Source organism: Notolepis coatsorum (assembly GCF_963971535.1).
Source record: "Notolepis coatsorum genome assembly, chromosome: 7".
Taxonomy (NCBI): domain Eukaryota; kingdom Metazoa; phylum Chordata; class Actinopteri; order Aulopiformes; family Paralepididae; genus Notolepis; species Notolepis coatsorum.
In genome coordinates this window covers 127,439,730-127,689,729 of record NC_140171.1, presented here as the reverse complement: position 1 = coordinate 127,689,729, position 250,000 = coordinate 127,439,730, and the positions used below count along the sequence as shown (strand labels likewise).

At 43.7% G+C, this 250,000-nt stretch overlaps 4 protein-coding genes across 4 annotated transcripts; 3 read left to right on the top strand and 1 right to left on the bottom strand.

Annotated features, from left to right (window-relative positions):
- Positions 1 to 32,096: 32,096 nt before the first annotated feature.
- mchr1a (melanin-concentrating hormone receptor 1a) lies at positions 32,097 to 34,625 on the bottom strand (the record flags this gene model as incomplete). Its single annotated transcript, XM_084318380.1, has 2 exons — positions 32,097 to 33,346; positions 34,601 to 34,625. 2 exons carry the CDS (start codon positions 34,623 to 34,625, stop codon positions 32,097 to 32,099), a joined length of 1,275 nt encoding a protein of 424 aa, XP_084174506.1.
- A 2,623-nt stretch (positions 34,626 to 37,248) lies between these two features.
- Positions 37,249 to 128,482, top strand: LOC311231526 (growth factor receptor-bound protein 2-like). Its single transcript, XM_084318143.1, has 5 exons — positions 37,249 to 37,672; positions 109,268 to 109,365; positions 121,172 to 121,294; positions 123,164 to 123,338; positions 128,158 to 128,482. Exons 1-5 carry the CDS (start codon positions 37,595 to 37,597, stop codon positions 128,338 to 128,340), a joined length of 657 nt encoding a protein of 218 aa, XP_084174269.1. The 5' UTR covers positions 37,249 to 37,594; the 3' UTR covers positions 128,341 to 128,482.
- An 8,486-nt stretch (positions 128,483 to 136,968) lies between these two features.
- Positions 136,969 to 207,188, top strand: LOC311231935 (ADP-ribosylation factor-binding protein GGA3-like; the record flags this gene model as incomplete). Its single annotated transcript, XM_084318574.1, has 17 exons — positions 136,969 to 137,019; positions 138,194 to 138,278; positions 138,715 to 138,790; positions 153,049 to 153,147; positions 153,243 to 153,366; positions 156,231 to 156,334; positions 157,382 to 157,462; positions 163,551 to 163,688; positions 164,204 to 164,285; positions 181,538 to 181,663; positions 190,285 to 190,497; positions 191,525 to 191,607; positions 191,877 to 192,514; positions 193,224 to 193,672; positions 202,997 to 203,166; positions 205,863 to 205,973; positions 207,078 to 207,188. The coding sequence occupies exons 1-17, from the start codon at positions 136,983 to 136,985 to the stop codon at positions 207,186 to 207,188; spliced, it is 2,727 nt and encodes a 908-aa protein (XP_084174700.1). The 5' UTR covers positions 136,969 to 136,982.
- A 4,038-nt stretch (positions 207,189 to 211,226) lies between these two features.
- Positions 211,227 to 234,016, top strand: jpt1a (Jupiter microtubule associated homolog 1a). Its single transcript, XM_084319014.1, has 5 exons — positions 211,227 to 211,356; positions 219,653 to 219,795; positions 229,832 to 229,929; positions 231,156 to 231,183; positions 233,567 to 234,016. The coding sequence occupies exons 1-5, from the start codon at positions 211,301 to 211,303 to the stop codon at positions 233,734 to 233,736; spliced, it is 495 nt and encodes a 164-aa protein (XP_084175140.1). The 5' UTR covers positions 211,227 to 211,300; the 3' UTR covers positions 233,737 to 234,016.
- The last annotated feature ends 15,984 nt before the right edge of the window (positions 234,017 to 250,000 follow it).

Below are 250,000 nucleotides of genomic sequence, written 5' to 3'. Positions count from 1 at the left end.
AGCTCTACGCCCAGAAGGGGAGAGCATACAGGCAGGAAGCTTTAGCGCTAAATCAGAGAGAGACGGATATAGGGAAACCAACATCCCCACCTTATGTCACGCAATTGCCGGTGAACATGTGCTATGTGAACAAAATACTGAAGGAGTGGAGAGGTGAGCTAGGACACAACCCAGAAATTGACCCGTTGCAGAGAGCGATGTTTAGAGAAAGTGTGATGAGAGGGCTTCCAGAGGTGGTTAAGAATAGACTGGAAGACGTGGTGGGGTTAATGGACATGACTTATCCTTTGTTCTGTGCACATGTAACACATAGCGTGGAGAAGCAAAGGGCTCAGGAGCAGAAAGTCAGGGATCAGGATAGAAATGACTCAAGGAAGTTAACTCAGCAACAACTGCAGCCCCAAAGGAGGTTGCAGGCAGTAATGGTGTCATCTGCTACCTCTCCACCCATGCAGGACCAGGGACCCCCGCCTGCACCTCAGGTAGTGAGAAGCTATGGCTATAGTTCACAGAACCAGGCGTCCAGGCGGCAGGCAGGGAATGGGCAATCAGGCCCACGGTTTACACAGGGACCGGGGAACGAACAACAGTTTCCCCGTTTCCACTGTTGGAACTGCGGCATGCAGGGACACAGGGAAATGAGATGTAGGCAACCATACCGTCCCGGCTCGGAGTATGGAAGACCCGTGCGCCAGGGGGAGTCACAAGGGCCCCACAAACAGGGGGAGACAGGAGGGCCCCGAAACCAGGGGGGTAATCACTAGGGGTGCCCAGAGAATGCGACGGGGGGAAATCAAATGATTGTGGTTTCCAAGGGAGCTGAGCAAGAACCTATTCTGCAGGTCCTAGTGGAGGGCAAATTAACAGAGATGATGGCAGACACTGGAGCAGGTTTTTCCTGCATAAAGCAAAAATACGCCGCTCACTTACCCCAGTCTGGACAGTATGTTCGGACGGTCGGATTCTCGGGAAAAACACAATTAATACCCACATCAGATCCAATCTCTATGACGTATAACAACAAGACCATAACAATACCTGTATTAATTTCGGACAGCACCCCGCGCAATCTCTTGGGACGAGATGCAATGTGTAAACTAGGCTGTAAAATCCTATGTACGCCTGAGGGGATTCAAATTGAACAAGACGTGTACCAAATGATGCTACAAGGGACGGGGGAGAAAGAGGCCACTGTGTTCTGGCTGGGCAACATAGATGCAGAGCTGCAAAGGGTCTGTGCCCCCTGGGAGCCATTTCTGAAAACCCAACTGCCTCAGTCTAGACAAACAAACATGGAGGCACATTGCACACTACAATATTTGACGAATAGTGACCTAGTTAGGAACAAGGCATGGTTGCAGGGACAGCCCGAGCAGGTGCAGATTGACTCATCTGCGATAATTGTAGGGAGACAGGGCGCGGCGTTGAGGGTTAACACGGGTAAGTATCTACGGGAACAACATAGACTAAGAGACGCCGCCCCACACATCACTCTGAGAATAAATCCTGGTTACGAATCCGAACATCTAGGTTCAATGATACAGGAATCCGAGACTCAAAGGTGGGTCTCCACGGAATCTCCGCTAATTTGGAACAGCGCAGATGGGAGTTTCATAAAAATAATGATTTCCTTTTCAGTTTTGGCAAAACCGCAAGTAATCAGATTACCAGGAGACCCTTGCGTTATTCCAGAGGCGGATGCTTTGCTGGAACAGGACATGTTGGCGCGCACCCCGGAACGGTTGTGGTCAAAACACGACACAGATGTGGGTCTAATATTGTCGGCACAGCCAGTGAAGGTCAGGTTAAAGAAGGGTTGTAGACCACCCTTTATCAGACAGTATACAATGAAGCCAGAGTCGGATGAAGCTATATCACATCAGATTGAGGGACTGTTAAAGGGGGGAGTGCTCGTCCCTTTCAAATCCAGATGTAATACACCTATCCACCCAGTGCTAAAGGCGGACAGGGCTAGGTACAGACTGGTACACGATTTGAGGGCGGTGAACGACGTGGTGTCTGGACCAGAGGCGGAAGTCGCTAATCCACACACCCTCCTGACAAACATCCCGAGTAGCTCGCAGTACTATACGGTCATTGATCTCACGCAGGCATTCTTCAGTGTTCCATTGGAAAAAGAGTCTCAGTATCTGTTTGCTTTTACCCACAGGGGGAAACAATACTCTTACACCCGGTTGCCACAAGGGTTCGCGCACTCGCCGCATTACTTCTCGAAGGCGCTCAAGGAAGACTTGCAAGGAGTGTGCGACACACTACTCAGCACGGTTTTACTGTATGCAGATGACATTCTAATCTGCTCGGATACACGTCAGCAGTGCCATGAGGACTCCATCAAAGTTTTGAGTGGATTAGCCGTGGGAGGCCACAAGGCATCCCGTTCAAAACTGCAGTACTGCCAGCCAAAAGTTGAGTACTTGTCTCACGTCATTCAAAAGGGCATAAAAAGCATCTCACCCACGCAGCTCGAAGCTGTATCCAAGGCACCTAGGCCATTGACGGTCCGACAGATGATGACGTTTTTAGGGATGACTGGGTACAGCTCTGAGTGGGTGGAGGACTATACGATAGCGACAGCGCCGTTGAGGATGATGATAAAAGAGGCGGGTACAGACAAGCTTCGCGCTCCCTTGACATGGACCGAGGAGGGGGAGGACGCGTTCATAAACATTAAGCGTCTGTTGTTACAGGCCCCTGCCCTGGCGCTGCCGGATTATGAGAAGTGTTTCCACCTATTCGTCTCACATAGAGCGCAGCATGCGACAGCTGTCCTGACTCAAACACAGGGGGGGAGTGGGAAAAAACAACCGATAGCATATTACTCTAGAGCTCTTTCGCCGGTAGAGCAGGGTCTGCCACCTTGTTATCAGGCCCTGGCCGCAGCACATTTGATGTATGAGAAGGCAACGGCCGTGACAATGGGATATGACATTTGCATTTGGACACATCACAAATTGGCAAACTTGATTGAAAGAGGCAAATTTGTTCTGACCAGCCAACGGCAACAGGCTTACATGAGGCTCCTGCAGTACTCGGACGTTACGATAAAAACATGCCACGGCAGTAACCCGGCGGATCTGGTACCACTCCCGAGCGAGGGTCAACCGCATGAGTGTGAGGTGGAGGTACAGGCTTTCGTGAAACTCCGTCCTGATTTGGGAGTCGACCCGCTCGCGATAGCAGAACTCTCACTTTTTGTGGATGGGTCCTGCTATCGGGAGGGGGAAAATTTAAGGTCAGGATACGCCGTCGTACAGTGCAAACCTAACGGAGAAACACTAACAAGAAAGGCCGGACAATGCATGCAACCATGTTCGGCCCAGCTTGCAGAACTAATAGCACTAACAGAAGCATGCATAATAGCTAAAGATCGCACGGTTAACATCTTTACAGACTCTGCGTATGCGCATGGCGTATGCCACCTATTCGCGGCCATTTGGAAGGCAAGAGGCTTTAAGAAATCGGACGGCTCACCGATCCTTCACCACAAGCAGGTTGTGGCGCTTATTCAGGCTGTAAAGTTGCCCAAAAGCATTGCTATCGTAAAGTGCCAGGCACACAGAAAAGACCTGTCCTTTGTGACGACGGGAAACAACGCGGCGGACGAGGCCGCGAAGGCGGCGGCTGCGGTGCCGTCCACGGCTGTTCTGAGGTTTGCGGCCGAACTGACGACTGAGGTAACTGAGGATAATTTGAGTGATCTTCAGGACTCAGCCACGCAGGCCGAGAAACAGTCGTGGACGGAGAGGGGGGCTGTAAGGGGGGCAGATGGTCTGTGGAGGAGTCATAACGGTTTGATAGTCGCCTCCATCGATCTTCTGTCCTTAGTGATACCTGAGGCTCATGGTGTTGATCACTGTGGAAGAGCAGAGACCCTGAAACGAATCACGAAAATGGGATTTTGGTCCCCAAAGCTTCAGGCACAAATTGACGTTACACTAGCCAGGTGTTTAACATGCTTACAGGGCAATGTGCGCAAAGGAGTACCGACAGTGGCGGCTTACACACCCCTCCCTGAGGGACCATTCAGACATCTGATTATGGACTATACAGACATGATAACGCCAGTGCAGGGCAAACGATACCTCCTGGTAGTAGAGGACTGCTTTAGTCGCTGGATTGAGGCCATTCCATCTAAACACAAGAACGCGGACACAGTGATCAAGTTCCTGTGTCGCGAGGTCATTCCGAGATTTGGAATTCCCACGATATTACAAAGCGATAATGGCCGCGAGTTCATCGACAAGGTGGTTAAAGGGCTGATGCAGAAATTAGGTATAAGACAGCGCCTTTCCTGTGTCTATAGTCCCGGGTCGCAGGGGAAGGTGGAAAGGGCCAATCTGGTCATTAAAAACAAACTGTTGAAAATCTGTATGCAAACTAAGCTTAACTGGATTGATGCTTTGCCACTTGCTCTGATGGCTATTAGAAGCAGCGTAAACCGCCAAACACAGCTAACACCGCATGAAATGCTTACAGGCCGCAGCATGCCAGCACCGCCATTTAGACACCTGGCTAGGGGCCCGGCATTAGATATTTTTGAGCAAGATCTGAAAAATATCTTCAGCAAGTGACTAAAATACATGAAGCTGTGTTTCGACAGGAGCAGAGAAAGGAGAGAAAGGGGGAAAAGGAGGCGGAGAAGGAAGCCACCAAACCGAGACTGATCCCTGGGGACTTGGTCTTCGTAAAGGTCCACAAGAGAAAGTGGTCATCACCCCGGAGAGAGGGCCCGTACGAGGTGATCCGATCGACTGGAACGGAGGAGGATCAGCGACCTGGTTCCACTTCAATCACTGCATAAAGGCCAGCGGCGATCTCTTGGGGGATACAATCGATCGCAGTTATGCAGAACCCGACATGGAGGGTCCGAGACGGCAACTGGAAGGTGCAGTGCCTGCTGATGCTCCCGCAGATGTTGGCAGCAGTGTGCGGACGGTCGGCCGGGCACAACGACGTCATTAAGAACCGTCACGGTCGACCCGTCCTTGAGGATGACGGGTTTGAGTGGGTAGGAGTCCCACGGGGTCCCGCTCAGGCTCAAGTACCAGCAGACTTTCATGACCAGGCTCAGAATCAGGCGCCCCCTTTTCCCTCCATCGAGGAAGGGGGGGAGAAGATAAGACTACAACCAAACGGGGTGTTTCCCGTAGGACCGCAAGGGCATGTTTTTGATTTTGACCATTCCCCCGTTACAGGCGGGGATACTTACCATTATACTAACGAGCATCGGGTTGTGGGGGTAGATAGGAGAGTTGAGCCTGTCCCGAACCAATCACAGGGGACAGGGGTGAGGGGAAAAAGGGAGGTCAAGGACACTGAGTCGGAAGAGGTGGGGGGACAGGATATGTTCCAGAGGACAGCCGGAACGTTGAGGGACTCAGTGGGCTCACTCTGGGCCAGGTTGAGGGGTTTGCTTCCTTCCGGGGAACAAGATGGGGGCGACTATGACTATGACGAGGAAGACCCGGAGGCTGACCCGATGTATAGGGCGGCTTTAGGGAATGAGTGGTTTAAGTGGGTCCAGTACACGAGCGCGCAGAATCAGATAGAGGATTGTTATGTCTGCTCCAAGGCACGTCCGGATAGGCTGCTGGTGAAGGGCACGAAGTTCAGTTGGGCTCAGTGTGACAGGGACGCAGAGGCATGGGAGGGGCCCCATAATAGTCGCCCTTGGTGCGAGGCAGAGTGTTTGGGGTTTCTCGGCTCTAGTCGTTTTAAGGCGGCAGGAAACGTCACGGATTTCAAGGATGTCACTATGCGGGAACGGTGTAGGAAATTGGATGTACGTGTGCAGGGGGTAGCGACGGGGTTGCCAATACCCAGAGGTGTCAAACTATGGCTGACCAAGGATTTCGAGTGCTTGCAAAAGGAGGGGACCCGGGATGTAGGGGAGGTGGCAGAGGGGCGGTGCACTACTATTTGGAGCATCACGACTAACTGTACGAAAGAAGGAAAGTGTGGACACGGGGTCGTGTTAAAGGGAGTGGATACCAACCCACGGCCTGTAGCTTGCCCTTTTCATGTCCAGGATATGGCACTGGCGGACCAATACTGGCTCTGCGGCGGTAGGAGGTTGTGGGATATTTGTAGATATCCTGATGAAGAATGTCTCAGTCAACCGAGGCTTGGATAATAACAAGGTTTATTAACCAAACAGATAGAATACATAGAGAGAATGGCTGAGGCTCTCGCCCCAGGTGATCAGCTGAAATTACCCAGGTAAGACCTTGATTGTGGTCGGGAAGAGCCCTTTATAGTTCAACAAAGGGGGTGTGTGGTCCCATTTGATAGGTCAGATGGGGGGGAGGGGGTACAGGTTTGGGGACACAGGGGAGGGGGGTGATTATTCCACAGAGAGGGGGGGGGGGCACAGGTAAAGGGAACACAGGGAAGGGGGATATATTTACATGAGGACACATTATACCACAATACTCACTTTTCTTTCTTATAATGTGGGTGAGATTAATGTATAATATACCAGGATTGTTTGGAACAGGTAAAAGTGGGGATAATAGTTTAAAATAGAATTATTTACATACATGATTAATAGAATTATTTACATACATGATTCATGACATGATCGACTGGACTGCGGTCTGTGTTATTTTGATATCAGAGATGTGGGGATAGATATCACCCTTTTCTTTTATTAATCGCTCAAAATACCTATATCAATGAGTGGTCCTCATCTCTGATATCAAACAACAATTAACATAATCATTAGAAGCTATCGCTGTGCAAATATCTTGGCATACCTTCAGTCGTTCATGTCGTGACTCTGGGGAGCTAATGTGATCGTTTGTGCATACAGGCATAGTAATAAAACTATTAAATACATGCACTGTCTGTGTGGTCAGAGTGCACAGGGTGAAAAAACAAAATTGTGTTCATAATTATTAGGAATCGGATTTACACATAAGGCTAATGTGTACAAAAACATTTTAACAACCGTTAACCTGGTGGTTAATAAAACTAACATGATTGCTTATGGGAAACTGTTCACAAATATATATATATATTTTTGCACATTTTGTGATGATTCTTGATGAAATTACTTAGGATCCAGTTGTATTTACCCTGAGTTTGAGTGTCACGTTCATCTGTGATTGCCTCAGTTTTGTTGGTCTTTACTTAGAATCAGGCAATTTTCTCCATTTCTTCTCTATAAATGAGGAGATAAAACGTCTTATGCATCGCTTCTGTATGTAATTCTAGTGCATCACCATATAGGTGCAAAACAACGTTACATGTCCTCTTCTATGAGAGAATAAAACAACTGATTCTTTCTTGTCTGACAATACAATTTTGTAACCTAAGTAATTCAAATGTGATGTAATGTGATCATGTGGTCACTTCTTCCTTCAGCAATACATTTTAGCTCATTATTACTAACCATTGTTAATGCTTTCTCATTGATTTCTTTTCATCACATCTCTAGTTCATCGTTTTGCAGATACATACAATTGTGTGAAAAGTTTCCTTCTTGTGAAGGTATTAATCTGAATGATGTTGCGTCGTTGTTGACAAGGTGTTCTCTGTCGGTCGTGTGGCAGGGCCAAACAGTAACACATAAAAATTAAATAAATACATACAATAGACATTACCTTAGTGGCTAATGTGTCAAAATAAAATTGAAAACCGTTAACCTAGTGGTTAATATAAAAGGTGATTATGATAATCGTTATGCATTGTTCTGTGGTCAAAACAAACTTGGTGTCTTGGAACAATCCAACTGGTTCTGCCCTGTTTAACAATACCATTTTGCAATGTGACTCTCTGATCATTTCTCATTGCTATTATAAAATTGGTTAATGCAATCTTACTGATTGTATTTCATCATATTCTTAGTCCATAATTTTCCAGATACATATGAACTCTGTGAAACAGTTCTTGTTTGTGAATCTGACAGTTGCTGTGTCGTGTTGATCATCTGTTCTCGGTCTGTTGTGTGGCAGGGCCAAACAGTAACACAGTAAAAATTAAATACATACATAACAATGTGGACAATGTGTGTTCAGAAGTCTCTTGGTCTACAGGTCTCTGATGATGTCTCTTCTTGACGATGCAGTCGGGAACATTCACTGGTCGTCGTTCATTCAGAGGGGGCCTACAGGAGGTCACCGTCCGCTCCCTGTGTACCTTGTCAAGGGTCACCGGTAGCAGTCAACTATAGTGGTCTTTTCCTGCAGCCTATGTTGTTCTCCACCACCATCACATGTCTGCCACTGTGCTCACGCTTGGCCCCTATCAGGTCTAGAGACATGGTGGTCAGGGCGTTCTTGAACGTGGTGGTTGGTCCCCCCCGTTCCTCGTCATCGCGGTACTAGAGGGGCGAGGGGGCGGCCGTTTTTGAATGTGTTGTGCTGGTTTCGCTGTCCTCTTCTCGTCATTGCGGTACCACTTGATGGAGGGCGAGGGCCCGCCGGTGTAGTGGCTAGTCAGTAGGACGCTTTCTCTCACACGGATGACAATCTTGTCATGGGAATCCACCTTGATGGTCGGGGACTTGGTTCTCATCTGCAGGTGATGGGTTTGGTCTGCAGTGCCGGGGTGGAGGCCGTCAAAGGTTGATCTCCTCTTCGTCAGTGTCTCCTTGGTCAGTCTCCTTCGTGGTCCTCTGCTCCACTTTCTTGGGGATGTCTGTGGGCTGGGTTGGATGGTTCTCCCACGGTTGTTGTCGTCGCCTCTGGTTGTCAATTTTCTTTATGTGTCCCGCTGTGATTAGCTTGTTAATCTCAGCGCGGTACACAGTCTCTTGAGCGGGGTCTCTGGCTAGGTGCCGCTCTGTGTTCAATAGATACCGCTCCGTCGCTTCTTTTGGGGTGTGGAAGGTGGGCATACCCTCTCGCCTCAAGAGTGGAGTTGCGTATCTCATCACTCCATTGACTTTGACTCTCTTTGTCCCTTGCTCGAGGAGTGCTATGGCGTAAATGTCTTCCTTGGAACGAATGTCTTTCTTTTCGTTCTTAAAGGGCATTGTCTCTAGTGTCCATAGCCTCTCGACATGCTGTAGGAGGGTGGTGTCTTCTTCTGTCACTCTGGAGTGGAGGCAGCTAGTGGCTGCTGTTCGGTTAAGAGACTTAGCGAGGGGGCCTTGTAATGTCCATCCTAGGCGGGTCTCGACTGCTGCAGGACAGCCTCTGGGCCCTGTGTGGACCCGGTCTATCGGGACTATGAGGTCTGCATGGTCGGAGCCTATCAGCAGGGTCGGGGTGGCACCGTCTATGAGCGGGATAGGTAGTTGACGCAGGTGCACATATTTATCCATCAGCTTGGCGATGGGGTAGGTGTACTGCGACAGGCCTATTTCTTGGCTGGTGAAAGCATTAGTAATCCTATACCGTCTCTCTGGCTGCCCGCTTGCTGCGATAGTGAAGGAGACATTCTCGCCCTTTATCGTCTTTAGATCTCTTCTTATTGTCCGAATCGTCATTGGTTGTGTCCGCAGCTTCGTGGTTCAGGTCGCGCATCGTCTCACTCGTTCTGTCCTCTCACCAATTCGTGATCTGAGGGTGATAAACACTGCCTTAGAAAACTCCTCACATAAATGATTCAACGCCTTTCTGCTAAAGTGGAAAATCATTTTGGGATTAATTTATTTCATTTTAAATACAATCACTTAATTGACAATAGGAAATGCAAGCCAATTGCATTAGCAGTGATTCCTTACGTCAAGAAGGTCACATTCACTACAATTTTATCAGATCTTGTATCTAACTAGATCTTCCAGCATTACACTTTAAATAAAATTTGTAAATGAATGGCCAAAGTCTTGAATCAGATAAAATAGCTCCTTGTCTTCATATTCTGATGGTCTTAAATTGAAGTTGATCTTACCTCAGGCCGCGTACGATGGTGTGCTTCTTCAAGATACTTACCTCGCCATGACTTCTCGTTGTTCTTCACATCTCAGTATGGCTCATCATAGCATAGCATGGGGAAAAAACATAAAATCTAGGTAGCCAGTTAATTTTTTGCATGAAAAACAATCATTTGTTTTGTCATCTACGTTTTAACTAACCTTACTGTCATGCATTTGTCCTAATAAACTAATCTACACTGTAGCACTCAACACTTTGATGACCATTGTTACTCAGCTGATAGAGGTGTGCCTTTCCTGATGTCCTGTCGTACAGAACCTGTGAGTCGCTTTGGATAAAAGTGTCAGCTAAATGATCAATGTTGTTGATATCTTGTACATTTAGATAATTGTGCTGCAATTTTGGTGGTTGATAATTTTGCAATCATGGAGAGTATTAGTTGTTAAAAGAATAGTCTAAGGAAAGTCATGCATGTTATTGGTTATGAACAGAGAATAGAAGGAGGGGATTGTAAGTAGTTGTTTTCATCATTAATCTTTCATCTCGGGCACTTCTCTAATTCATGTGTCTTTTGAAAAGAGATGATGAAAACGACTGGTTAGTTATTGTTAGTATGGGAGTTAGGTAGATTTTCATAACTGCAAATTCATCACCGGTGTCTAATTCATGTTAATTAAGTGGTTCTCTGTTGCCATCCACCGCTAGGTGAGTTCATCAAGTCTGTGGTCACGAGTGCAGGCATTTGCATTGCTTTGTCTCCCAAGTGCCCACTCTGAAGAAATTTACATGTGGGTGTTTTGGATGTAGATTTGTTCCAAATGGTCAATCGATTGTCTCTCAGCTCTGCACTGTCTCTCGGTTGACATGCAAATTGTTGGATTTTCTGTCTTTTGTGATACAATTTGGGTGTAGTCATTCACTGTTTTGCATCTCGCCTCAGAGCCAGATCTGTAAATACAAACACATGTTAATTTTCCACTCTTTTCTAAGACCTGGGTGAATCCTCTTTGACTGTCTGTGTGCTCAACAAACATTAGCTAGATCTCATCCATCCCGTTCTTGGATGTAATGATAGTGTTATCATTTATCAATCATATCGCATATGTACACAAGCATATGAATGTGGACCCACACATTTTGAATCATGTTTAAAATGTCTTACAATGGAAAGGGCTAGTTATCTTTCATTGGTTCTTTAGATAAACACATTAACTCAAGTGAATATAACCTAAACATCTTACTTTTAAACATGATCTATGTTGTTTGTGTTCCAAGTTTTCAACATTGAAAGCTTATAAAGTCTAATCTAACGCTGTTTATGTGGACTACAATTCCTGTACTGCCATATATTGGGAACCGGAAGTGTTTGTTTAGCTCCCATGGTCAGTATGACCGGTACGCCCACAGATGTATTATAATTCTGAAACAGACATTGTAATTAGCTTTATGTGACTTATAATGTGTAAATTAAAGCACATAAACACTCAAGTGATCTGAGATAGTTGTAATTTGCTTTAACTGATAGTTGTGTATATGTACAGTTTCTACGTCAAATGACTCCCTTTTCTTGACTCCTTTTGTATCACAAAAAGTACTGAATTTGCAAATCTGGTATGTCATAAATGTACAGATGTAGCAGTACTGACTATCTGTCTGTCATGTATGTCATAATATGTTCTGATAAATTGAAAATGGGGGACCCTGATGTAAACAAATCTGGTATTGAAAATGGGGGACCCTGATGTAAACAAGACTAAAGTCTCTCTCTGGTCTGCATCCCCTTAACAATTGTGTATTGAGCTGTGCTGTATTGTACCCATTCTGCAATCTGTTAATAAAGTTTTCAATCAATCAATGCATCTATATTTATGATTTTTATACTCACCGGGGACAGCTGTTGTGTTGGGTTGGATCCGTTACGTGTCGTCAGCAACCCGCATCTCGCCACCTCAACTCAACATTTTCCAATAGCAGCGCGCACATACATATACAAATAAAACATATACTACACGTGGATTTCACGCACCCTTGGCCTTGGGTACATTACACTTTACGTTCGCTTATGGATAGTTTAATATAAAATAATCACTTCACGGCGCGCATAGCGTGACGTCATCGCTCCATGCGACGTTCGTGCGTTCTCATTCGCCTCGGAAATAACGCTTTGCAATTCATACAGTATTTTTCCAACGAGCTCTCAATAGCCTGGAATTCCTATACCAGCGTTTTGTTACCGAATGAACGCGCCTGTGCATATGTGAAACGTAAACAAACTGAAACGATAAAACTATACTTCTCCAAATGGTCGTTCCCGTGGGCCGGTTTTGTTGATTCCGGAAATTACTATCCTAGTTTGTCCCGTGAGTTGCACCTCAATGTTATCCTCTGTATAACGGTACTCGTCTCCCTATGCTCGTCGCGCTATCCGTCGGTTTCTTTACTCAATACAGCACCGCGGCGGGTTCTATACTATGCACATACAAACGAGACTTTAAACAGACAAACAAACATTAATACATATAAGTTAACGTGTGTGTATATCTGACTGTATTGGATCGCTGTACGTTTAGTCGTCCAACATCTGTATTGTTCCAACATCTGTTGCGACAAGGCATTTATACCCTTGATATATAACTACACATCGTTATTAAAATCATAACGACCGAACCTGACTTCGAAATTTACCAGCGATATATTAGATTATATATACCTTTTAATCATACTCTCGGCCCCTTTTACTCGCGACTAATGTCCTGTTTAATGTACTTTCCGCGACTGATGTCCCGTTTAATGTACATTCACGTACTCTCGGGACATCGCGTAATCATGTACTAACTAGGACATCGCGTGATAATCTTCCCGCTATCTGTATTGATCAATTGGTTAATTTAATCCAAAATACATCGTTTTCAGGAAAGGAAGAGATTGTGGGCTTAGTTTGAGGTTGAAACAATGTTATGACGCTACTCTGGTAATTTCTAATTATGATTCTATCCGCTTCTCGGTCCTAACTTCCCGCCTCTTTGCAAAGGAATCACAGAACGTTTTTAACAGAGTAGCGTTTTCCAAGGATATCACATCATAATAAGCTCACGTATCTATTTTGTTGCCTATATTTTTAGTCTGCATCAGCTAGACTAGGGGTAGCAATCCAACAACCTGTGTGTGCCTTAGCTTTCGGTCGGCTCCGACTCGACCAGGAATAGCACCTCAACCTTTGTGCCTAAACTTTTGGGAATAGCACTATAACCCATCCTCTCAGAACCGCCTGATAAAGGACCCAGGTGCACGCGCGCCCTGGTAACGATTCTCAATACAGATCAGATATATTATTGCACATTATTCTACTCAGCCATGATCTCAATATTGGACAACATTCTGTAATATTCACCTGGCACAGAGAAAAGCGGGAAGGTTTCAATTCCTTTCCATACATTTTGTCGACCATCCTATTATACTCACTTTTCTCTGTATAGTTGAATGATACAGCACGCCGGGAGGACGCAAAAAGTCCGTCACAAGTTCGTAGACGCCAATTGTGGGATATTTGTAGATATCCTGATGAAGAATGTCTCAGTCAACCGAGGCTTGGATAATAACAAGGTTTATTAACCAAACAGATAGAATACATAGAGAGAATGGCTGAGGCTCTCGCCCCAGGTGATCAGCTGAAATTACCCAGGTAAGACCTTGATTGTGGTCGGGAAGAGCCCTTTATAGTTCAACAAAGGGGGTGTGTGGTCCCATTTGATAGGTCAGATGGGGGGGAGGGGGTACAGGTTTGGGGACACAGGGGAGGGGGGTGATTATTCCACAGAGAGGGGGGGGGGGCACAGGTAAAGGGAACACAGGGAAGGGGGATATATTTACATGAGGACACATTATACCACAAGGTTGAGGAATACACTTCCTTTAGATTGGTCAGGTAGATGTGCCCGGGTTCAGGCGATCATGCCAATGGTGGTCCTACCATTATCAGTGACGGAAGGACCTTCTGAGTCTCCTATCTCTCGAACGAAGCGTAGCTACAAGGCAGACCCAAGGGTGTATCTGGACAGCATAGGACAGCCAAGGGGCATTCCAGCCGAGTTCATGGCTAAGAATGAGATTGCGGCAGGGTTTGAGTCTATTCTGCCATGGATATCGGTCAATAAGAACACCGGGTGGATCAACTATTTGTTTTACAATCAGCAGCGGTATCTCAATTACACCGAGGAGGCGTTGGATGCAATGGGGGACCAGATGCACGCGACCAGTACGGTGGCGTGGCAGAATAGACAGGCTCTGAACTGGTTAATGGCGGAGAAGGGTGGAGTCTGTTCCATGTTTGGACAGTACTGCTGCACATTCATTCCGACGAATGTGGGGCCAGGGGGAAAGTTCTCCGAGGCCATGGCTAAGCTGAAGGATTTGAGGGAGGAGTTGAGGGGGAATTCTGGCCGGAATGAAGAATGGTGGGGGAGTGGGGTGTTGGAAAGATTGGGACAGTGGGGAAGCATAGTGATGCAGACGGGGATATCCATCGGGGTGGCAGGGTTGATATTGGTTCTCCTTTTCTGTTGTGGTATGCCTCTCTTGGGTAGGCTGGTAACTTCACACGTAACGAGCCAAATGCTGATGGTGGGACAGAAAGAGATTGAGCCACAAATCGGGCCATATCCTCAGCTTTATGCTGCCTTAGAGGGAGACGAGGGGATAGAGGATTAGGGGTATGGTGAGGTAGGGACATTTTCTTTTTGTTGGTTCTTTCCTTTAAGAGTGACGGGGGATGGTCTGAGTGCAGTTTTGTTGGTTTATTCCTTTAACTAGGAATTTTAGTCTGATTTTCTAATGATCCTTCGGCATAGAGATTGCAACCATTGAAAATCATTGCATTGTTTTTTATTTTTTTATTATTTTTTGTTTATTTTACTTGTGGTCCTGGTCAAACCGGAATGGGAAGGGGCATCGGCAGAGTGTCGGTTCTGAGCCTGAGGAAGCATTGAGAAGAAGTGGTCGGGGGATCGGTTCTGGGGACTGGAGGGACAAAGGGGGGGGCTAACGCAGTGGGCAAGATGGGCACCTCCCGTCGAAGATGGGGGGACACGTGGTGAGGTCGGTACCAGCGCCTCCCGTCCAGGCATGGGGACATGCTTCTACGAGGACTGGAGGTGTGGCGTGGTGGTTGCTGTATTGGCAAAATGTGACTTTTGGCAATACGGTGAGGAGACTATGGCGTGGGCATGGAAGGGGGGCTGAGCGATGGACACTGGGACTCAATGTTATGGAAGAGACAATGTCATTTTTTTGGGAGGGATGTTCTATGTTTAGTTCTGACGGTCAACTTCTCCTTTCCCTGATGAGAGTCGCGGTTTCCGGCCGGAACTGTGGCTCATTTGGTAAGCGGTGGAGGTTGGGGGGATTTGTCTGTCAGGTTAGGATTATAAATTGGGGTATTTTTTTGATGTTTTATTATTACTCTTGTTTTGAGCGGTTTTGTGTTTATTGTGAGAACGGTAGTCAGCCTTTGTTGGTCCGTTAGGGGTCCAGTGAATGAAGTAAGGTTTCTTGTTTAGTTAGACGTTCACATTTTCTTGGTTATATGATTTGGGTGGGACTAGGGATAGCCCCAAATGGGGGAATGTTGGGGAAAATGTGTATGAGGTGGACTAGTTTAATATAGGTCAACTAGCAGTGCTGAAAGACGGTCTGGCTGACGTTCTTAAAACAACTTGGACAGAGGGACATTTCAGTACGGCACATTGTGTGCTGGTAATCTTATCTTGTTCTTTTCTCTCTTTCATACATACACAGCACACACACACAGACACAGGCACAGCACACACACACAGACACACGGACACGCACATACACAATACACACATACAATACACATACGTCTGTACGCAGACGCACGCACACACAGACACACACACACACATACACACACACACACACACACACACACACACATCTCACTCTCTACATCATATCGTGTGTGGATATCATATCTTGCTTATCTCTCTTCATGTTCTCTCTCTCCGATGTTAAATCTACGTATCATCTTAATGTACGTCATGTCAGATCTGACATGATGTGATACGTCATCATATCTGTCATGGGGGGGCAGGACTGAGAGGGGATTTAGGGACAGGCAAAGGGATCCAGGACAGAGTGTTTTTTGTTCAAGCTGTGGTGATCCTCTTTGACCCATAGCTCTTGCTGTTAAAGAACTTCTTTTCTTAAATAAATTACCTATTTGTTACAATTGGAAATATCGTCTCCTGCTGTGTTAAACAACCTTTCCACAACAGTATGCAGACGTATCCTATTGATACTCTGTGCAATGTGGTCTCTGCAAACAGTGTGACAAATACAGTACATTATCACTGTCAACCCTTTCACTACCAAAGGGTTAACCCTTTCACTGCGACAATACAGAAGGTTAACCCTTTCACTGCCACACGACAAAGGGTTAGCCCTTTCACTACCACACTAAAGAAGGTTAACCCTTTCACTACCACACTACAGACGGTTAACCGTAGTGAAAGGTTAACCTTCTGTAGTGTGGTAGTGAAAGGGTTAAACAAAAGAGAAGAGATCTGCTGTTCATGATTATATGCTATTTTATTTTTCAATACTACAATAAAAATAACACGTTTATCACTATCCTGATTTCTTGGTGGACTTTGATTACTAATAAATGTATCAGTATAAAAAATGTCATACGATTATTATAGTATGGTTTCATCGTTTTTAGAGCACCTTCATCAATGTTCAGTGCTGTAACAATACACAAGAGAGTCTAATGTAGTCTATATAGGATCAGCCTCGTGTTGTGGCTTCCTGCTGTAACAATATACAAGAGAGTCTAATGTAGTCTATAGGATCAGCCTCGTGTTGTGGCTTCCTGCTGTAACAATACACAAGAGAGTCTAATGTAGTCTATATAGGATCAGCCTCGTGTTGTGGCTTCCTGCTGTAACAATACACAAGAGAGTCTAATGTAGTCTATATAGGATCAGCCTTGTGTTGTGGCTTCCTGCTGTGTGTTTGGCAGCAGAAGCACATTGCCTAACAGCATGAAATACATGGTAATTCAGCAACCTTTCAGCTCCTGGTTGGTGGGCTTCTCGACCTCTGGGCCGTCCTTCCAGCTCACCAGTACCTTCACCACACCTTGGTCGGCAAACAACAGGTGATTAATATTATATTAATATATTAATAATATAACCATGGCCAACAGGACCATGGCAGGACACGTCACAAGAATACAATGAATACTGTATGTCCACAGCTTGTTTACATACTTTATATTGTATGTTCAACACGAGGGATGGAGCCATTTCAGCTGTCATGTATTTTGAAATGCAAAAAGAAAAATAAAGTACTGTATATTCCTCCTAAATTCCGCCTGTATACATGATTCAGTACGAGTCTCGACGTCACAATGTGTTTGAGCAGGAAAACCCTTCCTCAGGCCTGAGGTTGTGTTTTAAGGAGAGGACTGAGTGGAGTGCGGTTGTCCAGATGGAATCAGGAAAACGTTTTAGGGGAATTACAGTATATTGTTTGTGATGAACTACCTACATGATCCAAAGTAATTCATATAGTTCATGATGAAGATGAGTATACAGTATACATCACCCTTTCCGCCGCCCCAATTTTCAAAGTGTCCAGGTGGTAACAATCTAACATATTTGTATTTAATTTATTAACACATAAAGAGTTAAACAAAAGGGGAAAACATACATAATAACGATATTGTGTAGGAGAAGTTTAGAAGCCTAGAGGCTTATAGAGAACTTCCCCTGTACCAAAGAAATACCAATAATACATTCAAAAGATATGTGTAAATACAAACATACATACACATACATGCATATATATACTGTGTACATAATAATACATAATCACATACATACAAGGCCAGCACACAGGATAAGACGAGCAGAGGACAGCCAAAACACGACCAATCTTTCGCTGTCGACTAAAAACACTTTTTTTTTTTTTATCCACTTTTTCTCCTCATTTTCTATTTTTTCGGTTGTAGTACTATGCGTCCCCTCCGGTACACGAGGAGGCAGCCTGTCGCATCTTTTCACCAGACAGCGCGGACTCTCAGTGGCGAGGAGTAACGCGTGGGAGGCTCACGCTGCCCCCGATATTTCCTGTCTCTGCTGTGCAGGCGTCACCCAACCGACCTGTAGGGGTCGCTGTCTACAACGTCCAATCCCCACCCATCGACTTTCCACCCGCTGACTCTGCCAAATGAGCCAGTACGACGGCCGGTCCAAGTCGAAGGCAATGCTGAGACTGGGATTCGATACCGGAGTCTCTTGCATTGGTGACGAGCGCAATCTCCGCTATGCCACCCAGCCGCTGACTAAAAACACTTCTTCAATCAATATCTGAAATATCATGCACTCTTCCACTAATTAATCTTCCTTGTCTATATTAATACCTACTATACCAATGCCGCTACTACTATGCACTCAACACTGCAGCCCACATGTTTCAACACTGTTTGATGAACATTGTTACTCAGCTGATAGAGTTGTACCCTTCCTGCTGACTTGTAAGTCGCTTTGGATAAAAGCATCAGCTAAATGACTAAATGCAAATGTACATGAATGTGGTTTTCATGACCTACTGAACGAGGCTTCTCAGTAATGAATAATTGTGGTTACATTCTATTACTGTCTACTTGGAATAAGTGTCCATAGTACTGGTTAATGGTGGAGTCTTGCAGGCTCTCTAGGGGTTATTTTAGACCAAGGCAGCTCCAGATTCTGTGATTCTGAGAATTAAGACCGATTCTGAGATCTCTCTCTCACTCTCTCTTTCTATCCCTCTCACTCTCTCTTTCTATCCCTCTCTCTCTCTCTTTCTATCTCTCTCACTCTTTCTCTCTCTTCTCTCTCTCTCTCTCTCTCTCTCTCTCTCTCTCTCTCTCTCTCTCTCTCTCACTCTGCGTTGCATGCTGTGTGCCTCAGGCTCCACTAAAAGCTTGCTAAGATATGACAGATTTGCTGTATTCTTGATGCAGCCAAGGTCTGATATCTGAACTTCCTGCTTATAATGTCATGCTACCTGCATCTTATACTTGATGGTCTTTGAAAGGACCTACAAATAAAAGGGTGTCTGTCCATATCAGGACAACCATATGTATTGATGTAAGGTGTGAGGGACTCGCTGTGTGTTTGATTATGTTGGATATAGCCTCTGGTGTTGCCATAGGCCCAGGGTTTGCCCACAATGGACAATCAACTGGCAATTACCAAGATGTGATACAGCATAGGACACAATTTCTTTCCTGACATTGGATATGAGTTACGTTTTTATCACAAAACCACTACAAGCCTACCCGCTGCCTCAGGCCCGCAGATGCTAACCTCCTCCAACCCATCAGAACTAAGCTCCGGACCTGGGGCGACAGGGCCTTCGCTGCCCCCACCCTCTGGAACGCCCTTCCCAACCATATCCGTCATGCAGACACTCTTCCATCATTCAAACAAGCCCTCAAAACCCACTTTTTACCCTTGCTTTCAACCCATGAACTCCTTCCTCTCTCACCTTTTTTATTTCTCTGTACTAAAACTGTATTGTATTGTATTGTTTGTTATGTTAAAGTGTCTTTGAGCATTTGGAAAAGCGCTATATAAATCTGATGTATTATTATTATTATTAAACCAATGTCTAGTTAGTTCAATTAAGTTTAATTTAATTATATTGATTATGATGCAATTCAATTGTGTATTCTGTAATGTCAAGTGTGTAGGATAAATATTGTAACTGAGGGGTACAATTCCCTGACTGTATTACTAGATATGATACTTACTACCACTACCTTTGTACTTAATATTCGGCCACCCAGTACACGGCATAAATATATTATCATAAACACTCTCACGTAGATGAAACGGATCCAACACAAATGTACGAAGTCGAAACAGGTCTTTATTTCTACACAGCGATGGTGTGTAGAACAAGCACTTAATCACTTAATTACATTTATGAATTGAAATAGTATGCACTTTTATGGCAAAGAGTATTCGTCGGTATATCAATAGAGAATGTCCAATCTCTGAAGGCGCAGGTGGTAAATATACGACCTGGAATAGTTAAGGAATAACAGCAATGATACTTTAATGATTATATACTAGATACACTAGAGGGGGTTAATCCGGTCGCTTGTAAGCCGACAGGAGTAGGAGGGGGGGGGGGGGTAGAATCCGGCTGCCTCGTCCGGCCAAGGGTATCCCAGGTGAACCCACTGTAGTGCCGTTCAATGCGCCGGCGATCCTTGGACCACAGATGAAAGCAGGTGGACTCTTTGTGGGCCGGCTCTCTCCGGTCCACGGGGGAGAGACGTGAAGCGACCTCGTCTTGCAGAGCGTCTCCTCACCTTGCGTCCTCTCCAGGGGGGGGGGTTCCAACACACGGCAGTGTCGGGGGTCTTTATCCATGGAATAATCAAAGTATACAAAGCATAATCCGTGCCTGGGAAGGCGGGCTGTCGTCGGTAGAATAATCCGGTATACAGGTCCACTCGCTCGTCGGCTCTGGGGCTCCTCGGGTGCAGCTTCACATGGGGTCAACCACCCTGGGTAAGCAGCCAGTTCTCTGCCCGAAACGATGGGGTACTGACTACGGTAGTATTCTCACCGCACGAAGCACTATATATTAACAGACTATTATTAGCTTAATAGACTACGTCCAACTCGACGATATAGTGCCAAATATGACTATTCAAATATTAATATACACGATGTCTCAATACCGATGGTAGGCGAACTTGGCCTTACTCCCACACGTGGCGTCGCGGGGAGGCTTTACGTCTGTGACTCTATTGGAGGGTAAGAAACTGGACTGAAAAGGAAGTCCTACTTTAGTAGCGCAGTATATATACGCACTATGAACAAATAGTCCCATTAGTGGTGCGGTAGCCAGATTCCTACGCGGAACTAGGACTTGTTCGTACATGTGGAGCGGTACGTTTGAACTGGGTCTGAGGGGTATGGCAGCCTGGCACCAAGGTCTCGACCAATAGTAGAATGGAGACTATTATGGGATGTTCAGTAGGCTAGAATGGATATTCAATGCATATTGTACAAGGAATATACAAGGGATATCAGGGAATATTAGAGAATATACAAATACAATTAAATATATATATATAAATAAATATATATATTCGGTTTAATCTGGCCCTTCACAACAGCCACCCCCTGAATAGGTCCCAGACCTAATCAGTTAAACAGAGACAGATTAATCGCGTTGTCTATTTACACATAAGGGTTTGCTGTAGGGGTCAGTCAACTTCACAAAGTCATAGGGTTGTAGGGTCATGGTCATCATCGATTGTGTCTGGGAGTCGAGGCAGTTCTATGAGCCTTGCCACGGGACGGGTGTAAGTGCGACCCTGGATGAGCACTTCAGCTGCTCGGACCTTGCCGTCGGCACCGGTGATCACTTTGCTTACGCGGCCGGACGGCCACATAGCTCTGGGCAGTGATTGATCGATAATCATGACGACTGTTCCTTCTGTCAAATTGTCTCTCTCCTTTACCCACTTCTGGCGGGTCTGTAGAGACGGTAGGTAGTGCAGTAGGAAACTGTTCCAAAACTTGTCGGCTAATACTTGGCTGTACCTCCACATTCGTCGGCCGTTCGCTTCTTCAGGCCGGTACATTGTCTGGGGTAATGCAGGATCTAGCCGCCCCATCAGGAGTGTGTTGGGGGTAACTGGGTCGATATCCGCCACATCACTGGAGACATATCCGAGGGGCTTCGAGTTAAGTACTCCCTCAATCTCCGTGAGGACTGTCATTAGGACTTCTTCCGCCACAGTCTGGGCCCCAAGTACTGCGTACAGGGCTGTCTTTATGGAGCGCACTTCTCGTTCCCAAGTGCCACCGAAGTGGGGTGCGTTTGGGGGGTTGAATTGGAAATCAACCTGTGCTGGAGCGAGGTGGGTCTTAAGTTCTGGGCCCATAGCGTGGAAGCTCTCTCTCAGCTCTCTTTCGCCGCCTTTGAAGTTTGTCCCATGATCGGACAATAGGGTAGACGGTCTTCCTTTCCGTGATGTGAATCTTCGGAAGGCCATAAGGAATGAGTCTGTGCTCATGGTCGGGAGAAGCTCGATGTGTATCGCTCTGGTGGTCATGCATTTGAATACAATACCCCACCGCTTCTCGGTTCCTCTTCCTTTCTTTATGTGCAGCGGGCCAAAGCAGTCCATACCCGTTGAGTGGAATGGCTTGTCACCGATTCGGAGGCGACATGGAGGAAGGTCAGCCATCCTTGGTATGCTGGGCTGCGCGCGCCACTTGCGGCAGTCTAGACATGTTCGCTGGAAGCGTCGTACCGCCTCTCTTCCTTGTAGGATCCAGTAACGACGTCTGATTTCCGCGAAGACTCTTTCTGCTCCTGCGTGATGTACATCCTCATCGTATTTCTTTATAATCAGCTCTGTGACCTTGTGTCGGCTGTTCAATACGATCGGGTATTTAATGTCATCCGGTAGATTGGGGGCTCTGCGTAGGCGACCACCCACTCTGATGAGGGTATGAGCGTCGCTCTCGGGGGCCAGATGAATTAATCTGCTGTCGGATGGGACGGGCTTTCTTCCTTGTAGACAGGCCAATTCATCGGGGAACGAGTCTCTCTGGGCTCGCTGCAGTAGAAGCAATTCTGCTTCCTCGTAGTTAGCTGCTGACATATCAGCGGGGGACTTGCACTCCGGGTGGTACCGCAGGAATGTTCTTTGTTGTGCACTACTAAAGCTAACTAGCATGTCCTATATGCTCTGTAAATACTAATGTACAGATACCGAGATGGCACACCATGTACCTGCTTATTGCACTGTTTTATTGGATTCTAGTAATATGTTGTACCACTGTATTTTTATTGGACTCTATTATATGTTGTACCACTGTATTGCACATCGTCGCGGGCAAGACCAGCCGCATTTCATTGTATACCTGTATACCGTGACAATTAAAACTCTTGAATCTTGAATCTTGAATCTTGAATCTTGAATCACTCTCTATGGACGTGCAATCGTCTATGTTAGGGTCGGTGGAGGCTACGGTGCTCAATCCACAGAACACAGACTTCTTATTTTCCACCTCCTCTGGACTTGCTTCCCTCGGGATAGGCATGGGCCACTGTCCTTCCGGGAGTCTTAGGAATGCGGGGCCGTCACTGTAGACATTGCGACGGGTGAGGTCATCCAGGGGCATCCCCCGGGTGATGACGTCAGCTGGGTTCTGTTTTGTATCAACGTAGCGCCACTCTGTTTCTCCGGTTAACTCTTCGGTTAAGTCTTGAATCTCGGTGACTCTGACTCCCACGAAGACTTTGTACTTGCATGAGTCCGATTTGATCCAGGCGAGTACCGTCGTGGAATCTGACCACAGGATTGTTCTAGACACCGGTATGGTGAGCTCACGTTGGATGAGCGTGGCTAGGTGCGCTCCGGCTAGGGCTGCGCAGAGCTCTAGACGTGGGATAGATTGTTGCTTGCGTGGGGCTATTCTCGAGCGGGCGAGGACAAATGCTGTGTAGATCTCTCCCCCCTGGTCTTGGGCCCGCAAGTAGGCTACTGATCCGTATGCGACCTCTGAGGCGTCACTGAAGACGTGTAAGTCCATTTTACATGTCTCTGGCCTCACCGTGGGTGGGAAGTAGCTTCGGCGCATATTAACGCCTGGGAGTGAGTGGAGCTCCATCTCCCACTCTCTCCAGGTGGATGCAAGGTGTGCGGGAATGGGGTCGTCCCAGCCCTGGTCCTTGTCCCACAATGCTCGTACAATCATTTTTGCCCTGGTGGTGTACGGTAGAATACATCCTAGCGGGTCATATTGTCGGGCGAGTGTTGTGTACACACTCCGTCTGGTGGTCGGCGCCGCCGCCGGCCTTCCCTGCTCCGTAGTCAGGGGCTTGTGTCTGTAGTGAAGCGAATCTGTTTTGAATCGCCACACCAATCCCAGGGTCATCTCCTGGGCTTCTCCCGGGATTGTAGCCATCCAGGTCTCGCTGCTGGCTGCCTTGTCCTCGGAGGAGAGGCTGCGCAGTACTTGCGGATCGCTGCTGGCCCACTGCCTGAGATCAAAGCCGCCTTTGATCAATGAGGCGCGGAGTTTAATCAGGAGAGCCTCGGCTTCTTCCTGGGTTGAAAGGCTTTGTAGACAGTTGTCTACGTAGAAGCTGTTCTTTACGCTGTGTCGGACCTCTTCGTCCGCTGCTGGGTCCTCTGCTACATGTTTCTGTAGTGCAAATGTCGCACAGCAGGGGCTGCACGTCGTTCCGAAGGGGAGGACTTCCCATTGGTAGATGTCTGGGTGCTCATCTCCTGGCTTCTCTCTCCATAGGAACCGTAACAGGGGCTTGTCCGCCTCTACTAATCTCACCTGCAGGAACATTCCTTTAATGTCCCCGCTGATGGCCACCTTTTCCTGGCGGAAGCGGAGTAGAACGCTGAGTAGGGAGGGGCCGAGTGTGGGACCGGGCAGTAACTCTTTATTCAGATTTTGGGATCCGATCTGGTAGCTGCAGTTAAATACTATGCGGTCTTTACCGTTGTGATGGACCTTGTGGTGGGGCACGTACCACGATTCAGTGGTCTGGTCAGCCTCTTTAATGTCCATCTTTGTGACGTGTCCCGCTGTGATGAGCTTCTCAATCTCAGCGCGGTATACACTCTCTTGGGCGGGGTTCTTGGCTAAGCGCCGCTCCGTGTTCAGCAGGTACCGTTCTGTGGCGTCTGTCTTGGCGTGGAAAGTAGGCATTCCTTCTCGCCGCAGGAGTGGCGTGGCGTATCTCAACACGCCGTTGACCGGGACTCTCTTGGTCCCTGTCTCGAGGAGGTGAATTGCGTAAATGTCATCCTTAGAGCGAATGTCTTTCTTTCCGTTCTTAAAGGGCATTTGTTCCAAGGTCCATAGCCGCTCTACGTGTTGCAGGAGTGCGGTTTCTCCCTCTGTGACTCGGGAGTGGAGACATCTAGTGGCTGTACTTCGGTTGAGAGATTTGGCGAGCGGGCCTTGGAGAGTCCATCCCAAACGGGTCTCGACTGCTGCAGGACAGCCTCGGGGTCCGGTATGAACCCGGTCTATCGGGACAATGAGGTCTGCATGGTCGGAGCCTATCAACAGGGTCGGCATAGCATTGTCTATGAGCGGGATCGGTAACTTGCGCAGATGTGCATATTTCTCCATCAGCTTGGCGACGGGGTATGTGTACCGCGACAGTCCTATTTCTTGGCTGGTGAAAGCGTCTGCAATCTGGTACCGTCGCTCAGGCTGGCCGCTTGCTGCGATAGAGAATGAGACATTCTCGCCCTTTATCGTCTTCAAATCTCGTCTTATTGTCCGAATTGTCATTTGGGTTTCGCTTCCCCGCAGCCCTAGCTGGGCCGCAGCGGAGGCGAGCAGCAGGGTCTTCTCTGACCCGTCATCGAGGACGGCGTAAGTGTCCAGGACTTTATTCTGGTAGCTTAGTGTCACACGCACTACTTTTAGGAGTACTCGGGCTCCACTGCTGCTGGCGGGATCGATGTACATGACGCTCGCTTTGCGGCTGGATGGTGCAGGTGAAGGGCGCCGTCTGTTACTGTCGTGAAGTATGTCCAGATGGGCTCCATCGCACTTGGTGCACCTTTTCTTTAAGCGGCATTCGGCTGCCATGTGTGAGCGCGCACAGCGAAAACAGCGCTTGTTGGACTTTATCCATTGACCTGCTTCCTCCGCGTTCAGCTTGGGGAAGGAGTCACATTGCGCTAGCCAGTGTTCTTTCTCACAGTAGGGGCACACTATCTTCCACTTCTCCGTTCTGGAGGGGGTACTGTGGCTCCTGCTGCTCGGTACTGACTCCGATTGGTGCATCACAGTCACCGATCTTCTTCCATCATTTAGTCGTCTGGTTCCTTCTCTGGAGCCAGGGGTGCTCCGTCCGAATGTATCTAGCCGTAGGCTGCTGACTTCTCTCGCCAGGAAGTCTGCTAGATCGAGGAGGTTCGGTTCGGGGCCATTCGGGTCTCTGTGGTCCCTCTGCCGCCTAAAGCGCTCCTGACGAGCGGGCGGCAGCTTCTCCAGGATCCTTTCCACATTTGAGTTGGCGTAAAGTTCATGCCTCCCCTTCTCTCTTTGCGCTCCCAACATCCCTACCAGGGACTGCACTCTGATGGACAGGTCGTCCAGTGCTCGATTGTCTATTGCTGGGGGTAAGCGGTCGATGTGTCGGATCTCCTGGATCACGTAATCCCATATGCGCCCATACCTCTGGTCCAATGCTACCAGCGCTGCTGTGTATGGGGTGGTGGAAGTCGCGTAGGCGAGCGCTATATTATGTGCGCGGGGTACCTTTAAGTGCTTCAGTAGGATGGCGTATTTGTGGCGTTCATCCAATACATCCACCAACATGGTCTCCAGACACATGCGGAGTTCTGTATACTGGGCCCGGTTCTCTTGGGTGAAGTCGGGTACCATAGGCGTGCCAATGTATGACGCTGACTGTGGATACATCGGCGAGCGTTGGGGGAGAGGCCTCCTAGGCGAGTCTCCTCCCGCTCCTTGGTATGGGCTGGTACCGGCAGTGTACCATGGCCCGCTTGTCCAGGTGCTGTTCCTCGGTGCGGGTCGTGCGTCGTGCTCACCCGTGTATAGAGTCGGGGGTCTGTAGCGCAGCTCCGCGGGAGTATAGCCTGGGCTGTACCGGACCTCCTGGTCCGGTAGAGTACTGTGCTGTCTTCGGGCGTGGTTCTCCTCCTCTTCCTCTTCGTCTTCAGTTAGGTCATCCAGTGCTTGTAGTCTCTGGTTTAGCCTCTCCACAGGATATGCTGCTCCTTCCCGGTTGCTAGGTCTCGCTTGGACCGGTGGGGGGAGGTGGTCTGTGGGGGGTATAGACCTCGTCTGTTGGTCAAGTTCAGGGTTGTTTACTCGGCTAGGGGATGCCGCCCTGGAGGTGTGTCTAGACGAGTTCCTGGAGCCTCTGGCGGAGGGAGAGGGTGTTGTCCGTCTGATCAGCTGTTCTATTAGTTGCGACTGCTGTCTGTCGCGCGCTGCGTCCCGTTGAGCACCGGCTCGTTCTCGGGCCACATTCTCTTCCATCTGAATGCGTCTTATTTCTAGACGTATCTGCTCGTGTTCGCTTCGCTGCTGGATCTGCAGTCGGTCGCGTTCAGCAGCGGCGTTCAGGCTGATGAGGAAGGCCTGCTGTAGGGTCCTCTCTGCCTCGCTGGGAGAAGGCGGTTGTATAGGGGAGCCTTCCCTCGGGGTACTCCTTGCGGAGCCTTGGAGTTCTATCTCCACGGTGCTCTCCCCGTCTTCTTCCGTGCCGAGTTCTCTCTCGGTAGCGTTGTATTCCTCCCGGGACTCATCGGGGACTACTTCTTCAGTACTGGCGGGGTGTGAAGTCATGTCTGGTTCCCACTGGTCCCCACCGTGAACTTGGTCAGTTACATTAGAGCCCGTAGGGGCCTCTATGGTCGGGGTAGTCTGGGCGTTGGGGTTAGACATACTTTTACTTTCTAGTTTTACCGCGTTTACTGTTAGTAGAAGACTAGGTTGTTGACTGACAGCGTAAGCCTCTAAGTACTGAGGGAGCCGTCGTTCGCGCTGCGGGCGTTGGTTAGGAGGATCGTTTCGTGGAGTGTTCATCATAGGCCATTTCAATATTAATAACACTATATTAATATTACACTAATTACCCTCCGGCTCGAAGGACCAATTGTAACTGAGGGGTACAATTCCCTGACTGTATTACTAGATATGATACTTACTACCACTACCTTTGTACTTAATATTCGGCCACCCAGTACACGGCATAAATATATTATCATAAACACTCTCACGTAGATGAAACGGATCCAACACAAATGTACGAAGTCGAAACAGGTCTTTATTTCTACACAGCGATGGTGTGTAGAACAAGCACTTAATCACTTAATTACATTTATGAATTGAAATAGTATGCACTTTTATGGCAAAGAGTATTCGTCGGTATATCAATAGAGAATGTCCAATCTCTGAAGGCGCAGGTGGTAAATATACGACCTGGAATAGTTAAGGAATAACAGCAATGATACTTTAATGATTATATACTAGATACACTAGAGGGGGTTAATCCGGTCGCTTGTAAGCCGACAGGAGTAGGAGGGGGGGGGGGGGTAGAATCCGGCTGCCTCGTCCGGCCAAGGGTATCCCAGGTGAACCCACTGTAGTGCCGTTCAATGCGCCGGCGATCCTTGGACCACAGATGAAAGCAGGTGGACTCTTTGTGGGCCGGCTCTCTCCGGTCCACGGGGGAGAGACGTGAAGCGACCTCGTCTTGCAGAGCGTCTCCTCACCTTGCGTCCTCTCCAGGGGGGGGGGGTTCCAACACACGGCAGTGTCGGGGGTCTTTATCCATGGAATAATCAAAGTATACAAAGCATAATCCGTGCCTGGGAAGGCGGGCTGTCGTCGGTAGAATAATCCGGTATACAGGTCCACTCGCTCGTCGGCTCTGGGGCTCCTTGGGTGCAGCTTCACATGGGGTCAACCACCCTGGGTAAGCAGCCAGTTCTCTGCCCGAAACGATGGGGTACTGACTACGGTAGTATTCTCACCGCACGAAGCACTATATATTAACAGACTATTATTAGCTTAATAGACTACGTCCAACTCGACGATATAGTGCCAAATATGACTATTCAAATATTAATATACACGATGTCTCAATACCGATGGTAGGCGAACTTGGCCTTACTCCCACACGTGGCGTCGCGGGGAGGCTTTACGTCTGTGACTCTATTGGAGGGTAAGAAACTGGACTGAAAAGGAAGTCCTACTTTAGTAGCGCAGTATATATACGCACTATGAACAAATAGTCCCATTAGTGGTGCGGTAGCCAGATTCCTACGCGGAACTAGGACTTGTTCGTACATGTGGAGCGGTACGTTTGAACTGGGTCTGAGGGGTATGGCAGCCTGGCACCAAGGTCTCGACCAATAGTAGAATGGAGACTATTATGGGATGTTCAGTAGGCTAGAATGGATATTCAATGCATATTGTACAAGGAATATACAAGGGATATCAGGGAATATTAGAGAATATACAAATACAATTAAATATATATATATAAATAAATATATATATTCGGTTTAATCTGGCCCTTCACAACAAATATAATTGTTGTAGTATGTGACCATGGCAGGTTTAGTATCGATCAGCATCTAAAATAATCTAGAGTCAGTTTTACTGCAGTGCAATGCGACCACACCAGAGCCAAAATAGATGTGAAAATGGTCTCAAATATACTGGTGTTCTAATCTAAAGGGTCTGAATATCTGCTATTCACTTTACCACTAGTAAGTAGAAAGGAAAAGCACCCCTTGTAAATTTTCTTTTTAAAAGATAGAGAGATATCTTATATAATCCTACCAAGATTTTCCTTGAAAATAAACTTTGAAAGCCTAATGGGAGATACAATTATCCTTTATTAATCCCTTTGGGGAAATGCTGGCATCATAGCAGCACAGAGGAGGGGGAGGGGAGGTACAGGCAGCGTAATAAATATATATATATATAGTATAATAAATATAGTAGATAATAGAAACACAGATAAAATGAAGATAAAGGTCTGATTTGCTGAACAGGTGAAACATATCACAATGTGCCTATGTACAGCCAACCCTGGTATAATATACAGATTCTATCCTAAGCCAACCTCATGTACACATATACAGTACTGTAGCTAACCTAAGTCTACTCTGTACAATGTGCAATACTTGTCTACCGTGGTATGAATAAACAGATTAAGCGGATTATCAGTAAATACAAACTTGTGTATTATAAGATCTAATAAATTAATGTTATGATTGTATTTGTCCCCCCCCCCCCCCCCCCCCCCCCCCCATGGAGTGTGCATGGGTCTCAAAGTGGGGCACACACTGTGAGGGCAGAGGCAGCTGGCTCACATCTATCTGGGGCGACTGCCAGGAGTTGTCTGGCAGTCGGAAGGTTCCCGGTTCGATTCCTGCTCCTCCCGTCGATGTGTCCTTAACCCCTACATGCTCCACATGTGCAGTTGGCACCTTGCATGGTTGCCTCCGCCATCGGCGTGTGCATGAATGGGTGAATGAATGGCAGGAACAAAAATTGTAAAGCTATTTGGATAAAAGCACTATATAAATGCACCATTTACCATTTATAACACGTCTGACCATGTGAACATTCCAAATGGACAGAAGAAGAATCAAGCTCTTGTTTTGCATGATTATGCTGCTGGTGGTCACAGGCTACTGCTGGGCAGGTCCTCTGACCGCATACTGCACACCCTACATTCACCACCAGCACCACATGGTTTAATGGGTTTGAGGTTTAATAGCAAGGTCCAGTCCTTTTGCAGAATCATAGAACTTGTAAGCAATTCATATGACTGGATCCAGGCTATAAAACGTCATCATGTCTTCCTTATTCATTATCAGGCACCAGGTAGAGTATGTCATTTATCCCACTGCTATGACAACATTTCAGTCTTGTATTAACCTCCATTATCCAGACAAAGATCCAGCAGGATCAAAACATTGTCATAGTAATAGGGGGAAATGACAGTTAGGCCTATTTTAACCCTTTCACTACCACACCACAGCAGGTTAACCCTTTCACCACCGTCTGTAGTGTGGTAGTGAAAGGGTTAACCCTTTGTCGTGTGGCAGTGAAAGGGTTAACCTTCTGTAGTGTTACATTGAAAGGGTTAACCCTTTGGTAGAGTGGTAGTGAAAGGGTTAACCTGTAGTGTGGTAGTGAAAGGGTTAACCCGTTGTCGTGCGACAGTGAGACGGTTAACCTTCTGTAGTGTGGTAGTGAAAGGGTTAACCATTTGTCGTGTGGCAGTGAAAGGGTTAACCTTCTGTATTGTCGCAGTGAAAGGGTTAAGTGTGCAGGCTTTTCAACCCCTTTAATTGTTGGCTTATGTTTAAACCTATAAGCCTTGAGCAGCCTCAAAAGTGATTACCATGTGTGTTCACTTAACAGAGAAAATAAAATCAAGCATTTCTCAGCACTGATTTCAAAACGATCATCTTGAAACCTTTTGCGTTTAAAATCTCAAGTCATACGGGCAGAGGTTGGCTGTTGAAATTATTGTCAAGACGGTGGAGCATGGTGACACTTTTTTTTAGCTGTATTCTCTCTAAATATATAACAGATTTTTATTTTTTTAATCCTCTCTTTCTCCGATTTTTCTCTGTTTTCTCCCTGTCCAATTTAGTCGTTGTGCCAATTCCCCCCCTCCCCTACCTGTTTTTGTTGTGCGCATGTTCTCCTACTGGTCGGTACAAGGGAACCCTGAAGTATCCGCACGCTTCCTCCGACACGCGCGGCGACAGCCAGTGACTCTTTTTCCACCTGGCAGCGAGGGCTCTCATTGGTGAAGTGTAACGCGTGGGAGGTCACGCTGCCTTCATCAAGTCCTGCCTCCGCTGAGCAAGCGCCCAGACCTGACCTGTAGGCGTCGCTGTCCACAACGCCAGATCCCCACCTGTGACTTCCCTCCCCCTAACCCAGCCAAACGGGTTAGTATAGCGATCAGCCCAAGCCAGAGGCAATGCTGACTCCGGGAGTCGAGACCGCAGCCTCTTGCATTGGTGACAAGCGCAATCTCCGCTACGCCACCTGACCGTCTAATATATAACAGATTTACACCAGGAAAGACATTTGAAAATATTCCAGCATTCACGGCTATCTACTCTAGACCAGAAGAACCGATAAAATCTGAGTCACACTGTATTGTTGTGTTTGTCCACCACATGTTACAGTACAATGTACATTATTAACAATCTGCGCACCTCAGTTGCCATGAGACAGACTTTAGAACTTCAGGGTCACAGGAGAGGGAACGAAGACAGCTGCAATCTAGTCTATTCCTTTTAGAATCCCAACCTGAGCATGTCATAAGAGCAAAATGGTGTGAATATGGTCAATAGAGGCCTTATACGGAATGTCTGTGTAGTTCTCTTTCTCCCAGGATGGCTGCCTGTAACCATTGATAAGCACTTTCAAAAGAAAATGCTTCATTTCTGTGCAATGGTAGAGTAAAACACTGAAAAAGCATGACATTTACTGTTCCACTGTGATTTGTTTACAAGATACCAAATGATGTTTTTGTTGATATATTTCTCATAAATCAACACATAATTACCGTTGTTTTGCACATACAGTAGCAACCCTTGTGTTTTGCACAGAATAATGGTTGCTATGTTACAGCCATCCTGTAAGAAATAGAACTTCAGAAACCCCCGCTCCCTTCAGGAAGCCTCCTCAGGCTCACGCTCCCTTCAGGAAGCGTCCTCAGACCCCCGCTCCCTTCAGGAAGCCTCCTCAGACCCCCGCTCCCTTCAGGAAGCGTCCTCAGGCCCCCGCTCCCTTCAGGAAGCGTCCTCAGACCCCCGCTCCCTTCAGGAGGCGTCCTCAGACCCCCGCTCCCTTCAGGAGGCGTCCTCAGACCCCCGCTCCCTTCAGGAAGCCTCCTCAGACCCCCGCTCCCTTCAGGAAGCCTCCTCAGACCCCCGCTCCCTTCAGGAAGCGTCCTCAGGCTCACGCTCCCTCCCTCCGTTGAGCTGGGGTTCACGCGGATGTTTCTGTCCGTGGGGCGTACAGCCCTGAGAAATTGCCTCCTAAAGGTCTCACTGAGGACAATGTAGATGAACGGGTTCATGCAGCTGTTAGCGTAACCCATGCCAATGGCTATGTTGTAGGCGTAAGAGAAAGCCGTACTCGGGTTTTGAACCCCCAAGTGCACCAGCTGAAGGATGTAGTAAGGGGCCCAGCAGATGAAGAAAGCCAGGCAGATGGCCACCGCCACGCGGGTAACTTTCCTCGTGCGCGCCCTCAAGCTCCGGGGCGGAAGTGGGGCCGCGCTGGTGGACACGTGCCGGAGGATCTTGAAGAAGACCAGGCAGATGACGGCTAAAGGCAGAGCGAAGGCTAAGAAGAACTGGCAGAGGGTGAACCAGTACGTGTCGGCCACTGGGTTCGGCAGGAGGAGAGCGCAGCCCACCAGGCCGTCCGGCAGGGGCATCAGGCCCGAGTACATCCACACGGGAAGGATGGTGAGCAGCGACAGTGTCCACACCAGGCCGACGACCAGAGCGGCCACGCAGGGCGTCCGGACGTAGTTGAAACGGATGGGATGGACCGTAGCGAGGTAGCGGTCCAAGGTCATGGCGGTGAGGATGTAAGTGCTGACGATCTGGCTGTTGGAATCCAACGCGGTGATGACCGTGCACATGGCGGCTCCGAAATGCCAGGAGCTGTTGCCCAGCAACTGGTGGATGAGGAACGGCATTCCGAGGAGAAACAGGAGGTCCACGATGGACAGGTTGAATATGAAGACGTCGGGCACCGTGTGCTTGGCACGGCACTTGGTCTTCTTCAGGATGGTGTAGATGAGGACGCAGTTGCCCAGGATGCCCAGGAAGCAGATGATGCCAAAGATGACGGGCAGGACGGCACTGCAGTACAGGGCCGGGTCCAGAGCTGTGGACCAGGGCAGAGGGGCACAGGAATACAGTCGTCATTTTAGTACATTATTATTGTAAATGCACACGCTCTGTACACGCTCACACACTAGCAGCCACTTTAACATGAGCACACACACACTCATGCTGCACACACTCACACTTATGGTCACTTTACAGAAGGAAAGGTCACTTTAAGAATAGTATAGTATAGCTTGAGATTGTATAATATAGCATTGTATAGCAGTGTACATAAAGACCCAGTGCCTCATCCGTAGCTAACAGTGTATTGCACTATCATGATCTGTAAATAACTCATGTACAGATACCGATATGCCCTACTTTGTTACTTGTTATTGCACAATGTCGTTCTATTGGATTTTTATTATATATTACTATTGTAATTATGCACATCGTTGCGGGCAAGACCCCCCGCATTTCATTGTATACTTGTATGCCGTGACAAATAAAACTCTTGTATCTTGTATCTATTTGTATTGCAAATACAATCTCATATCATACTCTCTCTATCCTGTCAGATCAAGAAGCAGCAGAATAAGTATTTTCATATCAACTATTTAAAATTCCCAGAGGAATATATAGGTTCACAGTATCCTGTAGTCCACAACACTTGTTGTCTTCTTATTTACTTAACTGGTTATTTAGATTTACAATCTACAGTATTTATCCTAATTGTTCAGGAGTCTGTTTAAAATGTAAAACGGCATAAAGCAAACCGATGATGATGATGATGATGATGATGATGATGATGATGATGATGATGATGATGATGATGATGGTCAATAATAGAAAAATCATAGGTGGTGATGATCTTATCAGTGTATATAGCTATGTTATGAATATAAATGTGTATCAGAATGGCTACGTAATGAATATCAGCCTATAGCCTAATATAATACTGAGGCCACAATATAGATAGACAATCAATGGCCTATATGGCCTAAGAGTAGACTGATATTATTGACTTATAAAGCCATCCAAACCCATTCGTGAGTCTTTTTAGATGGTAAGGTAAGGCATGGCAATTGAATATATGGCTAACTTCTATGCGAATTTTGCATGAAATACTTTAAAATATATATATTATAATAATAAGGAAAACGTGTGTTTTAAATTAATGAACATTAATTTACAATACTTAATTATACATATTTTCAAGGACACGGACGGTGCTCACAGGTGGTCCATGCATATATTTGAAAGCATTGAAAGACAACAGGATTTAGAACAATGTCGATATAGTTCAACCTACCTGTTGTTGAAGAGTTGACAGCCATGAGGGAAACATTCTCGCAAGAATCGTTAAGGAAATCCATCGGTAAATACTAAAATCCCAAATAATGTCAAGTGAGTGATGGTAGAAAGTAGCCTATTAAAGTGATTTCTTGCCAAATTGCCAGAAATAAGAGTAGCCTGTAACACTCTTGAAACAATGTCAGAAATACATACAAAACAAATATAAACAATTCCATGTAGCCTGGCTATATACGACGTATTATATCAAGAGGAACATCTATCTGACTATCTTCAACAAGGCATTAATCACCTATCGATCCAGCACTGCTGCTGATGACGCGAACATCCTGCTGGATAAGTCCGAGATTTGACACTCTCACGACACCGGTGCTATAGGAGAGGGTTGAAGTTGCGATGCCTTCTGCAAGCAAATGGAAAACCCTGTAGCTCAATTAAATTGACGAGGGAATAGCCTACCTGCCAATATAATAATTTAATTGCTCCCGTTTTGGTCATTTCTCCCGCCAATCTCCCGTTTTCCCCGACAAAAACTGCCTTGATTGAGTGTACTACTGTACCATAGTGACACGAACGCTAAGTCGGAGATTTCTATTGGGATATGTGTTGCCAGGTTATTGAGATAACGGTATATGTCCATCATACACTACTACGCTTAAATATCCCCCCTCCCTGCCCAACCTGGCAACCGAGAGTGGACTTGAAACTCCACACAGTCAGCCTCCGCTCCGATTGATTGATTGATTGATTGATTGATTGATTGATTGATTGATTGATACTGTACACTGTACATTGGAATACTGACAAAGCCATAATACTTGGTAATTTACTGTACAACTGTAGGACATTTGTAGGGGCCATGCATTTCGAATTGCAGTCTCCCATAGGTGTTCTTTGAGAGTGCTTTTGAAAGTGATTCACATTCCTTTACAGCTTTGGGTAGGGCGTTCCACATTGATGTGGCATAATTGCGAAACGTGTTTAGTCCCTTGTTTGAGCCGAATCTGGGTTTAACATGATTTGTGGAGCTCCCTCTGGTGTTGTGATCGTGGTATTCACTGACCTTTGGGAAGTATTTTGACATGTACATATACCTGAGTGGTGTGGTGCATCTTGTAGACCAGGCCCATTGCAAGTTGTTGTACTCTGTCGTCTACTCTAAGCCATCCTAGGTTGTCAAAGTGGGCAGGGGTGAGGTGGGTTCTAGGAGTCAGGTCAAGCAGTAGTCTTGACCAGTTTGTTTTGAGATGTTTGTAATTTGGTTTTTAGTGCCTTTGAGGTGCTTTGGTACCATGAGGTGCAAGCATAGTCGTAGTACCCTTGAATGAGTGCTCCTGCCAGAGTCTTCAGGGTGACACGGTGAGAATGGCTGCGGACAAAAGCTCCCACAACGAAAGGAATTATTCCTGCAAATTTCTCTCCATCCAGTAGAACATTTCCCATTAAAAACCACGCTAGCATACATTTTGTTCTCTCTCTGAATATGTTATCATGGCACATTTACGTCTTTGTCGAAGTTTATTGTGTGAGGTGTGAGCTATATGAACTAAAACTAATTATTAAATATTTTGTCTGTGTTTGTGTGATCTCCATCTTTCTCAGTCTTATGTTGATAGTTATGTGAGGGTCGATGCTGGAAAACAATGCTTATGATAATAGGCTATATATCTAACTCTTGGTGTTATAGACTCATTGTTTAGGTATAGCTGCTGCTAACCCGATTCACGGGTTGAGGAGGTGTAGGCTATCCCAGTATAGGTGAATTGCAATCAATGGCGTACTTTATTACCAATTAGGCTAATATGCGTTTGTAAATGTTCTTGCAATTAAGTAGGCCTATATGATAGTTGAATTATTTCCTAACAGATCTAAATTAAACCACTAGATGGCCGCATGTCCCTGCTGTGGAATTCCCCACAACAATGCGAGAAGTTTGATCGCTGGTCACCAATAAGCTTGTTGGACATCAATCATCCCAATTAATGTTGCTGTTAATTGGTCTACTGGACAGACATCAATTATTTGATACATTAGGACTGAGAGAGAGAGCGAGAGGGAGAGGGAGAGAGGTGTTGGGAAAACATTTATATTCAAAGGCAAAGAAAATCATACAACACAGTATATATATATATATATATATATATATATATATATATATATATTATAAAACAGGCACTGAAATACCTGTTTTAAAAGTAAACTTGTAAACTTTAAACGTTTCTTTCCTAGTTTAGGCTACTGTGATTATTATTGATTGATTGATTGATTGATTTACTGACTAATGAAGATTATTTGATGCTGAGTTGTTTAACTATAGTTTTTAAGCTGTAGTATGACTGCATTGTACATTTGCAGTCTCAAAAAATAGAACCCACCATTTTTATATATAGACCACTCACCTCCCCTATACCCCCCCCCCCCCCCCCCGCCTTCTGTGTCGCGATTTGCAAATAAACATCTGGCTGTCAATCCTCCAGTACAGTACAGTCGTTGGTTAGTCTTCTCCCTCATTGGTCTATTGGGTGGAAGAGTGAACTGTAATTGGCCCGAGGTAATGTCAATCAGACGTTATGGTTCCTCCTTCCTCCGCTGGTCACGTGCGTCCCCCCTCCAACGTATGGTCTGGGCGCGGCAGCAGCAGCTTAGCGACACACTGGAGCAGCGGAACCAGGTAGGGCTCGTGCTGCGCTACTGTTGCCCCGGTGTCACGGTGCTGCTGGCGGGCGACATATTGTTCTTCTACCCGGTGTATCAACATTCAACAACAACCGCTTCTTCCTTGTTTTAAAGAGGAGCTGGTTGTGTGGAGGAGTCTTCTTGTCTCTGCTTGCGGTCAGTCAGGGGGGCCGGGGGGAGGAGGAACACGGGTTTTTTTTTAGTTTCTGACTTTGTGCAGAATTCGATGCCTTTCTTGAAGGAATAAACTCTCCAAACGGGGCTTTCTTCAGTTTTCAACGTCCTCCTAACGGCAGCGCAGCGGCTCTGACACAACATGGAGGCCGTCGCCAAGTTCGACTTCACGGCCACAGCGGAGGATGAAATGAGTTTTAAACGTGGAACTATTCTGAAGGTAAGTGTGGCCTTTCTTGTCGAACTATCTTTAGCATACAACAACACACAACAACCATTGTGAACGTCGTGCTGTTATAAATAGGCTACTACGTGTAGTTAGTAAGCCTACTTTGTTTTCCTTTATTTATTTTTTATTAATATTGGGCCTTGTTACACTAGAAACTACGACATTTCACATAATACACTCGAGAATACTCGTGGTTCCAGGAACAATGTCAAAGTTGACAGAAAAGTCACTAAAGTAGGCGCTATATGCCTATTATGTCAATTTCCATATGGTCTCAACATTGACAGCTAGGTCTACAACGTAGCCAGTGGCATCATTATGCTATGGACAAAAAAGAGTATAATGAAATCCGTAATTGGGCTATTTTTCACTTTTATTGGGATCCCAGACAGGAGTGTTTTGCTCAAACGTTCAGAGCACATGTGCAAAAGAAGGACATTCAATTCAAGACATGCCACTCAAGAAAAGTCCTCAAAGACCTTATGAACTAGTTGTAGTTTTTGTTGTTGTAGCAATATTGAGTGTTTTCTATACTGAGGTGCTAATTCTGTCACAGGAAGTCTCTCGTATCATCCTGCTTCTCAGCTTTTCCCACTCATTACTTGAACAGAGAGATGGAGAGACAGGAGAGAAAGAGAGAGAGATAGAAGAGATGAGGGGGAGAGAAAGAGAGAGAGATAGAAGAGATGAGGGGGGTGGGGGGCTAACAGTATGCTTACAACCACACCCCTTCCATGGGAATTTGACAGCCCTGTAATTTCAGGGTCTGTCAGAACCCACCCCCCACCTCAGCTGGCAGTATGATGAGTCAGAGAACAGATTTGTAATAGTCCCGAGTATCCAGTATCCCATCCGGGCCATAACCTGCAGGCAGCTAATACGTCAGTGCTATCTAATATTCCATCTGGGCCATAACCTGCAGGCAGCTACAGTAACATGAATGCACCTTGTGTGTAGCAACTTAGTTCTTTAAGAAAGCCATGTCTGTACCTTGTATCTAACGACTTAGTATGTTAAGGAAGCCATGTCTGTACTATCTATCTATCTATCTATCTATCTATCTATCTATCTATCTATCTATCTATCTATCTATCTATCTATCTATCTATCTATCTATCTATCTCTCTAGCTATCTCTCTAGCTATCTAGCCATGTCTGTACCTTGTATCTAACAACTTAGTCGGTTAAGGAAGCCACGTCTGTACCTTGTATCTAACAACTTAGTCAGTTAAGGAACTAAGCCATGTCTACCTTGTATCTAACAAGCCAGCAGTTGTCTGGTAAGGATGAGGTCTGCTGAAGGACATCTGATGGAGACATGTGAGTGCAGGCTGGAATAACCATACAAATCAACACACACGCATACATGCACACTCAAAACACATAGTATACATTACAAATGTACACACACACAGTCACACACACAGAGAGAGTCAACCATCAGTCATCTGGACAGACAGTCACCCTAGTTTGAAGTCAATACCACAAACTGGCAACATAAACACACTACAAAACAAACTAGTTCAAGTCTCTCTGGCTGACTCCACTGTGTGCATCCATAGAAACCTAACCTGTGTCTCTCTCTCTCTCTCTCTCTCTCTCTCTCTCTCTCTCTCTCTCTCTCTCTCTCTCTCTCTCTCTCTCTCTCTCTGTGTGTGAATTCTAACCTCTGGATAAACTTATCCATGGAAACCTCTTTTTATCCACACTGCTGGAAAGTGCCAGCCTGTCTATTTCCCAAGGGCCTGTGGCTGTGCTTGGCAGCTCTTTAAAATATTAATCATCCAAAAGTGTAATAAGTGTGTGTGTATGTGTATCAACAGTTGGCTAGTAATACCCTTCACCCTGTGGCCTAGATCTCGAACACTCCTCTCCTCCGTGGTGTAGCTACTACAGAGTTGTGCAAGTTGTGTTTTCTGGGACAATTCTATGGCAAGCTGCCTTGCCTGCGTGATCCCGAGGACAGAATGAGGGAGGGAGCGGGAGAAGGAGGAAGAGAGATAGACAAGAAAAAGAGAGAGAGAAGGGGTTTGATTAATGGATGAAGAGAGCAAAGAGAAGGTTCTGGAGCACATTCAAGAATGTTGGCTATCCCCATAGTTCCTAACTGAATAATGGCTCACAGAAGATAGGGGCTATTTGAACGTCTCTGTGTTGGTCTGGGCTTGACAACAGGCCATCCTTCCTGTTCTATTATTATTGTTCTTATTACCTTTTATTAGGGATGCCCCGATCGATCGGCCACCGATCGTTATCGGCCGATAATCAGTATAAATATGCGATCGGGGAATTCCGATAATTAGTCATATTCGCCGATCTCCGGAAACTGATCAAGTGGATATCTCACTCGCTTGTCTCAGACGCACAGGACCTGCAAACTGCTCCTCCTCCCTAGCCCCGCCCGTACCCGTGTAGAGTTTGTAAACACAGAGGAGGCGGACCTCCTCTGCTGAGTCTAGATAGTGCATTCGACCTGAGCTAACGTTAGCTACCTAGCTATCGTTACTGTTTAAACAAAATTACCCAGTCAACTATTCACTTTTAGTAGGCATTGTCTAACGGTATTTAGCCGGCTAGCTACTGATAGCTCCGGATATCAACAAATGCCCCAGGAAGTCTAGTAGCCCATGTTGATATCTCTGTTAGCTTGCGTTAGCTTGCGTTAGCTGACGTTAGTTCACGGTTCAAAACGAAATGTCCGATTGAACTAAATAGTTGTCTTAACGTCATCTAACCGGCTAGCAGTAGCTACAGATAGCTCCTGATATCAATGTCTTATAACATTGATTGAATGCGTATTCGAGCTGAGGGCTTGCTGAATGTGAAATGACCAAAGCATAACGTTACCAATAGGGTCCCGCTGCAGCGCCGGAGAATCCTTTTTGGAGCTAGGCTACTAGAGTACACACAGACAGTGGAGCTGTTTGCAGATAGCGAGCATTTTGACTTGTTGCGTGGTGGCGATGTCTCGCAGATAATACAAGTACAAGTCTAATTATATAATATATATATTTTATTAAAAAAAAAAAAAAAAAAAAAAAATTATATAAAATTTTTAATTTCTTTTTAATCAAAAACGATCGGTATCGGATCGGTATCGGCCGATATGGCTCACGACGATCGGTGATCGGTATCGGTGGCAAAAAACGTGATCGGGGCATCCCTACCTTTTATTTAGCCAGATAATAACCGGTTTCTTATTTACAATGTCGATCTGGTCCAAGAGGCCCCAACAGGAATACAAAAAAGAAAAAGATATATATATATTAATAATAAAAAAAAACACTTAACACTTTGGCTGCCATGGGTTAAATTCATTATCAACCGTAGGTTGCCGGCTCTATTTGTCTATAGAGAAAGTCCCCTTCTTTGCAGGGCTATAACTTTTTAAATTCTATTGCTACATTGTAGGGCTGGGCGATATGGCCTAAATATGATATCACGATATTTTCTGACCAGGGGAGGAAATTAGGCCACTTTACTGGCCAAATGCTAGTATTTTTTACGTTTGGCTGGTAAAAAAAATAAGATACTCGCCAGTTGGCTGGTAAGCCAAAAAGTTAGTTTCCTCCCCTGCTGGCGAGTATACAAAAAAATAAAACATTCTGCAATCACTGCACTGGCAAACGGTGCGCGTCTTCTGAGTGTTCGCTTTAGTTGACAGTGCCACGAGAGCACTGCACAAGACCACCCGCGGACATATAATAATAAAAGTCCCGCGGTACTAGGCTAGCCATCAGGAGCACTCGCAAACAGATAACGTTAAACACAGCAGAAGATGGAAAACAGACAGACTGACCAACGGGGAACTGCATCCAACCCTAGTACAACCCTCGAGTATAAGTTACTAAGGACACATTTAAATCACAGAGGTGTAATGTTAGTCTACTGGAACTGTATACAGTGGTTAGCTTCTAGTTAGCGTTTTAGCTATAGCTGCTTGCTAGCTAACGTTAGCCCCGTGTGCTCAAAGCAGCCAGCTAGGTGTATCTGTTATGACTATAATGTTTCCAAAAAAGCACCGGACTACGACGTAAGGTTAGACATTTTATTTCATGCTCAAAAGCCCCTGGCTTGCACATCGCAGTCACGAAAGGGGCTAGCTCAACCAGTGCACTGTGCACAACAGCACACCAACCCAACTGACGTTACCACAACACTTGACGGTACTTCACAGCACTGTCGTAAGACCACCGTGCTGTCTTAAAGGCACAGTGTGCCTACCCAGATGCATACACAACATTGACGCAGCTTGACATACAAAGAAGTAATTATCACAATTAGCGATTTTTTTTTGTCTGGTAAAAAATCTGTTTGGCTGGTAAAAAAAATCAGATACTCGCCAGTTGGCTGGTAAGCCAAAAAGTTAGTTTCCTCCCCTGTTTCTGACCTTTCGGCGATACACGATACACATCACGATGTTTTTCTTTTTTACCCCAAACAATTCATTATGAGGCTTACCAAGACAGTATTTGAGTTTGCAAGCTAACATTAAAGACAAAATAAAATACCCATGCATTTAGCATTTTTATATTAGATTTAGATTATTAGATTATATATTGCATATGAGATATTATATGATTTAGATATGAAATATGATGAATTGAAAATGGGGGACCCTGATGTAAACAAGACTAAAGTCTTTCTCTGGTCTGCATCCCCTTAACAATTGTATGTATTGAGCTGTACTGTACCCATTCTGCAATATGTTAAAGTTTTAAATCAATCAATCAATAAATAAATAAATAAATAGCATTTTAGCATTTTTATGAAACTACTGTATATATGTATGTCTCTAAATGTTTTGATGAATTGAAAATGGAGGACCCTTATGTAAAAAAGCCGAAAGTCTTTTTCTGGTCTTCATCCTCCTGTACTGTATTGTACCCATTCTGCAACCTTTTAATACAGTTTTCATTCATTCATTCTGACGGAAACATAATCATTTTGATTGACAGTCGAGTCTGCCAATGACGTCACACCGCTTGCACCCGCCCTGCTGTTCTTAGCACCAATCGTCAAGCGTTATTATTTTTTGACTTCCTGAATGTCCCGTGTGCTGAACATCAACAAAGCTACTAACGTTAGCTCCCCGCGGCCGTCGAGTAGGAGACCAGTGCTTCACAGGATGACTAAATGAGGCATAATGATTTTACTACAACGAATGTTATAATAAAAGCCTTTCCATACATCTGTCTGATTGAAAACTTTATTAACAGACCGCGGAATGGGCATATCTCAGCACAGGCTGAGATATGAACGAGTAACGTGTGGACAGATTGACGCGACACAATCCTCTTGGGCAAAACATCACGATATCCACGATACGTTGAAAAAGTGTATCGTTAATGAACTGTACCCGATATTTATATAATATCGTCATATCGCCCAGCCCTACTACATTGCCATTATTAGGGCCCATTCAAAGTCCTATATGTATTGTTCATTGTGTAGCAACGTTAAACTTTTTCATTCACATATTCATAGTAAAGTATGGTCTAATGTATAAGTATGTTTTCATCTCTTTCTGCAGCTTTCTCCAGAACGTGATCTATAGCCCCAAATACATTATATTGATGATGCAATACAGTTTTATGGCAATCAGCGCGATATAAAAAATTCCAACTAGACGTACTTCTAGAAGTTACTACACGTCATCTGATGTTGACCGGATGGGCTAGGGGGCGTTTATAATTCCGTGGGCAGCGTTATACCAATCATCTAATGTGGGTCAAATGTTGATAATAGCAGTTAGTATCGAAGACGGTAACTTTACACGCTAAAACTCACCCCAGTCTCCGCGCGCCGTTGGGCGATCATCGCAGAGTAGAAATTTTACCATTATGGGATGTCGATTTACCCGGTCCATCTCCAGCTTGTATAATGGTATATACGTCCAAATCATGTTGTTTATCGAGTTATTGGCAATCGATCGCTATGTAGTGTGTCGAGATCGAGTCCCGGAACCTATAGCTAGTGCCCGGAAGTAATACGGCCGACCAGCACAATCTCCATAGCACTTCCTGTTAAGCGATTGCGCCGATCGGCCACCAGATGGCGCTCCTGAACCGCCAGAGAGCTCAGTGGGTCCTCCTGGTGGATCTCAGGCCAGCGGAGGGGAAATATGAATCCGATCCCAGATTTTTGAAATATTGATATTAAAGACGCTGTAAAGCGTCTTCGGCAACTTGAGCATGGCCGGGAATGACGTGTTTAGGCGTTTTCCGGCAGCCAAAGTGTTAAGAATCATACACATAAACAAATAAACACATGCAAAGTATGTGTATGTGTGTGCAAACAGATGCATGTGTCTAGTTGCGAGTATGAAGATGAATGAGTGCTAAGTATGTTGTGTGTGAGAGGGTGTATGCAAGTGTGAAACTGGGGTATCAGCAAGAGCAGGAGGGATCTACTAAGAGGGTGTTACTGTTGAGTATATTCTTGTTCTACTTCCAGAGTTCTGCCGGCACTGTTCATGTTGATGCATTCAACCCAGTTACTCCTTATTCAACCTATTTCTTTCCCCTCCTTCTGTCAGTTATGGTTTCTAGGCCTAACAAAAATAATAGTTGGTTTCAGGTTGGTTGTCAGTTTGGCCATGGGTAGGTAGGGAATTTATTTTATTTTATTTTTTTATTTTATTCTTTCCCACGGCGACTATGGATAGGGAATTTCTTTATTTAATTAAAATGTTCACAACAACATGGATGCATGTACTCTGCCAGCATGTTTAATATCCATAATACTAAATGTTTGACTAAGATTTCTATGAAACTTTATTCTTAAAAAAAAAAAAAAAAAAAAAAAAAAAAAAAATCGATTTTTTTTTTTTTTTTTTTTTAATATATAATTTTTTTTAAAAACTCATAAAATATATTGGGTCGCACCTAAATCGGCAGGGTCGGTCGGCAACCTGAAACCAACCATTATTTTTGTTAGGCCCTATAAGAATCAAGGTACATTTCCTGGATTGCTTCTTCCCCCAGGCCATCAGAACACTGAACACTGATCTCTCCACACACAAACACACTTGAACACACACACACACGCACTCTCTCACACACAAACGCACTACAAAAAAGGTCACTTTAAAAAACATAACTATATTGTATATTATTGTATGTATACAGTGTGTTACAATGCTTCTTAGCTTAGCATTTTATTGTATTTTATCATGTCTATTTTATTATCTATTCTATTTTATTATTCTATTTTGCACAATCAAGGCGGGCATGGCCACCTTCATGTCTGTATGTGTATGTGACAAATGAATCTCTTGAATCTTCTGAGGGTTTTTAAAATCCAGTATCTGTAAGGCTGGTTACAGGTTTGTCGCACCGTGTTGTTTGGGAGGTTTGTCATTTGGGGGGCAGAGGATACAACATGCTGTCAAAGCTACAGTACGTGGTGGGTGGGAGGCTAGGTGGCTCTGGATGAGGACTGGGCACACGGGCATGGGGTAGAAATAAGTAAGGTATGTCGTTGTTTAACCCTTTCACTACCCACACTACAGAAGTTTAACCTTTCACTACCACACTACAGAAGGTTAACCTTTCACTACCACACTACAGACGGTTAACCTTTCACTACCACACTACAGACGGTTAACCTTTCACTACCTTTCACTACTGTCGTGTGGCAGTGAAAGGGTTAACCTTCTGTAGTGTCACATTGAAAGGGTTAACCGTCTGTAGTGTGGCAGTGACAGGGTTAACCTTTTGTAGTGTGGTTGTGAAAGGGTTAACCTGGATTGTCGCAGGGAAAGGTAACCATTTGGTAGTGTGGTAGTGAAAGGGTTAAATGTTGTCAGGAGGCATAGCATAGTAGTTTATTATAATGCAATGCCAGGTAGTTTTGGGATTATCGACACTTGGAACCCACATCGCCAGAGGGCCAGGGTTTGTTGAGTTGCCATTACGGGCTACATACTGTAGTGTAGTACTCGTTATATAATGTGGCATCAGCTTTGTCATTACCTGAAACTCGCATCAGCAGTCAGAGCCTGGGTCTAGTTAGGCCTTTAGAATCTGGTGACAACATGTACAAGCCACAGTCTCATTAAAAGTCAAACTAAGTGAATGTGTGCAAAGGGGGTTTCGAATTTTGCAATATGTGTTAGATGATTATGCTAAATAAATCAGAATATTTGTGAATTAAAACAGTTGACTCTTCAACAAATACATTCCCTATGATCCCATTTCCCACTCCAAAAAATACCCTTTCAACATAAATCTGCAAAGTTGTTGTAGGCCTAACTTTATTGTGCGCTCAATAGCACTGGATTAGTGTGCAAGATCCCCAGAATCCTCTGTGCATGTGATGGAAGAGTGGTCTGTGTGATGGAAGAGTGGTCTGTGTGATGGAAGAGTGCTCTATGTGATGGAAGAGTGCTCTGTGTGATGGAAGAGTGCTCTGTGATGGAAGAGTGCTCTGTGTGATGGAAGAGTGCTCTGTGTGATGGAAGAGTGCTCTGTGTGATGGAGAGTGCTCTATGTGATGGAAGAGTGCTCTGTGCATGTGATGGAAGAGTGCTCTGTGTGATGGAAGATGGAAGAGTGCTCTGTGTGATGGAAGAGTGCTCTGTGTGATGGAAGAGTGCTCTATGTGATGGAAGAGTGCTCTATGTGATGGAAGAGTGCTCTATGTGATGGAAGAGTGCTCTGTGCATGTGATGGAAGAGTGCTCTGTACAACACAACACAGATTTGTATGGATTTTCAGTTTTTTTGTAATTGATAAGAAATACAATTTTATTCAACTGCAGCCCTGATCATAATACCACATATTCATTTTATAATTCTAACCCTTTAAATGCCAGTGTGTGTGATGGCATATATTTGCAATATATCAAATGCAAAGTAGATTTTTCTGGGGGGGATTATTACAGGCTAGCATGTGTCAATGATTAGCAGTTTTTTGTAAGGGTCCCGCCTCCACCAATCACATGCGGCTCCCTTTGTGTGTGTGTGAGAGCAAGAGATAGAGAGAGAGAGATAGTTCTCCAACTTGTGTGAGTTGCAGTGATCTCCTGGTTGTTCCCCACCATTTTTTTTTATCCTCTGGCGACCCCCCCACGGCGGCTCACGACCCACCTGGGGGTCGCGACCCCGACTTTGGGAACCCCTGCTCTATGTGATGGAAGAGTGCTCTCTGTGTGATGGAAGAGTGCTCTGTTTGATGGAAGAGTGCTCTGTGCATGTGATGGAAGAGTGCTCTCTGTGTGATGGAAGAGTGCTCTATGCATGTGATGGAAGAGTGCCCTGTGCATGCAGACGGTTGTAATTCTACTGAATTCCCATTAAATGAGATGCTGGAAAAGAGTGGTTGTATTATAAGATGCTGTCAGGATGCTGCCTGACATTCACCTGATCTACTGGATCTAAGAGTGATTATAGTTGGGGTTGGGCAATAATTCAATATTATTATTTATTGTAGCTTATCAGGATAATATTGTGGTGAAGTCATTGCACATCTAATCATTGCACATTCGTTCATCTAAATCAGGGGTCAGCAACCTTTTTGACATGGAGTGCCTGTTTGAAATATAGTTGTAACTAGTGTGCCTCAACAATATTCCATGCATCGTAATTTTTTTTTTCATAATTTTTACATTATTACATCATTATTGTTATTATTAACAATATTATTATGATGGTTGTATCTACCCTAAATCTGAGTTGGGGGGGGGGGGGGGGATGCAATGCAGACAAACGGCTGCATACAGTGCAACCATTTCACTCACATTTGCCCATTCATTTTTGGACACATCACACACCATCGGTGTGTGTACTGAACGTGTGCTGTCATAGATCCACCTACAGGCCTAATGGAGAACACCAGGATGTGAATGGAGGGTGAATGTGAGGTATATCGTGTAAATACGTTTTGATTGATCGCAAGACTACACTGTAAAAAAATTATAATAATAAGTTACCAGAACTTAAAAATATTGAGTTTAGTTACTGTGCATTAAGGTTTTCAGTTTTCAATCCATAATAAGTTAACAGAAAAATAAGTACACAACCACATTATTTCAACCTAATAAAAAAATATGTTTATTGTCATTGTTTTGAGAACACAAGTTGACTTGGTAATACTCACATTTTGAGTAAAAAAAATGGCTTTTAACATGTGCAATGTTCAATGAAATAGAAAAATAAATAATAAAATGTGTTGATTAATCCCACTGGTCACAATGGTGACCGTAATAATGTTTTTGTTATAAGGCTCTGCAAATGTTACTGAATGATGTAGCAATGTATTTCCAGCTCAATTGAAATAATAAACAAATAAAGGGTCTCAATTAAATATGTGGTAGTAAAAAGAACCTGTGGGAGGATTTCAACAAGATAAATGTGACAACAGTGCAAAATATTTCACTATAATATTTCAAAGCAAAAAAAAAAAAAAAAAAATATAAATCTTTTTTGCTGCTGCCCCCTGTGCCTATGCAAATGCCCCCGCGTGCCTATGCAGGCACGTGTGCCTAGGGTTGCCTACCCCTGATCTAAATTAATGCTAATAATGACCATATCCCGTATAGCATAACTCAAATGTCTCACTAAATGAGATCTTCACTATGTGAAGGGATGTTATTTGAAAATAGCAGTTTTGGTTTTGATATCACAATTACATTGTCACACAGCGATGAACAAACCCACCGATGGCATGCCGTGAAGAACGTAACCGACATCGCGCTTTGTAGGAAGTGAGAGCAATCCCTCTTGAAACATCTCCTTTTTGTCATTAGGCAACACTGGTTAACACTGTCGTCTCACAGTTAGAAGGTCCAGGGTTCGATTCCCGCTTGTGGACCAGGTTGCCGTGTTGCCAGTTACCCAGGTGGGGTATCTCCTGGGCCTGTTCTGTGTGGAGTTTGCATGTTCTCCCCGTGCTCGCAAGGGTTTCCCCTCCCGATAAGATAAACCCAATGGAAAAACATGCACAACAGATAGCTAACGCTGTCGCGTCCCTGACGAAGACGGACAGGAGCACTTGGATTGGTCCCACGCCGCAGCCCCCATCTGCTCCCGGCTGCCCTTGGGGGGAAGGACGATGAGATGGGTCAAACGCAGAGAGGAACATTTCATCTGCGACCCAAACATTTAAATGTGTGTATCCGTGTGTGCCGCCCATCGCATGTGTGTGTCACTGCATGACGACATTGTCAATGCGTGCAATGAATAAAGACAATTAATTAAATGTAAAAGCAGCCTGAGCTCCCCTGACAGCTCCCCTATAGTGGCGCTCATAGGCGCCCACTTAATGGAGCAGAAGATGCGGGTGCTCTAGGACTATTTAACTTGGGGGAGCAAGCTTGTCTTTTTGCTCCCTCACTTTTTGATCATATCATATGATATAAATATCCCCCCCAATTTATAAATCTTATCGAACCATAACTACGTAATTTCAATCAAATTAATAATACGCAATGACACTTAATAGCAAGTTTTTAAGTTTCCAAAGATTGTGTGACCCCCCACTTTAATGGTTTGATCCAGTGCCCACGGGCGTTTGTCGGCATGACGTGTACGACATGTTGGGGGAGGCGGCTTTTTCGAACCTTTTTCGAAATTCAGGCTGGATATTGGATAACATTGTGACTCGTGAGGATTATTCTTCGGCGTTTACATTAAAATGGAGCAAATCATCACGTAAGTCGAACACTGTGACTGTATACTAAATGCGCAAACAGATTGAAACTGAATATTTCTCGTATGGTGAGCCTCGGCGCTGAACCGAGTGAATCCAGAGATACGCGATGGTGATGGCGCTGTGATCACCCAACGACGGAAATAATGCCCCTTTGAGCAGTTTATAAAAAAAATATAAAAAATATTTATTAGCAACGCCGAGCTTTCAAACCATCCCGTATCTCTGTGCGAACCCCTCGTGCAACTGTGAGCACCTTTGTAATGTCTCTGTGATACTTGTATAACGAACGGTTCGGCCAGAACCAGTCCTTCATGGTAAATCTAGGTTGGTTTCCCATTGAGGAGCAAGTGACTGTGGATTCACTCGGTGCAGCACAGACCCTGATGTAAACAAGACAAACGTCTTTCTCTGGTCTGCATCCCCTTAACAATTGTGTGTATTGAGCCGTACTGTATTGTACCCATTCTGCAATCTGTTAAATAAAGTTTTCATTCATTCAGCCGCCGCGCTCACTGGGGCTATTGATAGCGTCAATTAGTTGTTGTTGTTGTTGGTGCTGCGGATGTGAACGGGGCTGGGGGGGCTTTGGGAGGATGGGAAAGTTATTATTATTATTATTATTATTATTATTATTATTATTATAATAGTAATTGGCTATCATACGTGCCTAGCTAGCGTTAGCTAAAAGAGCCCTCGCAGTGAAGTTATTATTATTATAGCTATCATACTGCAATATAAACTGAGTTTTATAGTGAAAAGAGCAGCTTTATTTTGGTCAAGATTGAAGGCTCTATATTGCAGGAAATTGCACATACAGGTGTTCATTAAATGTAAAAAAATCTGCCGTGGAGGGGGTCGTGCCGGACCCCCTCCAAACCACCCCTTGCAAAAAAAAAAAAAGTAAAAAAAAAGAATAAAAAAAATACTTGCACCCCCACTTTCAACTATAACTAGGCGGCCATGGTGGCGCTCACATGCCGGGGCGTCTCTCAGTGAAACCTATGATATTTTTTACATGCTCTCATTGTGCTGACTTTCTAGTGAATACAATATTAGTGAAATGTAACTATTCCTCATTTTGCTGGGGACCCCCTTCAAGGACCCCCTGGAGGTCCTCGGACCACGCTTTGACAACCGAATGCTATATAGACAGCTAAAGGAGTGAGTAGCCTATGCTGGCACTGGCAGAGTTATCCGATAGGGCATGTCCTTCACAGCACATTAGCACAGCAAATCCAATTTTAGACCCAGCCTTGGGCCTTTTCGAGAAAAACACTCTTTTCTCCTCCTTTCTCCCCCCTCTGTCAGCAATACGAAGAAGCTCCGTGGCACATGGTGTTGAGTTTCCACCAGGCTGCTAACACTCCACCACAAGCAGGCGTCGAGCCCAGACCACAGACACACTTCAACCAGTTGATAGTGATACACCTCTTCCTTTTCGCCAAACGGCGGAAGGGATTGTTGCGCGACGGTCCGATGTCCACACCCAAGTCTGCAACGTTTACCAAATATACACAGGATATGGTGCAATTATCCCCCTCCGTGCCATGAGGTGAGTACTCTTTAGAGGAACCTCGGGTCGGATTCAAAATGCCTCGTGACTGAACAGTGCAGAGAGTGGATGTATCGTTGTTAAAGGAACACGCCAACATTTGGGGAAATTAGCTTACCGTCTTCTCCAGAGAGAGACAATAAGATAGATACCAGTTTCCTCTCTGTGCGTTCAGTAGAAAGCTATCTGGCTGCACGTTAGCCTAGCTTAGCACAATGAATGGAAGCGGACATGACCGGTTAGCCTAGTCATTGTCCAACTAACACCTCTCCCGAAGGTGTATTCATCTTTCTCTCTCTCTGTATCTCTCTCTCTCAGTATCTTTCTCTCTGTATCTCAGTATCTTTCTCTCTCTCTGTATCTCTCTCAGTATCTTTCTCTCTCTCTGTATCTCTCAGTATCTTTCTCTCTCTCTCTGTATCTCTCTCTCTGTATCTCTCTGTATCTCTCTCAGTATCTTTCTCTCTATCTGTATCTCTCTGTATCTTTCTTTCTATCTCTCAGTATCTTTCTCTCTCTCTCTCTCTCTCTGTATCTCTCTCTCAGTATCATTCTCTCAGTATCTCTCTCTCAGTATCTTTCTCTTGATTGATTGATTGATTGAAAATGTTATTAACAGATTGCAGAATGGGTACAATACAGTACTGCTCAATACACACAATTGTTAAGGGGATGCAGATCAGAGAAATACTTGCATCTTGTTTACATCAGGGTCCCCCATTTTCAATTCATCATAACATATATGACATACATGACATACAGGTCAGGTAGACAGTACTGTTGCATCTAGACATTTATGACATACCAGATCTACAAGTATACAGTACTGTTTGTACAAAAGGAGTCTAAAAAGAGAGTATATACATTTGAGGGGGAAGAAATTGTACATTACAGGAGGTTGGCTAGGTGGGGGGGGGGGTTTGGTAGGTGGGGTGGGAAACTGTACATTGGAGGTGGTTGGGTGGGTGGAGTGGGGGGGGGGGACTACATTGGAGGGGGTTGGGTTTGGACATTTACAGGGGCCAGTTTTGAATTGCAGTCTCCCGTAGGTGCTCTTTGAGTGTTTTTGAACGTGGGTAGTGATTCACATTCCTTTACAGCTGTGGGTAGGGCGTTCCACATTGATGTGGCATAATTGCGAAACGTGTTTATCTTTCTCTCTCAGTATCTTTCCCTCAGTATCTTTCTCTCTCTCATTATCTATCTTTCTCTCTCTCTGTATCTCTTACAGGGGAGGAAACTAACTTTTTGGCTTACCAGCCAACTGGCGAGTATCTGATTTTTTTTACCAGCCAAACAGATTTTTTACCAGACAAAAAAAAATCGCTAATTGTGATAATTACTTCTTTGTATGTCAAGCTGCGTCAATGTTGTGTATGCATCTGGGTAGGCACACTGTGCCTTTAAGACAGCACGGTGGTCTTACGACAGTGCTGTGAAGTACCGTCAAGTGTTGTGGTAACGTCAGTTGGGTTGGTGTGCTGTTGTGCACAGTGCACTGGTTGAGCTAGCCCCTTTCGTGACTGCGATGTGCAAGCCAGGGGCTTTTGAGCATGAAATAAAATGTCTAACCTTACGTCGTAGTCCGGTGCTTTTTTGGAAACATTATAGTCATAACAGATACACCTAGCTGGCTGCTTTGAGCACACGGGGCTAACGTTAGCTAGCAAGCAGCTATAGCTAAAACGCTAACTAGAAGCTAACCACTGTATACAGTTCCAGTAGACTAACATTACACCTCTGTGATTTAAATGTGTCCTTAGTAACTTATACTCGAGGGTTGTACTAGGGTTGGATGCAGTTCCCCGTTGGTCAGTCTGTCTGTTTTCCATCTTCTGCTGTGTTTAACGTTATCTGTTTGCGAGTGCTCCTGATGGCTAGCCTAGTACCGCGGGACTTTTATTATTATATGTCCGCGGGTGGTCTTGTGCAGTGCTCTCGTGGCACTGTCAACTAAAGCGAACACTCAGAAGACGCGCACCGTTTGCCAGTGCAGTGATTGCAGAATGTTTTATTTTTTTGTATACTCGCCAGCAGGGGAGGAAACTAACTTTTTGGCTTACCAGCCAACTGGCGAGTATCTTATTTTTTTTACCAGCCAAACGTAAAAAATACTAGCATTTGGCCAGTAAAGTGGCCTAATTTCCTCCCCTGATCTCTTAGTATCTTTCTCTCTCTTAGTGTCTTTCTCTCTCTCTGTATCTCTCTCAGTATCTTTCTCTCTCTGTATCTCTCTCAGTATCTTTCTCTCTCTGTATCGCTCTCAGTATCTTTCTCTCTCTATCTCTCTCAGTATCTTTTAGGGGTGGGAATCGCCAGAGACCTCGCGATACGATTAGGGATGGGTACCGAATTCGGTACTTTTAAAGGTACTTACCGAAACACGTCGGTACTACCGAGTATCGATTCACGTGAGATACTGTTAAAAAATAAATAAATAAAAAATTATTTTCATGTCAACATTCACACGCACAATATACGCTTACCTAGGATTTGACTTGATTCACCAACAAAGCAGTCGGGGCAATGGCAAGCCGAAAATGGTCGAAAATGTGGTTATTTGAAGTTTTGATTTGATTTGATTTTTTACAACTGAGGTAGGTAGATTACATTTTTAGAGACTAAAGTACCGAAAAAAGGTACCGTTGGGTACCGGTATCGATTCACAGGTACCGGTACCGTATCAGTTCAAATGTGAATGGTACCCACCCCTAGATACGATACTATCGCGATACTTGCGTCACGATACGATAGTATCGCGATACTAAATATATCGCGATACGCTGAGTATTGCGAATTTATTTATTTATTTATAACTTTTTTTCAACTGCAAAGTAAAACATTGTCAACATGTTTTATCTAATAAAATAAAGTTCAGCCTGTTCATCTCACTTCAATCATTTTTATTGCAGAACATGGTATTTTCTCAAGCAGACGGATGTAAACTAGGGCTGCACGATTTTGGGAAATAATCGAATTGTGATTTTTCTGACAGATATTGCGATTGCGATTAAATTTGCGATTATAATAAAAAAAAATTTAAGCAGCCCCACAGAGGTTTATTGTAAAATGCGGCTTGCATCTGGCCTACGCGGTGGGTCTTTTCGGGACACCGAGCCTGAAAATGTTTCTTTTTACCTGGGAATTGATACCGGTCCGGTACCCAACAGTCAGGGTGGACGGTATGGTCTAAAATGTATATCACGGTATAATTTGAAGCATAGACGGTAACGGTATATATCACGGTATCAGTGTTTCCGTTAGAATAATTTTTTTTGCCTGATAGCAGGGCTGTACGTTAACTTTTTTTGCACATAGCACTGGTGCTACAGAGGTTGATAGTTTTGTAGCACAGGCCAAAATCTTTTAGCACGAGTATAAAACGTCTCTAAAATCTCTAAAAACAACCACAAGTAGTGCAGTTCATTACTTAAATAGGTATGTGACTGGCAAGGGACATGAATCTTGCATACAGGGCACACAAAATCCAAACTTTAACAAGAAATGCTTTTAGACAAATTCTTTCTTTATTTGCCCATAATGTAAAACAAAAAGAACAAGGACATAACCATATAACCGATATGAAGCAGTCCGAGACCAGGCAGCGCTGGTGTGGACTCAGATTACAGGGAAAGCTAGAAACCAACCTAGAAACACCTAGAAACCAACATAACAAATAGATATAATGCATACAAACACCTGTACATATTTGTGGAACCAAATAAATAAATGTATTATTATTATTATTATTATTATTATTATTATTATTATTATTATTATTATTATTATTATTATTATTATTATTATTATTATTATTATAATTATTCGTGTGTGTGTGTGTGCGTGCGTGTGTGTGTGTGTGTGTGTGTGCACTGCACACGTGTCACAGTTCCAGCATCATGTCTGCTGGCCACTTTTTCAGATCCACACACACACACACACACACACACACACACACACACACACACACACACACACACACACACACACACACACACACACACTATTGCATTAATCAGAACTAAGTACAAGGAACTCTGCATGAATGAAAAGGGCTTTATAAATAAAATGAATTATTATTATTATTACCTTATTTGCATATTGTCTCGTTATTAGATAGATAGATAGATTGATTGATAGATAATTAATACTTTATTGATCCCGGAGGGGAATTTAAGTAGCCATACGATGGAGTTCTTTTTACAGAGTAAAATTAGCGGCTTAAATTTAGTGAACAGCATTTCTTCCTTGGCGATGCAATATGCCACATTCATCTTAAACTTTACCTCACGGAGATCAGCATCATCCGCTCTGGTCGTCTGTTTACTCAGCGAGTGCAAGAGGGTGCCGGCCCGCGCTCAGGAGTTTGTTTAGCGTTGAAGGCATCCCGGGCAAGAATGTGTCGATGGGACGTTGTGTTTATTAATGTTATCCCTTTTTAGGATATTGTTACCCGCGAGTCAAGGGATTCTCTGATCGGATCTTTTCCGGAGTCTCCCGGCACCAGTGACAGAATAATAATAGCTGTGCTTCCTCATTAAAAAATATCCACGGAAAATCATTTTCCCACTCTGCGTTATATCTGTACATCTTGTTAATCTTCTCCTTTTGTCTCGTTTCTATTAACGGTGGTCCCTCTCGGGCTCGTTTGGGGTTTTGATCTTGTACTTCTTTTGTTGGATTTAATACCTTAAAAAAGCGCTTCATCTTGTCGAAGTCACCCAGTCAGTGTACATTGAGCTCGCAACTTAGTCGCGGGGATATTGTTCGCTAGGGATTATGGGATTTGGTGTTTGATTATGGACTCTACGCGAGACGGGACATTGTTTTTAATCGCACGAGACTACAAGTACCAAGTGGATAGCGTGGCGCTGTGGTCCATTCAATTTACCGTCACACTTTATTTTTTTTTGCTTGCTCCACGGGCCATCGCACCAGTGCTACTGAAGTCAATTCATTCATCGCACAGACTGACGTCAGTGTCGCACGTGCGACATATATGTCGCAATGTACAGGCCTGCTGATAGGCAGGCTATATAAAGAATGACATCCTCAAGGCATGTAGATTTATAATATTTTAACTTAAAACTAGGCTACTTTTGCGTATAAAGTCATTATATTCCAAATAAAATAAGTCCCGAGTCGAGACTCCGTGCTGCTCCCATTGCAAACAGCGAGGCTGGATGCTGGATTTGGCTAGACGCATAATGTAGCTGCAGAGCCGCAGAACCATGGGCGCTTTCGGGAGCCATTGGCAATTCAGCCGTTGGGTGGGGGGGCGCTGTTGAGCGGGCCTGTGACCAGACCTAAAAGCGCCCATGGTTCTGCGGCTCTGCAGCTACATGCTATTCGCAACTCCACTGCTGCAGCCGTCCTCCCGGCTCCCGCTGCAGCCGTCGTTATCATAACACTACACACATATCATAATGTTTACAGCAAACATTGTTGATCACCAGGTATGTTTTTATTAACGTAGAATAATTCATATAAGAAAAACGATAGGGAAATCCCTTACCTTTCTCCACTGGTTAAAAATGCCAGGAACTGAAATTGAAACTTGCTGTGCGCCGCGGTGATATGTGTTTATTATGAAATTACAATTGCGTGTTGACACGCCCACTGCGCGAAGCCTCCTAAATAACTTTTTCCAGTTTGCACATATCTATTATCTATGACTAATTCTATCTATTTTTAGGGGCAAATGCGATTGAAATAGTCGCGCTGTGGTTACATGACTCTTTTAGAGCTGCTCTACCGGTTACACGGTATAGTCAAAATCCATACCGTAGAGCAAATTCATACCGTTTATACCGTATACCGTTTATACCGTCCACCCCTACCCAACAGTACCTTTTTTTTCTGTACTTTACTCTCCCTCTCTGAAGTCTAAACTTCACAACACACAATCTAAAACCCCTTACCTCCCTCTCCCAAACCGATCTTGTATCTCAATGGGACTTCCTGGTTAAACATTTCAAAAAAAAAAAAGTGTAAAAAAAAAAGCGTTTTATTTTGTTTGCGATTGGTAATTGCATCATTCCAAATCGCGATTTCGATTTAAAATCTATTAATCGTGCAGCCCTAATGTAAACACTGTAATCTGTGTTGCATGTACCTGACAAACTGAACTGTTTGTATTACAGTCATATTCCAACTTAACTGAATGCATGTGTGTGTGTGTGGACTACTGTACTATTACAGGTATTGAAATGAACAATGCAAGTTCCTTATAATTTTTTTTTTAATTATGAATTATTAACATATTGTGCGCCAAAATCGCTTTCCAGCTTTATTGGCCGCCATGCGTTGAGCGCCAGACCACGCTGTCCAGCGTTATTGAGATCAATATTAAATTTTTTCAATACCGCCACCTGGTGGATGGTCGGGCGAGTTACTCGCCTACAGGATGTGGCCGATGTGCGTTGATGAAATTCATCCGGCCGTCACATATCATTGCGGGACTCCCGACAGACGTTATGTACATAATGGATCGCTTTCTAAACTTAATAATCGATATGATTTTGGCGTTTATTGCAACATACAAACCGGAAATGGACCTAGGCGATCAGCGTTGTGTACTTGGGATATTTCACCGCCAGTCTCATTGACCCACGGTAAGAGGAATATAACGTTATTTTCAACCCGATTGTGAGTTTCCTTGTGAGCAAACCGATCTGATCAATATATCACCCAACCTACATAAAGCATTTACTGATGATCAGGGAATTATAAACGACGTTGCGTGTATAGGGAAGAAACACCAATCGATAATCTATATATGCGTTTAGGCCTATAACTCATGTTCTAGGAATTACTGCAGAAAACGATAAAAACATACTTATATTCTAGAAGGTATTAACACAACAATGTATGAATGAAAAAGTATAACGTTCCCACATCCTGAACGATAGATAATCGATGTTGAATGGGCCATAGTAATGTCAATATAGCAATACAATACAATACAACAATACCCTGCAAAGAAGGTAAACATCTCCATAGACTTATAGCGCTGGCAGAGAGGGGCATTAGATGGGCATAACCCCCGGCGGGCAATGTGTTAAATATCGATACTTGGCGTCCCTGTATCGATTAGGGCTGTCTTAAATACTTCGAAGCTTCGAAGCTTCGTTCGATGGCACGAGCTTCGAACATACAAAAATAATCGAAGTTTAAAAAAAATAAGATTTTATTTTATTTTATTCTTTTGCCTCCAAAATCTTGCGCCTCCATTCCAATGAAACGAAAGTAAGCGGCGCCTTCCCGCCTCCATTCCAATGAAACGAAAGTAAGCGGCGCCTTCCCGCCTCCATTCCAATGAAACGAAAGTAAGCGGCGCCTTCCCGCCTCCATTCCAATGAAACAAAAGTAAGCGGCGCCTCGACTCCACCTCTCTACAACAAGCACGTGGAGATTATCTGTGTTGAAAACAACAAGGACACGTGCAGCAGACATGTCGACGAAGAAGTCATCAGACATGTGGTTACACTTTAAAATATGCAAAGACAATGCCCAAAAAGCCGAGTGCCAGATATGCCAGAAGAAAATGGCATATCACAACTCTACAACAACTTTGTCAAATCACCTAAAAAACGTAAGTATCGTTGTACACGACGGCAACGCCACACAAAACATTAATAAGGCTATGCCTATGCTGCTATGACTAATGTGTTACCAAGTTGGCTAATTTAATTATAATCATCTGCTTTTGTAGGTGCATTGTCTGATATAATTATAAATTATATATAAAGTACAGAAAAAAGGTACCGTTGGGTACCGGTATCGATTCACAGGTACCGGTACCGTATCGGTTCAAATGAACGGTACCCATCCCTACTGAACACACAACTGCAGGGCAAGGGCATTTTTGCTCATGAAATGCATAGCCATGTGAAAGCCTTCATGACAAAGTTGCAATTAATTTCAAGGCAACTAGGCAGCAACAATCTCAAACACATGAAAACCCTGAAAGAAGTCAAACCATCAGCTGATCACCGGCACAGGTACTCATCCATGTTGGGAGCACTGCATGATGAATTTTCAAGGCGTTTTCAAGATTTCAAAAAGGTTGAGGATGAAATGCAGCTGGTTTCCTCTCTCTTTACCTGCAGTGTTGATAGTGCACCCACTGATGTTCAGCTTGAACTCATTGACCTGCAGTCTGATTCACTACTGAAAGAGCACTTTAAGTCAGCATCACTGCTAGAGTTCTACTCTGCTCTCAAGGAGGAGAACTTTCCAAACATGAGGAGACATGCTCAGAAGATGTTGGTTCTCTTTGGATCCACCTATATGTGAACAGACATTCTCAGTCATGACGTTTACCAAGTCCAGGTACAGATCCTCTCTCACTGATGAACATCTGGCAGCTGTGCTTCGCATCTCCACCTCAGACATGCAACCTGACTTTGATGGACTTGTTAAAGCTCAACAGAGACTGGATTTATCACATTGAATGAAAAAGAAAATAGCTGAAAAACACTAAAATGTGGAAATATAACAAGTGAAATGGGACACTTGATCTTTTTTTTTTTCTTTTTTTTGCACAGTTCTGAAAACATTAAATGTTTAATCTAGGCATGTAGAGTAAAAAAAGGCTACTGGGACACTTTTCTTTACACAGTTCAGTGACATGTCTTGTTTATTTTGGCTATAAGATGATGTGATGTCTTTAGAAAGCTAAGAAAATCCTTGTTTCAATAGTATATGAAACTCAAAATAATAACTTTATTTGTATAGCACTTTTTCATGTATGCCCTTTGTTATTAATGTTTCACATTTTGTTTATCATTTTGGAAATAAATTCTATTTGAATAAATGATATTTTTTAAAGCTAACCTCACCTTTTAATTGCCAAATAATAACATACACTCTTACCAGGGGTCAAAACAATGCCATTTACTGCTTTTTATATAGAAATAAAATGTATATTATGCATAATTGAGTTTGGAATTTTGGCCCGGCCCGCCAACATATTTTCAGTTGCTCATTCGGCCCCCCGGGAAAAATAATTGCCCACCCCTGGTCTAGAGTATAAATATGTTTTTATCGTTTTCTGCAGTAATTCCTAGAACGTGAGATATAGGCATAAATGCATATATAGATTATCAAATGCCGTTTGGTTCCGATCCACGCTATATAAAAAATGTCAACTGTACATGGTCCTAAACGTTATGACTGATCATGCGCGGGTGAACGGGGGGGGGGGGGGGGGGTCATTTATAATTCCGTGATCGTCGTTAAATGCTTCATGTAGTATGGGTGATCAGAGCAGTTTGTATGGATAATAATAAACACTCATGCTGAAAATAACGTCAGCCTCCTCTTACCGTTGGGCGATGACACTGGAGCAAAAAGATCCCAGTTATTTGATGGGGATCGAGTAGATCCATTTCCGGTTTGTATAATACTAATACACGCCCAAATCATGTCGATTATTGAGTTATGGCAGTGATCCATATCCACGGTGTGTGTCTTGAGTCCCGTGACGATATGCCAGTGGCCGGACGGATTTAGGAGACGCACCGATATCCAACCGGCCACTTCCGGTTTGGCAACTCGCCGATCATCCACCAGGTGGCAGTATTGAAGCGTTGCAGAGTTGTGCCGAGTCCCACAGCATCAGACAAGGCTCCGTGAGGGAAATATGAATACCATGGCGAAAATATGAAATATGATCAAAATAACGTTGTACGCCGTGATCTGTTAATCAGTTAATACTTTGACAAATGTAGCCAGGGGAGGAAATTAGGCCACTTTACTCGCCAATTGCGAGTATTTTTTACGTTTGGCGAGTAATTCATGAAGAGCACTCGCCAGTCTGGCGAGTACTAGTAATTACAAAACAAAAAAATCATTCTGCAATCTGCTGATTCGCTCACTGGCACAAACCGAACTCTGACTCCCCCCTTGATTCCTCCCATTTGCGCCACATAATAATCAGACCATAACCAATGAACATCATCGTTGTACAGATGCGCGCTAAGCTCCTCCAATGAACACTCATTTTCTAGAAGATGCCGCCCATCTAGGGGAAGTGGACAGACCACTGCGCGCAGACCTACAAACTCCTGCCACCGGCAGCCGGCTTGACAACGTAGACAAACTTACAAAAACACATCAGTGGATGAAAATAATTGCATGTAGAGTCGTCGCTTTCGGATATCAGTGCGGTCTGACATGGGGGCGAACAACAGCACGCGACGCGTCTCCTTCGAGTCGGATGAGAATGACAAGTCAACCAGCATTAGCCGGCTAGCTACCTAGCATGTAACAAGCTACCATAACGCGCATTCAACATAGTGGACGACTATACTGAGCGGCGTTGCTTAAATGCAGCCGAGTGACATTTTATTATTACCGGGTTTCCCCCCATATGCCATATCACCACTCGCCCATATGCCCTTCACAACGGTGATGTTGTCATACTTGGCATTCAGAATACACCTGCTGAACCCCTAGCGTTGTCGATTCGGTTCCAATGTATTGTCATCTTACAGCACAAGTACAGTACAACCAGAATACATTTGGCATACAACCAGAGTGCAAATGTAACAAGTCAAGTTCAAGTTGTTTTATTTAGCTATTACATTACAGTGAAATGCTTGGTTCTTTCACTGCCCAACTCAGTTCAACCTAAACCAGCCCAACCCAGTATTGATTGATTGATTGAAAACTTTATTAACAGATTGCAGATTGGGTACAAATACAGTACAGCTCAATACACACAATTGTTAAGGGGATGCAGACCAGAGAAGGACTTTCGTCTTGTTTACATCAGGGTCCCCCATTTCAGTCCTGTTTGCTTAATAATGCCTTGTCCACTTCCTCCACACTCCAATATGCCCTTCAACCCTGCTCCTGTCAAACCTGCTCTTTCCATTCCCTCCATCATGTCCCCCCTTTCTGATGAATATTTCCTGCACTTAAGAGTCAGACACACATTCCTAGTAGTTGAGCTGTGATGAATGAATGAATGAAAACTTTATTTAACAGATTGCAGAATGGGTACAGTACAGTACGGCTCAATACATGCAATTGTTAAGGGGATGCAGACCAGAGAAAGACTTTCGTCTTGTTTACATCAGGGTCCCCCATTTTCAATTCATTTTCAATTCATCATTCAGTATAACCTAGACCAGCCCAACCCAGCATCTTTCACTGCCCAGTTCAGCCCAACCCAGTCCAGAATAGTTCCCTCTTTCATGTTAATATGTGATTTAATGATGTAATATTTTGAAGAGTAGAGACAGTGTGATTAATTTGCTATGATTGAAAATCAATTTAGACGAAGACGTACAAAGAAGTAATTATCACAATTAGCGATTTTTTTTGTCTGGTAAAAAATCTGTTTGGCTGGTAAAAAAAATCAGATACTCGCCAGTTGGCTGGTAAGCCAAAAAGTTAGTTTCCTCCCCTGAATGTAGCCTATATTTTTCAGTCAGTTCGGTCTTTGTGTGCCAAACATTATTTAAGGCTGTAAACACTGTAACTTTTTTTTTAACTTTAATAAATGAGAAGCATGGGCGGCTACGTGGCGTAGTGGGCAAGGCGCTCGCCACGAAATGCTGGAGACGCTGGGCTCGTCAGTTCGAGCCCAGCGCTCCACATTTGCTTTCAGTTTAGCTGGTCGTCCGTACTAATACACATTGGCCGTATTAGGGGGTGGGAAACTGATGGGTGGGGATCGGGCGTTGTGGACAGCGACTCCTACAGGTCGGTTGGTGCGCCTGCGCAGTAGAATCAGGAAGTGTCGGGGGCAGCGTGAGCCTCCCACGCGTTACTCCTCGCCACTGAGCGATCGAGCTGCGCAGGTGAAAAGATGCGACTGCTGTTACCTCAAGTACCGGAGGGGACTTGTGCTATGTATGACTTAGTCCACATTGCAGCCGGCTTGTGGGAGGCAAGAAACAGCGTCCGTGACAGGGGAGGGTTGAATTGGATGATACGAAAATTGGGATGGGAGAAAATATAGAAAAATGGGAGAAAAAGTGGATAAAAATAAAAAATAAATGAGAAGCATGTTTAGATTTGAGTGTTACATTTTTTTTATATAAAAAAACTACGTATATCGAACCGATCCGAAAACCGTGACCCCAAAACCGTGATACGAACCGAACCGTCCATTTTGTGAACCGTTCCACCCCTAACTACTACGTATCGATCCCCCCCCCACCCCTAGTATCTTTCTCTCTCTCTGTATCTCTCAGTATCTTTCTCTGTATCTTTCTCTCTCTCTGTATATCTCTCAGTATCTCTCTCACTCTCAGTATCTTTCTCTCTCTCAGTATCTTTCTCGTCTGTATCTCTATGTATATTTCTCCCTCGCTCTCAGTATATTTCTCTCTGCATCTCTCTCTCTGTATATTTGTCTTTCTTTATCTCTGTATCTTTCTCTCCTATCGTTCTCTTTCTTTATCTCGATCTTTCTCTCTCCTCTATCGTTCTCTTTCTTTATCTCTGTATCTTTCTCTATCCTCTATCGTTCTCTTTATTTATCTCTATCTTTCTCTCTGTATTGTTCTCTTTCTCCTTCTCTTTATCATTTTTAAATCACTTTAAACCTGCATTCCTGTACCAGCTACTCCCCCTGTCTGCTCCATCTTGTTGTGGACTTGATGCGAGGCCTCAGGTCCAAAGGGCATTGCCACGGTGACAAGGGGGTCAGCAGGGTTTCATTATGTTATTGAGTTTTCAATTACAGGGCTGAACAGCCCTGATAGACTGTGTCAGTCAACAAGAGAGGGCAAAGTGGCCTACAAATAATATATACAGGGTCATATTCAAATGATATTTGGAAAGAAACAATATGCTCTACTAAGGCTAGTTATGAACCAGAAACTAGCATGTTTCAGGTTGGACACTAGTACATTTACACTGTGCATTTTGTCTGGGTGTTCTCTCTGACAAGCCGTGTTTCCCACCTCCCCCATACGATCCTGAGAGCATTGATGAGCCGCTTATTAGCCTTGAAAACAAGTCTGACCCAATTTATAGGAGTGTTTGACTGAAGGGCTTGTGCACTGCTGTCACTGCACAACACACACACACACACACATGCGCGCAGGCACACATGCGAACACACATTTACGCACTACCCATGCTGTCACTTTGAACAGTGCTTGTTGAGCTATTCACTGGAGACCTACAGTGAAAGCTACCGTTAGTTACATGTTCAGGGACTTCTCTCTTTGAAGCTTTCAGCCTGTTTCCCTGCTTCTCCTCCTGTGTGCTTTGACAGAACAGTGGAGGCATTTCGTTGTCTTTCAACAATTGTTGAAAAATGCACGTTATTAAAGTGAAGATGTCCAGTCCCTGAGGATCGGGGGCCTTTCAAGGATATATTCTTTGCTGTGTGTTGACCACAAACAGCGTGATGAGTCTAGTTTGTTTACTGCCAAGTGCTTTCCTTACACTATTTATCATTTTCTTTTGAGGTTAAGAGGTTTCCTGCTGTACGTGCTCACTGTTGCAATAATTTTGCAATATTTGCAGGGAAATGTTGCCGCAGAGGCGAGCTAAAGTGGCTGTGGCTCCTGTCCTCCTCACTACAGCTCTGTGCTCCTGATTCTGTCCTCCTCACTACAGCTCTGTGCTCCTCATTCTGTCCTCCTCACTACATCTCTGTGCTCCTGATTCTGTCCTCCTCACTACAGATCTGTGCTCCTCATTCTGTCCTCCTCACTACAGCTCTGTGCTCCTCATACTGTCCTCCTCACTACAGCTCTGTGCTCCTCATTCTGTCCTCCTCACTACAGCTCTATATTCTCCTCATTCTGTCCTCCTCACTACAGCTCTGTGCTCCTCATTCTGTCCTCCTCACTACAGCTCTATATTCTCCTCATTCTGTCCTCCTCACTACAGCTCTGTGCTCCTCATTCTGTCCTCCTCACTAGTCACTACAGCTCTGTGCTCCTCATTCTGTCCTCCTCACTACAGCTCTGTGCTCCTCATTCTGTCCTCCTCACTACAGCTCTGTGCTCCCGATTCTGTCCTCCTCACTACAGCTCTGTGCTCCTCATTCTGTCCTCCTCACTACAGCTCTATATTCTCCTCATTCTGTCCTCCTCACTACAGCTCTATATTCTCCTCATTCTGTCCTCCTCACTACAGCTCTGTGCTCCTCATTCTGTCCTCCTCACTACAGCTCTATATTCTCCTCATTCTGTCCTCCTCACTACAGCTCTGTGCTCCTCATTCTGTCCTCCTCACTACAGCTCTGTGCTCCTCATACTGTCCTCCTCACTACAGCTCTGTGCTCCTCATTCTGTCCTCCTCACTACAGCTCTGTGCTCCTCATTCTGTCCTCCTCACTACAGCTCTGTGCTCCTCATTCTGTCCTCCTCACTACAGCTCTGTGCTCCTCATTCTGTCCTCCTCACTACAGCTCTATATTCTCCTCATTCTGTCCTCCTCACTACAGCTCTATATTCTCCTCATTCTGTCCTCCTCACTACAGCTCTGTGCTCCTCATTCTGTCCTCCTCACTACAGCTCTGTGCTCCTCATTCTGTCCTCCTCACTACAGCTCTGTGCTCCTCATTCTGTCCTCCTCACTACAGCTCTATATTCTCCTAATTCTGTCCTCCTCACTACAGCTCTGTGCTCCTCATTCTGTCCTCCTCACTACAGCTCTGTGCTCCTCATTCTGTCCTCCTCACTACAGCTCTGTGCTCCTCATTCTGTCCTCCTCACTACAGCTCTGTGCTCCTCATTCTGTCCTCCTCACTACAGTTCTGTATTCTCCTCATTCTGTCCTCCTCACTACAGCTCTATATTCTCCTCATTCTGTCCTCCTCACTACAGCTCTGTGCTCCTCATTCTGTCCTCCTCACTACAGCTCTATATTCTCCTCATTCTGTCCTCCTCACTACAGCTCTGTGCTCCTCATTCTGTCCTCCTCACTACAGCTCTGTATTCTCCTCATTCTGTCCTCCTCACTACAGCTCTATATTCTCCTCATTCTGTCCTCCTCACTACAGCTCTGTGCTCCTCATTCTGTCCTCCTCACTACAGCTCTGTATTCTCCTCATTCTGTCCTCCTCACTACAGCTCTGTATTCTCCTCATTCTGTCCTCCTCACTACAGCTCTGTATTCTCCTCATTCTGTCCTCCTCACTACAGCTCTATATTCTCCTCATTCTGTCCTCACTACAGCTCTGTATTCTCCTCATTCTGTCCTCCTCACTACAGCTCTGTATTCTCCTCATTCTGTCCTCCTCACTACAGCTCTGTGCTCCTCATTCTGTCCTCCTCACTACAGCTCTGTGCTCCTCATTCTGTCCTCCTCACTACAGCTCTGTATTCTCCTCATTCTGTCCTCCTCACTACAGCTCTGTATTCTCCTCATTCTGTCCTCCTCACTACAGCTCTGTATTCTCCTCATTCTGTCCTCCTCACTACAGCTCTGTATTCTCCTCATTCTGTCCTCCTCACTACAGCTCTGTGCTCCTCATTCTGTCCTCCTCACTACAGCTCTGTGCTCCTCATTCTGTCCTCCTCACTACAGCTCTGTGCTCCTCATTCTGTCCTCCTCACTACAGCTCTGTGCTCCTCATTCTGTCCTCCTCACTACAGCTCTGTGCTCCTCATACTGTCCTCCTCACTACAGCTCTGTATTCTCCTCATTCTGTCCTCCTCACTACAGCTCTGTATTCTCCTCATTCTGTCCTCCTCACTACAGCTCTGTGCTCCTCATTCTGTCCTCCTCACTACAGCTCTGTGCTCCTCATTCTGTCCTCCTCACTACAGCTCTGTGCTCCTCATTCTGTCCTCACCCAGATTTAAAGCCAGCAGACCAGACTCATGTGTTTGACAGTGTGGAAACAGAGACATGGGTTCCTGTCCAATACACAGTGGGTGGGTGCACAGTGACTACACACGCACGCACACACACACACACACACACACACACACACACACACAATGTTTGGTGTGTGTGTGTATATACTGTATATCAAATGGCTTTCAAACACCCTCTTAGCAGAGCGCTGGTTTCAAAGGTCTTTTTACACCATGGACCGACCAGGCCGCTCCCAGCTATAAGTGCACTGACCGATGAGTCTGAACGACCAAGCTGCTTGTTCTCCTAACAGAGACAGCCTTTCAGAGAGACGGTGCTTTCCCCCTCGCAGTTCTCTTTAATTGTGCTCTTCAGAGCTTCTTCTCACACGTTGTTGTTATCTTGATGTGATGCAGAGCAGAGGAGACAAAGAAGGAGTCGTAACAAACGGTTCCCTCACCGGCTCCGCCACCGCCTCTTGACACCGGGGGGAATTCACTCTGTCGAAAGACCAGTGGCTCTCTGTCGAAAGACACGTTGAGCAATCTCCCTCCGGCCATCCCTTCCTCCCGCCGAGCGCCCAGGCCTTGGCAGACGCACTGGCATTTAACCCTTTCACTACCACACTACAGAAGGTTAACCCTTTCACTACCATACTACGTGTGGTAGTGAAAGGGTTAACCTTATGTAGTGAAAGGGTTAACCCTTTGTCGTGTGGCAGTGAAAGGGTTAACCATTTGTCGTGTGGCAGTGAAAGGCTTAACCATTTGGTAGTGAAAGGGTTAACCTGATGTAGTGTCATAGTGAAAGGGTTAACCTTCTGTAGTGTGCTTTGTTGTTGAATCAAGTCAAATCCTAGGTAAGCATATATTGTGCGTGTGAACGTTGACGTGAATGTGCGGCACACTTCATAGGTTTAGTTTTGCGGTAAACTAAACATTGACGTCGTTGGACAAAGATTTTTAAATGTTTTTACAGTACCGAAATGTGGCATTGGCGGATCACTCGGTAGTACCGATGTGATTCGGTCGGTACCCTTAAAAGTACCTAATTCGGTACCCATCCCTATTGGTTACTGATGCTCGTCCCCTTCTTGACCACCTGGTCTGTCCAGAGAGAACATAGGTCTCTCTGTTTGACTCCAATTATTTTGGAGCACACTCTTAACAATATTCTGTAGGCTGTTCTTATCTTTAATAGATGGACCACTGAGCCAGCAGATAAAAGAAAATGTTAAGAGGCTTTCAATAAAAGAACCATAAAAAGTACACAGGATCTTCTCACTAATATTAAAAGAGTTCAGCTTTCTCAACAAGTATATCCTCTGCTGACCTTTTTTAACAATGGACTCTGTATTTAGTTTACAATCAAACACAGTTCCCAGATACTTGTAGGATTCAACAATCTGGACATCCTCGTTGTGAATAACATCAATTATCATATCTTTAGTCTTAGAGACATTGAGGTCCAAGTAATTATCATCACACCATTTCACAAAGTCGTGAAGTACAGGTCCATGATCCGTCTCGGAGCGCTGCAGTAGGGATACAAGGCCAGTGTCATCTGAAAACGTAACCAGATGCCTGTGGCTGTGAAGCGATCTGCAGCTGTCCGTATACATAATAAATAAGAGGAGAGACAACACGCAACCTTGGGGGGAGCCGGTGTTAGAAATAGACATGTTGGACATCTGTCCATTGACAAAGACCTGCTGGACCCTCTCAGTGAGGACATTTAGAATCCGCATGAGAAGCTGCTGTGGGAGATTGAAATAAGAGTCAAGCCTCTCAATTAGGGCTGTCTTAAATACTTCGAAGCTTCGTTCGATGGCACAAGCTTCGAACATTAAAAAAAAATCGAAGTAAAAAAAAGAGAAATTGTAATTTTTTTTAATACTTTTTTTAATTACATTTTTTTTGCCTCCAAAATCTTGCGCCTCCATTCCAATGAAACGAATGTAAGCGGCGCCTTCCCGCCTCCATTCCAATGAAACGAAAGTAAGCGGCGCCTCGACTCCACCTCTCTACAACAAGCACGTGGAGATTATCTGTGTTGAAAACAACAAGGACATGTGCAGCAGACATGTCGACGAAGAAACGAAGCAATGCCGTTTGTTATTTAAGACTGTCGGACAGATTTGTGTTCATTGTGCTGCTTTTTTAAAGTGTCCCGACCCATATAAAAATATGTCTTAATAAAACGTGCTTAATTAAGTCGAATTCTGCCTTTGTCTCTATCAACTACATATAAATATTTATATAATTGTTTGCTTGATAGACGAAGGTTGCAACATAATTATGTAATGTCATGTCGTTGGCTGTGAGAGCAGCCCCACTGCACCCAGGCAGCGCAGCCGAGTAGTGGGGCTACTTAATTAATTAATCCAATCCACTTTATTTATAGAGCACATTTAAAAACAACAAAGTTTACCAAAGTGCTGTACAAATCCCACAAGATAAGATAAAAAAATAAAATAAAATATTCAAAGCGTCGAATTAAAATCGAAGCTCGGCCCCGAAGCTTCGATTGCCAAAAAAATCTTCGAAGGTCAGCCCTACTCTCAATTCAAATGTGGGGCTGCATTTTGTTAAAAGCAGAAGAGAAATCTGCAAATAAAAGTCTTGCATGAATGTATTACAGCATAAACACACCATACTGTGATATATATTACAGCATAAACACACCCATACTGTGATATGTATTACAGCATAAACACACCCATACTGTGATATATATTACAGCATAAACACACCATACTGTGTGATATGTATTACAGCATAAACACACCCATACTGTGATATGTATTACAGCATAAACACACCCATACTGTGATATATATTACAGCATAATAAACACCCATACTGTATGTATTACAGCATAATAGACACCCATACTGTATGTATTACAGCATAAACACACCCATACTGTATGTATTACAGCATAAACACACCCATACTGTGATATGTATTACAGCATAAACACACCCATACTGTATGTATTACAGCATAAACACACCCATAATGTGATATGTATTATAGCATAATAAACACCCATAATGTGATATGTATTACAGCATAAACACACCCATAATCTGATATGTATTACAGCATAAACACACCCATACTGTGATATGTATTACAGCATAAACACACCCATAATCTGATATGTATTACAGCATAAACACACCCATACTGTGATATGTATTACAGCATAAACACACCCATACTGTGATATGTATTACAGCATAACCACACCCATAATGTGATATGTATTACTTTAATATTTGCACACATGTTAACTCCTACACCACACAATGTCAATGCTATGACTTCAATGGGTAATCAAAGTGAAGTTAAAGGTCTCACATTTTCAATTTCTTAATTTTCAGAATGACAGATTCTGGAGTGAAATGGAACATTTACAGTAACAATATTTCCCAGTGGTGATGATGATGATGATGATCCAACTTTGACTCACACTGATTAATCCACAACACACAAATACACACACGCACACACACACACACACACACACACACACACACACACACCTGAAGCACACATACAGTACCAACACTGCACACAAATATACACACAGACACACATGCCGGTGTGTACACACTCTCTCTCTCTCTTTCTCCCCCCCTCTCTCTCTGTCTCATGCACACGCACACACACAGAGGACAGTGGGTGAGTCAGCATGACAGCAGCACCAGCATGTCCCTGGTACCCAGCTGTATGGAGGGAGGAACAGAGAGTGGAGTGACGTGATGCTGCTGCTGTTGATGATGATGCAGAAGATGGTTGGTGTTTATCTCTTAATCAGACCATAGTGACTCATCCCTCCTCCTTGGCTACGCTACAGTTAGCCACAACAACCATACTATCCTCTATGGTTGTGCATCCTCATCAAAAAGCCAAATATGTAATCGCTATGTGAGCCCAAAAGAGAACAGAAATTAACCATAAAAAAATTTAAAAGATCCACTGAATGACATTCTGAGTTGATTATGTCAACACATTTCTAAGACCCTGCACATTACAAAGCTCTTGCTCGAACAAACAAGCCTTGTGTACTGGTACCATTATAAGCAATTATTTTACACCCATTTCAGAGCTCTTGAGATCTGCATCTTTTTTGTGCACTGCTGACTAAAGTAGTCTGCTAGAACAACGCCTCGTGTCTTCCTCTCTTTGGTATGAGGGCGTATTGTAATAATTTGCACTGTGTGTGTGTGTGTCTGTAATGACGATAATGATATACTTGCCCACTGTATTGTTACTTCATTCTAATTTGTATATGACCACATCTGCCCAGTTGTACAGCCCTGGCCTATTCCTATTTAATTTGTACTTATAATTGTATTATATTCTGCTATATTTAATTTAGTTTATATCCCATATAATAATAATAATAATAATAATACTATCCCTGTTGTGAAGGGCCAGATTAAACCGAATATATATATTTATTATATATATATATTTAATTGCATTTGTATATTCTCTAATATTCCCTGATATCCCTTGTATATTCCTTGTACAATATGCATTGAATATCCATTCTAGCCTACTGAACATCCCATAATAGTCTCCATTCTACTATTGGTCGAGACCTTGGTGCCAGGCTGCCATACCCCCCAGACCCAGTTCAAACGTACCGCTCAACATGTACGAACAAGTCCTAGTTCCGCGTAGGAATCTGGCTACCGCACCACTAACGGTACTATTTGTTCATAGTGCGTATATATACTGCGCTACTAAAGTAGGACTTCCTTTTCAGTCCAGTTTCTTACCCTCCAATAGAGTGACAGACGTAAAGCCTCCCCGCGACGCCACGTGTGGGAGTAAGGCCAAGTTCGGCCTACCATCGGTATTGAGACATCGTGTATATTAATATTTGAATAGTCATATTTGGCACTATATCGTCGAGTTGGACGTAGTCTATTAAGCTAATAATAGTCTGTTAATATATAGTGCTTCGTGCGGTGAGAATACTACCGTAGTCAGTACCCCATCGTTTCGGGCAGAGAACTGGCTGCTTATCCAGGATGGTCGACCCCATGTGAGACTGCATCCGAGGAGCCCCAGAGCCGACGAGCGAGTGGACCTGTATACCGGATTATTCTACCGACGACAGCCCGCCTTCCCAGGCACGGATTATGCTTTGTGTACAGTGATTATTCCATGGATAAAGACCCCCGACACTGCCGTGTGTTGGAACCCCCCCCCCTGGTGAGGAGACGCTCTGCAAGACGAGGTCGCTTCACGTCTCTCCCCCGTGGACCGGAGAGAGCCGGCTCACAGAGAGTCTACCTGCTTTCATCTGTGGTCCAAGGATCGCTGGCGCACCGAGCTGCACAACTGTGGGTTCACCCAGGATACCCTTGGCCGGACGAGGCAGCCAGACTCTACCCCCCCCCCCCTCCTACTCCTGTTGTCTTACAAGCGACCGGATTAACCCCCCTAGTGTATCCAGTCTTATAATCATTAAAGTATCATTGCTGTTATTCCTTAACTATTCCAGGTCGTATATTTACCACCTGCGCCATCAGAGATTGGACATTCTCTATTGATATACCAACGAATACTCTTTGCCATAAAAGTGCATACTATTTCAATTCATAAATGTAATTAAGTGATTAAGTGCTTGCTCTACACACCATTGCTGTGTAGGAATAAACGCATACTTCGACTTCGTACATTTGTGTTGGATCCGTTTCATCTACGTGAGAGTGTTTATCATAATATATTTATGCCGAGTACTGGGTGGCCGAATATAAAGTACAAAGGTAGTGGTAGTAAGTATCATATCTAGTAATACAGTCAGGGAATTGTACCCCTCAGTTACAATTGGTCCTTCGAACCGGATGGTAATTAGTGTAATATTAATATAGTGTTATTAATATTGAAATGGCCTATGATGAACACTCCACGAAACGATCCTCCTAACCAACGCCCGCAGCGCGAACGACGGCTCCCTCAGTACTTAGAGGCTTACGCTGTCAGTCAACAACCTAGTCTTCTACTAACAGTAAACGCGGTAAAACTAGAAAGTAAAAGTATGTCTAACCCCAACGCCCAGACTACCCCGACCATAGAGGCCCCTACGGGTTCTAATGTAACTGACCAAGTTCACGGTGGGGACCAGTGGGAACCAGACATGACTTCACACCCCGCCAGCACTGAAGAAGTAGTCCCCGATGAGTCCCGGGAGGAATACAACGCTACCGAGAGAGAACTCGGCACGGAAGAAGACGGGGAGAGCACCGTGGAGATAGAGCTCCAAGGCTCCGCAAGGAGTACCCCGAGGGAAGGCTCCCCTATACAACCGCCTTCTCCCAGCGAGGCAGAGAGGACCCTACAGCAGGCCTTCCTCATCAGCCTGAACGCCGCTGCTGAACGCGACCGACTGCAGATCCAGCAGCGGAGCGAAGAAGAGCATATACGTCTAGAAATAAGACGCATTCAGAGGGAAGAGAATGTGGCCCGAGACCGAGCAGACAGCCAGCGAGCAGCTGCTGGTGCTCTACGGGACGCAGAGCGCGACAGACAGCAAGCGCAACTAATAGAACAGCTGATCAGACGGACAACACCCTCTCCCTCCGCCAGAGGCTCCAGGAACTCGTCTAGACACACCTCCAGGGCGGCATCCCCTAGCCGAGTAAACAACCCTGAACTTGACCAACAGACGAGGTCTATACCCCCCACAGACCACCTCCCCCCACCGGTCCAAGCGAGACCTAGCAACCGGGAAGGAGCAGCATATCCTGTGGAGAGGCTAAACCAGAGACTACAAGCACTGGATGACCTAACTGAAGACGAAGAGGAAGAGGAGGAGAACCACGCCCGACGACAGCACAGTACTCTACCGGACCAGGAGGTCCGGTACAGCCCAGGCTATACTCCCGCGGAGCTGCGCTACAGACCCCCGACTCTATACACGGGTGAGCACGACGCACGACCCGCACCGAGGAACAGCACCTGGACAAGCGGGCCATGGTACACTGCCGGTACCAGCCCATACCAAGGAGCGGGAGGAGACTCGCCTAGGAGGCCTCTCCCCCAACGATCGCCGATGTATCCACAGTCAGCGTCATACATTGGCACGCCTATGGTACCCGACTTCACCCAAGAGAACCGGGCCCAGTATACAGAACTCCGCATGTGTTTGGAGACCATGTTGGTGGATGTATTGGATGAACGCCATAAATACGCCATCCTACTGAAGCACTTAAAGGTACCCCGCGCACATAATATAGCGCTCGCCTACGCGACTTCCACCACCCCATACACAGCAGCGCTGGTAGCATTGGACCAGAGGTATGGGCGCATATGGGATTACGTGATCCAGGAGATCCGACACATCGACCGCTTACCCCCAGCAATAGACAATCGAGCACTGGACGACCTGTCCATCAGAGTGCAGTCCCTGGTAGGGATGTTGGGAGCGCAGAGAGAGAAGGGGAGGCATGAACTTTACGCCAACTCAAATGTGGAAAGGATCTTGGAGAAGCTGCCGCCCGCTCGACAGGAGCGTTTTAGGCGGCAGAGAGACCACCGAGACCCAAATGGCCCCGAACCGAACCTCCTCGATCTAGCAGACTTCCTGGCGAGAGAAGTCAGCAGCCTACGGCTAGATACATTCGGACGGAGCACCCCTGGCTCCAGAGAAGGAACCAGACGACTAAATGATGGAAGAAGATCGGTGACTGTGATGCACCAATCGGAGTCAGTACCGAGCAGCAGGAGCCACAGTACCCCCTCCAGAACGGAGAAGTGGAAGATAGTGTGCCCCTACTGTGAGAAAGAACACTGGCTAGCGCAATGTGACTCCTTCCCCAAGCTGAACGCGGAGGAAGCAAGTCAATGGATAAAGTCCAACAAGCGCTGTTTTCGCTGTGCGCGCTCACACATGGCAGCCGAATGCCGCTTAAAGAAAAGCTGCACCAAGTGCGATGGAGCCCATCTGGACATACTTCACGACAGTAACAGACGGCGCCCTTCACCCGCACCATCCAGCAGCAAAGCGAGCGTCATGTACATCGATCCCGCCAGCAGCAGTGGAGCCCGAGTACTCCTAAAAGTAGTGCGTGTGACACTAAGGTACCAGAATAAAGTCCTGGACACTTACGCCGTCCTCGATGACGGGTCAGAGAAGACCCTTCTGCTCGCCTCCGCTGCGGCCCAGCTAGGGCTGCGGGGAAGCGAAACCCAAATGACAATTCGGACAATAAGACGAGATTTGAAGACGATAAAGGGCGAGAATGTCTCATTCTCTATCGCAGCAAGCGGCCAGCCTGAGCGACGGTACCAGATTACAGACGCTTTCACCAGCCAAGAAATAGGACTGTCGCGGTACACATACCCCGTCGCCAAGCTGATGGAGAAATATGCACATCTGCGCAAGTTACCGATCCCGCTCATAGACAATGCTATGCCGACCCTGTTGATAGGCTCCGACCATGCAGACCTCATTGTCCCGATAGACCGGGTTCATACCGGACCCCGAGGCTGTCCTGCAGCAGTCGAGACCCGTTTGGGATGGACTCTCCAAGGCCCGCTCGCCAAATCTCTCAACCGAAGTACAGCCACTAGATGTCTCCACTCCCGAGTCACAGAGGGAGAAACCGCACTCCTGCAACACGTAGAGCGGCTATGGACCTTGGAACAAATGCCCTTTAAGAACGGAAAGAAAGACATTCGCTCTAAAGATGACATTTACGCCATTCACCTCCTCGAGACAGGGACCAAGAGAGTCCCGGTCAACGGCGTGTTGAGATACGCCACGCCACTCCTGCGGCGAGAAGGAATGCCTACTTTCCACGCCAAGACAGACGCCACAGAACGGTACCTGCTGAACACGGAGCGGCGCTTAGCCAAGAACCCCGCCCAAGAGAGTGTATACCGCGCTGAGATTGAGAAGCTCATCACAGCGGGACACGTCACAAAGATGGACATTAAAGAGGCTGACCAGACCACTGAATCGTGGTACGTGCCTCACCACAAGGTCCATCACAACGGTAAAGACCGCATAGTATTTAACTGCAGCTACCAGATCGGATCCCAAAATCTGAATAAAGAGCTACTGCCCGGTCCCACACTCGGCCCCTCCCTACTCGGCGTTCTACTCCGCTTCCGCCAGGAAAAGGTGGCCATCAGCGGGGACATTAAAGGAATGTTCCTGCAGGTGAGATTAGTAGAGGAGGACAAGCCCCTGTTACGGTTCCTATGGAGAGAGAAGCCAGGAGATGAGCACCCAGCCATCTACCAATGGGAAGTCCTCCCCTTCGGAACGACGTGCAGCCCCTGCTGTGCTACATTTGCACTACAGAAACATGTAGCAGAGGACCCAGCAGCGGACGAAGAGGTCCGACACAGCGTAAAGAACAGCTTCTACGTAGACAACTGTCTACAAAGCCTTTCAACCCAGGAAGAAGCCGAGGCTCTCCTGATTAAACTCCGCGCCTCATTGATCAAAGGCGGCTTTGATCTCAGGCAGTGGGCCAGCAGCGATCCGCAAGTACTGCGCAGCCTCTCCTCCGAGGACAAGGCAGCCAGCAGCGAGACCTGGATGGCTACAATCCCGGGAGAAGCCCAGGAGATGACCCTGGGATTGGTGTGGCGATTCAAAACAGATTCGCTTCACTACAGACACAAGCCCCTGACTACGGAGCAGGGAAGGCCGGCGGCGGCGCCGACCACCAGACGGAGTGTGTACACAACACTCGCCCGACAATATGACCCGCTAGGATGTATTCTACCGTACACCACCAGGGCAAAAATGATTGTACGAGCATTGTGGGACAAGGACCAGGGCTGGGACGACCCCATTCCCGCACACCTTATATCCACCTGGAGAGAGTGGGAGATGGAGCTCCACTCACTCCCAGGCGTTAATATGCGCCGAAGCTACTTCCCACCCACGGTGAGGCCAGAGACATGTAAAATGGACTTACACGTCTTCAGTGACGCCTCAGAGGTCGCATACGGATCAGTAGCCTACTTGCGGGCCCAAGAAGAGGGGGGAGAGATCTACACAGCATTTGTCCTCGCCCGCTCGAGAATAGCCCCACGCAAGCAACAATCTATCCCACGCCTAGAGCTCTGCGCAGCCCTAGCCGGAGCGCACCTAGCCACGCTCATCCAACGTGAGCTCACCATACCGGTGTCTAGAACAATCCTGTGGTCAGATTCCACGACAGTACTCGCCTGGATCAAATCGGACTCATGCAAGTACAAAGTCTTCGTGGGAGTCAGAGTCACCGAGATTCAAGACTTAACCGAAGAGTTAACCGGAGAAACAGAGTGGCGCTACGTTGATACAAAACAGAACCCAGCTGACGTCATCACCCGGGGAATGCCCCTAGATGACCTCACCCGTCGCAATGTCTACAGTGACGGCCCAGCATTCCTAAAGCTCCCGGAAGGAGAGTGGCCCACGCCTATCCCGAGGGAAGCCAGTCAGGAGGAGGCTGAGAATAAGAAGCCTGTGTTCTGTGGATTGAGCACTGTTATCTCCGCAGACCCCAACATAGATGATTGCACTACCATAGAGAGTGCACAACAAAGGACATTCCTACTGCACTACCTACCGTCTCTACCGACCCGCCAGAAGTGGGTAAAGGAGAGAGACAATTTGACAGAAGGAACGGTCGTCATGATTATTGATCAATCACTGCCCAGAGCTATGTGGCCGGCCGGCCGCGTAAGCAAAGTGATCACCGGTGCCGATGGCAAGGTCCGAGCAGCTGAAGTGCTTGTCCAGGGTCGCACTTACACCCGTCCCGTGGCGAGGCTCATAGAACTGCCCCGACTCCCAGACACAATCGATGATGACCATGACCCTATAACCCTATGACTTTGTGAAGTTGACTGACCCCTACAGCAAACCCTTATGTGTAAACAGACAACGCGATTAATCTGTCTCTGCTTAACTGATTAGGTCTGGGACCAATCAGGGGGTGGCTGTTGTGAAGGGCCAGATTAAACCGAATATATATATTTATTATATATATATATTTAATTGCATTTGTATATTCTCTAATATTCCCTGATATCCCTTGTATATTCCTTGTACAATATGCATTGAATATCCATTCTAGCCTACTGAACATCCCATAATAGTCTCCATTCTACTATTGGTCGAGACCTTGGTGCCAGGCTGCCATACCCCCCAGACCCAGTTCAAACGTACCGCTCAACATGTACGAACAAGTCCTAGTTCCGCGTAGGAATCTGGCTACCGCACCACTAACGGTACTATTTGTTCATAGTGCGTATATATACTGCGCTACTAAAGTAGGACTTCCTTTTCAGTCCAGTTTCTTACCCTCCAATAGAGTGACAGACGTAAAGCCTCCCCGCGACGCCACGTGTGGGAGTAAGGCCAAGTTCGGCCTACCATCGGTATTGAGACATCGTGTATATTAATATTTGAATAGTCATATTTGGCACTATATCGTCGAGTTGGACGTAGTCTATTAAGCTAATAATAGTCTGTTAATATATAGTGCTTCGTGCGGTGAGAATACTACCGTAGTCAGTACCCCATCGTTTCGGGCAGAGAACTGGCTGCTTATCCAGGATGATCGACCCCATGTGAGACTGCATCCGAGGAGCCCCAGAGCCGACGAGCGAGTGGACCTGTATACCGGATTATTCTACCGACGACAGCCCGCCTTCCCAGGCACGGATTATGCTTTGTGTACAGTGATTATTCCATGGATAAAGACCCCCGACACTGCCGTGTGTTGGAACCCCCCCCCCTGGAGAGGACGCAAGGTGAGGAGACGCTCTGCAAGACGAGGTCGCTTCACGTCTCTCCCCCGTGGACCGGAGAGAGCCGGCTCACAGAGAGTCTACCTGCTTTCATCTGTGGTCCAAGGATCGCTGGCGCACCGAGCTGCACAACTGTGGGTTCACCCAGGATACCCTTGGCCGGACGAGGCAGCCAGACTCTACCCCCCCCCCCCCCTCCTACTCCTGTTGTCTTACAAGCGACCGGATTAACCCCCCTAGTGTATCCAGTCTTATAATCATTAAAGTATCATTGCTGTTATTCCTTAACTATTCCAGGTCGTATATTTACCACCTGCGCCATCAGAGATTGGACATTCTCTATTGATATACCAACGAATACTCTTTGCCATAAAAGTGCATACTATTTCAATTCATAAATGTAATTAAGTGATTAAGTGCTTGCTCTACACACCATTGCTGTGTAGGAATAAACGCATACTTCGACTTCGTACATTTGTGTTGGATCCGTTTCATCTACGTGAGAGTGTTTATCATAATATATTTATGCCGAGTACTGGGTGGCCGAATATAAAGTACAAAGGTAGTGGTAGTAAGTATCATATCTAGTAATACAGTCAGGGAATTGTACCCCTCAGTTACAATCCCTCTTATTTACAGTTTTACAGCCCTGGCCTATATTTTATTTCATAATTATATTATTCTATTGTGCTTAACTTAGTTCATATTTCATTTTATTTTACTCCACCTCTTTATTGTATTATCTGTCTGTTAATGTCTGACCGCTAATGTCGCTCCGAAAACGTCCAAAGCAAATTCCTTGTATGTGAAAACGACTTGGCAATAAAGACCTTTCTGATTCTGATTCTGATTAAAAAATCAAGGTGAACGTTTTAGCCGACTGTGGGCAGCCAGGCTGACACAAGGTCTACTCACACTACGGTTTATAATGACTCGCCTCTGTCTGCTGCTATTCTCCTAAATAGTTATGGCTGGAGCAGGGCAGGTTTACAGGTCGCTGATTGCCATTCTAGTGTCCTCTTCAGTTTCCAGTTCTCTTTGACCACTGTCATCTCGCTCGTCCAACATGGGACCTGAAAAGTGCTGTTGCCTGCCTGAAATTACGAATGGACTTGCAAGGGCTGTGCAGGTCACACACAGTTTGCATTGTGGTCAATCGTCATTCAATAAAATGTTATATCAAATGTGCTCAACAACAAGTTAAAGGGAGAGCGTCACTAAGGCTCACCTGCGCCTCTTCGTACTGAGGAGACCGGAAAGCCCACCTTTCTCCTCAGAATCTGGTGACATTTTACCGGCGCACCATAGAAAGCATACTCGCCAACCGCATCAATCTGGTACGACAACTGCACTGCCTCAGACTGGAAAGCACTGCAGCGGGTGGTGAGAACGCATCACACATAGATCACTCCATGCAATTGAGACTATTCATCACAAACGGTGTTTGAGGAAGGCACGTGGCATTGTCGGGGACACCACATGATCATCCTAATCATGGACTGTTTGCCCTCCTCTCTTCCGGGAGGCGCTACAGGAACCTCCGTTCCAAGTCAAGCAGACTCAGGAACAGCTTCTTCCCCTCTGCTGTCATCTCCCTGAACTACTATAACTACCACTATGACAGCCCCCCCCCCCCCTGATACTGTATAAACTCTGAACTCTGAACTCCATTCGCCTATACATTAAGCTCTGTTACCTATACTGTATGATTCACTGGTTAGAGCTCAGTCCTTGCCGTCATGGTGATGGTGTGGAGCTTGCTAGCAGCATGGCAGAGACTCCACTCACTCTCTGTGTTCCCTCCACACTGTTGGCCTGCTCCTTGTACAGGCAGCGACCACAGCAGGACACTGAGAAGAGGTGAGAGGAGGAGGGCGGGACAGCGTCTGTTGCTCCCCCGGCACACAGGGACCATGCATGGCGCGCCGCGCTACGAGGGCCATTTCATGTATGCACGAGGAAGGACAATAATGATGATCTAGCGTTGATTTCAGGAAGATTCGATAATCAGCCGAAAAATTACAACGTGTTTTGTGTATTCCACTAAAGGGCAATTATCGCGTCTTTCTCTGGAATTACTAGAAATCACAAACTATACTCGTATTCAAAACGGTATAAAGCAGAAATGTACTGATGAAAAAAACAATCCGTTTTGTACATGTTGACTGCAAGCAACTCCCTGATAATCGACGAGTGTATTAGACCCATAGCCATAATTTAAGATATATTTGAAGCACTCGCAAATCTCCCAGTCCTCCCATTGATTAAAGTGGTGGCGCTCTGGCGCACTTAAGCGTGGCGGTCAATGAGTTAATGGACAATACATATAATGCACTGTAAATACACAGGATTTAGCAAGAGATGCAAATGTTCATCCTCAGTCCAAAAAACCTAAAACAAATAAAATTGAAAAACAGAGCAATACAAAAACATGTTAAAACAAAATAACAATAATTTACAAAAACATGGCTACAAAGCCATGGACCAAGGACAAAGGACCAAGACCATAAAGGTCCTATATATGGTCACATACTTGGTGTTCTAGATGGTTTGGTGCCTGTTTCTCCCTCTCTGTGCTGGAGCCGTCCTAATGGTTGTCCTTTGGGTCCAGACCTGTAGGGAACCAAGCATTTGCCTAGTAGTTCAATTGGCTCATTAGTTAAAGGGATCATCTTTGGACACGTTCATGAATTTGTTTTCATAGTACTATCTCAGGCAGGGAACAAAATAAGTACCCGCCAACCGCCAATGGCGGGCAGATTTAAGGTTTGGCGACTAACAATGAGAGGTCTGCCCGCCACCTGGCGTGTAGTTCATATCGATACTCTTATTTTGAAAATCCTATGCGGGTCTCATTTCCGCCCCAAGCGCAGCTCCAGTCATATCTATGGCTCCGGCAGCTAGCAACGTTCGGTTCATATGATACTCTTATTTTGAAAAAACCTGTGGCAACTCCGCAAGTCATATCCGCCCAGTCCGTGCTTCTGTTCGCATTAAAGCCGAGCAGGGCTACACAGCAGTGCGCCTATTTTGCGAGCCGAAATAAGTCTGTGGTGTTTTTTTTCTCTCACAACGGGTCAAATGCATCTAACATGCGTTGCATCGTCGCCATTCCTTTATGCCCACATCGCCCGAAATGAACGTTACGTTAGCGTAAGCTAACAAGCTAATCCTGATCAGAGGCAGAGCCATAGTGAACAGCAGTCAGTGTGGACTGAGGAAAGGGAAATGGGGGGGGGGGGGGGCACTCTCCCTTTCCCTGTGTGTGTGCGTGCGTTTGGAAAGACGATGAAGTCACTAGTCAGGACTCAGGACAGGAGTATATTATAGTAAACTGAGGATTACTGAGGATGGACAGATAATGTTGATATTCAAATATAAAAAAGTTTCGAGAGGAGTGGAAGTTTGAAGACAGACTAGACTACAATATGATGCAGGGGTGGTGAGTTGAAACAGTGTCTGTGTGTGTCCGACCCCACTTCTATGTTTCAATAAATTATTTGCATTTAAAACTATTAACGCCGACTCATTCCTTCAGTCCACTCAAAATTATGCTAATATTCCTTATGTTGTTTATGATATTAATTGAAAATAGCATATGAGAGTATTATAATAGTAATAATAATAACACATGGCGATATACTAAAAAGCTATTTATAATTTTTGGCTGGTAAAAAATCTGCCTGGCTGGTAGTTTTTAAAATCTACCAGCCAAATGGCTGGTAAGTCAAAAAGTAAATTTTGTTCCCTGCAGGAATGTGCTTCAAGTTGCATTTTAACCAAATTAAGTTTAGTTAAAGGACCAATAGGCTGGAGTAATTTTTTTTTGTAGTGATGCACGATATATCGGCCGCCGATATAATATCGGCCGATATGGCTGTTTTTTTTTACACATCGGTATCGGTCCGATATCAAGATGGGGCGATATTAATATATATATATTATTATTCTTTTATCAATTTTTTCCATGTTTTGGCCTTAAATAGTTATATTTTTTATCCACAATTTTTCTGTATTTTCCTCCCATCCCAATTTAGTCGTTATGCCAATTCCCCCCTCCCCTTCCTGGTCGTTGCACGCATGTGCCCCCCACTGGTCGGTCCAGGGAGCCCTGAAGTCTATCACATGCTTCCTCCGATACAGGCAGCCTCTTTTCACCTGGCAGCGAGGACTCTCATTGGTGAAGTGTAACACGTGGGAGGTCACACTACCTTCACCATTCCCTCCCTCGCTGTGCAGGCGCCCTGACCGACCTGTAGGAGTCGCTGTTTACATCGACCAGATTACCACCCACCGGCTTCCCTCCCGCTGACACTGTCAATTGAGCCAGTATGACGACCGGCCAAGCCGGAGGCAACACTGACAGCCGGATTCGATACCAGTGTCTCTGCAGTGGTAGACGGACGCTTAGTCCGCTGTGCTACCCGGCCGCCACGGCCTTAATTAGTTTAAAAATATCAGTCATTTCTGAAAATAAGTTACAAAAGTTAAAAAAATATGCGTTTTGGAAAATAGCTCTTTATTTGATTATCATAATAAAAGTGTTTTCTACACAGAGATAAATAAATATCCAACTCTTAATTTAATCTAACCTGGCTACCAATATAGATAACGAGTAACTGCTGTAATGTTATTAAATTATTCAGCTCTAGCACTCACTCCAAAAGGAATGCAGTATTGAAGACTGGGCAAGTCAGTATCTGCTTTGATGTTTGGTGATCCAGGTTCTCTGTTACCGTCTGTAGTGTGGTAGTGAAAAGTTAACCGTCTGTAGTGTGGTAGTGAAAGGTTAACCTTCTGTAGTGTGATAGTGAAAGGTTAACCTTCTGTAGTGTGGTAGTGAAAGGTTAACCTTCTGTAGTGTGGTAGTGAAAGGTTAACCTTCTATAGTGTGGTAGTGAAAGGTTAACCGTCTGTAGTAGGGCTGGGCGATATGGAAAAAAATCATATCGCGATATCGATAATTGTAACTGAGGGGTACAATTCCCTGACTGTATTAATAAGTATGGTATCATTAAACCACTACTGTCTTATGTACATTACTACTGGCCATACAGTACACAGGTATATTAGATGAACACTTCCCACAATGACACGGTTCCACACAAAACTGGGTTTAAGAATATTTATTAGTAGCAATGATAGTATATAACAATACTTTACGTAGGGTCGCTTATAAGGCAAAGGAATGTGCGTAAGCAAATCAATAACGTATGTCCATTCTCATATTACGCAGGAGATAATGAATACAACCTGAATATTAGGAATTATATCTATGGTACTCTAGTAAGGCAGCGGGAGATACTGGTAGGGTCCCTCCGGTTGTAAGCCAGCAAGGGGAGAGGATTTGTCGGTAGTAGAGTCTGGGTCAACGATGAATAGAGAGACTCCAAGTACAGGAGACGGTGCAATAATCTCTTTATCCGCAGACGAATAACAGCTGTTCTCCGTAGCATGCAGCTCCGCATGGAAGAAAGCTAGCCAGCCTCAGGCTTCTGAGAGGCGGGCTCGACGTTGCTCCTCACAGGGTAAATCCCACACAGTTGTGGGTGTAGACGATTCTCCGCTCCAATGGTCAGGACCAAAGCAAATATAATCCAGCCGAAAAGGGCTATGTAGTCGTCGGGTAGGTTATCCAGTGTACATAATCCACACGGTCCTCGTCTAGGGCTCCTCGGATGAAGGCGCCAGGTTAAGCTGCCCAGCCTGGATAAGCACACTAGCTGGTGCGAGGAAGCGTTGGTGATGCTGGTCACTGTAGAACGGTAGCCGCACGATACACTATACATAAATAGACTATTACTGAATTAATAGAATAGGTCGAACTCGACGGTACAGCGTTAAACTCTGATACTTCAGCTATCAATTCGCACGCGGTCTCAATGCTCTATTTGGGGCCAAACAGGCCTTACTTCACCGCACGTTGTATCGTGGGTGAGGCTTCACTTGGGTAACTCGAACTAGGTTAACTAACTGCTGTATTCACCTGCGCCGTATTTATACGTTAGGTGAACAAACTAGTACCAGCCTTATTCCTGTCTCGTATTCTTGCGCCGAGCCGTTCATGTGCAGGCATGTCCCCGGCGGTGACTTTGAACCAGACCTTGGGGGTATGGCAGTGGCGCCTAAGGGACCGCTGTCCAATAGGAGAACGAAATATTATGGTCTGTACTAGGTTAAGGGATATTCCGTGTATATGTACAAAGAATACACAAGGGATATCAGACGATATACAAATATTATGCAATATATATCAATCAATAAATATATATATTCGGTTTAATCTGACCCTTTGTAACAATAATTATCTAAATTGTTATAAGTATAAAAAAAAAACATTTTATTTGTTTATTTTGCAGCAATTCTTTGTCGTTGCCGCCATCTTTAGTGTTACATCCCCTCACACTCCAGTTCTCAGGCTGCAGCTGGTTTAAAAGCGAAAGTAAACCGGCTTCTCTGCTGGCTGTGGCTCCAGGGGAGTTGAACAGTTCTGGCTCTGCTCGTTTATTTTCGATCTTTTGGCGCTTTTTTGGTGGACAAACCACCGCACATGTGCACCGTGACTCGTGACTGGAGTCTAGTTCTGCTAGCACACATAGCCTACTGCAGGGGTCGCCAATTAGATTTGCCCACGGGCCAGATTTTCCCCAAGCCGTTGCTTCGCGGGCCAGGATCAAAAACAATGGCTAATTTAATATACTGATATTGAAAAAAGACAAACGTTTTTCTCTGGTCTGCATCCCCCCAACAACCGTGTGCACTGCGCCGCACTGCACTGCACCCACTCTGCAATCCGCCAAACAAAGTTCTCACTCATCCATTCATTCATGAACAGCTCTCAGCTGTTGCAGATCCCCTTAACAATTGTGTGTATTGCGCCGTACTGTATTGTACCCATTCTGCAATCTGTTAAATAAAGTTTTCATTCATTCATTCATGAACAGCAGATCAGCTGTTGCAGATCACCGCGGCGGGTGATGAACAGATCAGAAGACAGAATGCATGAAAACACGACTCACCATACCTTGTTTGTTGTTCAGTCCTCCAAAATCCCTGCTAATGTTTGAAACATGTCACATATCCACTCGCCGCCCTCCAATTCCAGATTGGCGTTGAATGCAGCTACTTTATCTGCCAACTTTAACACAGTTGTAATAACAACCATTTCCTCGTTGTTGTTGTCGCCACATATTATGCAGAGAGGACGTCGGCTCGGCACGCAAGAATCACCGACCTGTTGCAATAAACCCGTATTTTAAGTATGGCTCCTGTTTATTAAAAGAAGCGTTATATTTCCCTGTTGCATTTCCCTATCCAAAGATGTTTGTTTTGTTTTTTAACACATTTGTTACTCGCTCCATCTCGAACGCGGAAGTGAAAGTTCGTTAGGGACTATTCCATTGGTTCTCCCAGTCCACGTGACCATTTCTAGCATTTCAATTGGCTATAGTGCTATTGATGACTACCGGTAGATAGATACAGCTTCACAATAAAAGACACCCTGGCGTCCCGAGTGAATATTTCCTGCGCGTAAAATAAATATCATATTCTCAAAATAATCTGACGGGCCAGAAATTATTGCTGGCGGGCCAATGTCGGCCCGCGGGCCGCCTATTGCCGATCCCTGGCCTACTGTGTATAGACTGTTTCAAACTGTATTTTAAATTAGAAAGCAAACAAAATAAATGGACAAGAGAAAAATAAATCTCAATTTGGTCAGTATTGTCATTTGGACAAGCAAAGCCATTACTTTAAGTTGCAGGCAAGAAAGACAAGTCTGTCCACTGTCTCTGGTTTTAAAACTGCCCTGTTGCAGGTCACAAAAAAAAAAAAAAAAAAAAATCGTTTTTTTTTTTATTTCGATATTCGATATCGATTATTAAAATATATCGCAATATTTATCGTTATATCGCCCAGCCCTAGTCTGTAGTGTGGTAGTGAAAGGTTAACCTTCTGTAGTGTGGTAGTGAAAGGTTAACCGTCTGTAGTGTGGTAGTGAAAGGTTAACCTTCTGTAGTGTGGTAGTGAAGGTTAACCTTCTTTATTACATGGCGTTTTCACATTCGCCGAAATGCTTGCTTGTGATTGGTCAATAGCCCCCCGACTGCGGTCATTATTTTTCAATAATGACCGCTGTTTTTTCAATAATGACCGCAGTGCACAGCTGTTGGCAATCAAGCCCACTGACACACACTGTTTCAGTGCAATTAGACAGTGTTCTGCTGCCGGCGATGACAGGGGGCGGAGCGACGAGCAGAGCCAGAACACAGCGGAGCCAGAAGGCTGCCCGCGATAATAATAATCACTTTATTTGGGCTGACAGAGCCACAGAACAACTGCGATTTGTCAAATGAATTAGGTATATTGTTAGTAAGTTAGCCATGTAATAAGCGGGATAATGTATAGCCTACTCGGTCATTGTCGCAAAATAATTGACCTTCACTACGTTTAAAACACCTCGGCGCGGCGCCTCGGTATTTTAAACTCCGTGTCGGTCAATTATTTTGCGACAATGACCTCGTAGCCATACATTATCCCTTACATAGTGTGGTAGTGAAAGGTTAACCTTCTGTAGTGTGGTAGTGAAAGGTTAACCGTCTGTAGTGTGGTAGTGAAAGGTTAACCTTCTATAGTGTGGTAGTGAAAGGTTAACCTTCTGTAGTGTGGTAGTGAAATGTTAACCTTCTGTAGTGTGGTACCGTCTGTAGTGTGGTAGTGAAAGGTTAACCTTTTGTAGTGTTGTAGTGAAAGGGTTAACCCTGTGTTGTGTTATTAAGGGTTATTAAAGTGCTTGATTTTTGACAAAAAAAAGTCAAGGTCTGGAACTTCTTGAACAGCCCATTTTTTTAACAAGGTGCTTAAAAAGTCATTGAAATTCAAATCAACCATTCACATTGAAAGTTTTGTTCATCCATGATAAAATTGTTCTGAATTAAAAAAAAAATTATTAAAAATTGCATTTAAAAGTGTATCTTTTTTAAATGCCCTTTTTAAATAGTGCTTAGGAAAGTACTTGAAAGTCCTTGAATTTAATTGTGCAATGTCTGTGAGAACCCTGTGTATAGATCATAACTTTAACAAGAAGGAGGGCTACAGCGTTCTTTTAGTGTGAATCTCATGTTTAGAAGGTGCTCTTTGGATATTGGGGAGCCAGTATAAAAACAACAAAGTTCAAGGCACTCTTCATTAGGGTTGGACACCGAGAACCGGTTCTCATAGGAACCGGTTCCTAACTTACGGTTCTGGAACCGGAAGTAACATATTTGCATTTCGATTCTTAATTTCGATTCTTAAATTTTTTTTCTTTGTTTTTTTTTTTTCTTTGTTTTTTTTTATATACTTTGTTAATTAATACCCTAGTTACAGTACAGCAACCAAATTAAACTGTATCAAGTCAACTGACAATGTGAATAGTATGAACAAAATGTAAGATATAAAAATAAAAAATCTCCTGCGAAATAAGCTGTGACCTGTTTTGACCTGCACCTCAAAGAATCGGAATCGGGAATCGTTTAGAACAGGAATCGAAATGGAGAATCGGTATCGGAACCGGAATAGTTCAAATCCAAACGATGCCCAAGGATAATAAAGCTTTAATATATTGCTTAGTTCATGTTTGAACAATAAAAAAACTGCCAACATGTTTCGGCCTAGCTGTCGGCCTTCTTCAGGGCATACAGGGACCGAAACTAAAGCCTGCCGCCCGCCAGGGGCGCTCAGTTTTTACCTTTGGCGCTTGACACTTAGAGGGCTGCCCGCCGTGTGGCGTGTAGACGTGTAGTTCATAACGATACTCATTGTGCGAGTACAGATTATAGCCTCTCTCGTCTTTTTTTTCTCCGCCGCGAGATCGTTAAAAAACTACAAGTCCCACATTGCACTCAAGTCAACGGTCCAATCACAGTAGAGTGACGTGACTGGTTTCATGAGAAAGAAAGCAAATGACCAATCGGAAGCTCTCATTTGGCTTGTTTACTTCCTGAAACGCCACCATTGCGATATGCAGGCAGTCTGCTCTAGTCTATATCGGACCTCCATGAGCTACCGTTACTGTTTAAACAATGACCCAGTCAACTATTCACTTTTAGTTTAATACATGACGAGGCATTGTCTAACGGTATCTAGCTGGCTAGCTACTGATAGCTGCTGATATCAACAAATGCTCCAGCAATAGTCGACTCGAGTGCATAATACCTCCGTTCCCTCGTTAGCTAGCTTAGCTAGCTCACGTTAGATCTATCTGTCCCAGTAAACTAAATTGTCTTAACGTTATCTACCGGGCTAGCAGTAGCTACAGATAGCTCCTGATATCAATGTCTTATAACATTGATTGAATGCGTATTCTAGCTGAGGGCATGTTGAATGTGATTTGACAAAAGAACCGTAACGTTATAAATAGGGTCCAGCTGCATCGCCGGAGAATCCTTGCATGCTGAATGTAGGGTCTAGCTGAATATAGGGTCTAGCTGCAGGGCCGGAGAATCCTTGCTGGAGCTGGAGGCTACTCAAGTATACACACAGACAGTGGAGCTGTTTGCAGATAGCAAGCATTTTGACTTATTGCGTGGTGGCGATGTCTCGCAGATAATACAACTACAAGTATGATTATATAATATATATTTTATTTAATTTTTTTTTATATATAAAATATATATATATATATTTTTTTTAATCAAAAAATTTTTGGCAGGTAAGAAATATGCTTGGCGGGTAGACTCTTCCCATCTACCCGCCACTGGCCGGTGAGTCAAAAAGTAAATTTCGCTCCCTGAGGGCATACAAACGCATGCCATAGCTGTCATAATTACAAATGCCTCCAGAGGTCCTCCAACATCTAGACAGACAGGCTCCCTCCTGCAATATATTTCATCAAGCCCATTCTCGCTCTCTTTCTCTACTCATATGTCTCTCTCTCTACTCTCTTTCTCTCCTTTGCTATCTCTCATGTTCTACTCGCTGGCTGCTACTCTGTAAAACCTTCTCCTTATCTCTTAATCTTTCTTCATGTCTCAGCAGTATTTGCCTCAATATACCTCATCGTTCCTCTGAAGAGAAAAACAGCCTTGTGTTTTTTTATTCTTATGTTTGTTTTGTTTTTGGCCTCAAGAGAAGAAAGAAGTGAGTAGTAAGGGAACGGAAGCCCAGTAGGGACATGTTTTATAGCCTCAGGGTTGTGCTGCCCAGTCTTCTCACACATGGCATAAGCTTCCCTCTCACCAAATCTCAGTCTTTTCTTCTCCTCCTTCCCCTGTTCTCATCATCATCTTCTCCCCTCCATCTCCTCTCCCCCCTTTCTATCTTGAGGTGAGAGAAGAAGTCGACCAGGGGGGGGGGGGGGGTTGCATGAATAATCATCGCTGCCCTATATTCCGGTTGAGAATGGCAGCTTTGTGTGCGCTTGTTGTGGGTGAGAGCGACAGCGCGTTCCCATATTCAGCTATGAGCTGAGCTGACATTCTGCTGCTTGGGTCTTTGAGGCTTTAATTGTGCTCTTAACCTCCGGCGTGTCTGGCCGTCTCTCTGTGTCGTTGTTGTGAAAAGGCCTCCTGAGGTGTCGTGTGGCGGACCTCCAGTGGAATGTTGTCAAAAACCTGCCTGTCAACAGTACGGCTTAGGGTTGGGTACAGAACACGACGGTACTTTTAAGGGTACCGACTGAATTACGTCTGTACTACCCAGTATCGATTCACGTTAGATCAATCGGTGCCACATTTCGGTACCTAAGACCCGCCCAGTTACAAAAGAATCCGAATTCCAATGACGTGCAATTGTCATTTCCTTATAGACATAGACCAGCGCGGACCTTCAGGGCTGCACACACACACGCACACACACACCCCTACTCCCCTCACCGTGATGCATGAAATACCCCAGAAAGCTTTAAGCAGGTGGTGAAAGTAGCCATTGGAGCCTTAAAAGGCAGTGCGACAGTCATACTCATCTGTGGGAAACACAGTGTGCTGCTTTATGTAGTTCTATGGATTAAACAAAGCTTCCATGCAAATAACTTTTAGTAATCGAGTTTCTTGAGGAATCATTTTTCTGCCCTGTGTGTGTGTGTGTGCAGGGACCGAAACTAGAGAGGGCCACCCGCCATTGGCACTCAGTTTTTACGTTTGGCGCCTCCCACTGAGAGGTCTGACCGCCGTGTGGCGGGCAATCATATAGTCATGTGAAAACCGAAAATCATGATCCAATTCTTTAGCGGAGTTCTCACTCGCTGTCTCAGCACAGACATGCAGCGCACCGCGCATTGCTGCTGCTGCTCCTACCCCTCCCCACCTGTTTCTGTATGCCTGCATGTAAACAGAGGCTATTGCCTCACCGTGACGTTAGTCTAGTCAGTGTGGGACCTTCGTGAGATAACGTTAGCTACCGTTACAAAATTACCCAGTCAACTATTCACTTAGTTTAATACATGAGGCATTGTGTAACGTTATCCAGCCGGCTAGCTACGGATAGCTCCCGACATCAACAAATCCTCCAGCAATAGTCCAGTGCATAATACCTCCGTTGGCTAGGTAGCTCACTAGTCACTACGAAATGTCGCAGTAAACTAAATAGTTCACTGAGGCGTTGTCCCAACGCCATCCAGCAGTAGCTACAGATAGCTCCTGACATCAATGTCCTACAACAACATGCGTATTCGAGTCCCTGGCTTACATCGCATGAGTGAGGGCTGCTGAATAGGGTCCAGCTGTAGCTCAGGAGAATCCTTTTGCATGCTGAACAGAATGTAGCGTTTAGGGATCAGCTGCAGCGCCGGAGAATCCTTGCTGGAGCTGGAGGCCACTCGAGTATACACACAGACAGTGGAGCTGTTTGCAGACAGCGAGGTGGCAATGTCTCGCCGATAACACAATCACAAGTATGATTATATAATATATATATTTTATTAAAAAAAAATGATATAAAACAATTAAAAAAAAATTTATCAAAAAAAGTTGGCAGGTAAGAAATATGCTTGGCGGGTAGATTCTTCCCATCTACCCGCCACTGGCCGGTGAGTCAAAAAGTTAATTGCGCTCCCTGTGTGTGTGTGTGTGTGTGTGTTACAGTTGTCTCCATTCCCATCAGCAGTGCACTGCTCTCAGATACTAAATGCATTATTTTCTGAATAAAATAACACCCACCCAAAAATCTGTTTGCTTTTCAGTTCTCACTGTTTCTCTCTTGTGCTACAAAAACAAAGACCTGTGTATGAAGTGATTCCCAGCACCTCACATAGAGGATTAAGAGCATTAAGATCTGATCTGGGTGTCTGATCACAAGTGGTCAGCTCTAAGTACAGGTGAGAACACAGAATAAGATCCCAAGTTTGTTTCAAGTTTGTTTATTATTTGTCACAACACAACAAAATACAGAATAACCATCTCTCTCTCTCTCTCTCTCTACTGGTTGAATTAATGTTTAAGTCGAAGAAAGTTGCACTATAAAAACTAACTGGATAGTTGATGATCATAAACATTAAACTTCATTAGCTGAAGTATTCTAAAATCATTTAAGCCATTCTCCTTGTGTGTGTGTGTGTGTGTGTGTGTGTGTGTGTGTGTGTGCACACGTCTCATATCTGACATCAGAGGTCTGACATCAGAGGAGTTTGATAGTATTTACTGAGGATTGCCAGATAATGTTGATATTTAAACATAAAAAAAATTTATAATACAAAATAAATATACATGATCATGCAACATAAACAAAATTGTTGTAGGAATGGTTTGGGAGAGGGAGGTAAGGGGTTTTAGATTGTGTTGTGAAGTTTAGACTAACGCAGGAGATGCTGGTATCGAGCCCAGCTCTCGGCGTTGCTACTGGCTTGGCCGGCCGTCATACTAACACAATTGGCAGTGTTAGAGGGTGGGAAAGCCGGTGGGTGGGGATTGGACGTTGTGGACAGCGACTCCTACAGGTCGGTTGGGAGACGCCGGTACGGCGGAAACAGGAAGTGTTGGGGGCAGCGTGAGCCTCCCACGCGCTACTCCTCGCCGCTGAGAGTTCGAGCTGTTGCGGTGAAAAGATGAGACAGGCTGCCTCCTCGTGTACCGGAGGGGACACGTGATGCAAGGCTTCTATCTTCACTACAGCCGACCAGTGGGAGGCATAGTCTAGCAACGTTCAAGACAGGGGAGGGTAGAATTGAAAACATGAAATTGGAATGGGAGAAAAATTGAAAATGGGGAGAAAAAGTGGATAAAAAAAAAAGAAAAAAAGGTACCGTTGGTAAAAAGAAACATTTTCAGGCTCGGTGTCCCGAACAGACCCACCACGTAGGCCAGATGCAAGCCGCATTTTACAATAAACCTCTATGCGGCTGCTTAAAAATATTTATATAATTATAATCGCAAATTTTATCGCAATCGCAATATCTGTACGAAAAATCGCAATTAAGATTATTTCCCAGAATCGTGCAGCCCTAGAATGTAGTGCAAATCTCTAGAGCCATATGAAATCCGTTTTATTATTTTCCAAATTCCATTTTATTTTTTCCCAAATTCCATTTTTTCCGTTTTAATATTTCAGAATTCTGTATTTTGCCTTTTATGCTCATTTTACCATCAGAAATAGTGTCTAATAAGTGGGAATGAATAAATGTCCACAATTGAATAAGATATAACAGTCCATTTAATGTTTTTAAGTGCTGCAACTCAGAAATACAGTTCAATTTTACACAATATTTTTCAATTAATATTGTGACAAAATAAAAATACATATTTCTTTTTTCAAAACTTTGTTTATTGAAGTTTTTTCATTGCAATATGAGATCATCACAAGGTCAAATTGTACACATATATGCCAGACGTATTGCACATATCTACATATAAGTAGTCAAAATATAGGTCTGTTGAATGTAGACAATATACATATTGCACAAAGGTACATATAGTTAGTCAAAATATAGGTCTGTTGGATAAACAATATACCTATTGCACAAAACTATGTATAAATAAACAAAATATAGGTCTGTTGAATGTAAATAATATACATGTTGCACATGGCTACGTATAAGTAGTCAAAGTATAGGTCTGTTGAATATATAGACTAAAAAATAGTACACCACAAAATAAATATAGATATTGTTTCGGACATAGTCAATTAAACAGATATGTACACTCAGGACAAGCACTGTACAGCAGGAATAGAGGAATGGAACAAATTTTTTTTTAAATGAGAAGGTAGACATCGGTTACATTTGCACAAGTAGATAGGTCACTCGACTGGACTGTGCTAGGTTAGGAGTGAGCATTATTTATGGGGGGTCGATTGAGCCTTGTTCCCCAACATAGGTAAAGAAACGGCCCCATGTTTTATAAAATCTAGCTGTAGAACCCCTTATGACACACCTTATTTTCTCCATCTTAAGGAAGTGCAAAATATCCCTGAGCCACATAGAGTGAGATGGAGGAGTGGGTGACTTCCAATGCAGTAAAATGAGACGTCTAGCCAGGAGAGTAACAAATGCCACCAGGTCAGCTTTATATCGTGGCAGAGACAGAGTAGTAGGGGAGATAGAGACACCAAAGCAAGCAGTTATGGCTGTCGGGCTGATTGGGATCTCAATACTATTTGAGATAGTTTCAAATATTTCAGACCAAAAGTTATGCAGGGAAGGGCAGGACCAAAACATGTGACTATGTGTAGCAGGGGCACGGTGGCATCTGTCACAGGTGGGATCAATGTTGCCATAGATCTTGGCTAGCCTGACTTTAGTAAAGTGTGAACGGTGAACAATTTTACATTGGATCAGTCCGTGCCTGGCACAAATTGAAGAGGAGTGGACCCGGTGTAGAATATCCTCCCACAGGTTTTCTGTGATGTCCTCACCCAGGTCCTCCTCCCATCTCCTCCTGATCTTTTCTAATGAGGTAGGACGCAGTGAGGAAATCAAGCCATACAGGACAGATATAATACCCTTTGTGACCAGTGTAGGCTTTAGTAAAGTGTCAATAGGAGTGGCTTCTGGGAGTTTGGGGAACTGTGGGTTGATATTACGTACAAAACTGCGGACTTGCAAGTATCTGAAGAAATGTGACCTCGAAAGAGAGAACTTGTCAGACAGTTGTTCAAATGATGCAAAAATATTTTCTATATATAAATCACTGAACGTTCTAATACCAAGAGGGGACCAGGAGAGAAAAGCTCTATCCATCACAGAGGGGGGGGAAACAGGGTTAGCTGTAATTGGAGCTAGTAAAGAAAAAGATTGTAAACCAAAATGTCGTCTGAACTGGTTCCATATCCTGAGTGTTGATTTGACAATGATATTTTTAGAGTAGGGAGAGGTGGGAAAAGGTAGAGGTGCGTGAGCCAGAGCAGCCAGTGAGGCAGGGCTGGAAGAAGAGGATTCCAAAAGCAACCATACAGGGGATGAAGGTGTGTCTTCAAACCTTGCCCAATGTTGTAGTGCTCTAAAGTTGGCTGCCCAATAATAGAATTTAAAATTGGGCAGAGCCATCCCTCCCAGAGGCTTTGGTCTTTGTAGGAGGGCTTTACCGAGCCTAGGGACTCTCCTATTCCAGATGAACTGCGACACCAAACTGTCAATTTTCTGGAAGAATGCTTGTGTGAGAAAGATGGGTAAACATTGAAAAAGGTATGAGAATTTTGGCAGGGAGTTCATTTTAACTGAGTTGACTCGTGCCGTTAAGGACAGGGGTAATAGCGACCATCGTTCAAAGTCTTTATGCAGTTTGCTTAACAAAGGGGAGAAGTTAGATTTAAATAAATCCTTAAATTTGTCTGTGAAACGAATGCCAAGATATGTGAAGCCAAGTGGGGAAATTTTAAAGGGTAAAGTATGTAAGGGGTAATTTCGACCTTCAGCATTCAGAGGGAATAGCTCACTTTTATCTAAGTTTAGTTTATATCCTGATATTGCACCAAATGAACTGAAAACATCAAGGGCAGCTGGAATAGAGACAGAGAGATTCGATACATATAAAAGCAAGTCATCCGCATAAAGTGAAGTCTTCTGTTCGATGCCAAACCTATGAATACCAGTTATGTTAGGATTTGATCTGAGAGCAATGGCCAATGGTTCTATTGCGATATTAAATAATAAGGGACTCAAATTGCAGCCTTGCCGAGTAGAGCGAAAGAGAGGGAAATATTCAGAATGTGTGTTGTTGATTCTGACTGAGGCTATAGGGGAGGTATAAAGCAGTTTCACCCAAGTGATAAATGTTTTACCCAAGCCAAATCTCTCCATGGTGTAGAATAGGTAGCTCCACTCCACCCGGTCAAAAGCCTTCTCGGCATCTAGTGAGATCACAGCTTCTGATATTGAGGAAGAAGAGGGATTATACATGATATTAAGAAGCCGTCTAGTGTTAAAAGAAGAGTACCGTTTTTTTATGAATCCAGTCTGATCTGGGGAAATAATAGAGGGTAGTACCGATTCTAAGCGCATAGATAGTAGTTTGGAAAGAAGCTTTAAATCCACGGATAGCAAACTTATAGGACGGTAGCTCCCACATAGGAGAGGGTCTCTGTTCTTCTTCAAGATTAAGGAAATTGTGGCCTGAGTGAGTGTATGGGGCAATTTAAAACAGCAGAAGGATTCATTGTACATATCAATAAGAAGTGGCGCCAATTTGCCAAAAAACTTCCTATAGAATTCAATTGGGTAACCATCGGGGCCTGGGCATTTACCTGCCTGCATGTTGTGAGCAGCCTCTTCAATCTCCTCTATTGTGATAGGCTCCTCCAGTTTCACCGCTGAGTCGGAGTCAACTTTAGGAATATCAAGAGAGTCAAAAAAGTTGCTAAAGGCAGACGGGTCAGTGGGTTGTTCTGCAGCATAGAGAGATGAGTAGAAGTTTTTAAATTGTTCATTAATTTCTTTGGGATCTGTAGTTCTGCCTGTTGAAGTTTGGATTTGTGGTATTTGATGCGAAGCTGATGCCTGTCTTAATTGATGAGCTAATAGTTTATTCGCCTTATCTCCGTGTTCATAGTAATTGTATCTGGATTTGAATAGTAATTTTTCGGTATGGGTGGTAGTCAGAGTATCGAATTCTGCTTGTAACAATAGGCGTTCCTTATATAAATCAGGTGATGGAGCGATAGAGTAAACGTTGTCAATCTGAGTGATCTGTTTGGTTAAATTATCTAATTTCTTCTTTCTGGCTCTAGTCTCATAAGTGCAGTAAGAAATAATTTCCCCCCTTAAGTATGCCTTCAGTGTCTCCCATAGTAAGGAAGCTGAGATCCCAGGCGTCTTATTGATATCCAAAAAAAAATCTATCTGCTTGGAAATAAAAGTAACAAAATCTTCGTTCGATAACAAACTAGTATTCAGTCGCCAGGGTGGTCGGGTGTTATCACATCCCCTAATTTGCAGTTCCATTAGAACTGGAGAGTGGTCCGATATGACAATAGCATCATATGAGCAATCCAATGATGGATTAAGCCAGCAATTGAAGTCCCCTCCTAATATCAGATAATGTGTGGAGAGGTCAGGTATCGAAGAGAACACAGATCTAAAAAAAAAAAAAAAAAAACATATTTCAAGTGTAAACAATAGATACAGCTAGCTACTACTGACATTATCACAATGACAATGTCAGTAACCTAGCTATATCTATTATATTGTGATGAAATATAGTAATGCATAATTTAGGCACCTTTAGTTTATTTCGTTTATAAAGGACAGTGTATAATGGCAATCGTTTGCATTAAACAAATGGATGGGTGCACTAGATTTAGCAAGAAGCTATCATTTCCATCTATAGTCCTATGTACTGTAACGTTTCATAGCTATTTAAGTTTATTTAGATTATAAAGGGCAGTGTATAATGACAATCGTTTGCATTAAACAAATGGATGGGTGCACCAGATTTAGCTAGAACTTCTAGAAGCTATCATTTCCATAGATAGTCCTATAACGTTACATAGCTATTTAAGTGTATTTAGTTTATAAAGGGCAGTGTATAATGACAATCGTTTGCATTAAACAAATGGATGGGTGCACTAGATTTAGCTAGAAGCTAAACGTCCTAAGGTTATAGCTATTTAATCACAATAGTGTCGCAAGTGTTTTTGCGGGTCCAGTCCACGGAACGTTGACAGAATTAGCAAAACACCTTATCACCGGAGGCATAAAAGTCATTAGGATACTGTTCTGCTCTGAATTGAGGGCTTATTGTGGAATTGTTTAGCTTCTTGACGATGTTAACACTGAAGCAGCCAGACGCTTGAGCACCGCGGCTGTGTTGTGTGTAACACGCTGTAGAGTCCCCGCCTCCCCGGTCGCGTGTGCACCAAACGTTCCACCCAAAAACGAAATTTCAGTCCAGATTAGGCCAAATTCTGCAATATTCCACGTTTTGCAGTTGATTCCATTTTTATTGGTTAATTCCGCGATTCCGTCCGCGATTCCGTGAACGCGGATTTTATATGGCTCTACAAATCTCTTTAATAATAGATAACTATAAAGTGTCTAAAGTGAGTGGTAAGGTGAGTGTTTGTTTAAAGTGAGTGTGTACAGTGAGTGTAGATGATGGGTTGTTACATAGTGATTAGTGTCATTGTCATTGAGCATCCTGATGGCCTGGGGATGCGTGAATACTTTCGGCAGCCAACTTGCCCTTCCGCGTTGCTCTGATTGGCCGAGCGCGCGCATGCGCATTAAAAAAATATACCGTTAACTGGAATATGTTGTTTCTTTACACATATGTTGGATTATGTAATTTGTTTGTCATGACAAACCAATAAAAAATCTCGAATGAACCGGTGGCTACAACAACACACAGTAACTACATGCATCATTGTTTACAATGAACGGTGGGGCGTATCGAAAGGACTGGACACGGACGCGTTAAACAGCAATCAATTAATTTAATATAACAGTCCGGTTCTGTGTTTGTTTGTGTCTGTAGATTGTTGGTGAACAACTAACTTTAGGTTAGTTTAACGCGTCCGTGTCCAGTCCTTTCGATACGCCCCACCGTAGCAAACATAACATTGCGTGTCTCTCCCTCTGCATGTACTGTGTCTTGTCAATTTGCCAAGAAACATTTTGGGAACAAATGTTCCAGGCTTCTCGCTAAACTATATTCTTTTGCCGTAATAATTATTATTAACTCATTCAGAGCCACGCCCATATGACCAAATTAGGGCTAGCGTGTCAGCACTGAAGTCAATGGGAGGACGGGGAAATTTGCGAACGATTAACCTATATCTTAAATTATGGCTATGGGTCTAATACACCCCTCGCTTATCAATGACTTGCTTGCAGTCAACATGTACGAAACGGATTGTTTTTTCATCGGTACATTTCCGTTTTATACCGTTTTGAATACGAGTATAGTTTGTTTTGGAGATTTCTAGTAATTCCAGAGAAATCCGCGATAATAGCCCTTTAGTGGAATACACAAAACACGTTGTAATTTTTTGGCTGATTTATGAATAGTTTTCAAATAAATGCTAGATTATCGATAGTATATGTGTACTTATGCACGCTAGAGAAGCGGGCTGAAAAATCGCTTATTTGTGACTTGCTCAGCGCTAACGTTACACACACACGCACGCTCCGATGGCGGTGATAGGAACATCTGATTAACCCAAGATTCGTAACATAAATTCCTACCTCACATCAGATGTTCTGCAAAAAGATTAATCCAATTTCTGATCGCCATTCCAAATATCGATCGCGTTTATTGATCCAACGTTATAGTCCAAAACACATAATCGAAGCTGCTCCCAGCCTCGCCAGTGAATGTGGTAACACGATACTGCTTGCCCGAGAAGGGAAACCCCGGACCGGAGTTTTTTTTTCTGATGCACAGTCCCAGCCAATCCAATCCAATGATGTGCAATACCATCCAGGAGACAATAGGCGGCGGTATTTGCCCTTTGCAAGCTCAGACCCATTCCCAATGATAACATCAGGCTGGATGGATGAAAAATGTATGGATATCGCTAATAAAAGAAATAACGATTAAAACCTGAGTATACTCGAACTCGTGCGTGATTAGCACGCAAAGCATGGCGAGTTAACCCGACTAATCTCGTGGTTGGCACTGAATGGGTTAATATAACAACAAATAAAACTGTTTAGAACCCATATGTTTATGCATATTTTCCTTAGTCCTGACCATTGCATTTTGACTGGCAGCTGAAGTAATGCCTTAAGCAAGTAACATTTTCTGGGAGTCCCAGGATAGTGTGCTTCTATTCCCAGGACAGAAAACGTCCTATTTTCAGGAAAAATATAAATCCCTACTAGTATGAAATGAATACGCAAGGAAAGTGCTATGTGATTTGATGATCAGCTGTCATCATTGGAGAGAGACACTCGCTGGTCATCCTTCATCATCATTATCATTTTTATTTATTTGTACATGGAATTGTTACAGTCCAACAGTGTCTTCAGTACATATAGTTCACTTAATATGATCCACTAAATTCCATGGCCGAAAGGTATCGTATCGTGATGAAACTGGTGATTCCCACCCCTACTACTGTCATGTCCATAAGTTCCCTGGCAGAATACTTTGTTTGTGAGGAGTTGAGGACAAACATATACAAAGAGGAGAGAACCATTTTAAATCGGGGCATGTTAGAGTTTCGGGAATGCCGGCTAGCAAGCTAGCTAGCTAGCTACTAACGTCATGTAAAAAAACAATAACGTTATAAACTATACACAATATGTATGAAACAATGATTTACATGAGTATTTACAGTGATTTAATATGCAGCAAAATAACGTTATACGATTTAAAATACAAATATGGTAACGTGATTGTTGCTTTTAAAAATGGTGGTTGGCTTTAGAGATTAACACTTTGACGACCGATGGGCTTAGTCTAATTAGTGGCTAGAGGACCGGGGAATGTAAACAAACATGTGGGTTTTCTAACAGCTATATCTATACTTTATAGTGTTGCTATCTGTCCATTCTCATTGTTAATTGAGTGCATAAACCGTCCCTTCAGAATGGCTTAAAGAAAAAAAAAATCCATCGGTAGGTTGTCATTTTATAGCGCCGTGAATATAAGCTTTATCGCAGATTTCGTATCATCTATTTTCTATGAAAAAAAAGTTATAGAGCTAAAGGCTACTAACGTTATATTCAATGGCATTTCCGTTGTATATATGCTAATGAAATAACATAAACTGCTTATGATCCGGACTATCCCAGAGCATCTATGGATGAAAGGGGGGCGGCGGGGGACGTCGATTAGTATTATCGCGACGATTACCAATACATAGGGATGGGTACCTTCCACATTTTAACCGATACGGTACCGGTACCTGTGAATCGATACCGGTACCCAACGGTACCTTTTTTTTCTGTACTTTAGTCTCAAGAAATTTTATTTACCTACCTCAGTCGTGAAAAAAAAATCCAAACTTCAAATAACAACAATTTTGACAGTTTTCGGCTTGCCATTGCTCCGACTGCTCCAAAGCCAGGGCTGTATGCTAAGCTTTTTCACTAGGGGCACACTTTTTTAATAACTATTTTACCATTATAGTAGGGCTGGGTGATATGGCCTCTAAATGATATCGCGATATTTTGACATTTCCTCTAAAGCACTTAAAAATGCTTGATTTAACCCTTTGATGCATACAGTCACGCCAATATGATGATTATAATAAGTCCCTGCAACATATGTTTGCATTATTAAACCATGAAGATGCTTTAAAAAATTATTTAATTAAAATGTACTAAGAGTAGTCTACTGACACACTAATAAAAAAATGTATTTACATCTAAGACAATTTATATAAAAATTCTTGGGTGCCTTTTACACAGTACCTACTGTGTTTTCTATCCACTTTTGACTATACCTTGTAACCGGTAGAGCAGCTCTAAAATAGCAATGACGTCATGTAACCACAGCGCGACTATTTCACTCGCATTTGCCCCTAAAAATAGATAGAATTAGTTAGGGATGCCCCGATCGATCGGCCACCGATCGTTATCGGCCGATACTCAGTATAAATATGCGATCGGTGATCGGTGATAATGCTTTATTTTCGCCGATCGTCAAATCCGATTTCACTCGCTGTCGCTGAGTTCTGTCTCAACACCGGGTGGTGCGGCGTCTGCTCATCCCTCCAGCACGCATGTAAACACGGGTCTAGTAGTGGTCTACTCTAGTGGGACGGGACACGGGAGGACGGCGTCTCCATGAGCTAACGTTAGCTTAGCTACCGTTACAAAATGACCCAGTCAACTATTCACTTTTAGTTTAATACATGATGAGGCATTGTCTAACCGAACGGTATCTAGCCGGCCAGCTACCGATAGCTCCTGACATAAACAAACGCTCCACAAAGTCTAGTAGAGTGTATGATACCTGTTAGCTGTTAGCTCACGTTAGCGCAAGCTAGTTCACTGTTCAAAACGAAATGTCCCATTGAACTAAATAATTCACTGAGGCGTTGTATTAACGTTATATATCCGGCTAGCAGTAGCTACAGATGGCTCCTGATATCAATGTCTTATAACACTGATTCGATGCGTATTCGAGCTGAGGGCTTGTGAATGTGATTTAACGTTATACCAATACTAGGGTCCAGCTGCAGCGCCGGAGAATCCTTGCCGTAGCTCGAGGCTACTCGAGTATAGGGTCCAGGTGCAGCTCCGGAGAATCCTGGCCGTAGCTGGAGGCTACTAGAGTACACACAGACAGTGGAGCTTGTTGCGTGGTGGCGATGTCTCGCAGATAATACAAGTACAAGTGTGATCGGTATCGGTGGCAAAAAACGTGATCGGGGCATCCCTAGATAATAGATATGGGCAAACTGGAAAAAGTTATTTAGGAGGCTTCGCGCAGTGGGCGTGTCAACACGCAATTGTCATTTCATAATAAACACATATAACCGCGGAGCACAGCAAGTTTCAATTTCAGTTCCTGGCATTTTTAACCAGTAGAGAAAGGGAAGAGATTTCCCTATCGTTTTTCTTATATGAATTATTCTACGTTAATAAAACATACCTGGTGATCAACTACAGTTTGCCGTGAACATTATGATATGTGTGTAGTGTTCTGATAACGACGGCTGGGCAGCGGGAGCTGGATGCTGGATTTTGCGAGAAGCATGCAGCTGCAGAGCCGCAGAGCTGGACAGCTGTACCTGCACAGTGCAATACTCCAATTCAGCCATTGGCAATTCAGCCGTTGGGTGGGGGGCGCTGTTGAGCCGGGCCTGTGACCGGACCTGAAAGCGCCCCTGCTCTGCGGCTCTGCAGTTGCATACTATTGGGATTCGTTGGGAGCAGCACGGAGTCTCGACTCGGGACTTATTTTATTTGGAATATAATGACTGTATACGCAAAAGTAGCCTAGTTTTAAGTTAAAATATTATAAATCTACATGCCTTTTGTATCCAATTTGTATGGATTAATTTAGGAGTGAAATGCGAATGAAGGATTGAAATCAGTACTCGCAAACTTGCCCCCAGATATTATTTTAAACTTGCACGGACCAAATTAGGGGGCAATTTGCGATCATCTCGTCGCAGTGTACAGCCCTGAGGTAAGCATATATTGTGCGTGTGAACGTTGACATGAAAAGAAAAAAGGTAAAAAAAATATATTATTTTTTATTTATTTTATTTTTTATTTCTTCGGTATCTCACTTGAATCGATACTTGGTAGTACCGACGTGTTTCGGTTCGGTACCTCAAAACTACCGAATTCGGTACCCATCCCTACCAATACAGTGTCCGTGTAAGTAGCCACATTCACAGATCAATTGCTTGCGTTGCACAACAAGCTCCGATCCGACTATAAATTAGGTGATAAATGTCTTACCGTCAGCCTGTGTGATACCCGGCAGCATTTTCCCGTTATCGATCGGCATCTGGTAGATCGATATGTCCATTGGTTGATGATAAATCCCCTTATTCCATGGTGAAATCTCCGCTTCGAAACGTGATACACGGTGCATGCTGTTGGTTTGTGATCAGAGTAATATGATACTCCGTTGGAGGGTAAAAAAATTAAAAATTCCATTCACCCACAATGATACTGCAGTGGAGCGATGATGCCCCTAAGAGGATCTGGCCGGTATTGCATGTTGCGGATTCCACAGAGGCGGGTAGATCTGCAGAGTCGATCGAGGATCTTGATCCGGTTATTAATATGGAATAAAACAATAACAACTTGCCACGGCTGTATACGTGCCTCTGGTCCACAACGCATGGCACCGAAACACGTATATATACGTGGCTGGTCCTTAAAGTGTTAATGGTTATGACCACCAGAGAGATAATAGCCACAGATTCAGGGTCAGTTATTTCTCCATTGTACGAATTGTTAAGCTTATGGAATGTAAGGGAAATCTGATCCTAGGTCTGTGACTAGTACTACAGGCAGGCTACGCTGTGGTGACGTCAGTCAGCAGCGCCAAATAGCAGTGTAGTTTCCCAGCGAACGAAAACATAAACGTTGTTATTTTGCTACCTTTGCGATTAATTGCGAATATTTTCATGTTGAGCTATAGATTGTGGATGAATACGCACAGAAAGGTACACCATGCCAACGTTACTGCTTTATTTATCTAAAACGAGCCTATTTAGAAATGGTCAATGGGGAAATACATTAAGTGGAACAGAGGGTGGAACAGGAAAAAACGGCAATGACGTAACCACTACACCTCCCTATGTAGGCACATGTGTTTCTTCGCATATTGAGCGGGGAAGCGAGATCCGATCACAAGTGGTCACTCAAGGCGCATGTTGTGGAGACTCATTCTGATGCCAGCAGGTGTGAACAGAGCTGTCCAGTTGTGTGGCGGGATCACCCAGATGGGATCTTCATGCCAGGTGGGGAAACAGCCTCACAGTGACTCATCCCTGTGTGTGTGGGTCTAGACTGTTATCACAGCATCACCTCATACAACCCCACTGGCTCTGCTGTCTGTACCGCTGTGTCGTCGGGTCATTACAACCTCCAGGCTGCAGACTGCATGTGTGAGTCACCAGCATCCAACAGCTGCTGTGTGTTCATCCTCTGTCACATCCATTGATAATTGTGTGTGTGTGTGTGTGTGTGTGTGTGTGTGTGTGTGTGTGTGTGTGTGTGTGTGTGTGTGTGTGTGTGTGTGTGTGTGTGTGTGTGTGTGTGTGTGTGTGTGTGTGTGTGTGTGTGTGTGTGTGTGTGTGTGTGTGTGTGTGTGTGTGTGTGTGTGTGTGTGTGTGTGTGTGTGTGTGTGTGTGTGTGTGTGTGTGTGTGTGTACAATATTATTAGATAAATATTTGTGCACAAGTATGTTGTGGGCCACACAGGGTTCCCACACCACCAAATTAGGGGATTTGGGAAGAAATATCGAATTGTGATTATTTTGACTGATGTTGCAATTGCGATTTATGATATACAGTAAGAAGAAATTATCATTCTTCAGCCTCGTTTTTCTCATTTTCATTGAAATACGTTAAAATGACCACGGTGTGATTTTTAGCAGCAAGAAGGTGTCTTTTTAAGTCTGTAGAATACGATGTATAGACTGTGACGTCTCTGCAGTGTGACAATACTTCATTTAGAATGGTATTCTGACACACATTTTGCCTTCATTCCTTTATTTCAGCCATTTCAATATTGCACCAGGCCATATTTGATTTTGATTGTGGAACAGTCTGGAGTTAGAGCTAAAACAGAGTACAAAGATAAATCGGTTTAAAAAGATGTACAAGAAATCTTTCTTAAAGCCCAACCTCCAGGTTAAACCCTACTGATCAATTATGGGTAGTTTACATCATTGGTATATAATTTCATAATTAATTTTTTTTCCATTTGACACCGGAAATGCCACTCTGAAAGAGTTAAAAAGGTCCATGCACGAATAACATGCACGCGCGAATCAAAAAAGCTTATCAAACGCTGACGTCACTACAGGTGCATATTAATGAGCCGAATCTAAAAGCTTATCAGACGCTAGCACGGCCGTGACGTCACTTCAGGAAATGCCTTGCCCGTCCGGGTCATAGTACTAGTTCAATGGTGGCCCACTCGGTGCATCACAGTTAGCCTATATAGCTCCGCCGTCCCTGCTACAGGCAGTCGGGACCACTACACTGACGTTAGCCTATGGTTCTCTCCTCTTTGTGTGCCCCCGTCCTCGCGGGTGTCCTGCGGAGGAGCTTGTGGACGCGACAACAGCGGCGGCCGTTGTTAGCTCATAGCTATCGTGTACCACTAGCCTTTACGGGCTCGAGCACGGCTACAGGCTGCCACCATTGTCGCCGTTGTCGCGTCCATGGGCTCCCCGGCAGGGTACCCGTGGGGACGGGGTGTACAGAGAGGAGAGAACCATTTTGGGTCGGCCGTTCATGCCGGCCAGCGAGCCGGTTGTCGGGATATTTTGTTAGCACAATAGCTACCAAGCTAAGCTATGTTAGCTACTAACGTTATAAACACAATATGTGTACAACGACACAATGATTTACATTATTACAAATATGGTAACGTGGTTGTGGCTTTAGAGATGGGTGGCTATAATCACGGAGCAATAGTGTTAGGTGAAACATACATTTTCATTCGGCTAGTAGTAGCAAGCATATATCAGTGCCTGCCACTAGCTGTGTGTGACTCTCAGCGCCCCCTGGTGAGCCCCCTGGTGCCCTGCACCTGTTGTGATGATCATTTCGATTACACACGCACGTTATGAACCATTGATTAAAATATGCACGTGCGTGGTGATTGTGTTGGGCAGACAAAATGTTTGATAAAAACGCTAAAACTGGGTCAATTTCAATACTTTTTTTTCCATTCTTCATGAAAGTCACTGTTGGCCTAGTCCACATTGTTTATTGAACAAAAATACAACGTGAAGGTTGACCTTTAAATGGGTATCTGGAAGAGTAAGTGTCGATTGGGAGTATGTGTAAGATGTAAATAAAAAATTTAAGAAATTATGTATATCATATGGTATTTATTTAGTATATATATTACATATTTATAGGTATATTTATATAAATGTATTTAAATATAAATGTATTGGATTGTATAGAGATACAGCGTTTATACATAAAAATTAACAATAGAATAAAACTATAATCTTTTATAGTTAAAAAGGGGTAGGAATTTTTAAAAGTGTATACTTCTTCCTACTCTTTCAAACAGGGTAGACTATGATTTGTTTATCTGTTTCTCTTTTGGTTGTCTTTAAAAAAAATTATATGTCAAATGAACAGATATATTTTTGTTTTTATACTTGTTTGAAAATAAAAATCGTTCATTCATTCATTAGGCTAGTTGTTCAGCCCTACACCAAATTCGTTTTCTTTACATCGTTCATATAATTCCAAAGGACTTGCCCAACCAGTTCTCCTATCACCGTCTGCCTGTCTTAACCCTTTCACTACCACACTACAGAAGGTTAACCTTTCACTACCACACTACAGAAGGTTAACCTTTCACTACCACACTACAGAAGGTTAACCTTTCACTGCCACATGACAATGGTTAACCCTTTCACAACCACACTACAGAAGGTTAACCTTTCACTACCACACTACAGAAGGTTAACCTTTCACTACCACACTACAGCAGGTTAACCCTTTTGCTGCCACATGACAATGGTTAACCCTTTCACAACTACACTACAGAAGGTTAACCCTTTCACTACCACACTACATATGGTTAACCCTTTCACTGCCACACAACAATGGTTAACCCTTTCACAACCACACTACATAAGGTTAACCCTTTCACTACCACACTACAGACGTGGTAGTGAAAGGGTTAACCTTCTGTAGTGTGGTAGTGAAAGGGTTAAGTGTTATCTGGTTCGTTCCGCTGGCGTATCCTTTTTTAAAACCTTCATCCCTGCCACTGGGGGATTGCCAGGAAATGCCAGAAATTGGGGCAGATTTAGCATATATGCAGATTTCCTTCTGCAGCGAGAGAGAAGGGAAGCTGGAACACAAGCTTCAGGCGATATCTGGGGTTTCAAAGAAATAGCTGCAGCACATAATTCAGTCATGCAATAACATAGTGGCTAGCAGAAAGAAAGAAGGAAGGAAAGAAAGAAAGAAAGAAAGAGAGAAAGAAAGAAAGAAAGAAAGAGAAAGAAAGAAAGAAAGAACGATCGAGAATGAAAAAACACTAAGGCATATTCATGATTAACTTGAAGGAACACGCCAACATTTTGGGAAATTTGCATACCGTCTTCTCCAGAGAGAGACAAGAAGATAGATACCAGTTTCCTCTCTGTGCGTTCAGTAGAAAGCTATCTGGCTGCGCGTTAGCCTAGCTTAGCACAATGAATGGAAGCGGACAGTGCCTAGGTTAGCCTAGGCATTGTCCAAATAAACACCTCTCCCGAAGGCTAACCGGCACTACCCGCTTCCATTCATTGTGCTAAGCTAGGCTAACGAGCAGCCAGATAGATTTATGAACTGAACGCAGAGAGAGGAAACTGGTATATCTTCTTGTCTCTCTCTGGAGAAGACGGTAAGCTAATTGCCCAAAATGTTGGCGTGGCAGTAGCCTTAAATGAATCCCCTACATTGTTGCTTGTATTTCTGCTTTGGTACAGTAGGTTGTATTGTTTTCCTCCGGTGGCCCACTTCACTTGTAGCCACGCCACCTCACTGTAGCTGCACTTAATATGCTGAGATTAATATGCATTTACTGGAACCAGATACAGCCCCTTAGAGCTATATAAGCATGAGGCCATTATTCTCCATTGATTCCAATGTTAATCTCCAATCTCTTGTTTCTCTGACTGTTAGCTCCATGCGAGAGTGGGGGGAACCAGAGCTTGGGGCTTGGTTTAGCAACAGCAAGGAGGAAACGGAGAATAGAGCCACAGTATTATGTGACGATGCTGACATTGCTGCATGCGTGCGTGCGTGCGTGAGTGCGTGCGTGCGTGTGTGTGTGTGTCCATGCACACACTGCCCCATTTACCCATTTCATCAACCACTGTGGGGAAATGTTTGAATATATGCTGCACAGTTTAGCTATACAGTATATAATACATTAGTACACATTACATTTGTAGTGTACCACTATTGGAAATATAATGTGTTTATGTGAGAGCTCTAGTTTGATATATAGTATTATTAGGTTATATTATATATCTATGTGAGAGCTCTACTTGTTATGTATATAGCCTAATAATACTATCTATATGAGAGCTCTGGTTTGATATATATATATAGCCTAATAATACTGTATCTGGGAGCTCTAGTCTGAGAGTGCTTTTTTATGCTTCATAATTTTCCCTTTCATTCAAATGATCATGATGGGATTTTTGCAGGGTGTCTGTACCAAAAAGATTTTTTTTTTAATTAAGTCTGTGGAATATGATTTGTAGGCCAGGGTAGCACCACAACAATATTTCATGTAGAATGGTATCATCGTCACCCCACCCATGTGACAGATCTACTGTATATATCACCATTGGCTGTGTAGAGGTGTATCTGTGTGTGCCTGCCCTGTCGTGGTTAGAGGGCATCCGTCTCCTGGGCGGCTCTGCTGGAGCATGCTGCCGCTGACAGATGGACTCAGCGGAGGCAGGCTGGGGACAGTGGAGATACAAACACACACATGCACACACACACATGCACACACACGCACACAGACACACAATCTGGCTGAGTGAAAGGAGATGTCGGATGAGGCTGTTGTTCAGGTTGAATAACTGTGTCCATCTGGAGGACAGCAGGGCTTGACCAAGGCTCAGCCAATCCTGTATCCGGAAGAATGAGAGTGGAATTTTTGTGTTGTATATCTGCAGCTTTATTTGTTATTTACGTGTCGACAGTGTTGACAGTGTTACCTTGCCATGAACATTATCAGCATATCAGGCTTAGTCACTCTTCTGCTTTTTTTTTTTTTTTTTTTTTATATACTTGCAGGTTTTGAATGAAGATTGTGACCAAAACTGGTACAAAGCAGAACAGAACGGGAAGGAAGGCCTCATCCCCAAGAATTACATTGAAGTCAAACCACGAGGGTAAAGTACTGAACTAACGGTGCTTCCTACCACGTAGTGATAGTAACCAACCATACCTATGTAATGTAGGGTTGAATATGAGATGTAACAATAGATAGATATATATTTGTATTTGTCCACTTTCGTGGAAATGTGTCTTTGGCTCCACCGTGGTTGCAATCAACAAGACAACACAGTACAAACACCACACAGGCACTAAAGACATTGGCCCAAAACAGCCCAATTAAATACAAAGACAAAAGAGAAACAACAACACAAACACAGACAGAGCTTCAGGTACCTAACCAGTACCATGGTTCAAATGAAAATCTAGGAATTCATCAGTGGGATGAAAGACCTTTTTGAATATGTTTTTGGGGCTAATATATCATATCATTGTCAGACTACAGTTGTTCTGACACCTCTGTGTACCTCCTGTAAACAAACGAGACTAAGGCCGTGTTCACGTCTGAAAGTCCACGGATAGTCCGCATTTTCTTGTGGACCAAATGTGAGAATGATACATTGTTTGATTTTGGTTTGCGTTCACACTGCACAGAGAGAGAGAGAGAGAGAGAGAGAGAGAGAGAGAGAGAGAGAGAGAGAGAGAGAGAGAGAGAGAGAGAGAGAGAGAGAGAGAGAGAGAGAGAGAGAGAGAGAGAGAGAGAGAGAGAGAGAGAGAGAGAGAGAGAGAGAGAGAGAGAGAGAGAGAGAGAGAGAGAGAGAGAGAGAGAGAGAGAGAGAGAGAGAGAGAGAGAGAGAGAGAGAGAGAGAGAGAGAGAGAGAGAGAGAGAGAGACATTACGCGCGCGGTGCGAGTCTGACTACAGAGCGCACACTGCAATGCACTGTAGTGTAGTGGGTTCTATAGACATAATTCACCATTGTATTGTTTTGATGTTGTTGCTGGGGCACTGTCGCTTTAAGGAAGTTGGTTTTGGGGTTGGGCTGAGAGAAGACGCCCTGGTGGCTGTCTCGGAGCGATGACCAGAGTGTTGAACGTCCCGTGATTAAGACGGGGAGGACGCAACCCTCTTTGCGTCGCCCCTGTGCCTTTAATCTTTCAAAATGTTCAGTTGCTATCGCTATCAGCTCTATCTTTAATTTTTCAAAATGTTCAGTTGCTATTGCGCATGCACTCATCTGTGTTTCACTACACACTTGAGTGCATGCTTACCAACTGTTAGTCTGCAACACTACTATCACCGACATCTAAGAAGGGAGATCCCCCCCTTGAATGGCCCTTCTAAGGTTTCTCTCCTCTACACTGCCTGTGGAGCATTTTTTCCCCTATTGTTAGGTTTTAGTGAGTTTTTCCTTACCTTCGCGTGGGGTATGTCTGGGAGTGCTTGCATTCATTCATTTATTTGCATTTATTTTAAATTTGTTGGACCTTATGGTGTTCTTGTTTTGTTCTTGACTTATTGTTATGTTTCTTCTTGACTTGTTTAAAGAAGACGTGTCCGGCCCATGGGGACATTAATGTGTGTTGTCGGGCCTTACAAATAAATGTGATTTGTTTGATTTGGTGGGATTGCATTGATAAAATGTTTGGTTACTACGAGCGGTCAGAGGCTAGCAAGTAGCACGGCATAGTTCTGACAGCTGTCACTTGTGCTATAATAAAATAAATGACACACGATGACTTTGTGTTGTCGCAAGATAGAAATTGTGCGTTTCTCCTTTCCGACAATTTCTACAGTAGGCTACTTTGCTTCCTAGATTAGGTAAATAGTTCGATTGCGTTCACACCAACAGCAAAACGCACCATGCTCCACTTTGAAACGGACCGAGTCCCAACTTTTCAAGAGGATCATGGTTCGGTTGTTTGGTTCTCACAATAGTTTGGTTTGTGTTCGTTCACACCTCTCCAAACGAAACGGACTATTGATTTAAAGGGACCATGGTTCACTTAAAATGGACCAAACAGGGTAGGTGTGAACGTGCCCTAATTCTCATGCTAGGACCACATTTGCCATAAACCCCCTTGCTTCCTGTTGCAAAGGAGATGTTGCTACTTGTTCCTGCCCCCCCCCCCAGCAGCACCCCACATGGATTTGAATCTGATGTATTGATGTTTAAATACATGTAGGGGGTTTAATATAATCAAAAAGATGCTGCTCTTATAGACCGCTTCAACTTGACAACAACAAAAACAAACAAACATTCTAAATGCACACCATTTGTTTTGCTATTGATATTAAGCAGATATCCAAGCTGTTGCAATTGACTTATCTGAAGCCCTGCCCTCTTTTCTCGATCCTCCAATCACAACTGTTGTTTCCCTCGGACAAGCAACAGTTTGTGATTGGAGGATCAAGAAAAGAGGGCAGGCTTGCATGGTTTGATCACGGTCAGTATGGCTACTGTGTTTGAAGGGTGACAGTCAGGCGAGCTGGTATCATTTGACCTAATGAGTTCTTAGTGTGTGTATTGTAGTGATTGATTGGTTTGCAGATAACTTGACTGAAAGTGTCAACTCAGCTGAGAGAGGGGGGGGGGGGGTACACAATTTACACCATTGCTCAGATAAGAAATGGGCACTCCAGTCAAGACTTTTCTTTTTTTTCAATTGAAGAAGCTGGTTACGCTTTGCAGAACTTTGGGCGAAATGATGAACAGAAACAGATATACACCAATTCAAAGTAAATCTTGTCATATCCTAGTCTTTTTGGCCAGTAGTGCCGGTTTTGCCCCTTTTATTTGCAAAGATAAGGGAGGTTTGGCTGCGTTGTGGCCTGGCGAAGGGAGATAGTTGTTAGAGCTGATTTGTGGGTTAGTCTGGGCTGGCATTCAGGCCCTTGTGGTGTCTTATGTCTTGGATCTGGTTGCTGAGAATCCCTCTATATCTGTGTGAAAGGTTCTCATCATCTGGCGCCGACACTTTTTCTGCAAAGTCAACTGTCTCCGTTTTCCCCCCCAGCCTCGGCCAATATACTGTAGCCTTTCTGTATACACTGGTAATCTAGGAAACTCTGAAAATGTTGTTTTATTTTTCTCTTGGACTTGGTCAATTATACAGTCATCTTTTTAGAGGAGAGCATGTGTGCTGTGTACAGTACAGCCTGCCTATACAGACTATTGTATCAGTGACAGGGAGATATGTGTTGGGCCTCGATCTCCAGGAAGAGAACCAGGAAATGTATAAAAACTCTTTGACAGTTATTGAGAGTAAATGAGTTTGAATGTGGCCACCTGTGATGTCATTGGGGGACATTGAATCCATGTGTTGTGTTAATTACAGCTCCATGAAATGGTGTAGATGACAAAATAGCAATACCTTAGTCTTATAGGGACTGCTACCTTATCATTTCATAGAGTTATGAAATTAACACAACATAATTAATTTTCAAACTCATTTACTCTCAGTAACTGTCAAACTCAATGAATGTGTACAAAACCGTTTAGAGCTTTTGGATGTGCATGAGATTATGTGCAAAATAAATTGGCATTGTTTTTGTGAAGTTCCCCTTTTAAAGGTCTGCACCGCATAGTCTCGGCCCCTGAACCTAACACACACAGACCTGGCACACTATCCTGCCCGCTGTATTTGACATCATGCGCAAATATAAATAGCCCTTTAACCCTTTCACTGCCACACTACCAAATGGTTAACCATTTCACTGCCACACGACAAAGGGGTAACTCTTTCACAACCACACTACAGCAGGTTAACCCTTGCACTACAACACTACAGGCGGTTAACCCTTTCACAACCACACTACAGGCGGTTAACCCTTTCACTGCAACACAACAAAGGGTTAACCCTTTCACTACCACACTACATACGGTTAACCCTTTCACTACCACACTACAGATGGCTAACCCTTTCACAACCACACTACAGATGGTTAACCCTTTCACAACCACACTACAGACTGTTAACCTTCTGTAGGTTAACAGTCTCAGCCCTTCATCTCAGCAGAGCGTGTTGATGGTGTGGAGTGAGCAGTGCGTTGCTATCTGAACCACATCACAGAGAGAGCCGGCTGCGACGCGGAGCAGCGAGCAGGAAGGGCTGGAGATAATGGGAGGATGTCCTCTCCACACTATCTCTGCAGCCTCTGGGCCGACGCTGTGCAGCACATCTCAGCCTGAAGGGGGCTGCTAGATAAAGGAAGGGAAGTTCACAATAAATATAACTCTGTTATTCGGTGGTGTTTGTTCAGTCTACTCAATTAAATAGCCTACAAAGTACAAAACCATATCTCCATAGGCTATGCCAAAAAAAGCTTTTTTTTCTGAAACTGCTTTATTTATAATGCATGGGAGTTATTATGACTTATTTATTTATAATGCATGGGAGAGTTATTATGACTTATTTATTTATAATGAATGGGAGAGTTATTATAACTTATTTATTTATTTATTATGAATGGGAGATGTATTATGATGGTAAATGGCTGCTTTTTTATATAGCGCTTTTATCCAAAGCGCTTTGCAATTTGTTACTCACATTTTACCCATTCACTCACACATTCACACACCAACCGCGGAGGCAACCATGCAAGGTGCCAACCTGCTCATCGGGACTTATGACTTATTTATGTATAATGAATGGGAGACTTATTATGACTTATTTATGTATAATGAATGAGAGACAATTGACTTGAGTCAGTAGTATCCATGCTCCAATCAATAAATAAACCAAATCAAATGTCCCATTCACTGTGAATGAAGGAGCTTCAGAAAGTCTCTCCCGATGACCTCACAGATTCTCCGTTCTCTGGATTCCAGTGTAACTGAAAGAGCTGTCCATGTTCATAAGGAGCCTATTGATTGTACCGTCAAAGATCATGAGGAAGAATGAATGTGAATTATGTTTTATGGTGGAGTTTCCTTTCAAGATAGTCCCATGTTATCAAGCATGATGGCATCAAACACAAATCATACTTGAGTATTTAGAAAAGTGTGTTTTTTGGAGAAGAAAAAAGTAAGATTTTAAATGTTAATTGTTAAATGTTAATGTTTCTAAGATTATGTATTTGAATAAACATCTCGGACATCTCCGCTCCGGCCAGGCAAACCTCCTCCAGCACCCAAGGACCAAACTGCACCATGGGAGATCAGGCTTGTGGATGCTTTTAAAAAGGGCCTCAAAACTAATCTTTTTAATGGAGCCTTTTGTTGATTTTTATCTAGTTTTATCTAGTTTTAGCTCCACACTGTTGTGTTCTTTTACCAGTTTTAGTTTTTTTTACTCTTTTATTAGTTTTAGTGTTCTTTTTACTCCTTAATAGTTTTAGTCTTGCTTATTTTATATTCTTTTTTTACTCTCTTGCTAGCTTTTATGTTCTTTTACAATGTAGCGCTTTGAGATTTGCTCCACAATTATAAAGCGCCCTACAAATCAAATATTATTATTATTATTATTATTATTATTATTATTATTATTATTATTATTATGAGTTACCCATATTTGTCATTGCCTTGTCATCAATATTCCCCCTGCCTCAGCGCCACAAGGTCACACGGTCTCTAGAGTAGCTACTCCTTTGTCTCAGACAGAAGCTTAGGAGGTGAAGCTATTCTACTACACAACACACTGATGCACATTGACCCACATCTGTCGTCTTGGTTTTACTCCATCAGGCTTTAAGCTGTGTTTATTTTGCCTCAGGACCTTTTGAAGGTTCATACATTTGTAACGTGACATCCTCTGAACTGACTCCCGGCAGGCCCTTAAGCTTTGCCTTGTTGATGTAAAGAACCTGTGAAGCTTACAGGAGGAGAGGATATCAATCGTTTTAATGCCGCAGTACACTTGTTCTGTGAGACAAAGCACTCCTAAAGCGCACCTAATTAACGACTGCTCTGAAATGTCAAACTAAGCCCGGTGTGATCCAGCACAGCTTGAGAAAAACGGAATATAAACAGAGGTTGACCCGAGGAACAAATTAAATAAACTTAAAGGAACACGCCAACATTTGGGGAAATACCGTCTTCTCCAGAGAGAGACAAGAAGATAGATACCAGTTTCCTCTGTGCGTTCATTAGAAAGCTATCTGGCTGCGTGTTAGCCTAGCTTAGCACAATGAATGGAAGCGGACATGGCCGGTTAGCCTTCGGGAGAGGTGTTAGTTGGACAATGCCTAGGCTAACCGGCCATGTCCGCTTCCATTCATTGTGGAATTCCATTCATCCCCCTCGCTGTCAGGTGAAAAGAAGCGGCTGGTGACTCCACATTTATCAGAGGAGGCATGTGGTAGTTCTACACCCTCCCCAGGATGACAGTGGGGCAATGCATGCAATGACCAGGAAGGGAATTGGCATAACGACTAAATTGGGATGGGTGGAAAATACAGAAAAAAAATTAAATAAAAAATAGAATAAACAATAATTTAAAAAAAACATAGCTGTGGATTATGCTTAACTCTTTAATTGCCAAACCCGAGATAAGTCTGGTTAACTCGCTTATGCGTTGGCTGCCAGACCCGAGATATTGAAGCGCGTCAAATGCTCCTGATCCATATGTTGTGGTGGGTTATGTCATGGACCAAATGGACCGGTTGGACCAGATGGCGATCAAACAATTGGAATATTATTTTTGGAATACTCCCGATCACAGGTAAGGACTATCTGACGTCAATTCTGGCTTGATCGTGCAATGTTTTTATACCGATTGAGCTGTTCAATACGAAGGCCGTTACTGGAAATCAAATAATCAGAAACGACCCCCCCCCCCTTTCATGCATTCATGATGAAACATAATACCCATTATATAAATTTGATTTGGGAATAGTAGCGTGTCCAGGCAAGAAACGGCAACGCTTATAGTAGGACTACTGCTTGACTACTACTGCAGACTACTGCTTGACCCGACTCCTAGAACCCACCTCACCCCTGCCCACTTTGACAACCTAGGATGGCTTAGAGTAGACGACAGAGTACAGCAACTTGCAATGGGCCTGATCTACAAGATACACTACACGACCAAGGTACCCATGTACATGTCAAAATACTTCCCAAAGGTCAGTGAATACCACGATCACAACACCAGAGGGAGCTCCACAAATCATGTTCAACCCAGATTCGGCTCAAACAAGGGACTAAACACGTTTCGCAATTATGCCACATCAATGTGGAACGCCCTACCCACAACTCTAAAGGAATGTGAATCACTACCCACCTTCAAAACCACTATCAAAGAACACCTACGGGAGACTGCAATTCAAAACTGGCCCCTGTAAATGTCCAAACCCAACCCCCTCCAATGTACAGTCCCCCCCCACCCGCCTACCCAACCCCACCCAACCACCTCCAATGTACAGTTACCCCACCCCACCTACCCAACCTCCTCCAATGTACAGTTTCTTCCCCTTAAATGTATACTCTCTTCTTAGACTCTTTTTGTACTCATAAACAGTACTATATATAGATCTGGTATGTCATAAATGTCTAGATATAACAGTACTGTCTACCTGTATGTCATGTATGTCATATATGTTATGATGAATGGAAAATGGGGGACCCTGATGTAAACAAGACGAAAGTCTTTCTCTGGTCTGCATACCCTTAACAATTGTGTGTATTGAGCTGCACTGTATTGTACCCATTCTGCAATCTGTTAATAACATTTTTCAATCAATCAATCAACCAACCTCTCATAATTCTTGCTGTTCTCCATCCACTTCAACTGTACATGGGGAATCTGCCCTCAGCTTCTGTGCCCCCAACATGTGGAATGTCCTGCATTGTACCTTAAAACACAATACACTAATATATTCATTGGTCAATTTCAATTCTTTTTTTTTTATCTACTTTTTCTCCCCATTTTTCTATTTTTCTCCCTTCCCCAATCGAGCGTTACTTGTTAGGCCATGCCTCCCACTAGTCGGCTGCAATGTGGACGAAGCCTTGCATCACGTGTCCCCTCCGGTACACGAGGAGGCAGCCCTCGCATCTTTTCACCTGCGCAGCTCGATCTCTCAGTGGCCAGGGTCTGCGTGGGAGGCTCACGCCGCCCCCGTCGCATCCTGATTCTACTGCGCAGGCGCACCAACCGACCTGTAGGAGTCGCTGTCCACAACGTCCGATCCCCACCCACCAGCTTCCCACCCCCTAAAACTGCCAATTATATTAGTATGAACGACCAGCCAAGCTGGTAGCAACGCCGAGAGCTGGGCTCGAACCCAGCATATCCTGCGTTGGTGGCGAGCGCCTTGCCCACTGCGCCACCTAGCCGCCATAGCCAATTTCAATTCTTAATGACCAAACATTTCACCCCAGTCTGCAGTTGCTTTTAATTAGGGCTTTGATCAGCAGGGGGGCCTTTCTGTGTGGAGTTTGCATGGTCGCCCCGTGTTTGTGTGGGTTTCCTCTAGGGCTGTCAGAATTAGCCTAAAATGACATTCGACTATTCCTTTTTAAAAAACATAGGTTTGAACCATTCGAATATCTATTATTGCGCGTTACGTAAACAAAACGGACATTCACACACAGCAACGCACCTCTGAGCAAGATGTGATAACATGGAACAATATCTTTTCCTTGGCATGAAACGGGAAATAGAAATGAAACCTGTATATGAGACGTTTCTGTCTTCATTCATTATTCAATATCTACGTTTTACCCTGAGGGATGATTTACAATAAAGTGCTAAGTGCTAAAAACAGAAAAGTAAGCTACTTACATTCTTGACGCTAGAACTCCCAGCTGTAGTTTACATAGCTTGCATACAACTTTGTCTCGAGATTCCACAAGTTGATCAAAATCCAAAGTATTTCCAAACAGGGCTTTTAGATTGAGCTCAACATGCAAATCACTGTCTTGGCGACCGAGTTGTGTTCTGAACTCTCTGCCGTCACGCCGTGCAGTTGTTGTTGTTATTGTTGTTACTACTGTGTGGCTAAATTAAAGTGACGTTGCTCGTCTCTTGTTCGTCATGCAGCTCATTCAGGCCCCCACAATCAAATATTAATAAAATGTAATGTTTTACAATTCGATTATTAATTAGAATATAGAATATTCGGGGCGGTCAGGTGGCGTAACGGAGATTGCGTTCGTCACCAAACCCCGGAGCGGCTAGATTCGCATGTTCGGATCCAGCTCACAGCTCCGGGGTTGTCACCAGCTTGGCTGGCCGTTCACACTAATACAATTGGCAGTATTAGAGGGTGGGAGAAGCTGGCGGGGTGGGTCCGGGTCGTTGTAAACAGCGACTCCTACAGTTCGGTCGGGCGCCTGCTAAGCGCGGATAGGACTTGAGTGGGATAGTGTGATCCTTCCACACGCTACACCCTCTCAATGAGAATCCGCGCTGCCAGGTGAAAAGAAGCGGTTGATTGGCTGGACGTGTGTCGGAGGAAGCACGTGGTAGCCTCCACTCTCCCAGACCGACCGTAGGGGGTAGGTGCGCAGCGACCAGGAAGGGGATTGGGAATTGGCATAACGACTAACATTGGGATAAGAGAAAATCGGAGGAAAATGGAGGGGGAAAAAGATTAAAAAAAAATGAAAAATAATAATATAGAATATTCGTTGACAGCCCTAGTTTCCTCCAGGTACTTAGTTCTGCTCCGACACCAAAAAACATGCATGCTGGGTTTTATGCCCTTGACCAAGGTACTGGCATTACAACTGGAGTTGGCCTCGGAGCGCGGCCGCACTATGTGTGGCTACCCACTGCTCTTAAATAGTTAGGATCAGTCAAATGCAGAGGAGGAATTTCCCCCAGGAGATTGATAAAGGTTCAACTTACGTACTTACTTGATTACTTAATTGTTTTATTTATTGACTTTCTTGCTTTTTATTTTTGTATTTATTATGTGCTGTATTTTCATAATTGAAAATGAGATCTTGCTCTCCTTTGTATTTTTCGAGATAAAATAAAGGTTGTGTTTCCCCACAGGGCTGCCGCTTCTGCCTGGCTGTTTTTCTGTTTGCCACACCATTCAATCTACCTTGTTTAGTTTAATTAATTGAATTTGAACGCTAACTCGATCCTGCTGTGCCTGTCAGTGAGCTTGAACCCTTTCACTGACACACTACCAAATGGGTAACCCTTTCCCTGCGACAATACAGATGGTTAACCCTTTCACTGCCACATGACAAAGGGTTAACCCTTTCACTACCACACTACAGAAGGTTAACCCTTTCACTACCACACTACTGACAGCATGGTGCAGGCAGCTACCAGACTGACCCTGACGTCCTCCACTAGCCAAAGTCTTTGTATTTTTGTCAACAAATCGATTAGTTGATTTCAATGACAGATCTGTAAAAGTGTGTTTCCTAAATGCAATCATGCAAGAAGTACTCTTTAAATCTAGTGCTTACCGGTTCATAATTCTTCTCAAAAAAGCACTCATTCAGAATGGAAAAGAGTGTATATATAACGACTTCACCATTAATCGACTAACAAAGTCTTGATTAACAAAAAATTAAACCAACTATATGTAATCGACCGATCAGTTAAAAGGGGGCGGCCCTACTGTTTATTGAGCTATAAACATTGTCGTTTGGAAATTGATTTTCTTATACAGTAAGTTATGAGCAGATTTCCAAGGTTCACCTGGTTTCACTCCCAGGCTCAGAGCAGTGAGACATGACATGCAACACTAAACAGGATGCTGCTGCTGCAGAGAACATGGCGTGAGCCCAAGGTGTTCTGTATCTGTTGCTGATTTGTCATTAATGATTCATTCGAATTTATTCTATTTTAATCTTCCAGTAAGTTCTTTCTGCCATTCTAATCACCAGAGGCCTCACGATACAATATTATCACAATACTAGAGACAGACACATACTATAATATTGTGATAGTGATATATTGCGATTTGTAACTTTTTTTCAACTGCAAATGATCAATGGAAAACTTGAATCAACATCTGCAATAAAAAAAATATATATATGTTTTATCTAGATAAAGATAAAGTGTTCAGTTTGTTCACCTCACTCCAATCATTCATATTGCAAAAAAAATAAAAGGGATTGACAAGCCAAAAAATGTATATATATAATCAATACTTGGTGTCAGTGTATAGATATAATATCGGCACACAAAATATCGCAATATATTGCTGTACCGATTTTTTCCCCCACCCTTAACGAACAGCACAACACACACACTATATGCGGGGCACATTGGCAGTGCCAACGAGCAGGTTGTGTTGGCATGGAATCAAACAGCTGTCAAGCGTTTGTGCACCATGTTCTGCCAGTGCTTCTTATCAAACCAGGAACTGTTTCATTAACCCCAGTAATTACAGTTTATGCAAAATGCAAAGGAAAAGACAGGAAAGCTGCCCACTAATGATGTCATTATGTTTGCATGATAACATGATGATGTCATCTTGATGTGTCATCAGCCTTATTGGCGCTCCTTCCTGCCTTAACCCTTTCACTACCCCACTACAGACGGTTAACCCTTTCACTACCCCACTACAGACGGTTAACCCTTTCACTACCCCACTACAGACGGTTAACCCTTTCACTACCCCACTACAGACGGTTAACCCTTTCACTACCCCACTACAGACGGTTAACCCTTTCACTACCACACTACAGGCGGTTAACCCTTTCACTACCACACTACAGGCGGTTAACCCTTTCACTACCACACTACAGGCGGTTAACCCTTTCACTACCACACTACAGGCGGTTAACCCTACCACAATACAGAAGGTTAACCCGTTCACTGCCACACTACATAATGTTAACCCTTGTATTACCACACTACAGACGGTTAACCCTTTCACTACCACACTACAGACGGTTAACCTTCTGTAGTGTGGTAGTGAAAGGGTTACCATACCGTAGCTGTCACCAGAATATTGATATCGTATTTCATATATTTTAAATTTTTATGTTGTTGTTGTTGTTGACAGCTGGTTTCACGGGAAGATCCCACGGGCCAAAGCCGAAGAAGTCCTGAACATACAGAGGCTAGACGGAGCCTTCCTCATCCGCGAGAGCGAGAGCACCCCAGGCGATTTCTCCCTCTCTGTCAAGTAGGTTGTCACTGCATGCATGACCCCCTTCACCCTAGAGCCAATACTGCTGGCTGCAGTGCACGCACGCACAGGACTGTCAGCTGTTGTATCAAAGACAAAGACAATGGCGCTCGAAGTGTAACGAATATCTTCAATCCATTATATCACTAACAAAGCCTTCAAATGTTTCCCTTTATTTTCTCTTCTATCTCTCCCTTATTCTTCACACCCCGTGCAAGTCTTAAAGTTCTAATTTCCATCTACAGCATGGTCGTTTACGTCGTAGTTTGGCTCTTAAACTTTGCAAACCAAGTGAATGCGACAGAAAGACAGACAGACGGACACACACACTGTTGTATTCAGACAATACAGTTCAGAGATGTACAATACACAATGCCCCCCCACGCCGTCACTTGTTCACAGCTTCTGTTTGCCACTCTGTTCCCCCTCTAGTCTTCATGCAAAGTCTGTCGGCTGATCTGTATCGGCTGTATAGCCTGCGTCACCACATGACTCACCAGCCTGAGGCCATCCGGCGACTTATCCCTCAGTGAAACCTCTTTTGCACCCGATAGTTTTATCAGGTTTATCAAAGAGCCCACGCTCCTCCCAATTTATTTTGGCAACAGTCGATGACAGACATGGTGGTGTTTTGCCAAAGCCACGAGGTTACCGACTCACTTGTAATGCGACGCGGTGGAATAAGCGTCCGATGTACGGTCTCGCAGACTAGGTTTAGGTTTACTTTATTTGTTCAAGGGGGACAGTGTACATTAATAAACATTTTAAAAACGTAAATGCACCCAATTCTAGCCAAAAGGCAAATTTCCATTGGTAGTCCCCCTGCCAGAAGGTAGGCCTACAGGCTAAAATCCTATGTAAAAAAGAGTTGGCAATCCAAACAGAATATAAGCGAGATAAATAACATTACAATAAAAACTAAAACAAAAGCACATATAGTAGGACATAAGATAGGGATACAGGGCACAATACAGTCATGGACACAAGGACAGAGCACATCATGACAGATTAGATGGCCCAGGCATAGACAAACGCACAATATCTGCACACTGCACACACACACACACACACACACACACACACACTTGTAATGTGACGCGGTCTAATATGCAAGTGCCCGATGTACGGTCGGTCACGCAGACTGACTTGTAATGTGACGCGGTCTAATATGCAAGTGCTGCCTGCGTTGTAGCGGTGATGTCCTCCAGTCTCTTGTCATCATAAAAATGGGCAATCGCTTGAGTCTTTAATTAAACCTAGAAGAGATAAAGGAAAGAAAGAAAGAACAAGAGACACGTGATCTGGATTCAGGAGCGTCTTGTTGTCAGCATCCGAGTTGAGCGATAACGTGTCAAGGTCCTGGATATCAGAGAGGGCCGTGGGGGCTGAGGATAATGTTCCCCAGTGTATCTCAAAGGTCCCTCCACTTAAACCTCTCAACGTGCACTGGGTCGTATACGACCCGGCGTGCCCGCCGGCGGAACAGACGAAAGTCACGGCACTTTGCTAGTGGCTCGGCGCTCCATTTTTTCCGACGAACATATAAATTACCGAATTAATGCTCTATTTGTTGCCGTTCGGACGCCACCTCATTCTACCAAATCCGTGCCTCGGTTCTCGAGTTACATGGCGATATGTCAGTCGTGCGACTTTATTATTATATTGATTTGGTCAGAAACCCCTCACTGTCAAACACCTTCTTCTTCTCGTACTCCTTTCACCCCTCCGTAGGAAAGAAATATCCATCCCACACTGTTCCAACATCAAGTTCACATTTTCCCCATGAATTAGTCACCTCTAGAGTTACCTCCTCTGCTCCTGCACCAGCAAAATGTTTATATATATATACTGTATCAATCTCCACAGGTTTGGCAGCGACGTGCAGCACTTCAAGGTCCTGCGTGACGGCTCAGGGAAGTACTTCCTCTGGGTGGTGAAGTTCAACTCCCTGAACGAGCTGGTGGAGTACCACCGCACCTCCTCGGTGTCCCGCAGTCAAACCATCCTGCTCCGCGACATGGAGGAGGTCCAGCTACAGCAGGTCAGACTGAGGACACACGCACATGCAGAGACACAGGCACACACACACACACACACACACACACACACACACAGACATAGTGGAAATCCTCAAGCCAGACAATCGTTTTAAAAAGATTGCATCATATAGTCCTTTGAACCACCCATGCAAATCCTCCTAAAACATTGCATGGCTCGACAGTTGCAGTCTGCGGCTATAGAGTCGACTAGAGTTCAGTAGTTCAGTTGTCCCTATCCATCCATATGTAAACTTCACTTTATGTCTACAAGACCGACCGACTTGATGAGACCTTTTATACCACATAATTCACGTTGTGTAAATTCCCATGACCACAGAGAATGAGTTATGTCATAATGCAGAGGTTCAGTGGGGGAATGGTAGGATACACTGAGATGTAAACCCCCTACCGAGGGGGAAGTGAGAGAAAGCAATACTTTACTTCCTCGCAATCCTTTTTCTATGTGTTGTATAAGAAGAGAGATGGGTGATTTGTCCACATTTTACAACGGGAAAGGGTTGAATTTCCTGCAAATGTTCCCTGAAATACAATTTCCAATATGCATATCATGGGGATGCATATCAATACCATGGCTTTTTACTCTACTTATATAACACATACAGTATATACACACTTACTTATAAACACATATATACACTTACTTACTTATAACACATGTATACACTTACTTATAACACATATATACACTTACTGTACTTACTTTTAACACATACGGTATATACACATACACTTACTTACTTATAAACACATATACACTTACTTATAACACATGTATACACTTACTTATAACGCATATATACACTTACTTACTTATAACACATGTATACACTTACTTATAACACATGTATACACTTACTTATAACACATATACACTTACTTACTTATTGTACCGGATCTCCTCTCTGGTAAACAAGAATACCCTGAAGACTCTGGCAGGAGCACTCATTCAAGGGTACTACGACTATGCTTGCACCTCATGGTACCAAAGCACCTCAAAGGCGCTAAAAACTAGATTACAAACATCTCAAAACAAACTGGTCAGACTACTGCTTGACCTGACTCCTAGAACCCACCTCACCCCTGCCCACTTTGACAACCTAGGATGGCTTAGAGTAGACGACAGAATACAGCAACTTGCAATGGGCCTGGTCTACAAGATACACTACACCACTCAGGTACCCATGTACATGTCAAAATACTTCCCAAAGGTCAGTGAATACCACGCCCACAACACCAGAGGGAGTGGTGCCCCATTTGTAAGGAACATGCATTTGTGGGATGAGCAGCACAGCTGAGTAACACTTCATGGGCGCAACCCTCATACTCAAGATTCAAGTATCTTGAAACTCTTGAATCTTGAGTATGTGGGTTGCGCCCATGAAAGATTTGCCAAATCTTCTCTGCCAATGCCAAACAGCTTATTCTGCAGGTGCTATTGACTCTTGTTTGGTGGATTGGATGATTGAAGTCCATCAGTAACAAGGAAGAAACAAGAAATATTGGCAATTTTACAATTAATTAATTTAACAAACAGTCAGGAGCCTCAGTGTGGAAGAACCACACACAGCCACAACAGCCTGGCACCTCCTCAGATATGGACCTCGATCGGACCTTCCTATGCTGAGCTATGGTCACTTTTCCACACCTACCCCACCAGTGGCCATCCTATATCTCCAGTCTGGGACCGACCTCCATCCTCCAAGATGACAACGCTCGCCCCCACAGAGCGGTTTATCAGAGACTACCTCCACAATTTGGGAGCAGAGAGAATGGAGTGGCCTGCCAACAGTCCTGACCTCAACCCAATTAAACTCTTGTGGGATCCAGCATGAGGAGGTGCCAGGCTGTTGTGACAGCCTGACTGTTTGTTAAATTAATAAATTGTAGAATTGCCAATATGTCTTGTTTCTTCCTTGTTACTGATAGACTGCAATCATCCAATCCACCAAACAACACCAAACAAGAGTCAATAGCAACAGCAGAATATGCTGTTTGGCATTGGCAGAGAAGATTTGGCAAATTTTCCATGGGTGCAACCCACATACTCAACTGTGCTGCTCATCGCACACATGCATGTTCCTTACAAATGGTATACTTACTTACTTATAACACATATATACACTTACTTATAATACATATATTGTAGCATCCCTGGGAGAGTGATGGATGGACTCCTTTACTGGTGTTTCATGAATGTTTATTTCAATTCACAACGTAAGAGCTGAAGTGACAAGACAGAGAAAGACAAAGAAAAGATACTCAGATATATATACATTATATACATTAGTGCCACATTCACATTGTTCAATAAGCTAACATAACACTTGACACAAATGGCTTCCAATAACAGTGACATAGCCAATACATTAAATGAATACAAATATAAAGTAAACAGCCCATATCAATAAATAGGACAAATAGACATCCCAGTACCTTGTCCTCTCTCTCTCCAACAGGGGCTTAACCATAACCCACATGAAAGTCTTCTTTTCCAGATCTACAATCAAAACAAAACTCTTAAAATGCTGGTACTCTGGACCTTATTAAATGTGTAGACAAGCTAGGAATTTGCAATGACCAAGTTAGCTAGAAAACAACGTATTTTCACAGTAGCAGGAATAACTTTAAGTTGTCAAAACACAAACAAAAGTGAATTCAAACCAACATTAAAACCATAGAAAGTGCACAGCAGTTACCTTGTAGACCATTTCCATATAACAAAAGAATAAAGAAGATATTCACGGAGAACTCTCTTTCCTTGCAGCCGTAATATAACGTTCATTTGGACCGTAAAGCTGAGCTCATGCTCGCGGTATCTGCTTCCGGTTAGCTACTTCCGGTTTGGCGGTGCTTCAAAATAAAGGTTCCCTATCACACACAAGCTGAATGACGCTACCTAGAGGGTCGTTTACATATATACACTTACTTATAATACATATATACACTTACTATAACACATATATACACTTACCGGTACTTATAATGCATATATACACTTACTTACTTATAACACATATATACACTTACTTATAATACATATATACACTTACTTATAATACATATATACACTTACTATAACACATATATACACTTACCGGTACTTATAATGCATATATACACTTACTTACTTATAACACATATATACACTTACTTATAATACATATATACACTTACTTACCTATAACACATATATACACTTACTTACTTATAACACATATATACACATATAATACATATATACACTTACTTACCTATAACACATATATACACTTACTTACTTATAATACATATATACACTTACTTACCTATAACACATATATACACTTACTTACCTATAACACATATATACACTTACTTACTTATTATAACATATATACACTTACTTACTTATAACACATATATACACTTACTTACTTATAACACATATATACACTTACTTATAATAACACATATATTATATATACACTTACTTACTTATAATAACACATATACACTTACTTACTTATAACACATATATACACTTACTTACTTTAGTTATAACACATATTATATACACTTACTTATATAACACCTACACATCTTATTTTTAATATTTCTTATCCAAATTAATAAAATGTTTCTAAATATTGCACTGTCAAATCCTTAGGGGAAAAGAATACTTGACTTCCTCACAATCCTTTTTAAATTTGAACAGACTGACTACTGGTTGTCTCGTAACCAGCACATCCTTTAGCCCCGTTCGTGACTGTGATGCAAGCCTCTGTAGTGTGGTAGTGAAAGGGTTAAAGACTCGGAAGGAGAGTTCATTTTGCAAACGACTTCACTGGCTGTACATAAATAAGGGGAGAGAACGTAAGGATGTGTATATACTGTATAAGGATATGTATATACTGTATAAGTATGTGTATGTGTATATACTGTATAAGGATGTGTAGCCCCTTTCGTGACTGTGATGCAAGCCTTGCTTGAATACGTAGTCACTGATTCCACGCTACTAGGCATGTTAATGTGCACCATCAAGCACTGGTTAAAAACGAGCGGTTGGTCCAAAATATATCAGATATACATTTCAAAGGTATTCACTGTTGCATTAGGGTTTCACACACAAAAGCGGGGGGGTTTGAAAGCTCGGCGTTGCTAATAAACATTTTAAATCATTTTTATAAACTAGTAAAAAAAATCTCTGAGCTAGCCTTGGCTAAAATGTCTTCTCCCGCATTTTGACGCCGGAGCGCTGTGATTGCTGGGCGCACCAGGCATGTGACAAAGCAGCCGGCAATCACAGCGCTCCGGCGTCAAAATGTGGAAGAAGACATTTTAGCCAAGGCTAGCGCAGTGATTTTTTTTACTCGTTCTCTCCCCTTATTTATGTACAGCCGGTGAAGTCGTTTGCAAAATGAACTCTCCTTCCGAGTCTTTAACCCTTTCACTACCACACTACAGAGGGTTAACCCTTTCACTACCACACTACAGACGGTTAACCTTTCACTACCACACTACAGAAGGTTAACCCTTTCACTACCACACTACAGACGGTTAACCGGCTGTAGTGTGGTAGTGAAAGGGTTAATGTTCTGTAGTGTGGTAGTGAAAGGGTTAACCTTCTGTAGTGTGGTTGTGAAAGGGTTAACCCTTTTGTCGTGTGGCAGTGAAAGGGTTAACAATTTTGTCGTGTGGCAGTGAAAGGTGTAACCTTCTGTGTTGTCGCAGTGAAAGGGTTAACCCTTTGGTAGTGTGGGTAGTGAAAGGGTTAACGTGTGTCTCTCCCCCCCCCCCCCCCTCATCTGTCCCCCTCCGCAGCACATGTACGTCCAGGCGCTGTTTGACTTCGAGCCCCAGGAGGAGGGCGAGCTGGGCTTCAGGCGCGGCGAGGTCATCCAGGTCCTGGACAACTCCCACGCCAACTGGTGGAAAGGTGTCTCCCACGGACAGATGGGCACGTTCCCCCGCAACTACGTCACACCGGTCAACCATCACATGTAACGCCGGCAACACCGACGCCACGCCAGCTCCGGCACGACGACCAGACTGAGAGAGAGGAACGTCAGCCACATGTCACGTCACCGCGTGTAATGACGCTCGTCCCACCAAAACATGGAGAGAAATACTGGACTGAAGACGAGAGAGGGAGAGAGGGGGGGGGGGGAGAGGGGAAGAGGGGAAGAGGGAGAGAGAGAGAGGGGGGAGAGGGAGAGGGAAAGAGAGGGAGAGAGAGGGGGGAAGAGGGAGAGAGAGAGGCACCATAACATGCTATGATTTAAACATCCATAACCGTGGGATGACGCTCACCTCAGAACGAAGTGGGACTGAACTTGATGGAGGAGGAGCCAGCCCCACCTCATTTCACACTTTCCTCCAGAATGAAAAGAAGAGGAAGAGGACCGAGGAAGACGGTCTGTGGCGGAGGAGGAGGAGGAGGAGGAGGAGGAGGAGAATGTAAGGCAGGCAGACGGACAGACGGACTCAGCCTGTGAGCTGACTGCACAGTGGGTGCTCTGGAGCAGAGAGAGTAGAATACTGAACACTGTCTCTGGAGCTGGCAGAGGTTTCTCATCATTCATCCCAAAGATTCCCTAAACCCCCCCCCCCCCCCCCCCCCCCCCCCCCCCCCCCCCCCCCCCCCCCCCCCCCCCCCCCCCCCCCCCCCCCCCCCCCCCCCCCCCACCTCCTCCTTTCACTGCTCCCTATATATTCTCTCGTTCACCATGAATCCGCCACCTGTCGTTGGAAAACAGATGAATTAAAAGATGTCAGTCAGTTGCAGAGACCAAAGACTAGTTACTGTCAACCCTGCTCTGGGATGCTGGAAGTATTTTATTTTTTTAATTTTAATTTTAATTCTTTCTTATTTTTTTTACATTTGATTTTTTCATGATTTATATATATATATATATATATATATATATATATATATATATATATATATATATATATATATATATATATATATATATATATATATAATGTACAGTTCACTGTATGTATTTGGACGATGCTGTTATGATTGATTCATTCTGTATGTCAATGTCTCTGGAACAGGTTTACTGGCTATTATTTCAGAAGGAACAGAAGTTGATTATTCAGTCACATTACAGTTTGGCGACACTGTATCAAAACTGAATTATTTTTTATAATCAACAAGGAGAACTGAAATATCTGTCTATATTTTTCAAACAACTTCCCGCATGACATTTCATTTGCTGAAGACTTAACCATTAATTATTGAAACCCATTGACATTATGCACGTAAAAAATCTCACAGGATGCATTCGCTCTACGTTGTTTACATTTATTTGGTGGCCCGTTCTTATGATTACCTGACACAGTTGTCATCAGTGTGGTTATGAAGCAGAGACCTTTCGTTTGTAAATGTCATATTTATTAGTGTTTTGAGATCAAGAATTTAGCCGTCTTATTCTTGATATTAGCAACAGGAAGTATTTGACTGGATGAAATAAACTGAAAACTTAACAAATCCTGAACATGATAATGTATTTTCTTGACTTGAGCACAAGGTTTGATGGTTCGATCTTGAGTATGTTGACGGTAGGAGTTGTTTTTAATTGATAGTGCCTTCTGTATATGGCAGGTGTCCTCTGCCTCAGCAGGTCACTCTGAGCAGGTCGGAGGTTATGGACAAAACCCACCAATGGAACAAGAGGTCACGGACAATATCGGCCATTGGAACATACTGAGACCTGCCATTTCATTGATGACATTTAGCCCTCTAGTCTTTACAAGATTTAAACAAACATTTGCAGTCTATACAGTGTTTTCAAATTATCACAAGTTTAGTATGACGTGTGTTTTGTTGCCACGTGATGTATTTGTTGAATAACAGTCCCGCTCTGTTTGTTCCATAGAAATAGTTATACATTAAATAGATGTCGTCATAGTGGATTATCGAGCGCGAACAGAAGAGCTGCTTTGAAATCGGATAAAAGAATGTTGTTTGTCTACCTACTGTTTCTCTGTGTTGTATAAGAAGAGAGAATATGACCGGTGGGGGATTTGTCCACATTTTACAACACAAATAATTGCAAATAGAAAATGACCTGCAAATTTAACCAAAAATACAGTTTCCAACAGGGGTGGGGATACATATCAATACAGTAGCCAGCTGTATCATGATACTTTGTCCTCTCGCCAGGCCGCCATTGTAAATCCGAATTTGTTCATAATTGACCTGCCTGGTTAAATAAAGGTTGAATAAAAGAAATAAATGCTCCTCCGTGATATTGTATTAATACATGATGGCCAGTATTGTGATATTTTCCAAGGTACTATTTCAAGGCTTTTAATGAAATACCATGTAATGTAATGTAATGATGCTCTGCTGTTTCTTGTTTGGAAGTCTGCAAGGTCTCACATTTCATCTAGTAATTAATCCATGGCGTTTTACTCTTATAATACATCTATACACATTTTATTTCATAAAATGGGTGATATTTTATATTTTTACTGTGGTCAAATGAAAGAAAAGGGTGATTATATAGCAAAATATTGCAGTGTAAAATCACAATACTTCAATGAAACTACTTTAATCACAAGATTCAGTACAATGAAGATCTAGTTTTTCAATCTCATTGCATTTTTTACAGAACATATGTTGATGTAACATTACCCAAAATGTTGGAACTGAAAATGATGTTTGAATGATGTGATGTTAAAAAATTATTACTAAAGGCCTTTGATCTCTATCCTCCTGGATATCAAACCAGTTCAGATATCCAATCTGCTTGCCTGAAAATACTGTACTGCATAATCTACTCCGGTTACCCTGATTGGCCCATCAGCCAGTCTGTCAGTTTTCAGTAGTTGGAAAGGATATCCGCTAGCTAGTCCAAAAACAAGTAATGAAACTATTTAGCTATAAAATGTAGTTAATTTTAGTGGTTCAAAAACACCCACAGCAACTGTGACAATATATTTATCACCTGCTAGCACAGTCAGCCCATGTTAATCTCCCACAACAACCGTCCATTCTGGTCCCATGAATATGTTTACATTTGTAAGCTTCATGTATTATGATGCTAACTTTCAATGAACAGGCCATGCCCCCTCAACAGAGAGTTTACGTTATACCACGCCCCCTCAACAGAGGCCACACCCCCTCAACAGTGTTGGCTGAGCTCAGAGGGTGCACTAAAACAGTTTTAACAAATCAAATTATACATCTGAAGCTGAACAAATGACTACATTAAAGGAACACGTCAACATTTTGGGAAATTAGCTTATCGTCTTCTCCAGAGAGAAACAAGAAAATAGATACCAGTTTCTTCTCTGTGCGTTCAGTAGAAAGCTATCTGGCTGCACGTTAGCCTAGCTTAGCACAATGAATGGAAGCGGACATCACCGGTTAGCCTAGGCATTGTCCAAATAACACCTCTGCCGAAGGCTAACCACCTGGTCATGTCCGCTCCCATTTATTGTGCTAAGCTAGGCTAACGTGCAGCCAGATAGCTTTCTACTGAACGCACAGAGAAGAAACTGGTATCTATTTTCTTGTTATATTCCATGGAATATATATACTCTGTTTCCTCTCAAAGGGTGTGACGGAGGGATGCAGTCAGGCTTAAAGTCTTAAAGGCATGCTTGATGTGGAAATCTAGCTACTTCTGTTGTACAGACTGACATCGTGATTGGTTGGAAGATGTCTGCACTTAAATCTTATGTTAAGAAGGTTCATATTTTGTCTGCATTGCAAATGAGCCTAATAGCCTATAGTATATATCTATATATAGTTGTAGCGATTTTCATCCAACTTCAAAACCAAACGATGACAATATGACATTCCCTGCCTCCGATTTGGAGTTTTCATGTGCTTTCAAGCTGATGGTTGTGTAAACCGATGGAACACAAAGGCATGTTTTTAACCCTTTCACTACCACACTACAGAAGGTTAACCCCTTCACTACCACACTACAGACGGGTACCCTTTCACTACCACACTACAGAAGGTTAACCCCTTCACTACCACACTACAGACTGTTACCCGGTAGTGAAGGGGTTAACCTTCTGTAGTGTGGTAGTGAAGGGGTTAACCCTTTGTCGTGTGGCAGTGAAAGGGTTAAGATACCGCTACTAGAATTATTTACATACTGGTATACATTGGTGAGTCCAAAATATACAGCAGAGCACATTATTATTTATTATGTTTGTTGGGAGTTTTATAGATGTGATATGAATGTTTGTGGGTTTATAGACACGCACAACCCTGTTACTGTTGAAACATGTGTGTTTATGTCATCTAATAGTTTTCTTTTGAATAGTCCAGAAAAGTTATACAATAAGCCACTATATAGCCTCTGTCATGTGTCTGATTGCAGTCTCATGGCTTCTTTTCAAAGAGCTGAGCTGTAGGCCTATTTATTTATATTGTTTGAAAGGGATGTGAGATTCCATGTGGAAACCCACATGTAGGGAAATGCATTATGCCTGTTGTGTCATGTGCGGTCACTGGTTTTACAGTTTGTGTTTTTTCTTTTCTTTTAGTAATTTAATCTGGTATTATTGAGCCTTTAAAACAAATCTACCAATGGGTTGAGATCATTTGAATTGCTCTGACTCAAATACGCTTGCTTCAAAGAATAAGTAGCATTATCTGAAACAGAAGGAGGTGCAATCCTACCTGGAGGGGAGGGAACAGATGGTAGAGGTAAACGGTACCCCCCCCCCCCATCCCAGTAAACTGTGGTGTTCCACAAAGAAGCATACTAGGACCGTTACTGTTCCTAATTTATGCAAATGACATGTCATCAGCTTGTGACTGCAACTTGTTCCTGTTCGCGGACGACTCAGCCCTGCTGGTCTCTGACAAGAACAAGTTACAGGTTGAACAAACCCTCAGCTCAGAACTCGGCAGAATCTGCACCTGGCTCGCTGATAACAAACTATCATTACACCTGGGCAAAACAGAGTCCATTCTCTTCGGATCAAATAACAAACTCGGCATGACCAACGGCTTCTCTGTTACAGTGGGTGACAATATTGTCACAAAGGAAAGATGAAATTACATACCTGGGTTCCATCCTAGAGGCAAATCTTTCCTGTGACGAGATGGCATCCAATGTAATCAAAAAAGTCAACCAACGAACAATATTCTTGTACCGGATCTCCACTCTGGTAAACAAAAATACCCTGAAGACTAACAGGAGCACTCATTCAAGGGTACTACGACTATGCTTGCACCTCATGGTACCAAAGCACCTCAAAGGCACTAAAAACAAGATTACAAACATCACAAAACAAACTGGTCAGACTACTGCTTGACCTTACTCCTAGAACCCACCTCACCCCTACCCATTTTGACAACCTAGGATGGCTTAGAGTAGACGACATAGTACAGCAACTTGCAATGGGCCTGGTCTACAAGATACACACTACACCACTAAGGTACCCATGTACATGTCGAAATACTTACCGTTCCCAAAGGTCATTGAATACCACGACCACAACACCCAAGGGAGTTCCACAAATCATGTCCAACCCAGATTTCGGCTCAAACAAGGGACTAAACACGTTCCGCAATTATGCCACATCTGCCATAACTTTTTTTTTAATCACTACCCACCTTCAAAACCGCTCTCAAAGAGCACCTACGGGAGGCTGCAATTAGAAACTGTTTGAATTGATTGATTGATTGATTGATTGAAAAGTTTATTAACAGATTGCAGAATGGGTACAGTACAGTACAGCTCAATACATACAATTGTTAAGGGGATGCAGACCAGAGAAAGACTTTCGACTTGTTTACATCAGGGTCCCCCATTTTCAATTCATCATAACATATATGACATACATGACATACAGATAGACAGTACTGCTACATCTATACATTTATGACATATCAGATTTGCAAATACAGTACTGTTTGTGATACAAAAGTGTCCAGAAAAGGAGTGTATATACATTTGGCATAGAAACTGTACATTGGAGGAGGTTGGTTGGGTGGGGTGGGGTTGGGTGGGTTGGGTGAGGGCTGTACATTGGAGGTGGGGGGGGGGGGGGGGGGGGGGGTTGGGAAGGGGACACACACACATTTTACACTGTACATTGGAATATTGACAAAGCCTTACTTGGTCATTTACTGTACAACTAGGTTAGGACATTTGTAGGGGCCAGTTTCGAATTGCAGTCTCACGTAGGTGTTTTTTGAGAGTGTTTTTGAAGGTGGGTAGTGATTCACATTCCTTTACAGCTTTAGGCAGGGCGTTCCACATTGATGTGGCATAATTGCGAAACGTGTTTAGTCCCTTGTTTGATCCGAATCTGGGTTTTACATGATTTGTGGAGCTCCCTCTGGTGTTGTGATCGTGGTATTCACTGACCTTTGGGAAGTATTTTGACATGTACATGGGTACCTTGGTCGCGTAGTGTATCTTGTATCTGTCCCTGGTAAATGTCTGATCCCCCCTCCCACCCCCTCCTGATGTATAGTTCCTTTCCTCCCCCTCGTATGTATATATTTACTGTTAGGATCTGTTTAACAGTACTGTATTTTTGCACATCTTGTATGTCACAAATACTGTATATATGTATGTCATAAATATCATGATTAGATTAGATGATTAGATTAGATTATTATATCTGTATGTTGTGTATGTCATAAATGTCATTATGAATTGAAAATGGGGGACCCTGATGTAAATAAGACTCTGGTCTGCATCCCCTTAACAATTGTGTGTATTGAGCTGTACTGTACTGTACCCATTCTGCAATCTGTTAATAAAAGTTTTCAATCAATCAATCAATCAAGGAGCGATCCATGTTATTTCAAGATGCTGTCGCTTGTCGTAAAATGTTAACACACTCAATGCAACATTAAATTACTTGTTAAAGTTGCCTTTTCTTTAGCAGGCGAATATTGGTATTTCTCTGATATGTGTTCTCAGAACTTAATGACCCTTCAGTACTGGTGGGGGATGGTGAGGAAGTAAAGCATTGCTGCTTCCCCTCAGTTATGTACAATGTTTTTAGGATGTATTTATGAGGATTACGCACTCAAGACTGGATGCATCTTCTCATCATTTCCATTTGCGGCGATAATTCCATTGTCCCTCTAATCACCCTCTATAGGGCCTTGTCCTGATGTCAGTCGTCCTCCTTGCTTCCCCTTGATGAGTCTGTGATGTGGGTCAGCAAAACAAAGGTTTGCATGTTTCCGGTCTCCACTTGCCTGGAAAAAAAGTACCATGACTTTATAATGGTAAATGGTAAATGGCGCTTTACAACTTATGCCTCACGATTCACCCGTTCACTTACACATTCACACACTGAGGGCGGAGGTGACCATTGATTGATTGAAAACTTTATTAACAGATTGCAGAATGGGTACAGTACAGTACAGCTCAATACACACAATTGTTAAGGGGATGCAGACCAGAGAAAGACTTTTGTCTTGTTTACATCAGGGTCCCCCATTTTCAATTCATCATAACATGACATACACGGGTCACACATGCAGGGTACCAACCTGCTCATCAGGAGCAGTTAGGGGTTGGGTGTCTTTCTCAAGGACACTTCAAGGACAATATCGACCAATGGAACATACATCAAGGACGCGCTGCCGGAATCGAACCGTGAACCTTTCAATGAGCCTATGTACTCAATTTAGTTTGCAAGTTAAAAAGGTTTGTGTTAAACTAAAAGGGCACTGTGACTTCAGTGAGAAGACATACTGCATAGATGTGCTGCCTATGGAGAGGGTCTGCTCCCTATGAGTCCTAAAATACAAATACTATTGTCCGTCAGGTGTTATTCAAGGCCATTTGGCCAAGGAATAGATGCCAGCAATGTCTACAGTATTTTAATTTCTCAATCTGAAAGCCCCCCCCCCTCCTTGTGTGTGTGTGTGTGTGTGTGTGTGCGTGTGTGTGTGTGTGTGTGTGTGTGTGTGTGTGTGTGTGTTTGTGTGTTGGGGTCCTGGGAGGCCACTTGTCTCTGATGTGAACTTCCTGGCTATAATGTATGCAAACATCACCCACTGTGTCTGGTATCAGGCTGCACAGTGCGCCTCTGTGACTATAATCTGATAATTCCCTGCGTCTCTCTGTCTGGCCAAGTGTGTAGGCCTACTAAAACTAGGCACTGGAAATGTATTTGAAACACTACAGCGTATTATGCATGGATGTAGTGTGTCGTGTACAGTAGGCCATAAACAGATGACTTGCGCACGTGTGCTGTGCGCAACTATACAGACTCGCTGCCTGGAATCCAGAACGTGACAGCTCTTCCGAGCTATTAGCGCCACCGGCTGGAGTAACAGTCATATTGAAATTAGAGCCGGTAATTGTCTATTTATCGAGCCTTAGACTATTGCACGCTCACTCGTGCCCCTGCCTATACACCATAAACTGTATCCAGATGTATAATCTATTACATTATATAGCATAATGTTATAATGTTACTTGTGTCATGTAGAAAATAAACATTTTCGAATCATGTATTCAGTCTGCATGGCCTACATACTGGTATACACATTGCTGGCACTTAATCGTAACTTATTTAAACAACAGAGAGATACGTATTTTATTATAAGGTATAATAATTAAAGAGGCGCACGGGGGCGTTGCCCCACACAGTCACGTGTTGGTTCGCTGGCCCCGCCCCCCACAGAGAGCAACATGGCGGACGAAGGGGAGTCGCTGGAGTCTTGGCTCAGTAAGTACATCCTTCAAATGCTTGTGCTCTCTCGTGATTTACACATTGCACGCTAGTTGGATAGTACTTTGCGATATATACCCGACTGTATCTGAAGCGTCACTTGGGCCCTCGAGATTATTAAACATATATTCGCTGGCTAGCACAACAGACAAGCTGTTGTTGTTGTCTACTGCTCACTGCTAGCCAAAAGTAGCCCTGATGTTTTGTTGACTGTGCCTGTATTAAGTGGCACAGGCAGCTAACTAGGCATTATGCAGTTAAACCAGCTCAATCTCAATTATATTGTCGATCTTCCTCCTCACAAGCTGGGGTGTTACTTGTACAGCTGACACATGTCAGGCTGCAGGCACCTGCTTATTTTTTTTAATTCAAGCTCCAACTGGATTTGCTTCCACAAACTGGATCAGTTGAGATGGCTTACTTAGGTGAGGTGCCTGTCGCCTTGTAGACAGAATGAGGATCTAAACTACAGTAACGTCACTGTAGAGGTTTGTGTGTGGTTGAAGTGGAATCAAAGGGCTATAATAGTTTGATCATAATTATCATAAGGGTTACCAGGGTTGGGCCACCCCATCCTAACCAGACTATTGCCTCACTGTCAGGATTTATTGATTGAAAATTGTATTAACAGATAGCAGAATGGGTACAATACAGTACGGCTCAATACACACAATTGTTAAGGGGATGCAGACCAGAGAAAGACTTTCGTCTTGTTTACATGATCAGGGTCCCCCATTTTCACATATCATAACATATATGACATACAGATAGACAATACTGCTACATCTATACATTTATGACATACCAGATTTGCAAATACAGTACTGTTTGTGATACAAAAAGAGGAGGACTGTCCAATAGCACATATACACTAACAAGGCACTAATTATCATTAGCACTACCTTGACATGACAACGTATACACAGACAGCAGTTAGGTATATTTATCATTATGGTTTATTAGGATATATACCATACTATAAGGTACACATCATAGATATTACAATTATAATCCTTGTATTTTTCTACCAATGCACTGATACTGTTTTTCTTATTCAAAGTAATGGGTTTAACTGTGCGTCTAGAAAAAAACGAAGGAAAAAAATGGTTACAGTTTCAACTTACAGGAAGCAAGGTGTCAATGGTGAACGATGTCTTTTTTTCCTTGACAGACAAAGCCACGAACCCCTCCAACAGACAAGAAGATTGGGAGTACATTATAGGATTCTGTGACCAAATCAATAAGGAGCTGGAAGGGTACCAACACATTCCTTCTGTACATTCTATCTTTGTGCTAAGCCTATGGATCATTAACCCTTTCACTACCACCCTACAGAAGGTTAACCTTTCACTACAACACTAGAGACAGTTAACCGTCTGTAGTGTGGTAGTGACAGGGTTAACCTTCTGTATTGTCGCAGTGAAAGGGTTAACCATTTGGTAGTGTGGTATTGAAAGGGTTAACCTTCTGTATTGTCGCAGTGAAAGGGTTAACCATTTGGTAGTGTGGTAGTGAAAGGGTTAACCTTCTGTGTTGTCGCAGTGAAAGGGTTAACCATTTGGTAGTGTGGTAGTGAAAGGGTTATGTTAGAGTATTCTTCCACCTAGAGTTGAACTGCTCTTCGCTGTGGTGAAGAGATAGAACACGTCTATCTGTTGTGGTATTTAATTCTAATGGTTTGTTTACTTCCAGGCCACAGATATCTGTGCGATTACTAGCTCATAAGATCCAGTCCCCGCAAGAATGGGAGGCAGTACAAGCGTTGGTGGTAAGTAGTAGCCTTACTTGTTCACATCGTAATCAAATCAAATCAAATGTATTTGTAAGGCCTGACAACACACGTTAATGTCCCCATGGGCCGGACACGTCTTCTTTAAACAAGTCAAGAAGAAACATCACAGGGCGCTCCAGTAGCACACCACATAGTGCGCTGAGTCGCGAAGTGGTCGTCCCGGGTTCGTTTCCCAGTCCCGGTGACCATTTGCCGCATGTCTTCCCTACCTCTCCTCCCGTTCTCCCTCTCTCCCTCTATCGGTCCTGCGTGGCCAGAAAAAGCTGAAAATTCTATAAATAAAAGTAAAAAAAAAGAAAAAGAAGAAACATCACAATAAATCAAGAACAAAACTAAAAACACTATGAAATCCAAAATCAAATGTAAAAAAAACACTCCCAGACATACATACCCCACACGAAGGTAAGGAACAACTCATTAAAAACCTAGCAATAGGAAAAAAGCACCACAGGCAATGTGGAGGCGAGAAACCTTAGAAGGGCTGTACACTGTACATTGGAATATTGACAAAGCCATACTTGGTCATTTACTGTACATTGGAGGGGGTTGGGTTAGGACATTTGCAGGGTCCAGTTTAGAATTGCAGTCTCCCGTAGGTGTTCTTTGAGAGTGTTTTTGAAAGTGGGTAGTGATTCACATTCCTTTACAGCTTTGGGTAGGGCGTTCCACATTGATGTGGCATAATTGCGAAACGTGTTTAGTCCCTTGTTTGAGCCGAATCTGGGTTTAACATGATTTGTGGAGCTCCCTCTGGTGTTGTGATCGTGGTATTCACTGACCTTTGGGAAGTATTTTGACATGTACATGGGTACCTTGGTCGTGTAGTGTGATAGTAGTGTTGCTATAAAACAGGCTATAAAACAGGCGAAACAGTTGGTAAGTATGTATATATACGTGTAATGAAACTCAAATATGTACATGCAATAGCAACTGGGGTACGTAAGAACAATTTGAAAGATTGAATTGACTCCATCCTGTAGTAGGATTTTTTCATAGGAATAACCGAGCGTTACTGGCAGCTGACGAATCAGATTCTCTCCCTAGCAGCTGACCAACCAGATTCTCTCCCTGGCAGCTGACCAACCAGATTCTCTCCCTGGCAGCTGACCAACCAGATTCTCAACCAATCACATGCACACTTCACTAATGACATGCCCATTTTTAAACCTGGACTGACTTCCTCTTTGCTGCTCATTGGCTGAATACAAACCGTGTTGTCTCTCAGCACTGCTCAGCCTCCACCATTCCAGCTTGCACCTGTTGTTTGGATCCACTTCTACAGTAGGGGGATTTGGTATGCCTCCTATTTGGTAGGGGAGATGTAGTGTGCTCCCTGTTCTTGATAAGTTACAGTGCACTCTACGGCTGGGCGATTAATCGGGTTTCAATTTCAATTAGGATTTTGGCTTCCTGTGATCATGAAAACAAGATAATGTAGCAGTCGAAGCAGCAGTGGTTACTACTAGCCTATTTAGATATAATTTATATGGAACAGTCCGTTGCACGGATACATGGGGCAAAACAAGAAAAATTTTAGCTAATGCTGCTGAAACTATAAAGTCGCTACTTTAGCTACTGTTGGCCTGTCGTTGCTAGGGTTGGCAGTAATTTTGGTGCGCAGGGAGGTCCTTGAACCCTCATGCTGCTTGACCTACAGCCCTTGGAGACATTAGGGTGTGTTATTTGTAGGCCGGTGAACAGTGTTCTTCTGGGAGACCCGTGACTTGTCCTCACGGCCGCTTGTGGTGGGCATGCCGCATGCCTACAACGGGGGGCCCGGGGTGCCTTTTCAGGGAAGTCCTGTGGGAGGGGAGGAGGGGGGGGTTCTTGTTTGTTGCTTGATATGTCCTGTGTGTTATGCGTTGTTTCCTAGGGCTGTCAAGTTTAATCCATTGATAGCCCTAGTTTTTATTTTTTTTAAACTTAAATTTTTTATTAACAGTTTTTAGACAGACAGCACTTACAAAAAATAAATAATAAAAAATAAAGAGACTAGCATCACAATAAAAACAAAAAGAAAAAACAGTGCACATAAATATTTACATGGGTATCACATGGTTAGTTGTCTGGATCCCCTACTGTTGTTTTCTAGGTATTTGATACAAAGGCTGATTGTGTATCTCCCTTAAACAGGCATAAACAGGTAATTCCTACTCAAAGATGATAAATGCTGACTAAGGCTTGTATGTGTGATCTGGGTCCAGAGACCCTCCTTGAGCTTCTTTCTTCCCTTATCCTTCGTCCTTTTTTTTTTTTTTCTCTTGTTTATTAACTTTCACTTTGCCTTTTGGTTCACCCATACACAAACCACATCATCCCTGAATATTTAATATCACACCGTTAAACAGACATAAATAATAAGGTATAAAAGCATTCAGCAATTGTAATATCCCAAAAACAAAATAGAAAATATTAACTAAAGCACAGGTGTGTGACATGGGTTCATAGACCCTCCTTGAACATCTTTCCTCCTTTACCCTTCGCCCTCTTGTGTTGCATTTGGTTCTTCCTCTGTGATGTCGTTCTCGTTCCTTTTATAATCCTCCCACTTTCCCCATCTTTCCCCAAATTTCTCTTCCTGTAACCTCAGCATGTGTGTTATCCTTTCCATATCCTGTATTTCTTCCACTATTCCTACCCATTTTGCTATTGTCGGTGGGTCTTCCTTGTACCACAGTCTCGTTATTGCTTTTCTGGCCGCTATCAACATTATCTTTATTAAATATTTGTCCCCCCCTTGTATTCCCTCGTGTGTCAGGTCTCCTAAGTAAAGCACCAGTCCTGTTTGTGGTAGCCCGTATCCTAATATTCTGATCATTGCTTCCCCTATCTCCTCCCAATACCCCTTCAGCTTCTGACATCCCCAGAATATGTGCGTGTGATTTGCCCCCTCCTTCCCACACATCCTCCAGCATGCTTTTTGTGTTGGTGCATATTTTCCCTTCAGCTCTGGGGTTATAAAGAATCTGATTATGTTTTTCCATCCAAATTCTTTCCATATTCTCGATCCTGTTGTTGAATGTTGTACCTCGCATATGTTCCCCCATTCCTTCCCTGTTATTCCTATCTCTAGTTCTCTCTCCCATTTCTCCCTTATATAATCGGTCGTGTGTCCCTTGCTGGTCATTATAGCCCGGTATATTGCTGATATTACTCTTCCTTGCCCCCCTTCGTATGCCCATACTATCATCTTTATTATTCCATTCTGTTCCTCGTCTTTGGCCCCCCTTATTTCTTTGTTGTAGTAGTCTCTAACCTGTAGATATCTGAAGTGGTCCCTGTTTTCTAGTCAAAATTTCTCCTTTAATTTTTGTAGTGTCTGCATTTCTCCCTTCTCTATCATTTTGCATATCGCTGTTGCCCCCCCCCTCTCCCACCTTCTGAATCCATGGTCTAACCTCCCTGGTTTGAATCTCTTGTCATGTGCTACCCATCTCAGGACCCCTGACTGCTTCTCCAATTTGTGTGTTTTTACTACTCTGTTCCATATGGTCAAGGTGCATTTGGTGATTGGATCTAATAGTCCCTCTTTTTCTTTAAATAGTTCCCTATCGGGGAGCTCCAGTAGCTCACCACGTACCGCGAGTGCTATTTCAGCGCCGTGGACAACCGCGCTCGCGCGGATCTGGGGCTGAGCGCGTTCGAATCCCGGACGGCAGCCGTGCCTTTCCCAGAGTGTCTTTCCCCCCCATCTGAACCCTTTCAGCCTGCTTCTGTCGGTCGAACTTGACCAAGTATGAATGCGAAGAAAAAGCGATAAACGCTAAAAGAACCAGGTGACTGATCAAAGTTTAAAAAAAAAAAAAAGTTCCCTATCTCCCACCAGAGCTTGTACCTTGTATCCCTCCCCTTCTTTTTCAATGTCTTTCCATCTTGCCTCATATCTGTCGTTACACCAGCACGTCACTGCTCTCAGTTGTGCTGCATAGTAATAATCTTGTAGGCTGGGTACTGCCATCCCTCCCTCTTCCTTTGGTAGTTGTAGTGTTTTATATCTGACCCGTGGTCTTCTCCCCGCCCATATGAACCTCGATATCAGTCTGTCCCACTCCCTGAATTGATTCTGTGGTATTTGTATCGGTAGTGACTGGAATAGGTACAGTAACCTTGATAGTATGTTCATTTTAATGACCTCTATTCTTGAATTGAAGTCCAAGGGCATTACTGTCCATCTCTCTAAGTCTCTCTTGATGTTCTGATTTATCTGTGTATAATTCGCCTCAAACAGTTTCTCCACCCCTCTCGTGATGTTCACCCCTAAGTATTTAATCTTGTCCATGTCCCATCTTATCCCGTACTGTTCTCTAATTTCCGTCGTTGGAGAATAGTTCCATGCTAAGGTCTGTGTCTTTGTCACGTTTAGTTTGTATCCTGAGTAGTGGCCATATTCCTTCAGTAGATCCATCAGTGCCGGCAAGCTCTTTTCTGGTTGCCTCATGTATACTATCACGTCGTCTGCAAATAGGCCTAGTTTATATTCCGTTCCCTTTATCCTTACTCCCTTGATGTCCTCGGTCTGTCTGATCAGTTGTGCCAGTGGTTCTATGAAAACGGCGAAGAGCGTCGGTGAGAGACAACATCCCTGTCTGGTAGCCCTCTCTAATCTGATTATATCCGTCAAGCTGCCATTCACCTTAACCCTCGCTGTCGGTTCTTGATATAGCGCCTTGATCATCTTCATCGCCCTCCCGTTCAGTCCGAACCTCATCAATGTTTTATATAAAAATGTCCAGCTCACACTGTCGAACGCTTTTTCTGCATCTAGGCTAATCAGTACCGCGCTACCCCCTTGTTTTTGTATCTCCTCTACTATGTGTAATGTCTTTCTCACGTTGTCCTGTGTCTGTCTCCCTTTAATAAATCCAGTTTGATCTTCATCTATAATGTCTGGCATAAACGTCTCAAATCTTTTTGATATTATCGATGTATACATCTTGTAATCTACGTTAAGTATGGACACAGGTCTGAAACTACTACATAATTCCCTATCCTTCCCTTCCTTCGGTATCGTGGTGATTATGGCTTCCTTCCACGAGGGGGGCATTTTCCCCTCTTCCATCGTGTGTCTGAACGCCGCCCCTAACATGGGTGCTAATTCAGTTCTAAATGTCTTGTAGAATTCCGATGGGAATCCGTCGCTCCCCGGAGACTTGTTGTTTTTAGCTCTACTAATTGCCTCTTCCAGTTCTTGTTCCGTAATTATTTTATTTAATTCTTCATTCTGTTCTTTCCCTATCGATGGTAACTCTAGCTTCTCCAGATATGTTTCTATTTCCTCTTCTCCCGCTGCTTTTGGCTGTGTGTATAATTTCTCATAGTATTCTCTAAATGTCCTCTCTATTTCAGCTGGGTCCCTCAATATTTCATTAGTCTTTGTATCCCTTATTGTGTGTATCGTGTTCAACTTCTGTTGCGTTCTAATTCTCCTAGCCAACAGTCTGGTCGCTTTTGGTCCCCCTTCATAGTACGTTTGTTTCATGAACCTCGCTTTCTTTTCTATTTCAGTCAATAATTCCCTATTTATCCTGGCCTTTACTTCTTTGATTTCTCCGAGCGTTTCCTGTTCTTTTGATATCTGGTGTCTCCCCTCTAGCTTCTTCAGCTTCCCTATCAGATTGTGATATGTCTCCGTTCTGGCCTTCTTCAGCATTGCTGTTTTTTCCATCAATTTCCCCCTTATCACTACCTTCAGTGTGTCCCATAGAATGTTTGGGTCTACCGCCCCGTTGTCATTTTCTTCCTTATATCTGGCTATCTCCTCCTTGATCTGACTCACCACCCCTTTGTTATTTAATATTCCTACATTTAGTCTCCAAATCGTGTTCCTCCGTCTCCCTTCTAGATCTACTGTCAGATATATAGCACTGTGATCCGATATGTCCGCCACTCCTATACTGCTCTCCCGTGCCCTGTAACTGTCCCCCGTCGTCATCAAAAAGTAGTCTATTCTCGCATATGTCACGTGTGGGTGTGAGTAATGTGTGTATTCCCTGTCCATGGCGTGCATCCCCCTCCAAACGTCTGTAATTCCCATTTCCGTCATCTGAATATTCATATATCTACTGATGGGTGCCCGTCCTTTTCTAGTACTCGTGGTGTCTAGGTCGTGATTCAGTACTACGTTAAAATCTCCCGTACATATCAATATCCCTTCTAGTTCCATCACTATCATATCAAAAATGGTCTCATATAAATCCCTCTCACTCTCTGGGGGTGCATAAACATTTACTAACGTAACCATTTGGCCCTCCATTTTCCCCTTCACCAGAACAAACCTTCCCTCCTTGTCTCTTACTTCCTTGATCAATTCAAATTTGACTGTGTTTTTGATTAACGTGATTACTCCTCTCCTCGGGTTTTGTTCAAAGGAACTATAGTATGCATTTTCATATCCAAATCTCTTCAGTTTCTCATGACCCTGTGCTACCAAATGTGTCTCCTGCAGAAAAATCACTTCCATCTCACTTTTTTTACATTTCAACATCACTTTGCCCCTTTTTATCGCATTATTCATTCCATTAACTCTTTAAATGCCATGCCTGGTTTTCCATTTTACCGCTTGAATGCCACCATCCGCGCCAATGTTAACGTTAATATCGCCTAATCTATGTTTTAAATTATGGCTATGTGTCTAATCTGCCCATCGCATTATCAAAGACTATGTTCCAGACAGTGCTGTGAAGGCAGATTGTTTTTTTATCGCGTCGTTGCCGTTTCAGAGCAGTTAGAAAAGCCCCCGTTTTGATATAAAAAACAACTCATTCTGGAGCATTCTATGAAAATCGTCTTTTAGTGGAATATTCCACAACGTTGATATTCGTCGGCCTTTTTATGAATCGTTTTCAAATAAACGCTAGATGATCAATATTATACGTGCACGCACGCACATTACGGCCGCGCACGGACAATCGCCTTGTTGATTTCCTCTCGGACTTTTACAGTGAAAACGAAAGAAGAGATTTCACAAAACAGCTTATAACTTCATCAAAATTACTCTGATTATCCTACCACTGATAACATAGAGTCCTTACCTGACATCAGATGGTATCCAACTGGTATATTCCAATTCCTGATCACCATTCGAAAAAATCGATACGTGTATGGATCCAACGCGACACAGTGGTTCTCCATGATCCGCGGAGATCTGAGGCTCCAGAATGAACTCTAGTAACCCCGGCTGGATCAGTGAACTGGAAAATGTGGAGTACCGGATTTTTTTCCCCATTCATTTTCATTGAGTCCATTCCAAAATCACTTATGTCATCTGGGAGACGACAGGGGGCGCTTTTTTCCACAGTGATCACCGGCGCAGCTCGGCAATACTCGGGTAGGCTCGGGTGATGCAATAATTTTTCAGATCGCAAAAAAAAAAAAAAAAAATAAAATCCGAGAAATCTCGTGAGTGGCTAGCAACCACCTATAAAAAAACACGAGAAATCTCGTGAGTGGCACTGAAAGAGTTAACGTTTAACGACATCATTTTTATACCTTTAACCCTTGTCATCTTTCTTCTTCTTTCGTCTGTCAGTCCCCCCCATGTCACACTCATTCCCCCCTCCGGTTGGAGCCTCCGCTCTCTTCACCGAATACATATAATGATTAACATAAATAAAAAACATAAACTTTACATAAAGTGCTCCCAAGGCGTTTGGGGGGTCCCTGTGTCCCCCCCTGTCCCCTGCTGGTGGGTGAGGGGTAATTGCCCTCCTAGCGAGGGGCCCCCTCCTGACGGCTTGGGGGTTTGAAACCCTTGCCCCCAATCGCTCGTCATATTTGTCCAGCTTTCTTACTGTTTTTTTTTGCTTTCGAGCTCCTGGTCAAAAGCGCTCTGTCCTTCCTTTTGATCAAAGACCCTCTTTTCTTGGTCCCTCTCAATGTGACTCATATGTTTCATTGTCCCTCCTTCCTCCCATATCCGTGTGCGGTGTCTCCCGTGTACCCCTTATTACTTTCTTTTCCTCTCCTCTATTTTCTATGTGATGTCCATTTATCCCCTTAATCCCTCCCAACTGTGTTACTCACAGCGTGTGTATGTATCTGTTTCAGTATGTTCTGTGTCTCGCCTATCAAACCTAGTTATATTTCCATTTATTTCCTCCATCAGCTTGTGTATTATGTGTCCATGTATACGTTACGTTCATTTCTATATCCTGCCTCTACCTGGGAATGTGTGCTTATGCATATGTTATTTCAGTTTCTATACTTTGTCTCTATTTGAATAGTTTTTTCAATCTCTTGTGCGTGTACTCATCCGTTCGCCTCCTCCCGCCTCCTCTCCGTCTGGCCTCCTCATCCGTCTCCGTCCTCGCTCCGTCACGTTTCACCTCGGCCTTCTCCTCTCTCCGGTTTCGGTCACCCACTCTGATCCACCTGCGGGCTCCCTCCAATCTCTGCTGCAAGCTCCGCGTCTGGTCCTCCCGCCTCCTTCCTTCTCCGTCCTCCGTCATCCGCATCCCTCGCCGTCTCATCTCTCGCTCCGCTTCTCGTGCCGTCGTGTACGTCGCCGCCCCTTCCTCCCAGTGAATCCTTAGCGAGGTCATGGGTGACTGGAATCTCATTCCGTTTTCTTTCAGGGTTTTCTTCAGTCCTGTGTAGGACCTGCGTGTTATCGCTACCGCTGTCGAGTAGTCGTGATCAAATGATAGTCTTTTCCCTTCGATTTCAATCTTCTTGGTCCACGCGGTTCTGAGTACCAATTCCTTAACCTCGAATCTCAGAAAGTTAATAATCACCGCCCTCGGAGGTCTGTCCGGTTGTGGTCTCGGAGCCAACGCCCTGTGGGCCCTCTGTATCTCCATTTTTTCCAGTCCCGTTTCCTTCAGTTGTTCTTTGATAAGCTTTTCCACATATAGGGTCACCGATTCCCCTTCGACTCCTTCTTTCAGTCCCCATATTCTGATGTTATTTCTCCGTGACCTCCCCTCCATGTCCGACATCTTTGTCTCCATCTGTTCTTGTTTCTGAATTACACATATTAATACCTCGTGTATCTCCGTGTTCCATTCCTCCGCGTGTGCCGTCCTAGTCTGTAACTCGGTCACGTTTCTGTCCTGTTCCGCCATCTTCTCCTCCACCCTTTTGATTTCTGTATTCATTTCACCTCTGAAGTCCTCCTGTTCCTTCCTCAATTCCTCCCGTAGCTTCCCAATATCATTCCTTATCGTGTCCGTGTTAAGTTTTATCGCCGCTGTTATGTTCTCCAGTATCCCGGCCTGCATGATCACGGCCCATCCTGGCATTCCCGTGTCTGCCTCAGCGGTACCTCCCCCTTCTTCCGCCTGGCTTTTCTCGGCTTCGCTTCGGGGATTCTGTTTCTTCAGATTCTCTCCTTCTCGTATGTTCTCCATTTCTATTTCCTTCACAATCGTTGTCTCTTCCTTACTTCTCGTGTGCATTTTCCTTTTTAATTACTTTTCGGGTCTTTTTTTTATCCGTTTTTTCGCTCATTTGACCAGGAGCTCTATCGCACGTGTGTTACCCGTCTGCTCTCATACCGGAAGTCTCCGATAGCCCTAGTTGTTACCTGTTCTGTATATGATTTAATGAAATAAAATAAAAAATGTGAAAAAATTTTGATCATTTTTTGAAAACAAGAGAATGTAGTAGTTTCAGCTCTTGTTGAGAGGGAGGAGGGAGCCACGGCTAGTTTTTCCAGTTATTTTGAAATGTCTTTGGTAACTTGTAGAAGATAATAATAATAATAACTTTATTTGTATAGCACTTTTCATACAGAGGTTGCAGTTCAAAGTGCTTCACAACAGCAAAAAATACAGGCATAAGCGAGCATAAAAAGATAGACAGGTAGAATCACAGTGTTTCACATTAGGATCTAGCATCCCAATAGGCTCTCCGCTTACAGTTTTCAGTAACACAAATAGTAAAAATAGTTTAAAATGATTCAGTTTAAAAATAGTCAAAAAATTATAAAATAGAACGGACATAAAAAATACAGGCATGAGCGAGCATAGCAAGATATGGCAAATCACAGTGTTTCACATTAGGATCTAGCATCCTAATAGGCTCTCTATTCAGTAATACTCCTGTAATTCATGAACAAATAATCACAGTGTTTCACATTTGGATCTAGCAAATAATAAGAATAAAATGATTCAGTTTAAAAATAGTCATCAGTAAGAAGTAAAAAGTGCTCTCTATTCAGTAATACTCCTGTAATTCATGAACAAATAATCACAGTGTTTCACATTTGGATCTAGCAAATAATAAGAATAGTTTAAAATGATTCAGTTTAAAAATAGTCATCAGTAAGAAGTAAAAAGTGCAATAACCGACACATGAATTTGATAGGCAGTGTAAAAGAGTAGGCAGGGTAAGAATAAATACAAGTTGTGTCAGGATATCCCTGATGTTTCCTCTTGCCACTAGGTGGTAGCAGATATCTATCAGTGAAATGCCTGAGCAAAGAGAGGTTTTAAGCTGTCTTTTAAAGATGTCTAGCGAGTTGGCTTCCCTGATGTTTTGGGGTAGTTTGTTCCATAGTTTTGGGGCATAGTTGATAAAGGCTGCATTACCGATCCTCTTTTGACTGCTTCTGGGAGCCTCTAGTAGTCCAGCAGCTGATGATCGCAGTGTTCTTGCTGGTGTGTAATTTATTAGAGTGTTGGCGATGTAGCTAGGTCCCTGTCCATTTAGAGCTTTGTATGTAAGGAGAAGGACCTTAAAGTCAATTCTAAATGTTACAGGAAGCCAGTGTAAAGCGGCTAGGACTGGATTAATGTGCTCTCTCCTTTTGGTTCTAGTTAGCAGTCGGGCTGCAGAGTTTTGGATTAGCTGAAGCCTCTCTGTGGTTTTCTTAGGGAGACCTGTGAAAAGTGCATTACAGTAGTCTAACCGGCTAGATATGAATGCATGAATTAGCTTCTCAGCATCGTTCTGATTAATAAATGGTCGTACTTTTGCTATATTTCTGAGATGGAAGAACGATGTTTTCGTCACTTTGCTAATATGAGAATTGAAGTTCAGTTCTGAATCTATGATAACCCTAAGACTAGTGACCTCAGATTTGATCCAAGGGGTTAGTCCCCCCAGGTTCTTTATTAATGTTTCTTTTTTAGTTTTGGAGCCGATAATTAGAATTTCAGTTTTGTTCTCGTTTAGTTTCAGGAAGTTCTTACTCATCCATTTATTTATTGCCAGTAAGCAGTCTGTAATGGAGCTAATCGCTGTATCATTTGGTTCAGCAGATATGTACAGTTGTGTATCATCCGCATAGCTATGGAAATCTACATTATGTTCTCTGATGATATCACCCAGCGGTAACATGTAAAGGGAGAAGAGTAAAGGACCTAAGCAACTCCCTTGTGCAACTCCATAGTTGTTGTCGTATATATCAGACATGTGATCTCCTAGTTTAACATAGAATTTCCTCCCTCTGATGTATGTTTTAAACCAGCCCAGCACATGGTCTGAGAAACCGACATGGTTTTCAAGACGATCGATTAGAATATCGTGATCGATTGTATCAAATGCTGCACTGAGATCTAACAGGATAAGGATGGAGATCTTATTCTCGTCAGAGTTTAGTCTGAGGTCACTGATTATTTTGGTGAGGGCAGTTTCAGTGCTATGATATTTTCTGAATCCTGACTGAAATTCTTCTAAGATGTTGTTTTCTTCAAGAAAGGAATTTATTTGAACTGAAACTATCTTTTCAAGTACTTTACTAATGAATGGTAGGTTGGATATTGGACGATAATTTGCCATTTCATTACTATCCAAGTTAGGTTTTTTTAGTAATGGCTTTACAACTGCTGTTTTAAAGGCATCCGGGAAAATACCAGTCCTAAGGGAAGTGTTTATGATATCTAGCACAGGGCTTGAAACACTATTAAATACCCGTTTGAAGAAAGCTGTAGGTATAGGGTCAATGTCTGAGGTGGAGGAGTTACATTCTGAGACAGTTTTGCAGAGTACATCTAATGTGATGCATGTGAAACTTCTCATGGTTACATTGCACGGTTTGCCGCAATCAACTTTATTTCCATCATGAGTAATGCTGGCCCTGATCAAGGTTATTTTGTTGTTAAAGAATAGTGCAAGTTCTTCACACTTAACCGTTGATGACTGAGGAGGTGTAGGGGCAGTGTTGAGTAGTACATTAATAGTGGAAAAGAGGATTCTGGAGTTTCCAGCATTTTCTGTAATGATTTTAGAGAAGTAATCTTTCCTTGCTAAGTGGATGGTTTTATTATAAGCAGTTAAAGCATCTTTGTATATATCACAGCATATGGTGGTTTTTGTTTTTCTCCATTTTCGCTCCGCTGCACGACATTTCCTTTTTTCTTCGTTGACCGTATTATAGTTTAACCAGGGCGAGGCTCTAGTTTTCTTCTTTTTCGTTTTTAATGGGGCGACAGAATTTAATATAGATGACATTGCATCATTGAGATTTTCTACCATTTCATTTAGAGAGCTGTCATGATTGTGTGGTTCATGTAGTCTGATAAGATCAATGAACTTTGATTCAGCTTTGTCGTTTAGGAGCCTCTTTTTAACTATGATTTCTTTTTTTGTTTTAGTAAGGGTTATTTGAGTATCAAAAAATATACAGTGATGGTCGGAGAGAGGTAATTCAGTTATTGAGATATTTGTTATGCTTAGCCCAGTTGTTGTTATAACTAAGTCTAGTGTATTCCCAAGCCGGTGAGTTGCATTTGTTATATGCTGTATTAGGTCAAAGCTATCCAGTAGATTTTTTAGTTCCATAGTTTTTAGTTCCAAGATGACAGCAAGGCAGCCTTTGGTCGAGAAGAAAAAGTTAAACAAATTCAGTCGTCGTCATATGATGTTCTCCAATCGATGATTTATTATGTTTAATAATCGTGATTTCAATATCAATCAAAATAGTCGTGATTAGGATTTTTTGACATAATCGACCAGCCCTAATGCATGTGCACATAGGAAGTACCTAAAAGCAGATCCAATTCATCGCCAAACCAAATAAACACATTGCTATTTTTTTATATCCATACGTGAGTCATCCTGCCTGAGCTTCTTTCAACACGGTGTGTTGAAATAGAATCCAAAACTTCTTTTTAAAAAAAAAATTAGATTGTTAACACTTTAAGTGCCGGAAACGTGTTTAGGCGTCTTTCCTAGCCATGCTCAAGTTGCCTAGGACGCCGTAACTCGTCTTTGATATCAATATTTCAAAAATCTGTGATCGGAATCATATTTCCCCTCTGCAGCCTTCACACACAGTTCTGATCTCCTCTCAATCCTCTAGCGGTTCAAGAGCGCCATCTGGTGGCCGATCGGCAGATCGCCCAACAGGAAGTCATGTGGATGAAGTGGTGATCACCCATATTACTTCCGGGCACTCGCTATAGGTCCCGGGACTCGAGCTCGACACAATACATAGCGATCCGTTGCCAATAACTCGATAAACAACATGATTTGGACGTATATACTATTATACAACCTGGAAATGGACCGGGTATTTCGACATCCCATAATGGAAAACTGTCTACCCCACGCTAATCGCCCAACGGCCCGAGGAGACTGGGGTGAGTTTTAGCGTGTAATATTACCGTGTTCGATACTAACTGATCTGATGAACATATGACCCACATTAGATGAATGGTATAACGCTGCCCACGGAATTATAAACGCCCCCTCGCCCATCCGGTCAACATCAGATGACGTGTAGTAACTTCCAGAAGTACGTCCAGTTGGAATTTTTTATATCGCGCCGATTGCTATCAAACTGTATTTCATCATCAATATAATGCATTTGGGGCTATAAATCACGTTCTGGAGAAAGCTGCAGAAAGAGATGAAAACATACTTATACTTTAGACCATATTTTAGTATGACTATGTGAATGAAAAAGTTTAACGTTGCTACACCATGAACAATACATATAGGACCTTGAATGGGCCCTAATAATGGCAATCTAGCAATAGAATTAAAAAAGTTATAGCCCTGCAAAGAAGGGGAACTTCTCCATGTTAAATAGAGCTGGCAACGGATGATATATCATGAATTTAGCCTTAGGCAATCAAAGTGTTAATGATGTTGATAACGATGTAATTGATGTTGATAATGATGTAATGTCTTGAATATTGTTGTATTGTTTTAAGTGTCGGACCCCAGGAAGAGTAGCTTTTGTCAAGTGCAAAAGCTAATGGGGATCCTAAATAAACATAACCATAAACAACACAGCGTGATCTAGTTAATCATTCATGTATTCAGTTTGACCCACTTATCTCTCTCAGGTTCTGGAAGCTTGCATGAAGAACTGCGGGAGACGATTTCACACTGAAGTTGGAAAGTTTAGGTTTCTGAATGAATTGATCAAAGTGGTTTCCCCCAAAGTGAGTAAATGCAGTGTTTTACAGTCAACGTTATTCTTTTATCATTCAGCGTCGTTTAATTCTGATAGATTCATTCTCACTCTCTTTTCCATCAGTACCTAGGAGACAGGGTCTCGGACAGAGTGAAGACCAAAGTGATTGAGATGCTCTTCGGTTGGACAGTCTCTTTACCGGAGGAGGCGAAGATCGCTGAAGCTTATCAAATGCTGAAGAGGCAGGGTAAGATATCGATCGACACTTTCTCTCGCCCGAGCTATCGTCGCATCTTCGCACCTACTCCCGAACTACCCATGTGCAGATTGATTAACCTAGACTCCGTGGGGCAATCTGCGCACGTGTAGTTCGGGAGTAGATGCGGAAAAGTGACTATAAGTACCGATCGACTTGGGATTGGTCGCTTCGTGTTCAGGAGACTCATGCGTATAAAAGTCTATTGGATCATGTCTCCAGCACCCCCACAGCCGTAGCTACAACCACTTAATGTCAAGGCTCTCATCCACATTCATACATTTTCTCCCCCCGCTCTCTCTCCCATGATTTCAGAATACCGGAAGTGTTGCGGTGGTCTATGTAAACAAGTTGGCTGCATGTGGCCACCACAGTTCATACATGCACTTATTGATGTGCATTGGCACAAAAAAAAGAAAGCAAGTTTGACAAAACTCAATTTCAACATCCATTACAAGCGCTGGAATAATCATGGCCATCCCTAATGAATTAAGCAATAGCTCACGACAGGCCATGGTATATGGTTATTATATCACAGCTAAGGGGTGTAGTTCTGACACCGTCCTAGCTGTGATATAATTACCACAATGCCATGGCCTGAAGTGAGCTATTGCTTTTATAAAACCAAGTTACCAAGTAGGCTATGGCAATATGAAAGTTAAAATGTGTTTTAAAACATTTTAAATGTTTGTTATTGTTAGTAAATTTGTAAATAATATTAATGTTCAAAATAAAATAGACCTGGTTGCCTGCACTGCAATTCGGTTGCTATGCAACATGCACATTAACAACTAGCTGGCATTCTTTTCCAAGGCAGAAAGTTTTTTTTTTTTTTTACACACAACCTAGGACCATTATTATACAGTTTTAATATTTATTTAGATTGAGCGGCTGCGACAGGACTGAGGATATGCCCAGTTTAACTGGGAATCCCCGCTCAACGTGAGGTCGTAACCGATCGTCCTGCTATATTCCTTCATCTGTAATTCATCAGTCTCCCCAGTTAGTAGCTAGATTAATACATTTTGTGGAAGTGTCAATAATCAAATAATCTTTTGGCGGCTGGGTGGCGCAGCGGACTAAGCGCTCGTCACCAAGGCGATAGACACTGGTATCGAATCCGGCTGTCAGCGTTGCCTCCGGCTTGGCCGGCCGTCATACTGGATCAATTGGCAAAGTCAGCGGGAGGGAAGCCGGTGGGGTGGTATTCTGGTCGTTGTAAACAGCGACTCCTACAGGTCGGTCAGGGCGCCTGCACAGCGAGGGAGGGAGACGTTACACCTCCCGAATGAGAGTCCGCGCTGGCAGGTGAAAAGATGCTGCTGGCTGTCTCCTATGTCTCGGAGGAAGCATCTGTCCATGCGCATATGTGCGTGCTGCTGTGACACGAGGGATTCCCCAGTCTGTATGCGTCAGCCGCAGTGAATAGGAATTAGAATCATAGCTGTGGATATACGCTCATTATACCATGGCTATATCAACCAATCATATTGCTTGATTTGAGCTACCCGTTTTATAAAATATGATATAGAGTACTGTCTTTGCCTGTATGACAAGCCCCCAGTGTGATTGTCCTAAAACTGTCTTTGCCTGTATGACAAGCCCCAGTGTGATTGTCCTAAAACTGTCTTTGCCTGTATGACAAGCCCCCAGTGTGATTGTCCTAAAACTGTCTTTGCCTGTATGACAAGCCCCAGTGTGATTGTGTTTGCATTGCAAATGGTCTTTGCATGTATGTGACAAGCCCCAGTGTGATTGTCCTAAAACAGTCTTTGCCTGTATGACAAGCCCCAGTGTGATTGTCCTAAAACTGTCTTTGCCTGTATGACAAGCCCCAGTGTGATTATCCTAAAACTGTATTTGCCTGTATGACAAGCCCCAGTGTGATTGTCCTAAAACTGTATTTGCCTGTATGACAAGCCCCAGTGTGATTGTCCTAAAAACTGTCTTTGCCTGTATGACAAGCCCCAGTGTGATTGTCCTAAAAACTGTCTTTGCCTGTATGACAAGCCCCAGTGTGATTGTCCTAAAACTGTCTTTGCCTGTATGACAAGCCCCAGTGTGATTGTCTTAAAACTGTCTTTGCCTGTATGACAAGCCCCAGTGTGATTGTCTCATGCCGCGTTCACGTTATGTGGGAAGAAGCGGAAGAACCAGCTTCCGACTGGGAAAAACCATTCACGTCAGTCTCCTAGTGGTAATTCCTACTAGGACATATGGGATTTTTTTATAGACCCCGATATCTCCCACTTCGCGTCACGAATTGCGGAAGTATGGATGTGGGCGTTTCATCGAGTCAACGCGTGAAGGCTTCCTAGTTGTAGCAACGAGATGTCCTCTGGTTCTTCCGCTTCTTCCCACGTAACGTGAACGCGGCATCAAAACTGTCTTTGCCTGTATGACACGCCCCAGTGTGATTGTCTTAAAACTGTCTTTGCTTGTATGACAAGCCCCAGTGTGATTCTCCTAAAACTGTCTTTGCCTGTATGACAAGCCCCAGTGTGATTGTCTTAAAACTGTCTTTGCCTGTATGACAAGCCCCAGTGTGATTCTCCTAAAACTGTCTTTTCCTGTATGACAAGCCCCAGTGTGATTGTCTTAAAACTGTCTTTGCCTGTATGACAAGCCCCAGTGTGATTCTCCTAAAACTGTCTTTGCCTGTATGACAAGCCTCAGTGTGATTCTCCTAAAACTGTCTTTGCCTGTATGACAAGCCCCAGTGTGATTCTCCTAAGACAGTCTTTGCCTGTATGACAAGCCGCAGTGTGACTCTCCTAAGACAGTCTTTGCAGATAATGATAAGCTGATTGTCCTAAAGGTTGTCATTTGGGTTCCACCTATGTCTTTTTCTGCAGGTATCGTTTCAGTTGACCCAGAAATGCCACTTGATAACACGCTAATACCATCAACTCCCCCGCGTCCTACGAATCCCGTGTTTGAGAATGAAGAGAAGAGTAAGGTAAGAGGAGGAATGAAGGATGTGAAAACTGAAAACCAGTTGAATGATGGAACTTGATGACACTAAAAACAAATACCAACAATTTACACTAATGTCAATTAATCAGTCAAATATGTGACATGCAAATGTTCTTACCAATACAGCGTATGGTACATAAACAGCTCATTGGCCACAGTTGTTATTTAACGAGAAGCGCCTGTTATTTGATCACAATCACCTGTTATTTGCTGTCCGATGTCTGTAATGATGATGATGTAATGGAATACTAATGAATAGACTAGAGATGGGCCTGTGATATTGATACCGGTTTTCGTAATTACAACAACATCATTGCATCATCATTACCCTCCTTGTCCCACTCTCACACTGAAGCTGGCACACTTTACTTTGTCACGTCAAGTTGATGGTGAATGAAGCTTGTTTTCTCAAGGCCCGGGAGCATTAGTTTAGCTTGGCTGCTGTAGTTGGTTTTAGGGATGCACCGATCCGACTTTTTCAGTCCCGATACCGATACCTGGGTTTGGGTATCGGCCAATATCGATACCGATCCGATACCCATTGTCCAAATTTCTTTTCCAATAAAGTTAAAAAAAAAATTATTTATCCACGTTTTTTATTTTTATTTTTTATTAAAATATATTTTGTTTTTAAGAATTGTAAAGGATCACAAGTGTGTTTTTGATTTGTTGTAAACAAAGACAGAAAATAAACTTCATTCATTCAATTAATAAACTGTATGCCTCACTGTCACTGTGTGGAAGAGACTGGGATCATTCTTTTGTGCAAGGCAACATCAGGCTTGACTTAAAACATTACTTTCCTAACTTAGTGAAACTAAATGTAACAAATTAACACATAGATATAAATGTACTGAATGGTTATTTCTTATTTTATTTATTAAAAAAAAATCCGATATATATATATTTTTTTTATACCCGATCCAGCTATTTTACTGATATCGGCGGCCGATACCAATATCGGATCGGCGCATCCCTAGTTGGTTTGTGGGAAAACAAGATAACTGAGAACTATCTACTCTCTCAACAGAGATTAGCTGAGCTACTGAAGAGCAAGAAACCTGAAGATCTGCAAGAGGCCAACCGGCTCATTAAGAACATGGTGAAGGAGGTGAGCAAAACACAACACAGTTTAGACAGTTCTCAGGTACATGTCTTGCTACCTGCTAACTTCTTTTATTGTTTTACAGATATTATTACATTTACATTTATCTGACGCTTTTATCCAAAGCCACTTACAAGTTCTGTATGACAAGTCAGCAGGAAGGGTTCAACTCCTACAGCTGAGTAACAATGTTCATCAAACAGTGCTAAAATGTGGGTGCTGCAGTGTTTAGTGCATAGTAGTAAAGACATATTAGTAGTAAAATTATAGAGAAGGGGGAAATGCAAACACTACAAAAATTAAAGGAGAACTTTGGACTAGAAAACAGGGACCACTTCAGATATCTACAGATTAGAGATTACTATAATAAAGAAATAAGAGGGGACAAGGAAGAAGAACAGAATGGAATAATTAGGATGATAGTAAGGGCATACGAAGGAGGGAAAGGAAGGGTAATATCAGCACTGTACCGGGCTATAATGACCAGCAAGGGACACACAACCGATTATATAAGGGAGAAATGGGAGAGAGAACTAGAGATAGGAATAACAGGGAAGGAATGGGGGAACATATGCGAGGTGCAACATTCAACAACAGGATCGAGGATATGGAAAGAGTTTGGATGGAAAAACATAATCAGATTCTTTATAACCCCAGAGCTGAAGGGAAAATATGCACCAACACAAAGAGCATGCTGGAGGATGTGTGGGAAGGAGGGGGCAAATCACACACACATATTCTGGGGATGTCAGAAGCTGAAGGGGTATTGGGAGGAGATAGGGGAGGCAATGATCAGAATATTAGGATACGGGTTACCACAAACAGGACTGGTGCTTTACTTAGGAGACCTGACACACGAGGGAATACAAGGGGGGGACAAATATTTAATAAAGATAATGTTGATAGCGGCCAGAAAAGCAATAACAAGACTGTGGTACAAAGAAGACCCAACGACAATAGCACAATGGGTAGGAATAGTGGAGGAGATACAGGATATGGAGAGGATAACACACATGCTGAGGTTACAGGAAGATAAATTTGGAGAAAGATGGGGAAAGTGGGAGGATTACAAGGGGAACGAAAACGACATCACAGAGGAAGAACCAAATGCATCACAAGAGGGCGAAGGGTAAAGGAGGAAAGAGGTTCAAGGAGGGTCTCTGAACCCATGTCACACACGTTTGACTTAGTTAGCATTTTCTGATTTAATTTAAAAAAAAATTGGGAATTGTATTATATTTTTTGTACTTTATTATTTATGTCTGTTTAACAATGTTATATTATGGGTTCCATTTTTGTGTAAGTGTTTGTCTATAAAATGTTAATAAAAATTTAAGTAAAAAAAAAAAAAATACATATTAGTATAGCATAGTAGGAAGAGTGCATGATAGTATAGGACAGTAAGAAGGTTAGTGTTTTCTTTTTTTTCTTCATTTCAGATATTGATTGAAGAAGTGTGTTTTAGTCGAGTTTGGTAGGTTGGAGTTCAGGCGGGTGGCTGCGTTCTGGTGGTCGGTAGACCAGCAAGCAGTGCATTGCAGTAGTCGAGGCGAGATATGACTGTTGATTGGACAAGGAGTTGAGTGGCTTCTTTTGTCAGGAAGGGGCAGATCCTTCTGGTCGTTGTGGCGATGTGAGCGCAGAAGTTCAGCCGATCGTCAAGAACTACACCAAGGTTCTACATTTTCCACTGTGATGGAAAGGTCGGTCAGCGGGGAGGATTTGGCCGGCAGGTGAAGCAATTCTGTTTTGCTTAGGTTCAGTTTGAGATGGTTGGTCGTCATCCAGGCGGAGATGTCTGACAGACAGGCCAAGATTCGCTCAGAGACATGGCTACCGGTATCTCCAATCCAATCCAATACAACTTTATTTGTATAACGTCACGGTGACCAAATGTGTCCACATTTTTTTTTTTTTTTTTATCCACTTTTTCTCCCATTTTCTATATTTTCTCCCATCCCAATTTCGTATCATCCAATTCAACCCTCCCCTGTCACGAACGCTGTTTCTTGCCTCCCACAAGCCGGCTGCAATGTGGACTAAGTCATACATAGCACAAGTCCCCTCCGGTACTTGAGGTAACAGCAGTCGCATCTTTTCACCTGCGCAGCTCGATCTCTCAGTGGCGAGGAGTAACGCGTGGGAGGCTCACGCTGCCCCCGACACTTCCTGATTCTACTGCGCAGGCGCACCAACCGACCTGTAGGAGTCGCTGTCCACAACGCCCGATCCCCACCCATCAGTTTCCCACCCCCTAATACGGCCAATGTGTATTAGTACGGACGACCAGCTAAACTGAAAGCAAATGTGGAGCGCTGGGCTCGAACAGGCGAGCCCAGCGTCTCCAGATTTCGTGGTGAGCGCCTTGCCCACTACGCCACGTAGCCGCCCATGTGTCCACATTTTTATAGGATTCTATCACATTTTCATAACAATAGCGAATATCACTTACCTTGCGCCGTTTCCATTGAGGTTTCTTACAAATTAACGATGTTTTATTTGTCCTATATATGCGGATAACATTTAAAATCTTAAATTGTACCATTTTGTTTCCCTTTAGACAACAAACATAATGCTAATGATGCACTTTTGTTAAGATAATTAGTTTACCATTTGCGGTCACTGTACTGTGGTCACATTAACACTTTGAGCGCCACGCCTGGTTTTCCGTTTTACCGCTTGAATGCCACCATCTGCGCCAATGTTAACGTTAATATCGCCTAATCTATGTTTTAAATTATGGCTATGTGTCTAATCTGCCCATCGCATTATCAAAGACTATTTTCCAGTCAGTGCTGTGAAGGCAGATTGTTTTTTTATCGCGTCGTTTCCATTTCAGAGCAGTTAGAAAAGCCCCCGTTTTGATATAAAAAACAGCTCATTCTGGAGCATTCTATGAAAATCGTCTTTTAGTGGAATATTCCACAACGTTGATATTCGTCTGCCTTTTTATGAATCGTTTTCAAATAAACGCTAGATGGTCAATATTATACGTGCACGCAAGCACATTACGGCCGCGCACTGATAATCGCTCCGTTGATTTCCTCACGGACTTTTACAGTGAAACCGAAAGAAGACATTTCACAAAACAGCTTATAACTTCATCAAACTTACTCTGATTATCCTACCACTGATAACATAGAGTCCTTACCTGACATCAGATGGTATCCAACTGGTATATTCCAATTCCTGATCACCATTCGAAAAAATCGATACGTGTATGGATCCAACGCGATACAGTAGAACTCCATGATCCGCGGGGCTCTGAGGCTCCAGAATGAACTCTGGTAACCCCGGCTGGATCAGTCAACTGGAAAATGTGGAGTACCGGATTTTTTTCCCCATTCATTTTCATTGAGTCCATTCCAAAATCACTTATGTCATCTGGGAGACGACAGGGGGCGCTTTTTTCCACAGTGATCGCCGGCGCCCCTCGGCTATACTCGGGTAGGCTCGGGTGATGCAATAATTTTTCAGATCGCAAAAAAAAAAAAAAAAAAATCAGAGAAATCTCGTGAGTGGCATTCTACGTCACTATTAAAAACCCGAGAAATCTCGTGAGTGGCACTCAAAGTGTTAATAGTTTACCGCTGTTCAGATCGCGTCAAAGAATAGACCCGTCCCAGTGACCTGTGACCTGTGCTAAAGGTCTTGGGAAATGTATTCATGTTGTAGTTTTCAACATTTTCACCTTTTAATTTTAAACCAATGCTGCCATCTACTGACAACAGAAAGTGTTGTGTATCGTCAACTTGAGAGGCTACCCTCGCACTTCCATAAACACCGTTGCCCAAAACACATTCTAGAGATTCCCACTTTTTACTGGGAATGGGGCGTGACCGAATTTGGTCCCAGACAATAAGAGTGACTGAGATTGGTCTACGTTCCGTTAGCACATTTAAAAACAACATGGTTGACCAAAGTGCTTCACAGTAAAAACCATAATATAGTAAAAAACATATAAACACAATACAAAGTACACAGAACTCTAAAGAGGTCCTGAATTATTATATGCAAACACAATTACAGCAGCAGAGTAAGCGGACAATTTCTTTTTTTAAAGCTAGGGAGAACAAATGTGTTTTAAGATGGGACATAAACACTGGGAGCGTTGGGGCCAGCCTAATGTGGGGGCACAGTTTGGGGGCTGCAACCGCAAATGCACAGTCCCCCCTGTTTTTTAGCCTGGATTTAGGGACAACGAGGAGGAAAGGAGAGGAAGAGTTGAGTATCATCGGCATAGCAATGATACGAGAAGATATAATAATGTAATAATGTTACCCAGAGATTTGGTGAAGAGGGAGAAGAGGAGGGGTCCAAGGACTGAGCCCTGGGGGACACCCGTCCGCAGGGGGCGGGGGGCCGACAGGGTCCCTCTCTATGATACTTGGTAGGAGCGGTCGGTAAGGTAGGATGTCAGCCATGCCAGCGCAGAGCCAGTCACTCCCATTCCTGCGAGGGATGATGTGAGCAGGATCTGATGGTTGACTGTGTCGAAGGCTGCTGACGGGTCCAGGAGAATCAGGACAGAGGAGAGGCCCTTTGCTTTTGCTAAGTGAAGAGCCTATGTGACCGTATGAGGGCCGTCTCTGTGGAGTGACCAGTCCTGAAGCCTGACTAATTAGGGTCTAGCCTAGGAGTTCATTCTGTAAGAGATCATCAGTAAGTTGGTTGGATACAGCACGTTTGAGTGATTTAGAAAGGAAGGAGAGAAGAGAGACAGGACGATAGTTGTCTATCACGGTTTAGTTCATGGTTGGTTTCTTCATGAGCGGTGTGACTCTGGCTTGTTTTAGTCAGTTTTAGGTTATATTTTGTTTAGGATATAGTAAATTCCACTTGGCATTCCTCCTTTAAAGGGGCATTTCACCCCAATGACATCACTGGTGGCCATATTCAATCGTATTTACTCTCAATTACTGTGAAAACTAAATTAAAGTGTGCAAAACTGTTCAGCAATGTTTTTTGGTGAAGTGCCCATTTTAAGGTTCAACACGGGACACCTGTTTATAGAACAAATCACGTTTGACTGATTGATTGATTGAATTGATTGATTGATTGATTGAAAAGTTTATTAACAGCTTGCAGAATGGGTACAGTACAGCTCAATACATACAATTGTTAAGGGGATGCAGACCAGAGAAAGACTTTCGTCTTGTTTACATCAGGGTCCCCCATTTTCAATTCATCATAACATATATGACATACATGACATACAGAGACAGTACTGCTACATCTATACATTTATGACATCAGATTTGCAAATACAGTACTGTTTGTGATACAAAAGTGTCCAGAAAAAGAGTATATATACATTTGACGTAGAAACTGTACATTGGAGGAGGTTGGGTGGGTTGGGTGGGTGGGTGGGGGCTGTACATTGGAGGTGGGGGGGTTGGGTAGGGGGGGGACACACATTGTACACTGTACATTGGAATACTGACAAAGCCATACTTGGTCATTTACTGTACAACTAGGTTAGGACATTTGTAGGGGCCAGTTTCGAATTGCAGTCTCCCGTAGGTGTTTTTTGAGAGTGTTTTTGAAAGTGGGTAGTGATTCACATTCCTTTACAGCTTTGGGTAGGGCGTTCCACATTGATGTGGCATAATTGCGAAACGTGTTTAGTCCCTTGTTTGAGCCGAATCTGGGTTTAGCATGATTTGTGGAGCTCCCTCTGGTGTTGTGATCGTGGTATTCACTGACCTTTGGGAAGTATTTTGACATGTACATGGGTACCTTGGTCGCGTAGTGTATCTTGTAGACCAGGCCCATTGCAAGTTGCTGTACTCTGTCATCTACTCTAAGCCATCCTAGGTTGTCAAAGTGGGCAGGGGTGAGGTGGGTTCTAGGAGTCAGGTCAAGCAGTAGTCTGACTAGCTTGTTTTGAGATGTTTGTAATTTGTTTTTTAGTGCCTTTGAGGTGCTTTGGTACCATGAGGTGCAAGCATAGTCGTAGTACCCTTGAATGAGTGCTCCTGCTAGACAGGTGTTATCATTGCAAACCTCCGATCAAGGTCAACATTGTTGTCACAAGAGCCTATTATTACTAATCAGCTCTGGGGTGTAACGTCACGTGATGTTTTGGTTTCAGGACGAGGTGCGAATGCAGAAGGCGACCAAGAGGAACGGCACTCTTGAGGAAGTCGGCAACAGCGTCAAACTCCTCAACGAGATGTTGACTCACTTCAGCGCGGAGGACTCCACGGACGGAGACAAGGAGCTAATTAGGGTCTGTCTCCCGTCAGATCGAGAGTTGGAGGACGTTTTTGGAAATTGATTCAGTCACTGTTGGCTGATGGGGACTTTGTTATGTAAAAATTAAAAAATGTAAAAGTCACGTGACTTTCAGGAAGTCAAACAGCCTCATTGTTAAATATACACCCAATGTTTAAATGATTCAATAGGTTTACAATTTTGCTTTTACATCATGCTCCGGTTGGGATTTCCTTCCACCCTATTTCCACCCAACCTGAGTATGATGTAATCAATTAATTAATTCACAGGATTTCTACATGAACAATACTTAATATTAAAAAATTGTAGAATGACTCCTCTCCTGTAGCGTATTGATGGACCAACTCATTTCAATCTTTTGCATAATCTTGAAATGTATTTATGTATGACCTGTCACTTTTCCTCTGTTAACTAGACCTAGACAGAGCTGTTATGTCTGAACGGATTTCAGATATGAATACTTAATGTGTGATAAATACAGTATCCAGGTTATTTTTCTCCTTTTTATAGGAATTGTATGGTGATTGTGACAAACTGAGACGGTCTGTATTCCAGCTTGCTACTGAGACTGAGGACAATGACAGCAACTTGGGTAAGAGATCCCCCGGGTTTCCCATCTTTATGTAGATATTAAAGGCCCAAGCAACCCAAAGGTATCTCCAAAGGATATTTGAATGTCAGTCCAAAGAGTGTATTTGTTTCAGAAATGGTCATTTGTTTGATCGATGTAAAACACATCAATAGCATATATTGTAGCCATATCAATAGAATAGACTGTAAACATAACAATAAGCATGGAGTGTAAACATATCAATTGCATAAGCATAGACTGTACACATAATATGCATAGGCTGTGTAACTGAGGGGTACAATTCCCTGACTGTATTACTAGATATGATACTTACTACCACTACCTTTGTACTTAATATTCGGCCACCCAGTACACGGCATAAATATATTATGATGAACACTGTCACGTAGATGAAACGGATCCAACACAAATGTACAAATTAGAAATAGGTCTTTATTTCTACACAGCGATGGTGTGTAGAACAAGCACTTAATCAAATCAATCACATTTATGAATGGAATTAGTATGCACTTTTATGGCAAGAGTATTCGTCGGTATATCAATAGAGAATGTCCAATCTCTGAAGGCGCAGGTGGTACATATACGACCTGGAATAGTTTAAGGAATAACAGCAATGATACTTTAATGATTATATACTGGATACACTAGAGGGGGTTAATCCGGTCGCTTGTAAGCCGACAGGAGTAGGAAGGGGGGGGGGGTAGAATCCGGCTGCCTCATCCGGCCAAGGGTATCCCAGGTGAACCCACTGTAGTGCCGTTCAATGCGCCGGCGATCCTTGGACCACAGATGAAAGCAGGTGGACTCTTTGTGGGCCGGCGTCATCCGGTCCACGGAGGAGAGACGTGAAGCGACCTCGTCTTGCAGAGCGTCTCCTCACCTTGCGTCCTCTCCAGGGGGGGGGGTTCCAACACACGGCATTATCCATGGAATAATCAATGTATACAAAGCATAATCCGTGCCTGGGAAGGCGGGCTGTCGTCGGTAGAATAATCCGGTATACAGGTCCACTCGCTCGTCGGCTCTGGGGCTCCTCGGGTGCAGCTTCACGTGGGGTCAACCACCCTGGGTAAGCAGCCAGTTCTCTGCCCGAAACGATGGGGTACTGACTACGGTAGTATTCTCACCGCACGAAGCACTATATATTAACAGACTATTATTAGCTTAATAGACTACGTCCAACTCGACGATATAGTGCCAAATATGACTATTCAAATATTAATATACACGATGTCTCAATACCGATGGTAGGCGAACTTGGCCTTACTCCCACACGTGGCGTCGCGGGGAGGCTTTACGTCTGTGACTCTATTGGAGGGTAAGAAACTGGACTGAAAAGAAAGTCCTACTTTAGTAGCGCAGTATATATACGCACTATGAACAAATAGTCCCATTAGTGGTGCGGTAGCCAGATTCCTACGCGGAACTAGGACTTGTTCGTACATGTGGAGCGGTACGTTTGAACTGGGTCTGAGGGGTATGGCAGCCTGGCACCAAGGTCTCGACCAATAGTAGAATGGAGACTATTATGGGATGTTCAGTAGGCTAGAATGGATATTCAATGCATATTGTACAAGGAATATACAAGGGATATCAAGGAATATTAGAGAATATACAAATACAATTAAATATATATATATAAATAAATATATATATTCGGTTTAATCTGGCCCTTCACAACAGCCACCCCCTGAATAGGTCCCAGACCTAATCAGTTAAACAGAGACAGATTAATCGCGTTGTCTATTTACACATAAGGGTTTGCTGTAGGGGTCAGTCAACTTCACAAAGTCATAGGGTGGTAGGGTCATGGTCATCATCGATTGTGTCTGGGAGTCGAGGCAGTTCTATGAGCCTCGCCACGGGACGGGTGTAAGTGCGACCCTGGACGAGCACTTCAGCTGCTCGGACCTTGCCGTCGGCACCGGTGATCACTTTGCTTACGCGGCCGGCCGGCCACATAGCTCTGGGCAGTGATTGATCAATAATCATGACGACTGTTCCTTCTGTCAAATTGTCTCTCTCCTTTACCCACTTCTGGCGGGTCTGTAGAGACGGTAGGTAGTGCAGTAGGAAATTGCTCCAAAACTTGTCGGCTAATACTTGGCTGTACCTCCACATTCGTCGGCCGTTCGCTTCTTCAGGCCGGTACATTGTCTGGGGTAACGTGGGATCTAGCCGCCCCATCAGGAGTGTGTTGGGGGTAACTGGGTCGATATCCACCACATCACTGGAGACATATCCGAGGGGCTTCGAGTTAAGTACTCCCTCAATCTCCGTGAGGACTGTCATTAGGACTTCTTCCGCCACAGTCTGGGCCCCAAGTACTGCGTACAGGGCTGTCTTTATGGAGCGCACTTCTCGTTCCCAAGTGCCACCGAAGTGGGGTGCGTTTGGGGGGTTGAATTGGAAATCAACCTGTGCTGGAGCGAGGTGGGTCTTAAGTTCTGGGCCCATAGCTTGGAAGCTCTCTCTCAGCTCTCTTTCGCCGCCTTTGAAGTTTGTCCCATGATCGGACAATAGGGTAGACGGTCTTCCTTTCCGTGATGTGAATCGCTTATCGTATTTCTTTATAATCAGCTCTGTGACCTTGTGTCGGCTGTTCAATACGATCGGGTATTTAATGTCATCCGGTAGATTGGGGGCTCTGCGTAGGCGACCACCCACTCTGATGAGGGTATGAGCGTCGCTCTCGGGGGCCAGATGAATTAATCTGCTGTCGGATGGGACGGGCTTTCCTCCCTGTAGACAGGCCAATTCATCGGGGAACGAGTCTCTCTGGGCTCGCTGCAGTAGAAGCAATTCTGCTTCCTCGTAGTTAGCTGCTGACATATCAGCGGGGGACTTGCACTCCGGGTGGTACCGCAGGAATGTTCTTTGTTGTGCACTCTCTATGGACGTGCAATCGTCTATGTTAGGGTCGGTGGAGGCTACGGTGCTCAATCCACAGAACACAGACTTCTTATTTTCCACCTCCTCTGGACTTGCTTCCCTCGGGATAGGCATGGGCCACTGTCCTTCCGGGAGTCTTAGGAATGCGGGGCCGTCACTGTAGACATTGCGACGGGTGAGGTCATCCAGGGGCATCCCCCGGGTGATGACGTCAGCTGGGTTCTGTTTTGTATCAACGTAGCGCCACTCTGTTTCTCCGGTTAACTCTTCGGTTAAGTCTTGAATCTCGGTGACTCTGACTCCCACGAAGACTTTGTACTTGCATGAGTCCGATTTGATCCAGGCGAGTACCGTCGTGGAATCTGACCACAGGATTGTTCTAGACACCGGTATGGTGAGCTCACGTTGGATGAGCGTGGCTAGGTGCGCTCCGGCTAGGGCTGCGCAGAGCTCTAGACGTGGGATAGATTGTTGCTTGCGTGGGGCTATTCTCGAGCGGGCGAGGACAAATGCTGTGTAGATCTCTCCCCCCTTCTCTTGGGCCCGCAAGTAGGCTACTGATCCGTATGCGACCTCTGAGGCGTCACTGAAGACGTGTAAGTCCATTTTACATGTCTCTGGCCTCACCGTGGGTGGGAAGTAGCTTCGGCGCATATTAACGCCTGGGAGTGAGTGGAGCTCCATCTCCCACTCTCTCCAGGTGGATGCAAGGTGTGCGGGAATGGGGTCGTCCCAGCCCTGGTCCTTGTCCCACAATGCTCGTACAATCATTTTTGCCCTGGTGGTGTACGGTAGAATACATCCTAGCGGGTCATATTGTCGGGCGAGTGTTGTGTACACACTCCGTCTGGTGGTCGGCGCCGCCGCCGGCCTTCCCTGCTCCGTAGTCAGGGGCTTGTGTCTGTAGTGAAGCGAATCTGTTTTGAATCGCCACACCAATCCCAGGGTCATCTCCTGGGCTTCTCCCGGGATTGTAGCCATCCAGGTCTCGCTGCTGGCTGCCTTGTCCTCGGAGGAGAGGCTGCGCAGTACTTGCGGATCGCTGCTGGCCCACTGCCTGAGATCAAAGCCGCCTTTGATCAATGAGGCGCAGAGTTTAATCAGGAGAGCCTCGGCTTCTTCTTGGGTTGAAAGGCTTTGTAGACAGTTGTCTACGTAGAAGCTGTTCTTTACGCTGTGTCGGACCTCTTCGTCCGCTGCTGGGTCCTCTGCTACATGTTTCTGTAGTGCAAATGTAGCACAGCAGGGGCTGCACGTCGTTCCGAAGGGGAGGACTTCCCATTGGTAGATGGCTGGGTGCTCATCTCCTGGCTTCTCTCTCCATAGGAACCGTAACAGGGGCTTGTCCGCCTCTACTAATCTCACCTGCAGGAACATTCCTTTAATGTCCCCGCTGATGGCCACCTTTTCCTGGCGGAAGCGGAGTAGAACGCCGAGTAGGGAGGGGCCGAGTGTGGGACCGGGCAGTAACTCTTTATTCAGATTTTGGGATCCGATCTGGTAGCTGCAGTTAAATACTATGCGGTCTTTACCGTTGTGATGGACCTTGTGGTGAGGCACGTACCACGATTCAGTGGTCTGGTCAGCCTCTTTAATGTCCATCTTTGTGACGTGTCCCGCTGTGATGAGCTTCTCAATCTCAGCGCGGTATACACTCTCTTGGGCGGGGTTCTTGGCTAAGCGCCGCTCCGTGTTCAGCAGGTACCGTTCTGTGGCGTCTGTCTTGGCGTGGAAAGTAGGCATTCCTTCTCGCCGCAGGAGTGGCGTGGCGTATCTCAACACGCCGTTGACCGGGACTCTCTTGGTCCCTGTCTCGAGGAGGTGAATGGCGTAAATGTCATCTTTAGAGCGAATGTCTTTCTTTCCGTTCTTAAAGGGCATTTGTTCCAAGGTCCATAGCCGCTCTACGTGTTGCAGGAGTGCGGTTTCTCCCTCTGTGACTCGGGAGTGGAGACATCTAGTGGCTGTACTTCGGTTGAGAGATTTGGCGAGCGGGCCTTGGAGAGTCCATCCCAAACGGGTCTCGACTGCTGCAGGACAGCCTCGGGGTCCGGTATGAACCCGGTCTATCGGGACAATGAGGTCTGCATGGTCGGAGCCTATCAACAGGGTCGGCATAGCATTGTCTATGAGCGGGATCGGTAACTTGCGCAGATGTACATATTTCTCCATCAGCTTGGCGACGGGGTATGTGTACCGCGACAGTCCTATTTCTTGGCTGGTGAAAGCGTCTGTAATCTGGTACCGTCGCTCAGGCTGGCCGCTTGCTGCGATAGAGAATGAGACATTCTCGCCCTTTATCGTCTTCAAATCTCGTCTTATTGTCCGAATTGTCATTTGGGTTTCGCTTCCCCGCAGCCCTAGCTGGGCCGCAGCGGAGGCGAGCAGCAGGGTCTTCTCTGACCCGTCATCGAGGACGGCGTAAGTGTCCAGGACTTTATTCTGGTAGCTTAGTGTCACACGCACTACTTTTAGGAGTACTCGGGCTCCACTGCTGCTGGCGGGATCGATGTACATGACGCTCGCTTTGCGGCTGGATGGTGCGGGTGAAGGGCGCCGTCTGTTACTGTCGTGAAGTATGTCCAGATGGGCTCCATCGCACTTGGTGCACCTTTTCTTTAAGCGGCATTCGGCTGCCATGTGTGAGCGCGCACAGCGAAAGCAGCGCTTGTTGGACTTTATCCATTGACTGGCTTCCTCCGCGTTCAGCTTGGGGAAGGAGTCACATTGCGCTAGCCAGTGTTCTTTCTCACAGTAGGGGCACACTATCTTCCACTTCTCCGTTCTGGAGGGGGTACTGTGGCTCCTGCTGCTCGGTACTGACTCCGATTGGTGCATCACGGTCACCGATCTTCTTCCATCATTTAGTCGTCTGGTTCCTTCTCTGGAGCCAGGGGTGCTCCGTCCGAATGTATCTAGCCGTAGGCTGCTGACTTCTCTCGCCAGGAAGTCTGCTAGATCGAGGAGGTTCGGTTCGGGGCCATTCGGGTCTCTGTGGTCCCTCTGCCGCCTAAAGCGCTCCTGACGAGCGGGCGGCAGCTTCTCCAGAATCCTTTCCACATTTGAGTTGGCGTAAAGTTCATGCCTCCCCTTCTCTCTTTGCGCTCCCAACATCCCTACCAGGGACTGCACTCTGATGGACAGGTCGTCCAGTGCTCGATTGTCTATTGCTGGGGGTAAGCGGTCGATGTGTCGGATCTCCTGGATCACGTAATCCCATATGCGCCCATACCTCTGGTCCAATGCTACCAGCGCTGCTGTGTATGGGGTGGTGGAAGTCGCGTAGGCGAGCGCTATATTATGTGCGCGGGGCACCTTTAAGTGCTTCAGTAGGATGGCGTATTTGTGGCGTTCATCCAATACATCCACCAACATGGTCTCCAGACACATGCGGAGTTCTGTATACTGGGCCCGGTTCTCTTGGGTGAAGTCGGGTACCATAGGCGTGCCAATGTATGACGCTGACTGTGGATACATCGGCGAGCGTTGGGGGAGAGGCCTCCTAGGCGAGTCTCCTCCCGCTCCTTGGTATGGGCTGGTACCGGCAGTGTACCATGGCCCGCTTGTCCAGGTGCTGTTCCTCGGTGCGGGTCGTGCGTCGTGCTCACCCGTGTATAGAGTCAGGGGTCTGTAGCGCAGCTCCGCGGGAGTATAGCCTGGGCTGTACCGGACCTCCTGGTCCGGTAGAGTACTGTGCTGTCTTCGGGCGTGGTTCTCCTCCTCTTCCTCTTCGTCTTCAGTTAGGTCATCCAGTGCTTGTAGTCTCTGGTTTAGCCTCTCCACAGGATATGCTGCTCCTTCCCGGTTGCTAGGTCTCGCTTGGACCGGTGGGGGGAGGTGGTCTGTGGGGGGTATAGACCTCGTCTGTTGGTCAAGTTCAGGGTTGTTTACTCGGCTAGGGGATGCCGCCCTGGAGGTGTGTCTAGACGAGTTCCTGGAGCCTCTGGCGGAGGGAGAGGGTGTTGTCCGTCTGATCAACTGTTCTATTAGTTGCGACTGCTGTCTGTCGCGCGCTGCGTCCCGTTGAGCACCGGCTCGTTCTCGGGCCACATTCTCTTCCATCTGAATGCGTCTTATTTCTAGACGTATCTGCTCGTGTTCGCTTCGCTGCTGGATCTGCAGTCGGTCGCGTTCAGCAGCGGCGTTCAGGCTGATGAGGAAGGCCTGCTGTAGGGTCCTCTCTGCCTCGCTGGGAGAAGGCGGTTGTATAGGGGAGCCTTCCCTCGGGGTACTCCTTGCGGAGCCTTGGAGCTCTATCTCCACGGTGCTCTCCCCGTCTTCTTCCGTGCCGAGTTCTCTCTCGGTAGCGTTGTATTCCTCCCGGGACTCATCGGGGACTACTTCTTCAGTACTGGCGGGGTGTGAAGTCATGTCTGGTTCCCACTGGTCCCCACCGTGAACTTGGTCAGTTACATTAGAGCCCGTAGGGGCCTCTATGGTCGGGGTAGTCTGGGCGTTGGGGTTAGACATACTTTTACTTTCTAGTTTTACCGCGTTTACTGTTAGTAGAAGACTAGGTTGTTGACTGACAGCGTAGGCCTCTAAGTACTGAGGGAGCCGTCGTTCGCGCTGCGGCCGTTGGTTAGGAGGATCGTTTCGTGGAGTGTTCATCATAGGCCATTTCAATATTAATAACACTATATTAATATTACACTAATTACCATCCGGCTCGAAGGACCAATTGTAATTGAGGGGTACAATTCCCTGACTGTATTACTAGATATGATACTTACTACCACTACCTTTGTACTTAATATTCGGCCACCCAGTACACGGCATAAATATATTATGATGAACACTGTCACGTAGATGAAACGGATCCAACACAAATGTACGAATTAGAAATAGGTCTTTATTTCTACACAGCGATGGTGTGTAGAACAAGCACTTAATCAAATCAATCACATTTATGAATGGAATTAGTATGCACTTTTATGGCAAGAGTATTCGTCGGTATATCAATAGAGAATGTCCAATCTCTGAAGGCGCAGGTGGTACATATACGACCTGGAATAGTTTAAGGAATAACAGCAATGATACTTTAATGATTATATACTGGATACACTAGAGGGGGTTAATCCGGTCGCTTGTAAGCCGACAGGAGTAGGAAGGGGGGGGGGTAGAATCCGGCTGCCTCATCCGGCCAAGGGTATCCCAGGTGAACCCACTGTAGTGCCGTTCAATGCGCCGGCGATCCTTGGACCACAGATGAAAGCAGGTGGACTCTTTGTGGGCCGGCGTCATCCGGTCCACGGAGGAGAGACGTGAAGCGACCTCGTCTTGCAGAGCGTCTCCTCACCTTGCGTCCTCTCCAGGGGGGGGGGTTCCAACACACGGCAGTGTCGGGGGTCTTTATCCATGGAATAATCAATGTATACAAAGCATAATCCGTGCCTGGGAAGGCGGGCTGTCGTCGGTAGAATAATCCGGTATACAGGTCCACTCGCTCGTCGGCTCTGGGGCTCCTCGGGTGCAGCTTCACGTGGGGTCAACCACCCTGGGTAAGCAGCCAGTTCTCTGCCCGAAACGATGGGGTACTGACTACGGTAGTATTCTCACCGCACGAAGCACTATATATTAACAGACTATTATTAGCTTAATAGACTACGTCCAACTCGACGATATAGTGCCAAATATGACTATTCAAATATTAATATACACGATGTCTCAATACCGATGGTAGGCGAACTTGGCCTTACTCCCACACGTGGCGTCGCGGGGAGGCTTTACGTCTGTGACTCTATTGGAGGGTAAGAAACTGGACTGAAAAGAAAGTCCTACTTTAGTAGCGCAGTATATATACGCACTATGAACAAATAGTCCCATTAGTGGTGCGGTAGCCAGATTCCTACGCGGAACTAGGACTTGTTCGTACATGTGGAGCGGTACGTTTGAACTGGGTCTGAGGGGTATGGCAGCCTGGCACCAAGGTCTCGACCAATAGTAGAATGGAGACTATTATGGGATGTTCAGTAGGCTAGAATGGATATTCAATGCATATTGTACAAGGAATATACAAGGGATATCAAGGAATATTAGAGAATATACAAATACAATTAAATATATATATATAAATAAATATATATATTCGGTTTAATCTGGCCCTTCACAACAGGCTGTAAACAAAACAATAAGCATAGACTGTAAACACAGTAAGGATAGTTTGTAAACGCAACAATGTGAATATACTGTAAACATAACGATAAACATAGACTGTAAACACAACAATAAGCATAGACTGTAAACAACAATACATATAGACTAAACATAACAATAAGCATAGACCGTAAACATAACAATCAGCATAAACTGTAAACATAACAATACACATAGACTGTAAAGATAACAATATACATAGACTGTAAACATAACAATAAGCATAGACTGTAAACATAACAATCAGCATAAACTGTAAACATAACAATACACATAGACTGTAAACATAACAATATACATAGACTGTAAACATAACAATCAGCATAAACTGTAAATATAACAATATACATAGACTGTAAACACAACAATACATATAGACTGTAAACACAACAATACATATAGACTGTAAATATAACAATAAGCATACACTGTATCAAATCAAATCAAATTTATTTGTAAGGCCCGACAACACACGTTAATGTCCCCATGGGCCATACACGTCTTCTTTAAACAAGTCAAGAAGAAACATAACAATAAGTCAAGAACAGAACAAGAACACCATAAGGTCCAACAAATTTAAAATAAATGCAAATAAATGAAAGAATGCAAGCACTCCCAGACATACCCCACGCGAAGGTAAGGAAAAACTCACTAAAACCTAACAATAGGGAGAAAAATGCTCCACAGGCAGTGTGGAGGAGAGAAACCTTAGAAGGGCCATTCAAGGGGGGGATCTCCCTTCTTAGATGTCTAGTAGTGTTGCAGACTAACAGTTGGTAAGCATGCACTCAAGTGTGTAGTGAAACACAGATGAGTGCATGCAATAGCAACTGAACATTTTGAAAGATTAAAGATAGAGCTGATAGCAACTGAACATTTTGAAAGATTAAAGATAGAGCTGATAGCGAATCTATTTGAAGCACAGGGGCAGCGCAAAGAGGGTCGCATCCTCCCCGTCTTAATCACGGGACATTCAACACTCCGGTCATTGCTCCGAGACAGCCGGAGACAGGGAGATAGGGCGCGGCACAGAGAGGGTCGCAACCTCCCTCTGTAAACATAACAATCAGCATAGACAGACAATGAGATGCTCGTAAAAGTAATGCCTGGGGACCTGGGCTTGGGGCTCTAGTGGGCCAGGGGCCTGGTGGTCGGGCGGGGGTGGGTGGGGGCTCTGGGGGCTCGGCTCTGTGCATGGTGGACCAGGATATGGGGGTGTTCTATCTCTCGGGGAGGAGGGAGGGGTCTCTCACAGGGGGATCAGAGAGGCTGGGCTTTGCCCGGCGGGGCCCTGTGTGTTGGGGGGCCGATGGGCGTGGGGTGGGGCTCTCGGGGGCATGGGGAATAGCGGGCTTGGCTCGGTGGGGGGGGAGTCCCCTATCCTTTCCTCTACTGGGCCTGGCCCAATTGATTCAAGGGACCCGTGTCGATGGGGGCCCGGCTACGGGCGCAGCGGCCTAAGATATGGGGGGCGCCAATGGGCTCAACTCAGGGGGGTGGGGGTCAGCGTTTAGGCGGTTGGACCCGGGAGAGTGGGATCACGTGGGTTGTGGGTTGGTTGTGCGTGGGGTGGGGGGCTTGGTGGCATGGGAGGTAGCGGGCTTGGCTCGGTGGGGGGGAGTATTGCCCCTCGCCCCTCTACTGGGTCGGGCCCAATCAGATTCAAGATGCCCGTGTCGCTGAGTGCTGGACCCCGTGTGGGACGGACCTGGGATGCGGGGGAGCCTGGTTTCTAGGGGGGGAGGGTGGGAGGTTCCTCTTGCGGGGGTCTGGGAAGATGAGCGCAGCCGAGTTCAAGGGGCCTACATCATTGTACTGTTGTGTTATTGATGTTATTGTATATGTTGTGTTGTATGTCTATAAGTGTTCAATACAAATTTAAGTTTAAAAAAAAAAAGTAATGCCTGGGCCCTATTCCCAGTACCTGGTTCAACTAAGTCGATCAGTCGAAGACTGATTCACTCTCGTTAATTTGAACCAGACTTGACTACTCAGGATAAATGCACACGGCCACCTCACCAAGGCATCAGACGTCGATCGCAGAAATCCTGATTTTCTAACGGCATTGATTGAAAATGTTATTATCAGATTGCTGAATGGGTACAATACAGTACGGCTCAATAGCCTCGCCGACAAGTTAAATGCATATCTATAGGCTAATTTTAAGTCACTCATTACCGCAATCAATCTGATTATATTTCTTTAAATGTGCCTGCTGGCAGTAGGCTTAATGGAATGAATAATCGAATGAGATCTTGCTAGCGAAAATAATTAGTTCAACTCTTTCAGAATAAGTACTGTAGATAAAAACAAGCCCAAAGGGTATCTAATTGATACAAATTAATAGATACTTATGAGGATATCTGTACTGTATACGCTTAGGTATCAATGTACTATATAAATACATGGTTCCCACAGTTTTCAAGGTGCGATTATTTTACATTTCAAAAGCCTCTCTAGAGAAACGAAGCACAAAAACATAATTCAGAATGGTATAATGGGATCTGTGAGGATGGTAAAGCAAATATAATGACTTCCTTTCTGGGGTTTTCAAAATAAAAGTGCAACGTTTATAGCAGCGGAAAACGTTTATTTTGTACATTATCTAACGTTAACACGAACCTAAACTAACGTTACAACTAACCTAAAGTTAGTTTAGGTTCGTGTTAACGTTAGATAATGTACAAAATAAACATTTTCCGCTGCTATAAACATCGCACTTTTATTTTGAAAACCCCAGAAAGGAAGTCATTATATTTGCTTTACCATCCTGTTCTGTGTTAGCTCCGGTTAGCTCCGAGCGTCCAGTAGTTAGTAGTATATTATCAATACCAGCCATTGGATTACTGTTTTCTAAATTGGGGAGGCTTTTAATCGTCAAGGTAAGAGGATTTTAAGTCATGGTATCCATAAACTTCAATCGGTTCGGATCCTTTGAAGGAATGAGAATATCAACAAACCTGTAGGGAACGTCAGGCTACTGTCCTGCCTCACTTCCAGTGATGAAGCTAAGCTATGCTAACGGAGCGACTGTTCCCAAAGCTAAATGCACGCACAGAGACAAAAAAGGTATGTATCTTCTTGTCTAACTCCAGGGAAGATGTTAAATAAGCTAATTTCCCAAAATGTTGGAGTTTTCCTTTAAGGTTAGAGTTTGGAATCAGGGCTGGCGTTCTATCGCCCTGCTCTAAGACAAACTCTAACCTTAACCAACTTCGAAAGAGTGCCTAAGCTTAACCAGTGAAAGAACTTGCCGTCACACGATTGGTGCGACCAGAAACAGCAGTGGCCAATCAGAGCGCAAAAGGCGAACGCAGAAGCATGAACCGTTTGGTATTCGAATACAGGCGCCCTGGTTTGATGTGTGCCCTCTCCTCGGCTGTGGAATGCCCTCCCCAACCATCTGAGAGCACCACAGTCCATCGAGGTTTTTAACAAGGCATTTGCATGAATTATTCTTAAAATAATAATAATAATAATAATAATAATAATAATGTATGTTTCTTCCATTTCATTGGTTGTTTTATTCATTTTAATTCTTTTTATTCATTGAATTTTTTAAATAATAAATAAATAATAAAATAAATAATAATAGGAGAGATAGTATTAACACTTTCAGCGCCAGCCATTACCCATATCCTTGTAGCTGACGCGCCAGGTTTCCATAGCCTACTTTCACTGTGCGTCACTATGTTTGGAGAGCTATATCTATATTCTATATTATAGCTATGGAGACAATACTATGGTCATTTGACAGTCACTTTCTTCCGTCGAACATGCAAAAAAGAGATAATTTCATCATGTATACGTTTGCGCGTTATCCCGTGGTGAATATTGTATAGTTTAGGAGTGATCCGGGCTAATTCCTGAAAAGCTGAGTTATAGGGCGCTACGTGAATTCTGCTATAAGCGTTGGCATTTCTTGCCTGGACACGCTACTATTTCCAAATCAAATGTATATAATAAGTATTATGTTTCATCATGAATGCATAAAAGGGGGGGGGGGGGTCGTTTTTTGATGCTTTGATAGCCAGTAACGGCATTCGTTTTGAACACCACACACGCTGATCAGCTGGATCGATATGAAATTGTAGGATCAAGGTGAAATTGACGTCAGATATTCCTTACCTTTGATCAGGGTTATTCCAAAAAGAATATTCCAATTGTCTGATCGCGATTTCCAGTATTGGTCCAGTATTGGTCCCCGACATAATCCGGCACAACACATGCATTGAGTGCATTGGACGCGTTTCAATGTGATCGGGTGAACCGCTAGACTTGCCTGACCCAAAATACTGTGCACGGAGGGAATTAAATGTAACACCCGGTGTGAAAAAAGGTTTCAAAGGGTGGGCGATACTGCCACCTAGCAGGATGCTGCCGGTATTGCACTCTAGCTATTTCAGAATGATTCCCTATGCTATGGTAACCCTGAGGTCCGTGTGCCTGAAATGAATAAAAAAAATTATAAAAGAAATAACGATCCAAAAGCATATATACGTTTTATGGCGCTGAACGGTTGGCAAGCAAACACGTATATACATGGTTGGCCGTGAATGAGTTAACATGAAGTCAGAGTGAAGAGATACAGTGTCGTCAGCAAAGCACAGATGAGGATGATCAGTCAGTCAGACCCCACCCCTTAGGGGGCTTTCACACTAGCCATTCGAGGTCGAATCAGAGCACGATCGCACCAAAATAGGGTGTAATCGTCCCTGATGAGAACGCTCCCCCCGTCACCGGGGACGCTGATTCGCTCCAAACCTGGACCGCTGGAATAGGTGGTTTCGGGTGCGCGCCAGTGTCCCCGACGAGGGAGCGGGGGGCGTGGTGTGCAAGCTTACTGTAATGCTTTCATGCTTGCTTGAATTTTGGGCAGCAACAACTGGACAATACCCACAAAAACTATATTTATGGGCAATTTGGCGAGATCAGACCTCAACCATACAAGCATGTTGAGCCTCACGGCTCAGTGGATGGAAACATGAAGCCACGTTACAAGCACAAGACGTCCCTGGCTCGCATTAGGCCTGGCAATTTTTTTTGCCATTGCTATGTCTATACATTGGATTCTTGTTCGAATGCATTTATTTCTATAGACCAGTGACATGCAATATAATTGACGCGAGCAATGGGCTAACGTTAGCTGCTAAGTTATCCCATAAATAGGCTAAGCTAACTAGCGTTAGCCGCTAACCCAGGAAACGCTCAAAGCGGACTCCACGACACCAGTTCCATTTGTGAGGAAAGGGGGTGGGTTATATTGACAAGGCTTGACAACAGAGGTTCAAATATAACTTCATATTTATTGGTTATTCGTTTCTTTATATCAGGCATCCAGTTTCTATCACCGTGTGTTCAACTTCCTGTGTTGACGTTAGAGTGTGACATCATTGCCTACGGCAGCTTACACGCTCAAAGCGCAAACCGTAAACAAAAACCGGAGCGAACCAGACTGCAGTGTGTACACAAACCAGAGGGGGAGAGGGAGGGGGGGAGTTCGCACTCAGGACGGAGCGAGGACGGAGCGGAGCACCCGTTCCTAATGAGAAAGCCCCCTTAGAAAGCAAAGGATGCACTAGACCAGCGGTTCTCAAACTACAGGTCGTGACCCAAAGTGGGGTCATGGGTAGGTGACAGTTGGCGCATTGGCAAGTAAAAGAAAATTATATATATATTATTATTATTATTATATATTTTTTTAACACATCCCACACCGGAAACGGCTTACGACGTGTTTCAAGTTCATGCGAATTCTGCCAATCCACGGCGTACGACGTTATTGAGATCATATTAAATTTTTTCGCCATGTTATTCATAATTCCCTCACGGAGCCTGGTCTGATGCAGTTGGAGCCTGCACAACTCTGCAACGCTTCAATACTGCCGCCTGGTGGATGATCGGCGAGTTGCCAAACCGGAAATGGACGAGTCGATCTCGGTGCGTCTGGGAAATGCGTCAGGCACTCGCATATTGTTGCGGGACTGTATACACACGTCCGTGTGTAGCGATCGCTGCCATAACGCAATAATCGATACGATTTGGCCGTTTATTATGATTATACAAACCGGAAATGGATTTAGGAGATCGCCGTCAAATAAGTGGGATCTTTTTCCTCCAGTCTCATCGTCGAACGGTAAGAGGACGCTGACGTTACTTTCAGCGCGTTTGTTTATTATTATCCATGCAAACTGCTCTGATCAATATATCACCCATACTACATAAAGCATTTACTGACGATCACGGAATTATAAACGACCCCCCCCCCCCCCCCGTTCATCCGCGTCATAACGTTTAGGATCATGTATAGTTGACATTTTTAATATAGCGTGTATCGCCATCAAACGGCATTTGATAATCTATATATGCGTTTATGCCTATATCTCACGTTCTAGGAATTACTGCAGAAAACGATAAAAACATTTATATTCTAGACGGTATTTTCATATGAATCTATGAAAAAGTAAAACGTTCCTACATCCTGAACGATAGATAATCGATGTTGAATGGGCCATAGTAATGTCAATTTAGCAATACAATTTAAAAAGTTATAGCCCTGCAAAGAAGGTGAACATCTCCATAGGCTTACAGTGCTGGCAGGGAGTGGTATAAGATGCTCAAATTGCGTGGCAGGGAATGTGTTAATGTTCTGGCAACATATTTTGGCTAAATATGCCTCATTTTATAAATGTGTATTGATAACATAGTGCTCTAATACAATTTTCGAATAAATATGCATATCAAGTTCAACAAACGTTTGCAGTCAACATTGTCGAAATGGATTGTTTTTTAATCAGTACATTTCCGTTTTATACCATTTTGAAAAACGTTCGTTTTTGGAATACACAAAACACGTTGTCATTTTTCGGCCTATTTATTAATCGTTTTCAAAAAAATTCTAGATTATCGATAGTATATGTGTACTTATGCACGCTAGAGAAGCAAGCTGAAAAATCGATTATCTTATTTCCTGATCAGCACACACACTTATCCCAAGACTGGTAAAATAGATTCCTTACCTCAGATCAGATGTTCTCCAAAAAGATTATTCCAATTCCTGATCGCCATTCCAAATATCGATCGCGTTCATTGATCCAACGCTGGGTACTGGAAACACATATTCCACGCTGTTCTGCGGCTCGGCAATGAATGGGATCGTCTCCGGTTACATGCCTGACAAGTAAAATGTGGATTCCGGAAGAAAAAAAATCCCATCCATTTCATTCAGTCCAATCCAATGGGTGCAATACCATCCGGAGAGACGATAGGGGGCGGTATTTTCCCTGTTCGAGCTCAGATAGATCCCCAATGGTAACGTGAGGCTAGATAGATGAAAAATTCATGGAAATCGATAATAAAAAAAATAACGATTAAATAACGAGATTTCTCGTTTTTGGCACTCAACGCATGGCATGAACTAACGCGATTTCTCGTGGCTGGCACTCAAAGTGTTAATTGTGCGGTCACCAAAAGAATTCCTAAATAAAATGGGGTCGTGGTATAAAAAAGCTTGAGAACCCCTTAGGGCTGACCTTCGAATATTTTTTTGGAATTCGAAGCTTCGGGGCCAAGATTCGATTTTAATTCGAAGCTTCAAGATAAAAAAAATATATATATTATAATTTCTTTATTTTTTTTAATGTTGTTACCTGTACAGCACTTTGTTCAACTTTGTCAGTGCTGTAAAGTTTAAACCTTTTTAAATCTTAGACAAACAAAACACTTTGCTTTCATGAAATATTGTAAGCCGTCATTTGAGGCTTCATAAAAGCAGCACAATGAACACAAATCTGTCAGTGCAGAGTCCAACCTCATCTTAAATAACAAACAGCATTGCTAAGTTAAAGAGAGGCAGTTGATTTTGCACAAAAAAAAGAAAAAGAAATCATAGATATATATATATTTTATAATCGAATTTTATTTTCATATTCGAATCCCATGCCCATCGAACGAAGCTTTGAAGTATTTAAGACAGCCCTAGAACCCCTGTACTAGACGACACTAGAGGACAGTAGCTTCACTAGCTTGTTTACAAAGATGTGCAAGAGAGGAGCGTGAACATTTAATTTGAGGAATTCCTAGAAAGGGAATGGAGAGCTGGATGAGGAGAGACCGCAAACTGAAAACCTGAAGTCAGAATGGAGAAACATGTCAGGAGAGCAAAGATGAAGATGCCCTAACCTTTGACCCCTCCATCTCTCCAGGAGCCATCCTGCAGGCCAGTGATGACCTTTCACGTGTCATAAACTCCTATAAGAAGGTGGTGGAGGCGGGCCAGGCCATCAACGGGGAGAGGGAGGAAGCTCTGACATCATCATCCACAACACTGGGTAAGAAATGCTGCTACTCCAAAATATATAGCAAACGATTTCACTCATTAATCACTTAACAACCTGCTGAGTGTGTAACACAATGGCGCTTTACTCATTATTCCAACTACATCTATGTGTTGCTTTCACTCTGGTGAATCTCCTTGCCAAGTAGATTGAACTCAGAATTTGACAATACATTTTTAACAAAATGTGACATTTAATGAGCTGTACCGTCATGAAAAACGGCAAATGAATGAATGAATGAATGAATGAATGAAAACGTTTATTTTTGAACATGTATTCTCCATATTCCTCCAAACAAATCACGGTATCTAGCTCCGTCAAACAGAACAATCATAACAACAAAATGTAATTTTTTTTAAAACAATTAAAAAAAAGGAATTATAAACAAAAAGTCAAGAGCAATGTATTTAGTTAGCAGACATGTCCAAAAAAGAAGCTAAGCTTATTGATCCCTACCCCCTTACATTTACATTTGTTCTTCCATTAATTTGACTAGATATAACATAATTTAGTATAATACAATATAGAATATACTTTTACTTATAGTACGAAAAGAAAAAAAACTTGACAGAACTACATAACACAATATAGCATAACTTTGTTTATCCTCATTACTCATTTCTGTATTTCTCTAATGTGTATTTTTTAAGCTGCTTTTTAAATTGTGCCATATGTTTACTCAGTTTGATGTATTCAGGTAAATTATTCCACAACTTCACTCCACAAACAGATATGCACATGCTTTTCAGCGTAGTGTGTACCATTGGTTGTTTAAGATTCCCTCTCCCTCTTAAGTTATATTCTCCTTCACTGTCTCTGAACCATTTTTTAATGTTGCCTGGGATTAGTTTGTATCTGGCTTTGTATACAATGAGGGCAGTTTTGAAATCAACTAGGTCCATAAATTTCAATGTTTGTAGCTTTATAAATAAGTTATTGGTGTGTTCATAATATCCTACATTGTTTATTATTCGTATTGCTTTTTTTGCATGGTGCATATTGGCTGTAGAGTGCTTTTGTAGGTATTACCCCACACCTCTGCACAGTAGTTCATATATGGTAGGAAGAGTGTACAGTACAGTGTATACAGTGTTTTTTGGTTTAGAATGTGTCTTATCTTACATAAAACACCAACACTCCATGCCAATTTAGTCCTGACATATTTGACTTGAGGTTTCCAGTTGAGTTTGTGGTCTATTATTACACCCAGAAATGTATTCTCAAATACCCTTTCCAGTTTAATACTATCAATCATTAGTTCGACGGGTGTGTTTTCTTGCATATCACGTTTATCAAATATCATGAATTTGTTTTTCTTTTTATATTTAATGATAATTTATTTGCATCAAACCACACTTTCAGCTTGGATAGCTCAGCTGCGACATTCTTTAACAGCATTTGGAGGTTCTCTCCCTCACAGAAGACATTTGTATTGTCAGCAAAAATAAAGTTTTTCAATATTTTAGACGCATTACCTATATCATTTATATACAGTATGAATAGTTTCAGAATTGACCCTTGCGGCACACCACAGATTATGTTTGACTGAGTGGACCTGTACTCCCCCAACTGCACAAACTGTTGTCTTTGTTCTAAGTAACTTTTTAACCATTTGAGCCCTACTCCTCTGATCCCATACCTTTCCAGAATATCATGATTTATAGTGTCAAACGCCTTCTTCAGATCTATGAAGACCCCTATTGCAAACTTCTTATTATCAATTATGCTTGTCAGTTCCTCTACTAGGTCCATTAGTGCCAATGACGTTGAATGATTCGATCTAAATCCATATTGACTGTCTATAAGTAATGCATGTTTATCAATGAAACTGTCCAATCGTGCAGCAAATAATTTTTCCATTATCTTTGAGAACTGGGAAAGGAGAGAAACCGGCCTGTAATTGGTGAATAGATTTTTCTCACCTGCTTTGAAGATCGGTATCACTTTTGCAGTTTTCATTTTGGTGGGGAAGGCACCCAGTTTGAATGAGAGGTTACATATATGCACTAAAGGGTCTGCTATGGCTATGATTACTTGTTTAATTAAGGTCATGTCAATGCCGTTCCAATCTGTTGATGTTTTATTCTTAAAATTGTTCACAGTATCAATAATTTCATATTTATCTGTATTTCTCAAGAAGATAGTACATGGGTTTCGTTCTTCAAAATAATTAGAAACACCTCCCCCTTGTGGCGGGGTTATCTCCTCTGCCAGTTTGGGCCCCACATTAACACTTTGAATGCCCAGCAGGGGGCGCACATTTAGTGCTTGAATGCCCACATCCACTTCAATGTTAGCATTAATATCGCCTAATCTATGTTTTAAATTATGGCTATGTGTCTAATCTGCCCGTCGCATTATCAATGACCTATTTCCAGTCAACATTGTCGAAGCAGATTGTTTTTTTATCGGTTCATATCCGTTTCATATCATTTAGAAAACCCCTCGTTTTCACGGAAAAAAAGAGGATTCCATGATAATCGCCCCGTACTGTAATATTCTAGAACGTTGTCATTTGTTGGCCTATTTATGAATTGTTTTCAAATAAACGCTAGATTATCGATAGTATATGTGTACGTGTGCACGCTGGTGCGCGCACTGAAAATCGATTCTCTCAGTTCCTGATCGCTCTTAGAGTCAAACAGCCATATCACAGTATAGGGGAAAAGCTTATATCTCCGTGAAAACGGGTCTGATTATCCTAAGACTGGTAACATAGATTCCTTACCTGAGATCAGATGGTATCCAAATGGATTATTCCAATTCCTGATCGCCATTCGAAAAAATCTATCCTTTTATTGATCCCACGCGTATACTGTAAAAACACATAATCCGCGCTGCTCTGAGGGTCCAACATGAAGCTGATCGACCCCGGTTACATGAGTGAGAAGTAAAATGTGGAGTCCGGTTTTTTTTTTCTCATTCATTTTCATTGAGTCCAATCCAAAAGGGTGAATTACCATCTGGGAGACGATAGGGGGCACTTTTTTCACATCTGAGCGCCTGGGTTGGCTGATTTTCCAACGGTAGACTCGGTTGATGAAATATGAATTCAGATCCCTAATAAAAAAAAAACGATGGGCATTCAACCTGCGGGGGGTAAACCCGAGAAAACTCGGGTTGGGCATTCAAAGTGTTAACAAAGAATCTGTTGAACCCTTCTGCCACCTAATTTTTCTTACTTACTGACTTTCCCTCATCTATAAATTCATCTGGAAAGCCAGAACTAGTTGATTTATTTCTTATAATTGAGTTTAATATATTCCATGTTCCCTTTATGTTATTTAATTTTTTTTTCTAATACATTATTATAGTACTATTTCTTACATTTTCTAACAATATCAGTTAGTTTATTTTTGTATAGTTTATACTTAATTTCTTTCTCTTTATTTCTATGTTTTATAAATTCTCTATATAAGGTGTTCTTTTTTTGCAAGCATTCAACAGACCTCCTGTAATCCAGGATTTGTCAGAACTTTTAGCATTTGTTCTACTTTGCTGCATTGGACAGCTTCTGTCATATAACAGCAGGAACATATTGAGAAAAGAATCATAAGCAGAATCCACATCTACTGATTTATATACATTTCTCCAATCCTGTGATAATAGTTCTTTTCTGAACCTATTTAAAGTGTCCTCCGTTCTTAATCTCCTTTGCATAATTACTTTGCTATCAACCACTTTAACATCACAATGATAGACTACAAACACCGGTAAATGGTCACTAATGTCGTTTATTAATAGTCCACTCTCTATATTATCTATTAATGTTGCTGAGTGACATGTGATTCTACTCGGTTTTGTAATAATAGGATATAGACTCCTACTATACATTGCATCCTTAAATTCTTCTATCAATGATAGTTTGTTAGGATTTAAAAAATCTATATTATAATCACCACAAATAAAAGTAAATCAAATCAAATCAAATCAAATTTATTTATAGGGCCCGACAACACACGTTAATGTCCCCATGGGCCGTACAGGTCTTCTTTAAACAAGTCAAGAAGACAACATAACAATAAGTCAAGAACAGAACAAGAACACCATAGGGTCCAAACATTTTTTAGATGAATGCAAATAAATGAAAGAATGCAAGCACTCCCAGACATACCCCACGCGAAGGTAAGGAAAAACTCACTAAAACCTAACAATAGGGAAAAAAGCTCCACAGGCAATGTGGAGGAGAGAAACCTTAGAAGGGCCGTTCAAGGGGGGATCTCCCTTCTTAGATGTCGGTGATAGTAGTGTTGCAGACGGACAGTTGGTAAGCATGCACTCATGTGTGTAGTGAAACACAGATGAGTGCATGCAATAGCAACTGTACATTTTGAAAAATTAAAGATAGAGTTGATAGCGGATCTATTTGAAGCACAGGGGCGGCGCAAGAGGGTCACGTCCTCCCCGTCTTAGTCACGGGACATTCAGCACTCCGGTCGTTGCTCAGGGACAGCCGGAGACAGGGGGAAGGGGGGGTGGCACAGAGAGGGTCGCGAACTCCCGGCATCATCGCGGGACATCCGGCACTCCGGTCACCACTACGAAACCTCCGAAGACAGGGGGGCACGCAGAGGGGGTCGCAGTCTCCCGGCCTTCGTCACGGGACGTCCAACACTCCGGTCAACACTCCAGGACAGCAAGTCATAGGAAGACAGGGAGACGGGACAGGCGTTAGACAGCTCATGAGATTGTAGTAGGCGGACATAGCAATAGATACAAGTGGTAGGCATATATGTGAATGGAGTAGATATATGAAGTAAGCGTATTATGTGAATAGAATAGAAGTACTTAACCCAGCAATGAAACCGCGTTGACTGTTAATCTGTTAACAGTCTGTTAATCAGTTGACAGGACCACGGACAGACGGCGGTGAATAACTGATCCAATGCCTCGGAGGTGCATGTAGAGCAGTCACTACAAGCTTGGCCAAGACCCCGAGGCATCCATCACCTTGGTCAGCGCCAGGAGACGGGTACTCAGAGAGAAGGGGGAGGGAGAGGGGGGGGGGGGGAGAGGGGGGGGGGGGGGAAGAGTTAGAGAGTTCCCATGTTTGTGGTGCTGCAAAGGAGCAGACATGTAGTACCCTGTAGTGCCATGTAGTACCCCGTAGTGCCATGTAGTACCCTATAGTACCCCATAGTGCCATGTAGTACCCCGTAGTATCCTGTAGTACCCTGTAGTGCCATGTAGTACCCTGTGGTGCCATGTAGTACCCTGTAGTGCCATGTAGAGCTGTGTAAGCCATGTAGTACCCTGTAATGCCATGCAGTACCAAGTAGTACTCTGTGGTACCATGTAGTACCCTGTACCCTAACTAAACTACCCTATAGTAAACTACCCAGTGGTACCATGTAGTACCCTGTACCATAACTAAACTACACAGATTAATCTAAAGGTCAGTCCCCGACCAGGTGAGATCAAGGTAGGTTGAAGGAGAGAGAGAAAAGATGAGTCTTAAGCAGGGATTTAAAAGCTTCGACAGAGCAGGCGCCCCTGATGACGGCAGGTAATTTGTTCCACAGGTAGGGAGCGCGGTAGACAAAGGCTCTGTGGCCTTCTGGTCGGTGTTTGTAATCATACCTTCCATCGTTTCTCTGAATCTTTCTATGCTAGAGCTGGGAGCTCTGTAAATGCAACTGACAATGATATTCTTCCTTTTTCCCATGTCTATTTCAATAGCAATACATTCACATAAGTCGTCAATTACCATTGTCATACTTTCAACTATCTTGAACTTTAATCTTCTATCTACATATAGTCCTACTCTTCCTCCATTTTTATTTACTCTATTCATGTAGTTAAAATGATATCCCTCCAACTCAAAATCCACCCCTTTCTCCAGGTTGATCCAGGTTTCCGATATTGCAATTATGCTGAATGGTTTGGTGAACTGTTCTAGATAATCTTTAATCTTATTAAAATTAGCATATAAACTCCTGCTATTGAAATGTATGATCGATGTGTTGTGTTCTAGTTCTAAATAATTTTCTTCTTCTTTTTCTTTCCATTTTCATGGGTTGTTATGAATACTGGATATCAGGATTTACTGACGGCACATTTTGATGGTTACAGCATCATGAAGTCAAGGGCAATCTTTTTTTAAACTGAAAACAGCGCATATGCGGGAAAAAAAAGGCAAAAAAACTGTGCATGCGCGCGCGCACGCGCATGCACAGTTTTTTTTGGCACAGATTTTTTTTTTTTTTTTGCCTTGAAATAGAGAAGCTGAAAAAGGTAGCAGGATGTTGCCTATATTGTCAACAGATATGGTTGAAAAACAAACAATGTTTTAAATGTATTGATACAATTTCTTTAATTGAATCAACTTAAACTAGAAAAGTAAATACAAACTAAATTAACAATGTAAGTAACATTGTTAATTTAGTTTGTATTTACTTTTAGTTTAAGTTAATTCAATTAAAGAAATTGTTTTACACACAAACACAAAAGCAAACTTAAAATAATCAGACAAACTTATGAAAGACAATGACACATCAAATGTATATACACTCTTGTATAGATGTAGCTACTGTCTATCTTAAGAGCAAGTTCTCTACTGTGCAGAGAACATCAAAACACATTCCCAGCGTATGAAAGACAATGACACTAATTGCCTCTATGGATGGGATGCAAGTTAACATTCCATGGCAATGACAGACACAGCCCATCGTTCACACCAAACCTGATGAGGGGCAGGGATTCAATGTGAAACGCCCTACCCAAAGCTGTAAAGGAATGTGAATCACTATTCAAAAACACTCAAAACCCAGTTGTACAATAAATGACCAAGTATGGCTTTGTCAGTATTCCAATGTACAGTGTGCCCCCCCCCCCAATGTACAGCCCCCCACCCACCCAACCTCCTCCAATGTACAGTTTCTACGTCAAATGTATATACACTCTTTTTCTGGACACTTTTTGTATCACAAACAGTACTGTATTTGCAAATCTGATATGTCATAAATGTATAGATGTAGCAGTACTGTCTATCTGTATGTCATGTATGTCATATATATGTTATGATGAATTGAAAATGGGGGACCCTGATGTAAACAAGACGAAAGTCTTTCTCTGGTCTGCATCCCCTTAACAATTGTATGTATTGAGCTGTACTGTACTGTACCCATTCTGCAATCTGTTAATACACTTTTGTTTGTTTTGTAATATTGTTCAAATGTCCTAACCTAGTTGTACAGTAAATGACCAAGTAAGGCTTTATCAGTATTCCAATGTACAGTGTAAAATGTGTGTGTGTCCCCTACCCAACCCCCCCCCCCCCACACCTCCAATGTACAGCCCTCACCCAACCCCACCCCACCCATCCAACCTCCTCCAATGTACAGTTTCTACGCCAAATGTATATACACTCCTTTTCTGGACACTTTTGTATCACAAACAGTACTGTATTTGCAAATCTGATATGTCATAAATGTATAGATGTAGCAGTACTGTCTATCTGTATGTCATGTATGTCATATATGTTATGATGAATTGAAAATGGGGGACCCTGATGTAAACAAGACGAAAGTATTTCTCTGGTCTGCATCCCCTTAACAATTGTATGTATTGAGCTGTACTGTACTGTACCCATTCTGCAATCTGTTAATAAACTTTTCAATCAATCAATCAAAGCAGCTAGCCTATCTCAGACTGTTAGTTAAAGCTGTTGATAAAAAGTGCACTGACTTGTGTGCTGTTTGGGAACAGTTGACAATGTTTATGTAAAGACAGTAAGGGTTTTCATCAGCTCACCTGAATATGTGTTCTCAAGTTAGTATTGGATGTGTGGGACGTCGAGAGCAGCTTCGTTTTTGGTTGACACAATAAACACCTAAACACATATGTTTTAGGCGTTTTTTCAGTCAAACTCATAAACGTGTCCAGGTAGGGCCATGGAGATGCAGTGTTGTTATTGTTGTTGACATCATCTTCATCAATGCCATCAGTGGAAACATCAAATCCCTCTGCCATTATTTCGCGCTGACTGGTTCTGTTATTGTAAATTGCATGATCCATTCATTCTCATTCAGTGGTCTGCGTTTCGATTTTCACTTCCTGGTTTGCGGCCTGGAGTCCCGCCCTATCCTGCCTCTGATTGGCCTACCCGTAAAGTTTTGGCCTACCATACCCAATCGTGAGTCGTCACTCATATCTAAACAAACCAACCAATCATAGTGGGTTTTTTACGGGGAGTTTTTTTCTTCTCCTCGCAGATCTTCTAGTCTAGACTCTTTCTCCCGAAAGTAGCGTGTAACGTTTTTGTGTGCGTGACTGCGCGTACACGCGGGAACATATCTGTGCGCGATTGCGCGTACTTCAGCCTCAGTGACCGAGGTAAAACGCCGTTATACCGCGTTATACCAGCACTGCACCACTGGTCGTAATGACACATACAGTATATGACTTAAGGCTCTACTAAGTGAGATCTATGTTTTGTGGTGTTACAACAGACTTAATATAGTTCTTCAAGGAGTCAACTGACCAATCCAAACTCCACCCTCTTTTCCTTGATCCTCCAATCACAACTGTGGAAAAGCGACAGTTCCGATCAGAGGATCAAGAAAAGAGGGCGGGGTTTGAGATAGGTCCATTCACCCATCTCTATTCTTGCACAGTCGCCAGAGCCCCTGATAGCAGCGGAAAGCAGTCGGAGATCCTGATCGACCTGGTGGGTCTGGACCTCCAGAGCCCATCTCCACCTCCAGCCCCCTGGTCCCTTCCTGCTGACCTTCTCCTGGGGTCCACTTCTATCACCAGCCCAGGGGCCTCCAGCTCCAGCACACCCTCCACCGCACTCTCTCTGCTGGATGGAGAACTCTTCTATTTAGGTAAATGTTTCAGATGCAAGGCACCTCCATGTCCGGCAATGTCACTAACTAACTCGCTCACTCACTCATTCAGTCAGTCAGTGATTCTATATTTATTGCACACACATCCACATGCACACACTCACTTTAAACTAGTGGTGGGACTCGATTAGATTAATTAGAGACTTTAGAGTTAATTCATCTAAATGAATCGCATTTTAAACGCATATCAATATTTGCTAAAATGTTCAATTCAAATGGATTTTGGTATATGAGTGAATCAATGAATATACATTATACCGGTACATACGTTTAAGCAGCAAAATCTTGTTTATTAGCTACTACACAGACAGTCAGATCAATGCAATTTTGAACAAAGTGCAGCAATTTTAGGAATCATATATATATATATATATATATAAATATATATATATATATATATATATCGCAAAGGACCTTTTCTCTTTTGAAAGGTAACATTCTGAAGTTTCTTACACAATAAAAAAAAATCGCTTTGAGTGCTAATGAAATAGAGTAACAGAGGTTTGAACATACTGAAGTAAAAGTTGTGTGTACTCAAATTTCTGTTTAGTGGTTGCCAGATGCCTGTTTTTAAGTTCCAGCTGAGAGGTAGGAGCTGGAAAACATAACGGTTCCATAGCCTGAAGTCTTATAGTCATACAGGTCCAAAGTTTATAAAAATCCCACCGAAAAAGATTTGTATTTCACAAAGGTTTTTGTAATGTGTGTACCGCAATAATTCAGCGTGATTATACAAAATGGCCATCCACTGCCTTTATTTCGCCTATCGAGTCAAAACAAATGACTCTCCTGTAAAACACCATTACATTTGACTGACATTCTGGGTCGTGTTTATAGGGCAGCACGTTTTTCCATTTGTCCAAATTCAGGTCGATATAAATTAAGTATTTAAGTTAAAGTTACTGACATTCTGAGCCGTGTATCCTATAGTTACGTTAGCTTAGTATTAATTTAGGTATAAATAAAATTCTTGACTTGACTTGAATTTGTATTTGTTTCTTTTCAGGCCTTAACGATCCTGCTCCTGCTTTCAGTAAATCAGACATGCCAAAAGATGAAAACTTGAACCATCAATTAACGTCTTTACAGGTAAATACAAGTAATCTGAGTATATTTTGCTTCTTGGAGAATGCCACATACAAGCCCCTAGAGGGTTTTTAGGCAATTCTCATTCTCATCTCTTTGTGTATTATATTGTATTATATATGTAATTGTTTTTACATGTGTAAATAAACCAAACAAACCAAACAAAACAAACTTGCTAAGTTGGTTCATCCATACCCATATTTTCCCATTATTTTGTCTCTTGAAACTATTTCCAATTGGTGATGTTTTCTTTTTGTCATCCTGTCGTCCAGGCTTCCAACCAGGACTTTGATATTTTCAGCTGCGCTTCCCTTCCAGCTCCGGTCTTCTCTACATCCTCGCTCTTCACAGACTCTCTGGCTCTGACGGTCGCTCCAGTTAGCCGACCCCAGTGCTCCATCACAGCGTCCTCCATGGCCTCCCCAGCTCCGGTCTTCTCTACATCATCGCTCTTCACAGACTCTCTGGCTCTGACGGTCGCTCCAGTCTCCACCACAGCGTCCTCCATGGTCTCCCCAGCTCCGGTCTTCTCTACATCCTCGCTCTTCACAGACTCTCTGGCTCTGACGGTCGCTCCAGTCTCCACCACAGCGTCCTGCGCGGCCTCCCCGGCTCCGCTCTTCTCCGCGCTTCCGGTGCCCACGTCATCAGGCCCCACAGACGCACTCCCTCAGCCCCCCCTCTGCGCCCTTCCGAGCACCCCAGCCCCTCCAGCTTGCCTCTCGTTGTCGTCCTGCTCTCCCTCTTTCTCTCTCCCCTCCGCCGCCGAGTTGGCTCCCCTGGTCGTCCAGCCTCAGGTGTCCAGCACGGCCTCCCTCCCTCCCCCCACTGACGCTTGGCCCGCCTCGGACTCCCTCCTCGACCACAGTCTGCAAGACCTCGCCATGCTGGACCTGAGCAGCCCTAGAAAGTGAGGAATAGATCCGCCTTTCGAACCCCGGGCCAACTCTGAAAGTATAAGGGATTTTGGGCAATGTGCGCTGTTGTGTTCCAACCGACACTGCCAAATATTATTGGATTTAAACGTTTTCAATTTTAATTCAGATGTTACTTGTGTGCTTTCCTTGCTTTCCATTGTTCACAGTGAATCTATATCAGTCAGCCATTGTCTGCGTAAAAGTCTTGTGCTTTTATTGATCCAAAGTCACGTTCATTGTCATTTTTCCATGTGATATGGAAGCACGGGGTACAGTACTCAGGTCTCGGTTATAGCCATTAAATACTAAATACTAATCCACGTGAGGAAATGAGGTGTTGCATATTCCTTATGGGTAATAATTAGGGATGTCCGATATTATCAGCCTACCGATATTATCGGCCGATATCGGCATTAAAATGTGATATCGGAAAATATCTGTATCTGTTTTAAAAAAAAAATATATATATATATATATTTTTTTCTTTCATTTCTATAGAAATGATGTCCGATATTATTGGCCGATATCAGCAATTAAAATGTGATATCTGTTGATATCGGTATCGGAAATTAAGAGTTGGACAATATCGGTATATTGGTATCGGTAAAAAAGCCAATATCGAGCATCCCTAGTAATAATGAAGTCTGTGTAATTTATTTTGTATCACAATGGCACTAATTGTATCTTTCATTATCCACACAGCACACCTGGTATGCTGGACCCTAGTGGCTTGCTCGGTATGGATGAGACTCTGGGTGCTACTGTAGTCCCCTCCCCCAGTGTCGGGGTGTCGTCATCGAGGTCCAGCCCCCTGCCTCTGGGCGTGATGCCTGGAGCCCCTGTTCAGCCACCCACCACCACCGGCAGCCAGGCGGATGACAGTCCGCTGCTGCTGCGCTCCCTGTCCCCCGTCCTCCTCCCTCTGGGCCACGCTAGTCCCCCCATCCTCCCTCTGGGCCACGCTAGTCCCCCCATCCTCCCTCTGGGCCACGCTAGTCCCCCCATCCTCCCTCTGGGCCACGCTAGTCCCCCCATCCTCCCTCTGGGCCACGCTAGTCCCCCCATCCTCCCTCTGGGCCACGTCAGTCCGGCTAGAGGACAGGACATCTCCTTGGCTAATGTCGTCGTCCCGCTCGATGCCATCAAGCCAAGTGAGTTTCAGTCAATTAGAAACACACAGGATGTGATGTAACGTGAGCTTATCCCCTTGGTCATGTGATCTGGAGGTGGGTGCATACTGCATATGATGTGGAAACCTTACTCGGGTCATACAGGAAAGAGTTGAGTTTTGTGTATTTTCATATTCATTGCGGCTATTAACTCATTCAGGGCCGAGGCCTTTCCCCATCATGTTCTAGCCAGGCCGCCTGAATGCCTTCTACAACAGAACTGCGTTTCCGCGTCTCTGATTGGCCAGGTCATTTCTGGTCATGTGACATGTACGCCCAATCGTGGAACCGCATGTTTCTACACTGGTTAAGCTTAGGCGCTCGTTCGAAGTTGGTTAAGGTTATAGTTTGTCTTAGAGCATGGCGATAGAACGCCTGCCCTGATTCCGACGGTTAAGCTTAGGCACTCTTTCGAAGTTGGTTACGGTTAGAGTTTGTCTTAGAGCATGGCGATAGAACGCCAGGTAGTTTGCAGGCTGTTAGACCCGGAAATAGGCGCAGAACTTGCTGTCCCACGATTGGCGCACATGTCACATGACCTGGCCAATCGGAGCGCAAAACTCGAACGCAGAAACGCAGTTCCGTCGTAGAAGGCATACACGCAGCCAGGCCAGGTTTCCATTACATATTTTCACTGTGCGTCACCTTGTTTGTAGAGCTATATCTATATTCTATATTATAGCTATGGATACAATACTATGGTAATTTGACAGTAACTATCTTCTGTCCAAGATGCAAAAAAGAATACATTTTTTCATGAATATGTTTGCGCGTTCTGCCGTGGTGAATATAAGTATAATTTCGGAATGATCCAGGCTAATTCCTGGGAGGCTGGCTATAGGCCGCAATGTGAATTCTACTAAAAGCATTGACGTTTCGTCCCTGGACACACTACTATTTCCAAATCAAATGTATATAATAGGTATTATGTTTCATCATGAATGCATGAAAGGGGGGGGGGGGGGGTCGTTTCTGATGCTTTGATTGCCAGTAACGGCATTCGATTAGCTGGATCGGTATGATAACATTGTTGGATCAAGCTGAAATTGACGTCAGATAGTCCTTACCTGTGCTCAGGGGTATACCAAAAAGAATATTCCAATTGTTTGATCGCCATCTGTTCCACGATATAATCCAGCACAACATATCCATCGATTGTCCCGAAAACTATTCAATGCGATCGAGTGAAGCCCTAGGCTTCCCTGTACTAGAAAACTGCGCCCGGAGCGGTAAGACGTAACACCCGGTCTGGAACAGGGTTTACTGCACTCTCGATACTGCCTACTAGTAGGATCTGGCCGGTACTGCACCCTCTGTGTCCCAGTATGCCTTTTAACGGCAACATATGGGGCCGTGACATTGAATAGAATATTAAAATCGAAAGAAAAGCAAAAACTATCCAAAAACGTATATATACACGTTAATGGCCCTTAACACATTGGGTGCCAACAACGAGAAATCTCATTGTTGGCCACCATGCGTTGAGTGCCTATTTTCTCGTTATTTCTTTTATTAGCGATATCCATTCATTTTTCATCCATCCAGCCTCACGTTATCATTGGGACTGGCTCTGACCTCGAAAAGCGCAAATACCGCCCCCTATCGTCTCCCGGATGGTATTGCACCCATTGGATTGGAGTCAATGGAAATGCATCAGAAAAAAAACTCCGGATTCCACATTTGACTTCTGAGCCATGTACCCTGAGACTATTGCATTCATTGAGGCAACCGGAAGCAGCGTGGATCATCTGTTTCGAGGTCTAACGTTGGATCAATAAACGCAATCGATATTTGGAATGGCGATCAGGAATTAGATTAATCTTTTTGCAGAACATCTGATGTGAGGTAAGGACTTTATTTTACCAGTCTTGGGGTAATCAGATGTTTTTTCACATATTTCACAACGTGTGTGTGTGTGTGTGTGTGTGTGTGTATGCGTGTGTGGCATTAGCGCCAGGCAGGGTATAGATAATAGATTTTTCAGCCCGCTTCTCTAGCGTGCATAAGTACACATATACTATCGATAATCTAGCGTTTATTTGAAAACTATTCATAAATAGGCCGAAAAATTACAACGTGTTTTGTGTATTCCAGTAAAGGGCGATTTTCACGGATTTTTCTGGAATCACTAGAAATCTTCAAAACTATACTCGTATTCAAAACGGTATAAAATGGAAATGTACTAATGAAAAAACAATCTGTTTTGTACATGTTGACTGCAAGCAAGTCATTGATAAGCGACGGTTGTATTAGACACATAGCCATAATTTAAGATATAGTTTATGCGTTCGCAAATATCCCCGTCCTCATATTGACTAAAGCGCTGGCACTCAAGCGATAAATAGCACACCCCCTGCTGGCAATCAAAGTGAACACATTCAGTGCCACGCCCCTTTGACCATATTAGGGCTACCATGCCAATAAGGAAGTCAATGGGAGGTCGGGGAAATTTGCGAAGGCTTAAACTATATCTTAAATTATGGCTATGGGTCTAAAACACCCCTCGCTTATCAATGACTTGCTTGCAGTCAACATGTACGAAACAGATTGTTTTTTCATTGGTACATTTCCGTTTTATACCGTTTTGAATACGAGTATAGTTTTGGAGAGTTCTAGTAATTCCAGAGAAATTCCGCGATAATAGCTCTTTAGTGGAATACACAAAACATGTTGTAATTTTTCGGCTGATTTATGAATAGTTTTCAAATAAAAGCTAGATTATCGATAGTATATGTGTACTTATGCACGCTAGAAAAGCGGGCTGAAAAATCGATTATCCATGCCGTGCTTAGCGCTAACGTTATGCACACACACACACACACACACACACACACACACACACACACGTTGTGATCGCTGTGAAAAAAACATCTGATTAACCCAAAACTGGTAACATAGAGTCCTTACCTCACATCAGATGTTCTGCAAAAAGATTAATCCAATTCCTGATCGCCATTCCAAATATTGATCGCGTTTATTGATCCAACGTTATAGTCCAAAACACATAATCGAAAGCTGCTCCCAGCCTCCCCAGTGAATGTGGTAACAGATACTGCTTGCCAGAGAAGGGAAAACCCCGGACCGGACTTTTTTTCTGATGCACATGCCCACCCAATCCAATCCAATCCAATGATGTGCAATACCATCCGGGAGACGATAGGCATCGGTATTTGCCCTTTTCGAGCTCAGACCCATTCCCAATGATAACGTCAGGCTGGATGGATGAAAAATGAATGGATATTAGGGATGGGTACCGAATTCGGTACTTTTGAGGTACCGAACCGAAACACGTCGGTACTACCGAGTATCGAATCAAGTGAGAAACCGAAAAAAAAATAAATTTTTTTTTTTTATTTTATTTTTTTTACTTTTATTTTTATTTTTTTTACTTTTTTCTTTTCATGTCAACGTTCACACACACAATATATGCTTACCTAGGATTTGACTTGATTCAACAACAAAGCAGTCGGAGCAATGACAAGCCGAAAAGTGTCGAAATTGTAGTTATTTGAAGTTTGGATTTTTTTTTTACGACAGGTAGGTAAATTAAATTTCTTGAGACTAAAGTACCGAAAAAAGGTACCGTTGGGTACCGGTATCGGTTCAAATGTGAAAGGTACCCATTAGGGCTGGGCGATATGGCCTAAATATGATATCACGATATTTTCTGACCTTTCGGCGATACACGATACGCATCACGATGTTTTTATTTTTTCCCCCAAACAATTCATTATGAGGCTTACCCAGACAGTATTTGAGTTTGCAAGCTAACATTAAAGACAAAATAAAATACCCATGCATTTAGCATTTTTATATTATATATTAGATTTAGATTATTGGATTATTAGATTATATATTGCATATATTTAGCAATGAGATATTATATGATTTAGATATGAAATATGATGAATTGAAAATGGGGGACCCTGATGTAAACAAGACGAAAGTCTTTCTCTGGTCTGCATCCTCCAGTCCACTGTTGATTGTTGTTGTATTGAGCTGTACTGTATTGTACCTATGCTGCAATCTGTTAATAACGTTTATATTCATTCAGTCGGCAAACAGAATCATTTTGATTGACAGTCGCGTCTGCCAATTACGTCACATCGCTTGCACCCGCCCTGCTGTTCTTAGCACCAATCGGCAAGCGCGTATTAATTTTTTACTTCCGCTATTGGAGAGCTCAATGAAAACAACAATGGCAGCGGTAGCTCGCCGCGGCCGACGATTAGCTTTTAGCTCTGCAGAATGACTAAACGACTGGAGGCATAATGATTTTACTGCAACGGATGTTATAATAAAAGCCTTTCCATACATCTGTCTGATTGAAAACGTTATTAACAGACCGCAGAATGGGCACAACGGAGTCAGCACGGGCTGAGATATGAACGGCTAATGCTTGCTATATCTAGGTCGACCTCGGTCGTTGCTATGTAAATACGCTGATGTTATTGAAAGTGTAACTATATAACGTCAATGCCACAAAACGAATGCCTTTGTTATCATAAGTAGTAACTTTTGATGCAGTAGTGTGTGTGTGTGGGGCGGCGGCGGCGCTGTTCAAAAGTTTCAACGTGTGGACCAGATTGACGCGACACAAGCCTCTTGGGCAAAACATCACGATATCCACGATACGTTTAAAAAGTGTATCGTTAATGAACTGTACCCGATATTTATATAATATCGTCATGTCGCCCAGCCCTAGTACCCATCCCTAATGGATATTGCTAATAAAATAAATAACGATTAAAACCAGAGTTTTCTCGGGCCTTGGCACTCAACGTATGGCGAGTTAACCCGACTAATCTCGTCGTTGGCACTGAATGTGTTAACCGTTGGCGCCCAATAACATAAGCGTTGTTGGCCGTGAAAGAGTTAAGTGGGTGCTTGTGAGCTTTCAGGTTAAAGCTGCAGTAGGCAACTTCTGCGAAATGAGCAAGAGTGAGTTTACCTGCCCAGACAGCTCTGCATCACTTTTCAAGCGCATGAACGTGCAACAGAGGTTTCCCACAGACTCCCAGAGGCAGCAGCAGCTTTAACCCTTTCACTACCACAATACAGAAGGTTAACCCTTTCACTACCACACTACAGAAGGTTAACCCTTTCACTACCACACTACAGAAGGTTAACCTTTCACTACCACACTACAGAAGGTTAACCCTTTCACTACCACACTACAGAAGGTTAACCTTTCACTACCACACTACAGAAGGATAACCTTTCACTACCACACTACAGACAGTTAAGAATGAATGAACACAACACTCTTAAAACTATAATAAAGTACTCAGCCTCTACTGTCTTTAAAGGTCCCATGTTTTGCTATTCCTTTCACTATTTGGGCAATGTTACACAATTCCTGTGAGTCTATGGAACACATCTGTACGTTTTTTTTCCAAAAAATTAATTGTTTTGTATTTCTAATCAAGTACTCTAAAGCAGCATTTTCCCACTTCAAGATTTCAAGCTGTTTTGGGTTGGGCTCCGCCCATACTCGCAAAGCGTTTTGAGTGACAGTCACCCACAGTCTGCACTGGCAGACAGAGAGAGACATAGAGAGATAGACAGGGAGACTAATTAATTTAGCCGCAGGGGGCATAATCCCACGGGACAATGCATTGGTAACTTGTTTCAAATGAGAATATATACCCCCGTGAATATTATTGCACGGATCGGAATAAGCGCTGGAGTGTGCGTGTGCGCTATGATATTTTGCAACAGGTTGATGTAAAAAAGAAGCAGTGAAGCTAGACCAGCTCTCTCAGAGAGTCCTGAGAGTGCTGGTCTAGCTTCACTGCTTCTTTTTTATATAATACTTAATGGGATTTCAGCACCCAGTGTCGAATCTTGAGAGCGCGGTCTAACTTGACATTTGCAACAGGTTGATGTGACACGAGTGCTGACAGAGAGAGCAGAGCAGGGTTTCCGTTAGAAAAAATTGTTGCCGGCCTCAGTGTCCGGTAGATTTCAATCTACCGGTCAAATGAGAGAAATTCCGGTCAGAGTTTATTGAGCTTAAAAACAATTGATAGGCAGGCTATTATAAAGAATGACATCCTCAAGGCATGTAGATTTATAATATTTTAACTTAAAACTAGGCTACTTTTGCGTATACAGTCATTATATTCCAAATAAAATAAGTCCAGAGACTCCGTGCTGCTGCTGACTTTAAATCAAATAGGTGTCTGTGGGCAGTCGGCCCGACATTAATAAACAGCAGTCTGTTATAATCACATTTTTATGAGCTAACGAATTCCGTTATATTGGACATTTGTATTAATTATATCAAGCGAAGAACTGAGAAATTTGGCAGAGAGAGACGGCAACATTAGCGTGGGTTTGCGTGATGAATCTCCACCTCCCAACGACTTATTTGCGAGAGTATGCCGCTGCAGAGCCGCAGATTCAGCTGTTTTCAGGCCCTATCTGGGGACCGCTCAGCAGCGCCCCCCACCCAACAGCTGAATTGTCAATGGCTGAATTGGAGTATTGCACTGTGCCGGCACAGCTGGTGGGTTCTGTGGCTCTGCAGCTGCATGCACTCGCAAACCCAGCACTAAGCTCTGGCTGACAACGTCGTTGTCATTATTAGACCTGCTTGGTGAAGCAACGATGAAACAAATGTAATGATTGTTTCGTTCATCGCATAGGCTATTTAATTTTAGCCTATTTTAATACAATTCAAATAATCAAATTGTGCTTAGAGGGAATTATTTCCACCGTATATTATGACCGGGGAGATTAAATATGTCGGACTTCAACAGATTTTGCCGGTCAAATACCGGTAATTACCGGCTAACGGAAAACCCTGGAGCAGAGAATGAGCGAGCGAGGGAGAGAGAGAGAGATTTACACACTGTAAATGCTCCGTATCCCTCTCTCTCCCTCTCTCTCTCTCTCTCACTCGCCCGTTCTCTGCTCTCTCTCTGTCGGCACCCGCGCCACGTCAACCCGTTTGAGGAAGTGTCAGTATTTCCACTCGCTCTGTTGTTGAGCGAATTGTTGATTGTGGGCAGTGACTACAACCAGTGCCTTATTCATGTCAGCAAAACAGTCAAATCAGAATGGCTTAGTTCAGTGAGGGAGGATCTCGTGAACTCGAGACTGGACTAATGAGCCAAAATGAGAATTAGAGACACAGACCCCATTGATACAACCCCACATTGCTAGAAAACAATGCTAAACACTGGAAAAGGATATTTATAAAACGATGAGTCTCTGTAGTGTGGTAGTGAAAGGGTTAACATTATGTAGTGTGGTTGTGAAATGGTTAACGCTTTGTCGTGTCAATCAATCAATCAGATTTATTTATATAGCACATTTAACATGACACATGTCAACCAAAGTGCTGTACAGAGGGTATATATATAGATACATATTGACAACAATCACAACTCCGTTTTACGGGAGGGCACACAGGCAAGCACACAGGGAAAATAGGGCATGAGTCAGTGAACGGGAAAAGCTAATAGGTAGAAGTGGGTTTTGAGCCTAGATTTGAAGGCATCTATTGAGGGGGCAAGCCTAATGGAGGTGGGGATGCTGTTCCACAGTTCAGGGGCTGCGACAGCAAAGGCACGTAGGAGGGGGGATGTAGGAGGGGGGCTGACCATTAATGGCTTTAAAAACTAATAGGATAACCTTAAAATATATTCTGTAGCATACTGGAAGCCAATGAAGGGAGGCAAGGACAGGGGTGATGTGGTCTCTTACGGGTTCCGGTCAACAGTCTGGCAGCGGCGTTCTGTACTAGCTGTAGGCGGGACAGGGAAGACTGGTTGATGCCTATATAGAGGGAGTTGCAGTAGTCTCTTTGAGTTTAGCAATGGTGCGTAATTGGAAAAAACATGCCTTCACCACTGAGTTCACTTGTCGGTCGAATTTAAATTGGGGATCAAAAATTACACCTAGGTTCTTGACATAAGGCTTGACCAGGGAGGACAGGTTGCCAAAACATGTTGGTAAGGGTGGTGACAGCATCTGGGGGACCGAAGAGGATTATTTCACATTTGTTTTCATTTAGTTGTAAAATGTTTTGTGCCATCTAACATTTTACGTCGTCAAGGCAGGACATGAGACTGTTAAGTAAAGACTGGTTGTTAGGTTTCAGAGAGACATAAAGCTGTGTGTCGTCAGCATAACATTGAAAAGAGATGTTGTGCTTCTGAATGATTGAACCAAGGGGTAGCATGTAAAGAGAGAACAGGATCGGGCCAAGGATGGACCCTTGCGGGACCCCACAGGAGAGGGCGGTTGAGCGGGAGGAGCAGTTGGCAATGTTGACAGCAAAGCTTCTATTTGTGAGATAGGAGGAGAACCATGCTAGTGCAGTGCCACTGACACCAACCCCATGTTGGAGACGATCTAATACAATTTTGTGATCAACAGTGTCGAAAGCTGCGCTGAGGTCAAGCAGCATCAAAACAGAGCAGTCACGGTTGTCAGCGGCGAGGAGTAGGTCATTTGAAACCTTAAGGAGGGCTGATTCTGTGCTATGGCCAGTCCTAACAGAACAACCTTTTCAAGTATTTTTTACAGAAAAGGAAGCTTGGAAATGGGCCTGTAATTACTGTTCTGGGTGGGGTCAAGGTTTGGTTTTTTCAATAGGGGCTGGACTACTGCATGTTTAAAGCAGGAGAACAGTACCAGTTGCCAGGGAGCTGTTAATAATGGAGAGGATGCTGGAACCGGTTGGTGAAAAACCTGTTTCAGGAGAGCAGTGGGAACAGTGTCGAGGGGGCAGGTCGCAGGTTTCATAGAGGAAACTATCTCTGTGAGGGGCAGTTAAAGGGCCTTCTGTATTATCACAGTGAAAGGGTTAACCCTTTGGTAGTGAAAGGGTTAAGCTGAATAAAATGAATAAATAAATAAATATTGCCCAGCCTTTTTTTTTTTATCTTTGAAAATGTCAGCTTAAAGGTGCTGGGGTGCCTCTGGGAGTCTGTGGAAAACCTTTGTTGCACATTGAAAAGTGATCTTTCTGCTGGGCAGGTAAACTCACTCTTGCTCATTTCTCCAAAGTTGCCTATACAAACGACAAAGTCGAAAACATTTACATCTTTGCGATTTTCATCTTTGCATTTATTTTCAAACTTTTTTCCAAAAGATGTGGACACAGTCCACTGTTAATGGTCTGTAGTGAAAGGATTCGCCTCTGTAGTGTGGTTGTGAAAGGGTTAACCATTTGTCATTGTGGCAGTGAAAGTGTTAACCTTCTGTATTGTCACAGTGAAAGGGTTAACCATTTGGCAGTGTGGTAGTGAAAGGGTTTTAATCAAAGGGTTTTCCCCTTTTGATGTTACTCAGGCAAAGTTTGTCCAGTGACGGCATATGACAAAGATGGCGTCCGTGTCCTGCTGCACTTTGCCACCGCCTGTCCACCGGGCCGGCCCGACGTACTGGTGATGGTGGCGTCCATGTTGAACACGGCCCCACTGCCCATCAGGAATGTAGTCCTGCAGGCTGCCGTGCCTAAGGTACACAACCAGCACATCCATTCACTACAGCACTGGTGGTTTTAAAGTTATAATCTCAAACATTTCCATGTCTTTCAAGGCACTCTTCATATATATATATATATATATATATATATATATATATATATATATATATATATATATATATATATATATATATATATATAGCTTTAATATAGGGATGTTCGATATTGGCTTTTTTACCGATATCCGATATACCGATATTGTCCTGTCCAACTCTTCATTTCCGATACCGATATAAACCGATACCGATATATGCAGGGTTTACCCCCCCAAAAAACGGAATAATTTCAGGTAATTAACATTACTTATTACATGGCGTTTTCACATTCGCCGAAATGCTTGCTTGTGATTGGTCAATAGCGCTCGTCAGAGGTCCGATATTACTCGATAGCGGACCTCTGTGGAACAATAATGACCGCTGTGCGCAGCTGTTCGCAATCAAGGCCACTGACACACTGCATCAGTGCAGCCAATCAGACACACCTGCCGGCTGCACTGACAGCGGAGTGTGTGTGACGATGACAGCGGAGCCAGAACAGAACTGCGTCTGCATTTGATCTCGTCTTGTCGATGTAAAATAAATTAGGTATATTGTTAGTAAGTTAGCCATGTAATAAGCGGGATAATGTATCATTGTGTATTCGATCATTGTCGCAAAATAATTGACCTTCACTGATGTTTAAAACACCTCGGCGCTGCGCCTCGGTATTTTAAACTCTGTGTCGGTCAATTATTTTGCGACAATGACCTCGTAGCTATACATTATCCCTTACATATCTCTTGTCGTGGAATTAACACAACATTATGCATACTTTTGACAAATAAAATAAGAATTTGTTCATACTTGCTTGCCTGGGTAAATAAATGTAAAAAAAATAAATGTACATTTTTTTTTCTTTTTTTTTGAAAACCGATACCGATATTTTCCGATATTAGATTTTAATGCAAATATCGGTAGGCCGATAATATCGGACATCCCTACTTTAATATATTGCTTAGTTCATGTTTGAACAATAAAAAGCTGCCAACATGCTTCTTCAGGGCATACAAACACATGAACTCTGAGCCATATTATAAAGGAGGCCGTGCTAATCACTCAATCAAGCTCAGGTGTGAGCATTTAGTCAGCCTAAGGTCTAGCTGTCATAATAGCAAATGCCTCCTTAAGGCCCTCCCATAGTCGAGCAGACTGTACACGGAGCAGACTCCGCGGAGGTCCGCGCGGACTCTTTGAGCTTTGATCTCAGCGGACAGCAGACCCACAGCAGAGTCCAAGTGCGAAGCTCCTATTTTCTGACGCGCAGACGTCCGCGCCGCTGACTTGGTGTCACACAAAACGCTGCTCTGCGTTTTGGTTGACATCGAACTGCATTTAATGTGACGCCGATCTGCATTTTACTCTGACCACTCGCTCCGTGCCAAGAGAGATGTTTGAATGGCTTTTCTAAATGAAGTGTGTAAAATTGCCAGTTTTATTTCGAAATATTGGAAACGGAGATAACATAGAATGTTATCTCCGTTTCCAATATTTTGAAATAAAACTGGTGCTTTTATTTCATGCAATGTTTGTCATTTCAGCACCACGCGCTGTCCACCTCAAGCCTATACGGTACATTGCATCTCGCTGCCTATATACCTGTTATTCAAGTGCGTAAAACTGCCCGTTTTATTATCGAAATATTGGAAACGGAGATAACATACTCTTTATTTTGACATCGGATGACGACGACATGACAGAAGTTGAACAGCGTGGGGACAATTGTGTAAACTGGCGCGTGACATGTAGGAAATTGGTCCGTGGAGGTCCGCTCGACTATGAAGGCTCAAAGAGTCCAGTGGACCTCCGCTGAGTCCAGTCCGCTCAACTATGGGAGGGCCTTTAGGCTGACTAAATGCTCACACCTGAGCTTGATTGAGTGATTAGCACGGCCTCCTTTATAATATGGCTCAGAGTTCATGTGTTTGTATGCCCTGAAGAAGGCTGACAGCTAGGCCGAAACATGTTGGCAGTTTTTTATTGTTCAAACGTGAACTAAGCAATATATTAAAGCTTTTTTATATATGAAGAGTGCCTTGAACTTTGTTGTTTTTCTGCTGGCTCCCCAATATCCAAACTGAGCACCTTCTAAACACGAGATTCACACTACAAGAGCGCTGTAGCCCTCCTTCTTGTTAAAATGTCCATGTCTTATTTTGACAGACACTATCACAAATTGATATAACAACCCTACCTATACCCAAGGTGTACATGCTTTTACATGTGCTGTTCTTGGCTGTTCTAAACTGGTGTCTGGTAGGACATTCCCAAGAGAACCAACCAGCACACAGGAAGTGATGCGCTTTACGTCACCAGCACCGGCAGCAACCGCAATTTGTTTATAATGAATAGGAGATGAACTTGGTAGTTAGCATGCTTTTTCAAGATGGAAAGCAAGTCAATACAGTGCAAAACTACAACGGCAATGACAATATGTCACCAAAACAAACACAAATTATGTATTATTTTTATTACTACTTTAAATACTGATCATTAAAAGTACCAATTTTTTTTTGTTTTGGGGTCCCACACCTTTCCTTGTAAAATAGCTGAGTGTGTGTGTGAGTGAGTGAGTGTATGTATGTATATGAAGCTAAATCTTGCTTCAGTTGATCACTGTTCATTCTTTCTCTAGTCAATGAAGGTGAGGCTGCAGCCACCGTCAGGGACAGAGTTGGCACCATTCAACCCCATACTGCCCCCTGCTGCCATCACACAGGTCATGCTGCTGGCCAATCCACTCAAGGTAATCAATTGGGGGGGGGGGGGTCGTCTTCTTACAGTAACTCATTCAACGCCATAGCCACGCCCCATCTCTGCTCTCTAGCGCCAGCTTTCCATTCCCTATTTTCACGACATTTCACAATCTTTGTGGATCTATTATTCTATATTATAGCTATGGAGAAAATAGTACGGCTCATTTGACAGACACTATTTGTAGTCCAATATGTAAAAAATAGTAAATTTGTTCATGTATACGTTCGCGTGTTATCCCATGGTGAATATTGTGTAAGGGCAACCGAACAACAAAAAGATAAACATAGACTCGTACAAGATGGAAACACTTCTGAAAGTCTTTGAAAAGTCTATTAAATTCATTAATTCTACCGATCTCTCTTGCTATCAGCTTGATGATTGTTGCGGCCCAGTGGTTAGCCAAAAGCCTTCCCTGTTAGCCGAAGCTAGCTATCTAGTGGCTATAGAGGGTGGAGGGGCCTCCCATCCCCCCCTCCAGCTGCTGCAGTCTCTTGGTCCACCTGTCTACGCGTCTGCCTCATCTCCTAGTCTGGTTAGTCTTATTTTAAACCAGAAGAAACTAACAGCTATAACGTCTTTCCCCTAGCAACGGTGGCCAGCCCTGTAGCCACGCCCTTTCTCTCGTTACTAAGTGACACAACGCCAGCCAGTGTTCTGCCCCCCCCCCCCAGAGAGTCTGTGTGGTTCCAGAATGTTGCTATAAAGCGCCTCTGTGGATGACCCTGGACAATGTCTTATCTTTGAGAGATGGGAGCTCAGCTGATAAAGGCCCCTGTCTGCGCCTTCTGACTGGGGACACACACACATACATACATGGCAGCTGTCCTCCTCAGCGCTTATAGTTATAATATCTAATATCTATAAGTTATTTACATTATATACACATATGAAAAACAAGTGCTATCTCTCAATCCTAACCAGTGTGTGTGTGTGTGTGTGTGTGTGTGTGTGTGTGTGTGGTGTGTGTGTGTGTGTGTGTGTGTGTGTGTGTGTGTGTGTGTGTGTGTGTGTGTGTGTGTGTGTGTGTGTGTGTGTGTGTGTGTGTGTGTGTGTGTGTGTGTGTGTGTGTGTGTGTGTGTGTGTGTGTTTTCAGGAGAAGGTTCGGATGAGATACAAGCTGACATTCACACTGGGAGAGCAGTCGTGTACGGAAGAAGGGGAGGTGGACCGGTTCCCCCCTGCTGAGGGGTGGGGGGCTCTCTAGTCCCGCCCCTGCTGAAGGGTGGGGGGCACTCTAGTCCCGCCCCTGCTGAGGGGTGGGGGGCTCTCTAGTCCCGCCCCTGCTGAAGGGTGGGGGGCACTCTAGTCCCGCCCCTGCTGAAGGGTGGGGGGCACTCTAGTCCCGCCCCTGCTGAAGGGTGGGGGGCACTCTAGTCCCGCCCATGCCCCTGCTGAAGGGTGGGGGGCACTCTAGTCCCGCCCATGCCCCTGCTGAAGGGTAGGGGGCACTCTAGTCCCGCCCATGCCCCTGCTGAAGGGTGGGGGGCACTCTAGTCCCGCCCATGCCCCAAGGCTGGACACACTCTACAAGATTTCTTCCACTAATCAGCTGCCATAAATTGCAATCCCTGCCAAATTTTCAAGACCTCAGTCTTGTTAGAAAGCTTGAGAAAGTTTGACTTGGAATTTTCACTACATATATATATATATAGGGATGCCTAATCGGGGTTAAATCTAGTCAAAGTCCTGTAGTGTGTGACCAGCCTAAACCTCATGACTGTGCCAGGAGTGTGCAGTAACACATGAACAGCTTGGATCTAACGGATCTACATATGTGGGGAAATAGTGCGTTTGTGAATGTTTCATATAGTAAGTTATTAAGTGCTATTACCATTATTATATGCATATTGCCCCTTTTTTTTATGTGGAAGTGAAATAGCCCCACCTACTGTTCAGGCAATTCAGACCTGACTTTATTACAGAATTATTGCACTTTAGAATGCCATGCGGTCTTATGATGCTTGATTTTATAGCAACAAATACAGTACTTGACGTGTTGAAGAAGTGGTCGATGAAGACTAGGTCATATGTGATAAATAAATAAATAAAAGTGAGCGGTCAGGTAAGATGTCACACCAGATATCGTGACACAGGATGTCACGTTCCAAATGATAACCTCTTTAGTTGAACAAATTGGACTGGTCTGGACAAATTGTCCTTCTGTTGACCGACAGTGGCTGATTGGTTCATTGAAAATCAATAGTCTTTTACCCACATCCTCTGTTTTTATTTATTTTTTTATTGGGAGCTGACGTCATCAATATTGCGTACTGTATACACATTGTTTATGTCTTTATTATAAATATAAGTCATGGGTCATTATGAGATTTTTCCTAAGAGTTGTTGTTGACTTTTAATATATTAGGGCTGGTGGGACACCGTTATCCCACGGGATGTGTGCAACTTTCAGTATTTCTTTCTTTTTGTGAGTGATTGTCATGAAACGATGATGTTCTTGGTTTTGGAGAGAAGGTGTCGAACCCGACCGGTGCTGTCGCGTCGCGGTGCTGAACCCCTGCGTACTGTGGGCGTTCATACTCAGTGTTGCTGATGGTCCCCACTCCACTCTGCTCAATCGGGTGCGATGTCACAGAACGTCCCTGCGGACGTGTCGAGCGGAGTGTTCATTATGTAGCATACAGCGTTGTGTGTGTGTGTGTGTGGTGGATTAATTTATTTCTTGCCATTTGGATAGCAATGTAATACCAATAGGATGAAACATTTGGGATGGTTCAAACCGATACAATAGCCCACTTTACACAAGTCCAGGGCTGAATCGGCCACATGAAACATGATAAAAACGTGTTATTTGAAATGGTGGCACAGTGGGCATGACCTCTCTGTCGGCAGTAGGATGTGAACCGCTGTAATGTTGACTTGTTATGGTAATGTGTTAGTCCTGGTTCCACTCATGTTACACAAGTCGTGTTCCTTTCCCTGGAACAACTACCAATGTTTTGCATATTTGATTTTTTACTATCATATTTGGAAAATATTTTACTTCTTTGAATATGCCTCGAGGTAATACAAATACTATATATGGTAACAATCAAACCTTGGTGGTTTATCCAATGTATTAGGCCTACCTTGTGTTACACAAAAACTGACTTTTTTTGTCTTTCTGAAGCTAGTAGTAAGCTACAATGTAAAGGGTTTCCACGTACATTTTGTCATAAAGGAATATGTATTTATTTGTCTTTAGAATGTCAAATGAACAATTATGTGCAAGCTCCTTATTGGGAGAAATATTTTTGGAAAGCCGTTTCTCTGCATGAAGAATAAAACATTTGTTTTAAGAGATTTGAACCTTTTGTATGACAAATGTTATCATTCATTTCAATTTGAATACTTGCACTGTAGAGTGAGTCTGCTCTTACATTATCATTGCACTCTAATAATAATAATTTCTTGGATTTATATAGCGCCTTTCAGGAGACCCAAGGCGCATAACAGTGTGTGGGGGGGGGGGGGGCAGCTAAGGGGAAGGAGATCAGAGGAACAAGGTAACAACAAAGTAAGAAAGAAAAGAAAAGAGGGAAATCAGGCAGAGTCATTTATAAATTTGGTGAAGAGGTGAGATTTGGGATTTGAAAGAGTCCATGGATGTAGAACTGCGGATGTTTGGAGGGTGGGAGTTCCAGAGAGTGGGTGCTCCAGAACTTTAGTTAATTATGTTTATTTAGTCAAGAGCGATGTGTAAAAAAAAAAAAAAACATTAATCTCAAATAATGAGAGCAGATGGATTGCACCTTTGCTTTGCTATTGGCTCATTTCTGATATTTGAAGAACATCTCCTAATAGTAGCCGCGTTCTACAAAATGTTACACGCTGTTACAAAATGTCTAATTCGTGAAAGTTCAAGCTTCTCACTGATCGATAATCAACATGTCCCTATAAGATAATATGGTCATTGTATTTTCTTTGGAATGCAACCAGTTTCTTTGGGTGAGTTGGAGCATTTTGAATGGATGGTCATGAAATTGTGTGTGTGCGTGAGTCTGGGCTTTTTTGGCAACTTAACCGTCTAGTGTAGTGAAAGGGTTTACCTTCTGTAGTGTGGTTGTGAAAGGGTTAACCCTTTATCGTGTGGTTGTGAAAGGGTTAACCCTTTGTCTAGTGGTAGTGAAAGTGTTAATCTCATAGTCTTTACGGTATCTGCAATGTTGCGGCTTAGGGCTGATGAATTCCAGGCTAATTGAGGCTGTATTGTAGGCTACGTGATGTATAAACAATAGAAGAACAATAGCTATACAAAGTGAACATTCGCTTGATCATAGACGTAGAGACATACAGCACATAATAAATATAAAACAGTGTAGAAACAGAAAAGTCAATCAATTAAACTTTTAAAATAATGAAAAACAACTGCAGACTGGTGATTTTTTATTATTATTATTTTTTTTTAGAAATGTATAAAGAAATAAGAATAAAAAATTGGGTGTATACTTATACCCACCAAAATGGCATGTTCAATACAAGGGAATAAAGAGATGCTCGAAAATATATAATTAAAAACTAGTGTCGTGTAACGTGTTGAACATGTTCCACAGATTCAAAGAAGTCCTATACAATTGTTGAAAAGATACATCATATATGTTGTTTTTTGACGAGTCACTGTACTATTACTGAAATTGAAGTAGTAATTTGTTACACACTATACTCATTACTTGAAAAAGTAATGTTAAAAGGCGTTACCGCCCAACACTACAAACAAGTAAAGCGACTTTATATGAAAGTTTTTCACATTCAATGAATGAATGAAAACTTTATTTAACAGATTGCAGAATGGGTACAATACAGTACAGCTCAATACACATTATTGTTAAGGGGATGCAGACCAGAGAAAGACGTTCGTCTTGTTTGCATCAGGGTCCCCCATTTTCAATTCATAGTGATTGCGCTCCGTTTTAGTTGCAACAATGGAAATAGAATAGTGAAAAATGTATTTTTATCTAGCTATGGTACCAATACATACATACCAAACACCGATGAGTGGTACCTACTACCAACACTGATGCTGAGAGACATGAGGACCGTTGTTGTTGACATAGCGATCCTCCAATGAAATGTATGACCACTGTGATCAAATCCAATCAGATGAAGACATTGCCCATTTGTAGGCGGGACCATAAATCACGAAACGCCCCCTCTAGGTCGCTCTGATTCTCGCTACTACAGCATACAGCAAGTGCTGCACGCACCAGTCAGCGTAGATGATGACGAGGTGGTGAGATCCTGCTGAGAAAAGTCTAGTTAGCGACGAATGTTTGACCTCATCATCAAGTTGATTAATCTTTTACAAAGCCCTTAGCGAAAATGACGACGACAACAACATTTAAAGGGATGGAGCCCGGTTCCAAAAGCAGTTCCAGGTATGCTAGCCACTGCCAGCCACACACGTTATGTGAAATAAAAACAATAATAATAATGTTGATGATGATCATAATAATAGTGCGCATTTGATTAGTCTTGCGTCTACTACAACGTCAACCCTTACGTTTTTGTTTTGATGTTTTGAGACCAATAACGTTTTTAGATGATAGGTTATACAGCTACTATAGCCAACTACCACACCTCTCCCCCTTTTGTCAATAAGGACCATTCCCCTGTCTGTAGCTATATGTCTGTAGCTATAGTAGCTACAGTTCTGCTGCAGGATAGTGCAGCTTTACCAGCTTGGCTTGTGGCTGTGTGCATGATGCATATGCCATCTTCATAGCTTTCAGCATTTCCCCCCTTTATTCTTCCGTTTGAGAACTCGTTAGAAGCACGATGAGATGCTCATTGCTCGGATGTGTCATGTCGCTAGCCAGCATGCATCAGCTAAAATGTTATTATGGTTGGGTGGGGCCATTGATGTAACATCGACGATGGAGCTACAGAACTACTAGACGTTTCCTTTAAAACACGTTCGTGGTAATCAGCTAATAATCCAGTTTTTGGTGACAATGAGCTTGATCGAGACTCCTGTCAACTGGCCCCCATTTCTTACCATTACTGGAACATGGACTAATCAAATAAAATGATCATATTGCAGTTCATAGGCAGTTAGGCTGTACATCTGAATTCAAGTGTCAAGTGTTCCTTTATTAATCCCTTTGGGGGTAATGCAAGTGTCATAGCAGCAGGGGGGGGGGGGGGTACAGGCAGAAATATAATACAAATACAAATAGTAATAATAATTTAATAATATAGAGTATTTCAGTTGCCACTAACTAACATCAAACAAGTGTGCATTCTGAAAATAGACCTGGATATTAGCCTCATTTTGGTTTAATCTGGTCAAATAATACAATACAGTACAGTTACTCTCCTTTCTTAAATTGGGTAGCTTGTGCTTTACATTCCACTGAAAGGGTATATCCATCGACTCTAACCTGAAACCTACATACTCTCTGGGCTAGGGGATCTTCAGGGGGGGATACAAGGTCAACAGTAGTGCCACCTAGAAGTGTTATACCTGCACCCTGCAGAGACATTTGAGTTGCAGCTTAGTGTGGCTACTTTTCTCTAGTCATAAATATGTAGCAAACATTGTTTTGATTTGCGTCTATTCAGATTTGTAAAGTTTAGTGTGTGTGTGTAAGGGCTTGGGACATTATTTAAGAGGTAGTTCACAATTTTGGAACACTAGGCCTATTTCCTACTTACTCTTGTCAATCAATCTTCCTCAACACAATCTATGCTGTTCTTCATATTGGATACAATTGTGAACTCTTCATTTAAGGAAACCTATCATGGGCATTCTTCAGCTCAATAGAGGCCTTGCATGGTCTGTGTAGTTGTTTTCTTTCTTACAGTATGGCTGCCTGTAACCAGGGTGCGAATCATGGGGGAGCTGGGGCAGCCATGGCTCCCCTAGATCAGACATCAGCTCCCCTGAAAACATGATTTGTGAATTTTTGGGGGGTCTCTAAATTACTGAAAATAAATGCTATTTTTGCCATGCATTTCTCATTTTTCTGTAATTATCTGTATCATCATCGTGTATAATAATAAAATTATGCTATTTTGATGTATCATTAATGATTTGCGCACTAATTCACTGTAATAGACAATAGCATAAATATGCACTGCAGATATACCCTATATCGGCACTGCAGATATACCCTACTCGTAATAGATGGCAACATGCTATTCTTGCGTTTACCATTCGGAGCGTGGCGGCGCTGCAGCCTGCAGGCACAAATCAAACTTCATCAAACAAGCGTAATGTCGAAAGTTAAATGAAATATCAAAGAAGAATGCGAAGCAGCCTGCTGCGGGGACTACTTCTGTCACATGCAGATTTTGAGAATTGGGCAAATCTTCACCATCAGGTCGGTGGCGATAATGTTGCATTTGCCTACTACTATAATAATGTTAGACTCGATGTGTTTGGTCGTGGACTTGTTGTTCGGTATTGGTTCATCCGTGTGTTTATGTGTAAATAGGACTGTTGTGTGTGCATTTTAGTGTTGGATCAGAGGGGTTAATCTGAGCATGTGTATTTTAATATGTGCGTCTCCATCATGCCTGCAGACCTGTGTGGTGTGGACTATGTGTGGTTCTGTAACGTTACTCATACCCAGAGTCATATTCTATGACTCTGCTCATACCTATAGCCTAATAGGGCCCGTGTCGACCGGGGACGTTTTATGAGTTGTCAGCTCCTGTCTGTCATTCATTTCTATCATGCCACAGATGCTGCCGGCGCGTTCCTTTTCCCAGCGCCGCGCCTCGCGTTTTTGCGGCAGTCGCGAGACCCAGGAAAAAGCGCTCTGAGCTTTTTTTTTTTTTTTTTTTTTTTTTTTTTTTTCCCCCCCCCCCCACACCCGGGAGCTCCCCCGAAAATAATGGTATGGTTCGCACACTGCCTGTAACCATTGGTAATCACTTTCAAAAGAAAATGCCTAATTACCGTGCAGTGGTGGAGTAGGTAAAACACTGGAAAAGCAAGATATTACTGTTCTACATGTGACTTGTTTACTAGATAATAACATTTATAGCAACCATTGCAGGGCTCTACGCTAACTTTTTTCCCAAGGAGCACATGGGCTCCTAAATGAGAAAAATATTTAGGAGCACACAAAGACATGTAGGAGCACATTGAAAATGTTTCAAGTAACGCAGAGTTTATTAACAAACTATTTATTACATGCATATTATACTGTGCGTGTGTGTGTGTGTATGTGCATACTAAGGGACAAACATCTGTGCAATAGCACATACCACCAAAATCACACATTGACCCATGCCTATACTAGACGCAAAGGATATCGTTTTTTTTTTGTATGTGTTGTTGTAGTGTTGTCACGATACCAACATTTTGACTTCGATACCGATAAGAAAGGTAATGGAATATATTATTAGATGACAGAACAATTCTTTAATTAATTATAATTTTAATTCATATTTTAAATAAAAAATTATAAAATTATTCTGTTACAGCTGCTGAGCTATATACTATAGCTAATGTCCATAAATATCTTCCTTTTGAATGAAATAGGTTCAAGGATTGTTAGCAGAGATAGAGAGAGAGGGGGGGTGGAGAGGGAGGGGGAGAGAGAGAGAGATTCCACCCCCCCTTCCCTCACTATTGGATTCCTCTGAGCGTTCAGGCATACAGGAATGGTGAGGATGCTGTTCATAACACATAGAAACAGCGTGACTCCCGAGAGAAATGGTCACAGAGCTGTCGAACGCAGGGCTGAATAGCTAGATGTCATAGCTTCTAAAATTGAAGGTCCGCGCTGCTCTGTGTCTAATATGAAATGACAATTACGCGTTGACACGCCAACTACGCAAAGCTATTACTTGCACACTGTGCTCCTAAATTATTTTTCCAGTTCGCACAAAGATTATTCTGTTGCTGAGCTAGCCTATATACTATAGCTACTGTCCATCAATATCTTCCTTTTGAATTAAATAAGTTCAGGAGAGAGAGAGACTGTCAGCCCCCCCCCCCCTTCCCTCACTATTGGATGTATCTGAGCGTTCCCAGGGAAAGCTTACAGAAGGTAGCATTAGCAGGTTAGCTTAGTTAGAGTTAGCAGCTAACATTAGTTAAGGTTTTTATAGCGAGGGCGCCATGACATCATCTTCAACATGACACACACATGATTTCGAAGCTAGCTGATGCAGCTATGAAACCAGTGCCTTATTAGCTAATGTAGGCTAGCCGCAATGCTGACGGTTATAATGGGAAATCCCAGTCACATTAGCACATAAGCTTAACAAAATTAGCAATCTTTTTGTGAGACTAAACTCTTTGTTCTTGGTGGCAAATTGTGTTGTATGATGAATTGAAAATGGGGGACCCTGATGTAAACAAGACGAAAGTCTTTCTCTGGTCTGCATCCCCTTAACAATTGTGTGTATTGAGCTGTACTGTACTGTACCCATTCTGCAATCTGTTATTAATAACATTTTCAATCAATCAATCAATTGCTGTTGGTTTTGTTTCATCAATAAATGAGGCAGAATACACTGTGAATGTATCTTCTTTTGTGTATTGCACTTTGTTCTCGCTGCAAACAAATAATGCTAATGTTTAGTAGTTGCAAGGCTACTATTTTTTGGAACCAGTTCGTCCGCCTTGGCGCCTCAATATTCCATTGCCGTTTCTGAATAAAACACGTAGGGCTAACATTTAAACTCGCTAAACTCTCTTCACTTCTCTCACGCTCTCATATCCTCTTTCCCTGTTTCCTCCAAACAAACATGCACGCTGCCTTGGCACCGCCTCTCTGTCTCTGGGTGTGTCTGTGTGCATGCGTGTATGTGCGTGTACGTGGCGTAAGTTGGGCGAGTGTGTGAGTTTTTTTTCTGTGTCTGAGAGGGAGAGAGGAAAGCGCTGCGCTAAAGCAAGAATCTGACGTGACTACATATATATATATACTCGATGTTCACGATATAGTAATTTACTACATCTCATGTAGAACAAGCCGCGATATATCAAGTATACTATCACCCACCCCTAGTTGGAAGACAAAACTACACAAACATTATGTGCAAGGCCTCTATTATGTATAATAGATTGCTGCGGCAAGTATTGGCTTGATTCTATTAGTTACATGGATTTTGTGCATTACCAAATACATTTTGACCACTTGAAAAACAACTTGACAGACTTCACAACCTTGAACAGGTTCAGCAGGACAGGTCTCTTTCGTGTAACATCAGAGGTCCAACTCCATGCCTTGTAGCCATGCCCTTGTCTCTGGTCCCACGTCAAAGAGGCTGGCTTCCGAGGGTGGTCTGTATAGGGGGCAGATGGTCATGATATGCTCAACTGTCTGGTCAGGGTCTCCACACTCGCATGCAGCGCTGTCTACCAGGCCCCACTTCTTAATTGATGATTTGAAGAGACCGACCCCAGTTCGTATACGGTTCAGCAGAGTCCATTTCCGGCATGGAAGATCGTCTCCTGTGGCGCTATCTCCTGGATCCCAGATGTGGCGGTGGATGCGGGTTGGCCCAGCCCTCTCCCACCTCTGCCGCCAGCCATCCAATTCTGGACAGGTCCTCAGTGGTGGAACGGAGCATCTCTTGTGCCGCCTTGTTATAGGAGTGGCAGGACTTGAGTCTGCTCAGAGGTGCTGCTGTTGTTGTGGTGTTATGTAGGATGTGCCAGTCCTGTTTCATTGCTTTCCTTGCTAGGGTGAGAGTGGCAGCCTCCTCGTAGGCCAGCCGGTGTGATTCCTGCAAGGACTGGCAGCAGAAAGACAGGGGTAGGCTTCAGGCATCCAGTGATGATCCGGAGGGCGTTGTTAATAGCCGCATTGACCTTTTTCGCATGTGGGCTTCTGATCCAGACTGGGGCACAGTACTCCGATGTACCAGCGAGGCGTCGGATCAGCGCAACCCTGGATGTTGTCTTTACCCTGACATCTTCGAGGTGTTGTTTGAAGGACAGTGTCCGATCAAGACGCACGCCAAGGTATTTAGGGGCTTGCTGGGACTCCAGAGGCTTGTGGTCAGCATATATACCTCCAGTTCCCTCTTGGCTTCTCTGTTGCAGAGATGGTATATGCTGCTGTAACGGTCTTGTCGGTGCTGAGCTGTAGGCGCCATCTTCGTAGATAGGCTACTAGGATGTCCATGTCTTGGTTAAGACCGTCTTCCAGTGCCTTCCATGTGGTTCTTCTCAGCATGATGGCAAGATCATCCGCGTAGCCGCACCTTCTGGATGCTGTGTCTGGGAGATCATAGATGTAAATATTAAACAGCATCAGAGAAAGGAGTTCCTCAGTCTTCTGAGCCTGCTGCGCTGGCCATCACTGGTCACAGCAGGACAAGTGAGACATATGTATACTCTATTGATAATAATAACACAAAACACATATGTACAGCCCCCTTTATATTATACAGATTCTATCCTAAGTCAACTCCATGTGCAAAAAACTAAGTCTACCCTATACAATGTGCAATTACTCCATACTGAGTCTTAAGCCCTTTTTACACTGCAGGCGGCTTTAGTGTGATATAAGTAAACAGATTAAGCGGATTATCAATAAATATAAAATATGCATGTACAAATAAGATGGAGTGCTAGTAAATTAATGAGTGATGTGTCGGTCCTTGTGCATGGTGCACCAGAGTCAGTTCAGAACAGTTCTCATGTTCTCTAGCCATTGATAAACCTAGAGGGCACAATAGGTCATTTCATACAGTGAGGTCAAGTAAAAGAAATATATATATAAAAAATGGTATGACTCACATTGAATGAGATACTGTGAGTATGAATGCAGTTAGTAGGACTCATTGATTATGGCAAAAATCATAATCATGATTATTTTGATGATTGAAATCACAATAATTAAACACGGTTACTCACTGATTTGAGAACATAATTTTTTTTTTATCCACTTTTTCTCCCATTTTCTATATTTCCTCCCACCCGAACAGGCGAGCCCAGCGTCTCCAGATTTCGTGGCGAGCGCCTTGCCCACTACGCCACGTAGCCGCCCTGATTTGAGAACATCATATGATGACGATCGCATTTGTTTTTATCTTTCTTCTCGACTAAAGGCTGTCTTTCGGTCATCTTCTACAAGTTACCAAATGCGTTTAAAATAATTGGAGAAATTAGCTGTGGCTCCCTCTGACTGTAACAGCCACTAATGTGCCTATTATATTTTTATTATTTTGTGTTATTATTAATTTTTTTAGTGCCATGTTTGTACCTGATGTAGCAACAGGTTTAATTTTATTTAACTTGAGCCAGTGACTCACTTCACTTCCGGTCTACCTGCCGTCCGGTACAATGTTAACTTGTTTAGTTACATTCTCTAGTAACGATGTCTCTGAATTTATTTGTTGTACATTGAATGAATATAGAGTCGTATGACCAGTCATTGTATGGTCATAGGCCTAACCATATGCTTTGATAATAAATGGGTGTGTCCTAAATCCCAAAAGGGACAACGTCTGATTAGCTACTTGCTAAACTAAGCTATCCTGGTGGGGTTATTTCATGCTGACAAGTTGCTGTCACACAGCCAGACACGTTACACCTCCTCCCTCTCAACAAGAGCTGAATCTATAGCTCAACAAGAGCTGAATCTATAGGTTTGGGTTTGGGGAGCTCCTCAAGCAAGACTTAAAAAACCCATTCTGAGCATGAGTCCCCTTCTCATCCAGTCTTCCTAACTCGTTAGCCTCATACGATAATGACCCAAGTAATTATTTTTGCCAAATTGAGATTTCTGCATAACTGTACTCTCCTCACACTGCTGCTTAGTGCCTATGTCCTCTCTCAGCCAATCAGAACGCTTGTTACGTAAAAAATAATCCCCATCTGCCTAACTCACTCGTGTGACTTTTTAAAGTTAACTTTTAACGTTACATACACAGACGGCGATCGCATGACCTAGGCAAGTAAAACAACTGCCTAGTGTATGATATGTATGTAAGTAAGAGGAAAAAATGCCTAAGTCACGACATATTTAGTTCAAAAGTCACCTTATTTTGTTACGCAATGGTTGTTGTGTTTTTGTATTTTGCAAACTTGTTGATACACCTTGTGGAACTTATTTTATTTTATTTTTTTATTATTGATCTTTTTCCCCCTCCTTTTTCCTCCGATTTTCTCCCATCCCAATGTTAGTCGTTATGCCAATTCCCAATCCCCTTCCTGGTCGCTGCGCACTTACCCCCCACAGTCGGTCTGGGAGAGTGGAGGCTATCACGTGCTTCATCTGACACACGTCTAGCCAATCAACCGCTTCTTTTTCACCTGGCAGCGCGGACTCTCACTGAGAGCGTGTAACGTGTGGAAGGATCACACTACCGCCCTTAGATCCTATCCGCGCTTAGCAGGCGCCCCGACCGAACTGTAGGAGTCGCTGTTTACAACGACCCGGACCCACCCCGCCAGCTTCTCCCACCCTCTAATACTGCCAATTGTATTAGTGTGAACGGCCAGCCAAGCTGGTGACAACCCCGGAGCTGTGAGCTGGATTCGAACAGGCGAATCCAGCGTCTCCGGGGTTGGTGACGAACGCAATCTCCGTTACGCCACCTGACCGCCTGTGGAACGTATTTTCTAAATATAAATTAAAAACTCTTACACATTTGTTGGAAAATGTGTTTTTTCTTTTCCAAAAATCTTGAAAAATTACATAGGCAATTATCGTATGAGGCTAACGAACTGCGTGTTTCCTGTGGTTCTTTCCCTCTCCTCAGGGTCTTGCGTCCTCCAGGAGGCGACTCCAACATCTCTTTTGGCACAGATCAGGGGAAACCCCCCGTCCGGAAAGATAAAATGGCCTCCAATGTCTTTGCGGAGGACGAGGACCTCTACGCTCATCGAAGGAGCAACCCGCCTGGTAAACCCCGTCTTATTCGCACATATTCCGTATCGAGGCCTGTAGTTTGCTGCACTAACAATATGAACCCCACAGCTCCTATTTGGATGTTTGTTGCTATAAATAAGTATGTATGGGATTTAACAAAGCTTTGTGACCCTAAAGCCAATTGAACCTATTCAGTACACAAAGGGATGTTCGATATTGGCTTTTTTACCGATATCCGATATACAGATATTGTCCAACTCTTAATTTCCGATACCGATATCAACCGATACCGATATATGCGGGGTTTCCCCCCCAAAAAAAACTGAATAATTTCAGGTAATTAACATTACATATCTCTTGTCGTGGAATTAACACAACATTATGCATACTTTTGACAATAAATAAAATAAGAATGCTACCTGCTACCAAAGAGCAGGGGTGCAGTCGTAATATGGGCGGAGGCCAAACGGTATCCTATTATTATGCAAAGTCTAGGCACTTATCACCTAGACTTTGCATAATAATAGGATGCGCGCACTTCGAAGCCCAAACGCCGTTTGACCGCGGTTGCCCAGCACTGCACCACTGCCAAAGAGGGTATACAGAAGTGGATCAACTCTATTCTTTTTCTCTAAAGGTTGTTTATATAGATAGCAAAGGCTCATAAAATCCATTTGAAATGTAGTGTATTCTTTTGAGAAATATAATTTGTAATTCATGATCATGTGATGAGACAATGATGTGCACTGCTGAATATTTCTCCAACGCAGAGAGTTGGACGACGTTCCACTGTGCTACCTTTACTCGGATTATTTCCCCTTAACACATGTAATAAATAATATTATATTATTGTTCCCCCCATATTTTTTTGTCTCTTTTATAAATAATCACTGAACATTTGTTGATAAAAGTTTTAAAATGTAATTTCACATTTCTGCAGCCTTGTTTATTCACTGTGCCATAAACGTAGGGTTTCCTTACGCAAGAAATACATACATGTAGCACTATGTTTATGTTTTATTAGGATCCCCATTAGCCGTCAAATGAATGACTGCTAGTGTTACGAAGGATCAGATTAAACCGAATATATATATTTATTGATTGATATATATTGCATAATATTTGTATATCGTCTGATATCCCTTGTGTATTCTTTGTACATATACACGGAATATCCCTTTAACCTAGTACAGACCATAATATTTTCGTTCTCCTATTGGACAGCGGTCCCCTAGGCGCCACAGCCATACCCCCAATGCAGAGTTCAAAGTCACCGCCAAAGACATGCCTGCACATGAACGGCTCTGCGCAAGAATACGAGACAGGAATAAGGCTGGTACTAGTTTGTTCACCTAACGTATAAATACGGCGCAGGTGGATACAGCAGTTAGTTAACCTAGTTCGAGTTACAATTGGTCCTTCGAGCCGGAGATGGTAATTAGCGTAATATTAATATAATATTAATATTAACATGGCCGATGATGAACACTCCACAAACGGTTCTCCTAAACTAGATCGCCCGGAGCACAGACGGCAGCCACCTCTTCACCTAGAGGACTACGTTGTCAGTCCAATACCTAGCTTTAAAAGGAAGTTAAATACGGATAAAGTAACTAAAGCGGATAGTAAAGGTATGCCAAACCCTAACGACCAGGCGACCCCGCCAGTAGAGACCCTAGTGGGTTCTAACGTAACTGACCAAGCTCACGGGGGGGACCAGGAGGGACATGACATGACTTTACCCCCCGACAACGCCAACGGGACAGTCCCCGGAGAGCTCCAGGATAAAGAAAGCGCTCCAGGGACGGAACCCGACCCACTACCAGAAGAGACGCACACCCAGGAGATGGATCTCCTCGGAGCGCGACAGGAGAACGGATCTCCAATGAGCACTGCCAGAAGCCGATCACCTCCGCCTGTGTCTTCCCCAGCGAAGCGGACAAGATGCTGGCGCAGGCACTCATCGCCACCCTGGCAGCCTCCACCGAACGCGATCGACTTCAGGGTGAACGCGATCGACTCCAAGCGCAACAGACGAGCGAGCGCGAACAAGCTGCAGACGAACAAGAGCGCCTTCACGCGCAACTCCAAGCGCAAGCCCTCAGTGAACGCGAACATTCTGCAACCGAGCGAGAGCGCTTCCAGGCGCAACAAAGGAGTGAAGACGACCGCATAAGACTGGAGACCAGACGCCTTCAGACAGAAGAGAACATTGAAAGAAGCCGCGCCGAGGCGCAGCGCGACGCCGCCCATGCCAGCGCCAATGCGCAGCGCGACGCCGCAAATGCCCAGCGCGAAGCAGTGCGCGAAGCCGCACATGCCCAGCGCGAGGCAGAGCGCGACCGGCTGCAGGCGCAGCTGATGGACAAATTGATTACCATGGCGACGCCCCCTCACTCCGCACGGAGCTCCCGGAGATCATCACGACAAGGGTCTAGGGCACATTTCCCTACCTGACCAAGCGACCCGGGACCCCGCCAACAGGAGGATCCTGTCCACGTCTCCGAACCCCCTCCCCGGCCGGTCCATACGAGACCCAGCAACCGGGAAGAACCGGACCACGCCGAGAGACTGAACAGAAGACTCCAGGACCTAGCAGAGGAAGAGGAGGAGGAAGAGGAGGAATGTCAAGCTGACCAGCAGCAACGTACTCTGGACCAGGAGGCCCAGTACAGCCCCGACCAGCAGCAACGTACTCTGGACCAGGAGGTCCAGTACAGCCCAGACGTCAGCCCCGAGGCACTGCGCTACAAACCCCCGACTCAACCCACGGGTGAGTTTGACGCACCGCCAGCCCCGAGGAACAGCACCTGGGTACCCGGGCTTCGGTACCCACCAAGTACCAGCCCAAGACGACACGCACGGGGAGACTCGCCCAGGAGGCCTCTCCCCCAACGCTCACCGATGTGCCAGCCATCCATGGCATCGTACCTTGGCACACCGACGTTCCCGGACTTCACACACGAGAACAGAGCACAGTACACAGAGCTACGAATGTGCTTAGAGACAATGATGTCCGATGTACCGGATGAAACGTACAAGTATGCTATCCTACTCAAGAACCTGAAGGTGCCCAGAGCGCACAATATAGCGCTGGCATATTCCAACTTTACTACCCCATACACCGCGGCTCTAGTAGCCCTCGACCAACGTTATGGACGCATATGGGACTACGTGATACAGGAGATAAGAGACATTGACCGTCTCCCCCCAGCCAGAGACAACAGAGCCAGGGGAGGAAACTAACTTTTTGGCTTACCAGCCAACTGGCGGGTATCTGATTTTTTTTACCAGCCAAACAGATTTTTTACCAGACAAAAAAAATCGCTAATTGTGATAATTACTTCTTTGTACGTCTTTGTCTAAATTGATTTTCAATCATAGTAAATTAATCACACTGTCTCTACTCTTCAAAATATTACATCATTAAATCACATATTAACATGAAAGAGGGAACTATTCTGGACTGGGTTGGGCTGAACTGGGCAGTGAAAGATGCTGGGTTGGGCTGGTCTAGGTTATACTGAATGATGAATTGAAAATTAATTGAAAATGGGGGACCCTGATGTAAACAAGACAAGTCTTTCTCTGGTCTGCATCCCCTTAACAATTGCATGTATTGAGCCGTACTGTACCCATTCTGCAATCTGTTAAATAAAGTTTTCATTCATTCATTCATCACAGCTCAACTACTAGGAATGTGTGTCTGACTCTTAAGTGCAGGAAATATTCATCAGAAAGGGGGGACATGATGGAGGGAATGGAAAGAGCAGGTTTGACAGGAGCAGGGTTGAAGGGCATATTGGAGTGTGGAGGAAGTGGACAAGGCATTAAGCAAACAGGACTGAAATGGGGGACCCTGATGTAAACAAGACTAAAGTCCTTCTGTGGTCTGCATCCCCTTAACAATTGTGTGTATTGAGCTGTACTGTATTGTACCCATTCTGCAATCTGTTAATAAAGTTTTCAATCAATCAATCAATACTGGGTTGGGCTGGTTTAGGTTGGGCTGAGTTGGACAGTGAAAGAACCAAGCATTTCACTGTAATGTAATAGCTAAATAAAACAACTTGAACTTGACTTGTTACATTTGCACTCTGGTTGTATGCCAAATGTATTCTGGTTGTACTGTACTTGTGCTGTAAGATGACAATACATTGGAACCGAATCGACAACGCTAGGGGTTCAGCAGGTGTATTCTGAATGCCAAATATGACAACATCACCGTTGTGAAGGGCATATGGGCGAGTGGTGATATGGGGGGAAACCCGGTAATAATAAAATGTCACTCGGCTGCATTTAAGCAACGCCGCTCAGTATAGTCGTCCACTATGTTGAATGCGCGTTATGGTAGCTTGTTACATGCTAGGTAGCTAGCCGGCTAATGCTGGTTGACTTGTCATTCTCATCCGACTCGAAGGAGACGCGTCGCGTGCTGTTGTTCGCCCCCATGTCAGACCGCACTGATATCCGAAAGCGACGACTCTACATGCAATTATTTTCATCCACTGATGTGTTTTTGTAAGTTTGTCTACGTTGTCAAGCCGGCTGCCGGTGGCAGGAGTTTGTAGGTCTGCGCGCGCAGTGGTCTGTCCACTTCCCCTAGATGGGCGGCATCTTCTAGAAAACGAGTGTTCATTGGAGGAGCTTAGAGCGCATCTGTACAACGATGATGTTCATTGGTTATGGTCTGATTATTATGTGGCGCAAATGGGAGGAATCAAGGGGGGAGTCAGAGTTCGGTTTGTGCCAGTGAGTGAATCATCAGATTGCAGAATGATTTTTTTGTTTTGTTTTGTAATTACTAGTACTCGCCAGACTGGCGAGTGCTCTTCATGAATTACTCGCCAAACGTAAAAAATACTCGCAATTGGCGAGTAAAGTGGCCTAATTTCCTCCCCTGAACAGAGCATTAGATGACCTCTCTATCAAGGTACAGTCCCTGGTAGGGATGCTGGGGTCCCAAAAGGAAAAAGGGATCTATGAACTGTACGCTAACTCTAATGTAGAGAGGATATTAGAGAAGCTCCCTCCCGCCCGACAAGAGCGCTTTCGGCGGCAGAGAGACCACCGTGACCCCAACGGCCCAGAGGCATCCCTCCTAGACCTGTCTGAGTTCCTCGCCAGGGAGGTCAGCAGCTTACGACTGGACACGTTCGTATGGAGACCAGGACCTCAGGGATTAAATGATAACCGCCGGTCGGTGACCGTTATGCACCAAGCCGAATCAGTACCGCAGCACAAGAACCACGACACCCCCTCGACGAAAGAAGAGTGGAAGATTGAATGCCAGTACTGTGAAGGGGAACATCGGCTGTATCAATGCGACGATTTCAAGAAGCTGACCACGGATGAGGTGAGTCAGTGGATCAAGGACCACCGCCGCTGCTTCCGCTGCGCGCGCAGCCACATGGCAGCTGCGTGCCGCTTGAGTGCTCATCAAAGTGGTCAGAGTGCTCCTGAGCTACGAGGACAAGGTCCTGGACACTTACGCCGTCCTGGACGATGGGTCTGAAAAGACTCTCCTCCTCGCTTCCGCAGCAGCCCAGTTGGGCCTGCAGGGTGCCAAAGGTACCATGACAATACGCACCATCAGAAGGGACCAGAAGACCATAAAAGGTGAGAAGGTCTCCTTCAAGATAGCAGCGGTGGACCAGCCCGAGAAGCAGTATAGTATTACCAACGTCTTCACCAGCCACGACATAGGCCTGTCCCAGTACACCTACCCCATCCCACAGCTGATGGCGAAGTATGTGCACCTACATCAACTACCTATACCGCTTATCGACGGCGCCACACCGACCCTGCTCATCGGCTCCGACCACGCGGACCTCATTCTCCCAATTGAGGCGGCCCACATCGGACCCAAAGGATGCCCAGTCGCGGTTCAGACCCGACTGGGGTGGACTCTCCAGGGCCCCCTCTAGGGACTTGACAGTCAACCCACGTCTACACGCTGCCTACACACAAAGGCGAGCGACACCGGCCACTCCCTCGTACAGCCCGTTGAGAGGCTATTGACATTAAGCGAGAGGCCTGTGAGAGAACCGTGGGCACAAGAGGGAGTTCGGAACTCCACCCCCCTCAGCTGCGCTCCAGACGTAGCTGACCTCGAACCCAGCACCCCAAGCGACTCCTTGACGGGGCGGCCAGAACCGGCCCCTCCTCAGACGGGGTACAGAGCAAACAAGAGAAACAGACGGAGGAGGAGGAGGCACAGCCAAGCACAGATCAAAGCAGTCTCAGGCCCGCTTCCTCCTAAACCCCCCTTCATCCCGTCCAGTCGTCATGATCATAGACCAGTCACTACCCCGAGCTGCGTGGCCGGCCGGCCGCGTAAGCAAAGTGACCACTGGTGCCGACGGAAAGGTCAGAGCGGCAGAAGTGCTCGTCCAAGGGCGGACATACACCCGGCCCGTGGCGAGGCTGATAGAGTTGCCAAGGCTCCCCGACACTATTGATGACGACCATGACCCCCTGACTTTGTGAACTGCCCTACCCTCACAACAGACATTGAGTAGTGGACAGTGCGGTTAATCTGCCTCTGCTTATCTAATTAGGTGGGACTAATTAGGAGGCGGCTGTTACGAAGGATCAGATTAAACCGAATATATATATTTATTGATTGATATATATTGCATAATATTTGTATATCGTCTGATATCCCTTGTGTATTCTTTGTACATATACACGGAATATCCCTTTAACCTAGTACAGACCATAATATTTCGTTCTCCTATTGGACAGCGGTCCCCTAGGCGCCACGGCCATACCCCCAATGCCGAGTTCAAAGTCACCGCCAAAGACATGCCTGCACATGAACGGCTCTGCGCAAGAATACGAGACAGGAATAAGGCTGGTACTAGTTTGTTCACCTAACGTATAAAAACGGCGCAGGTGGATACAGCAGTTAGTTAACCTAGTTCGAGTTACCCAATAAGTTGAAGCCTCACCCACGATACAACGTGCGGTGAAGTATGGCCTGTTTGGCCCCAAATAGAGCATTGAGACCGCGTGCGAATTAATAACTGAAGTATCAGAGTTTAACGCTGTACCGTCGAGTTCGACCTATTCTATTAATTCAGTAATAGTCTATTTATGTATAGTGTATCGTGCGGCTACCGTTCTACAGTGACCAGCATCACCAACGTTTCCTCGTACCAGCTAGTGTGCTTATCCAGGCTGGGCTGCTTACCCTGGCGCTTTCACCCGAGGAGCCCTAGACGAGGACCGTGTGGACATGTACACTGGATAATCTACCCGACGACTACATAGCCCTTTTCGGCTGGATTATATTTGCTTTGGTCCTGTAATTGATGGAGCGGAGAATCGCCTATACCCACAATTGTGTGGGATTTACCCTGTGAGGAGCAACGTCGAGCCCGCCTCTCAGAAGCCTGAGGCTGGCTAGCTTTCTTCCATGCGGAGCTGCATGCCACGGAGAACAGCTGTTATTCGTCTGCGGATCAAGAGATTATTGCACCGTCTCCTGTACTTGGAGTCTCTCTATTCATCGTTGACCCAGACTCTACTACCGACAAATCCTCTCCCCTTGCTGGCCTACAACCGGAGGGACCCTACCAGTATCTCCCGCTGCCTTACTAGAGTACCATAGATATAATTCCTAAGATTCAGGTTGTATTCATTATCTCCTGCGTAATATGAGAATGGACATACGTTATTGATTTGCTTACGCACATTCTTTTGCCTTATAAGCGCACCCTACGTAAAGTATTGTTATATATAGTATCATTGCTGCTAATAAATATTCTTAAACCCAGTTTTGTGTGGAACCGTGTCATTGTGGGAAGTGTTCATCTAAGATACCTGTGTACTGTATGGCCAGTAGTAATGTACATAAGACAGTAGTGGTTTAATGATACCATACTTATATAATACAGTCAGGGAATTGTACCCCTCAGTTACAGCTAGTCTTCCTGGGTCATCACCATAAGAAAATAATACAATAGAATATAAATACAGAATGTAATTATTAATACAATTAAAATAAGAAGGAAAGAAAACAAAGCATAAAGAAAATCTAAAATGAATATTCAACATTGAAGATACAATGAATGATTGAAGGCCTAACACATTCCCCAAAAACTCATAACTGAAAGGGTAACTCCATTGATACAAACAATGTAAAAAGAAAAACACAATATGTGACCACTGACCAGGCACAGACTCTGGGTCCTTTAGAAGGGTCTTCAAAAAAAATGTTTTGTACAAATCAGGCGGATTATTTTCAATCTGTTTTATGAAACGTACTGATAACACACTACTCATTCCTGAGCTACAGGGCTTCAAACAAACCGGAGCCATTTCTCTTGCTATGCATAATGACTACTTTACCCAGAAAGCAATGTAACCCACCCCTAGTCTGAGAGCAGCCCTGCCTTTGTTAGTCTGATGACTTGGGATCCCGCTTCTATCCCCAGGGCCCAGGAGTTCAAACTTGTAATCCCTATTGATTGATTGATTGATTGATTGATTGATTGAACATTTTAATTAACAGATTGCAGAATGGGTACAGTACAGTACAGTACAGCTCAATACACACAATTGTTAAGGGGATGCAGACCAGAGAAAGACTTTCGTCTTGTTTACATCAGGGTCCCCCATTTTCAATTCATAGTGAGTTGAAAGGAATTAATCCAAATCTGATCCGATCAGATAGGGATTAAAAGTTTTGAACTCCTGGGCCGGCCATCAGGATGCTCAATGACACTATGCAACACTGACCTAACCATCTATGAAATCATAGCACTGATTGGAGACAAAATAAGTGATGAGATAGTCAAACAGGTGACACAAGCTAAATACTTTCCCATGATAATGGACTGTACTCTTTGAAAGTTGCACATTTGTAATAAAAAAATGATGTAGTCGACTGCCAACCTCTCAGTCAAATGCAAAAAAAAAATATATATGATTTTTTTTGATCATTCCATTTGGGCTGTGGGGGGTGCTTAACACATTGGTCGCCAACAACGGCGTAAATCGTTATTGCCCGCCATGCGTTGAACGCCAACAACGGCGTAATTCGTTGTTGGGATCAATATAAAAAAATTTCGCCATGCATTCATAATTCATCCAGCCTCAACTGCAGCGGCACCCTGTCTGATATTGCAACGCCTCAATACCGCCGCCTGGTGGATGATCGGGCGAGTTACACTCCACACCAAACCGGAAGTGGCGCTAGTGCATCGAGGAAATCCCTCCAGCAGTATCTTGTTACGTGGATCAAGAGACACAATCGAGTGCATTGGGATCGCTTTCGAAGCGCAATAATATATATGATTTCGGCGTTTATTGCGTCATACAAACGGGAAATGGATCTAGCAGATTGACGTCAAATAATTGGAATATTTTTCCTCCAGTCTCATCGGCGAACGGTAAGAGGAATATAACGTTATTTTCAGCTTGATTGTCCATTTCTTTGTTTGCAATCCATCTGGTCAACATCAACCCATACTAAATAAAGCGATCAAGGAATTATAAACGACCCCCCCCCACTTTTCTTCACGCATGATGAAGCATAATGTATACCGATCATATACATTTGAATTTTTTAATATAGCGTGTATAGGAAAGAAACGCCAATCGATAATCTATCATATGCTTCAGGGCCTATAACTTGCGTTTTTTGGAATTACAGCAGAAAAGCTTAAAAACATACTTATATTCTCGACGGTATTAACACAACAATGTATGAATGAAAAAATATAACGTTCCCACATCCGGAACGATAGATACCCGATGTTGAATGGGCCATAGTAATGTCAATATAGCTATAATATTTAAAAAGTTATAGCCCTGCAAAGAAGGTAAACATCTCCATAGGCTTACAGCGGTGGCAGACTGGGTATAATGATGGGCATAATGCGTGGCAATCAAAGTGTTAATGTCTGATGGGGGGGATTAGTCGGCAAATTTTGGCCAATCAAAGTCGACTATACAAATCCTTAGTCGGGGACAGGCCTACCATGGATACATGCATCTCCTTATACTACCTGCACCTGAATGAAATTCTTTCCCTGATCTGTGTCTTTCCTTGTTTTCCCAGGTGGGAAACCTACGGGGGTCCTGTGTGGTGAGTCCTCAGCCCCATTGAGAAGAGCAGGACACCACACAGCCAAACACTCTGCAGACAGGCCTGCTATGGTAAAGCCCTGGGCCCGTATTCACAAAGCCTCCTAGTGCTAAAAGTTGGTCTTAGTGGTGAAATTCTGAGATCCCACTAAAGATAACAAGTTATTTACATATCTCAGCCCTTAACTCATTCAGCGCCAGCTATTATCCCCATCCCTGTAGTCAATGGGCCACGCTTTAAAAGATAGGCATTTTCACTGTGCGTCACGATGTTTGCAGAGCTATATCTATATTCTATATTATATCTATGGAGACAATACTATGGCTCATTTGACAGTCACTATCTCTCGTCCAACATGTAAAAAAGAGTAAATGTTTTCATGTATACGTTCGCGTGTTATCCCGTGGTGAATGAATATTGTATAGTTTCAGAGTGATCCGGGCTAATTCCTGGAAGATGAGCATATAATTCCAATGTAGGCAAACGAGCCAGGGACACATAGAATGATCCGGATGATGGTTTAGAACAGGGATCAAAGGAAAAATATCAAAGGATCAAAACCTGAGAAATCTCGGGTATGGCGCTCAACCGCTGGCGAGATAACCCGACTTATCTCGGGTATGGCCCTGAATGACTTAAGTGAGTAGATGGCTTTGGACATCCACCTTCTTCTAACTTAAATTACAGCAATGGCTTTATCTGAACTTCGCCACTAGATGGCTCCAAAATCAAATCAAATCTGTAAGCGGCACGCTGCAAGTCCCAACAATGACATCAGCATCGCGAGCTACTGCAACTGAGGCTAAACTTCAAGGTTGATGAGGGAGGGGTAAATGTTGTTGGAATTTGAATGAAATTCACCAGGAGAGTTTTCTTGACTATTATAACGAATTCCGGTGGTTGGAGCTTAAAATAAATTTATTTGAAAATGTACCTCTCACGAAGGACCACCCTAATACAGTATATTTATATATATACACACACATATATATATACGGGCCCCGAAAGAAGTGCGCACCCACTTATCTCTATTTATGTGTACCTGTGTACCTGTGTATATATAGGCTACTAAAAAATAGCCTGCAGTATACAGTAGCTGAAATTCCCCAGTGGGGAAGATGAGTTGACTAGGGGGAAACGATGATTATCTATCTTTCATATAATTATCAGGGAAAGGTGTGCAGCATAAGTTACCAGGTTACCAAAAGTGAACCACTGTTGTGTAATATTCTGCTGGACATTGTTTTGCATCCACATTATTCTGATAACCATCTCTCTTTCTTCATTGTCTCCTCAGGATGGTGACAATGACTTGGGTAATGCAAGTAAGGACTTTTGTGTGTGTCTGTGTGTCTGTGTCTGTGTGTTTTGGTTGTGTCTTCCCTAAAGAACAAGACCCTCGCTCCATATAACGAAGCTGTAGGGAGGTGTATCTAAAAAAGACTAGTTAAACTATCATGCACCTAATAGGTATTCACACTAGTGCTGGGCGGTTCCTGACTCATCCGGGTTAAAGATCAGAATCTTTGTACTGAATCAGGAATCAGTCCGAGGTCTCCATTAACCCGGATCCTATGAGTCCTCTGACTGTCTCTGACTGTCTCTGACTGGCTGGCTGCTGCAGTGCTGCCTGCTAAGTACACACACACAAAATGCCCTGCTATATATCTCATCCCACTGTATTGTTATTTTTATTCTAATTAGTGTATATACTTGACCACATCTTGCACAGTTGTACAGCCCTGGCCTTTTTTTTTCTTTTTTAACTTATAACGAACTATACTATATTATATTGTGCTTCTATTTAATTTAGTTTATATCCCATTTTATTTTATTCCACCTTTTTATTTTAAAGTTGTACAGCCCTGGCCTATTCTTATTTCATAATTATATTCTATTCTATTGTCCTTCTATCTTAATTTAGTTAATATTTCATCTGATTCTGAAACGGAAAGACCGTGGACTCTCAGAGACTCAGATGCGTTCAAAGATTCAGGTTAGCGATCTCCAGTTAGCGGTCCCACCGGAAGTACCTCAGACTCAGATTCGTGGAGGAGGAGGACAGGAGTGACTCAAGTGACTCACGTGAACCGGATCACTTTAGTGAGTGACTCACACTAACCAGAGTCCATCAAATTAACCGGATTTACCACCACTAATTCACACCAGTTTGAGTTAAGTGATGGATTGGTCAGTTTGAAGATACTTTACTCAAACCGGGGAAAAACGTACTCATTCTACTTTCAGAATTGCAGTGGCTCATGACAGGTAAATTGATTCAGCAGTGGAAGGAAGCATACAAAAAATATAGACAATAGTATTTATCTGAAAGTGAAAACATTTGAAAGGGGGGGCGGGGGGGGGGGGGGGGTCGTTTGTGATTAATTGATTGCCAATAACGGCATTCGTTATTACCACAACATACACTGAACTGGGGTATGGCTATGAAATCCTTGCACGATCAAGCTGAAATTGACGTCAAATTGCTCTTACCTTTGGCCGGTTGGATTCCAAAAAGAATTTTCCAATTATTTGATCGCCATCTGGTAGATCATAAGTCCATTTGGCACACACCATAACGCTATACAGCATAATGAATCCGGCGTTCCAAAAAGTATTCCATGCGATCTGGTGAAGCCCTCGCTTCAGGCTAACAGAAAAGTCCAGTGTGACACCAGGTCTGCAACGCGTGTAGCTTTATGCCAAGCAAGCAGTGCAAAAATTTACCGTAGTGGCATGCAGTAATGCGCCTTTCATTTTCCGCCGCCCAGCGCCCAGGTCGCGCGGAAATAGGCTGTCTATTGCCATTCTCTTTGACAAACTCTAACCTTAACCAGCTCCTTAACAACGCCTAAACTTAACCGTTCTAACCTTAACCAACTCCGAAACAATGCCTAACCTTAACCTTAACCTTATTATATTGCCATTCTCTTTGACAAACTCTAACCTTAACCAGCTCCTTAACAGCGCCTAAACTTAACCGTTCTAACCTTAACCAACTCCGAAACAATGCCTAACCTTAATCGGCGAAAGAATACACGTTAAAAAAAAATCACGTTAAAAAATATTTTCGATGGGATTCGAACTCGCCAGCAAACAAGCCATAGGATCCACAGCCATGTGTCCTTGCCAATTGAGCTATTTGCTAGATACTGAATAAGGGGCGGTGACTTATATATATTGAGCTCCGCTCGTGTCGCATGCGCGGGCACCTCGCGCGAGCACGCCGGCGCACGCACGCACCTGAGCGAGCACGCCGCCGCCGGTGCACGCACGGTAGCATTTGTCTGAAAAGAAGGGCGCTTTACCGCACGCTAGTGCGGTGACGAATGCGGAAGCATTTTTGCACTGCTTGCTTGGCATTAACGTACAGGCGTCTGCAACAGGGGTTACGGCATTCTCGAGACAGTGCCACTACCAGGATCTGGCCGGTACTGCACCTTCGGAGTCCCAATATGCTTTTTCCAGCCAAAATACAGCTCTGTGACATGGAATAGGATATTAATATCGAAAAAAAGGAAAAACTACACAGAAACGAGAATGTTCGTTTCCGGCACTCAACCGCTGGGCCACAGAAACGAAGATTCTCGTGAACGGCACCCAAAGGGTTTAAACAACACAAATGCATCGAAGTGTGAAGTGTATTCCCCCATTCTTTCAGGAGAAGAATCGACTTGTGTGTCTTCCACGTCTTTACCTTTGCTTTAGACGGTGCTGTCGTTCCCGAGGTCATTCCCGAGGTGGTTCCCGAGATGGTTCCCGAGGTGGTTCCCGAGGTGGTTCCCGAGCAGCAGGAGGAGGCCACCTCAGGTGACCAGCCCGCTGCAGGACTCCGCAGGAACCCCCCTGGTGGAAAGTCTAGCCTCGTCCTGGGTTGACTCCCTGGCGAATCGCCCCTCCTTACCTCTCTCAACTCAGCATCTCTTTTCTCTTTTTTTTTTTTGATACGAAGAGGCCCTCGTTCATCTGTGCATTCAAGAATTGACCAATCTCAAGCCCCGCCCCTCTTTTCTTTATCTATAAAAGAGGGTGGGGTTTGAGATTAGGTCAAACCCTCTGCCCCTCCTCCCCATCCCCAAGTGCATTGTTTTGATACCTTCTTTTTAAAAAGATTTTTGTACGTCTTTTGACAGAGGCACTTTATGTATCTGATTCAAAAGCCCAACCTCTGGCAGGGCATCAGAAATGCCAGAGGAGGTGCTGTGGAGCCGATATTTATTCAAAAGTGTTGTCACTTGAAAGATAAAAAAGAAGTTGTAAATGAAACACATTTTCAACTTGTGCTACACATTTGCAAATTCTTCATATGTCAGTCACAACAGGTTTGACTGATTATTAGTCCCATAAGGCATGAGGCTTAAGTTGTTATTCTCTCACTTCAACTTCCCCATGAATCTCTCCCAACCCTGTTGTAATGGCACAAGCTCTCATTGGTGCCCGACCAGTTTCTAAAAATGCAAACTAAAAGATGTATATGGACTGGAGTGAGTTGTCTCTTTCTCACTGTGTACAATTTGGGCCAATCTGCATGCATGTCTGGTCTGTGAATGTGAGCAGAAAACTGAAGAGATTTGTTGAAATAAGCTGGTTATGCTGGACATTATTGTGAGTTTTTATTATTATTTAATTGTTGGAAACATGCATTGTTGTTGCATGACGTTGGAACCTTTCTACTGATTATGTTGCGATTATTGTTGTTCACACAGAAAAGCCAAACAAGTTATTGTCAATATACTCTGTCCGATAGACACAAAGTTTAGAGATGGAGATAGTCTGAAGAACAATGGGCCCAATGTCACAAAATGGAGAATTGGATTTAGGTATTTATTTTATATTTTTTTATAAACTGTATTAGTTGCCCCTCATAGTATTGTAACCCCAGTGCCAGTTTGAGTGCCATGTGTTTTATAGGTAACCTTGACAAAGTGTGCCTGTTTGTGTGGTAAGCTACTCCATCAAACAGGGTTGGGTTTCCCAAAAGCACCTTGGCACTAAGTCACCTTGGTTGGTTACATCAGTGGGATCTAGATGTTCTTGGTGCCACAATGTTTCTGGGTCACTCAGTCCAGATTTGACAAAGTGACCTTATGACAGCTCAGCCTATTCATGCCTGTATTGTTTTATTTCCCTCATGCATTGTTGTAATAGCCTGTTTCCCCCTCCTGTTCACTGGAAATGCAGTCTTTGGTACATTTGTTGAAATTTGCTACCCAAGGTTTCTGCTCCAGAGTTCATTCTCACCTCTGTCATGGCGTGTCACAGGTCTGATGCTAGTACTGTATTATGTCAGCCAGCTGTCGTGCAAGAAAATCTACAGGTCATTCTGTTGTAATGATGCTTACATGGAATTAAATTACTGTACATGGTGGTATCACTAACATTTTGGAGTAGGGTGCTTGAAGGATCAAGGGATTTCGTTTTGGCATCCTATTGGAATTTATGCTGGATTGTAGCTTATAGTCAATGTAAAACTTTTAAATTAGGAACTGTCACAACTGGAAGTGAGCATTAAAAGTTGTTTTTGACCATGGATATTTTACTATCATGATCGTTGTTGTTGTTGTTGTTGTTGTTGTTGTTGTTGTTGTTGTTGTTGTTGTTGTTTACTTTATTAACTCATTCAGCGCCAGTCACGATGATAATCGGGTTAACTCGCCATCGCTTGAGCGCCAGACCCGAGTATAGTCGGGTTTTAATCGTTATTTCTTTTATTAGCGATATCCATTCATTTTCATCCATCCAGCCTGATGTTATCGTTGGGAATGGGTCTGAGCTCGCAAAAGGGCAAATACCGCCGCCTACCAGTTGGTATGGCACCCCATTGGGAATGGTCTAGTTTCTATTCTGGGACGATCCAAGCCGTGCGGGCGTGTCTAAATACTCAGGCGAGGTGACCTGATTCATACATACATCTGCGAGGCTCCCCCCCCCCCCCCCCCCCCCCTTAATATGCAATGCTGTTGAATGTGGCACGGACCTCTGCGGCCAGTACTTCAAATGGCGATGAGATAATTGGATTATTTCTTTTGCATTACATCAGATACAAGGTAAGAAAACTATATAAATTTGATCGTTGATCTGATATGTCTTTCTACCGTGATCGCGGCTGTGTGTGTGTGTGTCGAGGAGGCTGGGAGCCCCGCGGTCCAATGCTCTTCATGTATGCACGAGGAAGGATAATACTGATAATCTAGCATTGATTTCAGGAAGATACGATAATCAGGCGAAAAATTACAACGTGTTTAGTGTATTCCACTAAAACGCTATTATCCATCTTTCTCTGGAATTACTCGGAGGCACCCAAAGTTATACTCATATTCAAAAGGCTATAAAACGGAAATGTACCGATGAAAAAACAATCCGTTTTGTACATGTTGACTGGATGCAACTAACCGATAATCGACGGGTGTATTAGACCATAGCTATACTTTAAGATATATTTTAAGGACTCGCAAATCTCACAGTCCCCCCATTGACTTAGAGCGGTGGCGCACTAGCGCCATCTTCTGGATTAAGCTGTGGCACTGAATGAGGGTTAACGAGAACACTCTTCGGGGTCCGTGAGCCCGCAAATCCATACATTGGGATTCAGACATCAGAAATGTTTTTCCAATGCATTATTTTACTTAATGCCTAATTATTACCCATAGTAGTGTGTAAAGCTGAAATGGACCACTGGCAAATACAAATCGACTGTATCAAGTAATCCTTTTTTTTTTTGATCCACTTTTTCTCCCATTTTCTATATTTTTCTCCCATCCCAATTTCGTATCATCCAATTCAACCCTCCCCTGTCACGAACGCTGTTTCTTGCCTCCCACAAGCCGGCTGCAATGTGGACTAAGTCATACATAGCACAAGTCCCCTCCGGTACTTGAGGTAACAGCAGTCGCATCTTTTCACCTGCGCAGCTCGATCTCTCAGTGGCGAGGAGTAACGCGTGGGAGGCTCACGCTGCCCCCGACACTTCCTGATTCTACTGCGCAGGCGCACCAACCGACCTGTAGGAGTCGCTGTCCACAACGCCCGATCCCCACCCATCAGTTTCCCACCCCCTAATACGGCCAATGTGTATTAGTACGGACGACCAGCTAAACTGAAAGCAAATGTGGAGCGCTGGGCTCGAACAGGCAAGCCCAGCGTCTCCAGATTTTGTGGCGAGCGCCTTGCCCACTACGCCACGTAGCCGCCCCTGTATCAAGTAATCCTTAGCCTATACTCAACGAAACCGAAAGTTGGCTATGCGAAACAGGCTGTACTAGTTGTACCTGTCACCGTCCAAGAGGGCTTGCTTGCTTTTGAATCGACTTGACAAGGAAGGATCGTATGGTGAGTTATTACTTATTACAAGATGACTTGTCTTGATACTGTGTGAGAGGAACACTGCATTAAGTAAGGACTCATCTTAAATGGTTTTACAGTAACCTTATTCAAAACACTATTCTACCCGTGCAAAAGAAACTAACAATAGTCCCAATCGCTGCTACAATGTCACCAAATTTTATTCTGATCATTGCGTAAAAGCTATTTGCATCAAAACTGGAGCGATTTTGTTGCAGTCAATGTAAAAAGATTTACTGGACACAGTGGCGGCCGGTGCTACGTATAGTAGGGGGGGGGGAGAAAATCGTTGTTTTTTTTGTCAAATAAGTTGTGCAATAGTCAATTTTGGTGAGTTTCTATACAATTCACTTATGACATTTAGGTAACATTAGTGAACAAAGGGACAGCTACAATATGTAAATTGTAAACCTATTTTTTTTTATTCCAGTCGATCATAATGATCATACTACGGAGGGCTCACTGCGTTGGGGAGAGAGAGAGAGGTAGAGAGAGGAGATCGATGATCTCGCTCTCACACAGCATTAAGTACCTCACGTGGAATCCCAAGCAGATCAGACCTAGTATACAGTATATGAATAACTTCAGTATGAGTACAGCATATTTTGCATATTGTTAAAAGAGCCAAGGCTGCATGGCTTGCGTAAATTAAACATATGATTTACCATCAGAAGAGTTGACATTCAGCTGTCCACAAAAAAAAAGTGTTTCATATCCTTTACTCCAGTAACAGTCCATGGGCATGTTGTATCTGTCCCCGTCGTTTGAAAAAGCAGGAAAGCAAAATACGCATTTACATGACTGCATCCAGCTAGCCACATAGCTTATTGTTGTTGTTCTTACCAAACCAGCTAAATGACAGAGTATAGCCTTAACCCTTCGAGAAGCTTTGTGGTCCAGGCTTGAACTTTCCATAAAAGTGTCCATATAAATCCATTTAGTTAGATCCAACACTGTCTGAATGTACAGTATCTTGTGATTATTATCAATTTCCGACAAACTAGCCGAGCGTATTTTCCTAGTAGACCCTCGAGGTGATTCGGGACGCAATGTCACGTGCCACTCTCAGCCAATAGAGTGACTACGTCGAGCGCTAGAGGAAAGCGCCCTCGGATATCGTATTTGACGGCGCTGATTGGATTAAATGTAGTTGCATTTTGCCCTGTGAGTTGCGCACTGACGGAGGAGCTGAGGGATAGCGCCCATGAAAAGAGAGTGGAGGGGGCTAGGGGCCGGGGGACGCGCAAAGAATTCTTTCTTCTTCTTTCCACCAGGGGGGGCGGCGCCCTAGCGCCCTCTATGGACCAGCCGCCACTGGCAAATACGAGAAAAAACATGTTGATTACATTCACTGCTGCACAAGCGTGGGGCAGTGGTTAAATTCGACGGTACTGTAGATAGAAATGTTACAGCATGCTATGACTACATTTACATATACATAAACGTGTAACTGCAGTAGTGTGTTACTAACAGGAGTTATTATAGTGGGCAGGAATGGTCAGGAACTGTGTTCCCTGACACCTTAGATTCTTTTTTTCATCCTGCCTCATTAGGCTACTCATTACAAATAATTATGACAATATTCTCCATCGCAGCCATTTAGATAAAGAAGATATAAGACATCCAACAAGAATGACAAATAAGTCTTCATAGAAGACCTCCAACACTGAGTATGATAAAGAACTTGTGTTTGGAACTTAATGTGCAGGCAAGGAGAAACGGCAGGCAGAACTGAGCAAAACCCAATATGGGTATATTTAATTAATAGGGTGGTCAAAGGTCCAGGCAAGGGTCGGTACACGGGGTAGTTTCTCAAAATGTCCAGGATATACACGGGGCATGAAAGTCAGACAGACGGGGTGAAAGCAGGAGCAGTTGTCGTCAGCCGGGGGCGTATGTCAGAGCAGTACTTAGTGGGCCAGGCCAGTGTCTCCAGGTCTTAACCAGCAGGCCAGCGTCTCCAGGTCTTCACCGTATAGGCTAGGAGAGAGGATGAGAATACAGATTAGGACAAGGTCAATGAGCAAGAGATCCAGGCGAACAACTAAGCAACAGAGTAGTGAACAAGAGCATAGGAACGTGACTAACGTGGTACGAGAGTTTACGATCTGACAGCTTCTCCACGTCTGGGGCGGGTTTAAATACCATAATGCACTCTGCCTCCAGCCCGTAGATCAGCTGCCCCGTGATACACCAGCTGTAACTAGTTGAAGATAATGAAAGCGGTAGAATGGGGAAGAGAACAAGGAGAGGAAGGAGCACTGACATGGCAGAACCATGACAGAACTATTCATAAAAGACCACCAACAGCAAGTATGATAAAGAACTATTCATAGAAGACCTCCAACACTGAGTATGTAGCTTTATTACATTTAATATCAGTGATGGAGGCCTATGTAGTGATGTGATCATGATTCATCTATTTGCTTTGAGTTTGGGGTATCCTACAGTAATATGTTGCTACATTGTAGTTAGCTATGTTGGTGATGGACTCAATGATCTAATTCTTATTCATAGACTGGTTGAAGTTGCCTTCATATACTGTCACATGTAGGCTACAACCCTTTGTGTGAATGTCGGTGCACATGTGTGTGTGTCAGGGTGGTATAGGTGTGGATGTGTCATAAGTGTGTGTGCGCGCGTTTTTATGACGGAAATGCTGGGAAGGTTTGAGGAAGCATTATGTTTTTAATTAAACAGGTGGATCCCCATCCCCCTTCATCCTCCCTCAATTCCGCCACCCGTGGTTTAATTTAAATCCATTTATTCTGGTTTTGAGTTTTGTATTTGATCTCAGAAAGTTGTAACGGAGAGGAGCTATTGTGTGAAACAGTGAATGAAGCACTCAGTCTTACTTCCTGGCTGGCTGTGAATGCATCATCCCAGGTGTTTTGTATTTGATTTGATGATGTAAATGATCATGAATCAGTCATCAATCAATCAATCAATAAAGATCCATGATATTTGAGTGTTTTTCTTTGCATACTTTACTTATTTATTATGTTTGTTTTGCAAATAGAGGTACTCTAACACTTTCAGTGCCACCAGGGGGCGCACGACTTAGTGCATGAATGCCACCATCGGCGCTAATGTTAACATTAATATCGCCTAATCTATGTTTTAAATTATGGCTATGTGTCTAATCTGCCCGTCGCTTATCAAAGAATCATTTTCCAGTCAGTGCTGTCATGGCAGATTGGTTTTTTATCGCTTCATTTCCGTTTGAGAGCATTTTGAAAAGCACCCGTTTTGAGGTAAAAAACAGCCCATTCTGGGCCATTCTGTGATAATCGTGTTTTACTGGAATATTCCAGAACGTTGATATTTGTCGGCCTATTTATGAATCGCTTTCAAATAAACGCTAGATGATCAATATTATACGTACACGCACGCACATTCGAGGCGCGCGCTGATAATAGCCGTTTTCATTTCCTCATGGATTTTACAGTGAAACCGCTGGAGCACATATCAGAAAAAAGCTTATATCTTCATCAAAACGAGTCTGATTATCCTAACACTGATAACATAGATTCCTTACCTGACATCAGATGGTATCCAACTGGTATATTCCAATTCCTGATCACCATTCGAAAAAATTGATAAGTATATAGATCTAACAGTAGATCTCATGCTTTCCGCGGCTCAGAGTCTCCAGAATGAACTCTGGTAACCCCGGCTGCATCAGTGGACTGGAAAATGTGGACTGGAATAATTTTTTTCCCCCATCCATTTTCATTGAGTCCATTCCAAAATCCCTGATGTCATCTGGGAGACGATAGGGGGCGCTTTTTTCACATCTGATCGCCGGCGGCCTTTGGGTAGGCTAGGGTAGGCTTGCGTGATGCAATATGATTTCAGATCGCTAAAAAAAAAGAAAAAAAAATTCAGAGAAATCTCGTGAGTGGCTTTCAACGTAACTATTGTAAATCCAAGAAAAGCCGTGAGTGGCAGTCAAAGTGTCTTTAAAATACGTCTACACGTCTACAAGGACCATTTGCATATTCTTGGTATCTAGGGACATCTATGGACCTCAGTGAATGTATTCCCAGTGTCAGAAATATTGTGTCTATTGCTAGGCTTGCTTAAATTGTGATGAAACAAAGGAGAATATGAATTATGATTTTTCTTTGCATCTTTGACAGTGAATAACACCATGCTAATAATGACCAGACATGGAAAAACTGTCGCTGATCTCGTTCAGTACCTTCTTGAGATCATGTTTACAAAGAAATCTAAGGAAATTAATAAAGGGAAGATGATTAAACAGAAGGTTCTGTAGATACAGTACTGAATTCTCTCATCCGGACCAATGCAATTTGAAATATTATTATAGAATATAGAATAGCAGGCTTATAAATGACCTTATTATAGCCAATTCGCACATTTATATATATACATATATTATCTTTCAAATACCCAAGTTCAATTTGGATTTAGTATCACCAGGCGTGCATAAGAACAGATAATGAAATCTACTGTAATCATCAGTTCGTTTAGATTAGATTAGGTCCATTATCCCTTACCTGCCCTCATAGCACTATTTTTTGTCTTGATTGTGAAGCGACCTTGGGTTCTATGAAAGGCGCTATAGAAATTTGATCTATTATTATTATTACAAAATGGCAGCAAAAAAAACTACAATTCTCGACTTCAGATTTCCAAGATGGTGGACTTTCGCGACCAACTCAATAGAAAAAGTAAAAAATCTAAAATCTATCTAATAACACTTTAACCTGGGGCGGCTAAGTGGCGCAGTGGGCAAGGTGCTCGCCAGTAACGCAGGAGACGCTGCCCCTGGCAGTATTAGGGGGTGGGAAAGCCGGTGGGTGGGGATCGGACGTTGTGGACAGCGACTCCTACAGGTCGGTTGGTGCGCCTGTACAGCAGAATCAGGAAGTAACGGGGGCAGCGTGAGCCTCCCACGCGTTACTCCTCGCCACTGAGAGATCGCGCTGTGCAGGTGAAAAGATGCGACGGCTGCCTCCTCGTGTACCGGAGGGGACACGTGATGCAAGGCTTCGTCCACATTGCAGCCGACCAGTGGGAGGCATGGTCTAACAATGTTCGAGACAGGGGAGGGTAGAATTGGAAAATACGAAATTGGGATGGGAGAAAAATAGAAAAATGGGGAGAAAAAGTAGATAAAAAAAAGATAACACTTTAACCTATTGTTAAACTAATGTATTGATGATTATAACTGCTGTTGTGACATGGTTATAATGTTTATACTTGAATACGTTTGAAAATAAAAACGATACTTTTGTCAAACAGTCTGGAGAGATTGATTTATGACGCAATGTCATTTTGGGAACCGGTCCCGTCGGGTGGAAGAGGTTAAAGGGAAATTCCACCACAAAGCAACGTTCAACTCATTTATCAGATTGAGGCATACCTGATTAATTCTCTCTATGTGGCTGGTCAAAGCGATTTCTGCTCAGAAATATCGGCAGTGGAAGGTGCTAATTTGGTAGAGCTGAGCTGACAATGGAGTTTCCTGATACCTCGATCATGTCTCAATCAGCTTCCCTATCTCTCTCTCACCAGAAAACGGAGTAACCAGTAGTAAATGCTCAGCCTCTCCCCTCCTTGTAAGATAAGATAAGATAAGATAAGATAAGATAAGATAAGATAAGATATTCCTTTATTGATCCCCTTGGGGAAATTCAGGCATCATAGCAGCATGGGGGAGGGGAGGTACAGGTAGTAGAAGACATGTCATAGAGTTATAGTACAGTGGAGAAGTAAACATTTTAATTGAATAAAAATAGGCACTGTAAACAATATAACAATATAATTAACTCTGGACATGCGCATATGGGCAAGTAGGCAGTGTAAAATGCTAAATATATGCCTGATGAAGTAAGTATACAGTATACACATAAAGTGCAGTATGCTAATCTAATCTAATCTAATATATTAAATTAAATAAATAATTTAATTGTTAAATAATAATAAAAAAAAATTGTGTTTTGGTAGGAGTGCCTTTGACTGGTGTTGTCTGACGCCCACCCTTTTCACCTCATGTAGTCTTTTGTAAAAGCAGGAAGCTGGTGCATGTGCAGTAGTTTAGGGCCGTATCTCTGGCCTGACGATATGTACAGAGCTGGCTGTGAGCTAATTTGACTCTGTAGTAAATCATATTTTCCTACGAGAGACCCAGAGTGGAATTCCCTTTTAATATTCCTACATAAGTATGATTAGTTAGTTAAAGGAAAACGAATGTCCATAATCTCACACAAATCCCAAAACTATACATTGTCTTGACAATAATCATTGACAACTCCTTGGTTTCCCCTTCCCCCCCAGGTCAAGAGTCTCGAGTCGACAGCACCCTATCATTCCATTCCCACATCAACAACACCATCCGGTCCGCATACTTCCACCTTCGCAACATCAACCGCCTCCGCCCTTCACTCACTCCCAACAGCGCCGCAATCGTGGTCCACTCCCTCCCCCCCGACATCAGGAACATTGACTCCATCATCCCATTTAAAACATAATTTTACTGAGTGAAATTGTATTACTTCCTGGAATAATATACATCATAGTGATATCATATCTCTTAACCTTAACTCAATAACTCTCAAACCAAATGTATTTGTACAAGACAGTTTATAGTTTTAGTGTTGTGTGTGATATTTTGAGCACAAGTGTTCCTTTAATAAATAAACGTTCAGTTTCTCACTAGTTGTACTGGACACTCAGTGCCACCCTACCATGCCAAAGAGTGTTGGTACTTGGTAGCATCTAGACTAGAAAGGGCAGCTAGTGGCCAAAAGGCTTTTGGTTCAAAACCCTGCAATGGCTAGGAAAATCAACTAATCGGCGTGTGCCTTTGAGCAAGGCACTTAACTGCTCCCAGTTGCTTGAGTGGAGCCAGCAGTGGAAGTCTGCGTTGTATTTGGTAACATTCAGGTACAGTATGTGTACTCCTTCAACATACTGTACCTTGAGTAAATAACTGGAGGGGTGGGGGCATGGTCTGAGTGTGCGACTAGGGCCCTCCAGGGCAAGAAAATGCCATGGGTCCCCTGTCCCTCAGAGGACAGACATGGGGTCTGGAGGTATGCTCCCTTGGAAAGAACGTTTTTTTAAAACAGCTCTGGAGTGCTCATTTCTTGGGCCTTTTGATAAAAGACAATCTAACAGAATTGAGGGTCCCCTGTACTTTGTACAGTATGACGGGCCCCCTTTAACCCTTTCACTACCAACAGGTTAACCATTTCACTGCAACAATACAAAGGGTTGGTTAACCCTTTCACAACCACACTACAGAAGGTTAAAATCATGCTTCCACACAGGCACATATTCCTATTTAAATTAAATGTTGTCTAGTGTTTGATACAAAGACAATCAACTAGAGACTGAAACCATGTCTCCATTTGTGTGCCCATTTGTTTACGTTTGGATCATTGATTGGGCCAATAAGCTTGACCATCACAGAAATGTTACCCCGCTTGCCTCGGCTGTTGTATGGGCCTGGCCCCATTCCAAACCTCAGGCTGTTGCCAGAAGAGGGCAGCAAAGCTTTATTACACAGTCACTGCTACAGTATATGATGATGGAGCTTGAAGAAATCTGTTTGATGACATGATAACGCATGATGACGACGAGGCTTACACGCAATGATTGATTGATTGATTGAAAAGTTTATTAACAGATTGCAGAATGGGTACAGTACAGTACATCTCAATACATACAATTGTTAAGGGGATGCAGACCAGAGAAAGACTTTCGTCTTGTTTCCACCAGGGTCCCCCATTTTCAATTCATCATAACATATATGACATACATGACATACAGATAGACAGTACTGCTACATCTATACATTTATGACATATCAGATTTGCAAATACAGTACTGTTTGTGATACAAAAGTGTCCAGAAAAGGAGTGTATATACATTTGGCGTAGAAACTGTACATTGGAGGAGGCTGGTGGGGTGGGGTTGGGTGGGTTGGGTGAGGGCTGTACATTGGAGGTGGGGGGGGGGGGGGGGGGGGGGGGGGGTTGGGGGGTTGGGTAGGGGACACACACACATTTTACACTGTACATTGGAATGTTGACAAAGCCTTACTTGGTCATTTACTGTACAACTAGGTTAGGACATTTGTAGGGGCCAGTTTCGAATTGCAGTCTCACGTAGGTGTTTTTTGAGAGTGTTTTTGAAGGTGGGTAGTGATTCACATTCCTTTACAGCTTTAGGCAGGGCGTTCCACATTGATGTGGCATAATTGCGAAACGTGTTTAGTCCCTTGTTTGAGCCGAATCTGGGTTTTACATGATTTGTGGAGCTCCCTCTGGTGTTGTGATCGTGGTATTCACTGACCTTTGGGAAGTATTTTGACATGTACATGGGTACCTTGGTCGCGTAGTGTATCTTGTAGACCAGGCCCATTGCAAGTTGCTGTACTCTGTCGTCTACTCTAAGCCATCCTAGGTTGTCAAAGTGGGCAGGGGTGAGGTGGGTTCTAGGAGTCAGGTCAAGTAGTAGTCTGACTAGCTTGTTTTGAGATGTTTGTAATTTGTTTTTTAGTGCCTTTGAGGTGCTTTGGTACCATGAGGTGCAAGCATAGTCGTAGTACCCTTGAATGAGTGCTCCTGCTAGAGTCTTCAGGGTATTCTTGTTTACCAGAGAGGAGATCCGGTACAAGAATCGCGTTCGTTGGTTGACTTTTTTTATTACATTGGATGCCATTTTGTCACAGGAAAGATTAGCCTCTAGGATGGAACCCAGGTAGGTAATTTCATCTTTCCTTGTGACAATATTGTCACCCACTGTAACCGAGAAGTCGTCAGTCTTGCTGAGTTTGTTATTTGAACCGAAGAGAATGGACTCTGTTTTGCCCATGTGTAATGATAGTTTGTTGTCGGCGAGCCATATGCAGATTTTGCCTAGTTCCGAGCTGAGGGCTTTTTCAACCTGTAACTTGTTCTTGTCAGAGACCAGCAGGGCTGAGTCGTCCGCAAACAGGAACAAGTTGCAGTCACAAGCTGACGACATGTCATTTGCATAAATTAGGAATAGTAGCGGTCCTAGTATGCTTCCTTGTGGAACACCACAGCTCACTGTGAGGGGGGGGGATAGGGTACCGTTTACTTCCACCATCTGTTCCCTCCCCTCCAGGTAGGATTGTATCCAGCTCACTGATAAACTATCAAAACCAATTGCTTTTAGCTTGTCAATCAGAATGGTGTGATTGACAGTGTCGAAGGCCTTTTGTAGGTCCAGCATGACCATGCCGCAGTATTTGCCCGCGTCCACCTCTTGTTTGATGTGGTCGTTCAAGTAGAGAAGGCATGTGTCAGTGGAGTGAGCAACATGATCCCTGAGCACATGCTGGTAAAAGGCAACCTGCTATTATACGGTGCCTGCTGCCCTCCTGAGCACAGTACATCTAGTGTGGCTGGTCCACAGAAACACACCCTCTAATGTCACCAATGAGTTTACACCTTTAAAGGAAAATGCCACCCATTTTATAAATCCACAGAATGTTCTTCCTCCTGTGCCCCGGGACAGTTCAGTTAGTGTTTCTGAACCCTGTGGAAGCCGGGGCTACTCCACAGACAATGAATGGAGCTCTGAGTTTATGAGGCCATTATTTGATTACATGACTTCCATGCACTTATACTATGAAGCACTTTTGATCTGTTTGTAGCGTGTGTGTGTGTGTGTGTGTGTGTGTGTGTGTGTGTGTGTGTGTGTGTGTGTGTGTGTGTGTGTGTGTGTGTGTGTATATGAATGAATGAATGAATGAATGAACGAATGAAAACTTTATTTAACAGATTGCAGAATGGGTACAATACAGTACGGCTCAATACACACAATTGTTAAGGGGGTGCAGACCAGAGAAAGACGTTTGTCTTGTTTACATCAGGGTCCCCCATTTTCAATTCACAGTGACATTTGTGACATACACAACATACTTGACATCATGACATTTATGGCATAGGGACATACATGACATACAGGTATATAGTATTGTTACATTTGTGACATATACAATATGCAAATAGCCGGTACTGTTACCCATAGATCCTAACAGAGATTATATACATATGATGGGGAGGAGACTGTACATTAGGAGGGGTGGACGGGTGGGAGAAAAAATATACATACGGTGGGGAGAAAATATATACATACGGTGGGGAGGAGACTGTCTATTTGAGGGGGGGTTGGACTTTTACGGTGGCCAGTTTCGAATTGCAGCCTCCTGCAGGTGCTCTTTGAGAGCGGTTTTGAATGTGGGTAGGGATTCACATCTTTTTACGGCTGTGGGTAGGGCGTTCCACATTGTTGTGGCATAATTGCAAAATGTGTTTTATCCCTTGTTTGTGCCGAATCTGGGTTGCACATGATTTGTGGAACTCCCTCTGGTGTTTACATTTACATTTAGTCATTTAGCTGACGCTTTTATCCAAAGCGACTTACAAGTTCTGTACGACAAGTCATCAGGAAGGGTACAACTCTATCAGCTGAGTAACAATATTCATCAAAGTGTTGCGTGTTACAGTGTAGGTTAGTTTATTAGGACAAGTGCATGACAGCAGACCAGGCTGCAGAAACAAATTAGTGGGGGGGCATAAAATGTTCTCGGGGGGGCACAATGGTTTTTCAACACAGGTTCCCTTTTATACGTTTCAGCTGGGACAGCGGCGCTGTGGCTTGCTTGGCGCTGCCCACGGTGCTGAACTAAACAGCAGAGAGGCAATTGAAAAATCTAATTTCTCTCTATCTTAAGAACTTTCACGTAAACAAAAACAGACTGAACGGATATATATAACAGACCTGCTGGGGCAGCGGACTGAGAGCAGGGGACACAAACAGGCTGGATAAGATGGTCAAGAAGGCCAGTAGCGTGGTTGGGGTGGAGCTGGACTCTAGCGAGGGTGGCAGAGAGGAGGAACCTTGCTAAGCTCCAGGCCATCAGGGAAAACCCCTCCCACCCACTATACACAGACTTGGCTGACAGGAGGAGCATGTTATAGGCTCACACTACCTAAATGCAGCACTGAACGGCACAGGAAGTCCTTCATTCCGACAGCCATCAGACTATACAATGCATCACTGTGCCTCACTGCATCACTGAGCACAGAGTGACAATTACCATCTTCCTGGACTCTTACTTTTTAAACAGAACTGTGCATTATTACACCTACTGTAGACTTCAGTATATTTTTACTGTATTTATTTACTGTATCTTTTATTCTATTTAATTTTATTCTATTCTTAGGCCATTTGTTTTGTTATTCTTATTTGTGACTTGTTCTGTCTAAATGTTTAATGTTGAGTGATTTGCAGTGTCAAATTTCCCTCAGGATAATACATTTCTATTCTATTCTATATCTTTGAAAAGTCTCCATTTATTCAACACTTCTGAATTCACTGACAAACAACTGAACTGACAAAAATAAGGTGCATAAAAAAGCAAACAAAATTCCTCCACAGGCTACTCACCATCATTAGTAGAGCGGCAAGCGGCGTTTGGGGACAGAGTGAAATCTTCTTAAAACACTGCCCCTCCACTCATTCCTGAACTTTTTTGTTAAGTCCTTCTCAAATGCCAACTGAATTAAATTGGCCTTAGTTGCGTCGATGAAGCATACTAAGGCGATGTTCTGTAAAGACGTTCTTGAGGGTAGAAAACGAATTCTCACAGAGTGCCGTGCTAGCTTCAGTAGTGTTGTTGTTGACATCAGTGCCCACTAGGGCTGTCCCCGACTAAGGATTTGGATAGTTGACTTTGATTGACAATTTTTTTTTTTTTTTTTTTTTTACCAGGGTGGGCACAGCTGACTCAGTGGGCGAGCCCGGCCCCCTAATGCCCGCCCATGGCGCCGGGACTGCATGACAGTAAGGTTAGTTAGGGTTAGATTTATTTGTATTTTTTATTTTTATTATTATTTAGATTTAGATTTGGTCGTGGTATTCACTGACCTTTGGGAAGTATTTCGACATGTACATGGGTATGTGGTGTAGTGTATCTTGTAGACCAGGCCCATTGCAAGTCGCTGTACTCTGTCGTCTACTCTAAGCCATCCTAGGTAGTCAAAGTGGGCAGGGGTGAGGTGGGTTCTAGGAGTAAGGTCAAGCAGTAGTCTGACCAGTTTGTTTTGTGATGTTTGTAATCTAGTTTTTAGTGCCTTTGAGGTGCTTTGGTACCATGAAGTGCAAGCATAGTTGTAGTACCCTTGAATGAGTGCTCCTGCCAGAGTCTTCAGGGTATTCTTATTTACCAGAGAGGAGATCCGGTACAAGAATCTAGTTCGTTGGTTGACTTTTTTGATTACATTGGATGCCATTTTGTCACAGGAAAGATTTGCCTCTAGGAACTGTGTGAAACTGCTGTACTTCTTGGCCAGGTCACTCTGGGAAAAGAGATTTTAATCTCAATGTGTCTAACCTGGTTAAATAAACGCTAATGAAATTAATCAACATCACAAATATTGACTGAACTGTCCTGGGACACAGGAAGAACATAATGTGACTGTTGGCATTATTCTCATTTAAAGAAGCAGTTCACACAATTTTTTTTAAATAAAATAAAAACATATTTCCCCCCTTACCCAGAGTGCTATCTATCCATCCAGATCATTTTAGTGTGATTCACCTAGTTTTGGAGATACCTGCCCTCACTCCAGTACAATGGCACCATGCCTGTTTTTATATTGTATTGTTTTTTATGAATTTACCTGTTCTTTGTTTTTTAAACTGGTGAAGCACTGTTTTTACCTTGGATGTTTTTTTTTATGAATTGCCTTGTTCATTTTATTTTTTATTTTTAAACTTGTGAAGCACTCT

What these genes read in the sequence shown, in the direction of transcription:
- LOC311231526 (XM_084318143.1), top strand. Translation starts at nt 37,595, where the DNA reads ATGGAGGCCGTCGCCAAGTTCGACTTCACGGCCACAGCGGAGGATGAA. An exon ending in ATTGAAGTCAAACCACGAGG is followed by an intron (nt 109,366 to 121,171) that starts GTAAAGTACTGA and finishes TGTTGTTGACAG; the next exon opens with CTGGTTTCACGGGAAGATCC. An exon ending in GATTTCTCCCTCTCTGTCAA is followed by an intron (nt 121,295 to 123,163) that starts GTAGGTTGTCAC and finishes CAATCTCCACAG; the next exon opens with GTTTGGCAGCGACGTGCAGC.
- jpt1a (XM_084319014.1), top strand. Translation starts at nt 211,301, where the DNA reads ATGACGACGACAACAACATTTAAAGGGATGGAGCCCGGTTCCAAAAGC. An exon ending in CTGCAGACAGGCCTGCTATG is followed by an intron (nt 229,930 to 231,155) that starts GTAAAGCCCTGG and finishes TTGTCTCCTCAG; the next exon opens with GATGGTGACAATGACTTGGG. An exon ending in CAATGACTTGGGTAATGCAA is followed by an intron (nt 231,184 to 233,566) that starts GTAAGGACTTTT and finishes CCTTTGCTTTAG; the next exon opens with ACGGTGCTGTCGTTCCCGAG.